Consider the following 277358-nt stretch of genomic DNA (forward strand, 5'->3'; position numbering starts at 1 on the left):
TAATTATTTTTGAAAGTCAGTTTCTCTATGACTATACACACCTGAAAGTCTTAGCTACAAAAATGAATGAATGAATGAATGAATGAATGAATGAATGAATGAATGAATGAATGAATGAATGAATGAATGAATGAATGAATACATTTAATATTGAAAATGTACTGAATAACAATTATTATTATTGAAAAAAGAATATTATCATTTTAAAAAATGTGGTTTATTATAACACACATCATTATGTCACTATGTTGTCACAGTTGGGAACCTGTTGTTTATGGACTTTTATGAACAATTTTTTTAAAAATACAAAAAAAAAAAAAAAACTACTAAAAAAACAGAAACCATTACTAAAAAAAAAAAAAAAAACCCTACTAAAACAACAGAAACCATTACTAAAAAAAAAAAATGCAACAAAACATCATATGATTCTAAAATGTGATATTTTCATAACAGCAAAGATGGAAAAGGTAACATACAGAAAATGTAACTGTATATTGTATTAAATTGCAACACATCTGTAATAAACACCAACATTTGACAAGCCCTAAAATCAGTCTGACAACTATCTCCAACCTATTTATGAAAATCAGTCTTTCCTTGAGCACACAATTTAACCTTTAAAAGTTTAAAATTCATAATATAGTTGATTGCAGCTATAATGTGTGCAAGAGTAGTTGTTAGTCATACAAGGAGATTGAGACATAAATGCAGCAAAATGACTTTAATTACAAAACAACAAAGCAAAAAAGATAAACCACAGGTAAGTATAAATACAACAGCTTTACAACACACAAAGACATGTACTGTGTTCGAAATCGCCCCCTATGCCTCATTCACTATTCCCTACATTAGTCCACTAATAAAGTCCACTTGAAGGAGTGAATGAAAACGAGTGAGTGAATTCGGACACTGAGTGAGCCAGAAGGGCCGCCGCTTTTATGTAGTTTGTGCTTGCTGTTTAATAATCATTTGAAACTTAGAAAATTGACAGCTCCAGTAGTGATAAAAAATATCTTGAACTCTGTCATGAAAACTAGCATGTATAAACCTTAATTAAACAATTTAATAATCAAGTAAAAATGAATTTATACCTGTATGATATTACACTGTAGCCACTTTGGGAACGGTAAGTGGATGGATGGATGGATGGATGGATGGATGGATGGATGGATGGATGGATGGATGGATGATTCAGCTGCAGGCACCATCCTCTGGTCAGAGGCGGGAATTCATTTGGCCCGTGATGCTACTCTCATATTGCATTATGGGTATTCTCTAGCGATTGAGTGTACATCGTTTGTACATTTCTTATTGCGGTGCATTGTGGGATTGAATGAGTGCACTGTTACATCCAATATGGTTTAAGACACCACTACAAATGGCTGTCCCTTCAAATAGTGCTCTATTTAAGAGTATGGGACGATTTCGGACACAGCCAAGGACTGACAAAACTTAGCTGAAAACACGGGCTTAAGGAAATCAGGAAGGCGAGGAACTAAACAAGGAACAGGTGTAATCAATTACCAAATCAGCAATCATGGAAACAAAGCAGCAGAGGAAACCAAGGAAACAAACAGACACAGGAACTAAAAACAAAGAACAGAAACCAAAACTATACGTGACTTGTTATTGTGTTCCTTTTTACCTAAGAGCATTATAACAACATGACAAAAGTGGATTTTTTTTTATGTTTGTTTGCTCATTTTGTTTTATTTTTTTAGAATAGACAGCATTTGAAATGGATAACCTGAATAATTACTTTCTTCTAAGAGTGATTCACGTGATTAGTTTCAGGTCACTTGTCTGAATCCCCTGCCAGCAGTTAAGGTCTCTGCTCTGAGGGGGAGCTCATTTGGAATGACTCCAGAGAGTCTGGCGGTTAACTAATTCATGAGGTTGTAGTGAGGGAGCTACCGTAAATATCTTCCTAAACCTCACAGTCAGTCTGCAGGGCTCACAGGTCATAAGTGGCTCAGTGGGAGCACTTTACAGGCCAGGCCATGTTTTTCACAGCTCAAGCTATCATGATGTTATGTCATAAATTAGAGAGGTATGCTGTAGATGAATCTGTGTGTAAAATTGTGTTTATATTTTAATCAGCTTTGCGACCGATTAATATTAACCTGGTATGCTGCTGTCTTCTTACACATGATTATAGTGAATTATAGTGCATACCAGGAATGTGTTTAATGCAAGCTTACAAGAAGTGTTGAGAAGATCAAAAGGTTAAAGTTCAGGGTTCTGGCGTCCTGCTGCCTCCAAAATCTGATGTGAGGCTCAGGCCTTTTTAACACCAGCAATGCCCATGTTAACAGGTTACAGTTAAGATTCAACAACAAAACATTTTTTAAGTGTGAAAAAAAAATAGCATTTCATTTTAAAACATTTCATTCTTCTAGTGTGTTTTGCAGAAACAAAGTTTTGCATAAAAAAAAAAAAAAAAAAAAGAAATTATGGCAGAATTATAATTTTTGGATGAACTATCTCTTTAACTAAATATGTTGCACATTTGAAGAAAACTGCCAAATAATTTTGTCATAATTCAAAACATATAACCAATTCTTTGTCATTCGAAACCTAACATGCATCTTCTTGTGAACTGTACTGTAGGCATCTGATGCTTTACTTAAAGAGACAGTTCACCCAAAAAATATTTTACTCCCCCCTCATCATGTAATTCCAAACCCATACGACTTTAGTTGTCTTCAAAATACAAATAAAGATATTTTTAATTAAACCTGAGAGGTTTCTGTCTCTCCACTGAAAGTCCAGGTAACCAAACTTAGAAGATCCAAAAAGGTCATAAAGGCATCGTAAAACAAATCCATATGAATCAAGCATATTAATCCGAGTCTTGTGAAGAGATTTGATCATTTTATATGATAAACAGATTTAATTTAGACTTTTATTTTACATCTAAACAGTGATTGACACACATACATCAAGCACATCAGATATGGTAAACACAGAAGCTGAAACATGTGTGCAACTCACCAATGAGGTTTGTTCTATTGTGTTATACACACGGCCTTCCATGTTTATTATATGTGATGAACTCTATGGGCCCTATTTTAACGATCTAAGAGGATGGTCTAATGCGCATGGTGCAAGTGCACTTAGGGCGTGTCCGAATCCACTTTTTCTAGATTAAGGATGGGAAAAATTATCAGCTCACCCGGTGCATGGTCTAAAAGGGTTGTCCCTATTCTCTTAATGAGTAATGGGTGTGTTTTGGGCATAACGTGCAATAAACCAATCAGAGTGTCATCTATGGGTGCAAATGCATTTGCTATTTAAACAACATGGTGGAGGATGTGAAAATGATAACTAAGTCATGCTGAAACTAGCAAAAAATTTCAGAATTTTTGAATTTCCATTTCAAACTTCCAAAAAGAACACAAAATGAACTTCGTTTTGGCCTGATTTTTTCCAAAATGACGTCACATCAGTTCGTTCTTCGATTTAGTTTGAAATATACCAGGGCCTTAATGTTATGAAGCGACAAGAATGCTTTTTGTGTGCAAAAAAGAAAAAAAAGATGGACGAAGGTCTTATGGGTGTGGAATGACATGAGGGTGAGTAATTAATGACAGACATTTGATTTTTGGGTGAAGTAACCCTTTAATCTGTGTTTTGAAAATTAACCAAAATTTAATGGGTTTGGAATGACATGAGGGTGAGTAAATGAATTTTAATTTTTGGGTGCACTGTCCCTTTAAATCAAGTGGTAAGTGGTGTAAAGAAATTGAGAACGTCCCTTGTCTTAATGTTGGCAAGTCTGTGAATAAGATGCTTTTTTTTTTTTTATCTTGATTTTAAAAATATTGGAAAATAAATAGCTATTTAAATAGATAAAAGAGAGAATTACTTTTATAATGATGATTTAAAAAAAAAGATTATTGTTATTGATATTATTTTTATTATTTATTAAGGGTCAAGCTCCTTTATGAAATCTGAGTAATGTCCCTAACTTCTCAAAATAAGGAGTCTGGTCATTAAACAGATGCTTACATGTAATGGGTCAATTTTAGGAAAAAAAAAAAAAGAAAAAAAAAAAGCCCAGTTTTTCCCCCATTGTGTTGCCTTATTATTCCTCATATAATTTACATATATAATATTTACATATATAAAATGATATTTAATTTAGGATGCAAAACTTATTAACATTTGAGAGATTGAACTCGGTTTAGTGTGTAATGAAAAAAAAAACCCACTTTATTTAATTTAAATAAAAATAATAATTTTAAAGTTATGTTTTATTACAATATAAAACAATATGCATGCACCACAGCTGTCAATCCAGTAAGAAGTTTTAATTCTTGAAATCTGAGCCTGTGTCTTTAAGAAGTGGCCCCATGCAGTGTTGGGAGCCCGAGGCGCCTTCAGCCAAATTACTGAAGTTCAGAGGAAGTGACGGGGAATACATGAGCTTTAAGAGTTAGTAAACTATAGAAGGACAGTTTTCGTGTATAATTAAGTCAGTGTTTTCCGAATATCTAGGCAAACGTTAGATAAAAATACAATTTTTGATTGAAGCGCAATTTGTTTTGCTTTGATCATCGAGCTATAGTTTACCAACTAGCTTATTTTATAAACGGGCATTAACGTTACCACTCTAAACAGTAGTTTGCATTCGTTGTCCACAGTTTTGTTATTTGTTTAAAGTCATTTACTTTGACGATATGTCCCATTGTTGTGTTAAATGAGTTTACATTCTTATTGTCTTTTGTAATGAACGCGAGAGTGACTTTACCGGCTTCAGTCCAGATAGCGTTTGTCGTGTTTACTCTGGTATTATCGGTAAGTGTTTGCTCACAGTTGACGGTTCTTGTTCGTCTTAACGATGGTCAAATAACGGAGGAGCTATTAGAGGCGGATAGTGAGAAGGACATCATAACAGTGGAGTTCAAGCAGGCAGACGGGAATCTCATCACATTCCTGTCTGATTTCAAGCGCGTGAGTATAAATCCAAGTAAATATAATTCAACCACAGCTGTGAATGAACTGAAATCAGTGCACTTTTGGAGCACTGCAATGCAACCGTATCACTGTGTGGGAAGAAAAGAGTCAAGACAAGTGCATAAATTATGTGTTTGTGTTTGTTGGACATGCTCCATTGTAGTGCTGTAGTATTCTTGGAAGCACCTTAGTGTACAGTGTCAAATACCATAATATATGAATTTCACTTCCATGGTAATTCAGTGCCATGATACTAAGGTATGTCCAAATGCCATCATACATTCTATGATTCTAAACAACATGGTAATACTATTACACTTTTTGTATAATGTGTTTTTGTAGGTGAAGCCATTTTTGTTTGTTTTAGTATCAGGGTAAATTAATTTCATTTTTATAGCATCATTCTCTATCACGGGACTGTATGTATAGTATCAGAGTACCATGGTTTTACCATCTGATACTATCACTTCACCATGGTATCACTTATAATAGTGATATTTAACTTTTTCAAAACTTTTTTCACAAGTTCATACGTACATATAATCATATAGAATAAAGAGTATGTTTATTTGTTCTCAATTTGTTCCAAACCTGTATGAATTTCTTTCTTCTGTTGAACACAAAAGAAGATATTTTGAAGAATGTTGGTAAGCAGACAGACTTCCATATAAGAAAAAAAAAAATACTATGGAAGTCATTGGGGTCCATCAACTGTTTGGCCCCCAACATTCTTCAAAATATCTTTTTTGGTGTTCAACAAAAACAAACTCATACAGGTTTGGAACAACATAAGTAAATTATGACAATTTTCATTTTTGGGTGAACCATCTCTTTAGTAAAATCACCTAAAAATGCTTTTCCTTTATTTACATAGTGTGATTAGATCAAATTACTCTTGAATCACACACCTGTTTATCAGCTCTTTATGAATGTTATTTTAAAGCTTTGAAAGAACTTAAAGTGGAAGTGTTTTTCTTGACTTGACATACTTAAATGTAGAGACTTTTCAGGATCAAATTATATTCTATTTGATTTTTTTCATCCATGGAAAGTTGGAGGATATCAAGCTGCCGTTAGCCAAACAATCATGCTGCCAAATCCATGCTGTGGGCTGTATGAGAAACATCAGGCAATATGCAAAGCACCCAAAAAACAAAAAAAAAAACAAAAAAAACACAGAACAGGGAAACATCATAGACCATAATTATATATCCATAATTATATATTATATAACATTATAAATAAATTAGCCTAATTGTCCATTTGTGGTTGAGGTGTTTTTTATTTTTTATATTCATAACAATTACCTGGATATGAAAGCACATGATACGGATGCATTTGCACAGGCAAAATGTTGATAAACCACAAAATTAGTTTCAATTGTCCCTCTTTTTCTTAAAAAAACAAACAAACAAAAAACGCCTACAATGGAAGTGAATGAGGCCAATTTGTAAACATTAAAATACTGTTTCAATATTGATAACACAAGATAAGTTATATCCATTTTTATAACAACCCCATAAACCCTAAAATCTTTCATTTAAACAGCTTTAAAGTTCAAATACACATTTTAAAGGGAACATATCCTGAAAATCTGTCTTTTTCCATGTTTAAATGCTATAATCGGGTCCCCTGTGCATCTACCAACCCATGAAAAAGGATAACCAAGTAACTTTGTTTTGGTAAGCCTTTCTCTGCAAGCATGTGACAAAACAAGCCGTTCAGATTTCGCTTCCCATGTGATGTAGGAAGGAGATCTTATTATAATATTACTGCCCCCTTTATCTGTATGTTTCCACTCACGGTGCTGCCATTTTGTTTTTGCAAGTGACAACTGTGTACCTGTACCAGTGACACTGGTCCTGTAGTGCAGCCTTCCTGCACAGTTTAGTTACAACTCTGATCAAACACACTTGAATTTCTTCAGGATTACTAAAGCTACGTGAAGGAGGGTGAGTTGGGTTGAAGCAAAACTCTACAGGACAGCAACACTCAAGAACGACGTCCCTGAGCTTGTGATATTATCACTGATCTGTTAATGGCTATAATAGAAAACATATGAGTCTCCATAAACTCCTGGCATCTGAGCCACTAAGGACGCAGTTGGTGTAATTTTATTTATGAAGGGAATGTGTCCAGATAAATTCATATACCAGTGTGTGCAAGTCATTTTTTACACCAGACTGCTTTGCACACGAGGGTCAGTAAAACTGTTGTCAGTTACTGTTGCCTTTCTATCAGCTCGAACCAGCCTGGCCATTCTCCTCTGTCCTCTGGAATCAACAAGGCATTTTTGCCACAGAACTGCCACTCACTGGATATTTTTTCTCTTTTTCAGACCATTCTCTGTAAACCCTAGAGATGGTTATCAGTTAAAATCCCAGTAGATCAGCAGTTTTTTAAAGGTGCCCTAGAACCCTTTTTCACAAGATGTAATATAAGTCTAAGGTTCCCTGAATGTGTATGTGAAGTTTCAGCTCAAAATGCCCCATATTCAACTGCCTATTTTGGGGCATAATTAAAAATGCACAGATTCTGTGCGTGTCCCCTTTAAATGCTCGCGCTCTCCGCGCCCCAGCTCACAACTCTATAATACATTGCATAAACAAAGTTCACACAGCTAATATAACCCTCAAAATGGATCTTTACAAAGTATTGTCATGCAGCCTATCAGATCATGTAAGTATAATATTTATTTGGATGTTTACATTTGATTCTGAATGAGTTTGATAGTGCTCCATGGCTAACGGGGCTAAAGCTAACATTACACACTGTTGGAGAGATTTATAAAGAATGAAGTTGTGTTTATGAATTATACAGACTGAAAGTGTTTAATAATGAAAATAACAACATGGCCCTGGTCTCCATGAATACAGTAAGAAACAATAGTAACCACATTTAACAGTACATTAGCAACATGCTAACGAAACATTTAGAAAGACAATTTACAAATATCACTAAAAATATCATGGATCATGTCAGTTATTATTGCTCCATATGCCATTTTTCGCTATTGTCCTTGCTTGCTTACCTGCATAACTTCTGATGATTCGGCTCTGTGCTGCTCCAGACGTTAATACTGGCTTGTCTAATGCCTTGAATGTGGACTGGTATATGCAGATATTGGGGGCGTACATATTAATGATCCCGACTGTTGCGTCACAGTCAGTGTTATGTTGAGATTCGCCTGTTCTTCAGAGGTCATTTGCACAAATCAAATTTACATAAGAAGGAGGAAACAATGGAGTTTGAGACTCACTGTATGTCATTTCCATGTACAGAACTCTAATTATTTAGAGGTAAATTCAACCTTTAAATATTCAGACCAGATTCAGTCACTTAAATCACGTTTCTTCCCCATTCTGATGCTCAGTTTGAACTTCAGCATATTGTCTTGCCCATGCCTACGTGCCCAAATGTATTGAGTTGCTGCTAGGGCTGGACAATTAATCGAATGTAATCGAAACCGAAATTCAGAACCTCTAGCCAACGTAATTTTCCCATGTCGGTTATTTCGTTTTTTTAATCCTGTTAAAGGCTTAGTTCACTTTCAAATTAAAATTTCCTGATAATTTACTCACCCCCATGTCATCCAAGATGTTCATATCTTTCTTTCTTCAGTCGAAAAGAAATTAAGGTTTTTGATTAAAACATTCCAGGATTATTCAGCTGCACTGCAGCACACAAACATTCATACAAACACTAGCTCGCACGTCGCGTGAAGATCTAATTCACACACGCAATTCACTAATTCACACACGCAATCGCTCTCATTACGTACTGGTAGTACTGTGCTAATTTATCTTTATCTGATTTACAATGAGCAGAAATCTGTAAGAAATGTTACAAACCATAGATAAAATAACTGCTGAAAGTGAGCTGTTATGTCAGATCACTCTTTCAATAGGAAAAAATATCCACCTTTATTAGTCAAGCATATTTACAGTACAAACCTTCTCAGTGAACTATGAGGGTAACAAAATAAATAAAACATACAAAATAATCATTCATTAATCGTAATCGAGGTAAAATGTTCAATTAATTGAGATTTTGATTTTAGGTCATAATCGTCCAGCCCTAGTTGCTGCCATGTGATTGGCTGATTAAATATTTGCATTAAAAAGCAGTTGAACAGGTAATAAAGTGGATGGTGAGCATATTTAGAGAGCTATGTACAGTTTAAATTTTTGCAACAATATAAACAATCATGCTGACAAGATTTGCTAGTGTATATATTGATTTACTTATTTATACTGTGTAAGTACATAGGTAAAGTAGGATGTACTACATATCCAACTTTTAATATAATGCTGAGCAATAATATAAAGCTTTTACTAAATTATAAGTTTATTCAACTTCTTTTATACGTTTTTTTTTTTTAAAGTCAGAATTATTTGTTGTTGTAATCAATATTATGCCACAAATGGTGTCGATTGAGTTTATATACTGAACCCCAGAAAAAAAGAGCAGCAGTTATGACTAATCTTTTCAGTGACACCTTTTCTATGATTCATATCTCTCTCTTTAAACAGAATCTAAAATGAAATTATTTTGAGCAAATGAGTCTTATTTTGAGTTCTCTAGCTGACATTCTCACGGCTTTAGTCGTATTCAGTGTGAATGCTGTAGTGCGGTTACCACTGGGACGGACGCAAAGAAAAGCAGTATTGTTGTCATGAAAGAGAGGCTGTATTCTTGGTTATGTGCATATGGAAGCAGTTAGCTTGCTTTGCTCTGGGTAAGTTGGTGGATCAGCTGATGCTCAGGGTCATGGTAGGAGGTTACGCTTCAGTTGCATGTGCTCTGACAAGCTGGTATGTTTATAGTTAGACAGGGGCCTCTGCTTTATTTTAGTGTTCATGAAATAAAGGCTTTTTAATGATTTGTGTAACAAGTAAATTTTTGAATTTGGATGCCTCTTCCTCCCAGTCTTAAATTACATTGTTCACATTCATTATTTATCTTTTGTTGTTTCGTTGTATAGAACTTATACTGTATACTGTGAAAATATATTAAAATCTGAAATCTGCAAAAGACCAAGACAAAATGTCTTTATTTTCTATTCATTCTATGAAAATAAGTCTTAATATCTTATGCAGTTTTGCTTTTAAGGTAAATTAATTTTGCTTTAATTTAGATGTTTTGCTTTAAAATGCAAAACAGGTTATACAAATTTTTTTTTTTTTTTTTTTTTTTTTATATTTGCAAAACTCTAACCTTTGATTGAAGTAAAATTATACAAAAATGAAAGTGAATAAAACTGCCACAATTGTGGTGATCTGTTGCAAGAGCTGCTATTTTGGCAAAAGGAAGGTGCACAAAGTATTACATGAAGGTATGCCAGTAATTGTGGCACATATATAAGGTATTTTAAACTTTTCTTTGATCTATTTTAATTAAATTATTAGATTTTTGTAAGTTTTTTTTAATGAAAGTGTGTAAACAGCAGTTACGTTTTCCCAGCCTGTTTTGCTCAATATTTACCAAGGTTACCAGCGTTATTGTTATAGTTGTAGTGTGTTTTTATTGCTATCATTGTAGTTACCGTCCTTTGTGTGAACGGGCCTTCAGTGGAAGATGCTGTCTGCACTGGAAAACAAAAAAAATAAAAGAGCAACGTTTAGGTTTATACATTTTAAGTGCTTTTTATTCTTACCTTACACAACGGATCCCAAGTAAATGAATATTGTTTAAGTACTGTAGTGACACTAGCTCAAAGGGGAAATATTAATAATTATTAATAATATTAAGAACTCATTATGATTATTAATTATTGTTAATTATGTATATTTGAATCAGTTAATCAGATTAACTTGATGTAGCTACATTAAAATTACAATCAATCGATCAGTTCATTCCGTGAACACTCAGTATTGATTATTAATTAAATCTAAGAGAAGGGTATTTTTCATGGCCATAGAAAAATAAATCTTTCTTAGCATTTACTTACTGTTAATAGGATCTAAATCATTTAAGAGCCAATTTATTCACAGACAGGGGGTCAGAACCAAATATGTATTGTGCACAAGTGTTATTAACTAAATCACAAACGCATAACTAAACTAACAAACACATAAATACACACGCGCAAGTCACACGTACATGGGTAAAATGAGGAATGATGGTGTGAGACCGGAAGTGGCAAACATGAGGAGCTATGGAAAAGTTAACCTGGAAATGAACATTTCTTAGAATTAATAAACAATTAACACTGAGTGTTCACTGGACAAATGGGTTAATTGATTGTCATATTAATTTTATTACATTAAGTTAACTTTATTAACTGCTCCAAATATTTATAATTAATTATAACTAGTTATGATTAATTATTCATATTTCTTTTTAGCTAATTTGCTACAGTATTGAATATTTTGACTGGACAATAATTTATCCGTTTCCCTGCCTGTTCTTCTAATTTGCATGTGCTGAAATTTCATAGGAAAAACATCCTGATAATAAAATCCCCTAATTCATTGTTGAAATGTAGGTTTGTCTTGTGACTGTCTAAGCTCACATTTTCTTCATTTTTTCTTTTTCTTTTTTCTAATAGCGTGTGAAGATCTTTCGTGCACTGGTGCTTGGGGAGCCGGAGAAGGGCCAATCACAGTACCAGGCCCTCTGCTTCATCTCACATTTGGATCATGGAGAGCTCATCCCCAGTGAAGCCATGGCTAGACTCAGACAGGTCCAAATTTTAAAAAATTTAAAGCACCATCTGTGTGTAATAGAGACAGAGAGAGAGAGAGTAGTAAGTAAGGCATTGTGAACCATTGATGGTGTATTGTTAATATCAAAATATTAACCTTTTAATATTATATAATATTATAATATCTGCCGGTTCTTATTATTGTTTGAACTCAACAGAAAAACCCTCATGTGGTGCGGAGTGCGGAGGAGAGACATGGTGTGGAACGGTTCACTATGAACGCGGTGCTCAATATGAGTCGCTCCTGGTACCTCAGTACTCACATACGTAATGTGTGCAGGGATGCACGAGACCTTGTGTACACACGGCAGCAAGATGTCAAGCACTGGCTGGACAAAGGTTAGATGAGAGGATGTTCTTCTTACACAAGATGATGCATTGCTGTAAATGTATGTTTCAAGCCCTTGCCCTGTATGTTAAGAATTGTCAGCAATAACTGTCAGCAATCATTCTTAGAAACTGTTTAATTTGTGCATGAAAATTTCAGGAAACCTTTTTTTCTGTAAGCTTACAGCTGAAATTTCAGGAAGATAATTATACTTAGAATAAATATCTTGGAGTAAACTGTGGTAATATATTCAGTGGGCGTTGTAATGAATCACACATAATTTAAATTCTTTTGAACTTTCTGTTCATCAAATAATTTAAAAAAAATGTATCAGTTTCAACAAAAATATTAAGCAGCACAACAGTTTTCACCATTGATAATTATATGAAATGTTAGTGGAGCACCAAATCAGCATATTAGAATGATTTCTGAAGGATCATGTGACACTGAAGACAGTAAAAAAAAAAATCAGCTTCTGCCATAGCAGGAATAAATTAGATCTTAAAATATATTAAAGTAGGAAACGTCTTGGTTATGACAATAACCATGGTTCCCTGAGTAGGGAACGAGACGCTATGTCAAGATGACGCTATGGGAACACCTCAGCGTAATTGAGTCTGAAGCACTTGTCTTATCACCTATTGGTGGAACATCATTCCGTAGCATGACGTCGTAACCAGGGATGACTCCTCACCAGGTTCTGGAGTGCTCATGTCCTAAGCTGTGCTCACCATTATTAACACTAAGGCAGGCAGTTGACATTATGGCATAGTTGGGTATTCAGATTCCCATAGCGCCATGCGTAGTCGCAACCCTCTTACGAGGGAACTTCTATCTCCGTTATAATTGTAACCATGGTTCCCTGAGTAGGGAATGAGATGTTACATTGCCCTGCCATGCTTTCTGCATGCCTGTGAGCAACTTACTTCAGCCAATCAGAAGCTGACGATGTTTGGTCTGGGTATCCTTAATAGCTTTCTGGTTACGATATCACACACTACAGAATGATGTTCCAACAATGAGTGATTAGACAAATGCCTCACGCAGAGGTGTTCCCATAGCTTCATCTCAATGCCGCGTAGAAGTTCCCTGAAAGGGAACAGTTGTTTTAAATTGTAATAATATTGCACAATATTACTGTTTTACTGTATTTTTGATCAAATAAATGCAGCCTTGGTGAGCATTAGAAACTTCTTTTGAAAAACATTACAAAAATCATACCGACCCCAAAATTTTAAAAAGTGTTTTGTGTGTGTATTTATTTAATACGGAAGAGGATTAGGGCCAAGCAATAATAAAAAAATAAAACCATCTCGAGATTAAAGTTGTTAAATTAAAAAAAAAAAAAAAAAAAGTCGAAATAAAATGTTGAGAATAAACTCGTTAAATTACGAGAAAAAAACTCGTTAAATTTCGAGAAAAAGGTCGAGATAAAATGTTGAGAATAAACTCATTAAATTATGAGAAAAAACTTGTTAAATTTCAAGAAAAAAAGTCAAGATAAAATGTTGAGAATAAACTTGTTAAATTACGAGAAAAAAACTCGTTAAATTTCAAGAAAAAAAGTCTAGATAAAATGTTGAGAATAAACTTGTTAAATTACGAGAAAAAAACTCGTTAAATTTCGAGAAAAAACTCGTTAAATTTCAAGAAAAAAAGTCGAGATAAAATGTTGAGAATAAACTTATTAAATTACAAGAAAAAAACTCATTAAGTTTCGAGAAAGTCGAGATAAAATGTTGAGAATAAAGTCATTAAATTACGAGAAAAAAAGTCATTAAATTACGAGAATAAATTCATTAAATTACGAGAACAAATTCATTAAATTACGAGAATAAATTCGTTAATTTAATGACTTTATTTTCAACATTTTATCTTGACTTTTTTCTTGAAATTTAATGACATTTTTCTCATAATTTAACGAATTTGTTCTCTTAATTTAACAACTTTTTTCTTGTAATTTAACAAGTTTATTCTCAACATTTTATCTCAACTTTTTTCTCGAAATTTAACGAGCTTTTTCTCGAAATTTAACAACTTTAATCTCGAGATGGTTTTATTTTTTTATTCTTGCTTGGCCCTAATCCTCTTCCGTAATTTACTTAGTCAGTTTATATAGGTTATATTATGTACCCCTGTTACATTCAAAAAGTTTCTGGGTTAAAAAACAAATGAATCATTATGGACTTAACCTGCAAATATCATGACCATGCAGAGGCATTATGTAAAGTCAAAAATATATATATATTTTTTTGTTGAAATTTTATTTTAACCCATTACATTTCTCTTTGCAGGGGTTGAAGGTTCAATATTTGAGGTCTTTCCTCAGAGTCTGAATGTGACTGGCTTGCAGAGCTGCAGCTCCACAACAGACCCATGGCAGCCCTGCACTTGCACTTATAGGTTAAACCTGGAGTGGTTCCCCTGCCAGCTGAAGTACTGCCGGGGTCAGGGGCCCAACCCCTACAAGTGTGGCATTAAGAGCTGCAGCAAGGGCTACTGGTTTGACTTCTATATACCCTATAAACAGCTGTGCCTTTGGGATGATGACACTTAGTACAACCTGAGAGAAAGGAAGGTTGTTTTTGTTTTGTTTTTTTTAATGGAAACATACTTTTGTAAGGTACTCTACAAAAAATCAGAAGTTTACTTTTACCTCAAGGAACCATTTTGATAATGAGATTATCTAGAAATTACTTGTGCACTTCATTGTATTGAAAGCAACTAAACATTTGGTCCCAACAGGGAACTTTCTCAGACTTTTATGCATTGAGTCAAAGAATGGATATTTTGATATGAATTTGTCAAGCCATTTGTCTTTTCACTTTTGGGCATCACTACAATGATACCTCAGGGCAGAAAATGCTGTTTTAATGGTTAAGTTGTACGTTTAGTTCTGTCTTGTTTTCATTCTGTTAAGTTTTTACATTGCTGACTGAATTTTTACATGTTAAAATATTTGAATGGTAAAGTATTAGCTTTCCTGAACATTCTTTGTTGAGGATATAATTAGTATAAAGGAGTGTATTTTGAAAATATTCAAATCCTATTGTACAAAATGTTTACAATATGATGTCTGAATGTGCTTGTTTTAGTTTTCCTGTTTTAGTTTTAGCTGTTAGTTTAGGTTACAACTTTATTATTCTTTTTTTGTTTTACCATGTTGCCTTCACTTTGTTGTTTGATAAGCTGATGATTATGTCTACTGCATTGTCTTGTCATGCAATAATCTGCAACAGTTTGACTGCTGCAAAATAACATATTTGACTGTTTACAATATCATCATACACGTTTTCAAAACAATTCACATTTTTGTTCTCTGTTTATGAAGCTAAGAGTATGAAGCTGTAACAAAAAGCCTAAGTGGCAGCTAAGACATTGTCTCTGAACATATTGTAATGTCTATTTATTGCAAATTTATTCCGTAGATGCCAAATTTCTTATTCTCAGCTAAGATGCTCTCTATAGCCATGACTAATTCTAATTTACATTTCAATTGCAGCTGTCTTGTGAAGAGTCTTTTGCTTTGGTTTGTGATATACAACATGGATGTTTGAGCTTCGGTCTGGCCAGGCGTTCTGAAGATATGTCCCTCTATTCTCATCTCTTGTTCTCTGCTTTCTTGTGCCACCATCTTGATGTCATTTTCTATCTTCTCGGATTTATAGCTCTGTCTTTTTTTTTTTTTTCCCCCATAAAATATTTGCATGAAGTATTTGTAATGGGTCTATTTGGTTCTGTATGCCAAATCATTTCAACATAACTGTACAACCCAAATGAAGAAGAGGGAAAAAAGCCAAAGACTGTGTTGTGTTGTACTTCCAATGTTGGGGAAAGTTACTTTAAAAAGAAATGCATTATGATATTGTGTTACTCCTTTAAAAAAGTAAATATGAAAAGTGAAAAAATGAAAAGTAATGCTTTGCAGTACATTTGCGTTAGTTTTCTCATCTGGGCTGGGCTTTTTTTGTTTGTCTCTTTTTTTTTTTTTTTTTGCAAATATAAAGGCCCTTTCATACCAAAACTTCAGTGAATAAGCCTCATGCTGAAAGAAATGCAAATTTGCTCCTTTACGGTAGAGGGCGCAGCTCAGGCAAACCTTTCAGCTGTGAAGCCAATGCATGATGGATTGTAGAAGAACATGCAGAAGAAGAAAGTACAACCAAAGAGTATGGTAAAACTTTGGTGCAACACCGGGCCTGTCCAAATACCCACACTTGTGGTCTTTCTTGACGTATTTCCTGTATTTGGCCAAAGTGTTCATCAGTGTTAATTTTGACAGCAGGTGTTAATTTAGTTTTAGTCATAGTCTTTTGACTAAAATGCAATTTTAGTTTTAGTCATATTTTAATCATCTGCTTTGTTTTAGTTTTAGTCTAGTTTTAGTCGACTAAATAGGATAAGATTTTAGTCGACAAAGTCTACTGTAGATTTAGTTGACTAAAATATATTGGGTTTAATTTAAGTGTCATTTAAACGATTGTAATATGCACTATATTCTAACTTAAAATTAAATAAAATCAAGTCTCATTAAAAATATGGAATATAATCTTTCCATAAAAGACCAAATTCTTAATTCTTTAAAGTAAAAGTGCAACTCCAAAATATTAAAAAGAAAAACTGTATTTGACAGTAATGCAACTTCAAATACTGTATGGCCTGAAAAAATTACCTGAATCAACAGTTCTCTTTATAATAAACAGTTTATTTATATATAAGGAATATGTGAAACTGTAAATGTACTGAAACAGCCCCTTCCTTCTTACACCTCAGCAAAACAGAACAACAAAATAGTATTTTGGTGCCAATTAAGTATTAAAATAAAATCTATTGGGTTGAAATGCCAACAATGCGTGGAACTAAAAATCAACTCATCTTATTTTTTAGCATTGACAGTAGAGGTCACTATAAATTGAACTAACAGACCTGTAAACATTCAAGGAGAATGTGCATATTGTTGCTATGAGAAGTGCTATCAGTGGCACTCAATACAATAGTTCTATTTGGTTCGATTCATTTTAAGGAAAGCACTTCATGCCAATGTGACTCTCGCTTTATTTCGCCGACCTCTAGTGAGGTCACCTGTGACACTGAAAACCCCTCCTGCAAAGGCTTGAGAAGCTGGCATAGCCAACAGGTCTAAAGCAAAAGGTTTCAACTTGTGATAAAAAGTGTCACTTTTTGCCAACCAAAAGTCTATTCCTGTTTCTTCAGTGATGGGTTCCTTTGAAAGCTCTTCCTTATACTTTTTGATCTGCTCCCTCATGCTGGTCATTGAGGTCTTCTGTTTAGGCCTTCTGCGGCATTTCGAAAGAAACCGAAAGACTGGCGGCTTTGATGAGGAAGGTGCATCTTCTGGTTTCTCAGGATTTTCCTCTTCTGCATCATCTTCAGAATGATCCTCATCTTGTGTGTGTAGCAGAGTGGATTTTTTTTATCACATAGGGGAGAGTGGGGTGATTTGTGCCAGGGGGGAAGTAGTTCCACCCACTGTTTCTGGAAAACCATAGAAGAAATTGGTCATGTGACCACATAATTTTGAAAAGTCATCCATTTTATTCATCCTCCAAAGAAGAGAGACACATGGCATGAGAGGAAAGCACATTTTAGCTCAAAAAACTGTTTTTTTTTTTTTTCTTTCAAAATAAAATTTCTATGATTAAGGTTTTTTGATTGTAGTGTCTGAACAATTATAGACAAGTCTGTAAACATTTCACACATTTTAGTGCTTTAGCAGGCTACACAATGAGTCTATACAGTTAGCATGATGTTAGCTCTTAACTGCTGGATCATGTTAGTTTTTCAAACTTGTGGGTCCGGGGTGATTTGTGCCAGAGGGCCTGGGTTAAGTTGTGCCAGTGGCACAACTCACCCCCACGTATGATTATTTTCAACATATTATTAATTTGTAATTGTACATTGTACTCTTACATTTTAGCAGTTAAACTATGCGACATTCTTGATTTTAGACCAAAACCCATCATGCCACGCACTTATAAAACGCACTTTCTGAAGATGAAAAGCATGAAATGGTCCAATGTTGTGCAAAAGGCATGAAAACAACTAATATTGTGTGAAAACTGAATGGAGATTATCGAATTATCGTAAGATTTGTGAGTGATTTAGAGCACAGCAGAACTCAGTCAGATAAAGGCTTATTAATGAAAGTTCCTGTAAAAAAATGGGCAGCATTAAAAAATGGGCTGTATTAAAAGGGCAGCTATAAAAAAAAAGCCAGTGTTTAGCAGCAAACAGGTATTTTCATCTTCAGAAAGATCTTTCTTCCTCCCCATTTTGCATGAAAACTGTGACTTGCTTAGTAATGTGGAACAACCTCTAAGTAAGGTTTCCATAGACCTGGCAAATTATTTTGTCTGAGATTGATACCAGTTATAAGACATGGACAAATAAACAAACAAACATTTTCTTAGAAAAACTAAAATCTGAATGTTTATTCTACTGAAATCTTACTGATATGTCACTTGCATAATAATTTGGATTGTGGCGTATTCTTATATGTTATTCTTATAATTGACAGACAGCGTTCTATGTATGTCAACAGGCATCTATTGCCAAAGTCTTTTTGCCTGAAATGATTCACAAATATCATATATTGTGTATTTAAGTTTTTTGTGTTTTCCCAAAAACTACAAAATATGACTTAGCCTATTCCAACAGTTTAATAGGGTGACAATATCTAAATAAACCTTAAATGAGTAATTTTGTATTGAATTTGTCTTGCTTTCATATAGCATTACAGTTCATAACATTAAAATGTTCCGTTTTACTTCAGAAATGACTGGCACAATTTACCCCTACGTATTCTCCCCAAAGGCACAACTTACCCCGCACCAGGGGCAAGTTGTGCCACGAGACCACTTTTTTTTCCAAAAGCTATATTTCTGAAACAATTTATTTCAGATCCAAAGTTATTGTTCTCAGGCATGCACCACATCCTGAAATACATGTACATTCTTAAGTTGAAGGCATTACTGCCATGGCCTCACTTTAAAGTCACTTTGAGTAAAAACTGGCACATCTCACCCCACTTTCCCCTACTCCTCTGCATGTTTAAGAAGTTCCTCAATATTGTCATCAGCCACATCAGAGTTTCACAGACAGTAGGGTTGACAAAGCAGGCAGCTGCTACAAGTGGTGAGAACTTTTCATCAGTTGGATCCAAGAGCCAAGCAAAACGCTGGTTCACACTGGTTTTCATTTTATGTGCAAGAGTGGAAAGGTCTCTGTATGTAGTGTTCTTTTCAAAGTCTGCAAGGTGGCTGAGTAGATCATAGAGGGCTGGGACCACCAGGGACATTGACATAGTGTCACTCTGGAGGGTTTTTGTATGTTCTGCAAAAGGCAGCAGTAGCTCATGCAAAGATGTAAGCTTTTGCCACTCACTTGGAAGCAAGCTGTCCCATCCCATGCTGTTTGCAATTTGTGAGACTGAGTCTTTCACTTTGAGAAGTCGAGCAACCATGTTGAATGTGCTTGACCAGCGTGTGGGGCAGTCATTTACAACAGTAAGGCCACACATGCCCAGCATCCTCTGTGTTGCAATGGATGACTTATGCAACAGCTTGACCACTGACCTTGATTTATCAAGGATTCTTTTGACACCTGTCTCCTTCTGCACCATGTTTACCACCAGTTGTAGAGTATGCACCACACACAGTGTTCTGTCTAAGTCAACATGACGACACCTAACAAGAGAAAAACAACCAAATAAGTTTCTATTTAACCCTCAAATTTAATGATGGAAATCCTTTTACATGACATTACAAATACATCATAAAAATTAAAAGATACACTACTAGAGCACAGTATCAATTTTTCATTGTCTCATATTCATTGACTATCATGTAAAATAATAAAAAATACAACACACTCACCGCAGGTCATCATCTGTTTCCGAATCAGAGTCATTTTCCACCATGGGGGAGTCTTCAGAGTCTGTTATAATTGTAAGGACCTTTTTCTTTGATATTTCCCACTCCTGCAAACATTTGTCCACACATGCCTTGATTGACTGTGCAGTGTGTGGGTGGGCTACTTGTTCAAGGTTTAATAATATGTGTTCAGGTTTATTTTGTTCAACACAAAAGTAGCATGAACTTATTGCAAGGAATGAAGCCGACAGTCCTTTTTTTGTCCACAAGTCAGTGCCTATAGACATTCTCCTGACAGCAGACAGTCTCTTTTTGAATTTTTGTCTTTCGTCTTCATAATGTTTGTCAATCAGATTGCTTATTTTACTTTTCTTTGGAACAGTCAGCCTCCTATCTACTGTCTCCATCATTAAGATAAAGTCCTCATCTTCAATTGTCGTGACGGGTAATCCTGTGCGCCCAATCCATTTTGCTATGGCGTCCTCCTTAGTCTGCTGTTCTTTAGAGTCACTTTTGTACTTTGATGCGTTAAAAAAAGAGCTGTTGAAATACTCTGGATGGGATGTACTAATTTTATTGGAACATGGTGGCCCATCCTTCTCATTTGAGGTCTTTTGTATCTGTTAAGTAGAAAAAAAATCAGGTTCATCAATTCAATCAATCTTTTTCTTTCCCCTCTATCATGCTCATGCACAAGTAGTTCTGTACTACATTTCTACTCCTTTCACATCTCTTGTGGTGAAAACATTATCAAACATATGAAAACATTATTTAACAAACATTGTATGTTAAATCCTTAAAACTTCAACCAAGACAAATAAAATTATGCCTAAAAACACAAAACAGCTTTTGCATTTAGAAATAACATTTACTGTAACTTTACACACATAAATCTGTGCTTATTTTAAATGTGGGGCTGTCTTCAATGATCTTTGTATTGCACCCGATTACTGTCTTTGAACAAAATTGATGCATTTTTTTAATGACCGATTCGCTCATTTCGTTCACGGATGAGCCAGCTGATTCGCTTTTTTTTTTTTTTTGATAATAAATGAACAAGATGTTTCAGTTTATTCATGAATGAGAGCTCTCTCTCTCGTTCAGAATCAAATCACAGTGAAGTAGTGATGTGTTGTTCTTGAATGATTTTTTCATTTTGAACGAATCTTTAATGTGACTCAGGAAGAACGAGTCGTCTCGGGGGGTGATTCGTTCAGTCACGCATACGCAATATTCTATAGGTTCTGTACTGCTAATAGTAGTTCCCTTTCGATACTTTCACTGTGTATGGGGGAAAAGCTCTTTTTTTCCTCCTTGCTGAAGCCTCTTTTCTCTTTTCGCTGGATTCCTGCTGAACGCCTTCGCCGCTGGAGCGAGCTCTCTCCGCCTTAGAAGAGGCTTCACGAAGGACAGCTGAGATCGCCACCTGCTTCAGCGCCAGTGCCTCTGCAGACTGCTGCCTCGAGCGCCGCTCTCGATCCACCCGCCGCGAGTTTCCGGTTTCGCTCTCAGCGAGTCTCCTGCCGCCATCCGGCGAGCTTTTCACATAGCGCAAATTTCAGCGGTTTCTCACCGCTCTAAAAGAGCATTTCCAGTGGTCTATACCGCTCTAAAAGAGCCCACACAAGCGCCGTTTTCACGGCAGCGGCGTTGATATAATGCCGTGCCACACTTGTGGCACCTGCAGAGCCCCTCTGCAGGATGATGACGGCCACGGTGAGTGCGTTGGATATCTGGCCAAGCCGAGACTTCATGCCCGCACTGCAAGTATATGAGTCTCGCCTCTCTGCGCTCGCGGATCGCTTTCTTCAATGAAAGCGGTCCCGCCCCCCGCGCCTTCCCGTCTTCTTCCTCCCGCGAGCCGGCTAGGAAAAGACAGCGAGGTAGAGGGGCTCAGTGCCCGGATTTGGGAGAGCTTACGCCGGCCCAGTGCCCGCCTACCTCTCCCTCTTCTATGAGAGAGCCGTCCCCCGTCCTCTTCTCACGCCGGAGCAGCGTTCCTCGGCGGAAGCGAGAGACCTCGTCTCCTTCGGCGGTTCAGAGGATGAGCCGCTCGATGACTCCATGTCGCTCGCCGTGTCTGAAATGGAGGAATGGGTTGGCGACGAAGAGCCCGCCCCCCTGCCGTCACTGGAGCCCATTGATTGCAGGCCTGGGATGGAAGCCGAGTTAATCCGCATCCTCTCAAAGGCCGTCGAGGAGCTCGACTTGGAATGGGCCACACCTGAGGAGCCGACTCGCAGCAGGCTGGACGAGTGGTATCTGCCGGGACCCCGCCAGACCCCCCGCCAGCGATCTACACCCTTCTTCCCCGAGATCCACGTAGAGCTGACGAAGTCATGGCGCGTTCCTTACTCCGCCCGCCTGCGAACTTCTTCACCTGCGGCTCTCACCTCGGTCGACGGCTCATGTGAGAAGGGTTACGAGCAGATGCCGCCGCTGGACGAAGCCGTGGCCGCTCACCTCTGTCCTCCAGCGGCTGTGGGCTGGAAAAGCAAGAGGGCCCTTCCTTCCAAGCCCTGCCGTACGACCTCCGCCATCGCCAGCCGAGCGTACTCCTCAGCTGGGCAGGCTGCATCAGCGCTTCACACTTATGGCCATTCTCCAGGTCTTCCAGGCCAAACTCCTCCGTTCTCTGGACGAGTCTGGAATCGACACGCCAGCTTTCCGCGACCTACGCAGCGCCACTGACCTGGCCCTGCGCGCTACGAAAGCCACGGCTCAAGCCATCGGGAGATCCATGGCCAACCTAGTTGTGTTGGAACAGAGATCAAAGAAGCAGACAAGATGGCCTTCCTGGACATCCCAGTCTCGCCTTCAGGTCTCTTTGGGCCACCTGTGGAAGGATTCACCGAGCGCTTCACCGCCGCGCAGAAATCGTCCCAGGCTATGCAACATTTCTTGCCCAAGTGCTTGAGCTCTTCTGCTGCAAGTCGGCCCAAGCCTGCGCCAACCCAGCACCAGAGCAAGCCTGCCCCTTCCGCACCGCAAGCAGCGCCACCTAAGGAGCAGCGACAGTGGGCCCGCCCTGCTAAACGCTCCACGCTCCCGAGACGCCAGGGTCCCCGGCCCAAGATAGTGCTGGACCCGATGCCTCCAGCGTCTTCCTGATCAGAAGGGAAGAAAGAGGATGGGGCAAAGTCTCGCCGCGGCCGGACCACCCAAAAAGCTCTCTCGCATAGTTCCCCGCCACCTTGTGTAGTACTGGGTGTTGGGGACCAATGGGTTATTGCCTTGGGCCCACAGTGGTTGCGCCCACGCAAAACACCGTTCTAATGGCGAACTCAACATTTTTAAATTGTCAAAAAGAGAGCAAATTTCCTCTTCCTTTAACGTCAGTGCAAAGACCCCTGCACAGCGTTCTGTCACCAGACGCTATCCAGCCCCTTGCCACATGGGCCAAGGCCTGGCAAGCCATCCCTGGTGTGTCAAAGTGGGTCATGGGGACCATAAGTCATGGCTACTCACTGCAGTTCGCCCGAGGACCCCCGTGCTTCAGCGGCGTGGTTCCCATTTCGGTCAAACCGGACGACACGCATGTCCTCCGTGCAGAAGTGATGTCTCTGTTAAAGAAGGGAGCCATAGAAATCGCCCCCCCCCAGAGAGCGAGTCGGGCTTCTACAGCCGCTACTTCATTGTCCCCAAGAAAGATGGCGGTCTTAGACCCATCTTAGACCTCAGACTTCTGAACCGCTCCCTCGTGAGATGGAAGTTCAGGATGTTAACGTTGAAACAGATCATTGCACAGATACGTCCCGAGGACTGGTTCTTCTTGCTGGATCTGAAAGACACCTACTTTCATATCCAGATAGCCCCCCGTCACAGGCGATTCTTGAGATACGCTTTAGAGGGTGTGGCTTATCAATACACGGTCCTTCCCTTCGGGCTGTTCCTAGCTCCCCGCACTTTTACAGGGACTCGGCGCTTCTCCCTCTGACACAGATGGGAATCCGAGTTCTGAACTATCTTGACGACTGGCTCATACTGGCCCAGTCTCGTACTGAGCTAGAACACTACAGATCCATGCTCCTCAGCCACCTCCAGTGCCTGGGACTCAGGGTCAACTTTGCCAAGAGCTCGCTGCTCCCCAGCAAACGTATCACGTTCCTGGGCGCAGTTTTTGACTCAGTCCAAATGAGGGCTGTAGTCTCACCAGAGCGCACTCTGACGATTCAGAAGCTCACGGCATCTGCCAGGAACAAAGCTTGTTACCCTCTGAGGTTCTTCCAGAGGATGTTAGGGCTGATGGCTTCCGCCTCGGCCTCCTCCGGATGCGGCCTCTGCAATACTGGCTGAAACTCAGGGTTCCACCCCACGCTTGGTGGCATGGCCACTTTTTAGTCAAGGTCAATCAGGCCTGTATCATGGCCCTGAAACCTTGGATGAACCCCAGTTGGTTCGAACGTGGTGTTCCCCTACAGGCGGTGTCCAGAAGGAAGGTGCTCTCGACGGACACCTCCAACGCAGGTTGGGGCGCTGTATTCGAGGGCAGGCCAGCCTTCTGCCTTCTCTCCGGTCTCAGCCATCTGCACATCAACTGCCTCGAGATGCTGGCAGTGGAATGAGCCCTCATCTCGTTCCAAGAGTTCCTGGAAGGACACCACGTCTTAGTCCAGTCGGACAGCATGACGGTAGTGTCTTAGTGTCGTAGTGTCTCCAGTCGCCTTTGCGCCCTGACAAAGCGCCTCCTCGAATGGGCAGCACCCAGGTTGCGGTCGCTAAGAGCGATGCACATACCTGGAAAATCGTACCTGGGAGCAATGTCCCCTCAGACGAGTGGATGCTCCATCCCCAGACGGTACAAAAGATATGGGAGATCTTCGGGAAGGCGGAGGTCGACCTCTTCGCCTCAGAAGACAACTCTCACTGCCCAACTTTCTTCTCAAAGGAGATGGATGTGCTGGCCCACGACTGGCCCAGGCTCCTCCTTTATGCCTTTCCCCCGATCGCGATGATTCCTTACGTCATCAGACGAATCAGGGAAGACAGACACAGAGTCCTCCTGGTGGCCCCACTCTGGAGAACCCAAATCTGGCTCTGCACCTCTGGTCCCTCGATGGGAGCCGATAAGCCTCCCCGGGAACATTCTACACACCATTTCTCAGGCTAGAGCTCCATCTACCAGGCGCCTCTACGCCCAGAAGTGGTCGGTCTTCGTTGACTGGTGCTCAGCACACAAGTTGACCCTGTGGAGAGTGACGTATCTCAGATACTGTCATTCCTCCAAGAGCGGCTGGACAGAGGTCTTACAGAGGTTTACGTAGCAGCCATAGGAGCATTCCACGCTCCCATCACTGGGCAGACAGTGGGTAGAAACAGCCTTATTGTGCATTTCTTGAGAGGTGCTAGGCGGCTGAATCCCCCCTATACTGCTCACCGTTCCCACATGGGACCTTTCCACAGTCCTTGCAGCCCTCAAAGGTCCTCCTTTTGAACCGCTGTGGTCAGCTGACCTCCGGCCCTTAACGCTTAACCCTCTGGAGTCTGAGGCTGATTTGGGGCCTGGAGAAGTTTTGACATGCCCTGACATTTGTGCTTTTTTCAGTTGTTCATAAACATATTAATGACACAAGTGTCATTACACTGTATTCAGCACAAACTAGGCTACCATAATATGTGAGGAACATGTGTGTACATGTTTGTGTTTTTGAAGGAATAACGTTTATGCGTGGTTACTGAAAAAACAAAAAACTTAAGTCACTGATATAAGGCCAATAAAAGTATATTAAATCTGTGTTCACAAGACTTTTGGGTATTGAAGGTTGTAGACTAGAGTTTTTGCTTCAAAATTATGTAAAAATTATGCTGACTACTCTTTCATTTATAACAATATACTGATTTAGTTTTTGTAAGACACTTTTTGCCAAGAAACACGGTATGCGAGGAGGCGTGAATCTCCATGAATAATGGCTCATTCTCACCTGTGAAGACAAAAGAATTGAATAGTAATGACCTGAAAAGACTTGCATATTAATGAGGCATTTCAGTCAGGTAGGCTGTGAAAAAAAACTTCTGTGATGTCTCAAGCTCATCATGATATATGAAACATACAGAAAAATTTTATTACAATATAAAATAATGGTTTTATATTATACTTTAAAATATAATGTATTTCTGTGATGCAAAGAGTCTGAATATAGGCTTTTAGTTTAAAAGCATGCACATTTGGAGAAATATAGGATTCTCATATGTTTATGTCAATTTTCTATACAGAGGAGTTATTTTTTATTTAATATTCATTGTTATCTCTATGAGCGCTGGTGTTTGCAATTCATACTGCAGCCGGAGGGCGCTCTGTGCATTTTAGTCCACAAATTCACCTAAGAAGAAGACGATATTCCATGAATGGTGTTTACCAATTCATACTACAGCCGGAGGGCGCTAAAGAAACAAAAACTCACTTAAAACTTATCAATAGAAGAAAACAAACAGGAATTTACTGAATGTCTTCCAGAGATCGCTAACCATGGCTTTTTCATCCAGATAAACAATTTTCAAGGCAATAAATACACGATTGAGATGATGAATGCATGTGTTGTCTCTGAATTTGCCTGTGAATAGCGCTCCCTCCGTGGGCGTGGCCGCATTAGTGGGTAATGAGCTGAATCACGGACTTCTGACATGGCTCTCTTTTCATACAGATTACATAAACACAGAATGTTTGTTTTCGATTTGACTTGCACGATTTAAAACCTGACATTTCAACGTTTTGTTAGACATAAGTATGAATTTTTTGTGATTAGTATTCACTAAGTTACACTTCATTTTCTGAGAACTATCAGATTGGACTTCGTTCAGAGGGAGATGAGAGATCACGCATCATGTTAGTTTTCTTTATTTTACAAAAAGCACAACATTTTGTTTTTACTCTGAGTGTATACAAATAAAAGGAGATATTCTATAGTTTCAATTGATGTATTACTTATGTCTCTATGACAAAAAATGACAAAAAATTGCTGCAATGTGAAAAAAAACCTGCAAAACGCGCCGGCGCGTTTTTAGACCTCAGAGTGTTAAAACCGCTCTGCTACTAGCACTAGCACAGGTCAAACACGTTGGCAACCTGCAGGCCCTCTCTGTAAGCCCTGCATGCTTTGAATTTGGGCCCAACAACTCTAAAGTCGTTCTAAAACCCAGGCATGGCTACGTCCCTAAAGTGCTCTCTACTCCATTCAGAGCACAGATCATTTCCCTCTCGGTGCTACCTCCTTCTTCGGATGAGTGAGAGGTGGAATTGCTCTGCCCTGTCAGGGCGTTGAGAGTCTATGTTGAGCGGTCTGGGCTGTTTAGGTAGTCCGACCAGCTCTTCGTCTGCTTTGGCGGCCGCACCAAGGGGTCTCCGGTCTCAAAGCAACGCCTCTCGCGTTAGATAGTCGACGCGATCGCTCTATGCTACTCCTCTATGGGCCTGGATTGCCCCATAAGAGTAAGAGCACACTCCACTAGAGGTATGGCCTCTTCTTGGGCGTGGTCTTGTGGCGTTTCACTCAAGGACATCTGTGAGGCAGCCGGCTTGTCCTCGCCGTCCACTTTTGTCAGGTTCTACAACTTGGATATCCCGACCTTGCATGCTCGGGTCCTCTCGGTGTGACACGACGGCCTCGTGTCGAGCTCTGTCATCATACCTCTGTCAGGGTATTCTTTCCCTGTTCCATTGTAACTCGAAAGGGTTCGACGGCCCCCGGCCCTTCAAGTATCCACTGGGCCCCTAGGCGCCCAAGATATGTTCTTGTTGTTCCCTGCCGTGGCACGGCGTGATTGTATTCGTTCCCCATACGCAGTATGAGTGAAAGTATCGAAAGGGAACGTACTCGGTTACGTACGTAACCTCGGTTCCCTGAGATACGGGAACGAGTACTGCGTATGGGGGAAAAGCTTGGGGGAAATTGTAGTTTTGCATTGTTTGTAGTGTGATCAACGTTTGCCTAAGTAGTAGATGTGTTGGGGAAGTAACATGTAACATTTTAATTACATTTTGCTAAAATGAACGAAATGACTCGGAAAAAGATTCGTTCATTTTGCTGAACGACATTCAAAAGTCTGAGTCGGTAAAATGATCCGAACTTCCCATCACTAGTGTCTAAATCCAACTGTCAAAAAGTGCACATAGTAAAAGGTATGTCATTGCAGTCAGACACTAGTGATAGCATGCACTTCCAACAGTTGCTGAAAGTGAATTTAACTAAAGTCAATGGCAGAGTGCCTGAATTAAAGGGAACACTAATCACCATTATGGTTTATCCCAGACAGGTCCAAACAAGAAGCATCCTCTAGTGAGATATTTATTTTAATTGCAGTTGATTTCATCTAAGGCTATGTGGCTGTGAGTCAGTTGTTGTGCTGTTTGCTTGTCTCCTCTCTTTTTTTCTGTTCTTGTTGTTCCTCTTATCTTCAGTGATTTTGCTTGTTAACCACAGGTGTTCATCACTAATGGTCAGTCATCACTTGTAGAGTGAATCTACTTTATTTCACCAACTCCAACACTGCTTCAGTATTACTTTTACTTGGTCTTTATTTAACTATGAACACACACTAAGGTCCTGTTTCCATCTGGTATTAAGATGTGTTTTGGTTGATTGGATCACAAGTGGACAAGGGAGATGCATAACTGTTTCCACCTGGTATCCGTCTCTTTTGTCCACTTTCAACCACTTCGGTCCTGATTTCTTTGAGGGGAGGGTCTATGGGCGGGTAAACATATGAGTTTTTTCAGATGTAGAGCAGCAGCTTTAATTTCTTCTCTGATAGCCGCAATACCACGCTAAACGCTGTGAAATGGTGAGAATGGTGAGAGAACATTGCGCTTAGTATGTTTTTTTGTCTTCATCCAAACTTGGGTCTCCAGCCGACAAAGTTTAAATTGCGTCTGACTAGCGTGCATCCCGTAATGTTTATGCGTTAGGTCAGTAGGCGGAGAGTAGGCAGTCTTTTGTGAATGTTTGAAAACATGAGCATTTCCCCTAAGAAATAAATCCTGTCCAAAGCATTTTCGACTCCCTTTGGAAGTGGTCGAAAGTGGACAAGCTCAAAACATTTTACACTCCATTTACACCTATATTTAGTGTCGTCAACTTGTGATCTGATCAACCAAAATGCATCTTAATACCAGCTGTAAACAGTGCCTAAGAAACGTGATATGTAACATATACGCAGGTTTTGTTGTGGTCTTGCTGGGATCATACCAGCACCCAAAAGACAACATGTGCTGGTCCACAAGCACATCACCAGCATTACAACCTGATCCCAGCATGCAAAACATACCTTATGCTGGTCAACCAGCACACACACTTCCCATGCTGGGAACCAGCAAACCAGCATCCCTGTTCTTAGCTTGCAAAACACAGGCCTACCTTATGCCGGTGACCAGCAATGCTGGATTTTTCAGCTGGGTTTTTATTTTCGTCTCTTTTGTTATGATGATCTTTCCTACAATTTTCAGCTATACAACACTGTAAAATCAACCATACGTAAAAATAAATACAAACCCGATTCCAAAAAAGTTGGGACACTGTACAAATTGTGAATAAAAAGGAATGCAATAATTTACAAATCTCATAAATTTATATTTTATTCACAATAGAATATAGATAACATATCAAATGTTGAAAGTAAGACATTTTGAAATGTCATGCCAAATATTGGCTCATTTTGGATTTCATGAGAGCTACACATTACAAAAAAGTTGGGACAGGTAGCAATAAGAGGCCGGAAAAGTTAAATGTACATATAAGGAACAGCTGGAGGACCAATTTGCAACTTATTAGGTCAAATGGCAACATGATTGGGTATAAAAAGAGCCTCTCAGAGTGGCAGTGTCTCTCAGAAGTCAAGATGGGCAGAGAATCACCAATTCCCCCAATGCTGCGGCGAAAAATAGTGGAGCAATATCAGAAAGGAGTATCTCAGAGAAAAATTGCAAAGAGTTTGAAGTTATCATCATCTACAGTGCATAATATCAACCAAAGATTCAGAGAATCTGGAACAATCTCTGTGCGTAAGGGTCAAGGCCAGAAAACCATACTGGATGCCCGTGATCTTCGGGCCCTTAGACGGCACTGTATCACATACAGGAATGCTACTGTAATGGAAATCACAACATGGGCTCAGGAATACTTCCAGAAAACATTGTTGGTGAACACAATCCACCATTCGCCGTTGCCAGCTAAAACTCTATAGGTCAAAAAAGAAGCCATATCTAAACATGATCCAGAAGTGCAGGCATTTTCTCTGGAAATTTGAAGTTCTTTTTGGAAAACTGGGATGCCATGTCATCCGGACTAAAGAGGACAAGGACAACCTAAGTTGTTATCAGCGCTCAGTTCAGAAGCCTGCATCTCTGATGGTATGGGGTTGCATGAGTGCGTGTGGCATGGGCAGCTTACACATCTGGAAAGACACCATCAATGCTGAAAGGTATATCCAAGTTCTAGAACAACATATGCTCCCATCCAGACGTCGTCTCTTTCAGGGAATACCTTGCATTTTCCAACATGACAATGCCAGACCACATACTGCATCAATTACAACATCATGGCTGCGTAGAAGAAGGATCCGGGTACTGAAATGGCCAGCCTGCAGTCCAGATCTTTCACCCAAAGAAAACATTTGGCGCATCATAAAGAGGAAGTTGCGACAAAGAATACCTAAGACAGTTGAGCAACTAGAAGCCTGTATTAGACAAGAATGGGACAACATTCCTATTCCTAAACTTGAGCAACTTGTCTCCTCAGTCCCCAGACGTTTGCAGACTGTTATAAAAAGAAGAGGGGATGCCACACAGTGGTAAACCTGGCCTTGTCCCAACTTTTTTGAGATGTGTTGATGACATGAAATTTAAAATCAACTTATTTTTCCCTTAAAATGATACATTTTCTCAGTTTAAACATTTGATATGTCATCTATGTTGTATTCTGAATAAAATATTGAAATTTGAAACATCATTGCATTCTGTTTTTATTCACAATTTGTACAGAGTCCCAACTTTTTTGGAATCGGGTTTGTAAATAAATAAAATAAAAAAATCATGCAAATGGTCAACAATGACTTTATGCAAGCATTATGTCTCCAAGATTAACAAAGACTGAATGCTGCCCCCTTGTGTATGTTTTCTGTGTTATTCAATCTGGATGTGTGACAGTAAAACTCATCTTTAGATGATAATGTTACAACTTATTAATGTAACATGGTTTCTTCGTGAATGTAATGTAGAGGTGGGTCTTACCGACAAAGTGTAAATCTGCTCAAACACAGGAATCCGCAACAAACAAAACACAACTGTGCACACTAACTGCATTAATTTATAACCTATTTTACACCCTTGCAAGTTTTTTTTTTTTGTTCAGTCTTTTATCGGGATGACACAAACTACTAACGGATTTGAACCGGTTCATTCAAAAAACCGTTCGAAAGAAATAAATTAGTCAGACTTTTAACTAAACAGTTAGTCAGACTTCTAAACTAAAGAGTACCATAACATTCAGGGCTGAACTGGGACAAGAAAAAAATCAGTCCTGGCATTTTTGGTCCGAAATTCATGCCTGGATACAGCACTATTCTGGCCGAGCGAATGAGACCACCAGTGAGGTAGAGGAGGCAGGTGTGTGTCAAACTGTCAATTCGCCATCGGAGGGAAGGGAGAGCAAGAACGCACAGAAAGTATTGGTGTTTCACCAGGCTACAGTGGAAAATGAGTACTGGAATCGTTTCAGATATTTATATAGATATTGAAATATCTATAATTTTTACAACATTAGCACGCACACATATATATTATAGCTATATTACACAAACACAATTAATTAATTAATTAATTAATTATTTAATAGCCTATTAATATTAATAAATGTATCGGCCCCAAAGTGCGCCAGCCCACTGGGAAATTCCTGGTATGCCAGATACGCTACACCCCTGCACACCATGGAGTCATGAGAAACTTGGTGGGCGAATTCATTGGAATAGTGTGGGGGATAGAATCATAATCTCTTTGGATCCAGTTTTATAAACTTTTGGATCCAGTTTTATAAACTTTAACACATCAATAATGAATTGACTTACTATATCAAATATTTTTTTGGTTAAAGAAAAAAACGAAGAGACACTTTTAATGGGTGGTTTTGCTTTTAATATCCATATTTACATTTCCACAGAACTCTGGCTAGAGAAACAATCTCCTCATCTCTGTTGTGCAATGAACCGTAACTGCCAGAACTTATTCAGTCAAACCCATTCTCTTATAAAGCCTAGTAAAAAAAAAAAGCATCATAATTCCAGCCTTTATACGTGTTGCTATATCTGAATAAATAGAGCTATGCCATGTTCAATCAAAGACCAGGCACACTTTAAGTTTGCCAATGTACATAGACACAGGCAGAGTTGCACGCATGCTCTTACTCTCAAGCTTTTAGAAGTTTGCTGTCTGCCTATTGTTGTTTTATGCAAAAAGTCAGAGTCTGGATAGGACACACCGAGGGCCTTATGCAAATGACGTGTCTATCGGCTGGTGTGGGATACTGGAGAGGTGAATGCTCTTCTACTAACCCACATTGCTAAATGTGTTTCTCTGAACCTTTTTGAGAAAGGTTCACTCAGTTCACCTGAGAAAAGCACCACAGAACCAGGGATTTAATCTACAGAGACTGGATCTGTGGATCTTCGCTTCTATAAGGTAAGTGTAGATGTACTTCTCAAAGTTTTTAGAGAAATACTGCTTCGTTTCCCAGATGCCTGTTCTCTTCTCAAGCAGTGACCGTATTGTGGAATCATATTGTTTTGCATTGTACCTGTTCACAGCTCTAGATATTGACAGATTTAAATGTTTTTGACTAGAAGAGATTAGGGTGGAGAGACAGAGTGATTGTGGTGAATGGTGAATGGGGATACCCTTGCTCTTATGAATATTACAACAAGCCTTTTACATAAAGGAGACCATTTGAAAGCTGGACACATTAGAATAAACCTCAAGATCATTTTACTGGCTGGGCCCGGGCATGAATTGCCTCAGTGTCTGCATAAAGTTGTGATCCTGTAGGAAAATCAGCTGTATTTATCATTACAGATATTAAGATGAGCACAGAGGCTGTTGAACAGACAGAATCTCAGCATGAACCAGCTGGTAAGGTGCCTTTTCACTCTCTGGAATATTGTCAATTGCCTTGAAATGGTACAATTACCTCTTAACTAATGTGTGGTGACATTTGAATGTAAATAACACAGAAATATTATTCAATCAATTATGTGCCAATTAAAGTTTTCTGTTTACGCTTGTAAAATAACATCATTTGTGTGACGTGAAACAGTTATAAGTGAGATTTACAATATTTCAAAACTCTCTTTTAAATGCACATTTGAAAATGTTCTGTGATACATTACAAATATTATTAGTTTATTTTCTTAAATATTTAAAATATTTTTTTCACTTTTTTAGATCTACATGTGATTATTTTTTGAGCATATTTTCTAACAAATTGTCTACTTTCCAGACCCTTTTTTGAACATATTATCTGTGGCTAAATGTGTTTATGATTCACCTTTACGTTCACTAGAAATGAGGATCATAATTTCACGAACTGCCACCGGGCTTCTTTACAAAAACCGTTTGTGGTTATGACCAAAAGTTTAACTCTTTGTGTTAATAGGACACTGGTCACGCTCTCAGGCGAGTCTGTGGAAATGGCTTTGTGCCAACCTTAGAAGTCATTTTTATGTTCTGTGCATTTCTATCAACGCATTTTTTTTTAAATATTATTTTATTTGTCATCCCATATTTTTGTATTTATAAAAAAAGCATTCTGGTAACTTATGTTTTGTTGAATTCAGAATACAGAGTTCATTAGACATCTAGGTGTGTGATACGTGCAGGTTGATGGATGTGAAGTCTACCAGGATGTATGTGGCGGTTTGTTTGCAGTGAAGCGCTCATAGCCTCAGGTGTTACTGAATCATGGTCTGGTTACAATGGCTTCTCTACGGAACCATCTCACTCAAATGAGGAACCTGAGAGAAATGAGAATTCAGAGAGAGCAGTGTATTGTCCTTCAATGTTAAATATATTTATTTCATTTATGTTCCATCACCTCTATGGTGTGAAGTGTTTGGATATGGATTAGGGTTAGACCTATCAGATGTCCCATCAGGTCATGTGATAACTACAAATATTTGGATTGTACAAATAAAATGTTGTTCGTGTTTACAAACATCTTTATATGAACCTACATGGAATCTACACTGTAAAAAAAATATTGTTGGTTTAACTTAAAAGTGAACTGGTTGTCTTAAAATTTTGAGTTCATTGAAATTAAAAATTTGTGTAATAAATAGAAACTCAAAATATTATGTTATCCGAACCACATTAATTTAAGTTGATTTGACAAAAGAAAAAGTTGTAATAACAAATCATGAAAATAATTGTTTACAGTGTAGTGAAAGTATATCTAAATCATTTTTTATCGTTATTATTTTACTGTTTTGTAGTTTTAAGGTTGTTTTATTGTTTTGGACATGTACAATAGCTATCAAGTATCATCACAGTTTATGTGCAGGCACGTATGACTGGTGACTATAACCATTCAGACTTTAAAATCAGGGATTTTAAGAAATATGATGTAATCGACATGGAGGACATAGGTTACAGCAGGTTTTATAATCATAGTATTGTTAGTCATATCATTTATAGTTTGTGTGTGTGTGTGTGTGTGTGTGTGTGTGTGTGTGTGAGGGAAAGAGAAATACAGAGGGTAGGAGATGCACCTGGAGGTCTGTAAGTATTCAAATGTGAAGGCCTCTAAAGGTTGCCATGGAAACTCATTTGCATGATCTGATGATTTCCATACTGGAAGTTTGGCTCAGGAGAAGGGTAGATTTCCATATTGTGGAGTGAGTGAGTGCCGTTCTAACCACGGCCTCATAGAGATAGATTTGAATTTCAAATGAAGAGAGATTACCTGGTATTGACGACCTTTGAACCGCCGACTGACTCTATTCGCTCAGTTTAATGGAACATTTGGGAGTTTGTTTTTATGGTATAGTCTTAATATTAAAACCCCTTGAAAGAAATAATGATAAAAGTTTAAATGAAAACTAAAATGTTTTGTAACATTGGCTGGATCCCTCAGGTGGGATGCAGTCTGAATGTTAATGCATACGTGTAACTCTCACTTTGATGCTGAGTGTGATTATCTTTTCATTTTCCAGATATTGAACAAAATGGCATTGACTTCACCAGACAAGTGAGTACAAACGTTGCTTTACTTAATATTCATAATCTGAAAACGTACTGTTTTTGGTATTCAGAGCAGTGCATTGCTCTGAACTCTATGGGAGTTCAAGGAGAAACAGCTTGAGAGATTACAAAAGTTACATTACGTGAGATATCATGAATCATAATGTCATAATGAATAAGCTTCATTAGTTCTTCAGATCAGCCTGTCATTTGATCTAGTGGTGAGGACAGTGAAAAGTTTCGTGCACAGGAACTAGCTTCAGGCTTCTGAGGGCATTTGCATACTGTGCCTGCGGGAAGGGAAGGAATGTTTGTTAAAGGCCCTCTGCAGAACGAGTCCTGCAGCCTTACTGGTCTCTGAGTACACACAAAGAGTGCATGTATACACACATGCCTGAGGACCAAAACACAACAGTGAACAACTCCATATCTTCAAATGTTCACCTGGTTTGGGTTATCTAACGAATATTTTGTTTCACGTACAGATAAAGACTGAGAACCTGAACGATTCTCCTCATTCTGGATCGTCGCACAAGACATGCCACTTAACTCAGGGATCACCGGTGCCTGGTGGCCAGCTTACTGGGGTACGTCTTTATCACCTCAGTCATAGAGGGTCCTGAAATCCATCACAAGCATGTTCGGATCATATGCAGTCAAACCAAAATGTATTCAGACACCTTGAACATTTCATTCGTTATTAAAGTTTATTCACTATAAATGGTATACAAATGAAAATAAAATATGACAAGATCTCAGAGTTAAACTGTGTCAGAATAAAATTCAGATAACACTTAAGCAAAACATGGTCAGGTCAAAGTGTCTAAATAATTTTTGGTTCCAAATTTTACTGGTTGTCCACTGTATGAAGAATTTTTGGGTATAATATGTCACAGTTTATTTTATTTCACTATCTTCACTTACATAAATGAACTATACTGTCCTGCACCCACTAGAAAAAAAATATAAAAAAATTTATATCTAGTGCCTGAATAATTGTTGGTTTTACTGTATTTCACACACACACGATTATGTTTTGCATACGAAAATTAAGCCTATAAGATCATTAGGCCTTTTGGCATTGTTACTTTTTTAATAATAGTTAAAGGGATAATTCACCCCAATTCTGTCATCATTTACTCACCCTCAAGTTGTTCCAAACCTGTATGAATTTAATTCTTCTGCTGTTTGGAACAACCTGAGGGTGAGTAAATGATGACAGAATTTTTATTTTGGGGTGAACTATCCCTTTAAGCACCAATTAAGCAATTGATTTTAGTCCCAATTCTCATAACTGTAATTAGTGTAATGTAAGAAAAATGGATATATAAATATTTATTTTTTTGTTTAAGTATTTATGAGGGAAAAAACAATACATTAAATATTTATTGTTTATTTTATTATTTAAGTATTTATAAATCATGGAAGTATTTTGTTTAATGCCTTTAATTTATAATGATTTCAATTTAAAAAAATGCAATGCATTTTTTCATATAATACAGTAAAAGAGATTCTAATTATGGATGCCATAATTATGGCATTTTGGGAAAGTGTGCTTAAAGGGATAGTTCATCCCAAAATGAAAATTCTGTTATCATTTACTCACCCTCATGTTGTTCCAAACCTGTGTGAGTTTCTTTTTTTTTTCTATTGAACATAAAAGAAGATATATTGAAGAATGTGTGTAACCAAACAGTTGATGGTAGTAGTATTTCTTTTTATAAACTTATACAGGTTTGGAACAACTTGAAGGTGAGTAAATTAATTTTATTTTCAGGTGAATTATCCCTTTAACTGTCATGAAAATTATGTCATAATTCAAAATATCTCAACAGACTTTAAGCAAAATATTTTCTTCTTTTTGGATGCATTGTGACCTGAAAATATTTTGTGGGATTTAATCCTCTCACACAAAGTGAAATTGTGGTGAAAGATAAGGTATGCATGTAATGGCTGGTGTTTTTTAGGAGCTGCCCTCCCTGCACTCTCTCCCCCAGCTCGTCCTGATGCCTGGATCTCATCTGTCCTCCCCTTCATCATTTCTCCTCTCACAGGCCCAATCAGGACACCAAGGTCAGTGGATGTACTGGATCATATTAAGTGCGATGTTGCTCATCAGTACACATCACTGAGAAAGTTATTTTTGTTTGACTTTACTACAGTACATACATGTTTAAATGCTGTTTCCTCCAGCACTTCTGCAGCCCAATCTGCTTTCCTTGCCATCTCAGTCTCAGACAGGACTCTTACCACACCAGCCTGGTCTCGCACTCACTCCTCAGGTACCCCAGAGCCTAATGCTGGATTATTTCTTAAAACAAATTTATTCATTAATGGAAACAGTTCGCAATAGGGTTTCATTTGTTAGCATTAGTTAACCACTGTACATTAGTTAAAGGGCTAGTTCACCCAAAAATTTATATTTTGTCATTACTTACTCAACCTTAAACTTGTATGAGTTTCTTGTTTCTTTCTTCTGTTGAACACAAATGGAGATATTTTAAGAATGTATGGTAACCAGGCAGTTGACGGCACCCATTGACTTCCATAGTATTTTTTTTTTTCCTACTATGGAAGTAAATGGCTACCGTAAACTGTCTGGTTACCAGCATTCTACTACTGTGACTACTACTGTAATGCATAATACCGGGGTGCTTTTTTAATGGCATGAGAAAAGGAAAGCACACACCCAAACAATAATACAAATAGCATGTAAGCAAACAAAGGTGATAAGAACTGATTACCTAGACTCTAAAAGCTTATATTTTCTCATAAGGCAATGGGCAGGACAGGGCTGGCTGGCTCTTCTATGGATGGACACTTGGACATGTCTCACTTACAGGTCCCTAAACATGTGGGATCACCACAAGATGAGCCTAATGACCTGGAGGAGCTAGAGCAGTTTGCTAAAGCCTTCAAACAAAGACGCATTAAACTAGGCTTTACTCAGGTAAGACTTGCCTGGTTTTATAACGGTTTTAAAAACTGTATATGTAAGCAATAAGGTTTGAGAGGCTGTGCTGTATCCTTGAGTACCTTCTTGTTTTATAAAACGGTTACCACACAATACAAATATTAAAGCCAAAACAATATGTATCAATGCAACTTTTATGAAGTAAAATCACTAAAAAACCTTCCTTCCACCAGAAAAAATAGTCCCTGACCGTGAACAGCAACAGAAGTTACATTATTACGCCATTAGATGGTGGCAAAGACCGTCTTTATTAGTGATTCACTCAGTCGCAAAGACTTTTATATTGAAAAGACTGAATTGTTGTGAACACGGAACAAGACGCAACTGACAAATGCTTTGACTAGCGCTGTCAGTCAAGGGAAAACCCTTTAAATGTTAAAAGGACAAGATATTGCAGTGGACATTTAAACAGATTTTTTATTATGAACATAGGACTGACCTGAAGGAAAATGCTAAATCTGAATGGAGGTAATAAGCTCGCTCAATCTATCTCTTTCTCACAATACTCTTCTACATAATACAGTAAGCTTCAATGAACAATATCAATTGAGCACATACAGTTTACGTTGCTAAGAGTGGTTGCTAAAGGTGTTGTGTAGTGATACAAAGAATCATTCGGTGAAGCGGTCATAGCTGTGTTTTATCATGAATAAAACAATGCTATTGACCAGGAACTAACCGTTTTATAATTTATGGTTTTGAACAGACTATACATTATAAATATCATCAGTGTCCGTTGAGTTTGGAAAATTCTTCACACACTAATCATCGGAATATCTCTTTTCCGGTCTCTGAAAATGTCCAGAAATCTTCTTGCTGACACTTATTTTACAGCAAGTGGCTAGTCAATTGAAAATATATATAACCGAACATAAATGAGTTGTACTATCTAAAAACGGAAGTGCGTTATGAAAATTGGTACAAGTAAAAGAGAGAAATAGATTGTGCTTGAAGCTGCTTAATTCTCATCTCATTCTCATAGAAAGCGAATAGAAATGACAATTCTTTGTATCCGAATACATATTATGTAGGCCTAAATGTGTGAGTATATAAATTTTCTCCCTTATGAACATTGTTTAGTCGAGCCCTGTGATCAAAAATAAACCGGAACAAACATGATTGAATACATACAGATATTCTATTCAAAATAACTACTGATTGATTTTGCATAATTTTCCTGACAGAAATGAGGAAATTACTGTCATTGTAACCAGGTTTTATCATAAACCAAATAATGAAGCTATTCTAATGGTACACAGTTTCTCAAGCTCAAATAAGAATGTTTTGTGTTTCACGTATCAGTGAATAAGTCCAAATGTATGATGTATTTGATTTTGTTGGACTAATAAAATTCACCTATATTGTGACAGTGTTGTTGTTGTTGTTGTTTTTGTTTTTTGTATAATTATTATTTTATTATTGCAGTTTTGTAAATTTCTTTCCCTGTCATTTCAATTGTCTTTTCATTTTAATAATGAAATAATAATACTTTCATTGGGTATTATCCACTCAAATTTGAAAAGGAGCCAATTTTGAATAGGTATATGTTGCCCGACCCTGTCATGGACCTCATCCAGTTCTCAAACTCTTTTATCATGTGTTTTCAGGGTGATGTGGGGCTAGCCATGGGAAAGCTGTATGGAAATGACTTCAGTCAGACTACCATTTCACGCTTCGAGGCTCTCAATCTTAGCTTCAAAAACATGTGCAAGCTCAAGCCCTTGCTAGAGAAGTGGCTGAGTGATGCAGGTATGTGCTGCTGCCCTCTTGTGGACAGAAGATACTAATGTTGTTTTTTTTTTTTTTTTCCTGTATGCATCGTTAGGTAATTGTTTGGCGGACTGTACTGGGATATTAAACCTTCCCTTCTTTCCCTCACTTCAGAGAACTCGCCATCTGACTCCATGACCAACCCCACCACCCTACCACCCCTTATGGAGGGTTATGGGAGGAAGAGGAAAAAGAGAACAAGCATTGAAACTAACATCAAGCTCACACTTGAGAAACGCTTTCTAGATGTGAGTTTGTCATTTTTTACTCCTTTTCAGATGGTTCAGGCCCTCATATGAACATAATTTTCTGCTTTTTATTGCTAGTCTTGTATGGTGGTATTAGGGAGAAAGAATTTCTCGTTGTAGAGAGCATTTGGTATGCTGGAAGAATGATTCATATTTTTGGTCCATACAGAGTTAAAAAAATCAACTGTTAACACTTTACAATAAGATCTAACATTAACTTACAATGAGCAACACATTTGTTACAGTGTTTGTTAATCATTTTCAACATTAATTGTTAAAAATTGTTAGTTCGTTTTTTTCATATTTTCAATTTTTCAATATATTTGAAAGACGTTTGTGTTCATGAAGGATGCATTTGATCAAAAATAAAGTAAAACAGTAATGTTGTGAAATATTATTACAATTTAAAGTAACTATTTTCTATTTGAATATATTTTAAAATGTAATTTATTCCTGTGATGTCAAAGCTGAATTTTTTTAGCATCATTACTCCAGTCTTCAGTGTCACATGATCCTTCAGAAATCAGTCTAATATGCCGATTTGCTGCTCGGTTGTTATTATTGGTGCTCAGTTATTAATAATGTTTCTTATAATTGTCAATGTTGCTGCTGATATTTAAGTTGAAACCATTAACTAATGTTAACAAGTGGAACCTTATTGCAAAGTGTTACCTTTGATCTACCATTTGCAGTGATATAATATAATAACGTTGCATTTGTAATCTGCTACATGTTAATTTAGTCGACTGTGTGCACTAGCAGTCGAGGTTTAATCCTAAACTATCACAAGATTTAGAAAACTATAAGATCTCACTACCTGCTCCAGACAGTTCCCAACCTGCTCCTGGTAAACTGAACTTACTAACATGATGTAACAGGTCCTTTTCAGCAATGACAAAGTTTTCTTTTAGTGCCCCCTGCAGGCTGTGATACATAAACACACTTTATTCTATGTCTAGAACCCAAAACCCAACTCTGAAGAGATTACGCACATCTCAGAGCAGCTAGCCATGGAGAAGGAAGTAGTACGGGTTTGGTTCTGCAACCGGCGGCAGAAAGAAAAGAGGATATACTGCCCCATTTCCACTTCACCCATGAAGTCTCACAACTACAACCCTCGTCTGGTGAGTCTGAGAAATCATTGAATGAGACTGGTGTCTGTTTACTCTAGTAATGATTCATCACGTCCAGAGGAAATTATTAACAGTCCAGTTCAGCTACCCCTGAAATTTTTGAGCAAAGCACCTAACCCCCAATCCCTCCACTGTAAATGGCTGCCCTCTGCTCTGATTGTGTGTGCCCACGGTTTGCAGTGTGTGTGTGTGTGTGTGTGTGTGTGTGTGTGTGTGTGTGTGTGTGTGTGTGTGTGTGTGTTCACTACTCACTACTCCTAATATGTGTGCACTAACTTGAATGGGTTACCATACTTGGCCTTCACATCATGTCACTTTTCACTTTCAACCAAAATGGTGACCATCAAGTTTTATTACTAATAATCTCTTGTTCCACATGGATAGAGCCACATTGGGCAAGGCATTTTATATTATATTATAGTATATTATATTATATTGTTGTCATTAGTATGTTAGATTCTTCGTGTTTTGGTTCTGTTCTGTTCCTGTTTGCTTGTGTTCCCGATCCTTGTTTGTTTCTATGATTACTGATGATGTTACGCACCTGATTCTAGTTCTCTTGATTAGCTTCCTTGTGTATTTAAGCCCTGAGTTGTCCTTAGTCCCTTGTCTAGTGTTAATATTGTTATAGTGTGTAGTGCTTTGTTTTCCCTGGTGTTCATTAAAAGTCAGTTTGATCATCTTCTTTGCATTCTCCCATGGATTACTAAAGCTAACTGTACAGTAACAATTATATTATACCATTCCATGGTTTGGGGTTGGTAAAATTGTTTAAAAGAAATTAATACTTTCATTCAGCAAGGATGTCTTTGTCATTTTTGATCAATTTATTGCAATAAATTGATCAAAAATGACAAAGACTTACATTTTCTTAATGTAAAATAAGATTTATATTTCTAATAAATGTTGTTCTTTTGAACTTTCTATTTATCAAAGAATCCTGAAAAGATATGTAGCATGGTTTTCACAAAATATTAAGCAGCAAGACCATTTTCAACTGTGAAAATAATAACAAATGTTACTTGAGCACCAAATCAGCATATTCAAATGACTGGAGTAATGGCTGCTGAAAATTCACCTTAGTCAACACAGGATTCAATTACATTTTAAAATATATTAAAATAGAAAATAGTTAATGTGAATTATATTAATATTTCACAATATTACTGTTTTTACTGTATATAAATGCAGCGTTGTTCAGCATAAAAGACTTAAAAAAAAAATTAAACAACCTTACTGACCCCAAACTTCACATATTTTATGATTTCTACATGATTAAATGGGACAAATGGATAACCCAATATGTTATAATAAATTTTAAAGGTGCATTAGAATCAAAAAATGATTTTACCTCGGCATAGTTGAATAACAAGAGTTCAGTACATGGAAAAGACATACGTTGAGTTTCAAACTCCATTGTTTCCTCCTTCTTATATAAATCTCATTTGTTTAAAAGACCTCAGAAGAACAGGTGAATCTCAATATAACACCAACTGTTACATAACAGTCAGGATATGTATGACCCCAATATTTGCATATGCCAGCTCATGTTCAAGGCATTAGACAAGCCAGTATTAACGTCTGGATGTGCACAGCTGAATCATCAGACTAGATAAGCAAGCAAGAACAATAGCGAAAAATGGCAGATGGAGCAATAATAACTGACATGATCCATGATTACATGATATTTTTAGTGATATTTGTAAATTGTCTTTCTAAATGTTTCATTAGCATGTTGCTAATGTACTGTTAAATGTGGTTAAAGTTACCATCGTTTCTTACTGTATTCACAGAGACAAGAGCCGTCGCTATTTTAATTTTTAAACACTTGCAGTCTGTATAATTCATAAACACAACTTCAATCTCTCCAACAGTGTAGCATTAGCTTGTTAGCCACAGAGCATATAGCCTCAAACTCATTCAGAATCAAATGTTAACATCCAAATAAATACTATACTCACAGGAATCGATGCATGCATGCAGCATGAATGACGAACATCTTGTAAAGATCCATTTGAGGGTTATATTAGCTGTGTGAACTTTGTTTATGCACTGTATAACTGCACTTAAATTTGAAAGCTCGGGAGGGCAGGGAGCGAGAGATTTAAAGGGGCCGCAGCCTGAATCGGTGCATAGTTAATGATGCCCCAAAATAATTTTTTTAATAAAAAATTACTAAAAAAAAATCTATGGGGTATTTTGAGCTGAAGCTTCACAGACACATTCAGGGGACATCTTAGACTTATATTACATCTTTTGAAAAGACGTTCTACGGCACCTTTAAATTAAAAATGCATCCTGTTGGCATGTTTATAACTTCATTGTACTCCTCAAACTGTGTGTGTTTTAGAGGGTTTGTGATTAAAAGGATGTATGCTTTTCTTTAAAAATGTTCTCCACCCTGTTTCCCACTAATTTGATTCATTTCCTATTTCAGCCTTCAACTTCACGCTCATTCAGTCCACTCACCTCTGGAGGTGGTAAGTATAGTGCTGGTGGGATGACAAACCACACTATTGCCATTGTAGGAAAATGTAATTTTGGAGATTTATTACCTTAATGTGTTTTCTGAGGTTATAACACATTTTTCTTGCAGTGTCAACAAGCTCCTCCCCCAACAGCCCCAGTCGAGGCTCTTCCCCCAGCACTCTGTCCACCACATCCAGTGCACTGACGGCACAGGGGGTCAACCAGACGTTCAACACTGCAGGGTATAACCACATCAAATACCATCTTAATCTTAAGTTACTTCACACATGCAGCCATTTTATGTAGATCATATGATGCTATTTAAAAGGTCATTATTTTGTTTATTGGGTGTACTAGAATAGGTTAACATGCTTTAATATTTAAAAAAAAAATGTAAAAAAATTTTTGTGGATGATCAAGCTGGGCAGCGTTTCCCAAAAGCATCGTAAGCTTAAGTTGATCGTAGCTCCATTGCCACCAGATCGATCGGAACCAACTTTGTAAGCACGACTTGTGCATAACCAGCGTTGTACTTGTCCAGTGTGGAGAGAAATCAAGTCCCCCCAGGAATCAGGTTTCCTTTAGGAACCCGAGTAATCTCATTGGTTCAACAGACTTTTAAATGGATGTATTTTTAGCACCTGATTATAATTCAATATAGTTTAAAATGCGTTATAATGACAATTAATGTCTTTTAAATTACATGGTTCATTCACTAGTTTATAACTGAAGATATAAGTTGTGAAATCAAGCATTTCTCTTTCTTACTTTTTTTTTTTTTTTAGTTTGCACTTAATGTAATAAACATCATACAATAGTGAAATAGTGAATAGTGGTTATTATTAAAGACATCATGAAAACAACTTTTGATTAGGCATTACTGCCTGGGTCCTAAAGGAGACCCGATTCCTGGGGGGAATGACACTGGCACACTTGGTGGGAGACTATTAGCTTTGTAACTTTGCAGATCTTATACATGCACAAACAGATACATTACAAAGCATCGTATGGCCTCTTTAATTAATTAAAGAACCAGTCAAACTGACATATGATGAATTTTACAGATCCTGGTATCGCTGGAACACCACGTCATACCACCACTGAGCACCTCGCCAGAACTCCAGTACATCCGGAGGCAATAGCTTCACTTCATAACTTGCCAGACGAGAGGGGTCTCTGTGAAAGAAAGGAAATATTCATTCTGTAATGTTTACAACCTGCACTAAACGTGGAGGCAGAAAGCAGAGAACCACTATTCTGCTTCTCATGGTCTAATGTTCAAAGGGCTTGTGAATAGCTTCACTGCTAATTACTGAAGGGAAAAGCACTAATATGCAACAGCACATTGTTTAGATATGCAAACTTGCTGCAAAGAACATAACAGGCATGTTCAGCATTTTCAACAGAGCTTTTAATGTGCATGAAACCTTATTTTTACTTCCTGTGCAAGATCTCTGTGCCAATTTTGTTGTACATGAAGGTTCAAATCTGGCTTTATGTGTACTGATAATGACGAATAAACTGCACACAACCAAAAACAATCTTTTAAAACCCACTGATATTTGTATATCTTGTTTACATGTTGCTTTGTTAGAAACTTGTGTCACTGTGTGTAATTTTATGCTGAAGGTTCGTTGACAATTTTAGATAGGTCAAGAATGGGACAGCTGGCTCTGATGTGTGCAGTTATTTTGAGACAACATTTAGTATATTGGTCAGCACAGTTTACAGTTTTTCATATATTTTCAGCATGTACCTAGTTTTGTGTTTCTGAATATTTTCTAAGGATTTCTGGCAGGGAAAACATTTTATATGCCTGGTGTGGAATATAAATATTTCACACTACTTTTTATGCAACATTGTCCAACGCATTTGAAGTGCCTTGAGTTTCACATTTTAGCTTTAATGTATGATTAATAATATTATCTAGATATTGTTTGTTTGGTTGTTCTTTGCTTTTTTTAATTTGTAAAACACTGTTGTAAATTTCAATTTCACTGTTTGACTGTTATTAAAATGTGCACTTGCGTTTGTCTCTTCTTAATTTACTATTCAACTGTATTGCAGTGGGGGGAAGGGGAGCATATAATTATGTCATGATTATGAGATAGAAGTCGGAATTATGATATACTAACTATAATTATGAGATAGTTTAAATTATAACATAAAAAGTGTAGATTATGAGATAAAAAGACAGAAGTATGACAGATTTTAGTCATAATTATGTCTTTTTGCCATCATTTTCTAACAAAACAAAAGTTCACCTGGGTTTTCTGAGGAACTGAGTGCTACTAAACAATGATTTAGGAATATTTTTGGTTCCCACATCATCATTGTGTATGTAAAACATTAAAGCGATCCTTGATTATGATTTCACTTTTTTTAACTTTAGTTAGTGTGTAATGTTGCTGTTTGAGCATAAACAACATCTGCGAAGTGACGATGCTCAAAGTTCAATGCAAAGGGAGATATTGTACAGAAATCGCTTTTTAAGGACTACAACAAACGGCTGGTAGGGACTACAACATGCATCTTCCGGGGTTGGTGACATCCCAACCCCCAAAATTTACATAATCCCTGCCCCCGGGGAACAAGCAACAAAGGGGGTGAGGCCATGTTGGTCTGAGTTGTTGTAGTACAGTGTTGTTATCATGTCATCATTTTATACCGGACTGCTTCACAAACAAGGGACAATTCAATGCTGGATTTGCACAAAAGATTAACATGACGGCACATGCTAGTCAATGAGTTGAATCAACTCCACAGCAACTACATAAATTTATCCACTAACCATTCAGAAATGTCCAGTATCATTCTAAAAGTTGTAACTTCTTCCTGAATCTCTCAATCAGTGCCTGACTCCGGTTTGAACAATAATGGAAGGCTGAACACTGTTACAATCCTCATTTTGGCTGCGTGAGATTCTCCAGCTTTGTTGTTGTTGAGCAACCTGAAGCACGAGCTGTTAAAGCTCCGCCCTCTTCTGGAAAGGGGGCCGGGAGCAGCAGCTCATTTGCATTTAAAGGGACACACAAAAATGGTGTGTTTCTGCTCATACCCAAATAGGGACAAATTTGATAAGCTCGTACAATTTGATAAATGATCTGTGGGGTATTTTTGAGCTGAAACTTCATGGACACATTCTGGAGACACCAGAGACTTATATAACATCGTGTAAAACATCCTTAGACAAACCGTAATTCCATCATATGCAACTTAAGCATAAAGTTTTAAAAAATTGCAAAGCTGTTTTATATATATATATATATATATATATATATATATATAGGTTAGTATTTAACATCAGTTAGATATGTTTTGTTATTTATTTTGGCCTTGCCCCCTTCCAAAGTTTATGTTGCCTTATTTAATTTTCTTAATATTTCCAGTGTTGGGGGTACGCATTGCAAGTATCGCAAGTTATGTAATCAGATTACTTTTTCCAAGTAACTAGTAAAGTAATGCATTACTTTTTAAATTACAGGAAAATATGAGTTACTTTTTCAAATAATGCAAGTTACTTTTTTTTCCTATTTATTGACTGACACCTCAACCTGTTTCCATGTTGAGAGGAATCATGAGTAATAGTGCAGAGGCGTTGTGAGCACTGTGTAAACATGATGGTTATTGTAGTTCTAGACTAAATGTGAACATGCATTTACTCATCTCACTTGCACAAAAACAGTCAGTATTCCTCAAAATGAATAAAACTGCACTAATTAAATGTCAAAAACAAACAAACAAACAAAAAAACACACAAATATACTTTATGTATTTACTCTCACTTTATTAACCAGGGTCTTTGCTGCTGACCTTCAATGATCCAACTCAACCATAAGCAAAAATGACTTTAGATAAACATCACATTTGTGTTTCATTTTTTGTTTTTATTGTTGAAGAGTGCTAAACTTTTGTATGAGCTGCGCCCTCTACTGTACAGGCGTGAATTTGAAAAAACAAACAAGCAAGCCCAGCCCAGATAAGAAAAAGTAGCGCAAACATAAGGTAACACATTACTTTCCATAAAAAGTAACTATGTAACAGAATTAGTTACTTTTTTAGGGAGTAATGCAATATTGTAATGCATTACTTGTAAAAGTAACTTTCCCCAACACTGTTTATTTCTTGCGCTATTAAAGTGGTTGCGAGCTTTGAAGTCTTGGGAGTGAGAGTGGGGGCTCCAGGGATCTTTTTGATCGTATCCCTGTTATTTGTTACAAGTATTTTTTTTTTTAAGATTATAATATTTCATGACAACAGATAAATCATTTATAATAAATACTGAAATATTCCATAAAAAAAATAACAATTTTGAATTCATGGTGACGTTAAATTACAGAAGATAAAGTATAACTTTAGACTTATAAGCATAAAACTACTTAATGGCAATAGAGAGATTATATTGTTCTTAAGAATCAATATTGATTTCACAAGAAGACACGTACCCTGCAATAGTAATAAATATTTTGGTCTGTTTGTTCCTCAAAGCTCTCGCATCACTTCAGAAAATGTGGAATATAGTGTGTTAGCTATATGAACCACTTTTATTGAACTTTTGTAGCTTGAAGATTTCTCATTTTGTGTTTCACATGAGAAATAAAGTCTTAAGGGTTTGGAAAAACACGAGCATTATGAATATTAGTTAGGATTAGTCATTGTCCCTCAGTAGCCTTAATAATAATATAAGGATTTACCATGTCAGTTAGAACATGCATTCCAGATTGAAGGCCTCCCTAAAGTGTATCGAAGGGAAGGGCTGTTATTTTATACACACCTGGTCAAACCTGTTCTCTGTGCTCACTGATTGGCTCAATAATACCGTTCAGTCCTGCTTGTCTGGTTTCAGCCATACTGTTATTCTGTTATTTCCCATCCCACTGTCTTATCCAGAGCATTGCGAGTCGTGCACACACCTGTACTCTATAGGACAATATGTTGGCTGTGCTCTTCATCCTGGGGGTGTTGTGTCCCCTAAACTTTGCAGGTAAAAATAATAACCTTTTTTTATGTCTTCACATTACCACTACAAACTACTGTTGCTTAATATTTGTTGCCAGTAAGCGTTCATTACTCAGTTTTAATTATTATTTGCTTTTTAGTAATCCCGATTAGTTTGCTGAGTCCTGAAGCAGATGGGGTGTTGGCGAGCAAATTCACAAACTCTTTTCTACTGAAACTGCCTGACTGCTCTACTTATGGAAATAAGACCGTTGAGCTGCTGTACACAGAACTGGGCACCAATATAAACAGTATGCATTGTTTTCATCCTGAATATAGTTCACATGACATTGTCTAAAGAGTAAGCATTATGACTTATGTGTCTTGCAGAAACAGAGAATTTCACGGTTCCATCTTGTCCAGTCAGTCAGCCGTGGTTCCTTCTGAAAGACCTAAAAAATGGAACAACTTACAAGTATGTGTGTGTGTATGTGTATGTGTGTGTGTGTTTCAGGTAAACCCTACATTATGGGGACAAAATTATTCTCACAAAGATGGCAAACTCTGAAATTAATACAGTTACAGTACAGTACAGTTTGTATAAAAACCATTACGTCTATGCGTAAATGTGTGCATGCGTGTGTGTGTTTGTGTGACCATCAATCAGCAAATTGAATCTCATTATTAATGTCTTTGTCTTTCAGCATGAAGTACAAGACTGAAACTGATACAAGCACAGTCTTGACTGATACGACTACCAACGGTAATAGATTTACATTTAAAAAATGTTACAGTAAATTTTAATGAGCTACTTGTGATATGATACACATGCCAATTTGATCTTTTATCATGCCAAAAAAAAAAAAAAAAACAATTGAATGAAACCCCAGCTTGAAAAAGATGTAACATTAAGGGTTAGGTTATTGTGAGATGACTAATCAGGTCTGTTTGTTTGTTTTTTTCCCCAGTCATGGACTATCAGCTAATAAACAGTGGTCTTCCAGCACGTAGTGGAGCCATGGTGGTCATCACCGTCATTCTGTCTTTGACTATGGCGATTCTACTGGTTGGCCTCTTTATTATCGTGTTCTTTTCAGGCTGAGCTCAACCAATTTGATCTTTAATAATAATGCACTTCAACACTACATGAAATCTATTTAATTTCAAAAAGAATTCAATTGCATTTCAGATTTAGAAGAGATCTTTCTTTCTTTCTGTCTATATTAGGTAATAGTTTACCTGTGTGGGATGTAACAGGGAATTACACAAATGTAAATATATATATATTCATTAATCATTTCAAACTGAATGGTGTAGTGCATTTCAAATAAATCTTGTTCCTTAAATACATGGTTTTATGTTTGTTGCTGTTTTTTGGGGGGCGGGGGTGGGGGTATTTGTTAAATTAAAATAACTGACAAGCAGAAAATACTATTTTCAATTTTTATATGAAATCTATGTTTACTCTAAAACTGAGAAAATCAAAACCTTAAATCTAAACAAGTTGTGTTCCAATTCCAGATTTGAGGTATAGCCTATCAAAAAATTAGCTTTCAGTAAGATTTTGTTTGGGCACAGTACCAAATGTTTCCACTAGATGAAATGTGAATAGAAATGAAAACATGTTTGATATTTAGGATTTTAAATCGGGAAGATTACGTCAGTTTTTTAACAACAGCCACTGAGAGACGTGAATGAGAGCGCTTTTGAAATCGCGACCGTGAAATCAGATGCTGTATGGGTTCGTTAGACAGCTGAGATAGCGGACCGGCGCGTGGAAGTGTTGCAACAACACGTCTTCGAAAAACATGACACAACCATACGACAAAGAGAAAAGCTGGGGAGAAATCGGTATGGTTTTGAACATATCGGGTGAGTGTAGAAAGCTGCTAGCAATGTAAACATGACCTGTTTAGATGTCAGCGACGATCTGCTATGTATACATCAGCTTCCACACGAAATCACGTGAGGTGCTCTTCTGGGTCTGATAATATACTTTTAGTGTATGCTGTGCTACAGTTTTCACATCTTGTAGAGTGTGCATGTTCGAGATTTGCGAGAAAAAAAATCTGTTAAAATTCTCCTTATGTGTGTGCTGCAACCAGATTCCATAAGTGGGATTTTAAAACTCTAGCCCCCGGTTTCACAGACAAGGCTCAAGCTAGTCTCAGACTAAAATGCATTTGAGCCGTTTTAACTGAAAGCAGCTTGCACTGACATATCTTAAAATATGCCAGAGCCATTGTTTTGTCTCAAGATGCACACCAGTAATGTTTCTTTTTAGGGTACATTTATAAAAGCTAGGCTACTTAAATGGCTTAATTGAACTAAGGCCTAATCCTGGCTTAGTCTAAGCCCTGTCTTTGAAACCGGGCCTAGAAGTGTGGATTTCACAATATAAGTTTTTTTTTTTTTGTAATGTTCAAAGTAAATTTAACTTTTTTAGAATTGAACTAATCATCTTCGATGGGAAATGTTGTAGTTTTTGTAGGGCATACAGAGGAAACAGACACCGGGACAGCATCATTTCACAAACAGAATCACAAAAATATTAAGCAGAACAACAGTGATAATAATATGAAATATTTTTCAACATTGATAATATTTTTTTTTCCAGCAAATTAGCAAATCAGCATATTCCAATGATTTCTGAAGAATCAGGTGACACAGAATGACTGATGCTGAAAATTCAGCTTTGCCATTACAATACATTTCAATTTAATATAATATTAAAATGTATTTAATATATTTTAAATATATTAACATTAAAATATATTTCATATTATTTTCTATAATAAAATAGAGGAAAAAAAGCTATTTTAAAAGCTCACATTGTTCAGAGTTCTCACTGTTGTGACATCATAGTGGAGATTCCATTCTGGCAGCACTAAACTGCAACACTGATTCTGGTCTGCTGTTGGTGTGTTAGGAGTGAACTGATCGAAAGACTTTCGAGACTTTCTGCAGATATATCGACAAATATTGAATTCGATTGCAGCATTCAGTGTCCATTAATGGCGCTGTTTAGCAGTGTTTTTATTCGACTGTTTGGAGTGTGAGGCCTTCGACTTCACTGCCAATGACAGGAAGTGCAGGAAGAGACGCCGCAAGGTACCTAAGAAGTGCCAGCTTGGAGAGAGAGAGGAGGAAAGAGAGGTGAAGATCGAGGGAAAGATCAGTCATAAAGATGAGGCTGAAGAGGAGAGAGCACCACTCAGACTTGAAAAGATAAAGGTAAAGAAGAGTGGATGTGTGCATCAGAAAAAAAGAGAGATGCACAGTCTAGAAAAGTTGATGGGGGGAGGAAGTGAGCTTAGGGAAGCTGTAGAAAAGAAAAAGAAGAAGAGAAAACTGAAGCAATGGAAGGCCACAGAGCCAACACCACTTCTTGTGGAGGTCAAACCTCTGCATACTCTGGTCAGATCTTCCTTCTTGAAGCCAATAGAGGGAGAACTACCAATGCCTCCAAGTGTCTCCGAACACCTCGCTCTACCAGCTGCTCGCTTCGAACCCCTGCCGCCAGTGACAAAACCACATGAGAGTCCTCAGAAACCGGCTCCAGCACCTCTAGTGGATCCTCCCAAACTGTCTGTGGTTCCTCCATGTCCTGATGAAGTTGTTTCGCTCCAGAACTCTTCATCCCAGATGCGTCCTTCCAAACCACCGATGCTTCCATTGGCGGTTTCTCTGTGCCCCACTCCAGCATCTGATGAACTGTTTTCTTCATCTCAAGGGCTTCATCCCAAACGACTTCCTCTGAGCCCGACTCCTGCACCTGATAAAGTCGTTGCTCTGCAACGTCCTCCCAGCCGGAAGCCTCAGCCATTTACTTCTTCCCTGTTTGAGCCGCTTTCAGAACTTATGCTGATTGATATAGAGGATGAGGAGAATGAGTATGTGACCTTCCCTGCCAGTGACTTTCTCAAGTCTGAACGCCCCCAAATGCCGGAGGCTGAAATGAAACCGAGAAAGATGGTTGCTTGGTTGGAGAAGGACAGCGAGGTGCAGGAGGAAGCATGGGAGTGCAAAGTGGTGGATGTCCAGGGATTTGAAGAAGAGGACCTCAGTGAAATGGGAGACTCCAGTGCCATACAAGGCCATGCCTCTCCGAAAACAGAGCTCGATGAGCTCTCAATGAAGCTCTTCTGTGTAACCTCTCCTGACTGTCCCAAGAATGAGACCCAGCACACTGTGAACATCCAGGAAAAGTGCAAAAGAAAAGTGCCACTTTTTCTGTTCACCTGGGCAGAGGAGAAGGCCAAGAAGAAGGAGGAGAAGAAAATAATCAAGGAAAAGGAATGACGAGAAAAAGAGTTGTTGCTTGAACGCTACATGAACGATCCAAAACTGAAGCACTTGTGGATCAACAAGCACAACCGCAACTACTGCTTCTCCTAATGCGGATCATCGTCCCTCCTCACCTTTATCCTGTGTAAATAAAATACTTTTTACCTTTAACCTGTGTTTGTCTAACACACGTAATATGAAGTGAATCAATTTTAACTAGTTTGGTTAGTTAAAACTAACTGTTTAACCAGTGTTGGGGGTAAAGCATTACAAGTAACTTGAGTTACCTAATCAGATTACTTTTTTCAAGTAACTAATAAAGTAACACATTATTTTTAAATTTACAATAACATATCTGAGTTGCTTTTTCAAATAAATAACTAGGGCTGGGTATCGAACTCGATACTTTTTAGGTACCGACCGAATTGCTTTGATACTATCAAGTATCAAAAAGTGTCTTGTCATTTGGTACCAAATTTCGATACCTCAGAACGGAGCCGGGGAGAGGGGACGGAGAAATGCTTTCACTGTCCCGTTGAGCAAGTAATAACGTTGCACTACATTGTTATTTATATCTAAATATATAAAACTATGCATGTGAGAGAGACCCTATGTGCGAGAGAGCAAGTGAATCAACGGTTTCACTTTCAGTTTATCTCCGAAAAGGACGGGTGAGTACCAAACATAAGTGTCGCAGCCTGCAGAAACAGCGGGACACGCAATGTTTTTTTAGACTAGTTATGGGCAGGTACGACGCAGCAGCTTTACATCAGCGTTTGTTCCTTAAAGGTCCCGTTCTTCGTGATCCCATGTTTCAAACTTTAGTTAGTGTGTAATGTTGTTGTTAGAGTATAAATAAAATCTGTAAAATTTTAAAGCTCAAAGTTCAATGCCAAGCGAGATATTTTATTTAACAGAAGTCGCCTACATCGAACGGCCAGTTTGGACTACATCCCTCTACTTCCTTCTTTAATGACGTCACTAAAACAGTTTTTTGACTAACCTCCGCCCACAGGAATACACAAAAAAAGGGGGCGTGGTCTTGTTGCTCTCCCACGGAGAAGAGCAAGAGTTGCGTTTGTAGAGTGTGTTTGTCGCCATGTCGTCGAAACGCTGTTATTTTCATCCCGCAGTCCAATCACCTTTGTTTGGCCTTCCCAGGGACGCTGTACTTAGAGATCAATGGTTACAATTTATGTTTAACTCGGTTCCCGAAAATTATAATCCACATGTAAAACTACGTTTACAATAACACTGAGCGCATGCATCTCCACGTTATGGTAAGAGGCGCGACCTTTCCGGGCAAGGTGCGCTAAGCTGCTGTCGATTCACAACACAGGAACCGCTGGCACAATCAGAACTCGTTACGTATTTCTGAAGGAGGGACTTCATAGAACAAGGAAGTCATCAGCCCGTTTTTATGACAGTGGAAACAGCGGTATACAGATAAGTAAATTATGTGAAAAATACTGTGTTTTTTTACACGCGAAACATGAACACATGTTATATTGCACACTATAAACACAATTAAAGCTTCAAAAAAACATGAAAAACAGGATCTTTAAGTCTATGTAAACACGCGACCGGTTTGTGACGGGCTCTAGTTCGGCTGCACGAGCCCAGGCTCTGGCTCCAGAACGTGAACAATTCTGGTGGAAAAGGGGTATCAGCATCCTCCTGATAAAAAATAACATTCCAATTAATTGCGGGTGGATGAGAGATTAATGATTAATGTATTGATTTTAATAAAGACACGGAACTCTCATTTCACGGTAAGACGCAACGAATGTGCATCACTCTTACTTTCGCTTTGAACTGAAAGTATTTCTCTTCAGAGAAAATCAATTAAGCAAAACGTGTGCATAGAGTACCTCCTAGTGGTCATTATATAAAACACAAAGAGATGCTTTATAACTTAACAGTATTAACTAAAAATATACACAAGCTTAACTAACAGAAATTATATAATTATACATCCAGCAATGATGTAAGGTGCTCTAAGCGATGTCACACGTTTTTAGGCCAAAACATTTTTTGTCACATACAGCAAACATCTCCTCACTATCCGCCAACTGCCTGTCCCCTGAACACACTATAAAAAAAATGTGGTCTCTGTAGTCGCCACAAGCTCCGAAAACGGCAATAAAAACAAACTGGTGCAGCCTGGACCACGAATCATTATAAATAGGCTCCAGCCAATAACCGACAAGAATGATTTTAAATGCTCGTTCATGACTGTTTCAGGAAGCATGGAGGGGAGGGGGAGGAGGAGGAGGGAGGGTCTAGCTAGCCTCTGTTTTGTTTGACAACACTTCGAACGTCAACAGGAAGTTACTCCACCCAGGATCACTTAGAGCACCTTTAAGGGAGTAAAGCCTGTTTTTAGGCTAAGGAAATGAAATCAAGCCAAATAAGAACTTTAATGTTAATTTATAAGCAGCTTACTTCAGTGTGATAAGTTACCATATCATCATGCTTAACACTGAGAATTTTAATAATTGTAATGTGATGATCAGATGCAGATAATCGGATAAATCAGAGAATATCATCGGACGTTTGGTGGGTGGACTTTGTCTTTGTTCAATTTGCACAATGAACATCTTTATTTTGAACTCTCAAAGTGCACCAAATTAATGAATTTATCATTAAAATGTACAAAATTTTCTATTGTTAATAATAATTTTTTTTTTTGAAGAAGAAGAACACCAATTGCTCAGTGATTTAAAAAGATCTGCAGTGATGCTTTTTTATTCCTTTTTGCAGTGGCTCAAGAGATGAGTCTTTGAGTCTGTTAAAAAAAAAAAAAAAAAGTCAACAAACTTTAAATATAAAACCAAAGATTTTTTGAGGTAATGTAATCTTGTTAAAACTACGGAAGAGGATTAGGGCCAAGCAATAATAAAAAAATAAAACCATCTCGAGATTAAAGTTCGTTAAATTACGAATTTGTTCTCATAATTTAATTACTTTTTTCTCATAATTTAATGACTTTATTCTCAACATTTTATCTTGACTTTTTTCTCGAAATTTAACAACATTTTTCTCATAATTTAACGAATTTGTTCTCGTAATTTAACGAGTTTTTTCTCGTAATTTAATGACTTTATTCTCAACATTTTATCACGACTTTTTTCTTGAAATTGAACGAGTTTTTTCTCGTAATTTAACGAGTTCATTCTCAACATTTTATCTTGACTTTTTTCTTGAAATTTAACGAGTTTTTTCTCGTAATTTAACGAGTTTATTCTCAACATTTTATCTAGACTTTTTTCTTGAAATTTAACGAGTTTTTTCTCGTAATTTAACGAGTTTATTCTCAACATTTTATCTCAACATTTTTCTCGAAATTGAACGAGTTTTTTCTCGTAATTTAACGAGTTTATTCTCAACATTTTATCTAGACTTTTTTCTCGAAATTTAACGAGTTTTTTCTCGAAATTTAACAACTTTAATCTCGAGATCGTTTTATTTTTTTATTATTGCTTGGCCCTAATCCTCTTCCGTATAAAACAGATTTTATAAAATTGGTATCAAAAAAGGTATCGTTCAGGATTCGGTATCGAAGTCAAGGTATCGGTATTGTATCGGTATCGAAAATTTTTGAACGATACCCAGCCCTATAAATAACGCAAGTTACTTTGTTTTCCCATGTATTGACTGACAGCTCTCCTGTCCCCAAGTTTAAATAAATTGAGATTAAGTGCAGAGACATTGTGTGTAATGACGGTTATTGTAGTTCTAGACTAAATGTGAGCATTTACTCATCTCACTTGCACAAAAGCCGAAAATGTCTAAAATTCCACAAAATGTATGAAAACTGTGAAATCCAATCTCAGAAAATTGCATAAACCTGCAACAATTAAAGCTGCTGTAGGTAACTTTTGTAAAAAAATTTTTTTTTACATATTTGTTAAACCTGACATTATGTCCTGACAGTAGAATATGAGACAGATAATCTGTGAAAAAATCAAGCTCCTCTGGCTCCTACCAATGGTCCTATTGCCATTTGCAGAAATGCACCGCTCCCGGTAAGAAACAACCAATCAGAGCCAGGAGGAGTGTCTTAGCAGTGTCAATCAATCAAGCGCGCGTGCGCGCTGATCTCACCCCTCCCATACACAGCGCCAGCGCATACAGGCTTCAAGATTACCGGTGTGCCGCAGCTTTGCTTATGGCGGAAAAACAATCCAAACTGCCAATTCCTCGAGTGGCACCTGCTCATAAAATAAAGACGGGTAAACGGAAAAAGACAGATGACGATGATAAAAAAGCCAAAAAGAAAGAATTAGATAGAGCCCGAAATAAAACGAGGGTAAATATCGGAGCGGCTTTTCCGAGGTGGAGGGAGCTAACGTTATGTGTCCTGAACGGATTAAAAACCGATGCAGAGTCAGCCACATTTCTGCTTGACAAGTAAGTATCCCCGCTTGATTTGTTTAATTTTTTAAGAACTACACAACTAAGATAATTTCAACAGCCAGCATAATCTCAAACAGGACTGACAAATTATGTATGGCATGGTTTCTTGTAGATTTCAGGGTGGTCCTTTGCATATAACATCGTTTTATTTCGCCATAAGCAAAGCTGCGGCACACCGGTAATCTTGAATTTGACGCCTGTACACTGTGCATGACAGGAGTGTGATCAGCGCGCACGCGAGCTTGATTGATTGACACTGCTAAGACACTCCTCCTGGCTCTGATTGGTTGTTTCTTACCGGGAGCGGTGTATTTCTGCAAATGGCAATAGGACCACTGGGAGGAGCCAGAGGAGCTTGATTTTTTCACAGATTATCTGTCTCATATTCTACTGTCAGGACATAATGTCAGGTTTAACAAATATGTAAAAAATATTTTTTTACAAAAGTTACCTACAGCAGCTTTAAATATATTAAATTAAACAAATATATTTTATGTATTTAATCTCACTTTATTAACCAATGTCTTTGCTGCTGACTTTCATGATCTATTTCAACCATACTAAGAAGCAAAAATGGCTTTAGATAAATATCACATTTGTAATCAGCCTGAGGCTTATTCATTTTCAATTTTGGTGTGAAAAGGCCTTTACATTTGACTAAAAATATAACCTTTTTGTTGTTATTAAAAAACAAACAAGCAAGCCCAGCCCAAGGAAAAGTCGAAAAGTAACACAAAAGTAATGTAACGCATTACTTTTCATAAAACGTAACGCAATTAGTTACTTTTTTAGGGAGTAACTCAATATTGTAATGCATTACTTTTAAAAGTAACTTTCCTCAACACTGCTATTTTTTTCCTCTGGGGTCAACTTATTTATGTAAACATGACTTTTTTTATGATTCTGTCTGACCCTTAGATAATATAAAAAGGCTGTTTTTGCTACTGTGCATTCAAAACATGTTTAAACATCATTTGTCATGAGCTGCAGGACTGTAAGCCTGCATTACATTGAGCAATCTGTGCTGAAATATGCCTGAAATGGACTGAAATGATCAGGGACCTTGTAAACTTCAGATGGATATGAAGAAGAATCATAACATCTGGTGTTTATAAATAATAGTATCTATACGTCTTCTTAATTGTCCTTAATTGTTGAGCGTAAGGTGGACAGGACTAGTCAGTCGTCATGAAGGAAGGATCATGCCAAGAACAGCTCACTTTCAAGCTTCTTTACAATAATTAGATCAGGGATAAGAGGCTCATATTTATTTCAGACAGCACGCAAATACTGTTCTCTTTCAAGTCTTGCGCTTCAGCAGACAAATTCATTCAAAAATGATGTCAACATGCCCATCTTGACGAGTACACTATAGCAAACATAGTCGTTTATGTCTTAAATGAACATATAATAGTCGAGAAAGACATTGCATGTGTAACAGTGTATGTGCTGGATCGTGCATGTCTTAAAGGGAAAAAAACTATTCCTGCTGCCTGTGTTTTCTTCAATAATGATTAATCTTCATTTATTTTATACGGTGAAAATAATATGCAGTGCTATTTTATATTTGATTACTTTATCCATTTTCTGAACCTGAAAACGGTTAGATACCTGAAAAACCTGAAAATCACTGTTTATTTTATTTGAATGTTTGCTCTATTGTATTTATTTGTGCTGTTGCTTGTAGTTTATTTGTTCTTATTTTCTTTATTTTTAGACAGTAGTCCTATTTTTACGTAACATAGCAAATACCGAACCGTACCGAAACCGTGACCCTAAAACCGTGATACGAACCGAACCGTGAGCAATTTGAACCGTTGCACCCCTATTACAAATATATATTCTAAAATAAAGTATGTTGGAGATTAAAAACAATTTGACTCTCTCTTTTCCTCTTATCATCTTCTCTGAAGAAGAACTGAGCACATTTGTGTTTGTGGACATGCGTTCATCCAGGGAAAATTGTGATGTCGTCAGTCAAGTTCTGAACAGGAACCAATCTTTGGAGTTCATTTATTCCCAAAGGTGGACACAAAAACATTGTATTGGATTTTTAAAGACTATTTTTGCTATCACTTTTACTCACATGCTGTGGAGAAGATGGAGTACAGACATTGATAATGATCAGAAATGTTTCTTGAGCAGAAAATCCTAGAATGATTTCTGAAGGATCATGTGACACTGAAGACTGGAGTAATGATGCTGAAAATTCTGCTTTGATCACAGGAATAAATTACATTTTAACATATATTCACATAGAAAAGTTGTAATAATAACTCATAATATTACTGTTTTTGCTGTATTTTCTGTTTAAAATCAAGCTTTGGCGAGCTAAAGGGACTTCTTTTAAAAATATTAAAATGTTTAGTGTTTTCCAAACTTTTGGCTGCCAATGTACATAAATCAAACAATGTTTGGAAATAAGTAAAACTATTTTGAAGGTAGGGACGGGTTATGTGTCATGTTGCCTAATGAGATTGAAAATAACTATTTTGTCCTTTGTTGGACATCCTTTTTGACTGCTTAAAATTGTATTATTATATTGTGCGTTGAATTTAATTATTTATATTTTATTGTAATAAATTGACAATAAGAAAAACAACCAATGACTTTACATTCATTTTTTCAAATGCATTTAGGATTTTAGTATACCTTTTTTAACACAACGTGTTAAGCAAAGGATAACACAATGTTACACATCTTTTACACATCATTGTGTTATCCTTTCCAACACATTTACTGTGTTAAAATCATTAACACAGTGACTGTGTAGAAATCAACACAAAAAAACATCCCTAAACTCACCCATTGATGTGTAAGAATTTAACACAGTTTGAGTCAATTTTAACACATCCTTTCTAAGAGTGATAAATGACATTATTTTCATTTTTGGGTGGACTAACCCTTTAAGCTGTATGCTATGAACTAAACTCTTACGGTCAGCAAATCTAATAATGTTAAACCGTTTTTGTAGTCAAAATGTATGCGCATATAGACAAACTGATTTTAGAATGACAATTAGCCCCAGTGACTTGTTGAACACACTTGATTCCTAATAATGAAGCTTAATGATTCCCACCTGTTATAATGAACGATATCGCCACAGTTTTAAGTCTTAATCGATACAACGCCATTTCTTCGAATAAAAAAGATACCGGGCTTTATTTACACACGTTTTGCTGGCTGTTCCGACATAGTCGACAAAATGTATTTACAGCTTCAATCCAAAAGTAGATTTCTCGACCTTCATTTAACCAGCGGCTTACATGACTGGGACATGAACGAAGAAATAAAGTTAACGACGACGACTGACCAGTTTTACCACGGTAAGATAATTTCAGTGAGAAATTCACTCGAGTATGCGAAACAGGGCCGTCTATTCACTGTCACTGAAGTGTTGTGGTTTGGCAGATGACAAGCGGACTGACCAGTATCTGGCGCAGTGGCACTACGCGAGAATCTCCAGAAGATCATTACCGGCCGAAGCTCACAGGAGTTTCCTGCTCCCGCTCAGCGCCAGAGGTGTGTTCCTCAAACACTGCATTCATGACATCACCGCAGATTACTAAACACAAACTACATCTCCCAGTGAGAGGTTTCTCCCAGAGGTTTCAAAGCTTTTTCATTGCAAAGCTTAGTTTACTTAGGATTAGTTTACTTTCAAATTAAAATGTCCTGATAATTTACTCACCCCCATGTCATCCAAGATGTTCATGTCTTTCTTTTTTTCTTCAGTTGAAAAGAAATTAAGGTTTTTAATGAGAACATTTCAGGATTTTTCTCCATATAGTGGACTTCAATGGAGCCCAAACGGTTGAAGGTCAAAATTACAGTTTCAGTGCAGCTTCAAAGCATTCTACATGATCCCAGACGAGGAATAATGGTCTTAGAGAAACCATCCCTCATCTTCTAAAAAAAACCCAAACAATATTTTTAATATATATCTATACATCTATATATCCTATATCATAATCATATGTTTTAACAATAAATGCTCATCTTGAACTAGCTCTCTACTTCTCTATTAGAATTCCGGCAGTGTAATATAACTAATTGTTATAAACTTGCACTAGCATATTGTATATGACAATTTAGTTCAAACTTTGACCTGTGGAGGGCAGTAATAGACTTAGCAGTGCTGGAATTCAAATAGAGACGAAGAGGAGAGCTAGTTCAAGATGAGCATTTATGGTTAAAACGTATAAGTTTTTTTTTTTTTTTTTTTTTTTTTTTTTAGAAAATGAGCGACGGTTTCTCTAGATGAGACCCTTATTTCTCATCTGGGATCGCTGTAAACTGTAATTTTGACCTTCAACCGTTTGGGCTCCATTGAAGTCCACTATATGGAGAAAAATCCTGAAATGTTTTCATCAAAAACCTTAATTTCTTTTCGACTGAAGAAAGAAAGACATAAACATCCTGGATGACATGGGGGTGAGTAAACTATCAGGAAATTAATTTGAAAATGAACTAATCCTTGAAAAAAAATAAGTTTACATTCACACGTTTTGTTTCAAAATACAAAATGTATTCAAATATTAATTTAAATAAAATAAATAATTTTATTTTATTTAAATAGGAAAATACTTCCTTTTGTTCAACAGATGGCAGTTTCTTTTCCTCCCCAATAGCAAGATATTATGCCATTTAAACAAGTAGAATTACTGCTAAATAGTATAATATATCCAGTAAGACTTTCCAGGCCTAGGGTTTAGATTAAGTCAGGATTAGATCCTCAGTTAGTGCATTTAAGTAGCATTTATAAATGTGCCTTCGAGAAGAAGAAAGAAAAACATTACTGGAGTGCATCTTGAGACAAAACAATGGCACTGACATGTTTTAAGATATGTCAGTGCAAGTCACATTCAGTTAAAACAGCTCAAACATACATTTTAGTCTGGGACTATCTTAAGCCTTGTCTGTGAAACCAGGGGTACAAATTTCAGATGAGCCTATCCTCTAGAATAGTGTTTGATTCTCTGAAAATCCTTATGTGAGGGTCCTTTCTGATTGGTTCCAAATGATGAAAGACATTCCGATAGGAATCTTGGGTACATTCTTTTAAGATTTTTTTTTTTTTTCCCTCCAAATCCTGTTTTTAAGTTTCTTGATTCTGTCTTTAAAGAGCCTGAAATACAACCTAATCTGTGGTTGATGGTGAATCCCAGTTTAGCCTGCCCCATAAAATACCCTATTAATCACCTCAAAGCCCCAACACCCCCAAAACCAACAGCACTTTCCACAATGCCAAGAACCACCACACCTGTTCTGGAACAAAGTGTGCGGCCAGTGATCCTGCCTGATGAGACCTGCCTGAATGAGTCAGTGCACGACACCTCCCTCTCCAGCGAGTATCAGGTATGAGTAAAACAGCATTACATACTTTGTTTGCCACGCTGATGTAATGTCAAGCAAACCTGAGAGATTATTTATGTCTTGGAGAGCGGCATGTAAAACATAAATGTTTGAAAGATGACTTTTTATCTGACCATTTCCACATTGTCCCAGTTCACAGATGAAGATGACGCCTCCTCTGTAGACGTGCCTGTTTGTCGTAAGGTGAAGGGTGCTCGGAAGGGGAGGACGCCCAAAGCGTCCACTCGCAAACTGGGTCTGACGCAGAACCGAAGGCTTCAGAGAGCGCTGCAGGACAGCATCAACCTGAAGAACGGCGGATGGCCTCGGCCACCTGTTAACTACTGCATCCTCATCGCCATGGCCCTCAGCAGCAGCCGTAACGGCAGTCTTAACGTACAGCAGATCTATAACTTCACCAGGTTATTTATATAGGGTTAAGGATTTGAACCGTATGTCTGTATGTATGTCTGTATGTATGTCTGTATGTATGTCTGTATGTATGTCTGTATGTATGTCTGTATGTATGTCTGTATGTATGTCTGTATGTATGTCTGTATGTATGTCTGTATGTATGTATGTATGTATGTATGTATGTATGTATGTATGTATGTCACACACAGTATATACTATAAAATGTATCAATTATTTTATTTATACATTTATTTATTTTAAATTTTAATTTATCAAAAATAAACAAAACGTATATATTAATTTACAAACACATATTATACATATAATATAAAAAATATATACGCACACTGCCCTCCAAAAGTTTGGAAACACCTCTGGCAAAGTGTGGTTTTGGATGATATCAGCATAAATCTTTTTTTTTTTTTTTTTTTTTTTTTTTTTTTGGTGCAAATATATTAAAGTACTTTGACATCATTGAAGACCAGCAATAATAATTTTCATTTGGATTACATAATAATGGCAATATATACATGTCAAAGTCAGACATGCCCCTTTGCCAGCTGTGATGTCTGGTTACTGGATTAAACTTTGTCCAGGTTTGTAAAATATTTTTGGGTCAGCACACCTTAATAGCTTCAACAATTGATTGCCAATTAAGTTTAGAATACAATGAACCAATTAAAACCCAGTGTAGGTCAGATCTGCTAATGGTGGATATTTTGATGAATCGAAAATTAATTTTTTTTTTCTATGTATAAACTGTTTATGTAATATGTTTTCGTAGTTTGTGTTGTCCCTTATCAGTGCAAAATTATCACAAATTAAAAAGGATTCATGCCAATATTGTCCAAAACCCCACTTTTCTAGGGCATTTCCAAACTTTTGGAGGGCAGTGTATATTTACTTTTTTGCTGTGTTTCTCATCCCATTTTCTTTTCTGTCTTTCTAGAGAGCACTTTCCCTTTTTCCTTACAGCTCCAGATGGGTGGAAAAACACAATCCGACATAATTTGTGTTTCAGCAACAGTTTTAAAAAGACCCCACAGCAGGTATCTGGAGATGGCAAGAGGAAGTCGTGTCTGTGGCATCTCACTCTGGACGGCCGACAGAGACTGAGAGATGAAATTCACACACTTACAGGAGATTCCTTCAGAATGCTGAAGAGGAGCATGAACTATCCAGGTGAAGACTTGCATCTGGAAGGGCTTGAGTGGTGAAATAAGCAGCATTCTGTTTAACATGAATGAGTTTTAACTGATTTCACTCTATCACAGATATGATTCAAGCGTTGTTAGAGCTGTAATCTAACTTTGACCCCTGACAAATGAGATCATCTGGCTGGACGGCAGGACCTGCCATGATATATTTTTCTTTATGAATTTGTGAAATATTATCACCTTTCTCTTTAATTTCATTGTTATTTATGAAATTTTCTTTTTGTGTGCCTGTTTCCTTTTTCCTCAATGTACTCATTGTGCCTTATTAAATAAACAAATGCATATTATCATAGTTTCTTTATTTCCTTAAAGCAGCATATATATATATATATATATATATATACACACACACACACGTCATGTGCCACTTTACAATCACAGGAATAAATAACATTTAACATTTTCAAAAAAAACAATTCTAGTAATATTTCAGAATATTGCTGTTTTTACTGTATTTCTGATCAGCTAAATGCAGCATTTTGAGCAGATTCATTTTGAGCTATGTATGCTGCTTGAATTTGTTTCTCAATGATAATGCCTTTGTTGTTTGAAGAGGTTTAATAAAGGTTTTGTTTATTTCCACATCCCAACCACAAGAGGGCGATGCTGCATATTTGACAACAAAAAACGTCACTCTGTGTTTGGGAAAACATCAAGTGAATGTTAGCGCTTGCAGTGGCTAAAGAAAAAACCCCAAAGCAGCCAAATGGGAGCATTTTATTGCTCGATCTGCAGAAAAACAGATTTTACTGGAAAAGGACACATTCATGGGAAAAGCCACCAGAGTAAACTTAAAGTGATTCTTGTCAAATTCATGGAGAAGGTAAGTTTGCTAACTAAACTAGCTGAAGATACTGCTACAGTGGCTCCAAATACGGTTTGGGTGCTTAAGTCACGGATAATACTTGAATTTTATTGTATTAAATAAAAAATAAAAAAACATCTAAAAGAGTGAGACATTTTTGCAGTTCCTTTTAATCAAGTGGTATTTTTTTTAAGTGTCTGTTTGAAGTCAGTTCAGGTGTACTTAACCACATTAAAGAGAGTTCACCCGAAAACTATTAAAACACACACACACACACACACACACACACACACACACAAACACACACACAAACAAAAAAAAGATATTTTGAATCTGAAGAATATGGGTAACCAAACAGTTGGTCCACATGCCATTGACTTCTATAGTATTTTTTCCATTGTTTTGGAACATATTGAGGGTGAGTAAATGATGACAGAATTGTATTCTCTGGGTTAACTATCCCTTTAACTATAAATGGGTTCAGCTGATTGATTGTTAACAACCTCAAATGTCTTAATTAAATATATGCTTCTTTTTCCTTTTACAATTGAAGCTTGTTTCCACCAAGGAATAAAAAAAAAAGGTAATTGTGACTTTTTATATCACAATTCTGAGGAAAAAAAAAAAAATCAGAATGTTATAAACTCTTACTTTATTTTTCAATTCCTAGTTTATAACTCGTGAGATAAAGTCACAGTTATTTTTTTTATTATTGTGATAATATATCTCACAATTCTGTTTTTGTGTGGAAAAATATAAATTATATTATTATAAAATAATAATTGTGGGTTTGTCGCAATTCTGACTTTTATTTCTCGCAATTCGTTTATATCTTGCAATTCTGGTTTTTTTTTCTTAAAATTGTAAGATATAAAATAAATTAAACTGACAAATGTATGTTAGTTCTAATTCCATGGCGGAAACAAGCTTCCATAGAAATCACATTTAGGATGACTTGAGTGTCGATGTACTGTTTGATGGAAGCTTGTTTCTGCCACAGAATAAAACTTTTTATCTCACAATTCTGACTTTTTTTTTTTTTCCCTCACAATTGCGAGTTATGATGTCAGAATTGAAAGATATAAAATCTATTATTTATTCCAATTGCGAGTTTATATCTCTGATATTTTTAAGTTTTCTTGCAATTCTGAGAAAAGAATTGGTCTTCAAAGAATTTCCCTCAGAATTGGACTTGCAATTGCGAGTTTATATTATGCAATTCTGAGTCAGAAGTCAGAATTATGAAATATAAAGTCGCAATTACCTTTTTTAAATTTTTTTTATTCAATGGTGGAAATAAGCTTCCATACAATTTGGAGCCACTACCTGAAATAAATGAGATCAGCACTGCACATATATAACATTCCCAGATGTTCTTACAGGTCAAAGAAGCACGGCGGACCATTAAAAATCCTCAGGTGGAGAAATACAGTCCCAATCATGACGTTAAGTTCTGGTGTTACTGCTGCTCGCTTGAGGTGCAGACACATGTGACTGACGGTAACATCAGTGTGATGTATGGAGGACTGCTGGAGCACATGAGCACGTAAGATCATATCATGCCCGAAAACATTTGAGAAACACTTGCAGAGCTTGCAGTGAATTCACAGAGCGCTTTTCATTTCAGCACAGAGCACAGGAAAAACACACACAAGTTCTGGTGGGACAATAAAGCCGATCCCAAACTACGAGACAAGTTTATCGTAACAGAAGAGGAAACTGAGAGGTAGCTTGCTTGCTTGCTTATTTGTGTTTTGGGAAATAGCTGTGTTTAACTGTTACTGTAAAAGTGTTCAGATGTTCAACAGAGAAATAAATGAAGAATGCCTTTTTTTTCTAGATTCAAGGCTGAGGTTTCCAAGGCTCTTGAACAGTTTGAGGAAAAAGAGGATGTGTTTATTAAACAGGTAAGACGTTTTACAGGTTCTTTCTGTGTTAATGGTTGTCGGTTTAAACATATCTGATGGTTTCTTCTCTTCTTTCGTTCCTCAGCAAGCTGCGGTGATCCGATCTCAGGAGCAGCACAGACTGGAGGTCCTTCAGTCATTATCAGAGGTTTGTTTTCCTGGGATGCTCCAAGCGTATCCATATCTCAGTACTCGTCTGTTCTGTTTGTTTGATGAAAATGTTAACTGAAAATGTTTTTTGTGAATTTTCCAAACCCCAGTGTTGATACTTTTTAAAAACAGCATGCATTTGTCAAAATAATTCCTTTGCTGGGAAAATAATGTTAAAGAGACATGGAGCATTACTGTTGACTTTTCCTGAATCAAACTTAGCCTGATCCGGAACTGCTACAGCCTGCTGAACTGGACCGGTGCAGCAATAAACAAACAGCCAGGTAAAATATATGTAAATATTATGACCAGTGTTGTCCTGAAACGTTAGGGATGCACCAATACTCGTTTACCAAAATGCTCCAATACCTGTATATATCCATTCCAATACACTTGCATGCAAAAGTTTGGGGTAATTTTTGTTTTAATACTTTAATACTAGCAGGGATGCATTAAATTGATCAAAAGTGACAGTAAAGGCATATATAATGTTTCTATTTTAAAAATATTAAGCGGCACAACTGTTTTTATCAATAATAATATTAAATACTGAGCAGCAAATCAGCATATTAGAATGATTTCTGAAGGATCATGTGACACTGAAAACTAGAGTAATGATTCTGAAAATTCAGCTTTGACATCGCATGAATAATTTACAAATATATTATAATAGAAAAGTTATTTTAAATTGTAATATTTCGCAATATTACTGATTTTACTATGTATTTGATTCAAAAAAAGTCTTAGTGAGCATAAGAGACTTTCAAAAACATTTTAAAAAAATATGACCCCAAACGTTTGATAGGTATTGTGTGTTAGGTGTGATTATATATATCCAATACTGTGCAGTTCATGCAAAGATGGAGTGAGAATGGATAAATAACTCAAGGGAAGGGAAGTATAATGGAAATAATGGATTACATTGGTTGTATGTAAGATTATATTCAGCTATATTGGCATTGTGCAGAGTACAGTATTAAGCAAATGGTTTAAATGTGATGCTTTAGGGGTAGTTTTCTGTATTTGATGTTATAATGATGAAAATACTACGCTGTCATTAAATTACAGTGTTACTAGAAATACTGGTGCAGATTGATCGGTGCATCCCTAATCTTTATACATGTATACAATACTAGTCAAAAGTTTGGACATGTGAAATGATAGGATATTATACCTATATATGAATTTCATTTAGTTTTTCTTCTAGTTTTTTTTTTTTTTAATGGATTTAATTTTAATCAACATTTTTAAACACTACATAATTTCCCTTAATTTTAAATGTATTAAATATTTTTGATGACTGTACCATTTTAATAAAATGTGTAAAATGATAATAAACGAGTAGGTGTGTCTGGTACTAACACCTGTCAAAAGTTTGTGTAATATGCATTGAGGAACAGAAATTGTATGCAACTGAATGCTGGTTTAGTATCATTTGATGATCAGAATCAGAGTTTGTCATATCTAAAGCATGAGTTTCGATGTTTGATAAGAAGGTCCCACAGTCGCTCTTATGAAATGGAAGCACAGCCCGGGCCGAGCCACAAGGATCTCGCCTCGCACAGTCAGTGGAGTGAGCCAGGACTCGGCCTAACTTTCATTGGTTACCAGGTATTCTCTCTACACTATATACATGCAACTATGATTGACTGGATCAATAAACAAGGAAGGCATCATTTTGGTTTGCTGTCTATATTTGCAGGATGCATCCAGCAGTGGAAATGTTCATACTGGTGAGTAAAACTGATTTAGTTTGGGGTTGGCGTGTGGATTTATCTCTTTAGCTTTACTACTAGTTACAGCATGAAATAAACATGAATGAACATCAGAAGGTATGTTGAAAGATACAGTACAACTTACTGAAATCCGTATCATGCCTCATGTTATTACTCAACTGCGGAAAGACGTCAAAAAAACAGCTTGTCATGTAACATCACCTCAGAAAAAGCCATTCGGTGTCCATAAACTGGTCAGCTAGTAAAATTAACTTTAGAGAGGAGCATTTTTGCTAAATTTATGCATTGTATTTTTCATTATATTCTTACTTAACTCAATGTATGAATAAATCCATAATGAAAACAAGTGTTTATGACAGCCACTGTTTAAATGTTTATATTTCAAAAAACAAACTGGAGTAGAAACACAATTGTCATTAAAAAGTAAAATAACGTCCCCTCCATCTCTTCTCTTATGACGTGTTTACTGGCGTGAGGGCGGAACAGCCATAGCAATAGCAAACTACAACCATCCAATCTATTCCCTATAAACAAAATCAACTCCCGCCCTGCATTTTTTCTTTTTTGAGAAGCTGTTTCACTCTGACATGTCACATTGGGGAAGAGAAGACTATTGCAACATGTTTCATGCTGACTTTAAATGATTGTATACAAACCTGTAATTTTATCCTTCAATATTATATTAAAGTGTTAGTTCACCCAAAAATGAAATTTGTCATTAAGTACTCACCCTCATGTCGTTCCACACCCATAAGATGTTATTTTTGATGAAATCCGTTGGCTCAGTGAGGCCTGCATTGCCAGCAAGACAATTAACACTTTAAATGGCCAGAAAGCTACTAAGGACATATTTGGAACAGTTCATGTGGTTCAACCTTAATGTTATGATAATGAAGCGACGAGAATACTTTCTGGAGGAATTGAATGGAATTGCAATTGTGTCAATACCCAGCTGTAATACTGACCATGCTGTGTTGAATTGCAGGTGCTGTACCGCCATGGTTATTGGAGGAGCCTGATGAAGACTCAGGCAGCGGACAGCAGGAAATGGGCCCCTCACTTCAGGAGTTTCTCAAACACAGTATGTTCTTCACTTTCATGGTGACACTTTTTTTTTTTTTTTTTTTTTTAAGTTGCCAGCCAGCATTTTTGATCATTTTCATGTTTATTGCTGCCAATATTTTGTTGTATGAATATCTGAACATGCAATATATCAGAAGGACAGTCTCTCTGCCTTAAAACTGTTTTATTCTATTTTTTTTTTTTTCTTTTTTACCCCCATAAAAAATTTTTTTCCCCGCTTGTTTCTGCTCCTTTTTTTGTCTGTTTTGATCTGGAGATTCTGTACTCTTTCAGAAGTTGTGCCCCTGAATGTATAACAGTGAAAACACAAAGCATGAAAATTGTCAATGGCGGCCTGTCTGTGAAACCGGGCCAAAGGGACAGCTAACCCAACAATGAAATTTTTAATTTACTCACCTTCATGTTGTTCCAAACATATGCATTTCTTTCCTCTGCAGAACATAGAAGATATTTTAAACGTGTTTTTTTTTTTCAAAAAAGTGCTATTAATTTTATAATACTTTAATATATTAAAACAAACTTCCACAGTCTTCCTTCTATGGTAGGGATGACGTGTTTTTGTAGGCCAACCCGGAAGTTAGCGGCGCACGGGTTCCCTCGATTGAAAGCCTATGCATTTTTCCCATAGACTTTTGGAAAATCTTAGAAAATAAGCTCTGTGTTTAACAAAGGGTTATGACACTTACACGTTTTGTCTATCAAGATAATCTTTACAAGTTAACACAACATTTATAGATTTTGAAGCCTAAATAAAGTCGTCAGATATAAAAGGCTAACAGTAGGCTATAAACGGACTACAGCACACCATAGTCGCGGATCAACGTCGTCACCACCAAGCTTCCTCAAACTTTATTTAGAAAACAACTTTATTATAAACATACTTGCTGATTATGATCTGTGCTGTTATGAATACTTATCCACTTTTTAATGAGAAATGCTGTCCAAATGTCCTGTTTTTAATGATGACGTCTAAAGTCCCCACCAAAGGAAGTAGTCCCTTTTAATTTCAATTTGTTAGCAACCGCCGATTTTAAGACTCAGTAAAAGTTTAAAAAAAATCACAAGCGGGTTATAACTGGTGTGTTTTATGTCATAGATCAAAATGTTAAAGTATTTAGAGGCTTTGTTAACCACAGACCTTATTTCAGGCGATTTAGCAAAAACCCATTCAAAAAACCCATAGACTTTACGGCGTTGGATCCTAAAATGCTAACTCGCTTCCGGGTTTTGCCTACAAAAACGCGTCATCCCTGAGGCACTCTATATCAAATGAAAGATATATTGCAATAAAATATTTTTTAATATATTTAACCATCTAAGAAGTTAACCAGGTTTACTGCAAGTTGTATTCTGTATGTACTGTAACTGTTACGAATAAGGAATCTTGAATCTTGATTCACAGAGGAGCAAGAGAAGCTCAAGAAGCTTCCACCCAACCGTGTGGGTGCAAACTTTGACCACAGCTCACACACAGACGCCAACTGGCTGCCATCTTTTGGACGCGTGTGGAATAGTGGCAGGCGCTGGCAGTCCAGGTGAGTGCTAACTGCTGCACAAATAGCAGGCTCATTTAATTCTTCTCCTCATTGTGCTTACTGACACTTTCCCCCCCTCAGGCATCAGTTCAGAGAAGAGGAGGCAAAAACTAGGGGGAAGAGGAAGTGGCAAGATGATGGGAAAGCAACAAAGAAGCAAAAAGGCCTCAGTAATGGAGAGTTATGAAATGGATATACCAATTACATTGGCTGCAGGAGGACAGTATGTGAAAAATGGCATATATATTGCTTTTCTCATATTGAGAATAACTATGTAAAGGCTTCAATTTGACACCAATTAGGGGTATTATGTTTGTTTCAGCTTCTGAATATTTGAAGAATTTGTATGAGAAATGAACAGCACCGTTTGTGTTTCCAGTTTATTGAATACATTTTTTTTTTGCTACAGATGCTGTGTAATTTCCTTTTTTGGTCATAAATCCAAAACAAAATATCCTTCCCACTCTCCTCAAAAGGTAAATGTGATAAAATGAAGACACAATGTGCAATAGCTTCTTTCCATTTGGAACAATACATCAGTTCAGTCAAATTTAATAGAATCTCATCTATTAGAGCTATTTCATGTTCTCAACGGAAAGCCAAGACCATATTAATGTTCAATAATATAATAAAATACCTCAAACGTCTAGACAGAATAATAAAAATACAGATTACATTAATATTAAAGGATACCTTGCAGTCTTTTATTTTTCTTCTTTTTTTTAGTAGTTTCTGTTAAAATAATACATGACTGAACGCTTTAGAATGCAAAAGAAGAAGAAGAAAAAACAAGTCTCTGTAAGAGATGCAGTGTTGGTCATAATTGTACAATACATTACATTTAAAATGGACCATTAAGGGTCTTCATCAAGTTCCTGCGTTGAAGCTTCTTTCTATTTAACTTCATTCTCAAAACCAAGAAAATCTGAAAGATGGGTCGGGCCGAGCTGCCGGAAATACGTCGCGCCAGCCCAACCCGACGACATTACGAAAGGTCCGGTTTTCCCGTGGCTGCAAGCCAGAGAAAACGCTTTCAGTAGCTTCATTAAATAGCATGTGGTTTATTAAGAGAGGAGGAATGAGAGACACCACCACAATCGTCAGCCCATCCTCAGACTCGTTTCCATACTAGTATCATTTGCCTTCATCAGTCAGCAAACATTGGCAGTTCCTCTTTGAGACGTCTCATTTTAGGCTAGTATTCTCCGCACATCTAACAACGTTACAGGACTTCAATCAGAAGTTTTCAATGCCACTCACTGCTGATGATTTCTATATCGTAACATCACATATACCGCATGCCAGGCATTCGGTTTATGTCAATATCTATCTGAACTAACCACTCTTATCATCGTTATTAAACATGCTAGTGAGGTCAAAGATCTGTGGAGCTACCCATGTAAAAGATCACGTGACCACAAGCTGTACTTTGATTGGATGAATCAATATTAGCCAATTAAACTTCATGAAAAAATATCATGTGACCTGGGGCAGTTTTGTAGACCCACGCTTACATTTACCCTCAAATCTTTTCTTTCCCATCCAATGTGGTTCATCAGGACAGCATGGTTTTGACAACGACGGAGGTTTGCTGAATTGTCTTCTGTCTTCAAAACTTGTGGTCGAGTGAGAGGCGATGAAACTTCCTTGCGTAGCAATCGTTCTCAAAGTACCATGATGTGCGCTTGTCTCTGCTGGTGTGCAGAGATTTGGAGCGAGTGATTGGGGTTGTCCTGTTGTGTGTGTGTGTGTGTGTGTGTGTGTGTGAACAGAAGCTCCAGATCTCCTGTTCATTCTGTCTCGAGCATGAGCGTTGTTTTAGGAGAAGCAGGGCTGGAGCAACCCAGTGTCTCTGTGTCTCCTCCTGTCTCAATAAACAGAAAGAGCTCCACTTCACTAACTTTTATCTGAAAGAAGGATAAAAAAAAAAAGAGATACAAATAAGAGAACTATGAAATGAAAGCTCTTTTATGATATCTATAGGGGCTTTCGCATCGGGTAGTTCTAGGAACAAGCCACCAGAGTGGTTCCTCGAGAACTAATAGTCCTCCTAGGGCCATTTTCCTGGTTGCATTCGCCAGTGGGAACTATAAAGTGACGTAAGCCTGGATTGTTGTGACTTTTATTTTGACAATTTCTCCGTCTTCATTAATTTAAGATTTGCTTTTTATAGCCTGTCTAATAGGGGTGGGACAAAATATCGATATATCGTCATCCTTCTCTTTGCGATACGAGAATCGATATGCTGCTCCAAATATCGATATTTTAATTAATAAAATAAGGCGCTATAAATTCTCTGCTCACAGCGTAGCTACTTTAAGGTGGCACTCAACACGTGAATGAGGGAAACGTGAACTTAAGTTAAACAGCCTAAGAAAAAGAGGTTTTTAACAGGATGACTTATAGCAGTGTGAGTAAAATAGATGCCCCAGCCACGGGGATATTCAAATTTCTGACGGGGCTTTATCCATTTGCGGATAAAGAGAGAAAACCAGTTAGACAGATATCGTGATGTATCATTATAGGATTGTCTAGCAAAATATAGATTATCGCAGAATCACTTAATCTTAAAATTATTGTTATTGTGAGCCATGTCGTGAGGTACCCTGCGATTCCCACCCCTACTGTCTAATATGTTAGTAGATTGAACTGTTCTACAAAGAAAGAAGAAAGTATATGAAAAATTATTAGCGTTTGTCGTGTGGTTGATGTCCATTGTCACTAGTTGAGCAGAAATACATAATCATGTTTTGCTTGGTCCTCTCAAAGTTGTGTTGGATTTTCTCCTTAAATCTATCATTGTTTTCCATGTTCATAGAGTTAGTTTGTGGAGTACATCTATAGGCTATAAACTGTGTGTATTCACAGGTATTTTAAAAATGGTGGGCACCAGTGTTTTGCGTGCGTTCGGCCAATCAACATACACTTACGTCACTGATAGTTTCTATAGTGCTGGGTTAGACCCTACTCTGAAGTAGGAGCTAATTTAGGTCCCCCAAAAGGAGCTCCTAGAACTAAAATCGTCTTCTATTTCCTGTGGTGTAAACACAGCAAAATCCGGGTGCGTCCGCCAATAGTTCTAGGAACTATGAAAAAGTTCCTCCGGTGCGAAAGCCTCTTATAATGGCAGCACAACATCGAACCACCAGCAGGTAGAACAAAAATGCACTACCTTTGTTTTCCTCTGTGTCAGTAGCGGTTTCCTCTGATAGCCTTTGGCGTAGCTGGTTATACTTGATTTCTGTATCCTGAAGAAAAAACAAAAAAACAAAACAAATTTGAGTATTACTTCAAAATTGTGTAAACAGGTATGAAGAACTTAAGCCAAACAAGTATATATATATATATTTTTTTTTTTTTTTTTAATTACTAAAAATCATTTGCTGACATGCAGTGGGCCCAAAAAATATTTAGACACTTCAGTCACATTAAAATGTATGAATCTCCTTGCATTAAATCAGGAGTTTTCAAACTGTTTTAATTTCAAGGACCCCAATATATTGATCCCCTTGCAAAGACCCCCTGTCCTAAAATATATAGACAGCTATATATTCTTAAGTTAATATTAAAAATTAAACTTTTGGTCTTTTTCATTTGGCAGTCAAAAATATTAAAATATCTGGAGATTTACAGAAATTACAGCATTTATTTCTCTAGCAATTTTTTTTTGGGATACTATTAAAACATTTTCAATACATTTATATTTTTAGCACTGTTCAGTAAATATAATTCTAAACAGCCGTAGAACAAGTGCACGCGCTAAGCTTGCAACATTGCAAGGAGAGATTTAAAGGGTTACTTCATCCAAAAATGACATTTCTGTCATTAATTATGCACCTTCATGTCGTTCCAAACCCGTAACGCATTCATTAACCTTCGGAACACAAATTAAGATATTTTTGATGAAATCTGAGATTTTCTTTTATCTCCCATGGAAAGCAATGAAATTACCACATTCAAGGTCCAGAGAAGTAGTAAAGACATCATTAAAATAGTCCATGTGACTACAGTGGTTCAACCATAATGTTATGAAGCGACGAGAATACTTTTTGTGTGCAAAAACAAAACAAAAATAAAGACTTAATTCAACAATTTTTCATCTTCCCTGTCAGTCTCAGTATTGACCGGCTCCTGCGTCAGCATCACACGCATGTGTCGTGGTGCTCACGTGAACAGTGTTGGCCAATACTGAGCCGGCGTTCGGACATAAACACGGAAGCTCTGCACTGTGTTCACTGCACCAACTGAGAAGGATACTGACAGGGAAGAGGAAAAATTGTTGAATAAAGTCGTTATTTATGTTTTGTTTTTGAGCACAAAAAGTATTCTTGTCGCTTCATAACATTAAAGTTGAACCACTGTAGTCACAATTTCGTTGCTTTCTATGAGATATAACAAATCTATCGGATTTCATCAAAAATATCTTAATTTGTGTTCCAAAGATGAATGAAGGTTTTGCGGGTTTGGAACGTCATGAAGGTGAGTAATAAATGACAGAAATGTCAATTTTATGTGAACTTGCCCTTTTATTTTCAAGGAAGTACCATGTCTATTAATGGGTATAGCTATAGTGATGTCTTCAGATAGTCAGCTTGAGTTTTTTTTTAACCACTAGAGGGCCAAAAGTTACATAGTGCACCATTAAAAACAGAACAATTGGCCCTGAAAAGTAAACTTACTTTTGAGAAAAGATCTAGTGGATGCCACTTGGTTTTGGCATGTTAAAGGTGCCATCGAATTGAAAATTGAATTTACCTCAGCACAGTTGAATAACAAGAGTTCAGTACATGGAAATGATATACAGTGAGTCTCAAACTCCATTGTTTCCTCCTTCTTATATAAATCTCATTTGTTTAAAAGACCTCAGAAGAACAGGCGAATCTCAACATAACACCGACTGTTACGTAACAGTCGGGATCATTAACGTCCCCAATATTTGCATATGCCAGCTCATGTTCAAGGCATTAGACAAGGGCAGCCAGTATTAATGTCTGGATCTGTGCACAGCTGAATCAGACTAGGTAAGCAAGCAAGAACAATAGCGAAAAATGGCAGATGGAGCAATAATAACTGACATGATCCATGATTACATGATATTTTTAGTGATATTTGTAAATTGTCTTTCTAAATGTTTCGTTAGCATGTTGCTAATGTACTGTTAAATGTGGTTAAAGTTACCATCGGTTATTACTGTATTCACGGAGACAAGAGCCGTCGCTATTTTCATTTTTAAACACTTGCAGTCTGTATAATTCATAAACAACTTCATTCTTTATAAATCTCTCCAACAGTGTAGCATTAGCCCGTTAGCCACGGAGCACAGCCTCAAACTCATTCAGAATCAAATGTAAACATCCAAATAAATACCATACTTGCGCGATTAGACATGCTGCATGACGAACACTTTGTAAAGATCCATTTTGAGGGTTATATTAGCTGTGTGAACTTTGTTTATGCAATGATAGAGTTGAGAGCTCAGGAGGGGGTGGAGAGCGTGAGCAATTAAAGGGGCCGCAGCCTGAATCGGCGCATTTCTAATTATGCCTCAAAATAGGCAGTTAAAAAAATTAATTAAAAAAAATCTATAGGGTATTTTGAGCTGCAACATCACAGACACATTCAGGGGACACCTTAGACTTATATTACATCTTGTAAAAAAACATTCGATGGCACCTTTATAGGGTGTGATGAGAGTTGGCTCACGAGAAGAGACACGAGATTAGGTTCACGAAAAAACGAGACAAGAATTTTGCACAGTATATTTAAGAAATCCTCAATGACAAAATTCATGACTGGAAAAATAATCTACAGAACATTTTGAAATGTTTTTACTAATCTTGTAATGAATGTCATTTCAGTTCTACTTTCTGAGTATGAATGATCATATGTATTGAAAGACAACAATATAAAAGCACTGTAAAAGGTTTTGCCACAAACTCATCTGACTGGCTTCTCTCCTGTTTGATTTGACATGAGCCTCTTCAGACCTTACTGTGCATGAATTATGAGCTTCCAGAACTTCTGATTGAGGCTGTGCGACTGAATTCCTTTCCACAAATTGAACAAGATAAGACATTTATCAGATGCTTAGGCTCTGTTGCGCAACAAACCCTTCGCCATGGTCTTGTCAGTCATCTCGCTTTACTCTCATCACGTGATCAGTGAACTGTGATTCCTGCTGCACTGTGTGCGACTCTGCAGCTCGTGCTGGATGAGCAGAGCAGATGTTTACAATTGAAATGACAATTATCTAACTGAATTAAATGTTTTTTATTTTTCTACATGAAAGCAAAACGACAGTGGAGGCAGTGCCGCGGTGGGCACCATAATGTAATGTAGTGTCTGCATGGTGATATCGCGAGACAGCTTTACACCTCAACGAGAAATCTCGTCACGTTTTAATATCACAAGATCTGTGTGGCACGAAATCTCATCACACCCCTATTAAATAATATAAATTGAATAAGTGTCTATAAATACTTTTTGGTCATTATATATTTATCCGTGACCGGTTTTCTTGGTGGGCAACATGTCACCTTCAGGTGCTGCAGGTTGGCCTGTAGTAGACGTATGTGGGTCATGATCTGTCTGTTGAGGTTTGGTCCTCCGCTGCTCTGAGAGGAGGAAGAGAGGAGCTTCTTCAAGTCAATGCCTGAGTCTCCCCCGGCCACTGGCTCCCCGCTGCTGCCCTGCACGTCATCATCTGTGCTGCTTTCACCTGAGCCTCCATACACCTCCAGAACCATGTAACTGCCTGCAGAGACTGACAGAAAACAAGAGTAAGGGTTACAGGATACAGCCAACAGAAAATGTAAATGTATTGCAAAAAAGTAGGTTCAGTACAATATTTTCCAAAAAATAAATCAAGCATGCAAAACATATGCACACATTTAGACTTGTGCCAAATGAAGCTGGCACGTGAGCCCAAGATTATTTGTATATCTGCGCATTTCCCACCAGCCAGTAGTTTCACTTTAATAAATTTGTTTAGGTTTGGCATTTTAAATAAATAAACTAAACTAAAACACAGTTTAGTATTAACTAAAATACATTTTTATAATGTTTGTAAACATTTTGTTTTATATGCCGGTACTTCACATTATTTCTAAATGTAATAATAAAATGTGACTTATAGAAAGATGCAATTTATTTGTGTTTTGTTCTCTCAATAAATATGTACATGTAATTGTGACCCAGTGCAACTTATTAATGAAATGTATGGTTTCTGTAAAGAGTAGAATTCACAGTTTTCATAAAATAGTACTGGAAAAAGTACCCAGACAACCTACTACTTCTGCCGAGATTCTGAAGTGTGCATACAACAGATACTTTTCAATCCCATCAGGCCACAGGAGAGGATTTGTGAATGGCAGTGAAGTGACTGACAGAGGTAGGTCACATAACAATGACAAAGTAGTACGCCCGGATTACATTCATACTACACACATCCGTACTATACAACACTTACTTTTTTTAACGGTTGCCAAGTAATTACTTATTTAAAAGAAGTACCTAGGATTTTATGTGTTTGTTTCACTGATCAATATAGCAGTAGTCTTGGTCTTTATAGTGACACCTACTGGTGTGGATGAAACATCACATAAACTGACCAGCTAATAATTAATACTGTAACTAAACATGTTTAGTTTTAATTGTTGCAGAAAACATTTTTCCAAATTAAAGACTGTTAAACTTTATTACCACACAACCAATGTCCTACATAGCTGTGCTAGTTTCATGTCTCATTTTACTCTGCAGTCTTTTTTTTAACAAAAATCAACATTTCACATCCATTTACTTATTAAAGGGGACCTATAATGCCCCTTTTACAAGATGTAATATAAGTCTCTGGTGTCCCCAGAATGTGTCTGTTAAATTTCAGCTAAAAATACCCCACAGATAATTTATTATAGCTTGTCAAATTTGCCCCTATTTGGGTGTGAGGAAAAACACGCCATTTTTGTGTGTGTCCCTTTAAATGCAAATAAGCTGCTGCTCCCAGCCACTTTCCAAAAGAGGGTGGAGCTTTAACAGCTTGAGCTTCAGTTGCTCAACAACAACAAAGCTGGAGAATCTCACGCAGCCAAAATGATGATTGTCAGTAACGGTGTTCAGCCTTGGTCTTTATAGTGACACCTACTGGTGTGGATGAAACATCACATAAACTGACCAGCTAATAATTAATACTGTAACTAAACATGTTTAGTTTGTTCAGCCTTACATTGTTCAAACCGGAGTCAGACGCTGATGGAGAGACTCGGGAAGAAGTTACAACTTTTAGAATGAAACTGGATGTTTCTGAATGCTTAGTGGATAAATTGATTCAACTCATCGACTAGCATGTGCCTTCATGTTAATCTTTTGTGCAAATCCAGTGTTGAACTGACCCTTGTTTGTGAAGCAGTCCAGCGTAAAATGACGGCATGGTAACAACTTTTCCTATTGCCTATGTAGTCATGTAATAAGCAGGATAATGTGCAGTCAGCTGGGCATTATCATATCATAAAACCGGACAAACACGCACCACAATCCTCAGACGTCTCAAAGAAGCCTGTGTCTCCGGAGGGCAGTTCCTGTGTGTTCTCCCCTCTGTTCTCGCCCCTCTCTGAGCCGTTCTCAACAGTGGACCCAATCGCAGCGCTGTCCTCCGGCCCATGCTGAGAACCCGTCCTCGCCACGTGTTCCCGTTGCTCTCCTCTCTCGGGGTCTCTGTCTGTGTCCTCCTGACTGGACATGTGGTTGATCAGGAGCTGCCTCAGTGTCGCCACTAAAGTACACACAAATAAGATTTATAGGGCTGTAACTAACAATTATTTTGAAAATTGATTAATCTTTTGATTATTTTTCGATTCACCAATATATTTTTCCAACGATTAATCTATTGATTATTTTCCGATTATTCGATTAATTCTTTAGTTAACTTGCCAAGCGATAGAAGCATTGCTTATACAATAAATAATGTGATCATCAAACATTAAAGAGCATATCAATCAAAACTGCTGTTACAGAATGAAATGTCGACCCAGGAAGAGGTAAAGGACTGTAAAGCTTTGGGGGTGTTGATGGACTTGATCTACTCTATCTGTTTTAATCATTGTTCTGAACTGAATCCTGATGTAGTCTTTGACAACAACGTGATTTTAAAAGCTTTGTAACCGAGTGCAGAGAATACACTTAAGGCCGCACCTAGACAACTAGTTGTCCAGTGCGGTTCCTTTCATTCAGCATAGGTGTGTCGAATCAATCTATTTTAATAATCGACGTCAACGTAAAACAGCCCTACAGATTTAAGGCCTTTTCACACTGAGCGCTTGGTGTCTGAGAACAGATTTATTCTCACATTACTTATACAGAACATAATTTCATTTTCCACTGAATTATTCAATCTGAGGAGCTTGAAACAGCGTACAGAGCTCTGTTTTCATGTCTGTTATGAGTCAGAGAGCTTGTTTGCTCTAGAGCCGTCAATCATATTATGTGATCATAATGTGTCCTTCTGAATGCCGTCACTGTTTTCATTTCCTCCTTCTGAGTTCCGTACATAAATAACTGAGAGAAACGTTTCTTCGGATGAAGCATGAAGCCAAATAAATATATGATTACGACAATATATGTTCTATATGTGTTTTTCATGCGGCTTGGGGTATTTTTATAACAATAAAGATTGAATGAGAGATGCGTGCATGAGAAATGCTAAGCAGGTATAGCATTCAGTTTATAAAACTCTACAAATGATGCAAGTCTGCCCATTATTTAATCAAAATCCACTTTAGATCGCAGTCAGAAGTTATTACACGCACTCGATGATGGTTCCTGTTTAGTACCAAACTTTATTTATCTTAATTTACTGATGTATGTTGTGCAGCGGACAAGGTTAAAGCCAAATGGGAAAACCTCCCGGATATATACATAAGGAAAAATGTATTCTCGGTCAGTGCCACCTATTGTGCAGGTGCTAAAGGCAATCAGTCGTTTCGCGTTCAGTGTGAAAGCTCCGTTCGTCTGCGATTTACTTAGCTTTATCACGTCGCGCTCAGTGTGAAAGGGCCTTTATAAAGATACAGTTTATCGCAGGTTGTTTTGCTGGATTTTAGTTAGTGTCCCTATCCGAATTTAGTTTTCAGTGTATCGGGAGAGGGATAGCTCGTAGCAGTCATGTCTTCTACTCACGTGTTCTGAGAGCTTCATCAGCTCTGAGTGGCTGGAGCTCAAAGGCCTCAGCCTCGTCCTCATCTATGGCGATGCCCAGCCTCGAGCGCTGCTTCAGTAATGTCAGTCGATCGGTCAGGTCAGCCACCTCGAACGCTTCATCATCTTCAGCCTGATCCTGTAGTGAGTTTTCTTCCTCTTCATCCTCCTCATCAGATTTGGTCTCAAACGGGTTGGTGTTGGAAGGTGGGGTTGACATGACCTCAGTGTCATCTTTTTCTGCAGAAAACATACAACAAAATTGAAGAAAAAAAATTGGAATTATTTGAATTAAAGGTGCAGTTTGTAGGAATTCTGTCCCCTAGAGGGCGCTAGAGGCCTATTCAAAACAAAGGCGTAGCTTGATGACGGCAAGTTTGAATGCAGAATCTTGGGACATGTGGTCTCCACCTCAAGGGACGATGCAAAAGAATCGGGATAGGACTCTGGAAGAAATCATGTTCATGTATGTGATTATTAACGTTACTGTAGTATGAAGCAGAGCAGGAGCGAGTGTTGTGTGATTGCGCAACACACGGCTCACGAGCAGCGGGACTTTTATTATGCCACAGTCGCCGGCGCCGCTTCTGCTTTTCCGGTCATGAGTATGAGGTAACACAGCTCTGTTTATCATATTAGACACATTTGAGAGTGTTGAAAACTATGTTCTAACGTTACTCTGTGCGTTCGCTCGGCGGCTGCTGTGAGACACTTGTTTGAGACACACTGCAGTAAACTAGATCGATTTTAGAATATCATATTAAATGCTGGATGGCTTGTGTTGATAAATGGCATGCAATTAATTTTAAAACGTATTGTATGATAGAGAAAATTCTGTATTACTGTTACTAAAAATAAAGCTGCATCTGATTATGCTATGTTAGCTACTTCACAAAATAGTGTTTTTCTCTGAGGCATGGTAAAGCATGGTACTTGCAAAAAATCAAGAAGATTAGATTTAAACAATAAAACTAAACCTTTTGAGCTATATAACAATAATTAGTTTTCTGTCTATAAATATATCAAAACAGTTATTTCCTTGTCTATTAAAACATGTAATATTATTAAAGTGTCTTTGGTGTTTCCATGGTTTCTACAAAATAAAACCGGAAACCGAGGGTAACGCGGGTATGACGCAATTGACAGGCGACTCCTCACACGTCCCGGAGCCTTGGTTAAAATTGCAATTTTCTCACGACTTACAAATAGTTGGAAACATTTGGGATATTGTAAGTACTCAACTGAACAAAATGTATAACAATGGCCTAGTGCTTTTTGGATATTTTTCTGCTCATCTATTACTGTGGTATCTCATATTTACTCACACTACACTTATCTACTACTACTATCTTAAAAAAGAAAATGAAAATCTGTCACTGGTTGCTGTACACAGTCATATGGTCTCTTCCTGTTTAAGTGAGCAAATGCAGATCAGACTTTATGCTGGTATTACTGAAGTGAATGAATGCACTGCACAACAACCTGCTGTGGTGAGCTGAGATAAATGAAAATAAACAAACAAACAAAATGTTTACCTGGAGACTGAATGCTCCCTAAAGAAATGGGCTCAGAGTCTTTGTTTAGTTTCTGAACACCAGAGTTCATCAACTCGACCTCTTCACGTTCCCCACTGAAAAACATGTCATGTTATCACATTAACTTGCTGCCTAAAAAATCATATAAATGATGTAGAAACCTTAAACTCACTCAGCCTGAGGTAATGGAATGATGTTGAGTAGTTTGGTCTTCATGCAGTCTGCTCTTTGTGTGATCAGACACTGCCACCTAGTGTTTGGAAAATCAATCAAAACAGGACACAATTTTGACTGAAATGTTTAAAAAACTGAAATAAAGGTTTCCTAAAATTAAAGATATTTAGAAAAAAAAAAAAAAGCACATAAAATAATTCCAAATTTTACAAAACTATAATGGGTCATTTGTGAACTGTAAATCAACATTCGTCCACTGTTTTAGAGGCTAAACATACTGAGGAGTATTTTGTACGCTTAAACTGAATAACAGATACTTTACGGACACTCTAAAAGGGCAGATAAAAAGGAATTATGGATAAAAAAGATCAGGACTCACGTCTTCTGCTCAGATACAGTCTGGGCCATCAGCTCATAGATCTGGGCTCCATTATCAGACATAGACAGCACAAAGAATGATCTGTTGTCTGTAACATTCAGACGATAATTTTATTTCAACTTACCCTTTAATATGCTTTTATTTTAATCAAGAGGCCATTAAACAACTTTTTTTTTTTTTAGTTCATTTGATTATGGAAGAAATAATTTTTGAAGTTTTGATCAAAAGTATGATCTGATATATGTTCAAGCATTCACAAAGTCTTATCTGTTTTGAAAAGCAATGCTTACCGGTGGCGACCGAGCGCACCATCACAGTGCTGAGTTTGATGATGGGGCTGAAGATGTGTTTAGTCTCAGCGGTGCCCGCCAGATTCTTACTGTGGCATTTTAAGATCAGCTTCTCATCTTGTCTTTGAAGTAGCACCAATATATCTTCCAGCAGCAATGTGTACAGCTCTGCACACACACACACACACACACACCATATGTAAACATTTCACATTAATATTACATTAAAGTGCACCTATTATGCTTTCTTGGACACTACCTTTCATGTAGGGTGTTATATAAACGCTTGTGAATGTAAAAGGTCTGCAAAGTTTAAAGATCAGAATGCACTATAACAGAGCTATTGTCTCCCAAAAGAAAAGGCCGATTCTGAACTTCCTGAAACAAGTCATCAGTAATTCCAGTCTTACTTCCTACACGAACCTACTTAGATTTGTAACAAGAGTGAAGACTCGGGCTCGAATTGATAGGGTAAAACCAATGCCATCGTTACTGTTGTTTCCGACACATGCTGTAAGTGGTAGACCAATCACAACAGACTGGGCCATCTGACCAATCAGAGCAGAGTAGGCTCTCGGAAATGAGGGGTTTAGAGAGACTGAATCTTTACTTAACCATTTCAGGCACTGTGAGAAAAGAGGAGATGCTACAATGTATATTATTAAAAAAAAAAGTTTTTTGATGCATGTGAGTCTATTGTAGAAGACACTGAAAACTAAATTGGGAACCTTTGAAAAAGCATAATAGGGGAACTTTAAAAATGCCATATTATACACATTTGCAACATTCAATTTTTGACCTCATGTTCACTTAAATTGTTAGTCAAGCTTTCTTGCATCAAACACAGAATTGAACAGGCTATTTTCACAACCACACCTTTAAGAGATCTTTATGTAAATGACCTATATGATGATATAAAATCGTATTTTCCATGATATCACCTGTAGAAGACATTTTTAATTTGAGTTTGATCAAGGGTGAATTCTTTGACAAGCCATACCCACCAATAGTTTTATCTTTGTTGACCTTCCAGGATAGCGGTCCCTCATGAACCATCTTCCGCTTAGTCAAGTCCAAGTTCTAGATAGAGAGTAAAATCGTCATTTTGTTGATAGCGAATGCTAACTTGTTATGCAACTTTTTGATTTTTATGTTGATAAAATTAGCTAAATATGAGGTCTCACCTTAAACTCTGCTATCATGGGGTTCTCGCTCTGTTTCAGTGAGGACAGGTCCAGCCGTCTCTGGTAGTCCTCCAACCTCTGGGGACAGCAGATGATCAGGGATCAGTTCAACATGGCCTGATCTGAGGTCAGGCACCCATTGTGTTATTTACTCACCTGTTTGTTCTCGGCTTCTTTCACCTCCTGATTGACGTGAGTGAGAATCTTCCGACAGCATTCGCCAGCACGTTTCACTTTACCTCTCTCCTCAGGGTCCTCTGTTGTATGTGAGAATTTGACATGTCTTGGAATGTGATTTGCTCTACTCCAGCCAAAACTTACATTTCATGACAATTTACTTTGTAATAATTCTCACTGGCCAACTTCAAATGGCCATTTTATAATTTATGGCTGTAATTAGTTGCAGTTAATGTGAAAGCACTACATTAGACTGTAGTGACTGATGTTACGCAGATGCAAAATGTGTGAAACAGGCCTCAGAGTGGTTCATGCTAATTTTGGCTCATATGTGAATGCTCTAAACAAAAACAGACCGCGCTACATCTGTAAAGAGATTAGTCTTTGTTTCAGAGACAACCACAGTGGGAGTACAGCAACGTGTTTTTGCTAATGAAATGGTAAATGAATTTTGTCAGATTAGCAGATATTTTAATATTTTAAATATAATTATAATATTATGTAGTTTTGCTAATGACATAACATGGTAAAGAAAAATTGTAAGATTTGCAGATATCTTAATATTTAAAGGTCCCGTTTTTCGTGGTTTTTTGAAGCTTTGATTGTGTTTATAGTGTGCAATATAACATGTTTTCATGTTTCGCGTGTAAAAAAACAGTATTTTTCACATAATTTACTTATCTGTATACCGCTGTTTCCACTGTCATAAAAACGGGCTGATGACTTCCTTGTTCTATGAAGTCCCTCCTTCAGAAATACGTAACGAGTTCTGATTGTGCCAGCGGTTCCTGTGTTGTGATTCGACAGCAGCTTAGCGCTCCTTGCCCAGAAAGGTCACGCCTCTTACCATAACGTGGAGATGCACGCGCTCAGTGTTATTGTAAACATGTCTTTAATTTTACCCTATCAATTTGAGCCGGAATCAGACCCGGTGATTGGACTGCGGGATGAAAATAACAGCGTTTCGACGACATGGCGACAAACACACTCTACAAACGCAACTCTTGTGTATTCCTGTGGGCGGAGGTTAGTCAAAAAACTGTTTTAGTGACGTCATTAAAGAAGGAAGTAGAGGGATGTAGTCCAAACTGGCCGTTCGATGTAGGCGACTTCTGTTAAATAAAATATCTCGCTTGGCATTGAACTTTGAGCTTTAACATTTTACAGTTTTTATTTATACTCTAACAACAACATTACACACTAACTAAAGTTTGAAACGGGATCACGAAGAACGGGACCTTTAAGATATCTATATTAATAATTCAATATGTATTTTTGCTAATGAAAAGAACATAACATGGTAAAGAATACGTGTCATATTTGCAAATATCTTAATATTTAAGATATTAATTATAATATTATGTATTTTTGCTAATGATAAGAACATAACATAGTAAAGAATATTTGTCAGATTTGCAGATATCTTTATATTTAAGATATTAAAGGTGCTCTAAGTGATGTCACACGTTTTTAGGCCAAAACATTTTTTGTCACATACAGCAAACATCTCCTCACTATCCGCTAGCTGACTGTCCCCTGAACACACTGTAAAAAAACGCGGTCTCTGTAGTCGCCACAAGCTCCGAAAACGGCAACAAAAACTACCTGGTGCAGCCTGGACCACGAATCATTATAAACACGCTCCAGCCAATAACTGACAAGAATGATTTTAAATGCTGTACCTGTGTATTTGGCGATGTTCTCCAGCAGAAGGGGATACTTTGTGAGTCTTTGAGTCTCCACAGGAATAATGTCCTTTAACTGCAGCCTGCGACAATTACGGTTACTCTCCGCCTCCTGCAATACAAACACTTCATTTACTATCTGGTAACAGCCAGATATAAAAACACACACATGACCAAAAGCAAGTAGAGTTACATACAATTATAAAAGCAACCAATGGACTAGTAAGCTATTGACCTGAATGAAGGCGTTGAAGCGCTGGTCTTTTTTCTGTTTGCTCTTGATGAGTTCTAGGGCAAAAGGCTGATTACTGCAGTACGTGCCCGCAGCTCTCTTGATCTTCGACTCTTCTTCCCCACTGAACTGTGGGTAAAGACACAAGCTAGTGTGAAACTTAACTGCTGGAAAATCTAATGGTGACTGATAGGTATGCACCGAAATGAAAATTGCACTTGACCAAAAACCGAACCCGCTTTTTAAAAATTATTTATTTCTTATTCCAAATTAGCTTTTTTTCGTATAACTGTATTTAATATGAGACTTTAATGAAATTCAATAATTTCATTATACTAATGATACTTTAATGATACTGAATTTTAAAAATACAAACCAATAAAATAAAACTTATTGAAAGTAACGCACTAAAATTGGACAAAAAATACATTAATATTAAATATCAATATATTATTCTTCATTCAGTTCTATGCAACAGAATCAGATTTAACAGATTTATTTTTTGACCAATTATCCAAATAATGTAAAGTCCTACAAAGCTATTATTATCAGAGCATGTGAGCAGAGCGTAGCGGGATCAGTGAATGAGAGGGTAGCGTCATTTTACCAGCCTTGCCCAGCACGGCTATACCACACCATGTTACCTTTTATAAAATAATCAAACCAGGGAACCTTCTATAAAATAATCATTCATAAAGTTCGAAAAGGTTGAAGTGAAGTACAAGGGTGTTTGCAGTGGGCTGTTTACAGTAATCTTGCATCATAAAAGCATTCTGAAGTGCAAGTACATTCTCAGACGCATGAGAGCTCTTCAGCACTCTTCTTCCTGAGCATTTGAGTGTGTTGTTAAAAACTAGCCTAGAGCGCCATCTGCTGTTAAAAACTAAGCTCAGAATCAATTCGAGAGAGAATCGCGATTTATTATCCCAGCCCTATTTTACTTTTCAGATGAGCATGCGTGGTACAAAAGTTAAGCGTACGCATGGGCTGTGAGCAACTGATCTCAGCATGTGCATAGAGCGGAATAGGGCTGACCGATATATCGCATGCGATTGTCACGCGCATTTCGTAGTTCACTGACAAGCCACGCAATATCGCGTTCATTATCGAAGGCGATTCATCTGCGATATGAACGCGATATTGCGTGGCTTGTCAGTGATCTACGGCTCTGTCTATTAAATGCCGCTCCATTTAGAAGCAGGTGATGGCGATTTAGCGGCAATCAGGGAACCGGCTTTACTGACGAAATGCGCGTGACAATCGCATGCGGTATATCGGTCAGCCCTAGAGCGGAATATTGAGCGGAGCGTCACAACCGCACAGTGATAACGGCTAGAACGAGAGTGAAACCTGAGCGCTGAACACTGAGGAGGGGGGCGGCATATATTTTCATTATTCTCATGTTTTTGGCCACTTTTCTCTTTCAGCCAAAAACAAAAATTCCATTTTCAACCGACAATTTTCACACAATGTTGGTGCATCCTTAGTAACTGGTTTAAGATGGTTCCTAGCTGGCCAAAGCTAGTCATTCATGGCCATTAGCTTGTTCAAATTGGTAGATCACACCACATTGAAACAAACCAGCTACCATTTTCAAAAAACAGCTTGACTACCTTAGACCTAGTAAAACCTATTTTTCTCTTCATTTCATCTTCATCTGTAGCATTTGCGTTCATCTTGCATCATCACAAACGTGCACAGCGCATGATAGAAAACAGAATGAGGGTCAATTTATTTTAGTTTTTTATTCATTTAGTGCAATTATGTGCAGCAGAGTGAACAACACTTGCGTCCACTGTATGCGAGTCGCGGATTTCTGCTGCTTGATCTGACAGCACTCACTATGCGATTACACTACACGCTCACTCTCGCTCATATCCAAGGTTAATCATCACCACTTTACACAAATCACACCACAGTTCCAGTGCGATCGAACTCAGACCACCTCCTACAGGTAGTCTCAGGTTCAGTACCCGGGGCCGCATGACAGCTTTCAACATTAACGATTTTTCATGCGAACTGTGCCAAGTTTCGAACTAAACTGGCAGTGTGAAAGAACCCTAATACATATTTGCTGCTCTATCTCTTCCTTTCTTACCCAGGAAAGCAGATCATCTCCTAATGAATCAATGAGTGCAGTCTCATTCTTCTTCCGAACAGCGGCCATTTGTTCCGTTAAAGACACTGAAGTGAGAATACAAGGAAGACAGTGTTTAGAAGGCATGCTTATTTCAGAAGTGTTCAAGGATTTAGGGAGTCTATTAAGTTATGATATTTACTGTGCAGCTGAACGATCTCCTCAAGGTTGCTGAAGATGCTTTTGATGTCTGCAGGAGGCAGGATGGTCTCTCTGATCAGCGGCTGGTAAAACAGATTCTCCAGAACCTTCATCATTCGAACGTGTGCTCTCTCAGTGTAGAACAACTCTGTGAAAGCAATGATGTGGAGGAGAGAAGCAGTCACACAGGATGGTTTGCAATGGTAAATTGCCCCTGAGCAAGTTTACAAGCTTCTCAAACAGAATGTATGCTTATGCACTGTTGAGAGTAATCAGAATACTTTTTCCTGGGATAATGTAATAATGTAAGGGAATTCATTTTCAGTGTCTTTTTACACCAAGTGCAAATAGCCCGGCTGGTTGGCAGAGGCTATTTACACTAACTCCGCCCACCTTGTCTGACTGAGTCAGACAAATTTACAAAAGAAATTCCACTGATAACAGGAGCAGTGGCGTGGAGAGTAAGGCAGCTGGCGTTAGCTTTTGACCAACTCGAGCTTGAATCCACCTTTTTCCAAACTAATTCTTCTCCCTTTTCCCATAAATTATTTTAAATAAAAAATAATAAAATATTCAAAAAGTGGAAATAAAGTGCCCAACGGGTATGTATTACTGGGAATAAAGTGTTCATCATGTAGGGTTGGGGTAGGTGTAGGGGAGGGCTTTAGGGATTATAATAGTATAATAAGGCAGCATACATTTAGGTTTTTAATAAATATACTCATATACACTAAATATGTTGTTATTATTGCATACTGTTACAATATACTACAATACACTGAGTATCTGCCACTATTTGCCCAAAGTATAAATAGCATCTAATTACCATTTACACTTAGTGAAAATAATTTACGGCTATTTTCACTTAGCATCTATCGCAAATACTGTTTTAAATTTTTAGTTGAACTAAAAATAAGAAAATAGTAAAAGTAACATTAAAATAAAGTAAAAAATAAAATATGTAAAAAAATACATATATACATAATGTTACTTGTGTTACAAATACAGTTTTAATTAATAATGGTAGAAACATTATCATCCAATAAAAACAGTGTTTCAATCAAAAATAAAATGTAATTATAACATGAAACTAATGGCAAGAGATCCATGTAGCACAACAGAAGGCAACTTGTCTTGAACTGTATAACTATTTATCTGATATTTAATAAAGAACAAAGTGTTCATCATTTGTCCATATCATACAGCTTGATTTAAATTTATGAAAAGTAATTAAAAATTAGAATAAAAAAGCGCAACTTCCCCAAAACTACTCATACAGTAAACCAGACTTGCTCACCGTTGATGACTTCCTGTCTCTTGATTTCCTGAGGGGTAAGTGTGGACAGGACGTCTCTGCTCACCAGCGTCTGCCAGTTAGAAGGCTCCAGCTCTACCTCAGCACACTGATCATCCTCACTCTGCACTTCTCCAGAGCCCAGCGGCTCCATCCTGCGGTACAAACACGACAAACACAATTTGAAAACATGTTCATCAAATGCATGTCTAATCAATTAAATTAATACAACTTTAACAATTTAATAATTTATTAAAATGTGGACAATAACAATAATCCCCCAGTGGCTAATAATAATAATACCCAGTGGCTGGTATGACACTTGCTGCACACTGCAGTATGCTAGATCAATATTAGAATATCATAATAATAAAAGCTGGATGACATGATGACTTGGATGTATTGTATGTTGGAGAAAATTCTATATTGCTGTTACTATAAATAAAGATCTTTCTGATTATGCTATGACAAAATAGTATCGTCTCTGAGACATGGTACAAACATATTACTTGCAGTAAATCAAGAAAACAAGATATACATATATATATATATAATGTATATTTCTGTGACATAACATGACATAAAAGAAAATTATTGAGGGTTTTCTCCTCTGCTATTGCTGGGACAAATGGTGAACAGTCCCAGTGCTGAGACTTGTGCAATACTGTATTCCTGGAAGGCCTCTCAGCCAATCAGATTCAAGGACCAGAAGTGTTATAAAAACGCACATTAAAATAAATTACTCGCACAACAATCTGGGGTCAATATGTAAGTGCTATAGTATATTTTATGAATACTATGTTTATTGCCCATATTGTTGATGTTATTGTTGTTAATGGCCAAGAGATGATAACAGCATCACCATTGAAAAACTCACACTGGTCGACCACGAAAGCAGAGAGCACTCACCTCTTGTCAGACCTGGGGGTGCCGGTATCCTGCGTCCTGTAAGGTAAATCACATTTCAATTACCCTGCAATAGTAACAATCACAGCATCCTAAAAGCCGCATGTCATCAGCATTCAGCATCAGCTTTCTCTCCTCAAGAGCCCCAGTCATGAGGCACAAGCTTAATTCTCTGTGTCTGTTCCAATAAGATCATTTACAGAGGAGAGCACCACAGAGCAATGCTTTGTTTCAGACGTTGCATGTGCATCGTCACAACGGAGACATAAGGAACAAAAATAGCTGTGAGGCCTGTATTGTGGCCGCTGAGACAGACGAGACTGCTCTTACTCTAAACAGCCTGATTATGAGACAATGACTGCTCGGCTTTAACACAAATCCATTTTCAATTCAAATTTATGTTTTGGAGCCAAGCACAGGGATGTATATATCTTGTATACACTACTATTCAAAAGTCTGGCATCATTTTGTCACTGGCAGGTGAATGTGTGTATTGTGCTGTATGTGTATGTCAGGGTGTGATCGTTTGTATACATTTTTAACTTTACAATTTTTATATTTATTGTGTGCTAATAATTCTAATTTAACCCTTATTGGATGGGTTGGCTGTAGAACTGAATTGCCCCCTTGGGGATTAATAAAGATATCTGAATCTGAATCAGTAAGATGTTTTAAAGGGTTAGTTCACCCAAAAATGAAAATTATGTCATTAATGACTCACCTACACGTCTGTATATTAAATATATAAATATATAAATATATTAAAACAGAAATTATTTAAAATTGTAATAATATATCACAAAATGACTGTCTTGATTTTTGATCAAATAAACAGAGCCTTGGTGACCATAAGAGACTTACTTAAAGGGTTAGTTCACCCAAAAATGAAAATGATGTCATTAATGACTCACCCTCATGTCCTTCCAAACCCGTAAGACCTCCGTTCATCTTCTTAACACAGTTTAAGATATTTTAGATTTAGTCCGAGAGCTTTCTGTCCCTCCACTTAAAATGTACATATACGGTAGACTGTCCATGTCCAGAAAGGTAATAAAAACATCATCAAAGTAGTCCATGTGACATCAGTGGGTTAGTTAGAAGTTTTTGAAGCATCGAAAATACATTTTGGTCCAAAAATAACAAAAACTACGACTTTATTCAGCATTGTCTTCTCTTCCGGGTCTGTGTATATCCGCTTTTACTCCACAGTGACGCTGCTTCTTCTTCTACGGCGGTTGGCATCCAGCTTATTGATGCATTACTGCCCCCTTCTGCTCCGGACAATGACGCTGATGACGTGTTATCTAGTGCGCCCGAGCTTCGTTTACAGTCTGAGGGAGACGCACGCTGTATTCAAGCTATTCTACATTGTTTGTATTTTGGTATTGCGATATTTTTTTAAATGGTGCGTAGGTGTGCATGTCGTGGATGTCCTAATTGCGTCACTGTCCAGAGCAGAAGGGGGCGGTAATGCACCAATAAGCTGGATGCCAACCGCCGTAAAACAGGAAAGAAGAAGAAGCAGCAGCGTCACTGTGGAGTGAAAGCGGATATACAACAGACCCAGAACCCAGAAGGGAAGACAATGCTGAATAAAGTCGTAGTTTTTGTTATTTTTGGACCAAAATGTATTTTCGATGCTTCAAAAACTTCTAACTAACCCACTGATGTCACATGGACTACTTTGATGATGTTTTTATTACCTTTCTGGACATGGACAGTGCACCGTACACACATTTTAAGTGGAGGGACAGAAAGCTCTCGGACTAAATCTAAAATATCTTAAACTGTGTTAAGAAGATGAACGGAGGTCTTACGGGTTTGGAAGGACATGAGGGTGAGTCATTAATGACATCATTTTCATTTTTGGGTGAACTAACCCTTTAAGTAAGTCTCTTATGGTCACCAAGGCTCTGTTTATTTGATCAAAAATCAAGACAGTCATTTTGTGATATATTATTACAATTTTAAATAATTTCAGTTTTAATATATTTTAAAAGGTTTATTATTCCTGTGATGTCAAATCTGGATTTTCAGCAGCCATTAGTCCAGTTTTCAGTGTCACATGATCCTTCTGAAATCATTTTATATGCTGATTTGGTGCTTAAGAAACATTTCTTGTTATTGTCAGTGTTAAAAGCAGTTGTTTTTCTGGAAACCCTTTTTTTTTTTTTTTGAGGATTCTTTGATGGATAGAAAGTTCAAAAGAACAGCATTTATTTAAAATAGAAATTTTGTAACATTAAAAATGTCTTAACAGACACCTTTTATCAATTTAATGTGTCCTTGCTGAATAAAAGTTGTATTTTCTTTCAAAATAGATAATTTAATAAATAAATAAAACAACTTGACCCAAGGTTTTGAATGGTAGTGTAGTAAACCAGTTTCAGCTTTTGTAGTGTGAACAGGAAAATTATTTAAATGTGGTTATGTCTGATTAAAATTTTGATTTTTGGAAATCCAGTCAGTATGAAATGTCAGATTTTCCTCTTTTAAGATGCAAATTATATTCAAGAGTCACACGCTTCACATTGATGAGGACACACTTTAACTGATGAAGACATACAAGAAAGTGACTGAGCAAAAAGAACACAGATGAGATTTGACAAATATGAATTGTGATTTTATTATTGTGAAAAGTGATTTTATTAAAATGAGCCTGGATGGAGATCGCTTGACTCACTTGTCTGTCTCAGCTTCCTCCTCCTGTAGATGCTCCAGTGTACAGGGGCTGAAGTCAAAGTGAGTGTTTGAAGAGGAGGAGTCCTGCGAATCTGGGATAGAACCCTCTCCCAGTCTGACCAGTACAGAAGTGGGAAGTCCACCTAATCCACAGTCAGAGAGATGCAAAATGTGTCAGAAAAAGAAAAGCTCTTAAAATCAGCGCTAAATTGAAGGAGCTTCTTTAAGACAGATGTCTTAAAATTTTGTGTTTTGACCGTCAAAGCTTACACACACACCAAAAAACAAAAAACAATCCAATTATGCACATAAATAAAGGCCTTCCCATTGAAACGCATAAGAAAAATCCTTCTCTCTAAATGTGGGCACAATTTGACCAAATAAAAAGCACATTTCAAGTAAAACTGGCCAATTATTTTCTGAAAAGGGTTAGTCAGCAGATCTGAGCCATGACCCCGATAACCAGGAGAACATAGAAAACAAATAAAAACCATCTAAATACAAACCTGGGGCTGTATTACATAAACATCATAACTAAGAATCCTATTCTATCTGTTTAGTAATCATGATAACTTCACTTAGGATTTTTTTCAAATCTTAAATCAAGAATTAAGATAGGAGCCTGGAGAAAAAGTGGAAATATTGAGGAAAGGAGAGGAAGAGGCAGATAATGACAGGGATGATAACAGTAGGGAAAGACTGACATTAAAGAAAATGGTAACACTTTACAATAAGGTCCCATTAGTTAACGCATTGAAATGCATTTGTTACAGTATTTATTAATCTTTGGTAACGCTTTTAGGTATAAAACAGTCAACTGTTCATTGTTAGTTCACTCAGGTCCATTAAATAATATTAACACATACTTAACTTTTGATTTTAATAATGTATTAGTAAATGTTTAAATTAACATCAGCAAAGCTTAATAAATTCTTTACAAGTATTTTTCATTGCAATTGGAACCTTACTGTAAAGGGTTACCAAGAAAATAAATTGGTTGATCTTCATTGGGGAGCTTTTCTCAGCCAATACATTTACATGATCAGCTAGGTTATTAATTAGCATATCATGTAATTAATTTAATTCAAATCTTCTTTCTTTGATACAAATCTGAAAGTGGACCAAAGACACTTGACAGCAATGATTTGAGAAGCATCTCTCACCAGTTTCAGATTCTCGGACGATGCCGTCTGTACTCTGTGCTGCTGGAGCACTGTAAGGAGGTGACGTGATCAGGGTGCCATCTGAGCCCTCACTGGACTGACTGCCCCGTATAGGAGGAGACGACCCGTCTGCCTGATCTCCAGTGCCCAACGGCAGCTGAGGTTTTGTCAGACGCGGCTTCGTCTCCAGAACCTTGCTGACTGCAGTGCAAGAGACGGAGAGAAAGAAAACAAATGGGCTTGACAATAAGGACTGCACGCTCAGGACAGCTGACAGAATTGTCTTAAGTGGATGTAGAGTCGGGACACAATATATACAATTGGGAGAACATATATTTAATTCAGTGAAGAATATGCAGTCTTTTTACATTTGATCACCTTATTTAATTTCTGTAGTATTTCTTATCTGAACATTACTGTTAGTTCAACCTGAAAAACTTAAAGCACTGTTTATTCCATATTCCATTTGTTCTATTGGATTTATTTTATTACTGACTGTTTACTTGTCTTGTGTATAATTTGATAATAGTTGTGCTAGTAGTTTTTACTATGGTATGGAATAGAGAATTGTGAAATTTCACAGGTATATAAAATTTTGGTGTTGTAACAACAAACAAAAACTATATATATATATATATATATATATCAGTACAGTCCAAAAGTTTGGAAACCACTAAGATTTTTAATGTTTTTAAAAGAAGTTTCGTCTGCTCACCAAGGCTACATTTATTTAATTAAAAATACAGTAAAAACAGTAATATTGTGAAATATTATTACAATTTAAAATAACTGTTTTCTATTTGAATATATTTCACAAAGTAATTTATTCCTGTGATGGCAAAGCTGAATTTTCAGCATCATTACTCCAGTCTTCAGTGTCACATGATCCTTCAGAAATCATTCTAATATGCTGATCTGCTGCTCAAGAAACATTTAATGTGTACAATTGTACAAAATATTTGTGTACAATATTTTTTTTCAGGATTATTTGATGAATAGAAAGTTCATAAGAACAGTGTTTATCTGAAATCTAATCTTTTGTAACATTATAAATGTCTTTACTGCCACTTTTGATTGATTTAATGCATCCTTGCTGAATAAAAGTATTCATTTCTTTAATTTCTTTTCAAAAAAATAAAAATAAAATTCTTACTGACCCCAAACTTTTGAACGGTAGTGTATAATGCTACAGAAGCTTTGTATTTCAGATAAATGCTGTTCTTTTGAACTTTCTATTCATCAAGGAATCCTGAAAAAAAAGTACACAACTGTTTTCAACATTGAAAATAATCATAAATGTTTACTGAGCAGCAAATCAGAATATTAGAATGATTTCTGAAGGATCATGTGACACTGAAGACTGGAGTAACGATGCTGAAAATTCAGCTTTGCATCACAGGAATAAATTACTTTGTCAAATATATTTAAATAGTACACAGTTATTTTAAATTGTAATAATATTTCACAATATTACTGTTTTTTACTGTATTTTTAATTAAATAAATTTAGCCTTGGTGAGCAGACGAAACTTCTTTTAAAAACATTAAAAATCTTAGTGGTTCCAAACTTTTGGACTGTACTATATATATATATATATATATATATATATATATATATATATATATATATATATATATATATATATCAGCAGCAGTAAAATAAGATCTGGTCCTAAATAGTATGTGTCTCTTCAAGTCTCTTCAAATAGGTGGTCACATTTACAAAAATTGTCACATATAGGGAAGTTAAATAAACCCGCAATCCCTTCAAAAGGAACTGAATGATGCCACACAAAAATTTCACTGTAACAGAAACTGAAACAAGGATGAACATTTTTTCTGGGAATTGACGGTAGATTTTTTTCCTTTTCATTTTTATCCCTTTGAAGTTCACTTATAATTTTCAAGATGTACACTGTTTGTGTAAATTGTATTTCTGGAATAACAAAAATATTTGTGGTTAATTCATTTAATATATCAACACTGAAAACTAGCAGTGTTGTCAATTAGAGCAGAAATAACTAATATGAGGAGCGTTCAAATAATTGTGTTGGACAATGGTGGGCCTTTGAGTCAAAAAGGTTGGGAACCACTGATGTAACCATCCATTAAATTAACCATCAACTTACGTGATGAAGGATCAATCCTGCTCGGCCGTCTCTGAGGAAAGACGCTAGGAAACCGTGTTTTCTTTGATTTCTCCTCACTTCCATCTTTCTCGGGCTTTATACTTTTCTGGTTAGAGAGCAAAGAGACACTGGTTTGGTTTCTTTGGTTTCATGGAGTCATTTGGAGACAGAGTGAAGATGTTTGCTGAGAGTTTGTACCTTTATTTTAGGGAAAATATTCATTAGCTTGGGCTTGTGCTCCAGCCCTCGAGACTCCTTCACTTTTACACCGAGCTGCTTCATATATGACAGTATGACAAACTGCATGGTGCTACTGTAAGAGAGAATGACAAAATGCGAGAAATTTAAAGGGTTAGTTCACCCAAAAATTAAAATTCTTTCACTAATAACTTAAACCCGTAAGAGTTTCAATCATCTTCGGAACACAAATGAAGATATTTTTAATGAAATCTGAGAGATTTATGTCCCTCCATTGACAGTCCACACAACTAGTGAAAGCCTTATAACTAAAGCCTATTAACTAAAGCCTAAATTCAATCTGTTCTTCAAATAAAGTGATCGTGTCTCTTCAGAAAATTCAGACTAAACCGCTCAATTTATATGGATTAGTTTTACAAACTCTTTATGAACTTTTTAAAGCATCAAAATGGTAGTTGCGTAGACTGTCAATGGAGAGACAGAAATCTCTCAGATTTCATTAAAAATATCTTCATTTGTTTTCCGGAGATGAACAAAAGTCTTACGGCTTTGGAACGACATGAGCGTGAGTAAATGAGGACACATTTTCCATTTTTGGGTGAACTAACCCTTTAATACTTGGAATTTGTTCAAATGACTTGAAGGATAAAGAATAGTATTGCATTCATGTTGCGTTATTATATCTGTATAAATGCCTAAGTGTTAATCATTCAGCCAAAACTTACTAGCTAATGTTGTTGTTCCAATAAAGCATTTGACTTCAATGTTGTAGTTTAAAACTGACTATTTTGAGAAATCATTATCTATCATTTCCAGCAGGGGGAGCAAGAGCTTGGTTCAGTCCATGCTGAAATACTTTACAGCGTGCAGAAAATTATTCTGACAGCTAGGACCCCAGCCGAAGAACTTACAAAGCTGTTCTCACAAACACTTACAAGCCAAACAGATGACTTGTACAATGCGTAACCGCAGTCAGTGCCAGAGCAGAAATAGCCCTCACAAGCTCCTGTCAGAGGCTTCACGAGGCTCCAGTCTCTTGCGTGCCATCTGGGCGGACACACAACGCCTCAGTCCCTGCTGCTGCCACCCATATGGGCTCCTGACCGATCATATGCTGCAACTACACACCACTCACAAGACTGCAGCTAAAACTGGTGGGAAGGAAACTACAGAGCTAGTGTGATTTGTAGCTGGTTTTGCCTTTAAAAGCTTACTAAAACCTTTTAATACTTTAAGTTTTCATTTTACTACTTTATGAAATAAACTGTACTGTTTTACTTATACTTTTAGTGTGACGTTGGATTTAGTTTCAATCTATGAGGCTGGACAGTGTTTCGGAGGTTAAATTGGGGTGATGTAATATGTCGTTCGTGGAAGAGAGAGGACATGAGAATTCCCCTTACCACTTATCTTCCTCTGTGGCCTGCGACGTCAATCTGAAACAAAACATAAGTAGCAATTTATTGAAGTGTGAGAGAGACAACTCCCAGTGAGTTTTAAGTCTCATTTGAAGCGTTGTGTGTAAAAATTATTTACCCATTTTTGGATTAAATCTAAAGATACTATAACAGTAAGTTTAATTTCAATGCTATCATATTAGTATGGAAGCTTTCTTCCGCCACTGAATAAAAAAAAAAAAGAGGTATAATTGGGACTCTCACAATTCTGACTTTTTTCCCCCACAGAATTGATGTAAACTCGCAATTGCGAGTTATAAAGTCAGAACTGTGTGATATAAACTCGCAATTGCGTGTTAGAAAGTCAGAATTGCAAGATATAAACTTGCAATTCTGAGAAAAGAGTCAGACTTTTTTCCCCTCAGAATTGGACTCTATAACTCACAAATGCGGAAAAAAATAAAAGTCAGAATTGCGAGTTCATATCTCGTAATTCTGAGTTTATAATGCGCAATTGTGAGTTATAAAGCCCAATTTTAATCCCAGTTTAATCTTAGTCAATCTTTGGCTCAAATGGGATTCTGCTGTGTCCCACATATGTATAAATAATGACCAACAATGAATATGCCATACGTCAACCCTTCTTAAAATAATTTACTATTCCAAGCATTTGGTCAAAATGACATCACTATTCATTTAGGAAGTGAACTCAGATAAGATAACTTCTTTTTTAACTTTATCTTCATTTGTTGTGTGGAGTGATGAATCATAATGAAACACGAGTAGTGATGCTCCAGAGCGGTGTCTTTGAATATCTGGTGAGAAATATAATAATAAATGCATCTCTACCACAGTGACGCATAGAGGAAGAGGTGTCATTTGGGAAGCCTTTTTAGTTGCTGGTTTTGGTGAGCTACTTTACTGTGGAAAGTGATTTAATGCTTTGAAGTACAGGAGAATATTACAGAATAGCTTGTTTCCCACAATTAAAGAGTTAGCCTATGTATAGAAAAATGATCTGATGTTATTTGCTCCTGCCCAAATTGCAAAGACAACCAAGAAGTGGCTTGAGAACAAGTCCATCAGGCTTAGGTCAGAGTCCAGATTTGAACCCTATAGTGAATATTTGGTCTCACATTAAACTCAAATGAACTGGGAGACATTTTTCAACTACTCATGAACTTTTTGAAGCCATTAACATTAAGAGGAACAACACTGACTCTTCTTCCTGTAAAAAGCTGTCTGAAAGTTTACCCACACGGCTTAAACTTTTAAATAAAACAAAGGGGAAGTTTATTCCATGCTAAGTTACTTAGTATTTGTGTAATTCCTGCTAATTTCCTGACCAGTGATTTGTGATTAAAATGGTTAAGACCATTAAAAGACCACTATATATACTGTATTATACACATTATATAAAAATTATATACACACACACACACACACACATATACATTTTAAACAATATCTCAATGAACACAAAAACAATTTCCAAAATGTTGACAAGACTAAGTTTAATATAACATCTGTTTAACTTATAACATGAAAGTAAGGTTAATAATATAACTTAGATGACACATTTTTCAGTTTTACTCAAATTAGGGTGATGCAAAAATGAGTACACCCCACCACAAAAACTACTACAACTAGTAGTTTGCATGGACTCCATGATTTTTAATGACAGCACCAAGTCTTCTAGGGATGGAATGAACAAGTTGGCGACATTTTGCAACATCTATCTTTTTCCATTCTTCAAGAATGACCTCTTTAGAGACTGGATGCTGGATGGAGAGTGATGCTCAACTTGTTTCTTCAGAATTTCCCATAGGTGTTCGATTGGGTTCAGATCAGGAGCCACTGAATCACTTTCACCCTGTTCTTCTTCAGAAATCCAACAGTGGCCTTAGATGTGGGTTCAGTCATTGTCATGTTGGAAAAGTGCACGACGACCAAGGGCACGGAGTGATGGTAGCATCTTCTCTTTCAGTATAGAGCAGTACATCTGTGAATTCATGATGCCATCAATGAAATGCAGCTCCCGACACCAGCAGCACTCATGCAGCCCCACATAAGGACACTGCCACCACCATGTTTCACTGTAGGCACCATGCATTTTTCTTTGTATTCCTCACCTTTGCGACGCCATACAGTTTTGAAGCCATCAGTTCCAGAAACATTTATCTTGGTCTCATCACTCCAGAGTATAGAGTCCCAGTAGTCTTCATCTTTGTCAGCATGGGCCCTGGCAAACTCTAGGTGGGCTTTTTTGTGCCTGGGCTTTAGAAGAGGCTTCTTTCGTGGACGGCACCCATGCATGCCATTCCTCTGCAGTGTACGCCATATTGTGTCACGGGAAATAGTCAACCCTGTTTGGCTTTCTACTTCTCTTAATAACTGCAGTGAACTTGCATGCCGATTTTCTTCAACCCTTCTCATCAGAAGACGGTCCTGTCGAGGTGTGAAATTCTGTGGACGACCTGGACGTCTCTGTGAGATGGTTGCAGTTCCATCTTTTTTAAATTTCTGTACCACTTTTGCTACAGTACTCTGACTGATAAGTAAAGCTTTTCTGATCTTCTTGTAGCCTTCACCTTTCTGGTTTAAAGAGATTTTCTGATATTTTCTTCATCAGGTCTTGTGACATTTCTCTTCCATGTGGTGCCATTGTTGACAGTATGAAATGGGAAGGGGTTTTAACACTTTTTTATAGTCAACTGTCTGCTGGACACCTGTGTAATGAAGAATTAGACTCACCTGTGGTTGAATTCTTGTTAAATTAGACATTTGTAGTCTAAAATTTAGCTTTGCTCCAGAGACTTTCAGTGGGGTGTACTCATTTTTGCATCACCCTAATTTGAGTAAAACTGAAAATTTGGTTCTCTAGTTATATTATTAACCTTACTTTCATGTTATAAGTTAAACAGATGTTACATAAAACTTAGTCTTGTCAACATTTTGGAAATTGTTTTTGTGTTCATTGAGATATTGTTTAAAATGTTACTTTTCAAAGGGGGTGTACTCATTTACACTGAGCACTGTATATATTTTTCATATATTTATTTATATATTTCCCCCCCCAATAGTACTAACTGATAAAGCACAATGTACTTTATGAAAAGTACAATATACTTTAGGTAACAGTACAAAAATTGTTTTAATAATGCTAAACATCTTAAAAATTCTGCAAGTGGTATGTAAACTTATGAGAAAAGGGGTATGCAAATGATAGTGATCTGTAGTGTGTGTCGCCACCAACCACCAGACACAAAGACAATAAAGAAAAAGTATGTCAGCATGGGCATGTGCACTTACAGTACATCCTCTATCTTAGAGATGATGTGCTCTGCACAGGATCGCTCTTTTTCCGGAGCCACGCGGTCTCTCATTCTCTCCGTATCCAGACGGGCTAACTCCGCTTCAGCCAGAGTCAGACCCATACTGCGTTTTTGCCTGAAATATACAAATAATACATGAGAGAACATAGTGGAGGAGAAAGTTTCCACTGACACTTGTGCTGGTACATTGGAGTTGTAGAGTGCATGTGGATTAGATAAGTGCATCTTACCTGAAGTCTTCTAGGTTCTTCTGGATGTCAGGTAGAAGTGTGTCCTGCAGCTGCTGCACATACTGTCGGTGGACATCCTCTGAGATGGGCTCCGGCCTCTTCCGTTCTGCGTTAATTGAGTGTGCAGTCCGCTCTACATTCACACAAACACATAAATAAGGTCATGCAGTCGCACGATAATATAATTGAAATTACACACAATATATCAGCATCATATTGGCAATCTGACGATTTTTTCATTTATCAATAAACCATCCAATATCAGTTAATACATATCCAATATCGGCCTATACTGATGAATTTGAAAAAAAAAAAAAAAAAACATCAAACAAATAATGAAAAAACGATATGGTGCAGATTGAACATACTGGATTTAATGGCTTCTGCCTATTTTAAGATTTAAATTACTTTCATCATCTAGCACTAACCTATGCAGGAAGAAATGATGTATAAATTCACTTGTAGCTTTATTTTTGTTACATTTTGTTTCATTTTCTTAAAAGATATAAAACAATGATAACACTTTATAATAAGGTCTCATTGATTAACATTAGGTAATGTATTAACTAACAATGAGCAATACATTTGTTACAGTATTTATTAATCTTTGTTAATGTTAGTTAATAAAAATCCAGGGACCCACTTTATATTACAGTTTTTCTCAGTCGCTTTGGTGCATTTCTCACATCACTATTTACATTTGCACAACAGTTAGTTCAACCTCCACAACATTTAGTCATTTGTGCACATCATAGTAGCAGTTTCTCATTCCTTCAAACAAATTGCAAATGCTTTTGGACATGCATCAATTGCTTTCATACAACTCTCTGCTGTTTTATAACATTATCATTTGCTTATGTCATGTCAGTCAAAATTAACTATACTTGTGAATGCTGAATAGTCATTCCATATAAAACTAATAGTCCTCATTTCATTGCTTGAGTCATTACATACAAAAATGTTGAACTAGTTGTCAAAATCTGTCAAGCAAATTTTACAAATTTTTTTTAAATCTTTTTTTTCCTGAAAATGTCTCCTAAATTGAACAATTTCTCTCAAGTGAATCTCAACTTTCACTGATGAGAAGGGGTGTGTGAAGCATTAGTTGCAACCAATGATAAGTCACTTCTCTACAATCACTGTCAGAGGTGAATCCCATAAACCCCCATTTTACAAGCATATACGAACCAAGCAGGACATAGTGTGTACCATTTCTACAATACTGTTACACAGAAGTGGAAGGTCAGCCTCATGGAAGAGGGGTAAGGGTGCGGGGAAGAAGGGGAAGGGGACAAAACAGGGGAAGAGGAAGAAGAGGCCAATAGGCAGATCCCTGATGAAATCAGGGCTACAATTGTGGATCATGTTGTCAATCGCGGCCTCACAATGGCTGAGGCTGATCGAAGGGTGCAGCCAAATGTTGGGAGAACCACTGTAAATTCAATTATTCAAACATTTCGTTGGGAGAACAGGTGTGTATAAATGGACAGTAATTCAGCACTAAACAATCTGAACTGCTCTACTGTCATCGTGTCATACATAAAGCTTGCAGTGGAACAAGAACTTGTCACTGTACATTTTACATTTAGACGTACAGCTTTACTGCATCACACATTTAGTGTATTGTAGTGTACAGTAGTGTTACAGTAAAGATTTGCCATATGTACTGCAATATTGTTTACAGTTGTGCACATCTCTACCCAAAGGGAGTTTATGTTTGTTGCAAAAAAGGGTGTATTTTTTCTTTTGCACAATGCTGTGAACAAATTAGAATTGCAAAGAGCATATGCAGTAAAAATGTGAAACATACATATTCAGTGTCTTGTACTCAGTTACCTCACTAAATACAGTAATGTGTAACTTTACTGTATTTTTCAAATGGCTGTGCAAATAGTATATAGTGCTGTCTTGAGCATTTTCAGGTAGTGTCACCAAGATCTGACTTTTTTGCATTGGAAAACATTGACAGAGTAAACTGTCATAATGAAAACATGACAAAGCCATTTGACTATCTTGTTCATAAACAATGGTGTCAGGACTTTTCATCTTGATGACACTGACACTTTCATTGACACGAATACTTGCTTTTGAGGAATGACCTATCCATTTTGAGCAAGTGACACGCTTTTGCAGGTTATCAACTAGGTTTTGCAGTTTGTACTAATTGTTTTGAGAACTGCATTAACTGTTGTGCAAATGTAAATAGTGATGTACATTTAAATTAATCATTTAATACAATGCACTTATTGTGTACATACATGTTTTTACATTGTAGTTATATTTTAAAAACACCTGCATGTAATTACATCTGTAATTAATTTCTGTTATTGCATTTATAATTACACTGTTGACCCATCCCTTAACCCTTACCCCTACCCTTAAACCTGCCCATCCCACTAAACCTGTCCCTAACCTTACCCGTATCCACCTCAATAGCAGCAAAAGTGTTTTGCAATTCAATATGAACCCAATAAGTACATTGTACTTATTTTTTGATGTAAGTACATAGTAGTTAAGGCCACTTAATATAAAGTGGGACCAAATCCAGCTGTTCATTGTTTGTTCATGTTAGTTCACAGTGCATTAACTAATGTTAACAAATACAACTTTTTTTTAGTAATTTTAATAATGTAGATTTTAATAGTATATTAGTAAATGTTAAAATTAACATTAAATATGATTCATAAATACTGTAAAAGTACTGTACATTCTTAGTTCATATTACTAAAGTAGCAAAATGAATTAGTAATGCCCCACTTAGTCATACAGACCCCATTATTATTATGATTTATCCAAGTAGGAAATATTACTGGATCAACATTCTTGTTGGTCCTAAAACATTTCTATGAAACATTGAGATTTTAAGTTGAAGGTTGGGGTTTGAACAGCAATCTTATCAGCCTATCATTTCCTAACTATCATTTCCATTCATGTAACAAAAAAAAAAAGGTGATTAAACAATGTTTTAATCTATTGACAGTCCTAGTATTTAGAGGTTTGAACTTACCCAGGTCAGTGATGATGGATTCAGGTACTGTTACTTTCAAGCTCTGTTTAAAAACAACGTATAGTTCTTAGTCAGGGATCACATCATCTAAAGCTAAACAATTTGAGACTGTTGTAAGGTCCCTCACAGCTGTTTTGTCTATGAAGAAGGTATCCATGAGGATTCGTCGTGTCTCTTTGGAGCTGGTCTGTTTGTAAAGTTCAGCATAGAGGTAGCACAGCTGCGGAGTGAGAAGGAAGATGAGAGGCGCTTTAATGATGTGACTCATCTGATCTGAGACCAAACCATAAGCATGCAAGAGAGATTCATTGAACATGTGAAGTTCTTTATAAACATTTTGTTAGATGCCTGGAAACTCCAGGTTTGTATGAGAGGGTTTGTGGGTAAGAGGGATGACCGATCTCACCAGTGGCGCAGGGTCAAACTGAGAGACCACATGATGGATGAAAGCTGCCAGGTGAGCAGGCCGAGATTTCAGGAGGTCTATGCTCTGAAAACAGCTACACTGGCCATTCATCTAGAGACAGAGAGAGTCATTTACAGTAAAAGCACAAATTCTTATATTACTCAACTTTATGATTTAATGCTTAACTTAAGTGTGGGATTGTGAATGCAATTTTATAAGTTTTTATTATTTTCCATGAATAAATGCTGGGCTGTGTTCCAAAATCTAGTGAGCTTCCTCATTATGAACTGTCTACATAGGCTGTTACCTTCTGAACATCCATTCTGAAATGTAACCTTATAAGCAAGTTTGCTCGAAAAGTGGGGACAACTGGACCTTTTGTCTTGGGCCAGGACTGTATCATGAATTGGAGGCCTGGTGGATCATGATTTTACCTGAGGGAGACCCCGATGATGTGAGCATGTCCAGCGAAACAACATTGTTGAGAAAAGTGACTTTATGCAAAAGAGAAGTGATTTGATGCATCAACTTCTAATGGGAGTGAAGTGGAAATCATCCATTTCCTGTGAGATCAAAGACTGTATATATCCCAAAACAGTTCACTCATATTACAATGAACGGGAGAAACTGCAACACGCAATATGGTTGAATAAGTTCCGCCTTCAAAATAAAAGAGCCAAACATCGTGTCACTGTAGCTCCTGTTAAAATCTTCGGTTCTAATAGGTTCAAATTTTTTTTTAAAGCTACCTGTATTTAAGCATAAAGGTGTGGTCACATTTACTGCTGTTCAATGAATTTTTCCAGGCAAAATTCAGCTATTTCAATAGGAAATATAGCTGCAAGCAGCGATGGCGGGCCCAAGCCCGGTGGCACCGCCACCCTGGTGGCTTCAGGGCAACTGTGCACAGCGGGCAATAGGCATTTAAAAGGGTTAAACGTCAAAGGACTATGTCAAATTCACTCCACATTTACTGCACTACAAGGTAGCGCTATAGAGCCCCTCCTCCCTGCCCATTTCTAAGGCTTTGCCCATGTCTACTTGCTAACAATCCTGATGTGTGTGTGGAGTTTCATACAATTTGAAGCATCCAAAAAAGCATCCAAAACGAATATTAAAGTTTGATGTGTTGCCAAGGCAACAGTGTTTAAGATATCACAATTCTTTTCAAAGGTATACATCTGCCATGTTTTGACATTATTCAAATGAAGTTTGAAGCAAATCGGGTAAAAATGAGATGGTGATCTGAAAGCATGCTGAAAATAACACATTTCCTGCTGCCAGTTGGTGGCGCTATAACTTTGAATCACAATAGTCACATCTATGTGATCAGCCTTATACAACGAACACACAGCAGAAGATTCATCAAAATCAATTAATGTATGCAGAAGTTATAGCACTTTGTTTCCGTTTTCTTGCTATAAATTCGTTGCCTCGACACGCCCAAAACGTTTGAGATATCCAAAATCCGTTTGCAATTAAACAACTTCAATGTATTAGCACCAAGTTAAAAAAGTTTGGTGTAAATTGTATAAACCCTGTAGGAGTAGTAGTATGAAATTCATAGCCTGTTTTTTCAAAAAATTAACATTCAAACCAAAATAGCTGACTTCCTGTCAGCTGACTTCAGGAGTCAGATGCTCGATAACAGTATATTGCTGCTCCTGTATTTTGAGTTTTGTTTTACCCCTAAACGAAGAACGAAAAAGAACTTAATTTGAAGCATGTTGGGGCATTTACTGTCCACACAGTGTATCACAACTGTTTTGACATTGCGTTGGTATGTCTATGGGAAAAAACAACAACAGCAACATGAAGGGGTTAACAATACAGATGTTGTCTTAAAATCTGACAATGTGTAGCCACAGCGGGGGCTGGTTTGTTCTGTGCTGCCATCTCCGTTGGTCTCAAAATTCAAAGAGGTGTGTGGACCAAGATTTCAAACCACATATGAATATAGCTTCAAATGGATTTGTAATTTTCATTTGATGTGATTTTTTGCCATTCAGACTTTCTAAATATGATTGGATTCCAATCAGATAAGCACAAAAATTGGATATGGACTGGACAAGCCTTAAGCGACTTGTTAGTGGTGATTTATAAATTACTACACTATTGCCAATAGACAATGAAATAAACTGTCTGAGTACTGTTTAGAACAGCCTTCATATCAGAAGCTCACCTATGATGCCTAAAATTCTATCTAGGGGCCTTGATATACTTCAAGCGAAATTGAAGAATGAACTCGTGTGACGTAATATAGAACAAAATCAGGCCAAAACAAAGTTCTTTTGGAGTTTGTTTTGAAAGTTCGAAACAGCTTGCCAAAGCGAACTTTATGGAAAAGTTCACTGCACCTGGTAAAAACATTTGTGTTACCACTGGCCCATAGATAATAAGTAGATGTGCTCTGTCACTCTTCCTTCTTTGACATGAAAATCATCAACAGTTCATTCCTTCCATTCAATCCATCGAGGTCAGATGTGAGTAAAAGCATGAACACACTGGAAAGCCTCTTTATAGTAGAAATTAAAGGTCCCGCTCTTCATGATCCCATGTTTCAAACTTTAGTTAGTGTGTAATGTTGTTGTTAGAGTATAAATAAAATCTGTAAAATTTTAAAGCTCAAAGTTCAATGCCAAGCAAGATATTTTATTTAACAGAAGTCGCCTACATCGAACGGCCAGTTTGGACTACATCCCTCTACTTCCTTCTTTAATGACGTCACTAAAACAGTTTTTTGACTAACCTCCGCCCACAGGAATACACAAGAGTTGCGTTTGTAGAGTGTGTTTGTCGCCATGTCGTCGAAACGCTGTTATTTTCATCCCGCAGTCCAATCACCGGGTCTGATTCCGGCTCAAATTGATAGGGTAAAATTAAAGACATGTTTACAATAACACTGAGCGCGTGCATCTCCACGTTATGGTAAGAGGCGTGACCTTTCCGGGCAAGGAGCGCTAAGCTGCTGTCGAATCACAACACAGGAACCGCTGGCACAATCAGAACTCGTTACGTATTTCTGAAGGAGGGACTTCATAGAACAAGGAAGTCATCAGCCCGTTTTTATGACAGTGGAAACAGCGGTATACAGATATATTAAATTATGTAAGATATATAAGTAAATTATGTGAAAAATACTGTGTTTTTTTACACGCGAAACATGAAACATGTTATATTGCACACTATAAACACAATCAAAGCTTCAAAAAACCACGAAAAACGGAACCTTTAAAGTAAGACTCAGTTTTCTCATGTGTAAATTTTTCCCCACCACTGTTGGAATTTTCAGTCATTTATGACACAATGCTTCCCTGCCATTGATTTTTTTTACTTTTATATGGTAGGGAGCGCTATTACGCATATTCTGAAAGTACAGAATCTCTGAATCCAAAAACAAGTGAAGCAGAAATAAGTGATAGAATCATTGCTTATGCAATCATCAAACATTCGAAAGCATATAAATCAAAACCACATAGCGTTACTGAATGTAATGTCGACCCAGGAGGAGGTATAGATTGTGAAAGCTTTGGGGGGGTTGATGGACTCAATCTACTAGGTCTATGTTTTGATTATCCTTCTGAATCCAATCCGGATGCAGTCTTTGACAAAAATGTGACTTTAAATGATCTGCTTTTTGTTCAAAATGTGTCTTTTTAATGAAACTTACACACATTCAAGTGTTGATAAAAAAGGAATGCATGAAGCTAGAATACAATGATTTGTGAGTTTAATTTGTAATTAAGAGGAAAGTGTGCAGCATATATATTTATATATTCACCTAAACGTCGCTCCCAGCAGAGTGGGCGGCGTGGGGATGTTCGCTAACAGTCTACAGCTTAAAAGGTATTTCAAACTTATTTTTACCCCAAAACAAAGAAGAAAAAAGATCTTCGGCTTGAGTATATCGAGGCCTTAGTTAGGCAGCTCACTAGTGTTTGGAGGAGAGCCCACGAGTACAAAAATATAAGAGACAGAAATAAACGTACAGACTACAGCCAAGCCACAGTCACTCCTACCTGTTCCTGCTCTGTGTCAAAGTCTTCGTCCTCAGCACCAATGATGTGTGCAACCGGACGAGAGGAGGGGCTCCCCATATTCGACTGAGAATCCTAAATGAGAAACGCACAATTTTTCCACAGCTCTGAGAAACTACAAATGAAGCCATGAGGTCAAGCGGTCACTCACAAGTTCAGGTGTGTCTTCGGCGTCCGGTGAAGGACAGGAATTGAGGCTGTCTCGGGGTGTGGTCTTTGGGCTGTGGCAGGGGGTCTGTCTTTGGCATGGGCTCTCCGGGACAGGACTAGGAGTGACCTGCATGAAGCAATTGAGAGCAAATGTCAATTACACAGATGAAGAATTACAATGTGGAAGGTGAGGTTGATATGGAGCAGCTGTGCGGAGGTGTACTGACAGGGGTCGTGGTATTGTTGGTCCACAATGGCTCCGTTCCAGCATCACCTTGCCAGGAAGGGGGTTGATCCAAATCTCCCCCTCCATCCTCCTGCTCTCCTTCACCTGGCCTTGGAGATAAAGAGCCATCCTACAAAACACACAAACTCTCATTATGATTGTAACATCATGACGTATTGCTAAAACGTGAAGTGAACTTTCCACACTAGTGGCACTATATAGAATCGAACAAAATAATGACCGTAACTGAAGCCCACAGAGGAGAGGCATTATTATTATTTTGCCAAGTTTCCATGTAAAAAGTTCATGCAACTTCACTCAGAATAGTTTTACATGCAGATCACAAGAAAAATTAAAGCTGCGAGCAGCATTTATCGGGGTTCAAGCATTTAAGGCCCTTTAAGCACAAATGCGTAAAAATTAATTGTTTTATTTAGCAAGCATGTAACCACTTAAATCATAGAGGAACAGCTATGATATATGCTAAAACAAACAGAGAAATGAACAAATGAAATAGTAAACCTTGACAAAATGTGATTTGTAATGTTATTATAAGGATTTATATAGTTTAAAGGGATTTTAAATGACAAAACCTTGAAACATTGAACTATATTAGTGGCCTTCTGCTGCCATTTGGTGGCACAAAATGACAGTGTCAGGCAATTTACTATAGAAAAAATATGGTTTTAAAGGTTTTTTTGACAGTTATAGCGCCACCTATTGCTCGATCTTCCTCACTTTTTTTGAGTGTCCTCAGAGTGTGCCCATACATATGCGTGTTAATTTTGAGAAAATATCTCATTTCGTTTTGAAGTTATATACACTTATATATATATATATATATATGACAGCATAAAAAATGACCCACTAGAGACTTTGATTGGATTTTTTTGCCACTTCCTATCAAAATTTTGACATTTGGTAAACCAACTTAGGTTTCGTGTTTCCTACGGTGGTTTTGTCTTGATCGGACAAACGGTTTAGAAGTTATTTGCAAAAGTTTTTTAAGCACTAAATCACAACGTAGCACAAACCATAAGGCGAAACCCGGAAAGTCTAGTATCGTTGGATTTGTCAAGGTTTCAGGAGTCTAAGGACATGACTCCTGTGAAAATAAGTCGACCATACCCAAAGTTACATACATTTTCAGCTAAAACCATTAAAAATTAACCATTTTTTAAGTTTTTTTTAAGTTATAGTGCCACCTATGGCCCGATCTCCATAAAAGTTGGCATGCTTCTTTAGAGACAGCAGTGTAATTGCAGAGAGAGACTCTGCCCACACACACTTCTGATTGGCTGTCATTTGTAATTGAGTTTGACATTTTGGTTAAAGCTTTTAGTAATTTTGTTGGATGTTTTTATCATTTTTTGTTTTTTAAATATTCTATATAGTTGTTTTTTATTTAGTTATTTTAGTACTTCACTTAAAGTCACCATAAAACCAAAATTGACAATCTCATATATATATATATATATATATATATATATATATATATATATATATATATATATATATATATATATATATATATTCCATGTGTTTTACTGATGGATAAAATTTCATGTTACTTATACACACATTTAGAAAAAAAGTGATTGTGTCTGTGAATCTAATCATCTAATGGTCATATTTCACCTCAGAAAAAAAGAAAAGAAATAAAATAAGAAATTATGTTTTGCAAAAAGAAAATGAAGCCCCACAGTGTAATTATTTTCAGGTCAATTAAGCACATTTAATTTTATTAATGCAAAAATGTGATTCATAATGCCCAGACACAATCATTTTTAATTAACATCTACATATAATACATTTTTTTTTTATATATATATATATATATATATATATATATATATATATATATTTATTAGGTTTTAGAATTGAGAATTCCTCTGAATTCTCAGAGGAAGGGAGTCTGTGTGTGTGTGTGTGTGTGTGTGTGTGTGTGTGTGTGTGTGTGTGTGTGTGTGTGTGTGTGTGTGTGTGTGTGTGTGTGTGTGTGCGCGCGTGTGTGTGTGTGTGTGTTTGTATGAGTCTGTACCTGTCCAGTCCCAGTGGGCTTGCTGAGCTGCTCCTGGTGCTGTGGAATGTGCTTCTTGGTGTCCTGGATTTCCTTCAGTAGTTTAGGTGTAGGGTTCCTGCTGTACTCCTCCGTCATGGCCTGTAATTTTTCAAACATCACAGCGGCTCTGATCATTCACACGTCTCTTGTCATAGAGGATGTGAGATTAAAAACTCTGTCACATCACGTGGTTGATACACGAACACTAAGTATGAGCTCAATGACAGTTCTAACCACATACGAGCCAGTCTGTAATAATAGCTTCAGTTCTGCAAATTAAGACAATATTTTCCCATGGTTAAAAACCAAATGTGTACTACATACAGCATACATAAATGCATACAAATACTAACATGTTGCGGTATTGACACTGCAAGTAACTCCACGTGGCAGCAGCATTGCAAGTATTCTTAATCAGCAACATAATATTTTATAATAATAAAAAAAATACATTTCTTGAACAAACTATTTTACTAATACTCTAATGAGAGTTGACATGTAGATGCAAGTGTCTTTTCTGTTGCTTTTGATCAATTTAAATTGTTCTTGCTGAAAAAAAATAATAAATCTGACTCCAACTTCCGAACAATAGTGTATAATTTAAACGGTTATGAGAAAATACTCTAGTAACCCAGAAATAGCTTATTTTTGTTTAGAGCCACAGCTCTGTTATGCGTCCGAAACACTGTCTTTGAAAGCATGTGACTGCTGATATATTTTTGCTGCTGTGATGCTTGCAGTTCTATAAAAGAAAAAGAACGGGGCTGATGGAGATCAAGGCTGTTTTTCTGTGATCTGAGGACAAGACTGAGTTCTTACCCATACAGACAGAGGGGTCGGTTTGCGCTCCGAGGGGCTGGGGGAAGAAGAGGAGCGGTCTGGACCGATGGGCCCTGGGGAGTGAGGGGAAGTGAGCGAGAAGAGAGGCCCCTCCTCCACCTCACCGTCTGAGAGGGGGATCTGAGGCAGGCCCGGCGGTCTCCCCAGCACGGTTAGGGCCACATAGGAGCCCGCTGTACACAAACGCACACACACAAATAGGTTATCTGTACAGAAAAACCAACAACTGTACAGTATTGTTCACTTTAAATGTGAATAACTTCAGTAAAAGGATTTAAGTGAAAGACACAGGCTACTTACATTTTATTAGCTTTACAACTTCTACATGATTTGAATGTGTAACTAATGTCCCATTGACCTGAAAAACAAAAAACAGATTAAATTAAATTCATAATCAGCAAATCAGAATGCTACATTAGTGCTGTATATACTTAAAAGCTCAACTTTATTTTTATATAAAGCCTTTAAAAGTTGCTTCTCAACATTAAAGGGATAGTTCACCCAAAAATGAATAAAAGAAGATATTTTGAAGAATTTCGGTCACCAAACAGTTGATGGGCCCGATCAAATGTTTGGTTACCGACATTCTTCAACAATCTTATTTTGTGTTCAGCAGAAGAAAGAAATTCATACAGGTTTGGAACAACTTGAGGGTGAGTAAATGATGACAATTTTCTTTTTTTTTTTTGCTGAACTATACCTTTAAGAGCAATATTGCAAGTTACTTTGTGCACCAGCAACAAAAATAGTGCAAAAATGCTTTTTATTTAGCTTGTTGAGTTGAAAGTCTTGCATGATCAAACTACATTTCCCATCATTCTCTGCAACAGCATAATTATATATATCCACAGATAAAGGATAAATTACACACCAAACATAATGCCATTTGGTTACACCAGTGCTCCACAAAAGCTTCCTGTCTTTGTTGAGTAGTGGAAAGGAGAAGAAATATGAAATGGCACAAAGTGTCCATTTCATTTAGACAAAAATGATGTAAAGGTACTCTACTGTTCAAAAGTATGATTTTCTTTTAAACAAATAATACTTTTATTCAGCAAGGACACATTAAATTGATCAAACGTGACAGTAAAGACATTTATAATGTTACAAAAGACTTCCATTTCAAATATATGCTGTTCTTTTGAACTTTCTATTCATCAAAGAATCCTGAAAAATGATTCACAATTCAAAACACAACTGTTTTAATCATTGATAACAATAATAAAAGTTTCTTGAGCACCAAATCAGCATATTAGAATGATGTGACACTAAAGTCTGGAGAAATGATACAGAAAATTCTGCATTGCCAACACAGGATTAAATTACATTTTAAGATAAATCCAAATAGAAAACATTAGTATTAAATTGTAATTTAATTACTGTATTTTTGATCAAATAAATGCAGCCTTGGTGAGCACAAGAGACTACTTTCATCTTACTGACCATCCAAACCTTTGAACAGTAGTGTACGTCACATCATAACTATGACATATTATGATTTCCAAACTCATAAGCAGGACCAGAGAAATATATACATCTATTCTTCTTCATTCAGCCAGCAGGTGGCAGAACGCGGCACCCGAGGCATCCTGCCGACATCAGGTGAGCCTGTCTGGGGAGCTTCTTTGTATTGTAGCCTCAGGGCTTAAAGACACAAGCCCCAAAAACGGTTTCTGATCATACAGACTGAGCTCATTTTTAACTGAATCTCAAGTATTTATTTTAAAATCTACTCTGATTAATAAATCTAAACTTCATCACAGCTGAGCCCCTGATGGTCATCACCTTTATGATCCGGTCACCTGTCTGAACACCAGCTCGCATGGCAGCTCCATCTACAAGCAGAAGAAGAGAAAGAGTGATTCCATCATTGTGACATAAGATGATACCGCCACAGTACAGTGTAAGGATGATAACAAGTAGCTTGAATACACATTTTCACTGCCTCACTGCAAATATGCAAAAGCAACTATGTATTTAGCACCGTCAGTGTCATAATTATACCGTACCGTGGTGTTACACAACTGGATAATTATCCAAGCCTGGGTGGTTAAAAGAGACAATTGTGTGTTCAAGTCACTTGTGAAACTGCTCTGCATGTGTATGTTATGAAGGGCAAAACAAGGACAAAGAACAACAGGGTTTGTGTCTTTCTTACCCTCTTTTACAAGCTGTACAAACACAGGGTTATCGCCGCTCACTGTCAGCCCAAAGCCATTCTCATCTTTTTGGATGATGACACAACGCTGCACAAGCCCTGCGAGACAAACAGACAGAGAGAGAGGGGGATAAAGGAATGGAAAGATGTGGAGGGTGCAGGAGAAAGGATAAGGACTTGGTAAGTAGCACTCAAGGAGCTGGATAAAGAAGAGTGTGTTATTCCTGGTCACATACAGTAGAGTGGTTTTGTGTGTGTGTAAAACCAGACCAAAGAGTTGAGAGACAGTAGATGAATGCACCGAAAATCATTTCTTAAAAGGCCTTGAGCATGCCAGATGCACTCAGTCGTAAAAGAGCTTTAGAAATGACATAAACAACAAAAACCTGTTTCTTTTCTGGCATGCTCGAGACTTTATAGGAAGTCTATGTGAGCAAATGTGAGAAAGACTTTTAAACTCAAATAAACACTACTGTTAAAAGTTCGGGGACAGTACGATTTTTTTCTAAATGAAATGAATACTTCAATTTAAGAATGATGCATTAAATCGATGAAAAGTGACAAGGCATATTCAGGGCTCTACAGTGCGACCATTTCGCTCGCATTTGCGCCTGAAAATAACTGTGTGCTAGTGTGAAAAAATTTAGACGCACTGGTGCGAGTGACCCGATCGATTCTCAAGAATAGAGCTATAATACAATCGGAACAAAAAGTACACCTCCTAAAATGCATGTACACTAAACAACAGTTATGTTTCGTACTGTGATCGGCTGCTTTTCATGCCTTCATTCCAAGACTTTGCTTCAGTCAGCAGAGCAAGTGCAAAAGATGTGCGCAACTTACTACACTTCAAAGATTGTTTACAAGGTGAAACGGGTATGACGCAGCCATGCGCAGTTACCAGACTGTCTCATGATGATGATGTTTCAGCCAAATTAACTGGAAATACTACATTTGGATTATCATAAGCAAAGTCTTGGGGCTTGAGGGCAAAAATGCCACCAAAAATGAATAAAACACACGCACCGCAATGAATGCCTGTGTTGCCGTTTTACTTTCGCTTTTAAAGTAGCGGCAATTCGTTGGCGGTAATTGCTTGAATGGTGGGTGGGTTCATTATTATTCTTAATGAAAAACACAACAACAAAACAGTACAATGACAAACTCGCATAAATATGCGCTTTTACATTTCGCTTTGCAACCAAATCTTCATCCATCGTCTTGTCATTCAGAGAAGTGAGGGAAGAAATGGGCGAAGTGAATTTAGCAGACGCGTTCAGCTTTTAACTGTATCTGTTCTCTAACTAAACTAAATTATTTTTATTACTATGAAAAAATTAAAACGACGGTGGGGGGCGGTGCTGCGGTCATGGTGGGCAAGTGAAGTGTTGAAGTGATGTAACGGGTGTTGCAGCTGAACACTGGTAACACCGTTGATCTCAACCTAATATGGTAGTTAAGTAATATCACATGAGTAGACTCCTGTTTCTCAGAGTATTGGCATGATTGTAAATGTGATACTTACTGACCACCTACTGGCGGCAAATATTTACACAACTGTTTTTACTTTTTTTTTTTTTTTTTTCAAATATAATATATAGAAAAATATATATTTTTTTAATTCAAAAAATTATATTTAAAAACATTCATACAACATTATTTACCAATGAGCTACATTAAGCAGTCTATGTAAATGTGTCTAAATAATACCACTTCAGATGGAGCTTTTGCGCCGCTTCTGCAGTGCAAAGATTAATTTTTTTGATGATTTATTTTGATAGGTAACAGTCTGATTGGGTCTTATTGTTCTAACTGAATTTATTGTTTAACATTTAAACACAAATTTTCCATTTTAATTTAAGAAATTGACAAAATATGATGCATACATTTAATAAGATTAGAAAAAAAATTGCTCTTATAATGGTCTTATAAAAATGCCTGTGGAAATTAATTTAAAGGGGCAAATATCGCCCTGTAATGGAAAAGTAAGTGTCTGTTATTGATCAGAAAGTGCTCCTAAATTTTTGGCTGTGCTCCAATTTTTTTTTTTTTTATTAGGAGCACAAGAAAAATGTTAGCGTAGAGCCCTGATATTGTTTATATGTGTATATATATATATATATATATATATATATATATATATATATATATATATATATATATATATATATAAAGCATAACTTTTCAGGTTGATAATAAAAATAAATGTTTCTTGAGCACCAAATCAGTATATTAGAATTGCATTTCAAAGTCTTTACAGTATTATTTTGATCAAATAAATGCAGCCTTTGTGAGCATTAGAGACTTCTTTCGAAAAGATTGTACCAATCCCAAACTTTTGATCAGTATGTATGAATATGTGGAAAATGAAACCTCATTTCACAGTATAAATATGCTTGAGGAGAAATAAAGATTTTAGATGATTTCAAAGTCGAGATGAAACAGAGTTTGTAACCCATTTTACTTTGTATTTTCAAGAGACACAAAATATTCAACAAGAAAAAATACATTATTTTCAATTAATAATAGAAAAATAAGAGGGTTTGATATTGTCAGAGTAGGAGCAAGTTATTGCATTATGATGAAAGATTATAAAACATGTTTTTTGTCTTAAAGGTGCCCAAGAACGTTCTTTCACAAGATGTAATATAAGTCTAAGGTGTCTCCTGAATGTGTCTGTGAAGTTTCAGCTCAAAATACCCCATAGATTTTTTTAAATAAATTTTTTTAACTGCCTATTTTGGGGCATCATTAACAATGCACTGATTTACACTCGGCGCCGCCCCCTTAAATCGCGTGCTCCCTGCCACACCAGCTGTCGACTATATTACAGCGCATTTACAAAGTTCACACAGCTAATATAACCCTCAAATGGATCTTTACAAGATGTTCGTCATGCATGCTGCATGCATGCTTCGAATTATGTGAGTAAAGTATTTATTTGGATGTTAAAGTTTTATTCTGAGTGAATTTGAGGCTGTCCTCCGTGGCTAACGGCTATTGCTACACTGTTGGAGAGATTTATAAAGAATGAAGTTGTGTTTATGCATTATACAGACTGCAAGTGTTTAAAAAATGAAAATGGCGACGGCTCTTGTCTCCGTGAATACAGTAAGAAACGATGGTAACTTTAACCACATTTAACAGTACATTAGCAACATGCTAACAAAACATTTAGAAAGACAGTTTACAAATATCAGTAAAAATATCATGTAATCATGGATTATGTCAGTTATTATTGCTCCATCTGCCATTTTTCGCTGTTGTTCTTGCTTACCTAGTCTGATGATTCGGCTGTGTGCAGCTCCAGACGTTAACTGGCTGCCCTTGTCTAATGCCTTTTATAATGTTGGGAACATCATGGGCTGGCATTATTCAAATATTGGGGTGTACACCCCGACTGTTACGTAACAGTCGGTGTTATGTTGAGATTCGCCTGTTCTTCGGAGGTTGTTTAAACAAATGAGATTTATATAAGGAGGAGGAAACAATGGGGTTTGAGACTCACTGTATGTCTTTTCCATGTACTGAACTCTTGTTATTTAACTATGCCAAGGTAAATTCAATTTTTGAATCAAGGGCACCTTTAAGAATAACGTGCACTGATAAACAGCAATTTATAATAAGATCAGGAAGGTGTATTAAAGTAAATGGGGTCAATTTTGATTTCAGGATGGCTGTAAACTGGCATAACCTTACAATACAATGAAAATTATATAACTGTATGGACTTTTTGTACATATAAATTAAGACCCTGCAATCAATAAAGCATCTTCAGAAAAGAATAAATCCATCAAATATTAGCACTGAAGTCTTAAGAAAAAGGTCATTAAAAATGCAAGTTTAAAATAATGAATTGAAAAATAAGCACCAAGCTCCTCACAAATAAATAAATAATATAACAGCAGAAAAGAGCTGTGGAGATACAAAACACGTGTGTACCAACTACACAAATTAAGATTTATTCAGCACAAATAATGGTGTTTTTCCCCTTGTTTTAAATCTGAATCTTTAAGTGTGTAAACACATTGTTATTCCAGATCTGTCAAGTACAAAACTATAGAAAGTTGTATGCCTCAGCTGACTTGTGTCTTTCAACAGGTTTTACATGGACACTGCTTTTGTGAAGAGTGGAAGTGTAAAAAAACAAAAACAAAAAAACATGTCAGATAACACGTATCTCACTAGACTGGATCAGTCTGCAATGTGTTTACAAGAAACGCTTTGGTGTAGCTCATAAGCCATTCATGTGTGATGGCTACATTTGTGCTGCTAACACAAAAACACACATGCACTCGCAAACACTCGGGCTGAGTGAAGCCATTATATTGGACTCGATGCCGATGCACTCCAAATTTGTGACAACCACACTCAATAAAACAGGACAAGTCGACCTGCCTTTGGAATCGTTTTGCTTTATGGATGTGATGTCTGGCCTAGATGCATCTTTCATCTTTTTGTTTACATGTAATCTGAGTTGGTTATAAATTTTAATCTAATGGTCAAACTACTGTATGAAAATGATGTGCTTTCTCAATGAACAACTTGAGCTGGGCGCACTTGGTCAACTAACCACAAATAATTGGCTAAATAAAATGTTTCAAGCATCTGTTCATTCATTATGTTCACTTACATCAAACAGATGGCTGTAAAGTAAGATTAAAAGAAAAATGAAGGCATGAACTCTCTACAGAATAGATAAAAAAAAGAAAAGTGTAACAGAGAGAGACTGTTGCAGAAAGGTTAAGGTGTGTGAGGAAAAGGCACAGCACTTTACCTCAATAATGCAAGGGACCACGATTACTCATAATTAAACGTGTCTTTGAGTGAATCCAAATCCACCAATGTATAGTCTGACACCAAGACATGCTAAAGGATTGGTGCAATTGAGTGTAATAGGCCGGCAGGCATAAAAGAGAAAGAATGAGGCTCACACACAAACAAAAACACACACACACACACACAAACCACAGCAAAACCCCAGAACAGCGGCAGTGACCCATTGACTCTTACCACAGGACTCTGGCCTTCCGTCGGCTACTACACTCTGAACAGGCAGTTCTGACAGCAGAAAACATGCGGCACACACACAAACAGCAGAAAACAGCAAAGAAAATAATACGATTAAGAAAAAAAAAATCTTAATAAAAAAGAGAAAAAGTAACTGATATAGGATTTATATAGAAGAAATCTGTGGAATTCAGCTGAATTTATCAATTTTGAGTTTTCAACTACAAATAATGAAGAAAAGGGTATAAAAATGTAATAAAATGCACATTTTTGAATATAAATTGTATAATAAATAATTAAATAACAAGAATAAAACTTTAGAATTTATTCTTCTTCTAAGTATCAATTGAGTTGAGATTCGAGAAAAGAAATAAATAAATAAAAATTCTATTTCAAATAAATGCTGTTCCTTTGAACTTTCTCTTCATCAAAGATTTCTAAAAAAACAGGCCCCTAAAAGGACCTTTGCAAAAACAAACACAAAAAAAAATATCGCGAAATTCTGTCGCTGCATCTGAAATCAAATACTTCCCTACTATATAGCATGCAAAAAACAGTACGCCAAAAGAGTAGTATGTCCGAATTAAGAGTATTCGAAAAACAGTAGGCAAAAAGTCCCCGGATGACCTACTACTTCTGGCGAGTTTCTGAAGTGCACATTTGATGGATTTCAAAAACTTTTCCACCAGTGATGAAGTACATTTTTAAGTACTGAGTAATATTAACTAACAACATTTACTTTAGTATAGGGTTAGGGTTAGGAATAAGGATTCGATTAGGGTTGGTTGCATGTAATTATGCATAATTAACTATTATTACTACAGTTAGAACATGTAAAATATGCAACAAGAACACTTAAATAAAGTGTTACCTAAATTTTAAAAAAAAATAAAAATAAATAAATAAATCCTGATTTTTGCATGAAATATTCACAAAGGTTTTATGAACAAAAATAAATGTGTATGCACTTAGTTACTTGGATGTTGGTTGTCAAACAGTCAATGTATCCATGACCAACAGATGCTTCTTCCTTTTCCTCCCAAATCATTTATAAAACGATGACTCAAACCCATCTGAGACACACCCTGTATATCCTCCTTGATGACTCAGCTAGATCCCTTACTAAAATAAACTGTCATCCTCAAATGAGATTTCCCTCTCTGATGGCCGCACAGCTGTGCGTCTCTGAAGCAGGAAGAGAGAGAGAGGGATTACAGCCCTCTGACAACATCCGGAGCTTGTGATGAGATGGGCCTCCCACATAACTGTATAGCTGGGCTGCTAAAACGATATCAAGTCCAAAGCTCTGGGAATTAAAGAGTTAAACTTCCATGCTGCATGGCAACATGGGCTCTGATGTGCTTGATGTGATCACTTCAGTCATGTCTAGTTAATCCCAAGAAAGATTATAAACGAGTCATGAATTCAAATCCAGGTTTGAAACACAGATGTGTGAGGAGTTCAGAAAAGTATACAAAGAGCAAATTTTCACCACTACATGATGCTAAAAAGTCAAGTGTGAACATTTGCATTTTACTTTTGTCCAATAAGCAATTTTTTTTTATTGCTCACTTTTGGTTCATGTGTCTGGAACCAGCATTTGATATTGCTGTAAGATGAGTAAAAGTAACATTTTAACTCCAAGAGTGTAAACAGAGTGAAAAGAAGTGATGATATGACAAACAACCGTTGACAAAAAGAGAATGTTTAAAATAGTTAAAGTCAAAAATGTGTCATAATATGTTTTATTTGCACTTACACAATTAAATTTCACATATTTTTGATTTTAAACCTGCAACAGATTTAAAAGATTTGCAGATCTGTGGTAAAGGGGAAGATTTTTTGTGAATTTAAATTTCATTCTGTTCCTCACACGAATGTATCGTATGAGAACGGGAAGATTTTATAGTGTTCTTTTTGTCATTTTTAGGCTTGACAGCCTAAAGTTCTCATTCATTTTCATTGTATGGATAAGTGCAGTGTAAACATTTGGCCGTTTGAGCCCCGCAGAAGTTAGTCAAGATAAAACTACACTGCAACCGAACCACACACATAATTTGAGAAAAGTGTCAATTATTTAATGATGGTAAATTTTACCTGAACTGAATTGAGTTTTCAAGACAAGGGTATCTATTATGTCATGTTGGGCCAAACTGACACAACTGGGTCGAGTTTCATATGTATTTAAAATGTTTTTTTTAGCAATTACTTAGCGTTACCTTTTATATGTTTCCAGTGTCATTTTTTCATTGTTTTATTTTCATTTATATACTGCAGTTCAAAGGTTTGCGGACGGTAAGGTTTTTCAATGTTTCTAAAGTCTCTTATGCTCACGAAGGCTGTATTTATTTAACTGAAAATACAGTAAAAAACTGTAATATTGTAATTTACTCCTGTGATGGCAAACAGCAGCCAAAAGGGGCTATTCACACAGAAAGCATTTTTGTGGTTAAAAAAGCAAGACGCAGGTCAGTGAAGTGGAAAAAAATGCTAGGTCTAGAGACCTAGGTTTTTTTAAAAGTTAAATACTTATTTTAACTTTAGTCGCAAGATGCAAAGTTGCAAAAGTAACAACACGCGAACGCAATGGTTAAATATCCGTCTATCGCATGTTTACATTGAAAAACAATGGAATGGAAAAGTCATGCAGTGACATGGAAAAATGCGTTATGTGTGAACGACCCTTTACTTCAGTTGTCAGCGTCACATGATCCTTCAGAAATAATTCTAATATCAGGGCTCCAGACTAATATTTGAGAGTAATGGCACCACCAGTGCCACTAAGTTCTACAGATAGTGGCACCAGTACCTGATTTGGTAGCACTGCACATGTAATATATATAATAATATTACCCGTTATGTCTCTTGGAAATGCACATTTGACAGTATGTAGATGTAGATATGTAGATAAAACCATACATAGCACCTTTTTACCATGGTAAACAGTATGGTTTCTGTGGTATTTGTTATGAAAAATGGTAGCCAAAAGAAAATACTGTAATTATATTACATTACTCCTTTAATAAATTAAATACATGTCTGCATTAATATATTAAATTATATATGAATATCCCACTTTTTTTCTACAACGCCACAGTTACAGCTGTACAATAAATCCATAGTAAATGTTGGAGATTTGTGGATTGAAAAGCCTTCTAACTGGTCATTGTGGCACAATGTTGTGGCAAAATGTACTTTTTATTTTTATCTTATTTAACTGTTAAAGGTGCCCTAGAATTAAAAATTGAATTTACCTTGGCATAGTTGAATAACAAGAGTTCAGTACATGGAAATGACATTAGGGTTGGGGAATGTCCCCTAAATTGGCAGTTGACGATGTTTATAGACACGATGGACGATGATATCGTCGGGTGGGCAGGGGGTAATTTTAATTATTTTTAATTTAAATACATATAAGTAAAACACAACAATACATTTAGAGTTTGTAAAACACACACTGATGTTGCCTATATAGAAGCAGCAACAACAATTCTTTCCATTATAATTAGAGGACATGTTTTATCCATATCAGATACACATTGTGTAAGTAACTTTAAAATTTACTCTATTCTTCCCCAGTTCACCAGCTTACTTACTTCGGGAGAATTGGATGAATTCACATGTTGTAAACATAAATCCAACAGAACCTGTGGCACAAACTAATATGGCGGCGCCCATAACGTGTATAGATCAACTAACGCGATCATTATAAAGGTGTTTAAACAGCAAAACACATCCACTTGCTCATATTTGACAATCGGAATATAAGATATTTCCTGTTATAGTTAACAAATTTGTGAATATTTTGAATAAAAAAGGAAAACTGAAATAAAAGCAGATCATCAGTCATACAGCGCTGCGGTGTGTGACATGACAAGCAATGACGCGTCACCATGGAAACAATAAAGCGATACATTCTAAATAACGGTCGGCAGAATATTTTAAACTTACGTGTGAAATGGTTATTTTATTTCCCAACTAATGACTCATCCGGGCTTTCCAATAGGTATGCCTGACACGGTATTTTCACAGACTAACACACGTCACATCTCTGGCATAAACTACAGTATTTAAAATAGCATATATGCATTAGTTATATTCTCAATTTAATTTACAGAGCAATTCCTGCAAAGATTTTAGGTTAACTATAGTCTATAGAAGAGAGTGTGTCGACTCGCAAGACTCGCAGCGGAGCGGAGCGGGGCGGGGCCATGGCATCACAATGGTGTCTCTCCATCGTGATGTCGGTCAGTCATCACGATGGAGAGACCCTAAATGACATACAGTGAGTATCAAACACCATTGTTTCCTCCTTCTTATATAAATCTCATTTGTTTAAAAGACCTCAGAAGAACAGACGAATCTCAACATAACACCGACTGTTACGTAACAGTCGGGATCATTAATATGTACGTCCCCAATATTTGCATATGCCAGCTCATGTTCAAGGCATTACACAAGGGCAGGACATCTGGATGTGCACAGTTGAATCATCAGACTAGGTAAGCAAGCAAGGACAATAGCGAAAAATGGCAGATGGAGCAATAATAACTGACATGATCCATGATTACATGATATTTTTAGTGATATTTGTAAACTGTCTTTCTAAATGTTTCGTTAGCATGTTGCTAATGTACTGTTAAATGTGGTTAAAGTTACTATCATTTCTTAATGTATTCATGGAGACAAGACTGTCATTATTTTCATTATTAAACACTTGCAGTCTGTATAATTCATAAACACAACTTCATTCTTTATAAATCTCTCCAACAGTGTAGCATTAGCCGTTAGCCACGGAGCACTATCAAACTCATTCAGAATCAAATGTAAACATCCAAATAAATACAATACTTACGCGATTAGACATGCTGCATGACAAACACTTTGTAAGATCCATTTTGAGGGTTATATTAGCTGTGTGAACTGTTGTGTAACAGCTGTGTTTATGCTGTTTAAGGCAGTCGTGAGCTCCGGGGGCGGGGAGCATGAGAATTTAAAGGGGCCGCAGCCTGAATCGGCGCATATTTAATGATGCCCCAAAATAGGCAGTTAAAAAAATGAATAAAAAAAAAAAAATCTATGGGGTATTTTGAGCTGAAACTTCACAGACACATTCAGGGGACACCTTAGACTTATATTACATCTTTTGAAAACACGTTCTACAGCACCTTTAAAAAAAGTTGCTGCTTATTGTTTTTCATGGAAACTGTGATACATATTTCAGGACTCTTTGATGAATAGAAAGTTCAAAAGAACAGCATTTATTTAAAAAAATCATACAGACCCCAAACTTTTGAACGGTAGTGTATGATGCTGATAAGCCAGTAATATAATGTTTAATGACAGGTTCTATTGTTTATGGGTGAACTACCCCTTTAAGTGTTGCACTGAGTCTGATCCATGAATACATTTCTCAGCGGTGGCCAAAAGTCAAAGTCAGTGTTAAGCCTTTAAACAAGGTGTTACTCCAGTATTTAAATGATGATTGAGGTCCCTGTGGTCCCTCTGATGTCACAGCTCGACATGTTCCTTGTGTAATTATCTTTATACAGACTGAGGCAGTCCAGCAGCACAAGTTGGGTCTGCATTCAATCTCTCAAACAATAAATCTACAGACATGCAAGTTCACTGATCTTTAGAGCAATGTGCACTATATCTGCACAACATCCAAGCTGTCACAACCCAGATATACGCATTTCATTATAAACAACCTGATTAATTTGGTCAGTTACTTTTACTTTTCAAACAAAATCTTGTACCACAAAATATTCTTGGAATGAAGAAAACCAGAGAGAGAGACAGTTTTGCATTATTTAGAAGTCTTTCAAGAGCAGACAAACAGGCAGGTTCTTACCTGTGGGGTCAAATTCATGCGAGGGGGGGACTGACGCCTTGTCGCTTTTGGGCTTTTTGTCTGGGGGATGGTCCTTGCTGAGAATACTTCCTGTCCTGTGCACACACACACAAACAGGGAAAAAAGGGTCACCATCACCGCCACATCATGCTATTCTTATCCAGCAGCACACAAAAACTAGACAGGAAATTTGGATCCACTTACAAAAGGTCGCACTCATGCCCCCTGTCCAAAAACAGGCCCAGAGAGAGCAGACAAAACATTTCTGACCTACACAATGCAAACTACTGTTCACTGTGAATTCGCCAATTACAAAGAGCTATCGTGATGATGGCTCAGGATGGTTGCGTAGTCATCCATTAACTGAGTTCTGAGTTTAGCTTTATTATGGTACTTTAAAGGGGGTGAATTTATAGATGGCACTTCCCAGAGTGGGTTTATTGTGCTGGTAAATTGAGAAAATAAATGTATATTTTGCATTTGTTTTAATTCAATTATTTTGTCTCTATAAATGCAATTATTTAGCTGTTTTGCACACTTGTGACAAACAGAAAAGCTCATAATTTCTCCATCTTCCCACCAGTCACAAAAACTTAAAGACACATTGCGATTTTCTTCCTCTTATTTTTGTTTTAGTGTTACATTAATTTATGGAGCTCCTAAAGCAGGGGTGCCCAATCCTGTTCCCGGACATCTACCTACCTGCAGAGTTCAGATCCAGCCCTGATCCAACACACCTGTCTGTAATTATCAAGTGCTCCTGAAGATCTTAATTAGCTGGTTCAATTGTGTTTGATCAGAGTTGGAGCTGAACTTTGCGGGAAGGTAAATCTTCAGGTACAGGAGTGGGCATCCCTGCCCTAAAGGGACACGGTGATGATGATAATATATATATATATATATATATATATATATATATATATATATATATATATATATATATATATATATATATATATATATATATTTATGGAATGTGAGGAAAAATATGTTAATGCTTTTGCGTTCTCTTGCAAATGTTTTGCATACTCCCCAAAAAACATTGTGTTCAGCTGCAAAATGTTTGTGTTCTCCCAAGAAACTTTTGAGGTCTTTGCGAGAGAACGCAGTTTCTCAGGGGAACACAAAACTTTTGCGAGAGAACACAAAAGCTTTGATTTTTTTTTTCTCTCATCCCATATTTTTTTCCATCACAATGGCTCTTTGAGCTACATATTAATTCAAACGATTAGGGTCAGTAAGATTTTTTTTTTTTAAGAAATTAATACTTTTATTTAACAAGCACACAATGTAAAGTTTATAATGTTACAAAAGATTTCTATTTCAAATAAATGCTGCTCTTTTGAATTTTTTATTCATCAAAGAATGCTGAAAAAACAATTCACTTTTAAAAATATATAAGAAAAGAAAAGTTCTTTTAAATTGTAATTCACAATATTACTGTTTATCCTGTATTTTTGATCAAATAAATGCAGCCTTGGTGAGTACAACAGACTTCCTTTAAAAACATGTTAAAAATCTTACCAAACTTGGTGTAATTCAGAAGAAATGTTTTGAAAAAAATGTAGATTGCTAACTTTTAAGACTATAGTCTAAGCAGTTTATGCAACCGGCCACAGACTATGATTCTTACAAGTGATTTTAAATATGTTGTAATTCCTAGAAGTTGGCGAGTTTTGAAATTACGCATTTGATGAGGGTACGCTTTGGATCCTGCTCACAAGCAAATAAGCAAACTGAAAGAAAGGATATGACTCAATTTCCACATGAATGTAAAGGCTGAGTTAATGCTGTGAATCTGAGCATTTATTTTCAAACTGTGTCACATTCATATCAGCAGCAGAATCAGTGTTGTGTCTACCCTCAACCTGCCCATATCGCTGTCTGCAGAAAACCGCCATTAGCTGTCTGTCTGGTTGCTGTGCTTCTCTCTGGGGATATGAGGGTGTTTCACTATGAAAGAGCAACAGAAAGGAAGAACGGCACTCACCTGCTCGCTTTTTTGGGAAACCTGGAAGACAAACAATGTATTTTTTAAAAAAAATGGATAATAGAAGTTTAATAATAGCAATTTGTTTTTCAAAGTTTCAAAGTGGTACACTACCATTCCAAAGGTCATTGAGATTTATTTAATGTCAATAAGATGGGTAAGACTTTTTTTAATGAAAGAAAGGTCTCCAAGGTTGCATTTATTTAATCAAAAATACAGTAAAAACAGTAACACTGTTAAATGTTATTACGGTTATTTTATATTCATTTTAAAATGAAATTGATTCCTGTGATGGCAAATCTGAATTTTCAGCATCATTACTCCAGTCTTCAGTGTCACATGATCCTTTAGAAATCATTCTAATATGCTGATTTAGTAAAACATTTTATATTTTTATCAATGTTGAAAACACTTGTGCTGCTTAATATTCTTAATATATATATTTTTAGGATTTTTAGATTAATAGAAAGTTCAAAGAACAGCATTTGTTTGATTTATATTAATGTACTTGTTACTTTTGATCAACTGAATGCATCCTTGATGAATAAAATAAAATCTTACTGACCCCAAACTTTTAAAAGGTAGTGTATATGTGTGATATAAACATTAACATTATTTTAGGATAACATTAAACATGAAATTACTACTTATTAGCCCATGCCAAAAGAGCCCACCACCCACATCTCAATATTTATACACAGATTAATATAAAAATAAAAAAAAATAAAAAAAAAATTACTTTTTCTTTAATTACTCACCCTCATCGTTCCACACCCGTAAGACCTTCATTCATGTTTGGAACACAAATTAAGATATTTTTGATTAAATCTGATGGCTCGTGAGGCCTGCACTGAGCAAGTTAACTTAGACTTTCAAACACCCAGAAAGGTACTAAAAACATATTTAAAACAGTTTATGTGATTACAATGATCAAAAACCCTGTTTCATGAAGCTTCGAAGCTTTATGAATCTTTTGTTTTGAATCAGTGGATCGGAGCATGCATCAAACTGCCAAAGTCACGTGAACCACTGAAATTTCGAAACACTTATGACATAACGAAGCCTTGTTTACTGAAATCACGTGACTTTGGCACTTTGAGATCGTTTGATATATGCTCCGAACCAATGATTCCAAACAAAAGCTTCAAAGCTTCATGAAGCAGTGTTTTGAAATCGCCCTTCACTAGATATTGTTGAATAAAGTCTTTATTTTGTTTTTTTAGTGCACAAAAAGTATTCTCGTGACTTCATAACATTAAGGTTGAACCACTGTAGTCACATGAACTGTTTTAAATATATATCTTTAATAACTTTCTGGATGTTTAAAAGTCTAATTAACTTGCTGTGCATGCAGGCCTCACGAGCCATCGGATTTTATTAAAAATATCTTAATTTGTGTTCTGAAGATGAACGAAAGTCTTACGGGTGTGGAACGACATGAGGGTTAGTAATAAATTACATCATTTTCATTTTTGGGTGAACTAACCATTTAAATAATGAATTAGAATTAGTTCAAATATATTATGCAATCATCTAGACTGCACATACCTCCCTTCTATGACACCCTCTCACAATGTATGTATGTATGTATGTGTGTGTGTGTATATATATATATATATATATATATATATATATATATATATATATATATATATATATATATATATATATATATATGTTTATAGGCAATTTTATTAATGTAATATATGTTAAAGTAAAAATGTCAATGGTATTTGACATTTTAATTATAATAGGTGTATATAACCATATAGCTATTCCTGCAGGAAATTCAACAGAAATGTTTTATATACTACTTAACCAATTACTATTTATTGATATTCTAGTGAGTTATAATCTAGTAGCACAGATAAACAGGGCCTATAGTGGAATCTGGCTGACACACTGCCCTCATCAAGCACCACTAATGACCATTTCAAAAGAAGCCCACGGAGGCCATGCATCATTATTTTTCTGTGTTGTTTTCTTGGGATCATTACATCATTATTTTTGCAGTTCTGTCGGTGTAGAAACTACACACTTCAGCAATTTCTCTATTTTACGTCACCCTTATGTTGTGACTGCCTATATACAGTGTGCAATGCTGATGGTGGTGTTGCATAATGAATTTGTGTGTTTGACTTTCCATCCCCCTAAACTTTCCCCTGCCCAGTGTGTAGCCCATAATCTGTTTGGTGTGTCTTGCACATGGCATCATGTACTGCACAAGGATCAGATTCAGTTGTAAGTATTCCCTTGTGACCTGACCTTACCTCAGTCAGAAATGAGTCCGCTTTCAAAACACAAGACTGAAGGCTCATCCTCTTCATAATAGAGGATATAGACTGGAAATGCTAAAACAGCACATACAATTTGCTTTTGTGGTCCATTCCTGCTGGAAAAAGTAGCCTAAACCAGCTCCTAATAACACAACTGGTTTAAATTGTTTATAGGTGGACGTTTAGGGTTGCCTGTGTGAAAAAAATAACTGGCTTTAAAAATTTTGCTACACTGTTTGGAAATTTGGATTTTATTTCTTGAGGCTAAAAAATAGGGCTAGAACTATAGGATAAAATAATTGTGATTCATCTAATGATTTAAAACCAGTGTTTAGAAAGCAGAATGAAAGTGTAATAATATCAAACGTGATAAATGTGATAAATTTAAGATATGCAATATAATAACATTAACTTTGATAGGACTGTACAATTTGGGGGGAGGGGGGTGGCAAATTAAGGGTAAAATTAAGTATATATATATATATATATATATATATATATATATATATATATATATATATATATGTTGTTTTTTTAGAGCTGCACAAACTGGCCTAAAATGTTATTATATATCAATATGACTGTAAAATAAAAAATAAAAAATAATGATAATAATAGTCGAATCTCTGCTGTTAGAATATATATTATATAAAATATTAAATAAACATTATATATATATATATAGCATATATTTATATTATATTTATAAATATTTATATATAAAAAATAAATTAATTGTACAATAAAAATTCGATAACTGTTTATTTTACCAGTACAACTGTAAAATGTAAAACTTTCTTCATTTTTAAACATTAAACTATACAGCGAAAAACCTCCAAAATTTCCTTCCATATCTTTTGAAGAGCCCCTACAGCCATACAGACAGAATGGCTGCTTCATGACATCTTGCGCTTTTTTTTTGAACGTCCCACCACGAGATCATCAAGACATCATGTCAATGTAAACATGTGTCAGTCTTAAGTAAATGCCCCCTAATGTATCCAAACCCTGAAATCACCTTAAATATAAAGTCTCATTCAAGAACGATTAATTGACTACTTGATTTCAAAACTATGTAGATTTGTACTTCCCGATTAAAAAAGAAAAAAAAGAAAGAAAAAACAAAACAGCCTGAACATGTTAAGCTGGTGTGACCTGGTTTTTCCAGCAGGGATTTCTGCCCTTGACCACAGAGCGGAAAAGACATTGGTTGTGTACAGTAAGGCTTTCATCAAACGCAAGTTTTCATGTTTCCACGGACATCAGATCCTCCATTCTCATGAGTCACATGTATTTTTGAATTTGTGCGTCATCCTTTAACATGGCAGACTACCGAGATAGATCATAGAGATAAACCCTGCAGCCAAACAGGCAAGAGCTGCCGTATCTCATCAGCGAGCGGACCACTCTTTGGGAAGGAGCCTCTTTACAGAAATAGCTCAGACATCTTGTCCTCCCTCCCTCTCAGCTCCTTCCGCGGGTGTTTTTTGTTTTTGCTGCTGTTCCTTCCCCTCCACAATGGAGCTCGCACGGGAACAATAGCCTTCACGTCAGAGCCGGCCCACTACACAGCAGCCCTGTGGGCCTGATTCCCGGAAACAGAAAGGGCTTCTGGCAGGGTCCCCTGTTTCCTGAATGTGTGAATGAGGGAGGGAGGGGGAAGGGGGCGTTTGGGGTGGCTAAGAGTGAAGGCAGGGGGCAGGACTGGGCCAAAATAAAAATTCTCAGGGCTTCGCTCCCTCACGCTTCCTACTTCTCTCTCTTTTCCAATGCACTGCGCTCTCTTTCTGGAAAACTGTCTTTAAGCTCTCAGTGGCCAGAAGACAAAATCGCAGCTTAAACATTCTGGTAACATTTTACAATAAGGTTCCGTTAGTTAACATGGACTTAGTTGAATAAACGTATTAATCGTAGTCAATGTTAATTTTAACATTTACTAATACATTATTCAAAATCAAATGATTCTCATGCGCTGCCGATCCAGGCCTCAACAATCAAAGCGGAGATAATCCGAGAACACCAATCCTCAAGGAAATCAGGAGTTTTTTTTCTTAATGCCGAGTTAAAAAACTCGAAAGAAAATAGTTAGAAAATCTGATTCACCCTGGCCTCTGTTTTCAAAAAAGAGGGAAAATCTGTAATTATCTTATGGATTTTGTGGAAACAGGAAAAGCTTCATAATCTAGTTCACAAGAGATTAGAGAGAGGAAAAGAGAGAATTAATGTCATGGTATTTTGGTTACTTTTCTTACAGAGCCGTCTGAGTGATTCAGACTGAAGCACAAACCGAATCAAACCAACTGTTTTGGTAACCTGTTTCACCGTTTCATTATAAAATAACTGATCTGAAGAGTGATTAATTCATTAATGTTTTGATTAATGTTTGGGCATTGCTGGTTCTGAGACACAATTGATGAAAAATGGTTCATTTGGTATTCTCTTTCTGTCAATTTTTACTTGCACTCCAGCAAAAAAGGCTACCGACAACTCTGCCTGAGACTATACGACAAAATACTATTAAAAATTATATTTACTGGTATCAACAAGCAAGAGACTCAACAGCAGGGCTGAGTCCACTGAAAAGACTTCTACAGAGCAATAAATGTCACAGATCTGTGCACAATCCACGTTGCAAAAGCTGGCATCACAGAAACAAATGTCATAATAGATACCAAAAGGTTGGAGTCAATGACAATTATCAGTGAATAACTTAAATTTGGATCTTTTCCTCACACAACGGTATCAAATCACTTAAAGTTGTAATGTAACGAAAGTAGTAACACATTATTTCTTATGTATGTTGACATACAATTCATTGGTTGTTGATTGGATAGCAGATCTGAATGAGAGTTTGAAGTCTGTCATTTCACGGAAAAACAAAAAATTAAAAAACATTACTATCAGTTCATGCATTCGAACCCATGAACTTGGTGTGGCTAGTGCCACTGTCTACTGTTTGAGCTACATGAACAGATGAATTGTTCGCACTAAGATCATTAATATGCATTTAGGAAATAGGGTCAGTTTCCATTTCATGCCAACTTTAAGTCTTGGAAAATACAGCATGGACTATTGGAATGCTGCTTTTTTCTATCCGTTTTTGAAAGGCAGTCCACTTTCGCTGTATGAAAAAGAGCAGCTTGGACATTCTGGATAGTTTCTCCTTTGTTCCACAGAGAAAGGAATGTCATAAAACCATTTCAGATTAACTAAAGCTGTGGAACTATATGCATTTTATCAAACCATCAATCAATTAAACTATTACTGATCCCAAATCAGTCAAACAGGAAATGGTTCCCAGGCCACGTCTCTCAAAGACACCATTAGCATGCTGATTTAGCAGCAGTGTTAATGACTCTACAATAGCAGTAGATCTGTAATATGATGCCATTGTAACAAAGGGAATAACGATTATGCTAAGCAGCTCAGAGAACATTTAGCACCTCATTTTTCCTGCATTTGACGGCCAACAACAGCCTGGATTAAAAAGCCATTCGTAGGTTTTTGGTAGAATTTGAAGTAATTTGTGCGTCTTTGCCTCTCTGAGCTCTTAAGCTTGTTAGTGCAAGACTGGACTTTAACCAAACACAACTTATACATTTGTCCATTTGTTTACGGCCCTCGTTGTTTCCATCCATTTTGTGTGTAACACTTTCCTTGAATCCTACTGGCTGGCAAGTCTTAAAATATGTATGATCACAGCAGAACATGCCTCAAGCCTGATAGTAACAGCGGCCACACCTTCTGTCCTATTGCCTCCTTTCACCCTCTCAAAGTGCTTGAAGGATGGGGTCTCATCTCTCATTCTGCCCCAATAAACCCAATGAGAGCGACAGAACGAGTGTGCTCGGGGACGCACATTTCTTCACGCTAGACTGTCTCTTCACGTTTTATTATGATTAGGATGGGCTGGTGGGGGCAGGAGAGAGGGCGAGAGGAACATACAATCATTGAAACTTGAGGGAATCCTGTTCTCTCAATTTCCCAGAAGATCCGAACACAACAGTACAAATGTGATCCTACATTACACATACACAGGGAAAAAAACAAACACTAACAAACATGGCTGCCACGATCAGGAAAATTGGTGCTGATGATGAATGGTCAGACTTCTACTATTAATAAAAAAAATTATATTTTTATGCATATAATTTATCGATCATCATTGTGATGAACAGATATCGATCCAAAGAATTGGTCATTTGTCTATGCTGTTTTCAGTTGATGAGCAAACAAAACTAATTATTAGTTGTAGCACACCTCCCATCCAATTATCACAATAAGCTTTATGCTTTGTTAATTTTGATATGAAACAAAGTATATTTCAAATTCTGTCAACTTTATCACGAAATTCAAACAATAAATGTAGCTTTGGCAGTAATGTGGCATAACAGATCGCTGTAGTGCCTCAGTTCAAGTGGCATGCGCAACGATCATCTCTTCTTCCTTAGTCATAGCGTGAAATAAATATGAATGAACATCAGAAGGTATGTTAAAAGAAACAGTACAACTTACTGAAATGTATCATGCCTCATATAATCGCTCAGTGTTTCAACCAAAGAAAGATGTCAATAAAAACAGCTTCTAAACTATATGTCAAGTAATGTTACATTTACCACAGGAGAGCAATTCAATATCCATAGCTAGATATTAGGCTAGAAAAAAATAAATATATAGACTATATTACATATTCATTATATTCTTATTTAACCTGTAAGTCATGTTTGAATAAACCAGCAACGAATAAAACAAAAAAGTTTATAGAGAAAATGCCTTATGTTCAATTGAAATGTTTGTATAGTCAGTTTTTATTTGAGGGTTGATTATTATATCTAAAAATAAATTGCAATTGAATTTGGACAGCTGTTCATTTGAACCTTTATTATTTTAGTAACGTACAAACTGAAAAGTTTCCCTGTATTTATTAATATTTCACAATATTACTGTTTTCTGTTTTTACTGAGTTTAAATGTACATATTCACAGGCGATTCACACTACAATCCAGAAGGGGTCGTACGCGGTAATGCAATGCTGTTTGCTCACCACTACAACAGGAAAAAGCACAGAAGAACAGCCGATCTATGCACAGATGTGTTTACGTGAAATCTCTCAACCAGTGTTTCAGACATCAATAAAACAGCTTGAGAATAATATCTCACAAAGCATTACATTTACCTCAAGCAAGTCATTTAGTGTCCACAGTATGTTAGTTCGTTAGAGAAATGAACTCTAGAGGGGAGCATTTCACTAAATAAATGTACTATATTAGCTTATATATTCATTATTTTCACTTTACCTGTTAGTAGGGTCTTAATTATTTAAATAAATTTGTCATGAAAACAAGTTATGACAGTAATTGTGTAAATGATCATATTTCAAAAATTAATTGGAGAGGGAAAAGAATTGAAAAATAATTTTATAATTAGATTTAGAAGTTAATGAAAAGCCTGCCTTATGTGCAATTTACATGTTTTTTAATTAAGTATTGATTATTATATAAACCACTGTTTAAAGGTGCCCTAGATTATGTTTTTAAAAGATGTAATATAAGTCTAAGGTGTCCCCTGAATGTGTCTGTGAAGTTTCAGCTCAAAATACCCCATAGATTTTTTTTAATTCATTTTTTTAACTGCCTATTTTGGGGCATCATTATAAACGCGCCGATTTTATGCTGCGGCCCCTTTAAATCCTGTGCTCTCCACCCACAGAGCTTGCGCTTGCCTTAAACAGTGCCTTAAAGTTTACACAGCTAATATAACCCTCAAAATGGATCTTTACAAAGTGTTCGTCATGCATGCGGCATGTATGCGTCGTATTAATTGAGTACTGTATACTGTTATATTGTTTACTTCTGATTTTGAATGAGTTTGATAGTGCTCCATGGCTAACGGCTAATGCTACACTGTTGGAGAAATTTATACAGAATGAAGTTGTGTTTATGCATTATACAGACTGCAAGTGTTTAAAAATGAAAATAGCGACGGCTCTCTTGTCTCCGTGAATACAGTAATAACCGATGGTAACTGTAATTTAACAGTACATTAGCAACATGCTAATGAAACATTTAGAAAGACAGTTTACAAATATCACTAAAAATATCATGGATCATGTCAGTTATTATTGCTCCATCTGCCATTTTTCGCTATTGTTCTTGCTTGCTTACCTTGTCTGATGATTTGGTTGTGCACATCCAGACGTTAATACTGGCTGCCCTTGTCTAATGCCTTTTATAATGTTGGAAACGTGGGCTGGCATATGCAAATACTGGGGGCGTACACCCCGACTGTTACGTAACAGTCGGTGTTATGTTGAGATTCGCCTGTTCTTCGGAGGTCTTTTAAACAAATGAGATTTATATAAGAAGGAGGAAACAATGGAGTTTGAGACTCACTGTATGTCATTTCCATGTACTGAACTCTTGTTATTTAACTATGCCAAGATAAATTAAATTTTTAATTCGAGGGCACCTTTAATAGAAAATAAGATAAACAAAATTTTGGGTTTAGTTTTATCCCCCCTGCTGTAACGAACTGTTTGTGTAAAGTACACACACATACTATGTACACTGCTTCCTATCTAAGTGGGTGGAGCTTGACCAGAATGCTGCAGAGTGGATGAGACTTCATGAAGATAATTAAAAGTCTATCCAACACTATTCAATTAATAAATGAAAGTCCAAATAGTCTGTATAGCTTAAACATGAAAAAAACTCTTGTTCTCTTTTGATTCTGCTCAGATGATTATATAATTTTATAAACTTACAATGGGCAAAATAAATCTAATAAGATATGATACTGACTGTTTATGAATGCAGATATGCATTCATGACAGTTGTTTGAGAACTGAACTGTGATTAAAAGGAGACTCCAGTGCTTTTTCTGTCTAGTTCCTTTGTTGCCATTGTCAACAACACATGCAAATTCTGTGCTCTGTGACTATAACACATACAAAGGAACAGACTTTAAAACCATATCAAAGATATTTTAAATAAACACATTTGATGGCCCATAGAGGGAGAAGCTGAGATAATACATTTCAAGAAACTTTTCACGAATCTCTAACTGCAGAAAACTAATGTTCATCCATGTTGACAGTGTGAACAGACACGTTGGAAGACACGAGTGTGAAGCTGAAAATGGAGTGGTACTTTAACATTCTCAAGGTTTAATCAAGCAGAATGAGAGTAATCAAAAACTACAAACTTAATCACAGAAGAAATATTCAATTAAAGTTTCGAGAAGTCTCGTTCTCAGCAAAAGTCTGAACAATCAAAGTTCCTAAAATAACTTACATAGATTCAATATGCTGTAATCACGCATGCAAACTCACAAGGGGTGAAAAAAGATGAGACAATTACAGATCTGAGGAAGTACTTCATTGGGAATGTATAAGAACAGGTTTCAAGTACACATTTGAAAAATAATAATAAGAAGAAGAAATAAATATAAATTCAGAAGCGGGATTGTCAGGCTTCTAGTCAAACATTTCAGATCTACACGAATCACGTAAGTGAACACATTTGCTTTTTAAAACAGTGAATTTCGATGAAATGAGCAGTGTGCACCCCTGTTAAATAACCCATGTCCAATTCAGGAAAATTCATTGTCATTCCATTTTCAAGCTGGTAGCTATAAAACACTAAGCATGAGAAAATATAAATCTAAAATTATCAAAATTATCTTTTATTTTTCTTATATGGATTTGCAAATAATTAATTCAATATAATTCAAACATGTTTTATTTGTACTGGTTGACAAAGCTGACATGTTTGAGCAGTAGGGTTGGGTATGGAGAACCAGCTCTAAATTTCCAAAACCGTGAAATCAATAAGATACGCATTTCGATTCCGCTTATCGATTCCTGTGTGCGCATTTTACACAACGCAAAAGAGAACTCAATTCTGCACTTGTGCACTGTTTTCTGTGCTGCGCATGTGTAACAGTATATTGGATCCGTGCATTAGGTCTTAAAGTGACAGCAGCCTAAAAACCTGCTTCTGTCTGTGTCATTAAAGTTAACCAAAGAACAAAAGAAAATCACTCACTGATCTTGACTTAACTTTAATAAGGATTAATACATATTTTATCCAGTGTTATTTTGTTTGTTTTTTTAAAACCATAGGCAAAAGTTCCTTTTGTAAGTTTTCTTTAGAGCTGTTGATTTGTTGACAAAAAGCTGACAATATCTAAACGTTTGACGTTTTTTATTGGAACTGAAACTGGGAATTGGCAAGAATCGAAATCGCCCAAATTCAAGCAATACCCAACCCTATTGAGCAGCCCGAACAACAAGCAATGTCGACATCAACCTGTGAATGGTTTACTATTGATTGACTGAATATTAAACTGCGAACAGTATTTTAATGCATTTTAACATAAAAAATGCACAAGTCTAATGGCAGGTCAGGGGTCAAAGGGCAAATAATGTGGTGGAGCACAAGCTGAGGCAAACAGCTGATTCACCAGCAGCTGAACTGAGCTGCCCATCGGCTGCATAGCAGTGCAGTCCCAGACATGAGTTTCTGCCTCCAGACAACAGCATTTCTAATCCGATCACGAACCCACTTCACTCACACGATTCCTCACTTTAATCATTTTAAGAACGAGTGCAAAAATGGCTCCGGGGCTCCAAACAAACATGATTTACACTTCAGAAGCTACAGTTCGGTCACAGCGGTGTGAGAAAGATTCATAAAGTTGCGTGAGTGTGGAAAGCTCAGCGTTCCTGACAGATGCGGCAGTTAATGCAGGTCAATCCCTTCAAGCCTCAATCAATTCCACAACTGACAGTGTACATGCATGAAACACGCTTGACATGAGTCGAGACTTGCTCTGTGTGCCACTCATTAGAGGAATCTGAGAGGGCTTAGCCCCGGGCTACTGTTAGTCATTGAAAACAAATGACATTAACATATACTAGACAAAATCATGTAATTTAAATCATTACAGGCAAGTATATAATTTAGGTCAGATGTTATAATAGTCAAAGAATTTCTAAACACCTAGAAGCTGGTTGTTCAGCTTTTTACAACCGAAAGGCATCAGTGTCATTGGAGCATTTTAGAATATGCAGAAATGATCATGCAACTACCTGTAACAAAAATGGGTATATATATATATATATATATATATATATATATATATATATATATATATATATATATATATATATATATATATATATATATATATATATATATATATATATATAAAAACACACTAACACCTTAGGGCTGGACAACACAGTTAAACTAATCCTTTTGATGTTATTTGATATAAATTAATATGCATTTGCTCTTAAATGTATTGGAATCTTGTTGCTAAATTTTGAATCTAAACAATGAAAGAAAATGGTTCAATAAAAAGCATGCTTTCCACTTTTTATGAAATGTCCCAAAAAATTAAATAAATAAATACCATTTTGTATTTATTGTTCTAACTAAAATCTTTCAAAAGCATGTAAGGGGGACTTCTGTGAACATTTTTAAGTAAAGCCAAACAAATTGATCAATCAGTGTTTTAAACCATGCCTTTAGAACTCATTTGAATTAGATTGTATTTTTTTTATATTTAGTCTTTATTTTAGTTTCAAACTTCAAACTTATTTTAGTTAGTTGCCTATGAAAAAAGCCAATAAGATCCTTACGATCTCAATCACAGAAACTTCTTGTTGTTCCCCGGTCTAAGATGAAATCCAGAGGGGATCGTGCGTTTGCGGTTGCTGCCCCCTAAATTATGGAACAGTCTGCTGTTAGGTTATATTATTGCCGTTTATTATATATATTAGGGACGTACCAACGATCGGCCAGTTTAAAAGCCATTTGAAAACTTTTTTTTTTTTTTACGATAGTGTTCGATCATAGAACTTGTGGAGGTTGCTAGGTTGCTAGTATCATATATGCCTCTTTTGATCCTAGTTAAGATGTACTTTGTCTTTTTAAGGTTTCTTTTTATATTACTTATATAACTATACCGATGTGATCCTTTTTTAAAAGTTGTCTTCTGCTTATTGTGTTATTGTTTGAACAGCACTATGGTCAACGTTGTTGTTTTATTCAGTGCTTTATAAATAAATTTGAATTTGATTATTATTTTTAATAGTTAAAAATAACAACACTTATCAGTTTTCAATATATCACTGAGCCCCAATCCTTCTTGTTCACAATTGTTTATGAAGCAATTTAATCTAATTTATAACATAACAGACAGCTCATATTTCAATTACACTAAGCTGATACAATGATGAAATAAGTGAGAAAGACGAGAAAGAGACAGCGCTCCCATCTTTACTAGCTCTATCACAACGGTGTTGCTGTCAGTGTCTGTTGTTTGGCAGCAGTGTGTGGGATTCCCCACATCATCTCACAGATCAATATTTCAAGCATGCTCCAATTACACCAACTCAATTATATCTGCCTCAACCCTACTGAACCAGACGGCTCATTTAACCAACTGGACAAGCCAACCATTGCGCATCCAGCAGGAAATAATATGATACCAGTAACCAGAAGGACAAACAGCTCAATATAATGTTTAGTGCCAATCCAAACAACAGTATACAGAAATCCATTTCAACTCCGCAATACACATTAATACCTGAAGAATGAATACCTCAGAAGAGAAAACTCTATTCAAATTACGGTTAATGACCAATCCCACAAAACATGCTAATAACATATCCAGGCCAACATAATTAAAATAAACAAAAATAGAATTTATGCTTTGCATAAAGAAAAATCAAGCCAATTAAAAGTGGTGAAAGCGAATTGGACCGAGCGCCACAACACACTTGCAGCCAATCAGCAGTGAGGGGCGTGCATGATGGGGGAGGAGAGAGAGTGAGCAAGAGGGAGATTTGAAGAAAGACTGTAGAAAGAAAGATGGCGGAGAGACATTACAAAAAAGAAGGAATATCACTGGAAACAGAAGGGTTATGATCAGGCAAGAGCTTTAGGACCCGTGTTAATATTAGAAAAGCTTTCCAGCACTGGAGAGGCCCAAGTGGAAAGGCCTGAAAACAGATGCCGAGGTCGTGTTGTTTCTCCTCCATGTGCAAGTAACGTTGGTTTTGCTATGTTTCACAGAACCAAGATATGCTGATGTTGTAATGTTAGCTATAGTAACAGGACAGTTTTGAGTGACACTGTTTGTCTGGAGCTGGTGTGGTGCTGGCGACTAACAATAAACTCTCGCTTGTGTATACTCATATGTGCTGTTAGTTCATTTTTTGTTCTTTCTTGTCATTCGCTCGTCATCTTCGCCTTATTTTTAATTGTATTTTTTAGTAATTTTACTTCGTTTCTAGGGCTGTCAAACGATTAATCGCGATTAATCGCATACAAAATAAAAGTTTGAGTTTGCCTAATATATGTGGGTGTACTGTGTGTAATTATTATGTATATATAAATACAAACACATTCATGTATATATTTGAGAAATATTTACAAGTATATTTTTATATCATTTATATTATATATAAATAAAAATATTTTGTACATAAATAACATATTTCTCTTAAATATAAACATTAATTCGTGTGTATTTATATATACATAATAATTACACACAGTACAACCACATATATTATGCAAACTCAAACTTTTTTTGTATACGATTAATCGCGATTAATCGTTTGACAGCCCTATTTGTTTCTACTATGATAAAGAGACATCCACTCTTGCATTGCCTGTTTGTGCATTTTGGGGGCGGAGCATTGAGGAGAGGGGTGTGTTTTAGGGCTGCAACAACTAATTGATAAAATCAATAATAATCAATAATGAAAATCCTCGACAACAAATGTCATTATCGATAGTCACGTCTGTCCACCGTGCATGTGTGCGGTTTAATGTGTGATACTGTATGTTTCCTCAGCGCAAAACTTTCATTTTACGGTTGTATATCCTGTATGTCTGTAAGTGTTACAAATTCATGCGCGTATATTTCCATTTTGCATGAAGGCTCATCCTGACAGTCTGCGTTAAACTTCAGACTTTACTGAATGATTGCCTTTGCGTACAAACACACGGGACGCATTAGAGAGGGAGACAATTAAAATTCAGCGCAAAAATATTTATTTTGCTGAAATATCTGTTGTTGGACATTAAATTTAGGTTTAGAAGTCAACATGTAATTCAAGTATTTTATTTAGAATAGTAACTGTAAAGGGGGAACAGCATGTAATTGAATATAAATTTAAGATGTTTCTTACATTTACAATAAAGAAATGACAGTAACAGGTTACTGTGTTCAGAGTGAATGTGTGTTCCTGCTGAACATTCCTAACACAGAGTTTGTGTTTTTCTTTATTATCTTCATTTTTAATGTAGGGATTTAAACTGTCTTTTTGCCAAATAGCTATTTTGCATATAGCATAGATAGAGATATATTCACTATATATGTTTTCATAGCATTCAGTCAGCACAAAGGACATTGGGTAGGATATGGAATAGTGTGTTTTGTCAATAAAATAAAATTAAAAAGATTTTTTTTTTTTAATCCGATTAATCGAAGAAATAATCGGCCAACTAATTGATCATCAAAATAATCATTAGTTGTAGCCCTAGTGTTTGATTGAGTTAATTTAAAATATCAACAGTGTTTGCAATGAAACTAAATGGTTTTAATTTTTTTAATATTCTTGTTTTTTCTTTTGATTTGAAATGAGATGTAATACAGACATAATATTTAATCTAATAACTGATTTTATAAACATCCACTAAAACTGTCTGATAAAGGTAAAAACTCTAGGCTTTTGAACTTCTCCAGCGTCTCAGGGTACACACACTAAGTACAAATCCCGTGGCTCTATGCTCTCAGCTAGCACAACTCAACAGAGACTTCACTGGAGAGCACTCAGATTCATTGCAAACACTCAAAAGGACATTCTCCTTTACTAGCTACTACAAGCTGTAGCCACACTCGAAAACATCAGATGGCTGTTGTCTCTTTTAGTGTAGAGATGAGCATGACATGTTTTCCTGGCAATGTCAGTGTAAGAACTGTGTTTTGAGAGTTGTAGGATGCATGTTTTATGACTGCGTGTTACCTTGCTGCGATATGACCAGTCAAACAAAGAGTGAACAAGGGCTCTAGTTTCCCACAGTGGTAAATTTAATCATTACAATTGTTATTTTGGTTAGTGGTGGGGAGATTTAAAATCCAAAAGCTGTGAGGTTTGGACTTGTCATCCAAAGAATAGGAAAAAAAATATTTTCCAATACTCCGAAAGACCTTTGGAACCACTTAAAGCAGCCATACCGGTTTTGATGTCAGAATTTGCAAAAATATTTTCATGCTCTGACACACTAAGTCTGAGAGCCAGTAGTTAAATGCTCTAAAAGTCTCTGGGAGTGTCCAGGACCCTGCTCTATTTATAGCAGCTTGATTACGAAAAGAAAAAAAGGCACAACAACAATACTCTCATGTCTTGAATGCCAAAAATACCAGACAATTCCTGAGGGGTGATTCAAGCGCTGGCCTTTCACAGCCTGGCACTTGAGTCACTTGGTTTTATCTACTCAAGTCTAAAACTGATAAATCACACCCTTTTACCAACTAGTTAGAGAAAAGTAGTATGGCACATCTACTAATATATAAACTAATCCTCCCTAAAACATATCCTTGATTTCAAAAAACAACTCTCTTTAGCTCTTCTCCAAATCCTAGTGAGCTGCCTAGGTAGACAGCACATAAAGCACTACAAACTGTGTTTTAACAACAAACAATGCTGACTTAAGTAACTTTATTTCGTCCAAGTTCTAAAGCAGAATCACATATATCTTTCACATGGAAGGCCCGAATGCATTGCAAAAAGCGGTGAAAAAGTAATTCAGGGGACCTGTTACCACAACTTAAATAAATGCATGGTTGCAAGTTAAAAATTCTAATTTATTGTTTTGATTAAACCTTTTAAGTTGCAAACATTATTTTGTAGAGTTCTGCTGACATAATTATGTTGATCATTACATCAACTTAATATCGTCTGAAATTAAACTCAAATTTCTGCTTTAATTGTTTTTTTTGTTTGTTTTTTTTAAATTAGGTTGAAGTAACTTAATGAAATTGTCTTGATAACTTTGGAAATTAGGCAGTGGATTTCTAGTTCCCAGCATGCTTTGGGATAAGGAGAATAAATGTTGAAATTAAGTGTTAATTTGTTTGTTTTTAGTGAAGGGAAAGACCTGTTAGTGTTTAATGCTGTTATGTTTGACATTTAAAAGTTTCAGAGTTTCTGTAATGTTGAAGTTTTTGTGGTTACCATTGTGCTGAAGAGTAGATACATGAAGGTAAACACTCTATAAGCAATGACTGTCAGTGACAAGTAATATCTTACTTGGTCATTAAATATACATGTCAAATAAGTTATGTTAGCATGTGCTATGATGGCTGTTGATTTTAATGCAAGACCTCAGGGAATGTAAGACCTTAAAATATGTACAGTCTTCCCTGTCTCATAAATCACTACAGCTTCCTCAAAAAAAAAAAAAAAGTCCTCAACCACCAATAAAAAAAAAACTCAATTTGGGTGGATAAAAATTGAAGTATGGATGGAGAAAAGAGGGAGCAAGAGATATGAGCACAGGAGGAAAGAATGCTTTCAAGACAAGATAAGCACTGCAGCAGGAATGAGACTGTGAACAACGAGAGCTATTCTGAATACCAAAATCTCTCAGTTCACGTCTCAGCTATGGAGTAGTTTCCAGGCAACTCCCAGGTCTGTCAGTAGCCTCTATCTCCTCTAGTTGATGGATTTCAGTAGCGCAGACATGTCCCCAGTGCTGTAACACCGGGGGAGGTTGGCTTGTGCACTTTGTTGGGAGAACAAAAACAAAAGGCTGGGCTCAGCAGTTGCTTTTGTCACCGGTTACTTAGTACACTGAAATTTTAACTGGCCCTACAGCTGGGGCCTATTCAGGTATAACAACATACCACTCACTCACTCTCTCTGCTATCTGCAATGTTTGATGACAAGGATCACATGTCCACTAGATTTTATGACATTTGCTGAACTTAAAGGGAAGTAATTTTACCCACAGCCACAAGTCTGATTACTACTTTAAATAAATAGTTTAGAAAAGACTTTGACATGATTCAAATATAACTATTAATGATAATCCCAAAGCAATGCTGTTGGAAATACAAAACAGTAAAAATGTGTTTCCAGATGAAGATCTTATGTTGATTCTGGAACATAAATAATGCCAAACAACAATTCTAACCCTAATCCCAAACCCTCATCCAAACACAACCTCTAAGGTGTCCAATCCGGCTCCTGGAGGACCACAATCCCTGCAGAGTTTTGCTCCAATACTAATCAAACACACCTGAACCAGCTATTCAAAGTTTCTAGGATTAACATAAAATTCCAGGCAAGTGATTTTAGGCAGGTTGGAGCTGAACTCTGCAGGACACCGGCCCCTCCAGTAGCAGGATTGGACACTCCTGCCCTAATATCATAGAGAAATTATACAGTTTACACAAATGTTGTTCAAAAACCTCACCTAGCCCTAAGCCTAACCTTAAAATCTGATTGGCTGATGAAAATGTTGGTTTTTTGGCTGCCCCCCCAAAAAGTTATCAATCAGTCAGCATTTGATCTCATTTTGGCGTGTTTTCACCAGGTCCAAAGTCTATCATTCAAGAATCTTTCTCACATTCCAAAAGTAATTCAACACCATTTTGAATTTCATAATGAGAAAACTCATACTGTTGTACTCTGCCATCAAACAGTGAATTTTTGTTTTATTCCATTTCAACTTTAAATGTACAAAAACAAAAATAATTAAAAACATAACTGGTCAAAATGCACTGTTCTCACGTCCCATGAACACGAAACCGCAAAAGCTGCTCAAACCGAAAGCAAAGATTCATAATGCATTATGACGTCCAGGCAGATGTTGAGCCAAGTCTGAATTCCTGAGTCATTGGAGAGTCCTACAGAGATGGAAAAGGCAGACGTGCCATGGTTCTGTGGCTGGGTTTGGTAATGGTCTGTTGGAGCAGGAAGCAGACGGGCACGGATATTGTGTGGAACGTGGCAGGGTGGAGTGGCCAAGCCCTTCTTATCTCCTTTTCAGAAGCAGATGTTGCCAGCTGTGTGGAGCAGAGATAGTGATCGGGGTGCGCCTCCTGTTGAGATTTGCTCCACTGGACTGGAGAGCGGAGAGATTGGGGGAGAAAGCGGGATGCAGGAATAGTAATTTACAGGCCCAACCACAGGTACTGAGAGCAGAGATTCTCCTGGCTTCCAAACAAAAAAAAAAAAAAAAAAAAAAAAAAATCAAGACGTCTCCTTCTTTGACAACCAATTCACCCAAACTAAAGTCCGTCCAAACTGTGTTACTGAGTGATAACTGTTTGAGATTTTTTGGACAGATGTGTTCTCAACTGTGTATCTGACAACTGAACCACCAACACTAAGGTACACAACAATCCAACACATCAAACTGACTATATGTCCATGCCGAGTTTTCATTCGAATCAAATGAAATATGTAATCTACCCCTGACCTAAGCCCATTAAAACACTTCACATTTCTCAGGTAATTACCTGCATGATGTACAACGCACAATGGTTTTAGAATGCAACAACTGCTGTCAACATGATCAAGTGCACCTAAAACTAACTGTACGTCAACACCTCCGGAATGAACAAAAGCACTCAATTTTTCCTCATGTGAAACCAGTTTTTCTGTCTGTGAAACCATGAAATGTTTATCACGTAATGTCTGTCTGTAACGGCAATATAATCTTATTACAGTGACAACCTGTCTGGAGCAACCTAGAGGGCCTTACTCAATGGCACAGTGATGATAATTAGGGATGCATCGATATATCGGCCACCGATATTTATCGGCTGATTTTTGCTCAATTTACAACCATCGGCATATCAGCTGTAGCAGGAAAAAGGCCGACATAACAAACCGATGGTTTATAAATTAACTGCGTGAAGGCGCTGAGCTTTATAATGTCTGTTGCGTAATCCTAGCGCTGTAGTCTGAGCTTTAAAGTTAATCAAGTAACAAAAGATCACACTGTTCTTGACTAAATAACTTTTGTAACTTTCATACAAAAGTGTAGCGGACCCCATCCGAATGATGACCAAACCTTTACTGATGTTTTATTAAGTTTATTTGTGTCCGTTTTCACTCCAAACAAATCACCACAAAAGCTAAACATTACAGAGCACAAGAAGTGTGCATTAAACTCTCTCTCCATTGCATTATCATCAACATACAGCGAACACTTAATACAACTAACAGTAAACAAATGCATACAGACCTTATGCCTTTTTGGGGGATGCTTAATAAATGGACACACTTTAAATCTGCAAAAAAACTCTGAAGAACTGCGTGCTCTCCTTGTCAGTCCGTAGACGAGAAGACTCGTCAAAATAAGAGTCCCACATTAGTAAAGGAGATGCAGATCTCATATTTAAACTTACAAAAAAATATTAAAATATGTACAAAAACAAATTAGAATATTAATCAAAATAAAGTCTGTTACAATAAAGAAGGATTAATATGTATTTAATTTAACTTTGCTGATTTAAAACATGATCAAAATACTATCTAGTTTGATGACAAAATTTCAAATAAGAGAGGAAGTGACAAATATCGGTATCTGCCAATAATTATTTGTTAATATCGGTATCGGCCCCAAAAGTCATATCGGTGCATCCCTAATGATAATTTTAGTGGGGATTGAATCAGCAACCTTCCGGTTACCTGCCTGCTTGATGGCATGGTGGATAGTGTTACTAAAGGGCCGGGTATACTTCATTTTTCACGTTCCGCTCAATCTCGAACACAGTTGAGTGCGTGAGCCTTTCAAAGTATACTCCTTTGGCTGTGAGCATGGAAAGGCACATTCGGCTGCATGGATTTTGTTTTCAATCACTCACACATTCGCTGTTGTCAAAAATTGGGCTGCACCAAAGTTGATGACGAAAATTCCGTCATGAGGACGGTGCATGGACACAGACACGGAGGGCCAAAGAATACTTTGGGCTTAACAGTGTTGACAACACTATCTCCACCAGTGAGGTATGCTGCTTTCCCATCAACATACCCTGGATCACCGGTGCCCCACTACCAAATGGCAAGAGACCCTTAAAGAAGGGGGATTGAAAGGAGATGAATGCGTACGAAGAAAACCCAAGTTGAGGAGGAGCAGGGATTCCTACAGGAGAAAGGTGGAGTGCAGCTGCAGGACAATAAGGTGAGGGATAGTTTTGGAGGGATAATACAGGAGAATCTGGAGATGGCCAACAAGCAAGAACAGGATAGAGTCACATCCAACCCCCCATGGCCACTGGCTCCCTGAGACCTCACAGCTCTAAATGGCTTTTGCCTCCATTCTCTCTGAACCTTCAGCTAGTAAGCAACAGCCTGTCTCACTCACAACCCTGCAGCTGTCACACTTTCACACCTCTTCCTCTGGCACCGGCAATCCTGACAACTCAGTTCAAGCTGAACGTCACAGCAGACCAGGTTCAGAAGGAACTGGCACCTGTTACCATTAGTCCCTTCCTGGAGAGAGTCCTTGTACTCTGGAAAACAACATATTGGGTCCAGACACCAAAGCACCCCACTGTTAACAACAGCCAACCAGTCACTGAACTCTTAACATTATGACGACTATGGAGAGGTACAGTCAGGCATATCTGGTTAACCCGTTTGGCTTGACAATTCTACAGCTTCTTTATTAACCCTGCGATTGTGGGATTGTGGGTGCACTTCAAGTGGAAAACAGACCAACCGCCCCCAGTCTACATCCACAGTGGGGATTTGTATCGGAATTCACATTGACAACAACTTAAACAACTTAATTGAAAACACAATTATCTCCCTTAAAAAAATGCAAAAAATGCCCATAGGGACTTCATTTTTTAGTGATGACTCATGAACTGACGAAAGCTGCTTCACTGAAAATGTTTTAAACAAACCAACTTCCTAAAATAAATCTGACTTGAGGTTTCTGAAAAAGAATTGCTCATCTGTGCCTCTGCCTGCTTGATGTGTTTTGTGCACTCTTTTGTGCAATATATGATTTGATATATGATCACAATTTAATACATCACAATGCATTACAATATCATAATTGGTTTGTGATTAAAAATGTTGCAAAAGCACAAGAGAGACCCAGCGTGTCTGCAAGAGAAGAATGTGCGGGTTAAGTTTTAATCTCTCTTGTGCCTCATACAACTGGCTCTGATTGCACCAAGAAACATCAAGTATGCACTTTAGACATTTACATGAATCACTGAAGAGTATGACAAGATATGAAAGCAATAAACAACAAAAACTTGGGTTACACTTTATATTAGGGGTCAGTAACTACTATTTACTTGCATAAAAAAAAAAAAAATTGTTAGGTACAATGTACTACTTTTACAATGTACTACAATTACTATGTTCATTTTGCATTGCAAAAACATTTTTACTGCTATTGAGGTGAGATATGGGTAAGGTTAGACAGGTTTGGTAATTATGGTTAGGTTTTAAATATACAATGTAAGTACAATAAGTACTATGTATATATTTACACAATAAGTGCATTGTATCAAATAATTAATTTCAATGTTAGTAGTATAAACATAAAGTGGGACCACAAGTTGTTACAAGAAAAATTAAGTTACTCCAAAGTCCCTTTCAAGAAAAGTCTGTTCAATCTGTGGCCATATTTGCAACGCCTCCGGGCAGTTATTATGGGCATCCAAGGCTAGGACCTATCTATTTGAATGGGGGAATCCTGAAATCTCAGAAAATGCTTGGCAAACTCACAATTAAAGGTGCTCTAAGCGATGTCACACGTTTTTAGGCCAAAATCTTTTTTGTCACATACATCAAGCATCTCCTCACTATCCGCTAGCTGCCTGTCCCCTGAACACACTGTAAAAAAAACACGGTCTCTGTAGTCGGCACAAGCTCCAAAAACGGCAATAAAAACAAACTGGTGCAGCCTGGACCACGAATCATAGTAAACATGCTCCAGCCAATAACCGACAAGAATGATTTTAAATGCGCATTCATGACTGTTTCAGGAAGCACGGAGGGAGGGTCTAGCTAGCCTCCGTTTTGTTTGACAACACTTCGAACGTCAACAGGAAGTTACTCCACCCAGGATCGCTTAGAGCACCTTTAAATAACATTTCAAATCAGAAATAAAATCTGACATGAACTGTCCCATAAATGTTGTTTCTTATGCTTAAATAGCATTAAAAGAAGCACTTTTTTTCAGGCTAGACCAGGGGTAGGCAAGTTCGGTCCTAGAGAGCCACTGTTCTGCTGAGTTTAGCTCCAACCTTAATCAAACACACCTGAACAAGCTAATCAAGCTCTTCAGGATTACTAAGGCTATAGGCAGCTGAAGGTTTTTTTTCAGGTTTGGAGCTAAACTCTGCAGGACAGCGGCTCTCTAGGACCGAACTTGCCTACCCCTGGGCTAGACGAGCCAATGTGCATGTGCAGTCCTAAGCTCGAGTCTCAGGTTTCTATGGGAACTGGAGATTCTAACGGCAGCTGCAGTGACACGATGACTTTACCAATCAATGATTGACTCTTTTACTTAGACGGCGGGACGTATTCCGCCATATTGCGCGTTGCAGTTTCTCCCATTCATAACTAATAGGAGTGAACTGTCTTTCTATATCTATAGTCTTTGGTTACTACCCAACAATGCACCACAATTCCTTTAAGTTAAATTAACATTCAACATAGTCGAGTTGCCACTAAAACCGAATCCTCTCATGGTCCTATACCACCTGGACCTATACCACCAACCAACAGAGCCTGGTCTTGACTTTTCAGAGCATAACAAAACCTTTGTTTTCACAACCTATGGACACTATTATTTTCATCCAACTGTGTACATCTTTACAGCACAGCTTGCATCAAACTCTACATTGTCTGACATAACAGGCCTCTTTAAACTCCTACAGTAAAAACATTTCCAGGTCACATTACAGCTCAAAATCAAAAAAGAAAAAGAAAATATATTTTGTAGTACGAAAGGACCATTTTAGGAAGATGTGTTTGAAAGGGCTTGCTGTTGACAGATCTTCAACTCTTAGGTAATAAGAAAACTGAGGTTTTGACCTCAACTATTAAATTACAGCTAAAACGGCATAATACAGTCAGTCAGTGTCATGACTCATGACTCATTTTGGCGGCATAGTGGCATTTTGAGGCTCTAAAGTCTCTTGGCTTTGGTCTGCACTTTGGTCTCATACAACATGGATGACCTTTGCCAATCCATAAATCCTCTGGCTCCGAGGCTGATGCTTCTAATGAGAAAACTGGCAATTCAAAGCTCTTTTCTCGTAAGCTCAATTTTCTCTCATATTTTTCCACACTTACAATCTGTTATAGACAGAGAGGCATCAGATCCTTCTTGAGTGACACACACTGTTGTCTATGCTTTGACAAGACTGATGTAACTGACCTTTCACATGTCTGGCATGCTGAGGGAAAAAAAAAAAAAAAAAAATCACAATTGCGAGACAAAGTTGAAGCATGACATGCAAAGATGATGGAAAGTAATATCATAGAAAATACATTTTCCAAGAGAAAAAAAAAATCAAGATAATGCTTGAATAAATGTTAAAAAAAGTGAGTTTTTGCAGTGATGTAACTTTTTCCTTCCCAACCCTCACTATAAAGCCCGGGACACACAAAGCCGATGTTAAAGAACTAGCAGCAACAAAAGCAACTGACTGTGTTGTCGTCTCTCTGCCAAAAAACTGCGCCTGAACGCACCAAAAGGACTAAATGTGACTGTCAACTAGCATGTGCGTTCTGCGCTTGCGTGCAAGTAAATATCTGCCTATAACAGCAGGTCTCAATAGTCTATTTTCATCATTCAGAAAGGGAAACCAAAAATAAGATTCCAGATATACAGACTTTAAACCTAGCAACATCGGTGGTGATAGCCTCGTGGAGTGGACAACGCACTGACATATAGTGCTGTTGCGCTTTGGGCAGCACGAATTTGATGGTAAGATGACGGAAAATTATAACAGCCTTCTGTCTTTATCATCTCGACTTTGCTCGTGCACTGACTTGTTCGCTAAGCTGAACAGCCAATCAGAGTTCTCTCTCTCACCGACAGAGCTGATTCAACATGCTGAATCGGCCCTAAAAACCCAGACGCTATGTGACTAGAGCCGATGGTGCAGAAAACACCGGGAAAACCTAAGCTGACCGACGCTCAAAAACAGCCATTGCCCAACAGCCGACCGTCAGCTTGGTGTCTAAAGATCTAGTTCAGCTGATCACAGATCAGCAGTGAACTTCAACAATCACCTCATCCCGAGGACTGTAGTATGTCAGCAGGTTGTTAAGCTGTATAGACGGCAGTCAGCAGCACGGCAAAAGGTTGGATCTGAGGAGGTCGATTTCTTTCCTAACAGCTAGTCTGGCAAAGGAGGATGGGAAAGCTGCAGCAACATTACTTGCAGTTTCCAAGGTGACGCAGCTGGGAGAGTCAAAGGGCCTGTCACGTGTGTGTAGCATGAGGACTCTGTGTGCTGTTCTGGCCCCAATAACTCCAGCCTCCAAAAGCAGACGGGCTCCCACAGCCACTTCCTACTTTTTCAACACGGGTCTTTAACCCCGTCCCTGTCTCTCTCGTTCACTCTCTCTCCCCAGCCACACTTCCTGTGGGAACTGTAGGCAGCAAAGCCATTTAAGAGATCAACATCCTACAGTCCTTTCAATTTAAACAGGCCTACTGCTTTAGTTATTGAACTAAAATGTTAATTATATAAACACACACTGCCAGTTAGTAGTATGATGTCATTGTGTATTGACCTTACTCAAAATAAAGAACATCCAGCTTTATTCAAGTACAAATGGAAAAAGACATTTTCAAAAAAATTGGCCTGTCTACAATTTGATTTTTTTTTTTTTTTTTTGGTAACTATGCGTTAGCTGTTTAGCTAAACTGTGAAAACACGGGAACAATTAATTCTGAGTGTTGTGTTTAAGACCAGCGGATCTTATTATATAAAGGATCTTATTATATAAAGGACCGCTAAGAAACATGTCCAATCAGGGTCCGGTAAACCTGAAACCAGCCTATTCGTGGCTTCCATAATGGCAAATAGTCTAATTGTTGTTCAGTTAATGCACTGACTAGATGATTTTGAAAATGTTTAGTTGCTTGAATCACTAGATTGTAATTATTTGCAACTGAAAATATTAGTCCTAAAAGGAAAAATAATTTTGGAGGGCAGAAATCCCCTTTCCCAAAGATGTGTTTTGACTGTGTCAGTGTCTATTTCTTGCACACATTGTGGATCAGCTACAACAGGTAAATGTGTCAGCAGTGTGGAAGCACTTGACCATGACCAAAAATGATAATAGAGTAGCAATATGTAAAATTTGCACATTGCAGAAGAACTTTACTATGAGTGTTAACCCTAGTTCAATTAGATATAATTACTGAAACTTCAGTTTCTGTAAAAAATATATATATATATATAAATATATTTTTGGTGCATCACTACTGGACTGAATTGAATGCTGCTTAAAGGGTTAATTCACCCAAAAATGAAAATAATGTCATTTATTACTCACCCTCATGTCGTTCTACAGCCATAAGACCTTTGTTCATCTTCAAAACACAAATTAAGATATTGTTGATGAAATCCGATGGCTCAGTGAGGCCGGCATTGCTAGCAATGTTACTGCACATCTCAAGATACATAAAGGTTCAAAAAACATATTTGAAATTCATGCGAGTTCAGTGGTTCTATCTTAATATTATAAAGCGACAAGAATACTTTTTGTGCGCCAAAAAACGCCCCCAAAATAACGACTTTTCAACAATATCTCTATGGGCCGATTTCAAAACACTGCTTCAGAGCTTTACGAATCGAATCAGTGAATCTGAGCGCCAAAGTCACGTGATTTAAGCAGTTTAGCCGTTTGAAAGGAGATCCGAATCACTATTTGGATACAAAAGATTCATAAAGCTCAGAAGCTTCATGAAGCAGTGTTCTGAAATCGGCCCATATAGATATTGTTTGTCGTTATTTAGTTTTTTTGGCGCACAAAAAGTATTCTTATCGCTTCATAATATTAAGATAGAACCACTGTACTCACATGAACAGTTTCAAATATTTTTAGTACCTTTATGGATCTTGAGAGGTGCAGTAACATTGCTGGCAATGGAGACCTCACTGAGCCATCAGATTTAATCAACAATATTTTAATTTGTGTTCCGAAGGTCTTACGGGTGTAGAAGAACATGAGGGTGAGTAATAAATGACATTATTTTAATTTTTGAACTAACCCTTTAATGACAACATTGTGTGTGTGTGTATAGTACATATCCAGTGAATATGTCAAAGTTTGGAGAGTAAAGGCCTGTTCACACCAAGAACAATAACTAAAGATACTGGTAACTATATTAGCATACACACTTATGCATGATATTCAGTTTGTCATCCGTCGCTTTTAAAGCTCTTTAAAGCAGGATGGATTCTGATTGGATGTCAAAGTTATCAGCTGGAAAAAAATTGTTTAGAAAGTGATTCCAATGATTTCATTCCTCTGTGCCATTATCGTTATATAGTTGTGTTGTGGACTCTGCTATCCTTTTAAATTTAGAAAGATTTTTTAAAAACTATATCTTTATCATTATAATTATCATCCTTGGTGTGAACGGGCCTTAAATTGCAGTAATGCTTTGCACATATCCCCTTCAACAATGCAGGCTGAAGAACCGAGGTGTGACATTTATCAGAAATCCCAACTGTAACATAGTCTAATATAGTTAAATACAGTATAAATCACCACAACTTTTAAAGCCATGACATTGTGTCACTTCCCGGAGTACTCAAGGTCCACCCTCCTCTTCTACTTCTGTACCATGATACACTACGACCAGAGTGAGAGTGAGATCTCTCTGTTTCTCTAATTTCTCCCAATTCTTTCCAACAGCCCATGTTTACTCAATCATACTTTGTATTTTCAAAAGCCTTCCGAAACACATTTGTTCTTAATTCAAAAATGAAAAACAGAAAGCATTTGTGAGTGAACTCATCTCTTCCAGTGTCTGGCTCACTGGGGTGTCGGCCACGATTAGTACAGGTTTCTATCTGCTCTGCAAGCTGAGGCACGTCAGACGCACTAAGAAGGGGTATTTAATTAAATGGGCCAAAATTACCATGTGGAACTGCTCATATATTACTCATCCTTTCTCATGATATTAGTATTTACTGTAGGTGAAACATTCAAGAATGCAGGTCTATATTATTTATGTGGTCATACACAGTCCCAAATGGGGTACAATTACTAACAGGTAGTTCTATCTCCTCCAATACACTGATGCAACAGCTATATTCAGAATACCATATATAAATCCAGTATACTGTTCACAGCAATGTTGTACAGAATTCTGTTTTTGCAGCAATACAACTCTTTATCCCACAATTCAATGCACCCAGATCGATCGTTCATGAACATTTTATACAAAAAAAGACAAATAAGTAACATTTTTTGTTTCCAAGATGATACTACATACTACTGTTTGCTGCGTAATGCATATTGTTTCACATACATTTTTTTCCCCCAAACCAGTTCAAGGGTTATTTCACCCAAAAATGAACATTTTGTCATTATTAACTCACCCTCATGTTGTTCCAAACCCGTAAGACTTTCGTTCATCTTTGAAACACAAATGAAGATCTTTTTGATGAAATCTGAAACATTCTGTCCCTCATACACCGCCTTCACAACTAGAACTTTGACACTTCAAAAAGTTCATAAAGGCTCAGGTTTGGTTAAGCTTTTATTTATGTTTGCTGATCAATGTTTATATGTGAGTAAAAGCCTAAATTAAGTCTGTTCATGTAAAGTGATCAAGTCTCTTCAGAAAATTTGGAGTAATCCACAATTCATTTGGATTAGTTTTATGATCTCTTTGTGAACTTTTTGAAGCGTCAAAATTCTAGTTGTGAAGGCCGTCTATCGAGGAGCAGAAAGCTGTCAGATTCCATCAAAAAGATCTCCACTTGTGTCCCGAAGATGAACGAAAGACGTGAGGGTGAGTAAATGACGACAGAATTTAAATTTTTTGGTGAACTAACTCTTTCAGCGTAAATGGCTGTAACCTTAGATCAAATCTGGTTCTTTGCCATTAAAACTGCAAAGAAAAGCTTGAAAAAAAGTGGAAGACTAGATAAGATCAAAAGCACCAAGCAAGAGCTATAAATCATGTCTGACCCTGAACAAGAAAAATAAAAAAAGATGATCTCATGTGATGGTATTTAAAAAGATCAGCATTACGGCATTATTTAGCACATCTGTTTTTCAAGAATTTCTCAATCTCTCACAGACAAACACGAACACGCTCACACGCATTTTTTGCACAGCCAATGAGAGCGGCACATAAAATGCTGACTAGGGCTGCTGACCATCAGCTGACCAAACAGAGCAAAGCCTGCCGTCCACCAACAAAACCAGCATAGCTGGGAAAAGCTTAGCAGGTCACCCTGCTCCATACATCTTCCCCATTCACTGCCATTTTAAATCCATAAAACTAGAAAATAAATGAGTCCTCCTTAGGATGAACCAGTTTCACATAATACACTCCCTGCAATCTGTCAAATCGATCTGGTTGGTTGTAAAATGTCACATGTACACAAGTCTAAAACTGATTTGACAGACACTAGGTACCAGCAGACTTTATAAGTGTCAATGTGATTTTATATGGAGCAAGCACCTGTCATCATAGCAGGATGTTCCTGATGGTATCTTTCCCACAATCCTATGTCATGTGCCGAGGGTCTGATCTTTCAGATTCATAGCTAAACACGGCTCCCCTCCAACTGTTTGTCCAAAATGTTGTATTGGTGACAAGTCTAAGACTTATCATCTGATAAAGATCAGAACAGACAGTCAAAAGCTAAAATACTGGGTCAAATTCTGGTCTGTGAGGTTCATAATCCTGAGTCTAGGTCTTGTACAAGAATTTCATGTGACAATATTATTTAAAAAATAAAAATAAATAAATACATTATATATATATAAATAAATATATCTATTTTATTAGTTAGTGCCACATTTTGAAAAGTGTTTTAATCTATTTAATTTATTCTCAAATAAATTTCTAAAAAAATAAAGTTCAAAACGTAATATTTTGAGTTACTGTTACTGTTTTACTAAATTCTGTTGCATAAAAAGTGCAGAATAAAAAGAGTTTTAAGTATGCAAATGTAGGCAAACAATTAAAGTTAATTTACATGTAAATAATCTTGTTTACTATTGAAAAAACTGGGGTTATCAAGCAGAAGTATTGCTAAAAGGGTTTAGCTAAAACCCATAAAAAAAAAAAAAAAAAAAAACACTGATTAAACAACAGCCCACTGTTTAAGGTGTTACATGACCTTATTATCAGCTTAACACCCCGATATATTTCAAACGAAATCCAATAACGAACTGATGTGACGTCATTTCGAACAAAATCAGGCCAAAACAAAGTTCGTTTTGTGTTCGTTTTGGAAGTTCAAAACAATTTGCCAAAGCAAACTTTCAGGAAAAGTTTGCTTCAGCTGCAAAACACCTTCGTACTATCATTGGTCCATGACGATAACGTAATAGGAGGTGTGCGCCGAGGCTCCGCCTTCATTCGTGTGGAACCCTTCTCTGACTCATTTCGTCTTTAGAGTTTGTTGAGGTAAGATCTCCGCAGGTGAAAATATGAACACACTGGATAGCCGCTTTATAGTACAAAATGAAGTTGTGCTTCTGATGAAATGAGGCACTGACACTGTTTTTCATGTTTGATACGGTAAAGCTGCTTGATTTTAAGCAAACTATTGAATAAAGTGCTATATAAACGTGACTGGAGTGCTATTTTGCAGAGCTTGTGCTAACATACCAATGTTGTTATGATCAGATGCTTTTCTTATGCTTTCTATAAAAATGCTTGCAGTTTTCTAATTTTTGTTGTGTTTATTTTATTACTGAGAAGAAAGTGTACATCACGTATTTACATAATCTAACCATCGCTCTCAGCAGTGTGGGCAGTGTAAGATGTCAGATATCGCTGGTCACGCATTTCGAACTTCGTTTTACTCCCAAACGAAGAACGAAAAAGAACTTTGTTTGAAGTATATTGGGGCCTTTAAACATAATCAGTGATTATACATGTAAATGCTCTTATTGAGGTTGCAATTTACTAATACTTTCACATCAAGATAAGAGATTTAGGGTCAGGAATTTCAGATTGTTCTGTTGTTAAACTTGTTTGATACATTGACGAATTGATGTCTAAAGAACCCGTCTGTATCTTAAAGAACGAATACTATATATTCTGCTAAACAACAAATATTTGTGCCATTCTCTGCATAACTAAATGTGTTAGTAATGGCTGTATGGAGGAGGCCTGTGCTTCACTGTTGTTTTTTTAATAATGAAATGCAGTGGGCTGCGGTGTTTACAGTACTTGCAGGTTCACACTTCAAACTTGATTAATGTAGCAGTTTTATTGGCCTGTTCAGACCAGAGGATAATCATAAATTAATGAATCCATTATATATCTTGCCACAAGGAGCACATTAAAACAGACTCAATATTTTAAGGCAGTTAAAAGCTAAATCTCCCTCTTGGCCTTGTTTCACATGGTAAACGTAATGCGATACGTATACAATCTTATACACAATCTAGAGCTGTTATTAACGATTATTTTGGTAATCGGTCTATTATTTTGATTAATCGAGTAATCTGATTTATTTTTTTATGGTAATAAAAATATACCAAAGCATTTAGGCAGTCATTTTTGGTTCAAATAAAATATCAAAAGCAAGTAATCATATGGTTTTATAGAACAGCACTGTTAAAACACATAAAATATAAACAATCAATGTATGTACATTATGTATTATAACAAATGCCTGCAGAGGACGACAATGGCCTGGTGATTCTTGTTGTTACACTTTACAGCAGATCAAATTCTTGTTTAATATTGGCCAAACAACATTTAATTCAAATGTTCACTTAATTTTTAATGTTTGGCCACTTCTTTATGATACAAATGCTACAGCCACTGTAATCTCTTGAACAAGAATACGTGGACATCAAAACATGCAAGCTCAGGGCAAGGGTTTGAACTTTTATTTTGCAATCGCGATGAACAGTTTGCATATTTAGAAACATATTGATGTATTCTCCTCTGTTGGCGTAGGTTTATAAATGATTTACGTTACAAATCTGATGAAATGGTGCACAAGCAACCCAAACTCACAGCATATGCAGAGATAGAGTTTGAGATGCTCCACGCATGTAAATGATAACAGTTCATGTGGAGCAGCATTTACTGTGAACGGAGAATCTCAATTAAAGTGCAGGGCATATATTAATTTAAATGAATTGCTGCTTTTGTGAATTCACCATAGCAGTATGCTACAAATAGTTTTAAATGGTTTTACTACATCGTGCAGCCTTAGAAAACGGTCTAATAATGCAGTTCATGGATTCTCGTCCATGGAATGCGCCACTTCTGGTATTTTGCCGTTACTCGACACGGGTAAACTGCAATTGAGGATTTTTTTACAATCGAGTACTTGAATTTAATTGAGGAATCATGACAACCCTAATACAAACATACAAAAAAAACATTCAACCAAAGGCCATTTTAAACTGCCTATATGGCTCTCTTATTTGAATTCATACAGAATGGCCATGTCATAAATAAAGTAACAAAGCAGCTCAATTTCTTCCCATGATGCTCTGCTGGTGGCCGGCAGCTCTGTCAGGAAGAGCTTGTGGCCTGGCCCAGTTGACAGACATTGTTTATTAGTGATGTCACCACTTCCCGAGAGGGCCTCGGGGGTTACAAAAAAAAAAAAAGGGGAAAAAAAAAAAAGACCACAGATCAGCGAAATGGTGTGACAAAGAGCAGGCTGTATGATACAGCCTTCAGCAAACATTCAGTGCCATGATACTTGCCACATGAATTCAGATACTACAAATAAGAACAAAACATTTTTTGGTGTCTATTTAGTTGGTGTTAGTGTAGTTAGATATCATTTCAGCTATAACCATATGGGAGGTTATGAGGACTCAAGATCATGTTTGCAATGTTACATATATTATTTAGTTGATGTTACAGGATGGAATACAGTATTACCGTAATACTGTATTCTGTACTGTAACATCAACCAAATAATAATATGCAAACAAGACGCCCAAAAGGAAGCCAGTTTTTTTTTTTTTCCTTTTTTTCTTATGTTAAGTTCTTATACACATTAGGAACACCATAAAGATGAGTGAGTAAACAATTACAATATTAAATAATTCATGAGTAACATTTTCCCTTAAAAGCTACAAACTGTAGCAATAAGTAAAGTTTGATTTCACGATCTAAACAAAAGTGCTGTAAACATCTGAATTTCACAAACAATAAAAATGATGTCCCCATCAAACAAGCATTATCTACATTATCTTCATGAGCAGTAAACAAAAAGTAGAACCCAATCAAGGCACAAGGAAAGTGCATTTAGTCATTTAAAGGATTAGTTCACTTTAAAATGAAAATTACCCCAAGCTTTACTCACCCTCAAGCCAACCTAGGTGTATATGACTTTCTTCTTTCTGATGAGCACAATTTGAGAAATATTAATAAATATCCTGATGCATCCGAGCTTTATAATGGCAGTGAGCAAGGATCAACAAGTATGAGCTGAAGAAAGTGTCTCCATCCACATCCATCCATCATAAACATACTCCACGCAGGTTAATAAAGGCCTTTGGAAGCGAAGCGATGCGTTTGTGTAAAAAAATATCCATATTTAACAAGTTATGAAGTAAAATGTCTAGCTTCCACCAGACCGCCTTCCGTATTCAAATTATGGAAAAAATGGAACTGGTGTCACGTCAGTTAAGTTTTTTTCGTAAGTTGAATAGGGAAGGGGTAGGACGTAGTGTTTTGAATGGCAAGAGTTTTTTTTTCTACACAAATTCATCGCTTTGCTTCAGAAGGCCTTTATTACGCCCCCCCGGAGCCGTGTGGAGTATGTTTATGATGGATGTGGATGAGACACTTTTTTCAGCTCATACTCATTGATCCCGCTCACTGCCATTATAAAGCTTGGATGCATCAGGATATTTATTAATATTTTCCGATTGTGTTCATCAGAAAGAAGAAAGTCATATGCACCTGGGATGGCTTGAGGGTGAGTAAAGCTTGGGGTAATTTTCATTTGAAAGTGAAGTAATCCTTTAAAGTAATTTTTCCATGATTTCTAGTGAGAAATAAGTATTGTAGTCAACATTTGCCTGGATATGACTAATTCTTCAAATTAATTTGTTCTAGATCATTAGACATTCAGTTACGGTGTCTGAACCTAGGTTCCTTATTAGGCGTTTTCACACAAAAACACCACCTGTGAAGTCATCAGGGCAGTGGCCTTATGTTTTGGACACAGCTGCTGTGTTACTATGAAACCCAACAGATACATAACTTGACTTGCTTTCTCACATCTGCACTATTTTTAAAAGCACAAAAAGCTTTTGTGAAGCGTTGAGATTAAAGTGGTGTGGTGACGTACAAAAGCTTTCCAGAAGAAGAAGGCTTCTGACTCACTCGCTACTGCCAGACAGTTATTCAGACAAATGACAAGAGGTGAGCGGAGCTTTGCTTTGGTGAGACGTCTTCAGAAAAGAGCCGGGAGAAACTTTAATATAGCCAGAAGAATAATTCTCTAAAAATGCCAATATGTCCTCTGAACTCACTGCCAAAACTCTAACCGCCCAGCGCAAAAAACAGTCTAGAAATGCAGCAAATAAAAGTCATTGATACAACACACAACTCACTGTCTGCCCATCAAGTATGTCAGGTCATCTTATTTATACAGCGTAATATATTTATGTGCAACCACCATGCTACCATTTATGTGCATTTAAAATTTATTACTGACTGACCCAGATCTACTATCTTACTGAAGTATAAACACATGGTCCAAAATTATCTAATGAATTTATGCCATTTGGAGGATTGGAGGATTTCTGTCCCTCCATTGACAGCTACGCAACTACCTATTTGATACTTCAAAATTTTCATAAAGAGATCGTAAAACTAATCCATATGAATTGAGCGGTTTAGTCCAAATGTTCTGAAGAGACACGATCGCTTATGTTGCTGAACAGATTTAAGTTAGGCTTTTATTCACATATAAACATTTATCAACTCGCACATCAGTTATGATAAACAAAAGCTCAAGCATGTTCGCTTGAGGATAAAGTATTTAAGGATAAATATAACAATAATAATTAAAAGATTTATATAATATTTTTATTTTACAGAAACCTTGTATGAAAAAATGTGTGGTTATCTGTTAACATGCAAAGCAGCCTATGACTATAAATAATTAGAAAGGTCTAAGGATTTATTATAAAATATTATATTATTACGATAAAAATCTGTGACAGTAAATTCTTTATTTTAACGCTAAGTTAAGGATTTTGAATTAATCACATGCGTTAATGCATTAAAATTGACAGCCCTATTTATAATGCAATGCTAATCAAACTAATTTAATCAATGCTAATCAAAATGTTTTTTCAAACACTCGACTGACGTTATGAAGTGAGTTATGAAGTGAGGTTCATAAACGCTTCTAATGTTTGGAAAGTTTGTATGTTTGACTTGTGTTGCTTTTTCAAATGCAATGCTCTCAGATGGAGCATCATTTACAACTGATACACAAAGCCACTCTTCACTTATACATATTTATATAATAAAAGGATGCAATATCAATCACACTAAGCCAAATCGTGATTTCGGTTCAATTTCGATTAATCATGCAGCCCTATTACGCAGCATGTTTGAGCTTCCGCAAGAGGTTTGTTCTCGTGCGTCAAACAAGTTTTGTTGAGCTTCCGTTTATATTCATTTATCAGTGTTTATACATGAATATAAGCCTAAATTCAATCTGTTCATCATATAAAGTGATAAAGTGAACTACCCCTTTAAGATTACTGACTAACTAGCAGGTTATTTACTAGCCAAAGCCTGTTTATACTCACATTCAGTACTTGGCTATAGCGTTATATGTGGATGCTGTGCATAAAGCTTCCATTTAAAGGCAGTGTAGGTAAAAAATTTTGCTCCAAATTTGTTTAAACTTTCTATATATATCCATGCATAATTAAAATGTAAGAACTCTGATAAAAAGAGTATAAAAATCGAGTGACTCTATACCGTTTAATCTGTATTAAACACAGCTCATTATTTCCATCCGGGACGAAACATAGGATTGGCTTAGGCGACTGTCCCTCTCTCGCAACCATGGCAACCACCCTTTTGCCACACATAACCTGCCCACTTGCGCGCGCACGTTTGATTTGGGGAATTCAAGAGGCATGGATCCTAGGAATACCAAAACAATGGCAGAGAAACAGCAAGCAAAATTCACAGTACCGGCCTATGCAGTTAGTGAAGGCAAACCAGGCAAAAAAAGGAAGACAGTAACAGTACAAGAAAAGGCAATGAACAAAAAGTCTTTGGATAAACAAAGAAATAAAACGTGAGTTAATATCGGCGTGGCTTTCCAGCGATGGCGAGAACTGAGGGAACTCAAGGGGCTGAAAAGTGACTCCTTGATGGCTTTATTTCTGCTGGACAGGTAAATCTTTCTTTTTGTATTTTGATCATACATATTTTTTTGTTTATTTGTTCATGAAGCATGTGTCATTAGCACACATAACTGCGTAATATAGCTAACATAACATTACTTAGCGAGCCGTAGTAGAGATGATAAATAATCTATAGGCCTAGCTCAAGATGATAGCTATAGTGTTGAATTGTGCATAATTTTGCTTTAGATAACTAAATACATGTTTAACAGATAGTAGGCCAAACGTTACTCCGCATCTAGGAACTTTTCTGAGAACTATATTTACCCTCTGTCTAACTCTTTTACCATGTTCACCTGTAAGTTTACCTGCACGGTTTTTTTCGCCTTTGTTTTGTTTTTATATTCTCTACCTATGTTTACTGATGTCTTTATCTTGTATCTGTGTGTGTCGTACACACTTTGTTGTATGTGTATGTTATTATTTTGTGTCTGCAATGCAGTTGTGAGTTGATATTTGAGTGTATGTTACTCTGTTTATCTGTAGAACAACGTATATGTTATGAATCTTACACGAAATTCATCTTCATCACAGTGTAAATGATGGTAATGGAAAAACGTGTATCATGCAACCTGTTTTTAGCTTTGCCTTATAGATAACTAGCTCGTTAGCGAATCAAAAAATATATATTTTAAACTTTACCAATATCAATATGCTAGCTTGATAGTGAGTACTAAAATACATCTTGTTTGTTTATCTTCATAATTATAAAGTTATTTTTATTACATGTGATTCTGACATGATGTCACTACATGCACTGTGCTCCTTCCTCTCCGCTCGTCTCAGGTAAATAATGCGTCTTCCAGCTCAGTGGTCGGAGTCGCACGTTCATGCGTTTTGGGGGCGTGGCTTTGGAAGGAGCCCAGAAGGGAGGGGGTGGAGTGAAATAATGAGCTGTCTTTAAAACAGTCGTGAGAGGTCTACAGACACTCGATTTTTATACTTTCTTTTTCAGAGTACTTACATTTTAATTATGTATTGATATATAAATAAAGTTTAAACAAATTTTGAAAAAAAGTTTTTTATACATTTTTTTACCTACTCTGCCTTTAACTTAAATTATTTTGCTAAAAAAAAAAAATAATAATAATATTTTAAGACTACACTATTAGGAAATAACAAAAACATTGATCATTCAACTTGACTACATTTTAATGCTATTGCAACCACACCACAATTTTAAAGGACTCCATCTGTGAATCTGAACCTGTGCAGCCAGTTCAATTTACAATACTCTAGCAAAAACAATACAAAGTTTCAGTGGCAACAAATATTGCTAACAAGAAGCATCTTTACACATGCAACACTGATGCTTATCTGAACTTTTCTTTTCAAAATAAATATGAAATAATGCAAATAAACGTCCATCTGCAAAATCCTGATAGTTCATGGTAATGTTTAGCTGAGAGCAGGTGGCCAGTTCTTGCCTCTGAAGGAGAAAACCTGTCTCTCCTGTTAAATATCATTGAACGTCACCTCACAAAACCAGCTAGACCCTGACACATGAACTGAGAGAGCTTCAGCCCTGCTGTGCACTACATCTGTATTTCACACAGTTTGCAAGATTGATATTAATCAAAAAAGCGTGCATTGGTGTCAAAACGCAATGTCACACAACATGCACCAAAGCACAACTCTGCACACAGATAAGATGACAACACATCAGAATAACCAGCATCTTGTGCGTTTTGCTCTTTGAAATGTGCGTGAATAGTCGAGTAATAGAGGTATCAACTCAAAAGGTGGAAAACCACAACACGTTGAGTCTTACGAGCAGCATTAGCAGAACATATCAAGCATATCTAAAGTGTTTCCTGTCACAAGCTGTGTGCTCACAGGCAGTGATAAATGGTCAATCATGAACAAAATGTTCATTTTCATTCCTCTAATGTGGCAATTAAAGGATTAGTTCACTTCAGAATTCAAATTTCCTGATAATTTAGTCACCCCCATATCATCCAAGATGTTCATGTCTTTCTTTCTTCAGTCAAAAAGAAATTAAGGTTTTTGAGGAAAACATTCCAGGATCCAAGGTCCAAATTGCAGTTTCAGTGCAGCTTCAAGGGGCTCTACACAATCCCAGATGAGGAATAAGGCAGGGTTTCTGCAGGTTTCAACAAATCTAATTTAATGCTTTTTAATGCCATTTTTTTCATTTTTAATGCCATATATGTCACTAAATATCGATAGATGACGTCATATGGCAATTAGAATATTCATCATGTCACTGTTGCATTCGCATTCTGCCAAGTGTCAGCCCTTTACATTTGTTTGCTTCTCTGCTGCTACCCCTTTTGCTCACATAATATATTTTAATACAGCCAAATTCCCAATAAAATTGTTTCATCTACATATTTTTCTGTTTTTGTTGTCAGACAATATGAAGTGGTGACTGAAACGCGGCTTGACATTAAGCCTTGTCATTCACTTGTACGAGTAAAACAGTTGCTTGTCCGAATTTTTTTTTTTTTTGTCGTGTAAATATAAATTAAAAAATTTCTGAATATGTCAGCTTTGACATATTTAAATCTGCATATTTGTGATAGATTAGTGAAATCTTTGTGTGATTGGTAAAATGTATGATTCATCTTTCATTTTAAATTCTTAAATTCGATCAATAAATTTAACTGGAATAAGAAACAAAGGGCTGTTAATCAAATTAAATCATTCACAAATTTGCAATAAAAAATTACAACTGCATTAAATAATGTTATGGGATTTTAAGAAATGTTGGGGAGAAATGATACTTTTAAAAATTAAACTAAACCACCAGTAGGTGGCATATACAAGTATATTCGTCACAACACTTTTTTCTTGGAAAAAAGTCGCAAAAGGGGTCTGAAGAGTTGCTAAGTTGGCAACACTGATGCAGCCTTCCGTCTCCATGTCCCAGCCCGCCGCTGTCCAAAACGACGTTGCGGCAATTTTGCACCGACCGGAGGCAATTACCAATTTGGTTCCATGTATGTATCACAACAATGTGCACATTTTGTGACAGCAATTCAAAGTTATTAATTATGAAGGCTATATTCAATATTTTTATTTTATATATTTTAATTTATATATAATTATTTTTCTTTTTTTTTTTAAATGATATACTTTTTTAACAACAAATGCTCGTCTTGCATTGCTCTGTGATGCGCCACGCTGGAAAGGCCACATGTGACATAGGCGTGTTTACAAAGCAAACATGCAAAGACTAAGTCAAACGCCCTTTACAAAAAAAAGGTGAAACAATTATGTCGGACAGTTTTGAAATTGGAGGAGAAAACGAGATGGAGTTTTTCACCCTACCGCGGTACTTCCGTCTACGTCACACGTGACCTTTCCAACGTGATTATGTAATGCGTGCTGCATCGCAGAGCAGTGCAGGATAAGCATTTGATTTTGTGGATAAAAAGTATGTCATTTTTTTTTTGAAAATGACTGATCGTTTCGCTAGAAAAGACCCTAACTCCTCGGCTGGGATCGTGTAGAGCTCTTTGAAGCTACATTTAAACTGCAATTTGGACCTTCCACCCATTGTACCCCACTGACGTCCACTATATGGAGAAAAATCCTGGAATGTTTTCCTCAAAAACTATAATTTCTTTTTGAATAAAGAAAGACATAAACATCTTGGATGACATGGGGGTGAGTACATTATCAGGAAATTTTAATTCTGAAGTGAACTAATCCTTTAGCGACTCGGACCAGAGTCAAAAGGTGAACTAATCAATTCTGCTTCCTGTACTAGCATAGGCGGCTGTGATGTGACAAAAGGAGGAATGACTCAGATCAGAAGACCCTGAATTAATCATAATTTGTCATTGGCTGCATTATCATTTTTCAGAATATGATCAATGTTTGCGTAAGTAGATGTGTTGGGAGAATCTGGCTATTGAAAATGTAACATTTAACTTAATTCAAATTACTTTAAAAAAGATCTTCCCATCACTCACAGTCCTCCGGGTTCTTCTGAGTGACTAATGCATCACCAAACAAACACACAAACCACACACCGTCACGATAAGTGTTTTTGCTTAGAAAAATATTCACATACATCGAGTTTATCTGAAAGGAAAACAAGTACATTTGAGCTGCAAGGTCATAAGGTCATCAGTTTTCTTATCAACTCGACAATTTTGTGAGAAACAGGTTTGACTGCATGTCTCACACATGAAAGACCAAAGAAAACAACTTCAAACTGGATTATTACACTTGTGACAATGTTACCAATCACGCTTTTTAAGATCGGTTCAGCGTTAAACACTGAACATTAACTTAGGTTTGGCTTCTGTATGGGGATCTCTTGCTCACCCATTTCAACAGGTGACTAAAACTCGCCTTACATAAAATATACATGTACCATGGTACATTGATGTGTATCGAGATATTAAATAATTAGCATATTCATGTGATGCTATTTATATAGTATTCAAAGGTATTTCAAAGAATACCATGGTACTACCAAAAACAATGAATATTTGAGCTCTTTACTACAACAACACCCATGCTACAGTTACACCATGGTAATACCATGGCATTTTGATAATAAACCATAGTAGAAAATGACAATTATGTTCATATACCAAAGTTTTACATAGTATCCCAAGGTAGTTATGATGAAAAAATGTATTCCCACAAGTACCCATATAGCCTATATTTTGTTGAAGACTGCCAGATTCGTCTCAACAATAGGCTATAGTGTTTAGGAGATGAATAAACAGTGTTATAAACCTAAGACAGGTCACTATCATTATCATAAACACAACCTTGTAAATATTATGTCATCATTTACCTCTCAGCAAGCGTGGACTGTGTGCCGCTCATTGGGCTTTCCTTTCTTGATTTTCTTCAGCTCTTATCCAATTAGCATTTTACCATGGTAAAACACCTTTGTATTCGAAAGAAAAATAATAAACAACGACAACAACGACAACCGGGTGGCACTTCTGAATTTTGACAGTTCCGTCTTGATGTTTACGGGAGTGTCTCCTCTTGAATGGAGAGAAACAGAGAGAAACAATCTTATGTTTTATATTTCCACGGTTTGTCTGTGTTGGTTTTAGTACGCTGTGTCATTTGACTGAAGCTCTACAGATCACAAAGAGTTAGCAAAGCAAATCGATGTTAAAAGCAAACACAGATGATCAATGGAGGAAAACTCTTTCTGTCTGTCTGAGACGCTTCATCATTTTCCCAGCCAAAATGCCACCACATAGACCGACAGGCTTCCCCCTCGCCTCCGTTTGGATACAGTCGCCTTTGTCAATCCCAAACCACGACTGGAAGTAAACTCAGAGAAACAATCTTGTTAATATGTTGCCTTACAAATGAAAGAGACTGTCCGGTTGCATTTCGCGTCAGTCCGAAAGCTCTTGGCTCATTTTACAGTCCCAAATGTTACTTCGTACGTCTCGGCGGTTTTCTATCATTTCCCCCACGAAATACTTCCAACTCGGCATTCCTAAACAGAAGCAAATCCCATAGGCGAAATCTTCTCTACTGTAAAAAAAATTTTTTTTTTAGTACAGACTACACCACCAATTGAATTGGTACAGTAAAGTAAGTCTGTAAACTAAATATACATCCTTTTTAGGCCCCTTACACGCTGAATGGACTTTTTCTCCATAAGAATGTATCCTGTCCTCTCCAATGTGTGGAAATCTGGGAAATTCACTCAACGGATGGATTAAAACAGCCACACGGTTCAACCTTTCATCACAGTTCCTCTCCAACCTAGTCCAACTTCCAGAATTCCCACATTTTCCACTACAAAATTGGTAGAAAACTTTACAAATCGTTTGATGTTTGCGCTAGAGGCAACGGTATAGTTCCCAATTCAGGAATTCCGCTCAAAAAAAGCTTCGTTTCAAAGCGGCAATAAAATACAATCCAAACTTGACGAATGTGCAACACATATTTCCTCTCGCGAACAGATTCCCTCTTTTCGTGGAATAATTTGTTTGGAAACTTTGGTTTAGTCGGGTCCTTCCCTTCTTGTCTCCATGTTTTCCAAAATTCAGTAGTTTTTAGCCGTTCTTTTTCCACCAAAATCTGTACACCAAGAATTCAGTCTCTATACAACCGCAAATAAAGAAAACATACGCATATGTGTTGTCACGTGTGTCAGTTTCGCGCTGTACGAAGATAAAAACGATTAAGAAAAAATCACAAAAATCCAGTTAATTCCTGACTTTCAGTAAAATCACATCCCGGATTCCTACGCCTGCTGCGCCGCTTCACCTCCTCTTGCGTATCCTTCCGCAAACAGCAATATCGCCTCCCAAGTGTTGTAGACTAGCCTACTAGTTGTCAGTGGCAAATTAAGAACATTACTCACTCACTTAAACGAGTAAATCAAGTAAGTTGGTTTACAGATTAGCCAGAAACTGCAAAGAATAAACAAAGCCACTATGTTAATAATGATACTTTCGAAAGAAGCAGATCAATAGTTAAATTAATGCGGAAATCATAGGCTAACTTTAGATAATATAGGCTACATTCATATTTATCATATATTGTATTGTATTATTCAACAACAACACACACACAAAAAAAACATAACCTGCTATTATTCATGGTCATGTTATCATGTTGTGTTAAACAATGACAGATGATTTATAACTTAGGCTATAATATAATTATGATAAGACCAAATAGTAAGGAGAAAATAAAACAGAAATAAAAAAATATGGAATAAAAGACTGATACAATAGAGCTGTGATTTATTGGTCAATAGCGATAAGGAGAATATTTAAATCTTTTGCGCCACCTAGCGGTTGAAAAGTTTTGAATCATGTATGAACAGCAGAACAGCAGACATGGTTGAGAAGAGGGTGAGGGCAAAATTTTGGTTTTCTTTCCAAAAATTGCACATTTGTTGCAGTATTGGCTCCTTTCTGCCTGCTGAGGAAATACAGTACCAGCTTTTGTGACAAGCTCAAGGACACCTTCTGGCTCAATAGCATTAGCAGATGAGCACCGTGAGTGTATGTCGTTGTACTTCCCTGTTTGATTGCACATTCATGTTTATGTGTAGGCCCTAGTTGTGTTTTTGAGCACTTTGCTTTGGTGTTCGTAACACACAGTTCATTAAAATACACATTTATGCGGGAATTTTAAAGGTGTGTTTTCCAGACCTTGGAATGTGTATAAAATATTAATATGTCATGGAAATTAATTATGTGTTAATATGATATGGAATGACAGATGTCACAGAAATAAGTCATGAAATTTAAAATCCTAATATGTCATGCAAAACTTGTGGACATTAAAGGATTAGTTCACTTTCAAATTAAAATTTCCTGATAATTTACTCACCCCCATGTCATCCAAGATGTTCATGTCTTTCTTTCTTCAGTTGAAAAGAAATTAAGGTTTTTGATGAAAACATTCCAGGATTTTTCTCCATATAGTGGACTTCAATGGAGCCCAAATGGTTGAAGGTCAAAATTACAGTTTCATTGCAGCTTCAAAACGTTCTACACGATCCCAGACGAGGAATAAGGGTCTTATCTAGAGAAACCATCGCTCATTTTCTAAATATATATATATATATATATATATATATATATATATATATATATATATATATATAAAATGCTCATCTTGAACTAGCTCTCTTCTTCTTCTTCTCTATTTGAATTCCAGACACTGCTAAGTGTATTACTGCCCTCCACAGGTCATAGTTTGATCTAATTGTTATATACTTGCACTGGCATATTGTATATGACAATTTTCAAACTTTGACCTGTGGAGGGCAGTAATACACTTAGCAGTGTCTACACTGCTGGAATTCAAATAGAGAAGAAGAACAGAGCTAGTTCAAGATAAGCATTTATGGTTAAAATGTATAAAAAAATATATTTTTTTTTAGAAAATGAGTGATGGTTTCTCTAGATAAGACACTTATTTCTCGTCTGGGATCGCTGTAAACTGTAATTTTGACCTTCAGCCGTTTGGGCTCCATTGAAGTCCACTATATGGAGAAAAATCCGTTTTCTGTTTTCATCAAAAACCTTAATTTCTTTTCGACTGAAGAAAGAAAGACATGGACATCTTGGATGACATGGGAGTGAGTAAATTATCAGGAAATTTCAATTTGAAAGTGAACTAATCCTTTAATTAATATCTTAAAGGTGCAATGTATACATTTTAACTGCAACTAACGGCGCACACCCCTCCTTTTCGCAGAAGCTACAGTGGCCGTCTGGCCGACACAACACAAAGATGTCATCGTCTGAGACAGCAGAGAGTAGCCATTGTGATGCAATGAGGTTTCTTCCTACTTGTAACAAAGAACGGTCTCTTCTTCTAATTAACCAGACGACTACTACTACTTCATGTGTATTCAACTAAGTGACGATGCAAGCTGCCTTTAGAAACATCAATGAACATAGTGACAAAACGCGATCTGTAGAGCAGTTTGTCCATTTAGGGTTATTGTAGAAACATGCCGGCGCATAATAGCGACTTGACATGGAGGGGGGACCTGTGGTGTATGAGATAGAAATGGCTCATTCTAAGGCAATAAAAACATAACAGTTCATTATGTAAGGTCTTTATACACCACTGAAAACATAGTTATGTATATTATATTGCATTTCTTTCAGTAGATCCTCCCAAATTTTACACATTGCATTTAATATGCCAGGAAAAAGTTGTGTAAATTAATAAAATCTTAATATGTCAAGGAGTAATATATTAATGTTATGAAATGAAATGGAAATGAATAAAATCTTAATATGTCATTGAAAAGTCATTAAAATTAAAATCTTAATATGGCATGCAAAAGTTGTGTAAATTAAAAACTTAATAATATTATGTCACAGAAATTCATAATTCATTAATATGTTATGGAAAAGTTGTGAAAATTTAAATTGTAATATGTCATGCAAAACTTGTGAAAATTAATATCCTAATATGTGGAAAATAGTAATATATTAATATGTTATGGAAAGCAATGAAAATTAATAAAAAATCTTAATATGTCATGGAAAATTCATTAAAATTAAGTTAATTAAGTCTTGCAAAAGTTGTGGAAATTAATAAAATCTTAACATGTCATGGAAAAGATCTGAAAATGAATACAATCTCAATATGTTACTGAAAAGTTGTGGAAATTAATAATACTTTAATATGTTATGGAAAAGTTGTGGAAATTAATAAAATCTTAATATGTGGTAGAAATGAACAAAATCCCAATATGGCATAAAATTGAAAAAAATCTTTATATGTCATGGAGAATTTGTGTAAGTAAATAATAAAATTTGGAAGAGTCGGGAATTGGAAATAGGACATTTTTCTAGTTATGTTTTAAATATTTCACTTTTTATGAGTGCAACCTATGTAAATGTATCCAGCAAAAAGTAATGAAAATTAATTGGTGAAAAAATGGTGTAGGAACTGTATTAATTAACACAATTCTTCGAGCTACATATATTAGCAGTTTAGATTTGCCATTTTTTCACAGAATGACCTATTTCAATTTATCAGCACGTCCATTAGAATCCTCCAGCTTGTACTGTTCCTTCCATCGCCTGTATTTGGAGCGAGTTTTCCTGCAGGCAAAACGTGCAATGTCCACCATGAAGATCCAGGAGAGAGTGTAAATAGCCACCCCACAAACTTTCACTATCAGCGATGGCCTTGGAGAGGTTAATTCACAGTACAGCATTCTGCTGCCAACACCGATCCTCACAGAGGCAAACAGAAGAATGAAGAGCAGGTCCACCGCATCTCCAGCTAAACTGTCATAGCGGCCCATGCGCTTGAGGAACCAGCGGGCCTGCAAGAGCGGGTTGGTGATCTCGCTGCCGAAGAGGACAGCGCAGGTCTCGATGCCCGACTCGCCAAGTCCCAGTGCCAGCAGGATTCCAAAGATGCTCATGGTGTGGTGGGCCAACATCACCGGACCCTCAGTGCGGAAATACACACACCAAACCATGTCGAAGAAGAAGTATCCCAAGCTGAGAACAAGAGCCAGGATCTGGAGAGGTGTGTTTTCAGTGCCTATCAACAAGAGGAGAGTCAGAAGTCACTTCTAATTCATTATTAAAGACTTCATATTTGTATTATTATTATTTGTATTATTTCCGGAATTTATTTTTAATTATTTAAATTGAACTGATATATTAAAAAAAAATAATAATTTTTTTGGCTCATAGCCTAAAGATACTTTTTTTTCCCCCTCTTTTTTCTTTCTTTCTTTTTTTTTTTTTTGGCTAAAGGCTCAATAAACTGTTCCAAAAGATTCAATAAACTGTTCCAAAAGTTGTAGAAATTAATAATATTTTAATATGTTTTGGAAAAGTTGTGGAAATTAAGATAAATGTTCCGTTAAAAAAAAAAAAAAATGTTTAAAAAAAATGTGTTTTTGTTTTTTTGTTTTTTTACTATTATTTCAAAAGTCACGCTTTACAGGGTCATTTAAATTTCCTAATAATTTAATAATTGACAGGATTATGTTTAGTTTCATTGTCTTCTGTTTAATTTCTTTGTCTCCGTTTTGCCTGTATTAGTTAATAATTTTCCTTGCTTTCATATGTTGCCATCAGTTTCCTGTGTTCATATGATCATCTCATGATTACAGATAATGTCACACAAGGGGTTCTTGTTGCGTTGCTTGTTATCTCTTGTATTTAAGGGTACGTTTACACGACAATGACGTACTAAAAACCAAAAAGTTTTTCCTTTGCATTTTTTGAGTACAGGCAACAACAATGTCCCTGTTCATATGGAGCCGCAAAAACAAGTGAAAAATGCTGTATTATGCTGCCAGGCCAGTAGTTGGCGATGTCACTTTGTAAGGAAACACTAAAGCCCTATAAACCGAACACATAATACACATGTGCATGACATAACCGTTTTCACAAATTCGTGTTTTTGTGTTTTACACGGACACGATCACGGTATCATTTGTAAAAACTTGCACGTTGAAACACGTTTTTCAAAGGTTTGCGTTTTCAGGCCCCCAAAACGTTGTTGTCGTATAAAACCCAAAGTATACTTCACTTTTTATGTGTACGCGAGAGTCAGCGTACAGTGCGCGTGACGTGGATTTTTTCATTAGAAGAGTATGCGTGTGCTGTACGCACACCGCTGGATTTTGTAACCGCCTGTATTTGTACACGCAGGTTGCACATGCGCATTAAATTTTTTTTGCAGTAATTAATTTATCCACAAAGTGGCAACTGTGCCCTGGGGGCGTCGATTCACAAGGTAGTCAAAGAAAAACTGCATAAACAGAACAGACGGGAACGCATGCAAGCTACAACAATGATGGAGGCCTACATAGACAAGAGATTGTGTGAAGAAGTTAGAACTTTCATTTGTACAACTCTATCATGAAAGAATACAAAGATGTTTACATGGGTTGTAACTCGTAGCGAGAGATTGCTCTCGCTACGAGTGCTTGGATTTTCTCTTATTTGGATTACCCTTATTTGTTTTATTGTGTTAAATAAAGTTTCTTAATTGGGAAGTGATCCGTTTCCTCACATCTAATAGAATAGAATAGACCTGAACATAACCAAACATAACTGCTGGTAACACTCTTGAAACTTTTAACCCAAAACTATATGAGCCATTAAAGCCTTTCTTTTTTATGTTTTGTCTAAAGGTTCAATAAATCTCCATTAAAAAAAAAAAAAAATAGTATTGTTTCATAAGTCATGCTTTATAGGGTTCAAATCTGCAAGAAATAAAAACTAAACCTATTTATTTTGTTATCACATGTCTTATGGTGAATAATCTATGCATGCACAGCATTGCCCTCAGGCAACTGAAAGTTTTCTTAAGCCCTATGTTTAGTAAATTTTTCTTTAAATGATTACAACCAATTACAAATGTCAAGAAAGTACCAAAGAACAGTCCAGTAAGGTGTGGGAGTCACTATCAAGAACCATTTAAAGGTGGGACGTCCTGTTCTGACACATGGTCACATGAGCACATGGTGTGAGAAGAAGGCAAGATTATTTGCTTTGAACTGTACATAAAAAATATATATATGTGTATGAAGGTATAGAGAAGCCTTTTGTCAGGTTTTATGAAGTTTTTTTTTATTTTGCATGTTCAGAAATTCAGTTTCTCTTTTCGTTGCCTCAGGGCAACGTTGTGCGATAAGAGATACTTTTCGAGGATGTTTTGGACAATACCTCACATTGGCCATAATGTATTATAAGAAGGGAAGATGCAGGGTTCCTGGGTGCGCAGGAACACCCAAAGTGATGTGAAAAAATTGTAACATACACCTCTATTTCACAGCAGAGAAGAACTGCTTTTTGTACGCAGTGAAATCTTATTACATGAAGTACATTATATGACATGACACACTACATGATACAGACCTATGCATGTATCAAATTCAATATATCAATGCCTTTCAAATGTTTTTCCCTTTTTACTTAATGATTTCTTTTTTTTATTTGATTTTGATGATAATTTTCTCTATGATTCTGTACCATTGTTGCACAACGTTTCCCTGAGGCAACGAAAAAATATTTTGGGGTGGGGGGCCAAAAATGTTTTTTATCAATAAAATGTTCCCAAATTAACCAAAAACATTATGTGGAATTTTTTTTTTTTTTTCGTGTCATCAACATATAGAGTAGAGGTTCTCGCGAAAAAAAAAAAATTAAGTCAAAATCTGAAAATTTTCATCAAGAATGACATTCCTTTTTTGATGACGTCACTCTGGCAGCTTGGGCAGAATATTCTCATCCACTCCCCTCCAGTCATCAGTCTGCTGCAAGCTAGATGCACTAAAATCAAGCCCTCTATTTTATTCACATTCAATATTTCATTTCATTCAGAAATACATCACAATACTGTAAAACAAAAAAAACGAGGCAGGATAACTTACCTGGGTGTGTGAAAGGCCATGGCCCAGCAATGAACCCGATGTAGGCAGTCACACAGACGCTCACGATGCCATGGAGCAAAGTTACCAGCCTGCAGTTCCACTCATAATCTCTATCACTGTTCAAGTGACACAGCAACATGTACAGAAACAACCAGCCAATCAGGCTGCAACTAGTCTCAACAATCAACAGAGGCATCTCTGCACTGGAAAGACAAAATACATAGAAATGTTAATAAGATATTACCAGCAAATATTAGAAATTCATGTCTGCATCAGATTTATTATAGATAAACTTGAAATAAAATTAACTTTAAATAAAATAAATTAACACACATACACATACTTGTATGTATAGTTTGCAGGGACTCTTCATAGACGTAATGGTTTTTTATACTGGACAAACTGTATATTCTATCCCCCTATACTACCCCTACCCCTAAACCTACCCATCACACAAAAATTTCTGCATTGTTTTGAATTTCAAAAAAACACAGTTTAGTATGTTTTTTTAAGCCATTTGTTTTACGTTGTAATATGTCATTACATATGACATTTGTGTCCTCATAAACCATGTATATAAGAACACACTCACACACACACACACACACACACACACACACACACACACACACACACACACACACACACACACAAAACTTATTTTATTCAAGCAACATTCCTTATAAACTGAAATAAAATGAATAAACACTCTATGACCCCGCCCCCTTCCCCCCCCAAAAAGAAAAGAAATAAAAACTAATTCAAAATATTAATAAGAACTGTAATAGTATCTAATCTCAGTAATAATAAAATAACACTGGCATCCAATCAAGACAATTTCTTTCAGAAGATTTTTCTCTATTTTTGAATTTGACAGTGTTTAATACGGAAGAGGATTAGGGCCAAGCAATAATAAAAAAATAAAACCATCTCGAGATTAAAGTTGTTAAATTTCGAGAAAAAACTTGTTAAATTTCGAGAAAAAAGTCTAAATAAAATGTTGAGAATAAACTCGTTCAATTACGAGAAAAAAACTCATTAAATTTCAAGAAAAAAGTCGAGATAAAATGTTGAGAATAAACTCGTTAAATTACGAGAAAAAAACTTGTTAAATTTCAAGAAAAAAGTCGAGATAAAATGTTGAGAATAAACTCGTTAAATTACGAGAAAAAACTTGTTAAATTTCAAGAAAAAAGTCAAGATAAAATGTTGAGAATAAACTCGTTAAATTACGAGAAAAAAACTCGTTAAATTTCAAGAAAAAAGTCAAGATAAAATGTGGAGAATAAACTCGTTCAATTACGAGAAAAAACTCGTTAAATTTCAAGAAAAAAGTCAAGATAAAATGTTGAGAATAAACTTGTTAAATTACGAGAAAAAAACTTGTTAAATTTCAAGAAAAAAGTCAAGATAAAATGTTGAGAATAAACTCGTTAAATTACGAGAAAAAAAACTTGTTAAATTTCAAGAAAAAAGTCAAGATAAAATGTTGAGAATAAACTTGTTAAATTACGAGAAAAAAACTTGTTAAATTTCAAGAAAAAAGTCAAGATAAAATGTTGAGAATAAACTCGTTAAATTACGAGAAAAAACTTGTTAAATTTCAAGAAAAAAGTCAAGATAAAATGTTGAGAATAAACTTGTTAAATTACGAGAAAAAACTTGTTAAATTTCAAGAAAAAAGTCAAGATAAAATGTTGAGAATAAACTTGTTAAATTACGAGAAAAAAACTCGTTAAATTTCAAGAAAAAAGTCAAGATAAAATGTTGAGAATAAACTCGTTAAATTACGAGAAAAAACTCGTTAAATTTCAAGAAAAAAGTCAAGATAAAATGTTGAGAATAAACTCGTTAAATTACGAGAAAAAAACTCGTTAAATTTTGAGAAAAAGGTCGAGATAAAATGTTGAGAATAAACTTGTTAAATTATGAGAAAAAACTCGTAAAATTTCAAGAAAAAAGTCGAGATAAAATGTTGAGAATAAACTTGTTAAATTATGAGAAAAAACTCGTTAAATTTCAAGAAAAAAGTCGAGATAAAATGTTGAGAATAAACTCATTAAATTACGAGAAAAGTCATTAAATTACGAGAACAAATTCGTTAAATTATGAGAAAAATGTCATTAAATTTCAAGAAAAAGGTTGAGAAAAAATTTTGAGAATAAACTCGTTAAATTATGAGAAAAAAAACTCGTTAAATTTCAAGAAAAAGTCAAGATAAAATGTTGAGAATAAACTCGTTAAATTACGAGAAAAAAACTTGTTAAATTTCAAGAAAAAAGTCAAGATAAAATGTTGAGAATAAACTCGTTAAATTACGAGAAAAAAACTTGTTAAATTTCAAGAAAAAAGTCAAGATAAAATGTTGAGAATAAACTCGTTAAATTACGAGAAAAAAACTTGTTAAATTTCAAGAAAAAAGTCAAGATAAAATGTTGAGAATAAACTCGTTCAATTACGAGAAAAAACTCGTTAAATTTCAAGAAAAAAGTCAAGATAAAATGTTGAGAATAAACTTGTTAAATTACGAGAAAAAAACTTGTTAAATTTCAAGAAAAAAGTCAAGATAAAATGTTGAGAATAAACTCGTTAAATTACGAGAAAAAAACTCGTTAAATTTCAAGAAAAAAGTCAAGATAAAATGTTGAGAATAAACTCGTTAAATTACGAGAAAAAACTCGTTAAATTTCAAGAAAAAAGTCAAGATAAAATGTTGAGAATAAACTCGTTAAATTACGAGAAAAAACTCGTTAAATTTCAAGAAAAAAGTCAAGATAAAATGTTGAGAATAAACTTGTTAAATTACGAGAAAAAAACTCGTTAAATTTTGAGAAAAAGGTCGAGATAAAATGTTGAGAATAAACTTGTTAAATTACGAGAAAAAACTCGTAAAATTTCAAGAAAAAAGTCGAGATAAAATGTTGAGAATAAACTTGTTAAATTATGAGAAAAAACTCGTTAAATTTCAAGAAAAAAGTCGAGATAAAATGTTGAGAATAAACTCATTAAATTACGAGAAAAGTCATTAAATTACGAGAACAAATTCGTTAAATTATGAGAAAAATGTCATTAAATTTCAAGAAAAAGGTTGAGAAAAAATTTTGAGAATAAACTCGTTAAATTATGAGAAAAAAACTCGTTAAATTTCAAGAAAAAGTCAAGATAAAATGTTGAGAATAAACTCGTTAAATTACGAGAAAAAAACTCGTTAAATTTCAAGAAAAAAGTCGAGATAAAATGTTGAGAATAAACTTGTTAAATTATGAGAAAAAACTCGTTAAATTTCAAGAAAAAAGTCGAGATAAAATGTTGAGAATAAACTCATTAAATTACGAGAAAAGTCATTAAATTACGAGAACAAATTCGTTAAATTATGAAAAAAATGTCATTAAATTTCAAGAAAAAGGTTGAGAAAAAATTTTGAGAATAAACTCGTTAAATTATGAGAAAAAAACTCGTTAAATTTCAAGAAAAAAGTCAAGATAAAATGTTGAGAATAAACTCGTTAAATTACGAGAAAAAAACTCGTTAAATTTCAAGAAAAAAGTCGAGATAAAATGTTGAGAATAAACTCGTTAAATTATGAGAAAAAAACTCGTTAAATTTCAAGAAAAAAGTCAAGATAAAATGTTGAGAATAAACTCGTTAAATTACGAGAAAAAAACTCGTTAAATTTCAAGAAAAAAGTCGAAATAAAATGTTGAGAATAAACTCGTTAAATTACGAGAAAAAACTCGTTAAATTTCAAGAAAAAAGTCAAGATAAAATGTTGAGAATAAACTCGTTCAATTACGAGAAAAAAACTCGTTAAATTTCAAGAAAAAGTCAAGATAAAATGTTGAGAATAAACTCGTTAAATTACGAGAAAAAACTCGTTAAATTTTGAGAAAAAGGTCGAGATAAAATGTTTAGAATAAACTTGTTAAATTATGAGAAAAAACTCGTTAAATTTCAAGAAAAAAGTCGAGATAAAATGTTGAGAATAAACTTGTTAAATTATGAGAAAAAACTCGTTAAATTTCAAGAAAAAAGTCGAGATAAAATGTTGAGAATAAACTCATTAAATTATGAGAAAAGTCATTAAATTACGAGAACAAATTCGTTAAATTATGAGAAAAATGTCATTAAATTTCAAGAAAAAGGTTGAGAAAAAATTTTGAGAATAAACTCGTTAAATTATGAGAAAAAAACTCGTTAAATTTCAAGAAAAAGTCAAGATAAAATGTTGAGAATAAACTCGTTAAATTACGAGAAAAAAACTCGTTAAATTTCAAGAAAAAAGTCGAGATAAAATGTTGAGAATAAACTTGTTAAATTATGAGAAAAAACTCGTTAAATTTCAAGAAAAAAGTCGAGATAAAATGTTGAGAATAAACTCATTAAATTACGAGAAAAGTCATTAAATTACGAGAACAAATTCGTTAAATTATGAGAAAAATGTCATTAAATTTCAAGAAAAAGGTTGAGAAAAAATTTGAGAATAAACTCGTTAAATTATGAGAAAAAAACTCGTTAAATTTCAAGAAAAAAGTCAAGATAAAATGTTGAGAATAAACTCGTTAAATTACGAGAAAAAAACTTGTTAAATTTCAAGAAAAAAGTCGAGATAAAATGTTGAGAATAAACTCGTTAAATTATGAGAAAAAAACTCGTTAAATTTCAAGAAAAAAGTCAAGATAAAATGTTGAGAATAAACTCGTTAAATTACGAGGAAAAAACTCGTTAAATTTCAAGAAAAAAGTCGAAATAAAATGTTGAGAATAAACTTGTTAAATTTCGAGAAAAAACTCGTTAAATTTTGAGAAAAAAGTCAAGATAAAATGTTGAGAATAAACTCGTTAAATTTTGAGAAAAAGGTCGAAATAAAATGTTGAGAATAAACTCATTAAATTACGAGAAAAAACTCGTTAAATTTCAAGAAAAAAGTCAAGATAAAATGTTGAGAATAAACTCGTTCAATTACGAGAAAAAAACTCGTTAAATTTCAAAAAAAAAAGTCTAGATAAAATGTTGAGAATAAACTCGTTAAATTACGAGAAAAAAACTCGTTAAATTTTGAGAAAAAGGTCGAGATAAAATGTTGAGAATAAACTCGTTAAATTACGAGAAAAATCTCGTTAAATTTCAAGAAAAAAGTCACGATAAAATGTTGAGAATAAACTCGTTAAATTACGAGAAAAATCTCGTTAAATTTCAAGAAAAAAGTCGAGATAAAATGTTGAGAATAAACTCATTAAATTACGAGAAAAAACTCGTTAAATTTCAAGAAAAAAGTCGAGATAAAATGTTGAGAATAAACTTGTTAAATTACGAGAAAAAACTCGTTAAATTTCAAGAAAAAAGTCGAGATAAAATGTTGAGAATAAACTCGTTAAATTATGAGAAAAAAACTCGTTAAATTTTAAGAAAAAAGTCAAGATAAAATGTTGAGAATAAACTCGTTAAATTACGAGAAAAAAACTCGTTAAATTTCAAGAAAAAAGTCGAAATAAAATGTTGAGAATAAACTTGTTAAATTTCGAGAAAAAACTCGTTAAATTTTGAGAAAAAGGTCGAAATAAAATGTTGAGAATAAACTCGTTCAATTACGAGAAAAAAACTCGTTAAATTTCAAGAAAAAAGTCTAGATAAAATGTTGAGAATAAACTCGTTAAATTACGAGAAAAAAACTCGTTAAATTTTGAGAAAAAGGTCAAGATAAAATGTTGAGAATAAACTCGTTAAATTACGAGAAAAATCTCGTTAAATTTCAAGAAAAAAGTCAAGATAAAATGTTGAGAATAAACTCGTTAAATTACGAGAAAAATCTCGTTAAATTTCAAGAAAAAAGTCGAGATAAAATGTTGAGAATAAACTCATTAAATTACGAGAAAAGTCATTAAATTACGAGAACAAATTCATTAAATTATGAGAAAAATTTCATTAAATTTCAAGAAAAAGGTTGAGAAAAAATATTGAGAATAAACTCGTTAAATTTCGAGAAAAAAGTTGAGATAAATTGTTGAGAATGAACTCATTAAATTATGAGAAAAAAGTCGTTAAATTACGAGAACAAATTCGTTAAATTACTAAACTACTAATTTAATGACTTTATTCTCAACATTTTATCTCGACTTTTTTCTCGAAATTTAACGAGTTTTTTTCTCGAAATTTAACAACTTTAATCTCGAGATGGTTTTATTTTTTTATTATTGCTTGGCCCTAATCCTACACCTTAAATAAGAGATAAGTTATAAAAAATCCTAAAGAATATCATCTCAAAATAGATATTAAGATATACATAATCTGTTTAGCGAATATATTTGAAATTCCTGTCTGCATTAGCATTTATAGTTATGGTTATAACCATAAAAATATTGTTTTTTTTGTGTGACTGAAATAAAAATAAACATTAACTGAAATAAAATATTAAAAAAATATATATTTTATTCAACTAGTTGCTAAGGCAGCATTCCTCATTTTCATTTAGTTTAACCTGATATACTAAAATAAAAATTAATAAACTATATACAGTATATATATATATATATATATATATATATATATATATATATATATATATATATATAAAGCAAAACTAATAAAAATGACAAAAACACAACAAAATTACTAAAGCTTTATTTAACTTTCCAATTAAAATAGAAAATAGAAAAAATGAATTAAAAAATATCTATAATAGCATTTAAAAAAATGGTCTGCATACAACAAAGACTATTTTTGAATTAGTTATAAAGTTATTAAAAAACACTAATGAATATCTCAGTAGAGTGACTTAACTGTTCAAATGCATTTTGCATGTACAAACCTCAGATACAACTCAAGCGCATGAACCTAAACATCCTGGTAAATCCATGAAAGCAGCTCCAGGGTTCTCCTCAACCCACTGCACTCTCAATGCACTGAGAATAAACATCTCCGACAGAAAAATCCTTCCTCTCCCGAGAGTGGTGTGACACAACAGACACAATCAGAGTGTAAAACTACAATACTTCTGGTCGCTCACTTCCTCTTCTCCATGCGGCCTCAAGCAGCTTGAGCCTCTTATGAGATTAGACTCCTTACTCCCAATATACCCATGGATAAATTCCAAACTACATGGAGCCATTCATCTGCCCATCCTATGACCTAACATGGGGGTGATGATTTGTGCCCTCATAAACTTCCAACTTTAATTTCATTCAAGCTGTACTGTAGTAAGAAGGGAACTGGGCCAACGAGGGAGGTATTGTTTAACGTTTTAATGTCAGGTGCTGGAGGACGTCAATAAAAAGACACAGGATTAGTTTGAGTCACAGTGTCTAATCAGACTGCTAATAGAGAAACACATGAATGCCAATCATACATGTTGCATTACAGTTTTCTGAACAATGCAGTAGTATTTCATGCATATGTAAGTCTTTTTTTTTTAAATTCAGCATGAAATGGAAGTTGCGATAGTCTTTTCTTCCCTATTGTGACAACTGTATGAGTGAAATAGCTTCTCAAACAAGAAAAAATGTTGATTTTGTCCATCAGGAATTGATTGGATGGTTGTGGTTTGCTATTGCTGTGATGTCATGTGAGTGACAGGTCGTCCCGCCCTCGCGCCAGTAAACAAGTCATCAGAGAAGAAGGAGGGGAAGTTGTTTTGATTAAAGATTAAAAGGCACATGAATTAAAAAAATAATGATGTGCACAGATAAATCATTTATAACAAATACTGCGATGTTCCATTAAGAAACAAGAACTGTCTATTTTGATTTCATGGTGACTGTAAAGGCAAGCATGTTTTCAGGTACTTCCTTGACAGACTTAAAACCCATATTCAGATCACTTGTTTCCGGCATCCTTTCTTTACCCTTGAAGAGTGTCCTGAGGATGGGGACGGGTATCTGAGCCCCAGCATTAACCCACATACAGCTTAGCTATAATCTGAGACAGAGCAAGGTTATTACCTCCCAACAGAGACCTGGAGGAAATAACCTGCAATTCTGAAACTTATATACACACGTTTCGGTTGTATAATGTGAATAAAAACATCAGGATGTGGTCACTTTTCCAAGTTCAAACAAGAAGATTTATAACAATTTATAAACTAAGAAACACATGTATTGAAGTCATGTTAGCATACATTTCTTCTGTTCTCATAAATGAACACTAATTAGCCCTAAGTATCTTCAGTGTTCAGAGAGACGTAAATGCTGTGATGATAATAAAACTATTAAACTTATAAAGATTATTCTCTGGGCTGCTCATATATCAAATTAAAGCACATATTAAACATGATAAAATATTAAAGTGGCTATATTCAGATACCCTTGTTATTAGCGAAACCGGTGGTCATTAAGTGAACTGCAGCCATACTTGTGCTCCACTCGTGCACATGTAAAGTACAAGATGGTTTCATGGCTCTGCAATTCACTGGATTCATGACGACAGACAGGTAGGCTAATTAAAATCATGCTGTTTTGATCATTTGACTATAAAATATATTTGAGACTATAATGTAGATCTGGCTATGTGAGACTAAAGTTTTTAATTAGTAATTCATCACTTTTCTTTGCAAATTGACATTACAGAATGGCTCTTTCGGCATTATTCTGAACATTATATTAGCGTTTATTATTGTCATTTAACAGAAGGGAGTCTCTCGGGAGCGTGCGTAAACGTCACATCCTTTGATTTTCCCGGCAAAAACGACCCGAGTTCTTCACATAAAAATCAGCCTCTTGAAATTTTTAAAGATGTAAATTATATTTGGCAAGCTCTCAGGTATTTTGCACTTACTTCTAGAATGTAAAACTTGCAAATTATTATGAATTATTTGTTTGTAGAACATGTAGGCTAGATTTATTTATTTATTGGTTGGAATATTGCCAGAATTGGTCATCAGTTTTATATTGTTGTTGGTTTTTCTAGCGTCAGTTTCACTTCATGTTAGTCTTTTGTAACGCCTCTTTATTTATTTATTTATTTATTTATCTTTTTTATTAATGCTCAATATACAATATATAGACAGATACAAACGACAAACAAAATTAAACAGAAGAGAAAAAAGAAGAATGCAATATAAATTCAGAATATGTAGTTTTGAGAATTAAAACAGGAAAATAATTACAAACAGACTTTAAACATCTCTAAAGCCTACAATTTGACAATTAATTGACTGGTAACTGCCCTTTATCAAAACCCAGGTCCTTAATTTCATCATCATGGAAGTTGCATTTTTTTTTCAGGAGCCCAAACAAGCAAAAACACTGGATTTGATGAATTCTGTGATGTTTTGTGGTGTTGGTTAGTTTGTATCAGTCACATGACACTAATGACACTAGCTAGCCCTCATCAAAGAATATACACTATCAAGAAGCGACACTCAATAGAACGATCAATTGAAACACCGGCGCCCAGCAGCGGCCCTGCGTTTCCGCCATTTTGTGGTGAAAGCGAGTCGGCAGTCCACTAGTTTCTATGGCAACATCAGCTGCTTTGATAAAACAAAATGTTCATTCAAGCTGAAATCCAACCTGAATGATGACAACACATAATACAATACTATCACTAGTGATCATCAAATCCTTTTTACAGTTTATTTTACACTTTTTTTTTTTTTTTTTCACAAAACCTTTGCTCTCTAGAAACCCAGTCAGTTTGAGTTAAAATTCTTTAAAAGGCTTATAAACACTGAATTATTACCAACTTATGAAATTAAATTAAGGACATGCATCAGAAAAATTGGGAATGTTGGACAATAAATATATGAATAGCTTGATTTTGCAGTGTTGTATAATGTCCGTTAAAGCAAAAGTGTCCAAAAGTGGGAATTATGCGATAACGGACACAGCAATGCATCATGTATTATAAGATCATTATGTTTGTAGCGTGATCCATTAAAACGTACAATAGCCTATTTCAATTCAGACCTAGATATTATTAGCTACTATTACTCCACTAGGTCTGAAATATATTGTTTGCTGCAAACATGATGCTCTTAAATTTATTAATTATTAATTTACTATTAATAAATGTGTAAAGTTGCATAAACTCAATAGCCTAAAGTAGGTTAACTATGTTACCTCAGATGGTTGAGTGGTTGGATTCCACAACTGGTAAAATAAAACATATATAAGACAATACAACATTTACTGTAGGAGCCATACAATTTACTGGTGATTTAATAAAAAAAAAAAAAAAAACTGTTCTATTGCGCTTCTGATTTGGCATTGAAATTCGCCGATTTTGGGTGCGTAAGATGTGAAGGATTCTATCATAGACATATGATTCTATGGTCCAATTAGTATTTTCACCCCATAATGGCGGCCGCGCTACCGGAACGCTATCTAGTGGCTGTTACCCAAAAAGTATCAAAGTGTCACCTCTTGGGTTCTAAGCTCTTTGCCCTCATGCAAGCTTACTGTCAGTCTCGAGCAAAGGCTAACTTTAGCTTTTATTTAACCTATTTATCCTGTTAATTTTATGACCATAATGTAAATAATCAAGCGATTAGAAACGTTTAAATAGCTGGGCTTGCCAGAGCATATTCTGGAAGTCTGCTAAACACTTTTTAAGGAATAATTCTTTAAATTACAACACATATTCATTTTTTGTTTCCATTTTTGTTAAAATTAGAGTTTTAAAATGACGTGAATCCAAATGAATCCTGATTCAAGACAGCTTGAGCCTTGTGTGTGATTTAAGTGAACTGTAGAGGGCAGACTTCCTCTATATTTCTTTCAATCTTACCCAGTTAAAAAACTAAGCAAGTCTGAAAAATAAATTAGGTTGAATTACATTTATTTCTTTATTTTGGTGACGTCTTTCAGACATTTCTGATTACTGTTTAAGCAAGAAGTTCTATAATTTTTGTTATCATTTCATTATAACAATTATGTGTCTGGAGTTTGTCTTTTTCAGCACTACAGAATTAAATTGAAATGACACAGTTATTAAGAACAATATATTTAGTGAGTCTGAATGACAAATGTAAATGTGCCCTTTTCAAGTAGTAATCTCAATAACAGATATCATGGAAACTGTGACTTAAATAAAACCAGGCCGGATTTTGTCGGAAGTGCTGCCGGATGCTTCCCTTCAGCAGCTGCAGAGACTCCTCTCCGGTTCTGGATTCAGATCTGCCAGAGGAAACACGACTGGACACCTGGAGTAAAGACCAGCTCCTAAATTATCTATCAAAATTGAAGGTTTCCAAGAAGCTGGAGACAAACATTGAATGTAACATATCTTTATTTTTTTTTTTTGGCCAAAATTTATATAAAAAAAGCAAGCATCAAACGCATCAAACCACAAGTACTTAATTTACATCCATAAGTGAAATCAAAACGTAAAACACTGCGTAACTGTTTGCGAAAAATCTACAATGAGAATGATAGTTTGCGCTATTACAACATAATTTGCTCACAAGGACAGGCAGGGAAAAGGTGCCAGTGTAGAATGCAGTGGTTCAACAGTGTTCTGACAGTCTCAAATGGCTCGCACTCATATTTAAACAATGTAAAGATTACTAAAATGCAACTTTTGACACAAAAATCAGCCTACTTTTTAGATTTTTTGAGGCTAAAAGAATGCATGAGTACAGCTATAATCAAATCTGAATTGTCCAAGTGTGGTTTAGTGTTTTAACAACAGTCCTGAAGTTATTAGGTTCAGCTTCCTCAAGCACTGATGTAGATAACATGTGTGTGTCATGATGTCCTTACTGAACAAATGTAAAAGCCAAAGCCATCATGTCAGCCACACTCAACAACATGAAACAAGAAAAACTCTGTACATTAGAACAAATCGCATTGACGACTGAACGATAGCAACAAAAGTCTAAAACCAAAAGTTTTCAGGTTAAAACATACTGCGCCTTTTTATAAAACATATAATTATGCGTGGCATTTATGAAAACAACAAAACTTTCCCCTCACCAAATACAGAGACGTGTGCAAAACGAACAGGACATACACAAAGGTTTCAGTGTAACTAACATTGATGTGAAATGAAGACACATTTCCGCAGGCACTGCAGTTGAGGCAAAAACAGAGGGAGCTGCAATTCCCCTCAGCAGTCAAAACACAAAGAGCTACAATTTCCTTCCCTACGACTATTTACAAACAGTGAATGAGCTCTGCAGTAGTTTGAGTTGGACCGTACACACTATTAAGTGTCAGCTCTGTTTCATTGGCTGAATCCTGGTCATGTTTATCCATTTACCCGGTTTACTGCCAAGTTGAATGGGGTTTCTTAATATTGTGAAGGGCTGTGTGTATATGAAGACTACACATCTGTTATTCTCAATATCTTTACGTGGGTTTTTTTAAGTAACAGCCTTTGAAATGGAATTTGCATTTATTATTTGGTCCGTTGGGATTTACTGGAATATCAGAAGACATGTAACTGTTCTGTACTGTACATAGGAAACAAAATTCGCCATATGAAAATCAAATGTTTTTTTTTCTTTAGCATTATGCAAGGATCGCAAAACGAAATATTTTCTCAACAGAGCTTAGAAAAGCACGACTAGCATGAATTGGGTCACAAATAGGATCAATAAAACATATTTATAATATATACATTTTTGTGGTCTAAAAACAAGATGTCCTCACTGCAGTCTGTATCGCAAAAAGATGTACGTAGTGCGTAGTGACGTATGATTTTTTCCCCCAAACCATGTTAAGGTTAGGGTGTAGGGTAGGTTCATGTGTTAGTATTTGTTGTAGTGTTGTGTAGGCTATCAGCACTGTATGTAATGAAATCTTTAGAAGTGGCTGTGAGGCGGAGTTTGTGCTAAACTGGTTTGGGGGAAAAAAAAATAAATAAAAATCACACAATAGATTTACGTCATTGTCTACTGGCTGCAGCGAGGAAAGTCTCTCTAAAAAAGACACTCATTTGTTAAACAAGCAAAATGAATTTAGTCTGTAAAAGCATTTTTACATTTGCCGCAATTTGTGTCGCGTCGCATCTCAAAAGCTTGAGGCTGTCTACATTGGACGCGCCAATGTGAATGCTCCAAATCCACTTTTCCTGTTGTTGAAACTAGCATAAGGAGTATGCAGCACTAGAACGGGCCAACCGTTTAATGACGGCGACTCGTTCACACTGTCAGTTCAAATCCGATTATTTGTATATCCAATTGGAATCTGATCTAAAATTATTGACTGTCCACACTGTGTATCGCAACTGTTCAGATACGATTTGTGTGTCCGTGCCGTTCTTTCGTTTTCTGAAATATCTGCGTTGGTTTCTGTGGCATTGAGGTTGCGTTGGTAGGCATATGTCAAAAACAACAACAACAACCAAACATGGAGGGGTTTGCAATACAGATGTTGTAAGAAGCTGGTATGCAGCTTTATTGTCTCCGTCGGTCTCAAAACATGTCTCCGTTATATTGTCATTTTCTGCATGTCCGGCACTGTGCAACAACACAACCTTGTTTCTGCTGTGACTTTTAGCATGTTTCCTAACAACATCTAATACTTACATTTTACGTGGCGTGAGAAAGTCACATAAACCTCACGAAATCCGGATCCGGAAACGGATTTGCAAAAATGCGATTTGAATTTGATTTCAAACGGATTTGTAAAATTTCATTTCATGTGATGTTTTTGCCATTCACTCTTGCTAAATCTGATTGGATTTCAATCAGATCTGCACAAAATCGGAGTTGGACTGACCATCTGAACGTAGCCTAAAGCCTTCAGACTGTCAGTCCAAATTGTTTTTGCATATTCAACTGAAACCTGATCAGATTTAGCAAGTGTGAACAGCAAAACATCACATGAAATGTGATTTTTACAATTGCGTTTTGATCTACATTCATACGTGGGTTGAAATCATATTCAAAACGCATTTCTGGAAATCCGTTTCAGTCTGACTGCTCTGATCAGATTTTGCGTGGTTTATGTGACTTTCGCACACCACGTAAAAAGTAAACGTCAGACGTTGTTATAGGAAACATGCTGAACATTGCAGCAGAAACAAGGTTGTGTAGTTGCACAGTGCAGGACAAGCAAAATATAACAGAGACATGTTTTGAGACCAGCGGAGACGACAGCACGGAACATATCAGCCTCCTACATTTCTACTGCTCAATGTTGCAGTTGTTGTTTTTGGCGTACAAATGCAACGTCATTTCCATAGAAACCAATGCAGATATTCCAGAAAACGAAAAAACGGCACGGACACACAAATCGTATCTGAACTGTTGCGATACACAGTGTGGACAGTCAATAATTGTAGATCAGATTGCAGTCGGATACACAAATAATCGGATTTGGACTGACAGTGTGAACGTAGCCGAAGCCTTGCATCCAGTTTAGCCAGCATCAATGTGGACAGGGTGTAAGAATGGTTTTACGACCAGTTTTCTCAGAAATTCACTTTGCTTGTTTTTCATGGAAACCTTGAATTGGTCAATGGTTGAAGAAAAACATTGGAGAAGAGTAGAAAATAGAGAACAATCTTCCTTTATGGATCAGCTCGCTTCCGTCCCATTTATCCAAGCATGAACACTGCTGCTCTCACACAAGATACAAAAGTACAGTCCACTTTATCCAGAGGAGGTGGCTGCTCCACAAGAGGTCCTCCAGCTCTTAAGACTTGATTGTTGGGTCAGCAGGGAGGTACAGACAGCATCTTTAGGCGCCGACAAGCCTCCGTTTATGAGCTAAGGGTGTTGTTCTTTATTCCAGGAAAAAGCGGCATATAATAAAGTTAAAGAGATGTTCCTCATGGTCATCTCATTTTGATAATTGTTATGCATTTTGAATAAGAGTATAAGTATACATGGTTACCTGGTCATTAAGAGGTTTCTTTTCCCCATTGACGCCCTTCAATAGCACAGACTCCTCCGTCTTTTTTGCCTTCATCTCTACGACGATGTCATCTTTGTTAGTCTTCTCCTTGGTGCTGTAGGCATTAATGCTGTAGAGATTACACACCAAATAACACACCGATACACCAGACTGCACCAATTTGGCTGGACAGATGTTTTACTGCACTCAAATTATACCATAATCACTTGAAAAAGACCATGCATTATGCCATTTAAAAAAGCCTTATCAAATGACCCCTAAAAAGGTTTGTGATCCCATAGTGAAGTCATGGTACCAGATAATTAGGTCTTGGACAAACTTTGGACAGAATTTGTTTCTTATGATCGTAAAAACTATTTGATCTAAAGCTGCCCATCACCAGCTCAGATTTCAAGACCTCTGCAATTACGACAGGAATATATGTGGAAAATAGAAGAAAACTAATCGAAGCGCAGAGGAGAGGGAACTTGGCTGCTGTTCGTTGGTGTGAGAAAATTAATCGAAATATGGAAAAAATTGTTTCCAAACATAAGTTATTAAATATTTAACTTTTAAAAAGCAATTTCTTTTAACGGTGTAAGCTGTATAATTGAGTTGTCATTCTTTTCTACACTTTTTCACTCGCATACACATTTACATGTTGTTTTAGCTCTTGCCTATATTTTTGTTCATTCCTGGGTGTTCTTGCTTATTAATAAAAATTCACCTTTTGATTTTTACTGTTGCCTGTGTTGTTACTCAAGTAATTCTGTGTGTGATTTTAATTTTCATTTTAAGCCAGCAATATAGTAATTTTTAATCAATACTTGAGTTTAATAAAACAACCCAGCATGTTGACTCAAACATTTAACCTAACCAGCTGGGCAAAAACAACCCAACGCTGTGTTTTTCCAATTTTGACCCAGTGCTGGGTTGCCAAATGACCCAAATTGGGTTGTTTTTTAACCCAGCATTTTTTTAGAGTTGAGGGACCACTATTCTAAAAAGGGAGCTATATATTTTCATGTGTAAAACCCGATTTATACTTTGAAAAATGTATATTATAAATATGAGTAAAATATATTATTTGGAAAATATTTAGTTTTATTATGCTACATTATTATATTTTTGGTTCTACTTACTATAATACATTACTGTTTGGTTTATTAATTATTTTAATCACTTTTTTTAAATTATTTTAATCAAATTATTAATTTATTTGATTGAAAGGGGTCATGAACTGCATTGTTTTATTGTTTTATAATGTCATAATGTTGCTTTTTACATAAAAAAAATTGTCATCATTTTGAAATAAAAGGCATTTTTCCCTACCCTGGTTTTAGCCCTCTGATTTGAACACTCTGTTTGAAGGGGCGTGTCTGCTGTGAGACTTCAGTGTAAAAGCCCACTGCTGTGATTGGCTGTGACATCTTTGCATATGAAATAGTTAAGTATTACTCTCTTGAAAACTTTTAGCATGTTTTTACTATTACAGCTCTCAAGGTTAACTAATTGTGAAAAGTGTTGATAATAGCATTGCATTTAAATCTATGGCATTATATTTAGATCGTGGCATGAAAGGTTGCAGTGATGAACATTGTAGCCGATCACAGACATGTTGTTGAGCGCATGAAAGCTGTGATCTCTCCCACAGTGAAATGTACCGAATACAAATAAACTTACTAACACACCAGTGGGCAGGACTAAAGTTGCAATGATGAAGTTGATTTCTTCTGCAGAGGCGGAAGTTTTCAGTTCTGAAACGTACAGGATATTCTTACAGTGCTCAGCGTAAATGAGTACATGAGTACACCCCACTGAAAGTCTCTGGAGCAAAGCTAAATTTTAGACTACAAATGTCTAATTTAACAAGAAGTCAACCACAGGTGAGTCTAATTCTTCATTACACAGGTGTCCAGCAGACAGTTGACTATAAAAGGGTGTTAAAACCCCTTCCCATTTCATGCTGTCAGCAATGGCACCACATGGAAGAGAAATGTCACAAGACCTGATGAAGAAAATAATTTCTTTACACCAGAAAGGTGAAGGCTACAAGAAGATCAGCAAAGCTTTACTTATCAGTCAGAATACTGTAGCAAAAGTGGTACAAAAATGTAAAAAAGATGGACCTGCAACCATCTCACAGAGATGTCCAGGTTGTCCACGGAAGTTAACACCTCAACAGGAGCGTCTTGTGATGAGAAGGGTTGAAGAAAATCGACATGCAAGTTCACTGCAGTTATCTAAAGAAGTAGAAAGCCAAACTGGGGTGACTATTTCCCGTGACACAATATGGCGTACACTGCAGAGGAATGGCATGCATGGGTGCCGTCCACGAAAGAAGCCTCTCCTAAAGCCCAGGCACAAAAAAGCCGACCTAGTGTTTGCCAAGGCCCATGCTGATAAAGATGAAGACTACTGGGACTCTATACTCTGGAGTGATGAGACCAAGATAAATGTTTTTGGAACTGATGGCTTCAAAACTGTATGGCGTCGCAAAGGTGAGGAATACGAAGAAAAATGCATGGTGCCTACAGTGAAACATGGTGGTGGCAGTGTCCTTATGTGGGGCTGCATGAGTGCTGCTGGTGTCGGAGAGCTGCATTTCATTGATGGCATCATGAATTCACAGATGTACTGCTCTATACTGAAAGAGAAGATGCTACCATCACTCCGTGCCCTTGGTCGTCGTGCACTTTTCCAACATTTCAATGGTCCTAAACACATCTCTGAAGAAGAACAGGGTGAATGTGATTAAGTGGCCAAGTATGTCTCCTGATCTGAACACAATTGAACACCTATGGGGAATTCTGGAGAGACAAGTTGAGCATCACTCTCCATCCAGCATCCAGTCTCTAAAAGAGGTCATTCTTGAAGAATGGAAAAAGACAGATGTTGCAAAATGTTGCCACCTTGTTCATTCTATGCCTAGAAGAGACATCATGGAGAATCATGGAGGCCATACAAAGTACTAGATGTAGTAGTTTTTGTTGTGGGGTGTACTCATTTTTGCATCACCCTAATCTGAGTAAAACTGAAACGTGTAATCTAAGTTATATTATTAACCTTACTTTCATGTTATAAGTTAAACAAATGTTATATTAAACTTAGTCTTGTCAACATTTTGGAAATAGTTTTTGTGTTCATTGAGATATTGTTTAAAATGTTACTTTTCAAAGGAGGTGTACTCATTTACGCTGAGCACTGTAATATGATCTCTTATACATCAAAAGCACAAGGAAAAGTTGATTTCTCAATTCATGACCCCTTTAATGCATTTTTTTATTTGTTTTGTAAAAAAATTTTGACACTGTTTTCCTCTAAACTTTTCCACAGACCCTCTCGCACTCCAATGCAGCCAGTTTAAAAACTCCTGTATAATGTACAGGGATAGGGGGGGAAAAAAAGTATAACATACATTTCTTGCTTGCCTGAGCGTCCACAGGGTAACTTGCCCTTTTTATACAGGAAGTAGAAGACACTGCCCAGGATGGCCAGCAACAGGATGCTCACAATAATCACCACAATGATCACTCCACTATTATCGACTGCAAAGAGAACAAGAGACGTCAACATTAGCATGACTGACTGATATATAATAACCTATAAATTATTACCCTTTCAACAAGACTGATTAAGACTAGATTAATTCATGTTGAAATGCAATAAATGTGCTTTCAGGCAAAATACAAAAGTGAAATACCATACCAGATCACGAAAAGAACACTGAAGGGCACATTACACTGCACTTTTTAACAATGGCTGGAACATTTGGATTCAAAACATGTGCCACATGTCAAGGACGCATGAGACGAGTTTGGTATATGAAACATATAATTAGAGTGTTTTAGTAAAATGGAATAAGAGACTCATATTCCTCAGAGTCAAATAAAGAAAATTAAGGAGCGCCATTCAGAGGAAGCGTCATCAAATGCTATAAATAAACACTGAGAGACGACAAACAATTGTCTGGGAATGAATTTTATGAGTTAAATCTACTCAATAAAACAGCAGGCCGCCACCACAATGTTCACCATATTAATTTAACAGTCTCAGTTGCAGCCCAGCACTTCAAAACATTTGTTAAAATATTCACATAGAACTAATTATACATTCATCTTGGAAAACATTCAGCGCTAGATCTGCCCCTGCTATCTGAAGTAATGTCTGCTTCAATTTTTGCTTGCTTTTTTTTTTTTTGCACTATGACTTTTCTTCACACAGAATTTTAAATATGCCCAGAGGCCGACACGAAGAGCCAAGCTAACCAAGCTGCTGTGGAGGCTTCGCCATATAAAATCTATGAATTATTCAAATACATTAGATGTTCTTTCATTGTTTGGTTGGGATGGATTTTGCATGGATGTTGATTTAAAATTTACGATCTGTTCTGACTGACATACAGAGCGACAGAAGATGAAAAAAAAAAAATGTTACCTGAAGTTTTTCTAGCTGTTGGAGTCTGGGAGAAAGGAACTGGGAGAAAACAAGGGACAACATTAACATTTTTGATTCCAAACAGCCGGAATTACCAATGAAATCAAACAAGCGACAGTAAAGTCATTTAGAATGTTACAACTGTTTTTAACATAATAAGACATGCACCAAATCAGCATATTAGAATGATTTCTGAAGGATCACGTGACACTGAAGCCTGGAGTAATGATGCTGACAATAAAAATATATTTTATTAATTTATATTTATTAATATTTATCAATATTTTTAAATATATTAAATAGAAAACAGTTCTTTTAAATTGTAATAATATTTCACAATATTACTGTTTTTACTGTATTTTTGATCAAATAAAGAGCATAAGAGACTTGTTTTTACTGACCCAAACTTTTGTGTATGTACAAATTTTATAAATTAATAAAAATGTATAAATTATATTAATCTGAATAAATACCCAAATATTAAATTAAATAATTGTATTAATTTGATATATTTAAAGATGCCCTAGAACTTTTTTTTAAAAAGATGTAATATAAGTCTAAGGTGTCCCCTGAATGTGTCTGTGAAGTTTCAGCCCATAGATTTTTTAATTCATTTTTTTAACTGCCAATTTTGGGGCATAATTAGAAATGAGCCGATTCAGGGTGTGTGGCCCTTTAAATATGGTGCTCCACGGCCCAAGAGCTCGCGCTTGCCTTTAACAACATAAACAAAGTTCACACAGCTAATATAACCCTCAAAATGGATCTTTACAAAGTGTTCGTCATGCAGCATGTCTAATCGCGTAAGTACAGTGTTTATTTTGATGTTTACATTGATTCTGAATGAGTTTGAGGCTGTGCTCCGTGGCTAACGGCTAATGCTACACTGTTGGAGAGATTTATAAAGAATGAAGTTGTGTTTATGAATTATACAGACTGCAAGTGTTTAAAAATGAAAATAGCGACGGCTCTTGTCTCCGTGAATACAGTAAGAAACGATGGTAACTTTAACCACATTTAACAGTACATTAGCAACATGCTAACGAAACATTTAGAAAGACAATTTACAAATATCACTAAAAATATCATGTTCATGAATGAATATATCATGAATCATGTCAGTTATTATTGCTCCATCTGCCATTTTTTGCTATTGTCCTTGCTTGCTTATCTAGTCTGTTGATTCATCTGTGCACATCCAGACGTTCTGCCCTTGTCTAATGGCTTTCATCCAGACGTTAATACCGGCCTGTTCTTCTGAGGTCTTTTAAACAAATGAGATTTATATAAGAAGGAGGAAACAATGGGGTTTGAGACTCACTGTATGTCATTTCCATGTACTGAACTCTTGTTATTTAACTATGCCGAGGTAAATTCAATTTTTGAATCTAGGGCACCTTTAAGGTAAAAATAATAAATAATGCATATATATAATTTTACACAATAATGTGTGTATAGATATTACATCTATACATTTATAATTATACAATACATTTCGTCAATTATATTTAACTACATCAAAGGTAATATAATGAAATATATTATATATAATAATCATTGTCTTCATCGTCATCATCCTGATTATTTATAGCGATTATGTCTCATGATTATCAGTGTAAACAAGATAAATCGACTCTTACTGCTCCTGATGTTGTAGGTCTTGGTCTCTATTCCGAAGTCATTTGTTGAATTGCAGATAGCAACAGTGTCAGTGGTAACTTTAAGCGTCACAACACTGTGGATTTGCTCCTCCGTCTCTCTTTTAGCAACCTCACGCCAGCTCTGAGAGTACAACACATACATACAAGACAAAGGCATCAATCCAAGCTCTGTGTAACATGAGCAGAGGGCTGAGAGGAAATCTGTGTGTTACCTGGCTGCCAGTGAAGCTCCAGGTGATGGAGGGTCTAGGGTGACCTCTCACCTCACAGCTCAAATTTAACCACACCCCAACTTTTTCTGTCAGCTCAATTTCCCTCTCAGCATCCTTCATCTGAGGTGGCCCTAGAGGAACAGATATGGTAACAACTTTAGAAATATACTACTACTTAATGTAAAGCTCTTTTCAGCAATTTATTATGCCCTTTTAGACTTTTGTTTTTGGAGTCTACTAGAATTGGTTTTTAAGATTGAATGTAAAAAAAAACACACACAAAAAACCCCCACAATTTTTCACATATTTTACATTGTTGCAGCACCTCTCTTCCCAGACTGTCAGTAATGCTCTGGGATGCATTTCTCAAAAGCATTGTGAGCTAAGTTGATCATAGAGATCATTGGTGGCAATGGTTCTACAATCAACACATTTCAGGGAGTTCAGAAACAGTCAGGGGTGTCACTAGGTCCATTTTAGGAGGGCTTCAGCCCCCCTAAAAATTTTCGATTAACTCCGTGATATGTACACTAATTTGTGATCACCTCTGTCCCCTTAAAAAACTCATGTTAAAATGGCGGCAGGCTTTGGCTCCTCCCCATATTTTAGTCTGCACGTTATTCAGCGTGTTCTTCAGTTCACAACAGCATCAGAAGCAGAGGACAACACGTGTGCTTTTATTGATAGATTCTTATGATATCTGCATCTGTGTAGTTCTTTGTCATAAATGCAGTTTACATAATATGAAGCGGGAGCAATAGGCTACAAGATAGTTTCCCATCCACTGTAAAATCTAGGCTTATTTATTTATTGATCAAATTGGTCATAATATTCATTTTATAATAAATCCAAAAGCCAAATGCTTGAAAAGAACTATAAAAGGGAGAGGAAATGGCAAATGAGCTAATGAGTGGTCCTCTTCAGCCATCTACTGGTTATAGTGGTAATTCCATGTCATTTTCATGTTAAAATTGTTTTTGTTTTCCACCAGGTGACAGAAATCCTCCACTAAAGCATGGCACATTTTCTGTTATCTCGATGAATGAAAACGAGAAATTTAGATCTTCTTTAAAGTTAATTTTACTGCACAAATGTAGAGAAAAAAAATAGCATTTAAAAAATTACGTCTTAAAAAAAAAAAACATTTACCCACATATTGCCAATTTAGACAACTACAGTAATACAGTGGGTACGGAAAGTATTCAGACCCCCTTAAATTTTTCACTCTTTGTTATATTGCAGCCATTTGCTAAAATCATTTAAGTTCATTTTTTTTTCCTCATTAATGTACACACAGCACCCCATATTGACAGAAAAACACAGAATTGTTGACATTTTTGCATCTATGTCATTAATATCACATGGTCCTAAGTATTCAGACCCTTTGCTGTGACACTCATATATTTAACTCAGGTGCTGTCCATTTCTTCTGATCATCCTTGAGATGGTTCTACACCTTCATTTGAGTCCAGCTGTGTTTGATTATACTGATTGGACTTGATTAGGAAAGCCACACACCTGTCTATATAAGACCTTACAGCTCACAGTGCATGTCAGAGCAAATGAGAATCATGAGGTCAAAGGAACTGCCTGAACAGCTCAGAGACAGTATTGTGGCAAGGCACAGATCTGGCCAAGGTTACAAAAAAATTTCTGCTGCACTTAAGGTTCCTAAGAGCACAGTGGCCTCCATAATCCTTAAATGGAAGACGTTTGGGATGACCAGAACCCTTCCTAGAGCTGGCCGTCCGGCCAAACTGAGCTTTCGGGGGAGAAGAGCCTTGGTGAGAGAGGCAAAGAAGAACCCAAAGATCACTGTGGCTGAGCTCCAGAGATGCAGTCGGGAGATAGGAGAAATTTCTAGAAAGTCAACCATCACTGCAGCCCTCCACCAGTCAGGGCTTTATGGCAGAGTGGCCCGACGGAAGCCTCTCCTCAGTGCAAGACACATGAAAGCCAGCATGGAGTTTGCCAAGATGGTGAGAAATAAGATTCTCTGGTCTGATGAGACCAAGATAGAATTTTTTGGCCTTAATTCTAAGCGGTATGTGTGGAGAAAACCAGGCACTGCTCATCACCTGTCCAATACAGTCCCAACAGTGAAGCATGGTGGTGGCAGCATCATGCTGTGGGGGTGTTTTTCAGCTGCAGGGACAGGACGACTGGTTGCAATCAAGGGAAAGATGAATGCGGCCAAGTACAGGGATATCCTGGACGAAAACCTTCTACAGAGTGCTCAGGACCTCAGACTGGGCCGAAGGTTTACCTTCCAACAAGACAATGACCCTAAGCACACAGCTAAAATAACGAAGGAGTGGCTTCACAACAACTCCGTGACTGTTCTTGAATGGCCTAGCCAGAGCCCTGACTTAAACCCAATTGAGCATCTCTAGAGAGACCTAAAAATGGCTGTCCACCAACATTTACAATCCAACCTGACAGAACTGGAGAGGATCTGCAAGGAGGAATGGTAGAGGATCCCCAAATCCAGGTGTGAAAAACTTGTTGCATCTTTCCCAAAAAGACTCATGGCTGTATTAGATCAAAAGGGTGCTTCTACTAAATACTGAGCAAAGGGTCTGAATACTTAGGACCATGTGATATTTCAGTTTTTCTTTTTTAATAAATCAGCAAAAATGTCAACAATTCTGTGTTTTTCTGTCAATACGGGGTGCTGTGTGTACATTAATGAGGAAAAAAAAGAACTTAAATGATTTTAGCAAATGGCTGCAATATAACAAAGAGTGAAAAATTGAAGGGGGTCTGAATACTTTCCGTACCCACTGTATAAGGTTTGTCTATATTCTTTATGAATATTAGCTGGTTATTTAAAATGATTAGAAATTAAATTAATATGGGACTGACTTGACAGGTAGTGTGTAACCTTCTGTATTGTTCATGCCTACCCTAGTATACAAACAACATATTAAATGATTTTTACTCTCATACTCTCATACTCTCAGTGGGGGTGGAGAATCGCCCCTGGAAACAGCACTTACTGATATAGAGAATAACTATTTTTGCAGTTACTTTGTGCTTTGTAACTTGGCAAACCTTTTTCATGCTCAAAAAGCAACATTACACACTTAAGAAAGTTGAAAATGTAAAAAGAAAGCATAACAGGTCCTCTTTAAATACTCGATGAGTTCTTCCTTACCCTGTACGATGATGTGGACAGAACCACTGGTCAGCAGGCCTGGAAGAGACGGTACAGTCACTTCACAGTCATACTGTCCAGCTGTATCAAATGTGGCATCCAGCAGCTGCATTGTGTGTCCTCTTCCGACCTCAATCCCATCCTACACACAAACAAACGCGTGCAAACAAATTTAGCAAGGAACAGATGGGGTGAAAAGAAGCTCTAAACAGAATGTGGAAGACTAAATGAACATGTCCAGACTGCTGAATGATGCGTGAATCACACTGCAGTGTTACCTTAAACCACACAGTAGAGGTCTCTAAAGACGACAGGGCATTGCAGGTGGCTATCAGACTCTCTCCTTTCAGCATGACCTCTGAGTCCTTGGGCATCACCACAGCTGGGTCCAGATCTGCACACACACACACACATAAATATCTTATTGTAGTATTTTTCTTGTAATCTCCACTGGCGTGGCTGAATGCTATTCACGAAAACGAGCTGTGATACGTCCAATCCATAACTTGTGAAAATCTATAGTTACAGCGCCACTTATCAGTCAAGAGCAGAAATGCATATGCTTGTTGTGAGACTGGCATGAATTATACAGCTTTATTTAATGAGGGTGAGTAAATGATGATGAATTAATTTATGGACGAAGCATTTAATTCATACTGCACCAGCATTTTTATTTATTCATTTATTTATTTCATTATTTCTGGATAATATGTATGTATTTTACATTATAGAAAGTATATATAAAATGGTCTAGTAACCTTTTTTTAATAACTTTTTAGTAACTTCATTATTCAACAAAAAGTTCACTGCTAATAAATTTGGCTTCTTTATATTAATTGAATTGTTTTTTTCCCCTCATTTATAAATCACTTTGGACTAAAGCATTTGCAAAATTAAACAGTTTGGGGATATTAAGTTTTTTTTTTTTTTTATGTTTTTGAAAAGTATCTTATTCTCACCAAGGCTGCATGTATTTGATCACGAATAGAGTAAAATAGTAATATTGTGAAATAAAATCTATTTTAATATGTTTCTGGATTTTTAGCACTAATTACTCCAGTCTTCAGTGTCACATGATTTGATGAATAGAAAGAACAACATTTATTTGAAATATAATTTTTTGTTAAATTAAGAGTCAAAACATTTGTCAACAGTACATCTCAAGTACAACTGTAATCTCGTTTTATAACTCATTTATTTAAACAGGCTTATTTATGACTGCACATTTATTGAGCAATATCTTATTCTTCAGTGTCTAATGTATATTATAGTATGATATTGTTGTTATACTAATGTTTTTAGGAAGATTTGTGCGGTGACCTTGAGTGTCATGAAAGACACCTATAAATAAAATGTATTATTACATATTACATATGGATGATAATATTATGGTGGTAGTGTGCAATTTATTTCTAGATTTATAATCAGGGTGTGAAAAACTGAGAAGCTGGACGTTTTCACTTACAGTGCACAGTGAGCTGTAGGGTGTCCACCACCTCATCATGATTCACTGCATCCAGTTCCAAAGAGTGACATTCATACACACCGCTGTCTGCCCGAGACACCTCCTTCAGGACCAGCAGCCCATGATATGAATCCAGCTCCACATCTGACTGTTATGAGCAGGACAGAGAGAACTATCATACTGACATTTCAATTTCCCTTACATATCATTAAATGATCTTAAGTTTGTTTATTGAATTTCATCTAAATGGTCATATAAAAAAAAAAAAAATTCAATGTGTGCATTGATGGACAAATTCATCAATTAATTTTCCAAACCACTTGTCCTATAGAGTTGCAAGTATTCTGGAGCCTATTTGTATATATATAAAAAAATGATCTTCTGAAATGAATGACTTTGATGTAAATACAAAATACTATGTAGTGAATAATTGGCGCATATAATTGTAAGAGCCAGACTGAGCCAGTCTGGCTTGTCAGTATGTTAAAGGTGCCGTAGAACGTCTTTTCAAAAGATGTAATATAAGTCTAAGGTGTCCCCTGAATGTGTCTGTGAAGTTTCAGCTCAAAATACCCCATAGTTTTTTTTTTTATTAATTTTTTTAACTACCTATTTTGGGGCATCATTAACTATGCACCGATTCAGGCTGCGCGGCCCCTTTAAATCTCTCGCTCCCTGCCCTTCCGAGCTCTCGACTATAAGTGCAGTTATACAGTGCATAAACAAAGTTCACACAGCTAATATAACCCTCAAATGGATCTTTACAAGATGTTCGTCATTCATGCTGCATGCATGCATCGATTCCTGTGAGTATAGTATTTATTTGGATGTTTACATTTGATTCTGAATGAGTTTGAGGCTATATGCTCTGTGGCTAATGGCTAATGCTACACTGTTGGAGAGATTTAAAAAGAATGAAGTTGTGTTTATGAATTATACAGACTGCAAGTGTTTAAAAATGAAAATAGCGACGGCTCTTGTCTCCGCGAATACAGTAATAAACGATGGTAACTTTGACCACATTTAACAGTACATTAGCAACATGCTAACGAAACATTTAGAAAGACAATTTACAAATATCACTAAAAATATCATGTAATCATGGATCATGTCAGTTATTATCGCTCCATCTGCCATTTTTCGCTATTGTTCTTGCTTGCTTACCTAGTCTGATGATTCAGCTGTGCACAGATCCAGACGTTAATACTGGCTGCCCTTGTGTAATGCCTTGAACATGAGCTGGCATATGCAAATATTGGGGTCATACATATTAATGATCCCCGACTGTTACGTAACGTCGGTGTTATGTTGAGATTCGCCTGTTTTCCAGAGGTCTTTTAAACAAATGAGATTTATATAAGAAGGAGGAAGCAATGGAGTTTGAAACTGTACTGAACTCTTGATATTCAACTATGCCGAGGTAAATTAAATTTTTGATTCTAGGGCACCTTTAAACTAATCATTCAACAGCTCTATTTAGCAGTCATTCTACAGCAGGACTGCGTACCGTGGTATCCTTCACCAGTGTTGTTATTGTTAACTAAAACTATTGTTAATTGAAAGAAAGCTGAAATAAAATAAAATGTGTTGAAGTACTAAATTTACTAAAACTGAAATAGATGTAAATTAAAAAGAAATACTAAAAATAATAATATATTCAACACAATTACTAAATTAGTATATACAATTTATTAAAATAACACTGTCCTTCACAGACCACAATAAGGTTTCATTAGTTGAACAATACAATCTACAGCATTTATTAATCTTTGTTCATTTTAATTTCAACATTTACTAATACATTATTAAAATCAAATGTTATATTTGTTAACATTAGTTAATGCACTGTGAACTAACAGGAACAAACAATGAACAGCTGGATTTTTATTAACTAACATTAACAAAAATTAATAAATACTGTAAGAAATATGTTGCTCATTGTTAGTTCATGTTGGTCAATACATTAACTAATATTAACAAATGAACCTTATTGTAAAGTGTTACCATTATGATTGTCAAAAAGCACCAACGCTGAATTCATTGACTGACTAGTTAACTAATGACAAAGAATTACTTTGACGATTGTATTACCATTCATTTCTGACTAATGAGTGTTAATTTTCATTGTCTCACTTCAGTAATATAACATTATTAAACAATGACATTTATGCGGTTGTTGTTAGTATGTTAGGGTTCAGTCCAAATGTTTTAAAGCTAGAAAAGAGTCGGATTAATAAGATTCATTGGCTAAACTGCAAAATAATGACAAAACTGTAATTTGGCAAACTGATAGACTGGCTTTTTAAACATAAACAGCATTGAATAAAGAATATTTTACAAGCTGTTTTGAGGTAGTTAGATTTTCCCTGATTTGGGGTTTTTGCTTTACTGTTTCAGTGGTCTACCACCTGACACATTTGAGAACCACTGTTGTAAAGTCATTTAGTCATACTGGGCCTCATTTATAAAATGTAGCATAGAAACCATGCTACATTTGATCTAAGATCATTTCTCAAATGTGCGTACATGTGATTCAAAGAAAACAAACGTACGCACAAAAAAAACTAACATGCGCACAAAAAAAGTGTGTACGCTTCTCTTCCAAATGGGAAATCATCAATAATTTGCTTTATAGGTTATTTTATAGCCTATAGACTGTCTTAAATAGTTTACACATGTGGAACCAAAGTATGCATACCAAATAATTTAAATTTAATGCTGTATAATTATGCTAACAGGGTTTTATTATTATTATTGCCGCTTAGATTTCCAAATACCTGCAGTATTCTAGCTCTGCCACAAGGAAAAGTGCGTACGGCTGCTTAGAACCTGACATGGCACTAAGCACTTTTCCAGGTCAAAGTTGGAATAGATTTTAGTGTATGCGCACTCTAAGATCAAATCTGTGCGTACACATGTTTTATAAATGAGGCCCAATGTCATTAATGCAAATGCATATGTAACTCTTACATAAAGCTGGAAGTCAGTAATGGTACTGTTCCGTCTGTGCATATCAAACACATTGTCTGGGCCAGACGTCTGCTATGTCCGCTTCGTCTCAATGCTTTACAGCCTCCCATTCAGAAAAAAAAATGGGTCCGAATAAAAAGAGAAAAAAAGAGGCTATTCTCACTTGTTCTCGGTTGAAAATGATGGGTGCTGGGGGGTTCCCATCGCCTTGGCAACGGATCTCCACTGTGTCCCCCTCTTTGACCAAGCCCTCAGGCGATTCTTTCCATATCTCCACGCTGGTTGTTGGATCTATATAACATATGGACATACACAAAGACCAAGGGGCCATGAATCCTAATTCATTCATAAGTATCTCGCCAACGCAACATAAAACTCACACTTATATATTTAGTCAAAGCTGACAAAGCAGAGACCTTCATAGCTGTGTCATGACGAACACAACTCACAACTAGAGTTTACCATTACCTCTGACGTATTAAAGCTATCTGAAATATTAAAGGACTAGTTCACTTTCAAATAAAATTTTCCTGATAATTTACTCACCCCCATGTCATCCAAGATGTTCATGTCTTTCTTTCTTCAGTCGAAAAGAAATTAAGGTTTTTGATGAAAACATTCCAGGATTATTCTCCATATAGTGGACTTCAATGGAGTCCAAACGGTTGAAGGTCAAAATTACAGTTTCAGTGCAGCTTCAAAGGGCTTTAGATGATACCAGACGAGGAATAAGGCTGTACTTCCTACGCCTTCCCTATTCTTCTTATGGGAAAAAAATGGAACTGGTGCTGCGTTCGTTCCTTAAGTAGAATAGGGAAGGCATAGACATACAGCATAAGCTTTTTGAAGAATACAAAAATGTGGTTTTGGCAGAACCACTTGGAAGGCGATCATTTGTTTATATAAAGCATATACATTTAAATTTTTTTCGAAAATGACCGATCGTTTCACTAGATATGACCCTTATTCCTCGTTAAAGCCCTTTGAAGCTGCACTGAAACTGTCATTTTGACCTTAAACCATTTGGAGGCCACTGAAGTCCACTATATGGAGAAAAATCCTGGAATGTTTTCATCAAAAACCCTAATTTCTTTTCGACTGAAGAAAGAAAGACATGAACATCTTGGATGACATGGGGGTGAGTAAATTATCAGGAAAATTTTATTTGAAAATGAACTAATCCTTTAAAAACATGAAACAGGAAAATACGGTGCTTTCAACTAAAACCATGTTAGACATGTCAGATCTGATGTGATCTTTAAGCCTTGTGTTCTCACCCAGATTGTCATCAGATTCAAATATATTTTTTGTCCACAATGAAAGTGAAAATACTATGTGAAATTATCAAATCACTGCCAATAAAGTCAAATATGATGTCAAATATGCAGGTATGTTAAAGCAGGATTTTGGACCAATGAAATTTCACAGTGGATTGAGCTATCTAGAACAATGCAACATATACAGAAACCCAGTAACCATCAAAATTGTTATGTAGCTTGTTCTATATAGAACATTAAAGGGTTTCATATATATATATAACCTTTCAGGGATTCCCATCATGTGATTATTTTATGTATTTACTTTTAATTTATTTTTCATTTTAATATTTCAATTTTATGAATTTATGAACAGCTCATAACCATACTCTATCACTAGAAAAAAACTGAAATAACATTAAACATGAAAGTATTATTCAATCATTTAAGACATTTCTCCTTATATAGAAACTTTTTGTGCATAAAACTGAGTCAAGAATGAAGAAATCCATTGAATACAGAACCCATTCTATATTAGAACCCATTGAACCTTTCTTTCTAAGAGTGTGGTTAGAACACACATTCTGATTGGATGTATCACATTCTACTTCATCAAAAACTCTCACTTATAAAGGGACTTACAGTGAACTGTAATATTGATGCCTTTGGACTCAGACGTCCTGACAGCTGCTGGGACAAAGTAGCTGACTTCACAGGAAAAGTGGGCGTCCTTGTCTTCCTTGGTCACCTTATAATGCAAATCACTCTGTACTGTATATAGACCACTGGATTCCCTTGTCACTAGTGTTACCACATTCACCACTGAGAAGAAACACACACACAGCCAGACATACATACACATTAGTGGCAAATATTTTTCATACTTAGGGCCAGATTTACTAACAGCTTGCGCCAGCGCAAACCCTCTTTTGAGGTTAAAAAATTACTGTCGGGATTTACTAAAGACACGCAATGCAAAATTAGCGCTGAAAAGGCGTGGGCTGAGTTGTTTTTGCGGCTGACCTTATTTCATATGCATTTGTAGGAGTTTCCCTTTCAGACACAACATTTATGGAAAGGAGTATTTCAATGAATGAGTATAAAAATAAGAAAAAAAAAAACATACAGACCCCAAACTTTTGAACTGTGGTATAAAAATGCATATTAAAATTATATTAATATTATTAATAGTAAAACTTAAAATTACTGAATTATAAAGAAAAATGAATGTGGACTAATGTATATATTATAATGATGAGGTCCATGTGGAGCATATTAATCTTACTCACAGCCATTAGCAGGGTGAATGGGGATGTGATCACGGTACCATGTGATGTTTGGCTTGGGAAAGCCGTCTCTGGTCTCACAAGATGCAATCTAACCAAATAAGACATGTGTCAGCTTAAACCGAGCATATGTAACTGACACAAACATTACATATGCACACAGGGAGAATTTGAGAGCATGATGTACCTTAGCTGGGGAATCACTGGACACAGAAACTCCAGAGAGGACGCCTTCAATGACAGGAGGCTCTGGGGGGTCTGAAAACAGCAAGATAACATATTTATATATACAAAATAAGCCATTTAGAGAGGATATTCAACTGACAGGAGGAAAAGACTTACCAAAAACCTTCAGGAGAGTCCTGGCCTCTCCATTGCCTGCCGCAAACCCAGTGACCTGGCAGAAAAACTCTCTCTCATCAGACAGTTTAACGTCCTGAATGGTCAGAGTTTCTCCATCACTGTTTGACTGCACAGTGATACGATCACTGTAGATTGTGTTCTCATCCACCTTCTGCATGGTCAGATCGCTGTAGGAGATCCTTACCCGATTACCTTCACGTTCCCTCTGAGGATGATGGAAAATAAAACTTAGCAAATGGTCTGTAGATATGACTCGAGTCCCTCGTTCAATGTAAGTCTAAGGGAATTTTTACTCACTTTATTGTCAGCCAGGTAAAAGTCTGAGCACTTGAAAAGTAACAGCACACTTCCAGCACCATTAAAGCGACAGTTTACCAAAAACTCACCAAAAATCATCATTTACACACCCTCATGTCATTCCAAACCCATAAGACTTCGGTTGATCTTTGGAACATGAATGAAGATATTTTTTAATATTCTCTCATCATTTTGTCTGCTAAATCCAAACTTTCATACATTAAAAAGTAAAAAAACACATTGTAAAAGTAATTCATATGAATTGAGCGGTTTAATCCAAATCTTCTAAATAGACATGACTGCTTTATATGAGGAGCAAATTTAAAGGATTAGTTCACTTCAGAATTCAAATTTCCTGATAATTTACTCACTCCCATGTCATCCAAGATGTTTATGTCTTTCTTTCTTCAGTCGAAAAAGAAATTAAGGTTTTTGAGGAAAACATTTCAGGATTTTTCTCCATATAGTGGACTTCACTAGGGTACAACGGGTTGATTACATAATCATGTTGGAAACGTCATGCGTGAAGTAGGCGGAATCTCCATCTCATTTTCTCCTCCAACTTCAAAATCCATCAGACATCGTTGTTTTACCTTTTCTTTGTAATGGCCGTTTGACTTAGTCTTTGCATGTTTGCTTTGTAGACACTGGATCGGTACTTCCGACCATGACCTTTCCAACGTGATTGCGTAAAGCGTGGCGCATTTCGCTAGGGAAGACCCTTATTCCTCATCTGGAATCGTGTAGAGCACTTTGAAGCTGCAATTTGGACCTTTAACCCATTGTACCCCAGTGAAGTCCACTATATGGAGAAAAATCCTGGAATGTTTTCCTCAAAAACCTTAATTTCCTTTGGACTTAAGAAAAAAAGACAAAAACATCTTGGATTACATGGGGGTGAGTAAATTATCAGGAAATTTTAATTCTGAAGTGAACTTACCCTTCAATGCAGGCTTTTGTTCACATATAAACATTGATTAATGTATATACTGTACATAGAGCACATCAGATATGGTAGACGCAACCTCACATGCATGACATGATGCCACACAAACATGTTCGAGCTTCTGAAGAACCAATGAAGTTTGTTCTCACATGTCAAACACGTACGGCTGAGCTTCAGTTTGCAATATTTGATGTGCTCCAAGTGTGCGTCATATGTGAATAAAAGCCTAAATGAAATCTGTTCATCGATCAGCTATGCTTAGCGATCGTCTCTTTAGAAGACTTGGATTAAATGCTCAATTCAAATCGATGTCCTTGTAAATTTTTTGAAGTGTCAAAGTTTTGGTTTCATAGACTTGTAATGGATGGACAAAATCTTCATTTGCGTTTCGAAGATAAGCAAATGTCTTATGGAATTGGTACGCCATAAAGATGAGTAATTGATGAAAGAATTTTCATTCTTAAGTTTTAAACTGAAACAAGTGAAAGAGTGTGACAGCTTTTGGGACTCACCACAAACCACTGCACCATCACCGTAGAGGGTTTCACGGTGAAGGTGTACAGGCAGGGGATCTCTGCAGACTCGTCCATGTAAACCTCTACAGTGTCCTCCATCTTCAGATCCACCAGCGCCCGAGCTGCCAAAGAAAACTCGTTGAGATTGTGTGCTTGAGGCCATGAGAGAACAAAGGCTGCTTTATCAACACATAAAAAAGCACATTAACAAGCGTTTAATGCATTTTAGATTGTGTAGTAATGTTTACGACACAGCCTTAGAGAAAACTCAATTACACTCCTATTAATGAGGTCAACAACAGTAAAACACTCTCTTTGCTGAAACTCTTCAGGGTCATTTGAAGACTGTAAATGAAGACTGTTTTTGCATGTCCTGTGCTGATTGTGAAGCAAAATTATTTAGGATGGATTTTATATGGTAAAAAGAGTATAAACAATACATCTATTAACTATTCAGAACTGAAAATGAAATCATAATAAGTCAAAGCTGATAAACAAACATGGAAGGGGTGACGGATGTGTACAAGCTTGTCAATTATGTGAATTATCTGTATTGCAAGTGATGCAGTTTTTTCATGTTGTCGTGCTGAAGACGATGTTATCATGGAGTTGATTTTTTTGTCCTTCCAACGACACATTGATTTAAAGTTTTTCTGTAGTCAGTTGTGTAAACAAAATATGTCAATGTGACTTCTGCAGAATTCCATGACAGTAGATTGCATGCGGGCAAACTGAGGAAATGAGACAGTCAATGAGTCATTGGACTTTGATGTTATCCTGTTGAGATTGAAGATATATGGACAGTGCACATGTAATCTATGCACATATCCATTTTTCACATTTTTGGCACTGTTTGTGTAGTGTAATTCCAATGCAGATCTATCAGAATGGATTTAAACAGGGTTAAACTGAGAATATTATATTTTAATGATAACTGAAAGCATAATCAAATTAGCCAATATATTTAGTAAACTAAAACATAAGGGGTGGGGGAGGAGCATAACTTGAATGAAGTATGTTTAAATTCTGCAGAACTTTCTGCATAATTCTGCAGGCAGATTCCGCGCAGATCTTCTGATGACCCATTTGTAGATGCATTGGTCTTGCAGAAGTTGAAAGTTAAGCCATTCATGGCACAGCTTCACATGGCTGACAATATTACATTATAAATGTTGCTCTAGGCCACCATACCACATCAGCACTGACCGAGTCACAGGAAAATAGGCAAAATCATTAAGTTCATACAAGTTATTCTCTATACAAGCTATTACATGTTATGGCTCTCAAAAGCATTTTCATGGAAATCAAGGGATAAAACATGGCCCATAAACTTGCTTCATTACACCTAAAGTGAACAGTCTGCAGGAATATGAAAAGCTATTAATATGCATTTAAGCTATTTCACAAAAACATGCGTTTCTCAAAAGCAGCGTGAGCTAAGTTGATCGTAGAGAGCATTGGTGGCAATGGTTTCATGATCTACTTGTGATGCTTTTGGGAAACGCAGCCCAGGTTAATTTCACCCAATAATCAAAAGAATGAAAAAAGAAATAATACTTTGCATAATTCAGAATGAAGTGCTTTTTAGGACACATTGTGCCATATTTAACACAATTAAGCTAATTTTCCTCCATATTCTTATTACTGTAAAGCATCCAAAACACAAAAAAAGAATTTTTGTTTACTTTTTTTTTTTTTTTTTTTACTGTATTACATTGTTTTTTTGTTATTTAAATCACAACAAACATACTACATATATTAATACAAATATACTACAATACATTAATGTATGACAACAGTTACTGAAGTTTTGTGGCTTTCACCATTAAATGGATAGTTCACCCCAAAAATATTCTGAAAAATCCAGTCTTCATTTTACATTACTACGGAGCCCCACACATGACATGCAAGAAAAAAAATTAAATCGTGCACACGATTTACTAATTCGTTCCCTCGATTTACTAAATCGTGTGCAAGATTTCTTATTTCGTTCCCTCAATTTACTACATCGTGCACACGATTTACTATTTCATTCCCTCGATTTATAAATCATGCGCATGATTTATAAATCGAGGGAACAAAATAGTAAATCGTGCGCACTGCGCACGTTTTAGTAAATTACAATAAGAAAGCCAACAAGCAGTAAATTCTTTCATCCTATTTAATACATTTCGATCTATATATTTTAGTATTCTAGAATCAAAAGTGATCTAGAATCAAATAATTAGCAGAAGTTATTACTCCACTTCCCGTGCATCACGTTGTTAATGACAGTCCTATATTGTTGAACTAATGTGGTTCAAACTATAGAGATGCAACCATGTTACTATGGTTTTGGGAAACAGTCACAACTAGCTAGTTAATATCTGCAATGATGCATTGTACTACGGTAATTAAGCAGCGAGTTACGTCACTGTATGGGAAATGCAACCCATAAATATTCTTGTCAGTTAAATTCAAATATTGGCTATAATGATATATTAGTGATTTATATGTTGCTTGCAAAAATAAATCAATAAATATATAAAAATTTTGTCAGAATACATGACTACTTTTGAATGGCTGTCGACAGACATGACAATAAGTGCACAGTGTCAATCAAATGATTAATCACTGTGTAAAACATGACATTTCATGTTGCCCACAGGTGGCGCTAAGACTGTAACTGAATATTGCCATGTAGATGTCTTCAGGCCAGGACTCTAATAAAACATGTGAAGTTTGGGGCAGATCGGACATTTTATGCCCTAGTTACAACAACTTCCTGTTTCATGGCGAAACATCAGACTTTGTCAGACCGCAATGGACACGCAATTTAACATCTCAAAGGCCTTTAGATTAGACTGACCAAATATGATGTTTATCTGATAAAATCTCTAGGAGGAGTTCGTTAAAGTACAACATCTGTAAATGGCTAAAACTGCAAAAATTTTGCAGAGAAAACTCAAAATATCTCACTTCCTGTTGGGTTTTCAGATTTTGCACCCAGGGACCTTTTTGTAGGTATTGGTATGTTACATCTGCCTACCGAATTTCATAAGTGTACGTGAAACGCAGCGCGAAGGGCGCTTAATTGAAATTTTGTAGGTGGCGCAATCGAGCCACTTTGCGACACCTAATTCTGAAACCCATATCAGACGTACATTTTCACCACTTCTGACGCATGTGCAAAATGTTTCATGAGTTTTCGAGCATGTTTAGGCCCTCAAAAATGCGATTCATTTTGGAGAAGAAGAAGAATTGACAGAGCAATTACAATAGGGTCCTCACACCATCAGTGCTCTGGCTCTAAATATATTAAAATAGAAAAGAGTTATTTTAAATTGTAATAATAGTTTTTTTTTATTGTACTTAAATCAAATAAATTCAGCCTTGGTGAACAAAACTTTTTTTTAAAAAAACATTAATAAATCTTAAATGTATGAAAATAAATATATTCCAAGTCTTCTGAACTCAGACAATAGCTTAGTGTGAGGAACAGACCAAAATATGAGGGTGAGTAAATGAAGACTGAATTTTCATTTTCTCTTTACTTTCTGGCTGTCTCTATTGTGGTAACATTGAGGTTTTGAGTGGCAAACTCAGACCTGCCGGCGGCTGCCACCACACCAACTGAAAAAATACAGACCATGTGTCTTTTGTGTGTGATGATTATATTTGGCAGCCCACCCTAAGTAAAGCAGAGAGAAAAAACAGCATTTTTAAAAACAAGGCCAGATTTTGTGACCACAGGCTCGATTTTAATCTGAAAATCTTTGTCTGATTCAGACATGAGCGATGCCATTCATCTTCTCATCTTCCATTCCTCAGATATCTGCGATCAAAACAAGAGTCCAGCCACTGTGACTTTTCAAATGTCACTCTCTGGCCTCAACGGCCTTTTTGTCTTAGAAGAAAGTCATTTTTCTTCCCCTTAGCCCGTCTATCTCTCTGCAACCTGCTCTCTGTCTCTCTCTTGCTCTTTCTCTCAGCATGCAGAAAATAGGCTCGGACTGAAAGGCCTCCTTTTTAATTGGAAACATCTGGGAAGCAGGGAGCTGGACTGGTGGGGTGCCGTGGAGACGGGTTATTATGGGATTTCCACGTCCTTGGCTAGTGACTGGTGGAGGAGAGAGACGTTGGCGAGGGTTCAGGGGTGAAGCGGCAGCCTCATCACTCGTCTCCCTCCCCTCAGCAGTATGAGGTCAGTGGCACAGCTACTGCTGGAAAGGACGGGGTCTAGCTGTGTCAACAACATCCGAGATGGGCTGTGTGTGTGTGTGTGTGTGTTTGTGATTGAGTGATCAACGAGACTTATGCTTGGTGCAATTTCAGCTCAACACTGCAAAAATCCTATGATTAATCAGTATCTTTGTCCAATAAAAATGACTAAACTATACTTAAAATAAGATGAATTACTACATTTAATGAGGTTTGGGCAAGTGCAGATGCAAATGCTTGGCCAAAGATTTAGCAGTACACTGTAAAAAATTATTTTCATGATTTGTTATAACAAATTTTTTTCTTCTGCCAAATCAACTTAATTAATGTGGTTCAGATAACAATTTTAAGTTTCTGTTCATTAAACCAATCAGCTTCATTGTATTAACTCAATTTTTTATAATTTAATTTCCTACCACATTGGAGTAAAATGTAGTAGCACGTTGATCTGCCAGTCGTGGGTCTTTCATGTGGAGAACTCTCCTTATGATGCATTTAAAAGTTAATGACCAAACGTATCTTTATAAAAGTTCACAATGCTGTTGCAGATGAAATACAGTGTGGATAACATTGAATAAATATCTTTTTGTCAGGTAATTGAGCCCATCTCTACTCAAAACCTCTCTACTTAACTGTCGGTTTCGCATATATGCCATGTTTGTAGTTTTTAACGCTTTTTATTTGTGTTTGTAGTTCTATGCGAATCCTCTTCAAAGGTACAATGGGATGTGGGCAATATTAGCTGTTAGAGTGTGCACAGATCTGCACTTCCGATTCTAACCGGAAAAGTAGACCATTCAGGAATTTTTGGAATACTCATTATTATTATATGATTAAATGAATTGACCAAAAAGAGAAAACTGACCATAGAAGAAGACGGTTAGCGCTAATGCCTACTATGGCTCAACTTGTGGCAAGGCTGAGAATGCAACTTATGTGCTGCATTGTGAATTGCGCTCTGACATGTTCCGAATTTGAATCCAAAAAATTCTGAAATTGAGCTTGCTTTTGTGTTTATGTACATGCATAGAGGACGTTTCAGGCCTTACTTTTAAAATGTGAAAAAAATAAATAAATAAATAAATAAATATATATATATATATATATATATATATATATATATATATATATATATATATATATATATTTTTTTTTTTTTTTTTTTTTTTTTTTTTAGCCTATATAAAGCTGAGCGTATTTACTACAGACTAACCCCAACCCACATCCTGCTCCTAAAAAAGAATGTTTTACATTATTAAAATAAAAATAAATAGTGTTTCCTTTATCTATAAAGCATTTTAACCTTTGAGGATGTCCTAAAAGAGGGTTTTGTCAGATTTCGCTAACTTCTGTGGACAATTTGTTCCCTAAGGTACAGCAAAGTGAACCTCCACACACACACAAAGCCTTATTAAACTCACAGTCACATCCCGCTGGTCCCATTCTACATTCGCACCCCATTTTCAGGGCTGCTGCCTTTCACTCTCACCCCCTCCCTCAACCTCCCCACCCCAGCCGAGAGCAGCCGCCCCACTTATTGTGACCAAGACGCTGGCCCTATTTGCTTAGACCTCTCTGTCCTCTAGCACAGCTTCACTGAGGCCCCCCGACTGCGTCCATCCACCCATGGCCTTTAGATACAAGCCATTGTTCCCACACCTGGGGAGCAAATCTCTTCTTTTCTCTTATCTAAGCTTTGAACATCCTCAAGCATCTCACATTTGTCCTTATTTAAGTCTTCAGGTAAACACAAAGGTGAACAGAAGTTCATTGTGTGCCCCAAGTTAGGCTTTCTTTATCTTCTCCAACAAACATTTTGAAATAGCCGGGCACAAACAAGTTAACAATGATTTTTTTCTTAAACATGGCCAGATAATAGGATTAGCAAAGGTGCAGAATATCTTGTCAGAGGAGATTTGAGGCAAAGACCTGCATGATGTTTTCTTAACTGAGAGAAAGAGAAAGAGAGGGGTCAATGAGAGTGTCCACGATAAAGAAAAAGAAAAAGCTTTTAAAATCATCTTCTAAGTTCTTGTATTCATGTTGGATTCATATGGTTATTAATTCATAAATACGATTACAGTTTATACATTCTACAACCTGAACTAACCTTGCCTTGTCATAAAAAGTTGATATTAGCAAATCTTTTATTTATGTTTTATTTTTAAAAAACAAAATATGATACAAACAGGGTGGGAAAACTTTGGAAGCTTGTTTCCACCGTGAAATAAAAAAAGATAATTGTGACTTTTTCTCACAATTCTGACTTTTTTTCTCACAACTGCAAGTTTATTTTCAGAATTGCGAGATACAAACTCACAGTTGTGTGATATAAAGTCAGAATTGCGAGATATAAACACAATTGCGAGTTATAAAGTCAGAATTGTGAGATATAAACGCGTAATTGCATGTTATAATGTCCAATTGTGAGGGAAAAAAGACTGACTCGCAATTCTGAGAAAAACAGTCAGAATTGTGAGCTGCAAATTCAAAAAAATAAAAATTGTGAGATAAAAAGTCACAATTACCTTTTTTTATTATTTAGTGGCAGAAACAAGCTTCCATAGGGAAAAAATTAAACAAGAAAAATGAAACAACAACACCAAAACTTAAAAAAAAAAAAAGGACAATAAAAATATAAAATATAATTAATCAGTTTAGTACATGAAAGTAAAGTACTAAAATATACAAAGATAGACCAACAAAATTATAGGCACACAAGCAAAATATGCAATATAATGTCCAGATGGTGATGCAGTAGCAAAATAATCTGTGCCTGAGGTCTACAGAGTTAATAAGACAAATCAAGTATGAAATAATTTTATATTTTAAGAGACTTATTGACCTTGACAGACTCATGAGGGTCTGCTGGGGCAAAATCAAGTCTTGCCCTACATTTCTTCTTGTTCGAGAAGTCTTTCACTCAGATATATATCACAATAGGGAAAAGACAATCGCAACTTCCATTTCATGCCAACTCTAATAAGCAGTTTTGTCAAAACAAGAAAAAATAATAACAAATTATGCTGAACTACCTTTTGAAATTACTAATCCAAAATCATGATGTGAAAGGGTATATTCAAGTTATTGTATGTAGGAAACCTGAATGTATTTTTGAATCAGTTAACAGATCTGGATCAAAACAAATGTGTGTCATGTCACTGACCCAGTGAAACTCTTAGAGAAGAGACAGATACCTAAAGCCCACGTATGTCAAACCAATGCGCTGTGTTATTAACAATCGGGGCAGTTGGCCTACCCTGCACAAACCCACGTCTGGAAACCACTGGTGAATATTTGGACGTGCTGACAGAGTTTCAAATAACAAGAGTAAGGATGCCTGAAACCACATTGTTTTCACAGGATGATGACTAGCTAGTGTGTGCCTGTGTGTGTATAAGAACGCAGGGGTGGAGGAATTGTGGGCCACAAGCTGAAACTGAGTTCCTCTAAAAACCGAGATATTATCCTAACAATGGGGTACGTCACCATTATTATACTGCCACATATACATTGTGTCCCTGTTAACCACTCAAAAGTGGACAGTAGTCACAACATCAGTCTATCTGCTCAGCAACAAAGAAGATCAGCTTCTGTTTCAGCCCCAGCTGAGATGAATTACATCTCCAGCTGTTTTTTATTCTTGCAATGTGACTCCCTAAACTTAAAGACAAATGCAAAACGCAGCAAGCAAACACAAACTCCCTCCCTCTTGAGTCTCGAGTCAGTCAGACCTCAGTGACCTGTGATAAGTAAATGGGCCTTACCTATCTTTTGAATAGAAAGGGCTTTGTCTTGCCAATATGATAAACATTTCAAAACAATAGAGTAGCTAAAGAAGTATTTGACCCTGAAATGAAACTATTTACTGACCATTGGAACTTCATTTTTATTTTTGTAATTTTTCTGAGGCTGCAGCATCCCCATGACCCTACAAAGGACAAGTGGTTTGTAGAATGGATGGATGGGTAATAATAATAATAATAATAATTACAATTATTATTATATTATTATATAAACTATTTCATTTAATCGTGCAGTTGTACCTACATAAAACACAAAAGGAATTATTTTAAAGGAAGCGTTTAATAAGAATGATTGAAAATAAACAGATAATGTACAATGTGAAAAATAATGAAGGTGAATTTTCATTCTTGGCTGAACTATCATGTAACTACATCTCTGGGTTGTGTTCTGTTAGCCTCTGCTGTGAACAGGCTGGTTTTCAACACGGTGCCCACTCTCCCCCTCTGGCACTAATGTGTCACAACAGACCTCCCATATAGATCACATTAGTATGACTGGGCTCCAAATGAACCTCTGTATTCAACTGTTTTCTCAAAGATAACCTGCTCATTGAAGAATTCACTAATCTTGGACTATCTTTGTGTCAATAGCTGGCGTTTGATCTTGAAATCCGAGTAAAGTTTGCTAATCTATACCTTCAGACTTTCTAAATCAAGGCTCTTTCACCTGGTTCTTTAAAGTGTGTTGGGTTGGGAATCCGTAAGCCTTGCGAGAGAAAGGTCGGAGAGTGCTGGAGAAAGGCAAGCGTGACCAGCTCTGTGACAGGGAGGGAATCACCTATCACACACAAGATGCACCTGGGATCAAAGAGGCCACACACAATGGCTGAGTCCAAAACCAAAGGCCGCTGCCTTAAGCCCAAAGTATACTTCGGTCCGCACACCACGTCCGTGTGCAGCCCAATTTCTGAGACCGCACGGACGGTGCACGTACAACAGCGCATGTGCGAGAGACTTGAGCACTTCCACTAGAGGGTAAACAGAAAAATCCACTAGACATTGTGCACATGCCAAACAAGGAAACAGCAAAAGGAGTACTTTGAAAGGATCGCACGCTAAACTGTGCGCGAGACGGAACGGAACGCAGAAAATGAAGTATACCGGGGCCTTTACTGCCTCATTGCCCACTGATTCAATGAATTAATGGGAAATGCAAACGAAATCACAAACTGTCAATGTACTGCATTTGATGAAGAACTTACATTCTGATGGTAATAAAGTATGTTTTATAAGTATGTATGCATGTATTATGTTTTCAATGCAGGCATACCACCATGTTGGTATTGTCAAGTGACCTATATGACCTCAGCTGTGACGCTGCCATTTACAACCCAAAATTGAACCTGTATGACTTTTTTTCTTTTGTTTAACAAAATTGTGAAAATTAATGCAGTCCAATCTTCCTTTATGTTCCTTTAGTAAGTCATACAAGTTTGGAACGACATAAGGGTGAGTAAACAATGACAGAATTGTCATTTTTGGGTGACTTTAAAGTTTAAAAATGAATGAACTAAATTAAATATATAAAATTAAACTAATAATTAATGTTATAATGTACTCTTTAACAAATCTCTTAAGCAAAAAATATCCATTTTTCAAAATGTACATTATAATGTTGTGATGCCTAAATTCACATGTAAAATGACTGATTTAATGTTTTATTTTTGATGTATTTAGACAAAATAACAGAATTGTAATATCAGCCATTTATCTGTTATTGGTCATAACAAGAAAATTATTACCGGCTTATTATCAATCAGTATTTTATCTAATCTGTTAATGATTGTTTATTTCTCAGTAGAAATACAATCAATTATTAATATATATAATATTAATATATATAATATCATTGGCAGTGAAGGTTACAAAAATCAACCAAGGCATATTAAAAATCAGGATGTTAAACAAACACACAATCTCCACCAGCGCATCTATTATAACACACAACAAACTTATAGATCTATCTTATACTAATACAAACAATCAGATCTAACATTAGTACATCTAACAAACTTCCCACAACGCAACGCACTTGCATGCACATATGCACACACATTGAGCTGTGAGGCCTCCTGATCGGATCTCTTTTTGTGAAGCGAGAATTGGCACAAATCCTTCACGATGGAGCTTCCAGAGTGAGACGGCCATTCAGAGTTTGCCGCCTCCCTTCTCGGTCAAACACAAATCCGTCTGAGCGGCCCACTGTCAGGTCAGATCCTCTAAACCCTGAACAGTGCATCACTTCACAGCTCCCGTTTACGTGCACAAGCAAAAATCAAAGATTTGAAAAGTGCACAGTCACACAAACACTTTAAATCTATCCTTTTTTAAAGGGGACCTATTATGCCCCTTTTCACAAGATGTAATATAAGTCTCCAGTGTCCCCAGAATGTGTCTGTGAAGTTTCAGCTCAAAATACCCCACAGATCATTTATTATAGCTTGTCAAATTTGCCCCTATTTGGGTGTGAGCAAAAACATGCCGTTTTTGTGTGTCCCTTTAAATGCAAATGTGCTGCTGCTCCCGGCCCACTTTCCAGAAGAGGGCGGAGCTTTAACAGCTCGCGCTTCAGTTGCTCAACAATAACAAAGCTGGAGAATCTCACGCAGCCAAAATGAGGATTGTCAGTAACGGTGTTCAGCCTTATGTTGTTCAAACTGGAGTCAGATGCTTATGGAGAGACTCAGGAAGAAGTTACAACTTTTAGAATGAAACTGGGCGTTTCTGAATGGTTAGTGGATAAATGTAAGTAGTTTCTGTGGAGTTGATTCAACTCATCGACTAGCATGTGCCGTCATGTTAATATTTTGTGCAAAACCCATATTGACGCCCACAATACATAGCGTACCTGTTTGCCAAACAGAGCCATACACACCAGGCTAACATTTATGTTTGCTATCAAATGCTGTGAATGGTCTAATATTTTTTTCCAAAATATCGCTCAGACAGAAACGCTCCTTTTTTTAGCAATCGAGGTTGCCATGGTCAACTGCCCATTTAATAATACAAAGATCTATGAAACATTCACAGTATTTCTGCTAGCAACAGGGCAGTTTGCCTCATCATCATTAGCATTTTGAATTCCTGTCATAACAAGCCAGACTTAATGCATCGCTAATTTGCTGTTTGTTACGACAAGTTTTGCACAAATATTGCTGAGGGTGCTGTTTTTAAAAGCGCGAAATTACTCCCTCTGGTGCAGCACGCCTCCTCATGAATATTTCAGCAGCCTGCATTCAAGCTGAGGCCCCTTCAAGAGCTAAATTAATGTTTTATTTACAGACAACACACTGTAAATATGCTGCTAGATCAATATTCTCTCCACTGAGTGTCCGTTGAGACACATAGCAGATTTATAGCAATCTTCATTCAGTGAACATTGTGCATTCAAGCCAAAATCATTACGGTGCAAACGTTTGAAGCATGATAAAATCAAGTTGGCTCCAGAATGTTTTGTGATCTCTACATGCTATTATTCAGTACAATGTCAGGTTCTGGGGCGACGCTCTGCGCCGTTATAGGCTGATCCAGTTGAACACCATGTCTGATCCCAAGAGGCCAATCAAAACCTAATTAACATAACAAAGAGGGCCAATCAGGAATAACCCCCCAGGCACATTAAATAATAACTGCTCTATTACAAGCCCCTGATGAGGGTGAAGCTATTTGCCCAATGGGGTAGAACCACAAGTGAGAATTCCATGTTAAAATGCATTTCCACTTTTCTGTCCCAGGGCACAAGTGTGAGCCATTTAGACTCAAGGCGTCTTCATTTAATGTGAAAGAAGAAAGTACTGTAGTGCAAAACTAGATGGTTCAACTTTATATTAGGTGTTTTTAACTATTATGTACTAATAATTAAACTTATCAGATACAATGCACTGGACCCACTTTATATTAAGTGGCCTTAACTACTATGCACTTACATTTAAATTAATTATTTGTTACAATGCACTTATTGTGTTCATACATGTTTTTACATTGTACTTATATTTTAAAAACACCTGCATGTAATTACATCTGTAATTAATTTCTGTAATTACATTTATAATTACACTGTTGACCCATCCCTTACACCTTACCCCCACCCTTAAACCTACCCATACCACCAAAGCTTCCCCTAACCTTACCCGTATCCCACCTCAATAGCTGCAAAAGTGTTTTGCAATTCAATATGAACCCAATAAGTACATTGTACTTATGTAGTTAAGGCCACTTAATATAAAGTGGGACCAATGCACTTATTGTGAACGTATGTTTTTACATTGTACTTATATTAAAAAAAAATGCCTGCATGTAATTATAGCTGTAATTATTGACTCTTAACCCACCAAACCTGTCCTTAACGTTACCTATGTTCACCTCAGCAGCAAAAGTGCTTTGCAATACAATATGAACACATTAAGTACTTATGTTTTAATGTAACTACAAAGTAGTTAAGGACACCCATTGTAAGGTGTGACCAACTAGATTTTTATATTTCATATCCTTAAATGTACTTAAATTAATCAAAAGTGACAGCACAAACATTTACAATGTTACAAAAGATTTATATTTCAAATAAATATGTTCTTTTGAACTATTCCTGAATCCTGGATCCACAAAAATATTAAGCAGCACAACTGTTTTCAACATTGATAATAATAAGGAATGTTTCTTGAGTACCAAATTGGCATATCAGAATGATATCTGAAGGATCATGTGACACTGAAGACTGGAGTAATGAAAATGCAGAAAATGCAGTTTTACCATCACAAGAATAAATTACAAATATATTACAATTATATATATATATATATACTGTAATTGTAATAATATTTCACAATATTACTGTTTTTACAGTATCTTTGATCCAATAAATGCAGCCTTGATGAACATAAGAGACTTCTTTCAAAAACTGGCCCCAAACATTTGAATGGCAATGTAAATAATTTAAATATACACTTCAAAAAAAGGTTAAGCCTTTTTTTAAAAGATTTATGCAATTGAATTATTAGTAAAATTCCATCAAATTGAATTGAATAACCCTTACATATTTTATAAGAATAATTAAACAATCCTTAATCAATTATTCAATTAAAATACGTAAGGATTATTCAATGTTCATTTCAATTTTTGAGTGTAGCTTTATATAGCTGTATTATAGTTTTTCATTTCTTTAGGCAAAATATTATTTCTTATTATATATCTATTCTTTTTTCTATGGCTAACTATTCAAAAATATAACAGTAAAATGTCAAAAGCAGTCATCAGAAAAGAAGTATTGTATCTTCAGGTCTGTGAAGACGTTCAAAAACAAACAAACTTGGCATTTCAGTGGAAAGTGGTGGTGTTTTTCATGTTATCTTGTCTTAAAAATCACACCATGGAGGATAAGCTCTGCTGACATTAAACAGAGAAGGTCAGGTAAAATGAGACTTAAGACAAAACCTATATCTGCCGCTCTGGCCCTCTGTTATTACAGCTCTATAAATAGCGGCCCTGTATCACATCAACTCTCGTGATGAGCGGGACTTTAACAAAGGGCCCCCTTGTCTGAAAGAGTGTGCTTAAAAGGGTGATGGATTGGCAACCAGTAAGAAAGGAAAAGGGTGTGAGGAACCCTCCACTGGCAGAGACATTCGGTCCAAAAATAACAGAATACCACGTTCACAGCGTGAAAAAAAATCAATGCTTATGTTCTACTGTATATTTCATAACAGCCCTAGTGCGACTTTTATGGGTTGCAGCTTTCATGTGGAATAGCATTATGAAGTTGAAAGTGACTAGAAGATAAAAAAAACTATAAATTTGGAATTTGGGCCAAATATGGTCCTTGTACACCTCAGCCCAGTCAATCATTAGGCTCTCCGTCGCTCGAGGTATCAAAACGGTCCTCCTCTATATTCTGACAAATATTAACAAGCCCACAACAAAGCCAGATCCGTATTCCATCATGCCTTTCATCACACCCTTCAGAGAGCTCCGGCCGGGATGGGGGTTTAAGTGCACCCCATACTGTACCGAAGCGGGCGAGCGCTGTGCCGGGCTGCTGCCACCCCCTGCAGAGCCAGTCTAATGCCCTCAAAGAGAATTACAGAGTGATCACAGGTTCACTCCATCCCTAATGAGCTCACGGCTGCCTGCTCCACCCTCCCGTCCTGGAACTCATCCACGGCCCTGCCAGACCCTCTCACTGAGAGTCTCCTTCACTACTTCTGACTCTAGTCTTTCATTCTATGTTATATTAATAGGTTTGAGCTGGCTTCAGTTTTTTTACACTCCAATTAATTCAGAAAAAAAAATGCAAGAATGAGTTCGACAGCATTCCTGATTTATTCCTGTTATTATTACTCATACTTAGGGATTGTTCAAAACCTTTAACCTCAAGTATTTAAAGGGTTAGTTCACCCAAAAATGAAATTTCTGTCATTAAAGGTCACGTTCTTCGTGATCCCATGTTTCAAACTTTAGTTAGTGTGTAATGTTGTTGTTAGAGTATAAATAAAATCTGTAAAATTTTAAAGCTCAAAGTTCAATGCCAAGCGAGATATTTTATTTAACAGAAGTCGCCTACATCGAACGGCCAGTTTGGACTACATCCCTCTACTTCCTTCTTTAATGACGTCACTAAAACAGTTTTTTGACTAACCTCCGCCCACAGGAATACACAAGAGTTGCGTTTGTAGAGTGTGTTTGTCGCCATGTCGTCGAAACGCTGTTATTTTCATCCCGCAGTCCAATCACCGGGTCTGATTCCGGCTCAAATTGATAGGGTAAAATTAAAGACATGTTTACAATAACACTGAGCGCGTGCATCTCCACGTTATGGTAAGAGGCGTGACCTTTCCGGGCAAGATGCGCTAAACTGCTGTTGAATCACAACACAGGAACGAACCGCTGGCACAATCAGAACTCGTTACGTATTTCTGAAGGAGGGACTTCATAAAACAAGGAAGTCATCAGCCCGTTTTTATGACAGTGGAAACAGCGGTATACAGATAAGTAAATTATGTGAAAAATACTGTGTTTTTTTACACGCGAAACATGAACACATGTTATATTGCACACTATAAACACAATCAAAGCTTCAAAAAACCACGAAAAACGGGACCTTTAAATACTCACTCTCATGTCGTTCCAAACCTGCAAGACCTTCGTTCATCTTCAGAACACAAATTAAGATATTTTTGATGAAATCTAAGGTTTTTTTTATCCCCCATAGAAAGCAACGTAATTACCATCATTCAAGATACAGAGACGTAGTAAAGACGTCATTAAAATAGTCCATGTGACTACAGTGTTTCAACCTTAAAATCATGAAATGACAAGAATACTTTTTGTGCGCAAAAAAAAAAAAACGACTTTTCAACAATTTCTTCTCTACCCTGTCAGACTCGTACGCAGTTGATGCAGTGAACACAGTTCATCACTTGCGTGTTTACGTCTGAATGCCGGAAATTTCATTAAAAATTTTTAGCACAGTTAAGTTGTTTGCATCCCTGCATATTACTGTCAATCGTTTATTAAATATTAAATGTTTAGCAACTTACATCGTACATCTCATTTTTTGACAGTTAAAACTGAAGCGTTGTGCCAGAATTCACACTCGATACACTTCTGTAAAAAGTAATGGTAATGCCCACCTTTTTTGATTTGACTGACAAGCGCTAATCAGCTCATGAGAAAAATTGTTATCTTGCTGTTGTGTCTTAACTCTGCTTACCTTAGTTGCCATAATAACTCATTTGTTAATAGATTAGTTCCACCTGTTCCATGTTTTTCCATGTTTTCTTATAGCGTTATAGTGTTTAGTGTTCAACATCGCCCCATACCCTCATTCACTCTTCCCTACATTACTCCACTAATATAGTCCACTTGAAGAAGTGAATGAAAATGAGTAAAAAGACTGTCACAGTGCATTATGGGTATTCTCCAGCTGTTGAGTGCATAGATATATATAGATGCTTCATTAGTGGTTGTTTCTATGGGTCGATATACGTCAGCCTTCCACCATATTGGAACTGTCAAAGCCGGTGTGTGAACTTTCGAGAGCAGGTTGACTGAGCGTCTTCCAAACATAGTTAGATGCATGAATATCTATATCAGCTAGGGCTGCACGATATTGGAAAAAAATGACATTGCGATGTTTTGTTTTTCTGCGATATATATTGCGATATGAATAAATTCACCAGATTACTAGAAAAGCTTTATTTGGAAAGGATTAATATTTCTAGAATGATTGGGGTTATTTAAATGAAATAAAAAGTGCTTTATATTTTTCAGGTAAGCATTCAGGTACAGAAAATGAATAATCAAATGTAAAATAACACTGCAGAGTCTTCACTGTATAAATTGAATTTAATGAATCTGTGTTAAAGCTGCAAAAGTGATTTTCTTTTTTTATTTTGTTGTTTGTTAACATTCATGAGACAGAAAGCAGCAAGCCTACTGTCACCTTAAGACCGAATGCGCGGATCCATTATGATACACATCCATTTTCTTTGTTTGCGTTACCTAAGCCATAAGCAACTGTTTACAAGGATATTTGGCTTGCAAAGTCAGACATTTTGACATAATTCTGCATGTATGTGTCCATTCAAGTGCAAACAGATGAGGAAGTGAACGGAATTCGGTGTTCACGTGCAACATTCTTTAAAATATCTTCTTTTGTGCTCTGCAGAAGGAAGAAAATCATTCAGGTTTGGAATAACATGATGGTGAGAAAATAATGAGAGAATTTTCATTTTTGGTTGACTACCTAAATATTAGCATTTTTAAAGACTAACATTTAGTTGAGTGTTAGTCAGATGACGACAAAGGTATACATGTAAAATATAGGGGAAATGAGCATGCACAATTAAATATCCAATATGATGCGATGCTTTGCAGTCTACATTTTTTGGGTAATTATTTGGAACTTACAATATGTCAGTACCATCAGTTAATCGACAATATTACACATTTTAATTAATAAGTATAAGCAGAGAACTGATTTGGTAAAAATATATAGTGTATATAGTGTAATATATATCCCTAATTTATCAAAAAGTTGGGGCAGAACAGCAACAGCCTGACAATCTATAACATTTTTGTAGCTGTGAGTTTTGCACATGCAAGAACCATTTACATTTCTTGCTTCTTGAAACTGTGCCCTAACCATACTTAATTTGATAAAGTGACAAGCTAAAAACACCCTAGCAACCGCATAGCAATGACCTGACAAGCACCTTATCATCATGGCTGCAAGTTTTGCAAAGGCAAACACCAATCACAATGTCTTTAGAAATATAAATATCTAGTTCTCTGTGATATTAATTGGTTTGAGCTGGCTTCAACAGTAAGATTATTCAGTCTGCCTGATTTTTGACAGTGTCCCTGGTTTGTGTTATTTTCTAGTGCAAGTTCAGACAAATCATAGCTTCTGGGAAGAGGCAGGATTGGGAGTAATTGTGATTAAGGTAATCACTGAGGGTTCTCATTGCAATGGTCACATTCATACAAAAACAAACCAGTCGAAACAGGAAACATTATGACTTGTTCCGGCTTCTGCTCTCAGTGCCCCACAGGTTAGTCTGGGACAAACAGGGATTTCAGGGTGATCTCTATACATTAACTCGGTGCCCCAAAGTGAGAGCAACAAGATAAATGATTGTTTTTTTCTTAATGCTGCTCTTCCCCGAGCTAAGTTCATTTCATTAAACACCCACACTGTGAACTCTTGTCCCCTCCAGCTCAGTGCGCAACAGACTTCAGCAACACGCTGATAAAACAAGAGCAGAGCCCCATCTGTACTCACAACAAACTCACACTGTGTTTTTCATTACAACACAGACTTACACAGAAACCACATCTCATTTCTCATTGTTCTGACAGTCTGTAATAACTGCAAAAACACAGGATATATTCACACAACATGCATTTCAGCACTTAAAACTGATCAACTGAGCATAACATAATGAAACTGAACACAGGGGTCTCAAGAAGCATTGAAAAGTCAAATTATTTCAAACTTGATAAGCCACCTTAAAAAAACATGATGCTCCTTACCTTGAATTATTTTGCTTTATAATATAATAATACTTCTATATATAGACACACTGACTATATATTAATTATCACAAATTATATATATATTATATACACACATACACACCGATCACGCATAACATTATGACCACCTTCCTAATATTGTGTTAGTCCCCTTTTTGCTGCCAAAACAGCCCTGACCCATCAAGGTATGGACTCCACTAGACCCTTGAAGGTGTGCTGTGGTATCTGGCACCAAGATGTTGGCAGCAGATCCTTTAAGTTCTGTACGTTGCGAGGTGGGACCTCCATGGATCGGACTTGTTTGTTCAGCAAATCCAGCTCAATTGGATTCAGATCTGGGGAATTTGGAGGCCAAGTCAACACCTCAAACTCATTGTTGTGCTCCTCAAAACATTCCTGAACCATTTTTGCTTTGTGGCAGGGCGCATTATCCTGCTGAAAGAGGCCACAGCCACCAGGGAATACTGTTTCCATGAAAGAGTGTACATGGTTTGTACATGGTGTCAAAGTAACATCCACATGGATGGCAGGACCCAATGTTTCCCAGCAGAACATTTCCCAAGGCATCACACTGCCTCCGTCAGCTTGTCTTCTTCCTATAGTGCATTCTGGTGTCATGTATTCCTCAGGTAAGCGACGCACCCGGCCATCCATGTGATGTAAAAGAAAACATGATTCATCAGACCAGGCCACGTTCTTCCATTGCTCCGTGGTCTAGTTCTGATGCTCACATGCCCACTGTTGGCACTTTCAGAGGTGGACATGGGTCAGCATAGGCACCCTGACTGCTCTGTAGCTGTGCAGCCCCATATGCAACAAACTGTGATGCACTGTGTATTCTGACACCTTTCTATCAGAACCAGCATTAACTTCTTGAACAGTTTGAGCTACAGTAGCTCGTCTGTTGGATTGGACCACACGGGCCAGCCTTCGCTCCCCACATGCATTAATGAGTCTTGGCCGCCCATGACCCTGTCACCGGTTCACCGCTGTTCCTTCCTTGGACCACTTTTGATAGATACTGACCACTGCAGACCGGGAACATCCCACAAGAGCTGCAGTTTTGGAGATGCTCTGACCCAGTCGTCTAGCCATCACAATTTGGCCCTTTTCAAACTCAAATCCTTACTCAAATCCTTACGCTTGCCCATTTTTCATTTTTCTTTTATATAACTTTACATTTTTCCACTTTCCACTTTAGAGTTTATCAAAACAGTGCAGAACATGCTCAGAACATCCAGAACTTCACCAAGCCAGTATCATTAATAATATACATATCTTATAATATATTATATCTAACAATATATAATATATGAATAGTTTTCTTTTTATTTCACTTTTATTTTATTCAGAATTATTTTCTGTAAAGTAAAAATTAACATCAAACTAATTAAAAATCTACAAACATTCATACTAATCACTAACATCAGCAGTGCTTGTCTTCTCTCAAAGTCACACTGAGGCATCATAGACTTGAGAAAAGCTTCTGTTTGGGCTTCACCGTGTTTACTGCATTTCAGACTCACTGTGAAAGAGGTTTATAGGATAAACACAGCATTTAAGCTCTGAGCACTAGAGGCAGGGTGACCCTGACATGACACACAGTGGCAAACAATGGCCTCATCCTTCTGATTCCCATGTAAAGGACAGTCACAGCTGGGCAAAAGGAGTTTCCTTTGTGACACCTGTTGCTTGTCCATTTGTCAAGTGATTTGTGGGATTGGTGAGAAAGCCAGTGGACAGGCAGGGGGTGGGACCACACACCATGAGTGACAAGCACAGCTCCTATATTTCCCGCTATTATCTTTATTTCTCTTACAAAGCTGTAGCCAAAGGAAGACCCATGTGTCCTCTGGCCAGTGGAGGCCCGCAAACTTCCAACTCATTTATGGTCTCTCTCACGGCACTGCTGTCTTGGAATCCGGAACTGCCCCGGTGTCCCCACTGGGCTCATAGCAGCAGGTGTTTAGCACTAGAAACAAAGTTTTAACAATTTGGCTGCTCTCCAGCTCATGTTTCCATCCTGCTTAACTGGATGTGGCACCATCATGGAAAAAGGGTTCATACTGGAAAAGGCTGTTTGTGAATTCTACCTGTAATACACTGATTACATCTTATTGTTAACCATTTTTTTCAAACATTCAGAAAAGCTCTAGCTTGATCCTTATCGTTTTACCTGGCAAAGGATAAAGCAGGCAACAACAACAACAAAAAATCTCATCAACTTACATTGCAGGAGGAACCCCAGGCAACCCCACACAATGCAACCACTATTATCTCAATAGCAACACCTTTAGCGATGCCTTAGCAACCCAGAACAGCCTAAAAACAACATTGCAACCACCCTTAATTCAATAGCAACACCTTTAGCAATGCCCTAACAACCACCCCACACATCCTAGCCACAACATTGCACCCCCCTAACTATATAATAAGCAGATTCTTAATTGACAGTATATGCCTGGCATACATAGCAAAACTGCTATCTTATTTTTAACACCTATAAAGATAGATTATGCAAATAACCAGAAAACCACCCATAACTCTATAACATCTCATGAGCAATGCCCTAGCAAAAACCAAGCACATCCTAGAAACAACCTAGCAACCACCCTTAACTCTACAGTAACACCTTTAGCAACCCAGAACACCCTAGCAACAACAATGCAACCACCCTTAACTTAATAGCAACACCTTTAGCAATGCCCTAGCAACCCAGAACACCCTAGCAACAACAATGCAACCACCCTTAACTCAATAGCAACACTTTTAGCAAAGCCCTAGCAACCCAGAACACCCTAGCAACAACATTGCAACCACCCTTAACTCTATAGCAAGACCTTAGCAATGCCCTAGCAACCACCCCACACATCCTAGCCACATAGATAGATGAATAAAATTATGCAAATAACCAGAAAACCACCCATAACTCTATAACAACTCATTAGCAAGGCCCTAACAAACACCCAGCACATTCTAGCAACAACCAAGCAACCACCCAGCATATCCTGGCAACAACCTTGAAAATAAACCTTATCTCAATAGCAACATCTCGGCAACACCCTAGAAGCCACCCAGAACACCCTGGCCAATATAAACAACAACCTAGCAATGCCCTAGCAACCAGTCAGAACACTTGACATGCACTAAGATGTTCTGGGTGGTTGCTAGGGTGTTTCTAGTTTTTTGTTACCATGGCAACAACCTTATAACCACCCTTAACTCCATAACAACACAATAACAACTACCCAGAACATCCTAGCAACAACCTAGCAACTACCCTTAACTTAATAGCAACAAACAACCTTCAGTTTTGGCTTTAAACTATTATGAAAGGGATAATTGTGCCACAATCCGTTCCTTTCCTTTAAAGCAGTGCGCTTTCAGCCCTCCTTAATGTCCAGTCAGTCAGATCGTGTAATGTAACTGACATTAAAAGCAGTCTACTGTGGGATGTGCTTGATATTAAAAGTCTTATTGAACTGCGCATTAAAGTGAAAGAGAACTCCCCCTGTTCCCCAGGCGGCTTTCTGCACGCACACTCCAAGATGGAGCAAAAACATGGACAAGCAAAGTATACATACTTTGGACTTCAGATACGTTCTGTCAAATACAGTTGCAAGAAAAAGTAAGTGAACCATTTTCACAATCTGTGAAAATGTGAATTATTTTAACAAAAGAGAGATTATACAAACTCTTTCTCTATACATTCTCATAAACACAGTTGGTTCTGTCTTAAAGGGATAGTTCAGCCAAAAATAAAAATTGTCATCATTTATCACCCTCAAGTTGCTGTAAACCTGTATGAATTTCTTTCTTCTGCTGAACACAAAAGAAGATATTTTAAAGAATATGGTAAACAAAACAGTTGATGGGCCCCACTGACATCCATACTATGGAAATCAATGGGGCCCATCAACTGTTTGGTTATTCAAAATATTCATTCTTTAAAATACCTTCTTTTGTGTTCAGCAGAAGAAAGATATTCATAGGTTATTTCGTAAAGGCAACCCAGACTGTGTGTACATGTTAAGAAACAGAAAACTGAACATTTTTATTCTATATTATATCAACATACATCACAAACATACAGTAATTTGCACATAATTGTTTGAGCATTTGCAATCTGTACAATTTCATGTCACTTCGCTCAATAGCTGATCTTTTAACACCAGCTAATACTGTGAGAATGGAGAGGCATGTGATATTTAGTTATCTCTTTCAAACGTCAAGTTCAAAGATAACACCAATCACCTTGATCTGTGGGCCAAACCGACCCATGCAGGAAAAAACCCCACATCATATCGTGCCTATGTGTGTGGCTGAAAGCTGAATAATGTCCTTCAAAATTCAAATTCAGATGTCTTTCTAAAGAGCAGTGCCAATCTTATCTTAAGGTAGAAGCTGTTGAGAAACTAAAGAAATTAGCATGGTGTCCTGGTGGTATCAGAGTACCCAAGCAGAAAGAGTGGTCAATTTCTCTTTCAGATATGACTGATTTTTAGTTCATCAGGGTTATTCTGAAAGGCGGTTTGCTCTGTTAGCAGCTTGTGCCAGAGCTGGTGGATTATAATGGATCTTCTACAGTCCTGCAAAATATATCCTCAGCTATGTGGTTTGGTGCCATTCAAAACCTTTATAAAATATGGCTGGCATTTGTCTTTGAGATCTTCCTGTGAAGTCTTGCCAGTTCATTTAGACTCTGTCAGTCCCAGTGTCAAATTCATTTGCCACCCTGCTGAAATTGAGTGAATCCAAAGAGCTGTTTGGGATTTGGCTGAAAGACATCTTTTTCTTCTTTGGGACATTTTCAGTGTTTCATTCTCCAAGACCTGTGGACTTTGGAATTTTAATTACTGTATATTTATATAAATTTGATTAATTATTCACTAACAATACATCTTCAATCTGATTTGTTTTAATGGCAAAAGCTTATCAAAAAGAGTCAAATACTCACTCTAAACAGGTCATTGAAATTCAGACATAAAGATTTAGCTTTTGCTTTAGTGATTCAGCGAGGAGTTATGTGGCAGAAGAAACCATCAGTGTTTGTAATGTCATGCAATGGGGCCTGCACAGTCCTCTAACTGCAAAAAATAACATTTTAACCTGCTAGATCTTTATGGCCCTGTTAACACTTGGTCACTTTGTGAGTTTTTCTGATCAGATAGCTGTCCAAACTGTTACATTTACACTTGGCCACATAAACGTGTCCGCAAAATGATTATAAATCCGATATTCAATTCTCGCACTATATGGAAATCTAATGGAGTTCATGGCAACGTAAGGAACAGACATGAGTTGTATTTTATTTATCATCAGTTAATTGTAGTTTTATTTGAGTTTCCGGATGCTACGGTGAACTTTTAGTTTAATTTGCGGAAGTCTGTATGTCGGCTTGCTGAAGAGATACTCATCTGCGGCTTGCCATATCTGTGGCGATGCGTGTTGCAGTAGCCCTGTCATATGAGACTACTGGGAGCCAGTATAACATACTTTCACATTTTTTTACTGTTTTGGGAGTAAAATTTACATATGGTTCTGGAGGAAATGTTAAATGTGGCTGCTGTTTTGGTTGTGGTGCTCCTGATTTGCATCTGTCTTAACTCTGCATAGCATGAAACACGCTGATGACATATGATGTCTGCACAAACAGGATGCACAACAGTATGTAAAAACATACTTTGACAGATTTTGAAATGTCATGCCAAATATTGGCTCATTTTGGATTTCATGAGAGCTACACATTCCAAAAAAGTTGGGACAGGTAGCAATAAGAGACCGGAAAAGTTAAATGTACACATAAGGAACAGCTGTAGGACCAATTTGCAACTTATTAGGTCAATTGGCAACATGATTGGGTATAAAAAGAGCCTCTCAGAGTGGCAGTGTCTCTCAGAAGTCAAGATGGGCAGAGGATCACCAATTCCCCCAATGCTGCGGCGAAAAATAGTGGAGCAATATCAGAAAGGAGTTTCTCAGAGAAAAATTGCAAAGAGTTTCAGAGAATCTGGAACAATCTCTGCGTAAGGGTCAAGGCCGGAAAACCATACTGGATGCCCGTGATCTTCGGGCCCTTAGACGGCACTGCATCACATCCAGGAATGCTACTGTAATGGAAATCACAACATGGGCTCAGGAATACTTCCAGAAAACATTGTATGAACATTGTCGGTGAACACAAAAACTCTATAGGTCAAAAAATAAGCCATATCTAAACATGATCCAGAAGCGCAGGCGTTTTCTCTGGGCCAAGGCTCATTTAAAATGGACTGTGGCAAATTGGAAAACTGTTCTGTGGTCAGACGAATCAAAATTTGAAGTTCTTTTTGGAAAACTGGGACGCCATGTCATCCGGACTAAAGAGGACAAGGACAACCCAAGTTGTTATCAGCGCTCAGTTCAGAAGCCTGCATCTCTGATGGTATGGAGTTGCATGAGTGTGTGTGGCATGGGCAGCTTACACATCTGGAAAGGCACCATCAATGCTGAAAGGTATATCCAAGTTCTAGAACAACATATGGGAGCATATGAGCATAAGAGACGTCATCTCTTTCAGGGAAGACCTTGCATTTTCCAACATGACAATGCCAGACCACATACTACATCAATTACAACATCATGGCTGCGTAGAAGACGGATCCGGGTACTGAAATGGTCAGCCTGCAGTCCAGATCTTTCACCCATAGAAAACATTTGGCGCATCATAAAGAGGAAGATGCGACACAGAAGACCTAAGACAGTTGAGCAACTAGTAGCCTGTATTAGACAAGAATGGGACAACATTCCTATTCCTAAACTTGAGCAACTTGTCTCCTCAGTCCCCAGACGTTTGCAGACTGTTATAAAAAGAAGAGGGGATGCCACACAGTGGTAAACATGGCCTTGTCCCAACTTTTTTGAGATGTGTTGATGCCATGAAATTTAAAATCAACTTATTTGTCCCTTAAAATGATATATTTTCTCAGTTTAAACATTTGATATGTCATCTATGTTGTATTCTGAATAAAATATTGAAATTTGAAACTTCCACATCATTGCATTCTGTTTTTATTCTCAATATGTACAGTGTCCCAACTTTTTTGGAATCGGGTTTGTAAATGCAGCCTTGGTGTGCATAAGAGACTAGTAATAGACAGTAGGCTATAGATGTTTGAGCTGTTTCTAACCATCCAGTGAAGTTTCCACAGTAAAGTGGCTTAAAAAGAGATGTTAGTCCTTCAAATGAGTTCCACTCCAATTTCCCACAAAAGAGTGCTTTCCTATACCGGTTTCCCTCATCTCAATAATTAAATGCGTTATCATGTTGTGTGTTTGTTTTGGTTATGTTGGCTTGTCGGTGTTAGAGTTCCTGGCGTCAGCTGTGAGAGCAGATGCCAGTCAGTTGGAGGCGGAGCCGGCTTGCTGTGCAGTGAGTACTCCCACACTGAAGGGGGGACACTGACTCATCATCCTGACCAACTTGTTGGCCTTTACAAAAATCTATATGCCACGGCCCAGGGTATAGCAAAAATGCTTTTTGCCTTTATGATCATGCATCGGGAATAGCTCAGGACTTCATTTCCACTTCTGTAGACACTCTAACAGAGAAAAAGAAAGGATATGATTTTTTTTAAATGCTAAACTGTGTCCGAACAACCACAGGATAAAATTCTTCATGTGTCAGGGATCAGCAGTTACTAGCTGTGCTCCCTCCAGAAAAATGAATAATTAATCAGGTGTTAATCATGACTGATACGGAGGGTGCTCTCTTATGTCAATACTGTTACCCTTGACAGTCTTAACAAGGTTCTTCAGAGCCTGCATGAGACTCTGAATGATTTATTCATAAAGAATGCAATACACTTAGCTAAGTGATGCTGAGCATTACTGATGTTAAGGCCCACATGAAATCTGAACACTTCTTTCACATTTTATGCACTAATTGTAGGAGAAAAATCTGTGGAAGAATCTCAAATATGGTTGGATATTTTAAACAAAAGTAAAAGCTGACCTACTATAGTAATGCAGCTGAAAGCATAATCAAAATTAGCTAATATAATAAACATTTTTAACTTTTTTTTTTTTTACCTTTATTTTAAAGTAGTGTAATTATTGATAATTACTGTGTATTTTATAAGTATATTTTATAATATTTTTATTAATTTAAAACATTTTTAATATGCAGATAATACTGTAAATAAGCAATTTATAGGTTGATTTCAATGAAAATTGTAAACATTGTTTGGCAGGAAAATGGCAGAGTCTGGGGCGGGACAATCATATGTCTGACTAATGGTAGAATGGTGGAGTGTTTAGAAACAGTCATAATATTTGCAATTTTATTTCATGCTGTTATATACTGGAAAATGTTAACATCTACAAACAACTGGTTTTATTCAAGTCTAAAATATTATTAAACTTCACCGAATCTACATAAATACATTAATTTATAGCAACAAAACTCAATAAATCAAGTAGAAATAGTGGTTACTTCTTTTTATGGTGTAGTGGCATAAATGATTAAACAACATCAATCCAAAAAAAAATCTAAATTAAACATTAACAACGAATACACAAACACACAATGTCTGGTGGATGTGTTTTGTGAAAACTTGTAGAACTTTGCGGCAGATTCCATATAGGCCTAAAGACTACTTAAATAAATTTCAGTCTTCATGCCATTCAGATTTAACAGATGGATTCAGACTGGAAAGAGTGTATGTGACAACAATTCCCTATCTTTACTCAGATAAATATACAACACTGAGAGAGATTTCATACATATCTTGAGTCAAGAAAGACGCAGCTGCTATAACATTATCATTGTAATCAATCTTTGAATCCAAGCCATTTGTGTTGACCTTTATGATGAATTAATGGCTATGGAACGGTCTTTGGAATAATTAAATATTGCCTTCAGTTGGGTTAAGGGTAGCAATTTGTAAGAAACATTGGAGATTTCAACAATATACAGGCCAAAATGCCACAATTTCTCACTTTATCCTTACTTAATGCTAATACAACAAATCAAAAAAGCATTTAATTTGTACTCTCATTTACACATCAGAAATTTGCAACCATTTGAATATGGGATTTGAAAGCACTTTAAAGTCTTTGTCTTACATTTATGAGCAACCTTAATGAAATGAAACAGGATGCAGACCACAAAGGTTACAGCCTGTTTAACATGCAAAAAAAAAAAAAAAAAAAAAGGTAAAATCTCAAAAGCCAGATGAGAAGGTTTTAATAGACTTTGCTCTTTCAGTGCTGATTTGTGATCAGGTAAGTTTTCACAATAACCCTCTATGGGTCTGTACATGTGGCAGTGCTCCAACCAAACCAAGAGGAAAAGTGTTCAGTGCAGCACAATGATAAATACTGCTATAGTGGGAATGGGATAGCTGGTCTCTATAGAGGGCAGATATCACAACCACCCCATTTGAGACACACTGGGACCTTGTCATTTACTAAAGAAATATGCCTTTGTGAGAGCAGAACCAGACAGCTCTGTCCAGCATATTATATATCAAAGCAGATAGTAGTACCTGATAGTAAAGGTGTGAGGTCATATTCCAGCCAAGACACACAATATGCACATACTTTTGAGTTGTAATAGAGTGTCAGATGATATCTGGTCAATGACATGTCACATGCTCATTTTTTATTTTGTCAGGATCTATTAATTTATCAAAAAATACCTTAAAATGAGATTCATATGACTTGAATATTTTTTAGTTTCAGAATTAAAATTCATTTTGATATTTTTGGGGCATTCAAAAATGTTCTGATATCATAATGAAGAAAAAAAGTCTCATTAACTCTTTCACCGCCAGTGTTTTTTTTTTTTAAGTTGCCAGTCAGCGCCAGCCTTTTTGATCATTTTCACAAAAATGTCATGACCCCCAGATGAATATGTGACCATGCAATATATCAAAAGAAAGAGCAGCGCCTCTACTTTTAAATTTTTATTCTAGCTTCATGCATTCTTTTTTAACACTTGAATGTGGGTTTCATAAAAAAAAATTGTTAGGCAGTTTTGATTTATGCTGTTTAATGTTTGATGATCGTGTTATTTTACATGTGCATAAGCAATGCTTTTATCACTTGTTTCTGCTTCTTCGCCTGTGTTTTGATCCAGAGATTCTGTACTCTTTTAGAAGATACGTAATAGCGCCCCCTAACGTATAACAGTGAAAACATGGATTACCAGAAAATTCTGTGCATGGCATTGTGTCATAAATGAAGGGAAAGTGTTAAAAGAATCAAATTCATGAAAAGAAAACCTTATTAAAGGTGGACTCAACAGAATTTCAAATACACTGTTTGGAAGTTAGTCTGGCTGACACCAACAAAAAACGTGTAACCAATCAACATGAGGGGGCGTATTGCGGTTGAGGAGAGAGAACGAGCAAGAGGGAGATTTGAAAATAAGAAAAAAAACTGCAGAATGAGAGATGGGACACAAAACAAAAGAGCTCAAAAGAATATCACTGGAATGAAGGTTTATGACTGGGCAAGCACTGGGCAAGCGCAAAGCATTTTGTTGCGCATCAGCTATGATAAGCAGACATCCACTCTCGCATAGCGTGTGTAACAGAGGCCAGACAGTGAGAGTTTTGCAGGTAAACTACTGCACACCGACAACCGCTAGAGAATGCCATGTTTAGCGTCATTGTTAGTGCACTCGCCTCGCATACCAGCAGCGATCTATGAGTATATCATAGAGAAGATCCAGCAGACCACCATGATTGTGTCAAGGACAATAAGTACATTTCATCTGGTGTGACTCCTTAAAAACTTAATTAAATGAATGAATTATAACTCAATATATTTGTAAAATATATATACTTTTGAATAATTTTTGAAAATAATAATTGTGTACACTCACATTTATTCAAGGTATAAAGCAAATATATAACTACTTTTGACTTGATGGTTACACCATATGACATTTTCAAATCAAACACTTTTCTAAGAACTAGGCACACAGGTTTTTTTAACTACAATTAAACAAGATTTTTTTTGCTGTTTTATTCTTTATCATGGACAGTCTTGTATGCTAGTAATTTAGTAAGCTGGTATCCATTAAGTTTGTATGAAGAATGAAATCACACTACACTCAATCCAGTAGAAATGCAAACATAAAGTGTGTATGTAATAAGGAAGAGTCCAGACTCTTGAGGCAAATTTTGGGGTAAATTCCACAAGGCAGATCATAAATCTGGCCCCTAAGGGACAAAAAAGGGCCCATGAGAGCGACTCGGTAAGCAGACACTTATAGGGTGAGAGGTTAAAGACATAAGACATCAGACATAAATACAGGCCCCACGACCCACCAAGAAGGCTTCCCACTGCATGAAGACCTGCGCCATAGCGTCTGTATAATTTGTGAGGGAAAAGATATACTCCCAACGACTGCACTTATTCACTATCAACAAGGATTTATATAGCTCTCTATTCCACTGATAGACCTAATATGTTATTATAACATATTCCCAGCCCATATAAACTATTCACAGCTTTACTGAGTTACTCTAAACCAAAATGAATTCTGTCAACATGGGTGAGCTCAGCTCAGTGCTCCCTGTTGTCCAGAGTCATATATTCGATTATGTCTGACGTGAAGATTTGAAATGCATTCACGAGTGTTTGGCACTATCTGGTTGAGGTAGCGTAAAGATGAACAGTATATTAGTGTCTTAAAAACAAGGGTCTCCTTCAAGGTTGAGGAGGGAAACACGTGACAGCTGGGGGACAGCTGCATCTGGTGATTTTTGTCATTCATCTCTTCTGCTAATACTCAATTTCACTTCTATCAATGATCTTTCTTGATCTTACTTTTGTTTGATGTTCATGAAGTTCATTTAGAAGGAATCAGCTGATTCAGCTCTTTAAAACTGTTGCAGCAATTGCCTTGTGGGTAAAGTTCAGACAGAGTTTTTGTCCCACTTGTAGTCTTTTCCTGATTCTGTTTCTCTCCCTCTTCTCCTATTGCTTTCTGTCTCTCCATAAACTATTCTGTCAAAGGCAAAAACTCAAAAATATAACTTTAAAAAAATGTATGTAAACCGTGTGGCTTATTATAAGATCACCATCTGAGGAATAACTGCTGCTGTAAACAAACAAACTTTATTTTAAATAACATAAGCCTAATTTCCATAAAAAGTAGGCATGCTTGGAAGGAATGACACATTGATTTAATGCTGCTCTTTGAAAATTTAAATGATTTCAGCGCATTTAGCTCCTAGTTAAACTGGATTGTGGGTGGTTAATGAATATGCAGGTTTTTGCACTGATATGTTGAGCAGTTTAAGGGGAAATCTTAACTGGAACTTAATTCCAATTTATAAACTACCGTTCAAAAGTTTGGGGTCAGTATGATGTGGTTTTTTTTTGTTTTTTTTTAAGTTTCAACATCAACATCAGATATTTTTCCTAAAAATGTGGACAGCATTTCATATTGACATTTCAAACTTTTCTTCTGAAACTCTAGAGGAGACTACTGGGGTCTTTTTCTCTGTAGAAGAATCTAAATTTGCTATTGGTATAGTCTCATTTGAGACAATAAAGACATCTCAGTTGTGATTTTTCTTTCTTAGAAGCAGAGCTAAAATGTCTGAGCTGTCAGTTATGATCAGCATAAGTTGCATTGAATAATCTGAATAGTCTGATCTGTACATGGAAACTCAATTCTTTGCAATGGCTTTGACATAATTCTGCATGTCATGTCTGGTCTGATAGGCTCACAGTGAATAAAAGGCTTGAGTAAGATGTCTCCTTTGGCTGAATCCAGCTGTTCTGACCCGTAACCATTTCCATGTGAGTAATACTGCCTGGTGCCTAGCTTATGAAATGTTAACATTGTCTGTCTTTCTCTGTTATAAATGGCACCTTAGCTCATATTAACAGCCCAAAAGACCAGGAATTTTAGGGTACACAACTTTTAAATAAATTACTGTGAATCCATCAAGCAGAAGAGTACAAATGTTCACACTATTTGCCAAATTTGTTGTGTAACATTTGTATCTCCTATATTTAAAAAAAAAAAAAAAAAATTACCTCACCACAAAGATTATCCCTGGCCTAAGTGTAAAATATCTGTTGTTTAATGTTACCTTTTAGTGCCAGATAAAATGATAATGTCAACAAAGGATCAAATAACAAAAGTTGCATCCAGAATCCAGGGAACCTTGGAAGCAAAATGGCCACTGTCAAGTACTGATATATAGGCTTGCTGCAACCATCCAGTTTTTGGCGGTTTGAGGTTGCTGCTGTAAAATATAGCATGCTGTCGTTAATGATCCTTTTGCTCTTTGTCTGATTTCTGCTTTCGTACTTTTTAAATATACTCAGACAGCTGGTCACAGTACATTCACTACATTTAACCACCATGCAGAAATAACTACCATGTGTACTAGTACAATTTTGCCACTAGCCACTAGTTTCCAAGCAAAAATCTTGTATCCAGCTTGAGGTGTTCTTTAAGCTACTGTATATATGGACTACACTGTAAAAAATATTATTCTACAAAGTTATTAAAAAAAACAAAGAAAATACCTATTCAGTCTTCTACTTCAAAATTTAACATTTAATTCAATGTATTACATGTCATTTCTTTGCAATTATTTGAGAAATTCACTAGCAATTTCTGAAAATCCAACTTAGATCACATCATGGGGTGCATTTCCCAAAAGTATCATTAGCCAACTATTAGTCGCATAGTTGAACGATTTGGCGTTTCCCGAAACCATAGTTCCAACAACCATTCGCAAACGACATTGCAAACTTATGTGGTTGGAACTACAGCTCTCGAGCTGTGGACAGAAGCATAGTTTCTTGTTAAAATGACGTGGACTCAAATAGATCATGCTCTTGGGTAAAATGCAGCTAACATTCAGTACATTCTATATCCTTCATCCCATTTATATACACTGTAAACCCGAATAAGTTGGGCTAACTCAAAAAAAATTAGATAATCAGTTACATCAAATTTTTTTAGTTATGATGTTTCCAATTTTAAGTAAGCAGAACTATCAAGTTTTGAGTTTGTAGTAATCATGTATGGTAATTGCTCCTAACTTGAAGTACTGAGTTAGCTAACTCATACATTTTGATAGCAATTAACATAAAATATTTAGTTACTTTTTTTTTTTTTTTTTGAGTTCTTGCAAATCAAATGAGTTATTTATTTCAATGTAAACCCTAATAAAAAAATTTTGGAAAATGCCAACTTGTTAATTTTCTAACATGTTAGCAATAGCATGGTATAACACTTACTGAATGTGTACAGCAACTTAAAACATGTAACTTACCTGCTCTCAAACCAAGCCGCATTCACCATTTGTCATCATGATGGTAACTCTCCAAAAACCCACATTAACAGAAACTCTTCTAAATTAGCAAAGTAAAACATTAATCACTACTAAATCTCCCTTACCATTAATATTGCACAAAAAAACATTATATAACACTTAATTTTAGCATTTACCCTTCCTTTCGAGTGTCTTGGGCAAAGCATGATGGGATAGAAATCCAAGCCCAGTTTCAGTTAAACTTAAGTTTGTCTACTAAATCACTACTAAATCTCCCTTACTAAAGTTTGTCTAAATTAAAAGAAATGAGTTCATACAACTCAAAACAATGAAACAGTTTATTTAAAATATATCAGTTTCTCATAAATTCAAAAGAAAAAGAAAGTTCTAAATACTCATAACAGTTAATTTAACTGAATTAATTTGTTCAATTTAAGTTTGCCTGACTCAAACCAAATAAGTATATATATATATATATATAAATTTCTGTTGTATTACACTTAGTTTTACTTACAGTTCTTTAATGTTTTTTGCAGATACCGTTATCAAATATAGTTGGCTAATGATGTTTTTAGGAAATGCACCCTAGGCGGCTGTAATACATTATTGCCAGAATGCCTAAATCTTCTTAAAGTTAACAATTTCTAAAACTGAACTATAAAACTATAAGTAAGTTATTCGTAGGTGACTTCCTGAAAACTAATCACTCTTGAAATTTGAAAAAAGTGGCCCTGTGATGCTACCAAAAATCTTGAAAAAACAACAGTAGCTACCTATGTTTACATACATTACATACAATTACATTTACGAACTGGTCGAGGAGACTTAATTTTTACTAAACATTTGCAATAATAGATCTTTATGTCAGCTTTCTTTTTAGAAATGTCATCAAGGCAAAAATGGCAATTATACTCGCGGTATCTCCAGTGACATTCTAACAGAGGCGAGTGAGCACTGCAATGAAGTTTTGTTTGGAATACATGTAATGCACATACATATGTGAATAAGATTGCAAAGTTCAGGGTTCATACAAAAAATAATGAATGTTACATTTGGATGAAACTACTAGTTTGCCCAACCAATTACTGATGGAAATGACATGTTTCAGCTTTAAACTTTACAATAGAATCGAAACATTTTTTTTTTTTTTTACAGATTTTCATGAATATACATTTACTATGTCAAAACTCACAACACAATGGCTATGGCAATCTTTGCTATGGGCTTTACTTAATGACTCTGTTCCTGAAGAATGTCTATAAATTACAGTCCAATGGCACCATATTACATACAGGCCTTCATTACCAGTCATATTCCCAGCTGAGAGCAACTACAAAGACCTGCATTAGCACAACAGCAGGGTTTGAGTGGGGCTATGAATTGTGGGAGTACATTATTGAATATGCATGTGCATATGCACACACTCATATCTAGGTACTGGATCTGCCAGTATCAACCCACTATGCTTGATTATCAGATCTACGGGGAGTATGAGAAAGAATGAAAAGAGGACTGCTGATGGCAGGATGTTGGCTCAGTGCCCACCACTGTGGGTGTTGGGTGATATTACCCCTTCAACAGATCTCTGATCAGTTATACAGTTTCTTCTACAGTATTTTGTTAAGAGTTTGAATATGAGGCGCTGAGCATGAATCATTGCACTGCTGTAGAGCATCTGGGCTTTCAATATGGCAATGTTCTGATCAGAAAAGAGCAGTCTATCCCAGACAGGGAACAGCCGTGTTGATATTTTTGATGGAAGAAACTATATAGCATACCCCCCCCCCTCAAAAGCCAACTACAACAAGATGCATCTCTAGAAGAGAAAGGGCAAACTGTTCATGTGGTTCTGGATGACATTTCAAAGATGAAGAACATTCCGTGTACTTCTGTTTCACTGATTTGACTGAAATAAGTGAGCGCTAACCTTTACCACCATGATATTTATCAGACTGTGTACTCATCAAAAAAATAACACATTATTAGTGATGCACTAAAATAAATATTCTTGGTAAATACTGTACAACAAAAGGTGAAAATTCTTGAAAAACTGGACAAAAAAAACAAGACTTCACATTTAAAATGGAGTTTTGTTTAGTTTATTTTTTTCGAACATAAGTTCAAATGTTCCATATTTTGTGGACTATTTTTATATTCTTTTAATTTTTTTTCTGCTATAAAGTTTGGCTAAAATTTTGCTGCATTCCTGCATATTTCTTAGGAATAATGAAATTACTTGTTTTATAAATGAAAAGGAAAGAAAGAAGAAAGTATGGACAAGATGGTAACAGAGTAAAACATGCTGGAGGATAAAGAGATGTGAAGGGTGTGGTGCTTCTGGAGGAATTTTTGCCTTCAGTAATCAGCAGAAGAGCACAATGAATGTCTCGACAGCTCTTTTGTCAAGAAAGATACTCGTATAGAGACACAAGATGACATATGTCTTGATCAGATTTCAAAAAGCACTGAAATACATCTTGTGCCATTCAGCCACATAATAGGACGTGTGCAGGATCACATGCCATTAACACCTGAAGAGCTTATGATGATATATCTAGTATATTTAAAGGTGTGTAATTTCTGCCACACTAAAAGCACCAAACAGAACTGCAAAATATTTGTTTCAGAAGAAATTAAGGGTGTCCACAATAAAGAAAAGTATTTTAAAAATCGAGTTTAAAACACATGTACTAAGTTCTTACTACTTAATTAATTTTTTTTAATAAAATTCTCATCGTTTTATTATTTATTTGTCCTGCAAAGTTTGCCAAACTACTTAAGGTTTTCTTTAAGAATTTCATTTATAAATGAGAAATTTTTCTTCATTATAATATCAGGACAGATGTATCACCCTGACAATTTTCATATTTATATGAATACCAAAATAAATTTTAATGCTCAAATTTAAAACAATGCTCATTATAGATGATGTGTTTTCAGGTCGTTTTATGCATAAATAGCATTTCTAATGTATTTTTTAATTCATCACTAACTTGTCTCATTCGCTCCAGTTGAATAGTGCTTGTATTGAGCATAATTTTAGTCATTCCCACAGGCTTTTTTTTTCATGACTTATTGCATTTAAACGATCAAATACATACAAAACTATGTGAAAAAACCCGAGTATTCAGGTAAATACAGTCAGTTTTGGAACGTAAGTAGTTGAGAGAAAACACATATTGTGTAACAGTATACACAGGATCCATGCATAAGCTCTTAAAGTGATAGCAGCCTAATAAACCTGCTGCTGTCTGTCATGTTAATCAAAGAACAAAAGACGAAGAGAAAATCTCTCCCTGCTCTTGACTGAGTAACTTTTGTAACTTTAATTGTAAGCATTAATCTGCATTTCATTTTTTCAATGAAAACCATCCAGTGTTATTTTACATTATTTTTATTACTTTCATTTCTTTCCTGAATACTACTGTTAGACCCAACTGAAAAACTTAAAGCCATGTTTGTCATTTGTCTCTTTATTCTATTGTATTTATTTGTGCTATTGTTACAATTTGTTTATTTTGTTCTTATTTTATTACTGACTGTTTACTTCTCATCTTTTTTTGTAAATGTAGTTCAGTGATACAAATAAAGCCTCCCTGTGCTGTGTCTGTGTGTAAGCTATTACAACAAAATTACTCAAATTATCAAAAAAATATGAGATAAAAACAAATTATCTGTATGGCGGTATATATGGCAATTTTCCCAGAGGTATCGATAACGGTATTGAATATTTTTCATGGTATAGTATCGAAGTTGGAAATTCCAGTATTGTGACAACAATACTACACACTCTAACACAACATTAACACTAGACAAAGAACTGAACAAAACCAAGGGCTTAAACACACAAGGGAAGATAATCAACAGAACAGGGAACAGGTGTGAACTAATTACAGTAGAAACCATGGAAACTAACTAGTGGCAGTAACATGAGAACAAAGGAAAAAGGAACTAGAACTAAACCAAATTTAAACACAATGAAACCAACATACATATGACAGTCTGTTTGGAAACATTCATAGGTGGTTCTTCTTAAAGGAATAGTCCACCCAAAAATGACATCTAAATAGTTTTGGTTCCCACTGAAATTATATGGACAAAAAAAGTCAGTAAATGATGACAGGATTTTCATTTTGGGGGGGTTGACTGTCCCTTTAAGGCAAGCAAAATATTAAACATATTTAAAAAAGTAACGGCTTAACAATGCCCTGGCAAAACCCCACTCACAGTTTCTTCCAAAAATACAAAAATCAAGTTAACTAATAACATTACTCAAAAGTAAACAGACTTCAGGTTATTTGGCAGGACTTGGCCACTGAGAAAGACCTTGCAACCACCTGAAACACAAACACAGCAACTGCAGGTATGTCTGCAAAAATCAATAAAGATTTTGGAGAAAGTAAAACATATTAAGGGCCTGAAGCCCCTGGCTCCCTTTGAATGGGCCGGCAGCCAAGCCTGAGTGAAGGGCATGTGAGCATGAGGGAGATGTGGGAGGAGGCATCTAAGACCATGGGGGATGGGGGTAGACAGCAAGACTGGAGGTGCTACTATTGTGGTGTATTATTTCTGTAACATGAGCAACCTACTAACTCACACGCATGCACACACATCTAGAAAAAAATATCCACATCTGCCTCCTCAAAAATGACTTGGCCACCAGGTGTTTGCAGCTGTCTGCAGATTTTACGGTAAACAGAGAGAGAAAGAGAGATGGAAAGCGATAAAGACGGACAGGTTTGGGGGGGGGGGATGAGAGGCAGTGATTTAGAGGGAGATTTTGGAGAAAACATTATCCGAGGACTTCCGAAATCCCCCTTGCATTGTGAGGATTTCTGCCAGATCCCGAATCGGTTCCTGGCCAGTGACGTGTCCCACAGATGGGGCTCTCCAAAAGTGACGGGCTGCGTTCAACCAATTAAATAGTGCATTTTGGAAGGGTGCGCTAAGCTGGTTATAAGTCTGGAGAATAATAATGAGATAAAGCCGAAGAATCACAAGGGACCTGGTCTGCAAAATTAAAGCCTTTTATCAGAACATACTATGTATATCCCATTTTATTTTAATGGCATTAGAAAAACTGTCTACAGCTGTGTCCTTAACACTGTTGCATGAAGCATATAATTGCTATTGATCCAAAAAGAGATTACTTATGAATGGTATTGAGGGAAAATGTCCTTGTACCTTCCATGTCAAATAAAGGAATAGAGAAAGTAATAGTCAGCAGTCTAATAATTACATATTTCAATGTTAAAGGGATAGCTCACCTAGAAATTAATCTACTCAATCATATGCACTACCATCAGAAGTTTTAATGTTTTTTGTGTTTCTTTTTAAACATTTCTTATTATTATCAGTGTTGAAAACAGTTGTGCTGCTAAATATTTTTGTGGAACCCATGATTTAGAAAGTCCAAAACAACAGATTTTTTTTTTAATTAAACTTTTTGTAAGCATAAATATTTTTACTGTCACTTTTGATCAGTTTAATGCATTGCAGAACAAATGTAAAGATCGTACTGACCTAAAATTTTGAATGTTAGTGTAGAAACTTAGCACAAAAAAAACATCATATAGGAAACATAAGCATCTATATCACTTGTTCAGTATATTCAGTCTCAAATTATATGTAATAATTAATGTGATAATTTAGACAAATATTATAACTTTACAATTTGTTTAGAAAATCCCAATAAAGTGTAATTTAAAACAATCATTTTCAGTAGTGATTTTCATCCCAGCGTGTCCATAATTTTCACTTATAGACATATAGACAAGTCATATGACCCACTTTTATCATCTTGTTTCTGGAGCTTGACGTCATCCGTCCTCATTCACTTTCATTTTATGTAAAGCAGCAGCCGGGACATTCAGCAAAATGTGTGACAGTTCCAACAAAATTAAGTAAGTCAATAAATTAGTATGTGTAAATGATGACAGAAGTTTCATTTTCAGATAAACTGTGTCTTTAAAGGGTTAGTTCACCCAAAAATGAAAATTCTGTCATTAAGTACTCACCCTCATGTCGTTCCACACTTTGTTCATCTTCGGAACACAAATTAAGACCGTTTTTAATGAAATCCGAAAGCTCTCTGACCCCTCCATAGACAGCAATTTAATTACCACTTTCAAAGCCCAGAAAGGTAGTAAAGACATCATTAAAATAGTCCATGTGACTACAGTGGTTCAACCTTAATGTTCTGAAGTGACGAGAATACTTTTTGTGTACAAAAACAAAACAAAAATAATGACTTTATTCAACAATATCTTCTCTTCGGTCATTCTCCTACGCTGTTTACGTGCAGCGCTTCAAGTTTCTACGTCAGAACGTCGGCTCAGCATTGGCCGATGCTGTACACGTGAGCAGCACGACGCATGCGCGTGATGTTGATGCAGGAGCCGGCCAATAATGAGTCGGCGTTCTGATGCATACGGAAGCTCTGCGCTGTCTAAACAACCTCAACAGCGTAGGAGACTGACACGGAAGAGAAGAAATTGTTGAATAAAGTCGTTATTTTTGTTTTGTTTTTGCACAAAAAAGTATTCTCATCGCTCATAAAATTTAGGTTGAACCACTGTAGTCACATGGACTATTTTAATGATGCCTTTACTACCTTTCTGGGCCTTGAAAGTTGTAGTTAAATTGCAGTCTATGGAAGAGTGAGAGCTCTCGGATTTCATCAAAAATATCTTAATTTGTGATCTGAAGATGAACGAAGGTCATACAAACGATATAAGGGTGAGTAGTTAATGACAGCATTTTCATTTTTGGGTGAACTAACCCTTTAGGAGTAATTGCTCTTTTTATTATTAAATAGACTGTAAGAAAAAAACTGGGATAATTTTAGTGTGACAAATCTAATTTTGGATTCCTTTTACAGCTTTCTAAAATAAAAAAAAAAAAAAAAAAAACAGTCTGTGAGAAAGTGAGGGAGAGGGGCAAAAAGAGCTGGCAACCGTCCACCGTAAATTCTTCACCCCCTTCGTTGCACTTGGATGATTGTTATTCATTCTCACGCTTCATTAATGTGGTCAGTCTCCACATCTGACTTTGATAAACATGCCATCACTATATCCCAAGTAAGCCCAGGGTTTTACACATTTATTCTTTAGTTGGATCAAAATGTTGCTACGATGGCAGATTGTGCCACTCAGAACTTCCCTGAAAATACAAGAATCTCCACAGATCATTGAATAAAGTAACATAAGACACGCTGGCAGCTCCGACGGCCTCATGGCCACAGCAAGTTTGACACATTTCCCAGACCACACTAATATTGTAAAATGTAAGCCAACAAAAAATGTAGAGCAGCCAGACTGAGCCGAGCTGGATTCCTTCACAAAATGACTAGACACAGTTTTCTTCATTCTTGAAACAGTCAGTGCTTTTAAGGTATCCCCTTGTTCAAATACATCTCAGATAAAGACAAGATGACAAACACAGAGCCTTTTCTTGTCAATGCCACAAAAGGCTTTGATAAGAGCAATCTCTATCAGATAGTGATCTAACCCCGTAAACTCACCTGTGGATCTTAGACACGCACACCTCCAACTACCATCCCCATTCTGCTTCCTACCGATAGATACGGCATTTAACTGAGGAATCTCATGCCATTGTTTTGGCTGAACTCAAAGTGGGTGACTTCAAGGATCGCCCCGCGGTGCTGTCGTCTAGCCTGTCTGAGCTCATCACTTTAGGGAAATCTAAGCATAAGGATCAAAACCTTGACTTCAGGGATGTGATCAAAAGAGATCTAATACTGAATTATGTTTGAAAGTAAAGGGCTGTTCTTTGATTGAGAACCGAAGTGTCTAGTGGATCTGATGGGAAGAATCTTTTGTTAACAGGTGTAAATATTTCATTATGCGTGAAATGGTCACCATAGTTACTGCCTGACCTTTCAGCGATTCATATACAGTGTATTTTTGTGGTTTACCACAGGGTAAACTGTACAAATACCATATGAATGACTCATTAGTGTTGGATTGGATGCATCCAAGTACTTTTTATGTACTCCCATCCTATTTGTTTAATACTGACCGTTCAAAAGTTTGGCTTCTGATTTTTTTTAATGTTAAGTAAAAACTGTAATATAGTGAAATATTATTACAATGTAAAATAACTGTTTTCTATTTGAATAAATGTAATTTATTCCTATGATGGCAAAGCTGAATTTTCAGCATCGTTACGCCAGTCTTCAGTGTCACATGATCCTTCAGAAATCATTCTATTATGCTAATTGGCTGCTCAAGAAACATTTCTTCTTATTATTAAAGTTAAAAAACAACAGTTGTTGTAACTGCTTATTATTTCTGTGGAAACTGCAATACTTTTTTTCAGGATTCTTTGACTAAGGACAGCATTTATTTGAAATAGAAATCTTTAGGATTAGAAATGTATTTACAGTCACCTGCTTAAACCCCGCCCCTTTCTTACAGTTGACTGCAAGCTTGTGCTCAGATCTGCCTCAACCAATCAACAAGAACTAAGTCCCGCCCAAAAACGTATAATAAAAAATTATCTGACTTTAAGGACTGAGGTAAAGGAAACTAGATGAGTTAATCCAAAATACACATTAATGTCTTTTTGACTAATGGTATAAAGGTGATACTGACAAGATATATAATCTACAGCTAGCTATACACTACGAATTAGCACTGCATACTTCAAACTGAACTACGAAAGGTAAATATTCATTAATAGTGCAGTAAATGTGAATATGAGATAATGGTGTACTAAAAGAAACAAGACTTGTAGCATGCAATCAAACAGACGTTCTACAAATGCAATGCAAATTTGTTGTATGCATACACGTTTAAAATGAATAACACAAGTGTTTAGTTTTGTTCAGGTAATTGCCTTCTTGCTGCCCCCTGCTGGTAAGAGTCATTAAAGGCTCAGTGTGATTGGATTAGAGTGAAGATTAACTCTTAAACTCAAGATGGACCTTCCCATCAGTCAGATTCAATGCACATCAGTGATGTTTCATATTGCATTGTATCCATTACACACAATTGTGCATAAACTTTGGGTCAAAACAATACTCAGCACGACATAGTTGCAAATAATGACAGTTAAAACCCAATTATGTAAGAATCTAATCCACATGTTGTTGCTCACTGAAGCTGAAAAGCAAAACAACAATGCAGATTATCCCTATAGAGGTCTTCACTGATTTCCACCTTCTGCCAGGCCAAAACAATAAGCCCACAGGCTTTTACATGACATTCGCTGTCAAGAGTGACAGACAGGGGCTCAACCCAAGATTCTGAGCATAGAAACCCCCTCAAACCAGAAACAGCCACTCAATTGTATATCGCCTCTACTGTGGGTCATGGGCTGCTATGGGAAGCAGGAAGTCTAAGGCAAGGCATCTTTGTTGCTGGCACACAATGCAGCTCATACGAACTTAAGGGAATGAGTACGGACATCTGGGATAAAAAATGCATATTTTGGCGGATGTCCTATATTAGGATTTTTCACTCAAGCTCCGGTTTTCACTTTTGATTGACAGGGCCTTGATATGAAGATATGTCTCATTGTCTTTTGCTGTGGCCATGAAAATAGCCCAATATGTTGGTTAGTTTCATGAATGATAACAGTAATATTATTAAAAATAAAATAAAATTAGTATTAATAATATGATATTACTATTCGATACTGTTTTCACATTAGGTCTTGCATGGTTAATTAGAATAAACAGGTTATCAGTGTGACAATTTACACACAGTGTGCTTGTTTGTATATATATAATATATGACAATTTGTGTGTATGCGTAATATTAAAGGGGTACTTGATTATGATTTCACTTTTTTAACTTTAGTTAGTGCGTAATGTTGCTGTTTGAGCATAAACAACATCTGCAAAGTTACGGCGCTCAAAGTTCAATGCAAACACGGAGATATTTTCTTTTACAGAAATCGCTTTTTAAGGACTACAACAAACGGCTGGTAGGGACTACAATGAGCTTCTTTCCTGGTTGGTGACATCATAAACCCCAAAATTAACATAAACCCTGCCCCGGGAACATGCAACAAAGGGGGTGAGGCCATGTTGTTACCATGCCATCATTTTACGCTGAACTGCTTCACAAACAAGGGTCAATTAAATGCTGTATTTGCACAAAAGATTAACATGACGCCACATGCTTTTTGATGATTTGAATCAACTCCACAGCAACTACATAAATTTATCCACTATCCATTCAGAAATGTCCAGATGCATTCTAAAAACTTCTTCCTGAATCTCTCCATCAGTGTCCGACTCCGGTTTGAACAATGTAAGGCTGAACACTGTTACTGACAATCCTCATTTTGGCTGCGTGAGATTCTCCAGCTTTGTTGTTGTTGTTGTTAAAGCTCCGCCCTCTTCTGGAAAGGGGACCAGGAGCAGCAGCTCATTTGCATTTAAAGGGACACACACAAAAAAGGGATGTTTTTGCTCACACCTAAATAGGGGCGAATTTGACAAGCTATAATAAATGATCTGTGGGGTATTTTTAGCTGAAACTCTAAGACACATTCTGGGGATGCCAGAGACTTGTATTACATCTTGTAAAGGGGCATTATTGGTCACTTTTAATATATAATATATTAATATATAATTATATATTAAACTACAATTTGATACTGTTTTAATGTTGGGTCTTTTATGGATAATTAAAATAAATAGGATATTAGTGTGACAATTTACACAAAAAGGTAAAAAACTAATAAAAGAATAATAATTTAATAATAATAATTTACTTTTCAAAGCCTTTTTTCAGTATATATTCTATCATACACATCATAGTCACTATAATTTGCAAGGATGTCACTTTCAATGTCAAGTTCTTGGATGAAAAATAGCCCCCTCACATTGAGGGATCAAGGTGACCCCTCTTAATCATAGGGGCAGTTATCTAACGGGGTGTTCAGTAATCCCAGGACAGACAGCTTTGGTTCATCTGCTGGGGAACTGGAGGGACCTTATTAACACAAGGATGAACAGAAGGTAACAGGAAAGGGGCTTGTTAAGAATCTTTTGATGAACCATTAAAGGAGAGTCCTGATCCGCATTGAACAAATATATTGGGAGAGAAAGAGAAAAGGCGGTGAGGGTGAAAAACAGCGTAAAAGCATGGACAAAATAAGTAGTCGGATGTCTCGGACAACACAACAGGGGATAGATATAGATGGACAAGGAGAGGATTATGCAGTGGGAGTCCATCATCTGTTCCCTAATGAGAAGGGCTGGTTTGGTAGTCGTCTAGGTCATGTACAAGAAACCTACAGGGCAATTTGCACACATATAAGCATGATCAGGGTTGTTTTGAGGTTCTATGTCTACAAACGTATGATTATACTGCCAAATATTGTGTATTGTGAACAGCTTACTTATCACAGTGAAAATCTCATATCATCACATTTTTGAGCGCCCTATAATAGAGTTCCACAGACTGTGTCTGAGAACAGACACAAAAAGCCTGTATTTGTAACCAGTCCCATGATCTGTACTACATCAGTCATAAAAATAACACCAGAGGAAACAGCAAATTGGCTAGTTATTAACAGGAAACCTTAGTTTTAAATATTTGCTTTGCTAAATACATATTTACTTTGCATTACTAGATTAAACAGAGTAATTAGATTAAATATTTTAAGAAATGCCAATTTTAGGATGTTTTAGGGAAAAAAACACCGTTTTGAAGCAATTAGTCCACCTGCTGTTTTTCTATCAAGGCATGCCAGTTTTAACAGTTTTCTGCAAATTCAGCATATGAAAATGAAAAGAAATGAGAAAAAAAATGAACTTCTGCTTATTTAAAAGTAATATTGCGTTACTGTACAAAGAAGTGCTATGTATTTGTTGTATAAAGTGCCTACGTTTGAACAAGCTGAACGTATACGAGCTCACGTGCAGTGTGTTTTGATGAGAAACTTCAGTCTTTTCTCACGCGAATAACAAAGCCAAAAGGTAAAAACGCTTTACAACTGTGGTCTAAGTAACTTGAAACAGTCGATATCACTGTATTACACACAGAACGTTTTAAACACCGCAGTTTAAACACAATAATGGTACAGTATAACTGCAGCATCCTAAAACATCCGCATGCATCCCATTCAAACGCTCCAAAAGTTTCTCATAAAATCAAACCACAACAAAAAAACAGCACCGCAAGGAAAGATGAGGTGAACTTGTCTTACCTTGCCACGCAACAGCGCACATTTGAAGAACAAACAGTAAAAGTGAAGTGTTTGGTAGAGCCATGTTTCTGAAGTTATCCATCTGAATGAAGCGCACTAGAGGAGCACAGCAGTTTTGGCCAGGAGGAGCACGAGAGAGGGAGGGAGTTGGAGTCGAGTTGCACAAATGCGCCCAGTCTGTTCGCTATTGTACTGTCCTACTGCGAGTGGGAGGAAATTTGGGACATTCAATTAATGCTCCCCACCCTAACACAATAAATCTGGATAAAATCTTATTTTTTGGTCTCATTAGGGTTTTTTTACCCGCGCGTGAAAGAGTGTTAGGCTACGCCTAACAAAAAGTGTCTTTCTAGCATGTTTTGGACATGGTACCGTGTTAATAGCATGTTTATGGACATGTAGTACCTTAATAATACCATAGTATTTTTAAAAATAATTTCAAAGTTCAAAGTAAATACCATTGTATTTGGTATATATCGTCAGTACCATGGTGTTAATAATTACCATGTGATGATACACAGTACTTTTGTGTAAGGGTCATTATATAATTGATTATGTTATATTTGTGTTTGTTCTCGTTTATAATGTATGAATAGTTAGCAAGTGCAAGTTCTAATAGATAATATTGCTCAGATATCAGATTGTAGCGTTTGATATTTATCTTATGTCAGATATGCCAGTTAAACAATGACTTAAGGTCACAATTAAACCACTTATAATACACAAAATAGCTGTCTAATTTAAATTATTTTAATTTTCTGGCAAGTCACTGGTCAGGAATTTCTCCTGGAGCCAGATTTTCTCTCTCTCTCTCTCTCTCTCTCTCTCTTCATGAGAGAAAGAAATGTTTTACATTGTTCTGGAAGGAGGTGTTTTTGATGGTTGTGTGTGTTGGTTTAGGAGAGGGACTTCTTCCAATTCAGTGTGTCAGCAGGCAGGTTGTTAACAACCTCAACAGTTATCACCGCTCCTCTATCACCTTTGCTAACAGCTGCTGGAGGGAGGGGTGTGTCTGTGTGTGTGTGTGTGTGTGTGTGTGTGTGTGTGTGTGTGTGTGTGGAGAGAGAGAGAGAGAGACAGAGAGAGCGGGCCAGAGGAGGGCTGTCACTCCAGCTGTCTACCCAGCCTCCTGCCATCATTCCATGCGCCTTTTACTCGAAACTGGGCTATATAATAACACAACATTCATTCATGAGCTCAAGTGCTCGTATAGTTCTTGAGGGTGAATAATGTAAACAGATTTGTCTTTTTTCCACAATATAGAAGCTCAAGGATGAGAATACGGCATAAAAGGAGCAGCAATAAAGCATATTTTTATTAAGATCTTCAATAACCTATAAGGGAAAGATGATTTAAAAAATGAAAAAATGAAAATTCTGTCATTGTTTACTCACCCTGATGCTGTTCAGTATCTTCAGTAAAATACAACGGAGACATTTTGTATAATATCCATGCTGCTTTTTCATACATTGAAATCATATGGTGACCAGGGCATGTTAAAAAATATATATTTCAAATCTTTTGAGGTCATATGCATAACTGTAAGAAACAAACCAAAATTGAAAGGAATTGACTCACTTTCATGTTGTTCCAAATCTGACTTGAAGAATGATTTAAAGGTGCCCTAGATTCAAAATTTGAATTTACCTTGGCATAGTTGAATAACAAGAGTTCAGCACATGGAAAAGACATACATTGAGTTTCAAACTCCATTGCTTTCTCTTTCTTATAAATCTCATTTGTTTAAAAGACTTCCGGAAAACACGTGGATCTCAACATAACACCGACGTTGAGTAACAGTCGGGGTGTACGCCCCAATATTTGCATATGCCAGCCCATGTTCCCAACATTATGAAATGCATTAGACAAGGGCAGCCAATAACGTCTGGATCTGCACAGGTGAATCAACAGACTAGGTAAGAAAGAACAACAGCGAAAATGGCAGATGGAGCAATAATAACTGACATGATCCATGATAGCATGATATTTTTAGTGATATTTGTAAATTGTCTATCTAAATGTTTCGTTAGCATGTTGCTAATGTACTGTTAAATGAGGTTAAAGTTACCATCGTTTCTTACTGTATTCACGGAGACAAGAGCCGTCGCTATTTTCATTTTTAAACACTTGCAGTCTGTATAATTCATAAACACAACTTCATTCTTTATAAATCTCTCCAACAGTGTAGCATTAGCCGTTAGCCACGGATCACAGCCTCAAACTCATAGAGAATCAAATATAAACAATAAAAATAAATACTATACTCATATAATTCGAAGCATGCATACAGCATGCATGATGAACATCTTGTAAAGATCCATTTGAGGGTTATATTAGCTGTGTGAACTTTGTAAATGTGCTGTAATATAATCGAGAGCTCGTGTGGCAGGGAGCATGCGAATTAAAGGGGCGGCGCGCTGAAAAAATCAGTGCATAGTTAATGATGCCCCAAAATAGGCAGTTAAAAAAATTAATTTAAAAAAATCTATGGGGTATTTTGAGCTGAAACTTCACAGACACATTCAGAGGACACCTTAGACTTATATTACATCTTGTGAAAAAGCATTCTTGGGCACCTTTAACTGTTTTTGTCCATATTATGGTATTGAGACCAAAAATTTTCAAGCTCCAAAAAGGACATAAAGGTAACATGAAATGAATCCATACAACTCAACTGACATATTCTTCTGAAGGAAAACAATCACTCTATGATTAATTTTTTTTTTAAAAAGTAAAAAAGTAAAAAAAAAACAGACATAAGAAATATAAGTGTTTTATATCAAACCAAAACATTTGTTATTAACGCACGCATAGACAAAATACGTCGCATAATGCAAGATGAGCATCAAAATCATGACATTTGTTCAAGAACCAATGAGGTTTGAGTTTGGTTGACTTTTGAGGTTTGTGTTTTCACATTATGTTTATGTTCTTTTCTGAGAATTTTGGTCCCCTTCACTCTTATAATACAGAAAAAAACTGTTTAATTATTCTTTGAAATATCTTCTTTTGAGTTCTATAGAAGAACAAAAAATCATACAGGTTTCGAATGACATAAGAGTGAGTAAATGATGACAAAATTTTCAATTTTAAGTAAAATTTCCACTGAAATCTTCTCCTCTGCTTTAGCTCTTCAATCTTATTCAGAAGAGCACTGGAAAGGGAACGATTATGAATGAATCGGCTTGAATTTCGTTCTGTTCCTCACACAAAGCTTTTTGCTAACTTTAGAAGACTTGTAATATAACAAATCATGAATCATATGAACTATTTTTATGGTGGTTTGATGGTCCTTTTTGGAGCTTGACACCTTAAGCCAAAAGTAGCTATAGCTCACTTTTTACGCATACGCGAGGGTCAGCGTATACGCGAATTTCGTCATCAAAAGTGTACGCGCACTTCCGGATTTTCGTAACCACGCCTACTTGTACGCACTGGTAGCATATGCGCATTTAAAATTTTTTTTGCAGTAATTAGTTTATCCACAAGGGGGCATCGATTCATACTATTGGAGAAAAAAATGCATAAACACAACAGACAGGAACGCATGTAAGCTACAGCGACAATGGAGGCCTACATACAGTAGACGAGAGATTGTGTGAAGAGGTTAGAAAGTACCCTCATTTGTACAACTCTAGCATGAAAGAATACATGCGTTGAACGCCTGTGTACACGTACAAGTCAAATGAAGGATACTTTGCAAAGCTGTGCGTATGACTGTGCATGTACAATAGCGTACACGTAAAAAAAATAAAGTATACCCAGGGCTGAGTAAATGATGTCAAAAATTTCAATGTTGGGTGAACTATCCTTTTATAAAATCTGAAAACTTGGTGCTTAAACTCATTTAAGCACCAATTTTTCAGAGTAACAAGTTTTTAAAGGTTAACATTCATGTAATTGAAAATTAAAAAGTCTCTCTATTTTTGAATATTTTAAAACTTACAGAGTGCACTTGAGCTGTAATTAGAACAAAAGCCAGCAGTGAACCAAATCCAGGTCAGTATTATTGAGGGGCTCCACACACTGAGCCTTAAGATTTATAAGTGCGCTTTGAGGCCGCTGGAGGAAATCATATATGACCAAAGAGGGAAAAAAGAGAATCATACAGCTTTGATGTTGACTCATTCAGAATCCAGATCTCTCTCTCTCTCTCTCTCTCTCTGCTCCCTCCCTGTTACATCTTCTTGTCCACAATCATTCACCTTCACTCTAAAGGAAGAAATAAACTTCCACTTCCACCTTTATTTATAGGCTTCATCATTATACTTCATTCATTCTCAAAACAATCCCTATGTATTCGTTCACTCTCTGTCCCCTCCTCCCCTAAATTGTCCCATATTTCTTTTGTACATCCAACAACTATCTTATCCAAATTTCTTCCTCTCACCAGTCTGTATGTCTCATAACAGTGTTAACAGGTTCCAGCAGACAGAAGAAGATATGGTTGCTTGGCAGAGAAAATATTTTTGACAAACATATCTTAAAAAGATTGAGATAGAAACCATCGTAAAGAAATGAAAAATAAAATAAAAATTCTGCAGTTAACTTACCTTCACACTTCTTTCTTCTGTGGTTCATTGTATGGAGAGAAAAAAAACAGACATTTTTTGGGGTGCACTATCCCTTTAAGACTCCATGAATGGACAGGTGCCACTACCTCCTATAATCTACAGACAGACACATGTAAATGTCACAAACTTACATTTAAAAAATTCTGTCTTTATGGATTTTAATGTGAATAAGAAACTATGATGACATGGAGTGAGAGGTCTTACATAAAGTGATGAAAACTTGTTTAGAAAGCTTGGATGAAAAATATGTGCTCTGAAAAGTTGTTTGCCTCCATCAAAATATTTTGTGTTGGCCAGCATGCTGTATTTTCATGTTGCAGCATGACTGAAGACATGAAATTCAAACATCGCTGGTATTGTGCACTATCTGGCATTATTTACAATGCAATTGATTTTTATTTGTGTATTTGGACACACAAAAAATATGAATGTCATTGCATTGTATAACAAAATATCACGTCTTAAAAGTATTATGGATTCAATTAAGTTCTGCTCATTAAACAGAATTTGTGACATTAACAGGTTAAAGTTACTTTTATTTTAAAGAAATATAGCTCAAGCACACTTTAAGCAGAACATTTCACCAAAAGAAGTTTGTTTGGTTTTAAATGATTAAAAATATATATATATTGTTCAAATTAAAACAAACAAATATTGTGTCATTTTGTGGTTGTCAAACATTAGTGGACATTATTCATAGTTAGTTATGATGAACTACACCTGTGGTTACTCCAATAGGACAGAGAGAACTTAAAGTTCACCCAAAAATAAAAAAAATTATCCCATGATTTACCCTCAAGCCATCCTAGGTGTATATGGCTATCTTTTTTCAGATGAAAACAATCAGAGTTATATTAAAATATATCCTGGCTCTTCCAAGCTTGATAATGGTAATGAATGGGGCGTTCAATTTTGAAGCCCAAAAAAGTGCATCCATCCATCATAAAAGTAATCCATACAGCTTTAAAGTTTTAAATATGGATATTTTTCTTACAAAAACCCATCGCTTCAATTCAGAAGGCCTTTATTAACCCCCTGGAGTCATATGGTGGATTACATTTATGATATATGGATGCACTTTTTTGGGTTTCAAAATACAATGCCCCATTCACTACCATTATAAAGCTTGAATATATTTTAATGTAACACACACAATCACACAATGTCTGAAAGAAGATCATATCTACACCTAGGATGGCTTGAGGGTGAGTAAATCATGGGAAAATTTTCATTTTTGGGTGAACTATCCCTTTAAATGCCCACTGAAGTGCCTTGGAATTTGCAGCATTATTCAATGTGTTGACGTAATTTCCACTAAAACAGGAAGACAGGGCGGGACATATTGAACACATTTCTTCCCTTTTTTAAAATAGCCAATAGCGTTTTGTTCATATCACAGCTTAGCCAGAGCCGGTAAAACAGGAGTTTCCTCCTAATCGCTAACCGTGTCATGTGGAAGTTTCAAATTTCAATATTTTATTCAGAATACAACATAGATGACAAATCAAATGTTTAAACTGAGAAAATGTATAATTTTAAGGGAAAAATAAGTTGATTTTAAATTTCATGGCATCAACACATCTCAAAAAAGTTGGAACAAGGCCATGTTTACCACTGTGTTGCATCCCCTCTTCTTTTTATAACAGTCTGCAAACGTCTGGGGACTGAGGAGACAAGTTGCTCAAGTTTAGGAATAGGAATGTTGTCCCATTCTTGTCTAATACAGGCTTCTAGTTGTTCAACTGTCTTAGGTCTTCTGTGTCGCATCTTCCTCTTTATGATGCACCAAATGTTTTCTATGGGTGAAAGATCTGAACTGCAGGCTGGCCATTTGAGTACCTGGATCCTTCCTCTACGCACCCATGATGCAGTATGTGGTCTGGCATTGTCATGTTGGAAAATGCAAGGTCTTCCCTGAAAGAGACGACATCTGGATGGGAGCATATGTTGTTCTAGAACTTGGATATACCTTTCAGCATTGATGGTGCCTTTCCAGATGTGTAAGCTGCCCATGCCACACACACTCATGCAACCCCATACCATCAGAGATGCAGGCTTCTGAACTGAGCGCTGATAACAACTTGGGTTGTCCTTGTCCTCTTTAGTCCGCATGACATGGTGTCCCAGTTTTCCAAAAAGAACTTCAAATTTTGATTCATCTGATCACAGAACAGTTTTCCACTTTGCCACAGTCCATTTTAAATGAGCCTTGGCTCAGAGAAAACGCCTGCGCTTCTGGATCATGTTTAGATATGGCTTCTTTTCTGACCTATAGAGTTTTAGCCGGCAACAGTGAATGGCACGGTGGATTGTGTTCACTGACAATGTTTTCTGGAAGTATTCCTGAGCCCATGTTGTGATTTCCATTACAGTAGCATTCCTGTATGTGATGCAGTGCCATCTAAGGGCCCGAAGATCACGGGTCCAGTATGGTTTTCTGGCCTTGACCCTTACGCACAGAGATTGTTCCAGATTCTCTGAATCTTTGGATGATATTATGCACTGTAGATGATGATAACTTCAAACTCTTTGCAATTTTTCTCTGAGAAATTCCTTTCTGATATTGCTCCACTATTTTTCGCCGCAGCATTGGGGGAATTGGTGATCCTCTGCCCATCTTGACTTCTGAGAGACACTGCCACTTTGAGAGGCTCTTTTTATACCCAATCATGTTGCCAATTGACCTAATAAGTTGCAAGTTGGTCCTCCAGCTGTTCTTTATATGTACATTTAACTTTTCTGGCCTCTTATTGTTACCTGTCCCAACCTTTTTGGTATGTGTAGCTCTCATGAAATCCAAAATGAGCCAATATTTGGCATGACATTTCAAAATGTCTCACTTTCAACATTTGATATGTTATCTATATTCTATTGTAAATAAAATATAAGTTTATGAGATTTGTAAATTATTGCATTCCTTTTTTATTCACAATTTGTCCAGTGTCCCAACTTTTTTGGAATCGGGTTTGTACTTTTTGAGACCACTATATGTAGTTTATGTATGTAATTCTATAATGTGTGCAGTTAGTGGGGGATATTTGGATCTCTGCTGTCACTGCTGGACTGATATTTGGGGTTAAGAGAGGTTTCTCTGATCCACAGGTGTGCACATTCTATCTATTCAACATAACTTTACTTTTCCAAAGACATTAAGTTCCACATTCTCGCTAGTAGTTATTCTCATGTCACGACTGAACTTGCACTTGGAGTAAAGTGCACAAGTTGTGTGGATCCTTTTTAAGGCGGTGCAGTTTTTTCTCCTTTTCTCCAGTCACTGTCTGCATCCACTGTATGGAAAAGAACAGCTTGCAAAAAAATTCCTTTTATGTTCCACAGAAGAAAGAAAGTGATATGGGTTCAGAACGGCATGAGGGTGAGTAAATGATGACAGAATTTGCTTTTTGGGGGGAACTGGCCCTTTAAATTCCCCAGTTCCCACCAAAGAAAAATAAAAACAAGACAGCTGTGGAAGATTAAAAATATATTCATCCAGGTTCATCGTGTATTCAATCAGAACCAAGCAAGATTTTTATGATTATCTCTAAAGATTTATGTGGTTGAATGAGACCTCCCACTACATGGGTTCAGTTATGGTAATGATGCAGCGAGAGTGTGTGCGTGTGGAATCTAAGTGTTTGACCTCACAAAGACTATTCCATGCCCATCTGCACCTGCAGTCCCAACCTGGGTATGCAGTCACCCAACACCACCCCTTTGGGCAAATATCACATGCTGGTATCATCTCTCAATGACACCAAGTCAAAAATATTCCATTTTGTTTTCATTGTGCCTTCCAAGCCTGTAGCTACTTTTCTTATGTCAGAACACCAATCTGACAGTTAAAAGAGCTTTCTTTCTTATTCACAACAGCACACTGACATTTGGCCATTGTCATGGCACCAGGGCAGGTCATATGTGTAACACCATTACACCAGAAAATATCCAACCATATTACTTCCTGACACCAAGCGCAGCAAATAAAAACTAGTCATTGTGGGTAATGTGATTAGATTGGCTATTCTCCACCTCATGAGCAGGACAGAGCCTGTCATGCCCATCAGCTCCAGTTTCACAGACTGAAGAGCAGTACGTGTCACAGCAGGGGTGTCAGACTCACCCCAGCCAAAGATGAAATATGAGAGTTTGACCAAGAGAGAGCAATTCTGCCCAAAACCCCTCCTCAATGACCCTCTAGGTATAAAAGGTTATTTTTGTATTCATGTCTGGGTTTCTGTGGACCAGTAACTAATTTGTGGCTTGCTGAGGCAAAATGTGAAGGAAAATCCACGGTGTTATCATGTGGCTTAAGGTGGCGGATTGTATAATTAGGCTTATGGTGGTTGGTCCTTTAGTAAATATTTATTTACATAATCTATTTACAGCTTCCAATTCATAAATCTAGTCAGCTAATAGAAGTGCCAACCTGATCTCATGAGAAAACAAACTGGCAATTTCGTATGAATTTGTATGATTTGATTCATAATAATAAAAAATATGATGAAAAATAAAACAAAACGAAGCATGAAGGGCCACCCTTAAATCTATCCCTCAATGGGGAATAAGCAAATCATGCAAAATGTATGAATAGGAGATTTCAAATTTGCCACAAATTTGCCAAAATACTGTTGGAATTGTTGGAATTGCTGGATACTAATTTGTCTTGTAAGAGGCTCACACCGTATTCTAACCAGACGCGATGCGATAAGATTCCAGCGACAAACAATTTGTCTGTCCACACAAGACTTTGAGACGTGATAAATCACAGCCAATCAGAAGAGCACGTGGGCGGGCTCTCTCAGCAAGCTTCCGGCACTCTCAACGAAATGGGTAAGTTACATAATCAAAAAAAATAAATAAAACATAATAAAATTCATGAATATTACATCGCGACTCGCAATGATTCTATCTTCTATGTTTCTAAAACGGTTTCTAACTGACAAACTGCAATTCATCGACTGGCTGCTAGGGACAGACTCCAAAAGAGAGCAGAATCTCATTGAGCCCCATGTTTAAATGCCCAACTTTACAGCAGAAAAAAACATGATTACAGCCTGGTAAAAATTGTGTTTTTTTGTCTATATAGCTAATTTTGCCCTTCATGACAACTGTGAGGGGGGTGATTTTTTTTTATAACTCATCTGTTAAATTATATTAAACCTTAAAGCGATAGTTCACCCAAAAATGAAAATTTGATGTTTATCTGCTTACCCCCAGGGCATCCAAGATGCAGGTGACTTTGTTTCTTCAGTAGAACATAAATGATGATTTTTAACTCCAACCGTTGCGGTCTGTCAGTCGTATAATGCTTGTCAGTGGGAACTTCGTCTATAAGAGTAAAAAAAAACATGCACAGACAAATCCAAATTAAACCCTGCGGTTCATGACAACACATTGATGTCCTAAGACACGAAACGATCGGTTTGTGCGAGAAACCGAACAGTCTTTATATCATTTTTTACCTCTAAAACACGACTATGTCCAACTGCCTTGAGCATCCGGTGTGTGAGGTCTGAATGCGCTCTGACAAAGGAAGTGATGTCTTGCGCTCATTGACGCAAAACGCGAGACATCACTTCTGTCATCAGAACGTGTTTTCTGACCTCACTAACCGGATGTGCAGGGCAGTTGGACATAGTGGTGATTTAGAGGTAAAAAAATGATATAAATACTGTTTGGTTTCTCGCACAAACCGATTGTTTCTAGACTGGGTAAACCCAGCCTGATCTGATTTTTTTTGCACAACCTGCAAAAATCGCTCAATGCCATTGCTGCTTCTGCAAACCACTGATCAATGCTACAAACCAATACAAACTAAACCTGTCTGAAGTTTTCTCGTTGCTCTGCAAAGTACGTCATCCAGATCGTTGATCTGATTGGTTGAAGGACTATCCAATTGCGTGAATAATGCTCTAAATCACTCCTCTTGTGCAGTAGAAAATACATAGCAGACTCTCCAGACCAATGTTCAATTTTAAATTGAGCTTGGTCTGATGATAGCCAGACAAATTGTTTCATGTCTTCTGGACATCAATGTGTCGTCACGGGCCGCAGGGTTTAATTTGGATTTGTCTGTGCATGTTTTTTTTTACTCTTATAGATTGTGTTACCATTGACATGCATTATACGACTGACAGACGGCAACGGTTGGAGTTAAAAATCATCATTTGTGTTCTACTGAAGAAACAAAGTCACCTACATCTTGGATGCCCTGGGGGTAAGCAGATAAACATCAAATTTTCATTTTTGGGTGAACTATCCCTTTAAAGTTCTCCATAATTAAGGGTGCGGCCACTTGAGTGACAAGTAGATTGCCGCAGCTGTCACCACTAGCCATTTGTCTGCCGCCGTCACGTCACCTCAGCTCCACCCACATCCCGCCTCTTTGTCCATTTTCTGTTATCCGGGAGTGACGCACGGTGACGCGCTGCAAAGATGGCAACGGCCGGTTTTAGGTTTCAAAAATGGTCTTTGAAACCCAGGGGTGACGTCACGGACACTATGTCCATATTTTTTACAGTCTATGGTACGGACAGTCAAACTTATCGCATTGCGTCTGGTTAGGAGTGGGAAGAATGGAAAAAATGGGAAAAACTACAAGAAAAAACCCTGAGTCATATTTTTCTCATAATATCTCTTTTTTTTTCAAGATTAAGTTAGTACGCTAGTATTAATGGTATAGTATGCTATTCCAAATAATTTCCTTGGAATAGCATACTATCACAGAACACTAGTTACTATTTCTGCAGTAGGCCTATGTAGTATTTATACTGTGCGAAGTATGCAAATATTCTGTATAAAATATAGCGATGACCTAGTGTGTCACACAAAGTGTGTCGTTTAAGTGCACTGTGGGGAATACTGCATCCCACAATGCAATGAACTTGACTTGACCTTCAATTTCCTATGTGACAAATGAACCAGAAATAATTTCAACTGCCATTTTAACGTCTTCATCTTTAATAAATAGCCAAAATTCAGAATAGCATTCTAATATTTTACAAATAGTACTATTTAAAACATTTTTGACACAAAATTTGATTACAAATGCAAAACAACCATTTTTGTTGGTAACCAGAAGCCTCTTGCTTAAGGAAGTCATCATGTGACAATGCAGCATACTACAGTTTGAAAGGTCTATCATTGCGTTATGTATACTCTTTCACATACTTTTTTTTTTTTTTTTTTAAGTAGCAGTATGCAGTAAGCAATATTCTTGCAATCTATTCAGAACAGCTTTGATTCTATAATTTTGTTCATAATCAGCTATATTGATTTAAAATTTCCTCTCTGACATTTTGTTTCAGTCTGTGTTTCTTGTGACCTCAATAAGTGGATCTATGAATGTGACTGCTGAAGGAGTGAAAGTCAGTCTCTGAGGGTGCTGTGTGTAAGTGTGAGTATGTACATGTGTGTGTGCGTGCGTTAGGAGGGAGAGGATGGTTTTGGTTGACCTCTTGTAGCAGCCGTTGCCATAGCAGCCCCCGAAGTGGCAATATTTGGCTAATGAATCACTCTGGAAGACCACCACTGACATGCTACTTTCTGATTGGTTGAATGTGGGAGAAGGCAGAAAACCACAAAGGGAAGTGGGCGGGGCCTTAGTAATGGTAGACCCCAGAGTGCCTGGTGGTTTCTTGAGACTGATGGCAGGACAATGTTGGGGCCCAGGTGGCTACTAAGAGAGCAATATGAAGTATTAAACAGGAGTATTGGCACCTTTTAATCTTCATTAGGTTGATGGACAGTTTACATTCACCTCACTATGACTGTAGTGTCCCATAACCTTGAACTCACACTTGATTTCTCACAATGGTGATTTGTAAGAGGTGGAAACAGTTCTCTATGATCTCTGAGGCTCATTCAAATCACTTATCCATGCTACGCTGGGGTACAAAAGAAAGGACATGCTTGATTACTCAGAATTTGTTATAGTGATGTAGCTGTCAATTTTCCTTCCTTCACTTGTATAATCACAACAATGACATCAAGAAAAGCCACAGCAACCTCCACAACTATACATAACTAGATTTTCTAGAGAAAAAGCCAGTGCTGCTGGCTTAAAGGGATAGTTCACCCCTAAAATAAAAATGTTGTCATCATTTACTCACCCTCATGTCTTTCCAAACCAAATCTTTATGACCAAATTTTTTTTACCTATATGGTTGCTAGGACATTGCTGGGTGGTTGCTCAAGTGTTGTTCATGCTTGCTAGTGCAGTACTATGTGTTTTTTAATGTTGTTTTTTAATGTTGCTTGATTGTTGCTATAGGTGGTTGCTAAAGTGATCTTAGGGGATAGTGCTGCGGCTGTTAGGGTGTTCTGAATGATTTGGTATTGCTTGGTAGTTGCTAAGGTGTTGTTAGTGTCTGCTTGTGCATTTGCTATGTGGTTGCTAGGGCGTTGCTAGGTGGTTTCTTACTGGACCTTTGGTTTTGTCAGCTGGGACCCAAGGTGCTTATTTTTTTCTGGCAACACTAAACTTTATGATTTGAAATTTCATTCATATCCATAGAACAAACAGTGTTTAATACTTAGGCTTAGGGGTTTGTTTGAATCAAATGCATGGGCAAAAGTGTTGCTTGCCAAAGCCTCTAATATAATTTAAATAAATAAATATCAATAATAATAAAATAATAGCAGTAGAAATATAATATAGTAATAATAATAAACTAACAATAACAATAAATATAATAAATATATATTATTGCTATTAATAAGAATACATTATTAACAATTAATAATTATAATTAAATATTAAAAAAATTATATTGTTGTTAATAATAATAAATTAACAATTACTACTAATAATAATGATTAAACAATAATATTGTTATTACTGATGTTAAAATAAATATTATTATTAATAAAAATAAATAAATAAATATAATTATGATAAATAATAGTAGTAATATAATAATAATAATAATAATAAATTAACAATAATAATAAATATAATACAAACATATTATTGTTAATATTAATAATAATTTATTTAAAAATAATTATAATTAACCAATTAAAAATAATATTATTGTTAATAATAATAATAATAATAAAAATAAATTAACAATAAACTAATAATAAATATAACAATTAAAAATAAAATAATGTTAATAATAATAATAAAGTAACAAATACTAATAATAAATATAATGATAATTAAAAAATAATATTGTTGTTATTTATGTTTATAAATAAATAAATAAATAAATAAATAAATAAATAAATAAATAAAGCATTTAATTAAGACAGCGTGAAGCACAGTATGCATGCTGCACAGCTCTTGCTTTAACCCATTAAAGGAGAAACGGAAAAAGCTGCAGGCACAGGTCAACCCGTGGGCTCTGAGATGCTTGAGACAAGGTCCTCAATTTCCCCAATTGACAAGGGTAACAAAATCAGCAGAACCCTGCCTTCGGCGTGGGCCATGAGCATCAAGCGAGAAAAGCAATTAGAGCTCAGCTGTTCGGGGGACATGGTCTGCCACAAAGCCCAGGAGATAACAAATTCAGCAAACAAATATGGCTAATATTACAGTCTGTGGAGCAGTGACAGTCATGATTGCTGTAAGTGCTGCAGAGGGGCCTGCAGGCAGTGGCGGTCATTAGTGTGTTGTGCTTTGGGCTTAGTGAACTGCACCTCAACATACTCAATCTCATTCAGACTACTGACTGAGCTCAGATAAATTAGACTGGCTCAATGAAACTACAGATGGAGAATTTGGTGCTGGCTGCATATCAAACAGACGTGGCAGTGTTAGCAGGTTCTTCATATATCGCTGCTCACGGCTAAATTACCATGAGCTTACATCATGTAGTAAAATTCTTGAACTTTTTAATTTTCATTTTCTCTTTGAGATTGAATAAAAAAATGTATAGAACAAATTTCAACACCACATGACAGGATGGTACGGCAGCTTGTTTCAGCCACTAAATAAAAAAATAAAAAGGTAATTGCGACTTTTAATCTCACAATTCAGACTTTTTTTTTTTTTTTTTTGCAATTGCGAGTTTGCATTTCACAATTCTGACTTTATATTTTTTTCTCAGAATTGCAAGATATAAACTCACAATTGCTTCATATAAAGAATTGCGAGTTCTGAGGAAAAACGTCTTTTTAACATTATAACACGCAATTGCGAGTTTATATCTCGCAATTCTGACTTTATATTACACAATTCTGAAAATTCTATTTTTTTCTCAGAATTGCAAGATATAAACTCACAATTGCGTGATATAAAGTCAGAATTGCGTGTTATAAATTGTGAGATATAAAGTTTTTTTTTCTGACTTTATATCTATTAGATATAATCTCACATTTGCTTCTTATAAAGAATTGCGAGTTTTGAGAAAAAAATTTCTTTTTTCACTGACCACTGAACATTATAACACGCGATTGCGAGTTTAGGCCTATATCTCGCAATTCTGACTTTATATTACACAATTCTGACTTTACAGTGCATCCAGAAAGTATTCACAGCATTTCACTTTTTCCACATTTTGTTATGTTAGAGCCTTATTCCAAAATGGATTAAATTCATTATTTTCCTCAAAATTCTACAAACAATACCCCATAATGACAACGTGAAAGAAGTTTGTCCGCCATCTTTGAAAAACGTATTAAAAATAAAAAACGGAAAAATCACATGTACATAAGTATTCACAGCTTTTGCCATGACACTCAAAATTGAGCTCAGGTGCATCCTGTTTCCACTGATCATCCTTGAGATGTTTCTACAACTTGATTGGAGTCCACCTGTGGTAAATTCAGTTGATTGGACATGATTTGGAAAGGCACACACCTGTCTGTATAAGGTCCCACAGTTAACAGTGCATGTCAGAGCACAAACCAAGCCATGAAGTCCAAGGAATTATCTGTAGATCTCAGAGACAGGATTGTATGTATGCACAGATATGGGGAAGGGTACAGAAACATTTCTGCAGCATTGAAGGTCCCAATGATCACAGTGACCTCCATCATCCGTAAATGGAAGAAGTTTGGAACCACCAGGACTCTTCCTAGAGTGGGCCGCCCGGCCAAACTGAGCGATTGGGGGAGAAGGGCCTTAGTCAGGGAGGTGACCAAGAACCAGATGGTCACTCTGACAGAGCTCCAGCATTTCTCTGTGGAGAGAGGAGTACCTTCCAGAAGAACAACCATCTCTGCAGAATTCCACCAATCAGGCCTGTATGGTAGAGTGGCCAGATGGAAGCCACTCCTCAGTAAAAGGCACATGACAGCCTGCCTGGAGGACTCTCAAAGGAGGAGAAACAAAATTCTCTGGTCTGATGAAACAAAAATTGAACTCTTTGGCCTGAATAGCAAGCATCATGTCTGGATGAAACCAGGCACCGCTCATCACCTAGCCAATACCATCCGTACAGTGAAGCATGGTGGTGGCAGCATCATGCTGCGGGGATGTTTTTCAGCGTCAGAAACTGGGAGACTAGTCAGGATCGAGGGAAAGATGAATGCAGCAATGTACAGAAACATCCTTGATGAAAACCTGCTCCAGAGTGCTCTCAGACTGGGGTGAAGGTTCATCTTCCAACAGGACAACGACCCTAAGCACACAGCCAAGATAACAAAGGAGTGGCTACGGGACAACTCTGTGAATGTCCTTGAGTGGCTCAGCCAGAGCCCAGACTTGAACACGATTAAACATCTCTGGAGAGCTCTGATGGAGCTTGAGAGGTCCTGCAAAGAAGAATGGGAGAAACTGCCCAAAAATAGGTGTGCCAAGCTTGTAGAATCATACTCAAAAAGACTCAAGGCTGTAATTGGTGCCAAAGGTGCTTCAACAAAGTATTGAGCAAAGGCTGTGAATACTTATGTACATGTGGTGTTTTTCTTTTTTTTTTTTTCTTTTTTTTTTTAAATAAATTTGCAAAGATTTCAAACAAACTTCGTTCACGTTGTCATTATGGGGTATTGTTTGTAGAATTTTGAGGAAAATAATGAATTTAATCCCTTTTGGAATAAGGCTCTAACATAACAAAATGTGGAAAAAGAGAAGCGCTGTGAATACTTTCTGGATGCACTGTATATCTCACGATTCTGACTTTATAACTCACGATTCTGATTTTATAACACGCGATTCTGACTTTATAACTCAGGATTCTGACTTTATAACACGCGATTCTGACTTTATAACTCACGATTCTGACTTTATAACTCACGATTCTGACTTTATAACTCACGATTCTGACTTTATAACTCACGATTCTGACTTTATAACTCACGATTCTGACTTTATAACTCACGATTCTGACTTTATAACTCATGATTCTGACTTTATAACTCACGATTCTGACTTTAAAACACGCGATTCTGACTTTATAACTCACGATTCTGACTTTATAACTCAGGATTCTGACTTTAAAACACGCGATTCTGACTTTATAACTCAGGATTCTGACTTTATAACACGCGATTCTGACTTTATAACTCATGATTCTGACTTTATAACTCACGATTCTGACTTTAAAACACGCGATTCTGACTTTATAACTCAGGATTCTGACTTTATAACACGCGATTCTGACTTTATAACTCAGGATTCTGACTTTATAACACGCGATTCTGACTTTATAACTCATGATTCTGACTTTATAACTCACGATTCTGACTTTATAACTCATGATTCTGACTTTATAACTCACGATTCTGACTTTAAAACACGCGATTCTGACTTTATAACTCACGATTCTGACTTTATAACTCAGGATTCTGACTTTATAACACGCGATTCTGACTTTATAACTCAGGATTCTGACTTTATAACACGCGATTCTGACTTTATAACTCACGATTCTGACTTTATAACACGCGATTCTGACTTTATAACTCACGATTCTGACTTTATAACACGCGATTCTGACTTTATAACTCATGATTCTGACTTTATAACTCCCGATTCTGACCTTATAACTCACAATTCTGACTTTATAACTCATAATTATGACTTTATAACTCGTAATTCTAACTATAACACAAATCTGACTTTACATCACACAATTCTGAGAAGTCATTATTCTATTTATTTTTAATTTTGATGAGTTAACACCTGCTCTATGCTAGCCCTGCTAACTGTGCAATGCTAATCTTGAATTGCAGTATAGAGTGTGAAACAATGCAACGTATTTTTGCACAGTTGCAGAAACCTTAATGCACTGTGTTTAGTGTTAGTGTCTAAGAGAAACAGTTAAATATAATAACTGACGCAAACACATGCATTCAATTAATGCTTCTTGTCCAAATAATGTTATCATTTTAAATATGCAAATAGGAATGTGGTGTTTACAAATGTATAGTGTAAAATCTTAAACCTTACACTCAGGGTGAAATTATGAACTGTGTGAAGCTTGGAACAAGATACCACAGATTTAAGATTACAGATTTAAGGCCTGTTCACAAAATGTTTTGTGAGAAAATTCAGTGTGATAAACATTCATTTGAATAACTGAAATAAATAACTGAAATGCATCTGTTAATTCAGACCAATGCGAATATTTGTATGCCATCATTGTGGCAGATTTTTTATTTTTTTTTTTACTGAGTGGTGTCCTAATTTTTTTTTCCATGGCACTGCTGGTCAACCAATAGGATTTGTGCTTTTGGTCACATGACCAGAGCCGCTGCTGTTACATAAAACTACAACTTGGTGGCGTTCACAAACAGTGTATTTTTCTAAGCGACAGTTAATAGCAGAGGAACTTGAATCTGGAACTTGCTGTTTGAAAACATGTCAATTCTGTTTGACTTCTGTTCTGACTACTGTCGCTTTTCTATAAGCGCCACCTACTGTCAGAGAGTGAATTTTTGTGCCAAAAATTTGTGTTGGTGTGAACAAACAATCAACCATCTGCACGAGTCATCAATATTTTGTTCTGTTTTCCCAGAAGAGAAAGACTGTAAATTTTAAATGAATTGAAATTTGTCAGGTTTTAGGATTACATTAGCATATAGATGACTCAAAGCTAACAGACATGAACTAAAAGTCACGAAACATTCATGCTGATTCCATAATGTCTGTAAAGCATCCATTTTTAAGCTTTATGTTCCATAAGGGACTGTGTCAAGATAAAGGCTATATCTTGTTAAGTGTAGAGAAGTCATTCAGAAATATGGGGGTTGTTTGGCAAAGAATGGTGGAGTGATTTCAGGGATAGTTTATGCCAGTTTCACATGGTAGCCCATAAGAAGGGAGCAGCTGCTGTGGGTGGAGACAACAAAAAGAGCGGGGGAGTGGAGGAGAGACTGAGGCAGACAACAGCTGCCAAAAAAAAAAAAAAAAAGAAAAAGAAAGAAGGATTTCCAAAAATGCATCATGTCATTCTTTTTTGGGAACCATGCATATATATGTGGATATACAGTGTATGTGGTTGTTAGGGTGCTACTAAGTTGCTTGGGGTTCTGGGTGGTTGCAAAGTGGCTACTTATTGGGCGAATTGAACAGAGCTCACCCTCAAATTTTTAATATTTTGGTTTCTAGATATGACTAAAGGTGATGTCACATTAGCGGAATTTTGGCAACATTTTGTGGCCAAAAAAGTTAATTGTAAAGTGTAGTAATGCATGACACACCACTCATGCAGAATCATTTTCAAACCCAGCAGTTTTCTGTTGGTTAACGTGATATTTTGACGTGACCAAAAATGTGCAAGATCTCTCGCCCCTACAAGAAATTTAAAATCACTTGGATTCATATTAAAGAATTAATGTGACCGTACCTTAAAGGGAAAATTCACAGCTGACAAGCTGTATGCAGTAGAAACGGCAAAAATAGATGCTTGACTACAAAAAAAGGCCTGTGACCAAAGTGCACGATAAACTAAGTTATTGTCTCCCAAAAGAAAGAACCAATTCTGAACCGCCTGAAACTGTTGTAATTCCAGTCCTACTTCCTGCACAAACCTACACAGGTTTGTAACAAATTTGCATAATGGTCTTCATTGGCTGCCAGCAAACAATGAGCATGTTTACATGCACACCAGTAAGCTGATAACTAACAAATATCACCTTATTAAAATAACTGACAATACAAGTAAACCGCGTTTACATGACTTTATTAAAGGTGCAATATGTAATGTTTTTTGCAGTAAAATATCCAAAAAGCACTAGGCCAGTGTTAAATATTTTGCTCACTTGAGTACTTACAGTATCTCAAATGTTTCCAACTATTTGTAAATCGTAAGAAAATTACAGTTTTAACCAAGGCTCCCAAGATTCCGCGTTCAAACTTGCCGTCATCAAGCTACGCCTTTGTTTTGAATAGGCCTATAGCGACAGAATTCTTACATAGTGCACCTTTAATAAATATGGTTATTTCCCTGTAGTGACATCAAAAATAATCATTTGAGTATCTAACTTCGAGTATTCCATATGTTATGTCAGTTTTGATGTTAAATAAAGCTTGCAACATGTCAGCGAGAAACTTACGGCTCATATGTTATTCTCTCATGCAGTTACAGATGCAGCGTTCACCCAAAAAATGAAAATTACCCCATGATTTACTCACCACCACTGCCACCTGCCAGAAGCCAGTTATTTAAGTTTTTTAAGTTTTAAATATGAATATTTTTCTTACACAAACCAGTCGCTCCACTTCAAAAGGCCTTTATTAACCTCTTGTGGTTATTTTTTATGATGGATGGTTGCACTTTTTTGGGCTTCAAAATCTCATTCTCTATTTACTGCCATTATAAAGCTTAGTACAGCCATTATTTCATATAATTTAATCATATTTGTCTGAAAGAAGAAAGTCATATACACCTAGGATGGCTTGGGGGGTGAGTAAATCATGGGTTAATTTTCATTTTTGGGTGAACTAAGTCTCATCCACTCACCAGTTAAAGAGATGTACATAAACATACATTCGTTTGACGAATAAAACGTATGTAAATATATGTATCATGCTACGGCATATGCTTGATGCAGAAGTATAAATCCGCCTAAATCCGGATAATTCACCCAAAAATGAAAATTCTGTCATCATTTACTTACCCTCAAGCTGTTCCAAACCTGTATAAATTAATTTGTTCTGCTGAACACAAAGGAAGATATTTTGAAAAAAGTTTGTAACCAGGCCGCTTTGGGGTATCATTGACTTTTACAGTAAGAAAAAAAAAATACTATGGAAGTCAATGGTGCCGCAGAACTGTTCAGTTTCCCCACATTCTTCAAAATATCTTCCTTTGCGTTCAAGAGAACAAATTTATACAGGTTTGGAACAACCTGAGGTTGAGTAAATGATGACAGAATTTTCATTTTTGGGTGAACTATGCCTTTAAGGCTCCTTTTTCAATTTAAATCAGTGGGATTTTTATGCCTGTTTTGTTTGGAAGTCCGGTCATGTAAAAAAAGTAATAGCATTTCCTCAACAAGCCACAAGTTTTAAAGTGCATTTTATGTCCACGGCACAAACTGCGCTGGAGAAGTTATTCTCCAAATTTTATACTTGAGGGTTTTGAAAAGTCCCTTAGATTATGCAGTAGTAAAAGTGATGTTTATCTTAACATCTGTTTTTGTCCCTTCTAAATATCTTATGCAGAAATACAAAAAAATATATGCCCCTGTCAGCAACCAGCTGTGAGGCTTTGAGTTGAAAGGAAGCACATTGGATGTATTTTTTTAATCTGCAGGCCAAACGCAGGCTTGATCTTGTTTGGATGCAGCTCTGCTGAATGGCTAATGTATTAACACTAGATCTTAGTAGGTGGGGACCATTTCACATGCACAAAAGTCCCTGAACACAATCTTTTCTTTGTGGAAAGCCATGTTCTTTTGCAAGGAGGGGCCCTTATAATCACATGGCGGCTGCAGTCGAAAGGCACAGCTAGCAGTCACAGATTTGACTTGTGCGTTTATTTGATAAGAGCTTTTCCAAAATGAGCCGGCTTTCAGAAATGGCATTTTGTGAGGTGGGGAGGCATATGCTGTCAAAGGGAGGCCTCCGACTCTTCCATTACAGACTTCCTCCGGGCAATCACGCAAGCAAGATAAATCGTAAATTACTAGAGTGAGGCCTGATGGCTTTTCAGACTCATAATGTGATAAAGACTTCCATTAGCAAAGGGAACTCATCATCTCAATGTTAACAAAAGCTACATAATGAATTTCCTTCAAACGGTGTTTAATCTCAGATACATTAGTTGATCAGCTTCACATAAACCATACCTCTTGCCCACATAGATGTTGGTCAAAATTCATAATTTAAGAACTGGCTCCTTTACAACGAATGACTGAATTTGAAATGAACTGACCACACCCACAAGATGTTGAATATGCATGAAGAGAGTTTGCTGAATTTTAAAGGTGCCCTAGAATCAGAATTTGAATTTACCTCGGCATAGTTGAATAACAAGAGTTCAGTACATGGAAAAGACATACATTGAGTTTCAAACACCATTGTTTCCTCCTTCT

General features: G+C 36.5%; 8 protein-coding genes and 1 long non-coding RNA gene across 20 annotated transcripts; 5 read left to right on the plus strand and 4 right to left on the minus strand.

Annotated features, from left to right (window-relative positions):
* The first annotated feature begins 4358 nt into the window (after positions 1-4358).
* oafb (OAF homolog b (Drosophila)) lies at positions 4359-15964 on the plus strand. 2 transcript variants are annotated; one of them, XM_048189536.1, is made up of 4 exons: positions 4359-4956; positions 11510-11707; positions 11824-12004; positions 14288-15964. In XM_048189536.1, the coding sequence occupies exons 1-4, from the start codon at positions 4732-4734 to the stop codon at positions 14548-14550; spliced, it is 867 nt and encodes a 288-aa protein (XP_048045493.1). In that variant the 5' UTR covers positions 4359-4731; the 3' UTR covers positions 14551-15964. The 2 variants fall into 2 exon arrangements, with proteins under 2 accessions (XP_048045493.1, XP_048045494.1); XM_048189537.1 differs by having other exon boundaries at positions 11510-11644; positions 14288-15961.
* Positions 15965-32281: 16317 nt separating this feature from the next.
* pou2f3 (POU class 2 homeobox 3) lies at positions 32282-45724 on the plus strand. 4 transcript variants are annotated; one of them, XM_048189539.1, is made up of 14 exons: positions 32282-32549; positions 32940-32996; positions 35075-35109; positions 35588-35689; positions 36837-36854; positions 37070-37175; positions 37296-37384; positions 37879-38052; positions 39684-39825; positions 39961-40094; positions 41054-41218; positions 43665-43707; positions 43824-43938; positions 44761-45724. In XM_048189539.1, the coding sequence occupies exons 2-14, from the start codon at positions 32948-32950 to the stop codon at positions 44798-44800; spliced, it is 1212 nt and encodes a 403-aa protein (XP_048045496.1). In that variant the 5' UTR covers positions 32282-32549; positions 32940-32947; the 3' UTR covers positions 44801-45724. The 4 variants fall into 4 exon arrangements, with proteins under 4 accessions (XP_048045496.1, XP_048045498.1, XP_048045497.1 ...); XM_048189541.1 differs by lacking the exon at positions 36837-36854 and having other exon boundaries at positions 32287-32549; XM_048189540.1 differs by lacking the exon at positions 32282-32549 and having other exon boundaries at positions 32817-32996.
* LOC125267679 lies at positions 37051-40970 on the minus strand. The gene is made up of 3 exons (XR_007184707.1): positions 40912-40970; positions 37272-37413; positions 37051-37188 (listed from the first exon to the last, which is right to left on the minus strand). It is a non-coding gene; the product is annotated as an uncharacterized LOC125267679 (long non-coding RNA).
* A 2797-nt stretch (positions 45725-48521) lies between the features above and the next one.
* zgc:194948 (uncharacterized protein LOC796981 homolog) lies at positions 48522-49984 on the plus strand. The gene is made up of 5 exons (XM_048186597.1): positions 48522-48680; positions 48796-48945; positions 49025-49109; positions 49339-49397; positions 49603-49984. Exons 1-5 carry the CDS (start codon positions 48629-48631, stop codon positions 49734-49736), a joined length of 480 nt encoding a protein of 159 aa, XP_048042554.1. The 5' UTR covers positions 48522-48628; the 3' UTR covers positions 49737-49984.
* Positions 49985-60414: 10430 nt separating this feature from the next.
* foxr1 (forkhead box R1) lies at positions 60415-64613 on the plus strand. 2 transcript variants are annotated; one of them, XM_048189544.1, is made up of 6 exons: positions 60415-60666; positions 60752-60862; positions 62550-62698; positions 62849-63117; positions 64059-64291; positions 64384-64613. In XM_048189544.1, exons 1-6 carry the CDS (start codon positions 60546-60548, stop codon positions 64410-64412), a joined length of 912 nt encoding a protein of 303 aa, XP_048045501.1. In that variant the 5' UTR covers positions 60415-60545; the 3' UTR covers positions 64413-64613. The 2 variants fall into 2 exon arrangements, with proteins under 2 accessions (XP_048045501.1, XP_048045500.1); XM_048189543.1 differs by having other exon boundaries at positions 60424-60666; positions 62466-62698.
* Positions 64614-64941: 328 nt separating this feature from the next.
* cenatac (centrosomal AT-AC splicing factor) lies at positions 64942-71950 on the plus strand. 2 transcript variants are annotated; one of them, XM_048189551.1, is made up of 11 exons: positions 64942-65149; positions 66514-66677; positions 66759-66857; positions 66972-67038; positions 67124-67186; positions 67411-67472; positions 68682-68799; positions 68891-68921; positions 69910-70005; positions 71410-71542; positions 71624-71950. In XM_048189551.1, the coding sequence occupies exons 1-11, from the start codon at positions 65033-65035 to the stop codon at positions 71727-71729; spliced, it is 1056 nt and encodes a 351-aa protein (XP_048045508.1). In that variant the 5' UTR covers positions 64942-65032; the 3' UTR covers positions 71730-71950. The 2 variants fall into 2 exon arrangements, with proteins under 2 accessions (XP_048045508.1, XP_048045509.1); XM_048189552.1 differs by having other exon boundaries at positions 68685-68799.
* Positions 71909-170914, minus strand: arhgef12b (Rho guanine nucleotide exchange factor (GEF) 12b). 5 transcript variants are annotated; one of them, XM_048189547.1, is made up of 40 exons: positions 170247-170914; positions 169437-170143; positions 128738-128758; positions 126748-126842; positions 115884-115982; positions 115511-115560; positions 114026-114083; positions 113705-113898; positions 112865-112984; positions 110825-110953; positions 110599-110724; positions 110430-110522; positions 106411-106521; positions 106132-106224; positions 106005-106047; positions 102998-103130; positions 102745-102882; positions 99439-99471; positions 98036-98150; positions 97838-97943; positions 95710-95910; positions 94548-94689; positions 91868-91903; positions 90962-91113; positions 89666-89812; positions 89485-89570; positions 87390-87515; positions 87152-87266; positions 85449-85549; positions 85293-85370; positions 85113-85188; positions 84109-84276; positions 83819-83906; positions 83438-83515; positions 83266-83360; positions 81713-81970; positions 80067-80309; positions 78079-78305; positions 74715-74790; positions 71909-73406 (listed from the first exon to the last, which is right to left on the minus strand). In XM_048189547.1, exons 2-40 carry the CDS (start codon positions 169466-169468, stop codon positions 73333-73335), a joined length of 4356 nt encoding a protein of 1451 aa, XP_048045504.1. In that variant the 5' UTR covers positions 169469-170143; positions 170247-170914; the 3' UTR covers positions 71909-73332. The 5 variants fall into 5 exon arrangements, with proteins under 5 accessions (XP_048045504.1, XP_048045502.1, XP_048045506.1 ...); XM_048189545.1 differs by having other exon boundaries at positions 169437-170914; XM_048189549.1 differs by having other exon boundaries at positions 71909-73449; positions 169437-170914.
* Positions 170915-173684: 2770 nt separating this feature from the next.
* tlcd5b (TLC domain containing 5b) lies at positions 173685-184647 on the minus strand. Its single transcript, XM_048186598.1, has 3 exons — positions 184309-184647; positions 177504-177706; positions 173685-174652 (listed from the first exon to the last, which is right to left on the minus strand). The coding sequence occupies exons 2-3, from the start codon at positions 177697-177699 to the stop codon at positions 174120-174122; spliced, it is 729 nt and encodes a 242-aa protein (XP_048042555.1). The 5' UTR covers positions 177700-177706; positions 184309-184647; the 3' UTR covers positions 173685-174119.
* Positions 184648-188705: 4058 nt separating this feature from the next.
* On the minus strand, positions 188706-255579 carry mcama (melanoma cell adhesion molecule a). 2 transcript variants are annotated; one of them, XM_048189553.1, is made up of 16 exons: positions 255361-255579; positions 210840-210964; positions 209064-209289; positions 208909-208979; positions 208725-208812; positions 208078-208257; positions 206343-206470; positions 203210-203357; positions 202023-202138; positions 201745-201886; positions 198588-198718; positions 198355-198496; positions 196715-196753; positions 195696-195825; positions 192278-192407; positions 188706-192164 (listed from the first exon to the last, which is right to left on the minus strand). In XM_048189553.1, exons 1-16 carry the CDS (start codon positions 255440-255442, stop codon positions 192144-192146), a joined length of 1899 nt encoding a protein of 632 aa, XP_048045510.1. In that variant the 5' UTR covers positions 255443-255579; the 3' UTR covers positions 188706-192143. The 2 variants fall into 2 exon arrangements, with proteins under 2 accessions (XP_048045510.1, XP_048045511.1); XM_048189554.1 differs by having other exon boundaries at positions 192278-192392; positions 255361-255578.
* Between the last annotated feature and the right edge of the window lie 21779 nt (positions 255580-277358).

This window comes from Megalobrama amblycephala, linkage group LG4, assembly GCF_018812025.1.
Source record: "Megalobrama amblycephala isolate DHTTF-2021 linkage group LG4, ASM1881202v1, whole genome shotgun sequence".
In the NCBI taxonomy this organism is placed as follows: Eukaryota; Metazoa; Chordata; class Actinopteri; order Cypriniformes; family Xenocyprididae; genus Megalobrama; species Megalobrama amblycephala.

Excerpts from the sequence above, each read along its gene's own strand:
- oafb (XM_048189536.1), top strand. The coding sequence starts at position 4,732 with ATGAACGCGAGAGTGACTTTACCGGCTTCAGTCCAGATAGCGTTTGTC. Across the intron at positions 11,708-11,823 it reads AGACAGAGAGAGAGAGAGTA|AAAAACCCTCATGTGGTGCG; the intron begins GTAAGTAAGGCA and ends TGAACTCAACAG. Across the intron at positions 12,005-14,287 it reads CAAGCACTGGCTGGACAAAG|GGGTTGAAGGTTCAATATTT; the intron begins GTTAGATGAGAG and ends TTCTCTTTGCAG.
- pou2f3 (XM_048189539.1), top strand. The coding sequence starts at position 32,948 with ATGAGCACAGAGGCTGTTGAACAGACAGAATCTCAGCATGAACCAGCT. Across the intron at positions 35,110-35,587 it reads GCATTGACTTCACCAGACAA|ATAAAGACTGAGAACCTGAA; the intron begins GTGAGTACAAAC and ends TTTCACGTACAG. Across the intron at positions 37,385-37,878 it reads GTCTCGCACTCACTCCTCAG|GCAATGGGCAGGACAGGGCT; the intron begins GTACCCCAGAGC and ends TTTTCTCATAAG.
- zgc:194948 (XM_048186597.1), top strand. The coding sequence starts at position 48,629 with ATGTTGGCTGTGCTCTTCATCCTGGGGGTGTTGTGTCCCCTAAACTTT. Across the intron at positions 49,110-49,338 it reads AAAAATGGAACAACTTACAA|CATGAAGTACAAGACTGAAA; the intron begins GTATGTGTGTGT and ends TTTGTCTTTCAG. Across the intron at positions 49,398-49,602 it reads GACTGATACGACTACCAACG|TCATGGACTATCAGCTAATA; the intron begins GTAATAGATTTA and ends TTTTTTCCCCAG.
- foxr1 (XM_048189543.1), top strand. The coding sequence starts at position 60,546 with ATGTATTTACAGCTTCAATCCAAAAGTAGATTTCTCGACCTTCATTTA. Across the intron at positions 60,667-60,751 it reads GACTGACCAGTTTTACCACG|ATGACAAGCGGACTGACCAG; the intron begins GTAAGATAATTT and ends GTGGTTTGGCAG. Across the intron at positions 64,292-64,383 it reads GAGGAGCATGAACTATCCAG|ATATGATTCAAGCGTTGTTA; the intron begins GTGAAGACTTGC and ends ACTCTATCACAG.
- cenatac (XM_048189551.1), top strand. The coding sequence starts at position 65,033 with ATGGGAGCATTTTATTGCTCGATCTGCAGAAAAACAGATTTTACTGGA. Across the intron at positions 67,473-68,681 it reads AGCAATAAACAAACAGCCAG|AAGGTCCCACAGTCGCTCTT; the intron begins GTAAAATATATG and ends ATGTTTGATAAG. Across the intron at positions 71,543-71,623 it reads GGCAGGCGCTGGCAGTCCAG|GCATCAGTTCAGAGAAGAGG; the intron begins GTGAGTGCTAAC and ends TCCCCCCCTCAG.
- arhgef12b (XM_048189547.1), bottom strand. The coding sequence starts at position 169,468 with ATGAGCGGCACACAGTCCACGCTTGCTGAGAG. Across the intron at positions 103,131-106,004 it reads ATCCATCATCACTGACCTGG|AGCGGACTGCACACTCAATT; the intron begins GTAAGTTCAAAC and ends GTGTGAATGTAG. Across the intron at positions 85,371-85,448 it reads AAGAAGCCGAGAACAAACAG|AGGTTGGAGGACTACCAGAG; the intron begins GTGAGTAAATAA and ends TGCTGTCCCCAG.
- tlcd5b (XM_048186598.1), bottom strand. The coding sequence starts at position 177,699 with ATGCCTCTGTTGATTGTTGAGACTAGTTGCAGCCTGATTGGCTGGTTG. Across the intron at positions 174,653-177,503 it reads ATGGCCTTTCACACACCCAG|GCACTGAAAACACACCTCTC; the intron begins GTAAGTTATCCT and ends TCTTGTTGATAG.
- mcama (XM_048189553.1), bottom strand. The coding sequence starts at position 255,442 with ATGGATAACTTCAGAAACATGGCTCTACCAAACACTTCACTTTTACTG. Across the intron at positions 202,139-203,209 it reads CCTACAGCTCACTGTGCACT|ATCTGGACCCAGCTGTGGTG; the intron begins GTAAGTGAAAAC and ends GTGTGTGTGCAG. Across the intron at positions 196,754-198,354 it reads GACCTACAACATCAGGAGCA|TTCCTTTCTCCCAGACTCCA; the intron begins GTAAGAGTCGAT and ends GTTTTCTCCCAG.